This window comes from Myotis daubentonii, chromosome 4, assembly GCF_963259705.1.
Source record: "Myotis daubentonii chromosome 4, mMyoDau2.1, whole genome shotgun sequence".
Lineage (NCBI taxonomy): Eukaryota > Metazoa > Chordata > Mammalia > Chiroptera > Vespertilionidae > Myotis > Myotis daubentonii.
Window position 1 is genome coordinate 43460417 of NC_081843.1, and position 288358 is coordinate 43748774.

Sequence of the window (288358 nt, forward strand, 5' to 3'; positions counted from 1 at the left end):
CCATCACCCTCCAATCGCAGGATCGGCCCCTTTCCCAGGCCTGACACCTCTGACAGAGGTATCAGGCCTGGGCAGGGGACCCTCATTTCCCCCCATCACTGGTTCTGACCCCAGCCCCCACCGATTGCTGGCTCTGCCCCTTGCCCAGGCCAGATGCCTCAGCCAGAGGCGTAGACCCCCATCACCCTCTGATCACCTGATTGGCCCCTTGCCCAGGCCTGACGCCTCCGCCAGAGGTGTCAGGCTTGGACAGGGGACCCCCATCTCCCCCCGATCACTGGCCCTGGCCCCCGCCCAGGCCTGAGGCCTCTGGCCCAGGAATCATGCCTGGGCAGGGGACCCCCATCTCCCTCTGTTTGCTTGCTCCACCCCCAGCCCAAGCCTGACGCCTCTGACCCAGGCTTCAGGCCTGGGCAAGGGGACCATCATATCCCCCCAATCCCCGGCTCCGCCCCCCACCCAGGCCTGATGCCTCGGCCAGAGGAGTTGACCCTCATCACCCTCTGATCACCAATCACCGGATCGGCCCCTTGACCAGGCCTGAGGCCTCTGGCAGAGGTGTCAGACCTGGGCAGGGGACCCCCAGCTCCCCGCGGTTGCAGGCTCCGCCCCTGCCCAGGCCTAACACCTCTGGCTGAGGCGTCCGGCTCGGGCAGCGGGGACCCGCAGCTGCAGCGGCCCCGCGATTGCGGGCTCCGCTTTAGGCCCAGGCAAGGGACCCCTAGCTCCTGGGACTGCCAGCTTCGACCGTGCCCAGCTCCCATCGCTGGCTCCACCCCTACTTCCTGCTATCACTGGCCAGGGCAGCAAAGGTGCCTGATTCTCCGATCATGGCTGGGGGGCAGGGCAAAGGCGGCCCCAGGGCCGCCTTTGTCCTGCCCCCCAGCTCTTAGCTCCCCCCTGGGTTTCCGATCACTGTCAGTGGCAGGGGGCTTCTTCCTGCTTTCCCTTTCGCCTCCCTGCATTGTGCCTACATATGCAAATTAACCGCCATCTTGTTGGCAGTTAACTGCCAATCTTAGTTGGCAGTTAACTGCCAATCTTAGTTGGCAGTTAATTTGCATATAGCCCTGATTAGCCAATGAAAAGGGTATCGTCATATGCCAATTACCATTTTTCTCTTTTATTAGTGTAGATAAGGCTGCTAAAACAATCATGTACAAATTTTTGTATGGACATATGTTTCTGAGTATTTATCTAGGAGTAAAATTTCTGGATCATATGGTAACTTTATGCATAAGATGAGAAACTGCCATACCATTTTGTAAAGTGGCTGTACCATAGGGCATACCCACCAGCAATAGATGAGAGTTCCAATTTTTTCATATCCTCACCAACACTTGAGATTCTTTTTTTTTTAAAAAAAATATATTTTATTGATTTTTTACAGAGAGGAAAGGAGAGGGATAGAGAGTTAGAAACATCGATGAGAGAGAAACATCGATCAGCTGCCTCCTGCACACCCCCGACTGGGGATGTGCTTGCAACTAAGGTACATGCCCTTGACCGGAATTGAACCTGGGACCCTTGAGTCCGCAGGCCGATGCTCTATCTAGTGAGCCAAACCAGTTAGGGCGACTTGAGATTCTTAATTTTAGATATCCTAATGAATATTAGATACTATTTCATTGTCACTAATGATGTTGAGTATATATATTTTCTTATCAACCATCTGTATATCTTTGGGGATATGTCTGTTAAAGGCCTTTGTCCATTTTTAATTTAGGTGGATTGTCTAAGGGTCATCATTTCACTCTCTCGATGGTGTCCTTTGAGTTACAAATGAGTTTAATTTTGAAGTCCTATATTTATTTTTTCTTTTGGTGTTATGTCTAAGAAATAATTGTGTAATCCAGTATCATGAAGGTTTGCTTCTATTTTTTCTCCTAGAATTTTAGTTTTAGTTCCTATAGTTAAGCTTGTGATCCACTTTAATTTTTGTGTATTGTGTAAGGAGAGTTTAAACCCATTCTTTTGCATGTGGATGTCTGGTTTCCCAGCACTATTGGTTGGAAAGATTCATACTCCTTTGGAATGGGACTTCGTAATCCCTCCCATCAAGTGTAGAGTCTATTTCCCCGCCCCTCAAGTCTTGCTTTGCCTCGTGACATTGTCATTTTTGTTAGAGAGTGGCCTGCCAAGTTCCTTACTCTGCCATTCCAGAAGTCGGTCTGGCCCTTCAATTTTACAATAACTTTCTCAAAGGCAACAAAATAACATGATGAAAATGGATGTGGGAAAATGTTGGTAATTTAAGATTATTATGCACTCATGTGCAAATGTATATGTATTTTAAAGTAAATGTTGTAGAGAAATTGAGACCTTTTGAAGAGAATGCGATCATATATTTTTTCTCCTGGAATCAAACAAAAATGTCTATTTTAAAAAACGCTGGTGTATCATTTGGAAACAGAAAATGCTTCTTAATTTTTCTAAATATTTGTTTTGTTATTTTGAAAAAGATAGCGTGAATTAATCTAAGTATTGACACGTCTCCATTTCTTTTGCAATTCTATGAATAGAGACTATTAAATGGTATCCAAAACATTCACAGAGATATGAGCCTTTCTTGCCAAGCCGACCATGGTCTAAGAGCTGACAGTTACTGAGAACTACATTTCAGGCTCTGCCAGCTGAGACACATGGTGATAGGTTAAAGTATGAAAGCTGCATAAGCACGCAGCTAAAAAGCTCCTCAGATATTAAGTTCTGATGATGGATATAATAATTCTGCACAGTGAAAACCACTAGTATCTCTCTCTCAAAATGTGATGGATTATACTAATCTCCAACTTCAGGCAACTGTTCATACTCTTACAATAAAAGGAATGAAAATACCGGCTTCTAACTGCATTTATGTATTGAAGTGGCTTATTTACTATTTTTTCCTACTAGTGTTTGTGCCAAATATGTTGTATGTGATTTCCGGTGAGTCCTTTGAATTTTCCCTTGTAACAGTCATTTCACTTCTCCTTATAGCAAAAAGACTTTCTATTTATGACAGGTTATGTGTAATTTGTCATATTGGGAATATTAAGTATTTATCATCAGTTATAAAAAGGTGCATTAAGTATACATTATGGAGTAAAGGACCAACCAGGTTCACAGCCAATTATGTAACTTTAATTAGTGTTTGAGACATACATTCAAGTTTTTTTTATCACTAAGTGGAATATTTACCCCTGAATGTCCAGTGGTTTCATGAGAAGTTGGTTGCGGACCATCCGCAAAATAGAGACTTGCAATGCAGTCTTACAGTTACTTTTCCAAGTCAAGGTTAAAGGCCTATTCCTCTACAAAAATTGCCTTAGTTCAGGCATTAGCCACAAGTTCAGGGGTTCCGGGCACCACTCTTATTTCTGACAAGCTGGTTACAAAATTGAATATTCTCACAACCATCGCAGATTCGATGGTTCACTAGAACGACTCACAGAACTCAAACACTATACTGACGATTACAGTTTTATAATAACAAACATTTACAAATCAGAATTGACCAAATGGATACAGACATAGAGCATGGTCTGGCAAGGTTCCAAATGTGAAGCTTCTGTCATCCCCAGGGATGTTAGTTTCCCGGCATCAAAGTGTGACAATAATCAGAGAGTATGGTCAACCCGGAATCTCAACTGAGCTCCAGTATCCACTTTTTATTGGGATTTCATTATGAAGGCATGATTGAGTGAATCGTTAGCCATGTGGTTACATTCAGGTTATGCACTCCATCCAGGGGACCGTTAGCCATGTGGTTGTACTACAACCATGGAGGTTGGACTGATAGCACACGGCTCAGAGTGCCAACTTTCTAGTTACATGATTGGTTTTTGTGGTATGACCAGCCCCCATTTTGAGTCATCTTGTTAACATAAACTGTACAGGGACCCACTTCATCAGCATGAACTATCAATGAGGTCCAAGGAGACCACCTTGAATAAACATAAATACTGTTATTATCAGGAAAATTTCAAGGGTTTAGAAATTACCTCCTAGGAACTAGAGATAAAGGTCAAATTACAAAATCTTTTTTATACAACCCCGAACCAGGTTATTGGTATAACTGCCTAATTCACCATTTAATGTGGGAGATACGTGAAAAATAGTTGCCAATATCCATTACTATTCCTATCTTATAGTATGGGGAAAATAAGTCCATAGATGCCAAGTTGAAATGTTTATCCATTCTTCTCCTTTTATTCTTTTCCAGTGTCTAAAAATATTTCTTCATGTAGTTGTGAAATAGCATGACAACAAGCTGAAGTTGTAAAAAGGAGATAATGTTTTTACTTCCTTGTGTACTTATTATACATATTTTATAATTTTTGGCAATAATCTATACTAACATTTTATTTTACATAATGTACATATAAAACAGATTTTCTCAGTAACTCTTTTGAATTTCACTCCAAAATCTAGTTAGCTTTAACTTAAACATATCAGAAGTCATGGGTTTGATAGGCCAATTCTTTTTTCTGTTACATATTACAATAAGAAGAAAAATGTTAAAATTACAAATATAATACTAACTAAAATTATACTACATATCACTAGTGGTAGGTGTACAAACTTTGGCACACTTGGCATGAATTAAATGGCAAAGATACAGCCTTTTTATTGAGTTTATATAATTGAAATATATTAGTATACCATGATGATTTAATATTTGTATACATTGCAAAGTGATCACCACAGTAAGGCTACTTAATATCCACCCCCTTACATAAACTTTTTTTTCTTGTGATGAGAACTTTGAAGATTTACCTACTTTCTTAGCAACTTTAAAATATGCAACACTACTAGAGCCTCAGTGCATGAAATTCATGCATGGGTAGGGTCCCTAGGGGCTGCCGGCCGGGGCCTGCCTTCGTTCTGTGCCACTCCCTGGTGGTCAGCACACATCATAGTGAGCGATAAAACTCCCGGTTGGTTGCCGGGGTCCAACCCCAGCGGGTCCAGGGGTCCCCAAAGGTGTGGACGGAGTCGGCGAAGAAGGAATGACATGGAGACAGCATTCAGTTGATCAGCAGCCTAGCCAGGATCTCCAGCCAAGTTCTGGTCTCGATCTCCAGAGAGGTTCTGCTTAGGATCTCCAGCCAGGTTCTGTCCAGGTTCTCCAGTCAGGTTCAGTGTCCAGGTTCCAGTCAGGTTCTCCTGCCAATCTCTGTAGTCAGGTTCAGTCCAGGATCCCTTGCCATGTTCTCCCGCTAGGCTCTGTCTCTAGGCTCCGAGGCCAGTCCCTCTCCAGGATCCTCCGGCATGCTCTCTCCAGCGAAGTTCTTCTGTCTCTAGGCTCCGTGTAGGTTCTGTCTTCTTGATTCTGTTCTAAGTTCTGAGTGTTTCTGTCTTGTTACAACTGTATTTATACCAGTTGATTCAATCCTATCAATCTCTATTACAAAGGTTAGGGCGTTTCTTATCTCCATTCCAGGGAGAAAAGATTATGTAGTTTAAGCATGATTGTTCGTAGTTAAAGGGATTAATTACCCGCCTGGCACTTAGTTGAGGGGTTTTATTCCCTCCCTAACTTCAGGGGAAAATCCCTACCTGGGGATTCAACCTTTCTCGGAGAGGTGACTTTGGTTAAAACACAGCGCCAAGAAGGTGAGCAAACATATTAAGAACCGTATGCCATATATGCCAGGTCCCTTGAAACAGCAAGGATGGACCGGCTCCCGGGAGTTGGTCAAACTCCTGAGGGCACACTTTGCATATTAGGCTTTTATGTATATACTAGAAGCCCAGTGCACAAAAATTTGTGCACTCGGGGGGGTCCCTCAGCCCTGCCTATGCCCTCTTGCAGTCTGGGACCTCTCTGAGGATGTCCACCTGCTGGCTTAGGCCTGCTCCCTGGGGAATCAGGCCCAAGCTGGCAGTCAGACATCCCTCTGGCAGCCTGGCAGCCCTCGGGGGATGTCCACTTGCCAGCAGGGAGTAGGCCTAAGCTGCAGTCAGACATCCTTAGCACTGCTGAGAAGGCGGGAGAGGCTCCCACCACCACTGCTGTACTGGCAGCCATCAGCCTGGCTTGTGGCTGAGCAGAGCTCCCCCTGTGGGAGCGCACTGATCACCAGAGGGCAGCTCCTGCATTGAGCTTCTGCCCCCTGGTGGTCAGTGTGTGTCATAGTGACCAGTCATTCCCAGTCTTTCTGCTGTTAGGGTCAGTTTGCATATTACCCTTTTATTATATAGAATAGAGGTCTGGTGCATGGATGGGAACCAGCTGGTTTGCCCTGAAGGGTGTCCTGGATCAGGGTGGGGGTCCTGCTGGGTTGCCTGGCCAGCCTGGGTGAGGGGCTGATGGCTGTTTTCAGGCTGGCCACAGCCCCTTCAGGGTAGGAGTCCCTGCTGGGGTGCCTGGCCAGCCTGGGTGAGGGACTGAGGGCCATTTTCAGACTGGCCACACCCCCTTCAGGGTGGGGGTCCGCACTGGGCTGCCTGGCCAGCCTGGGTGAGGGTCTGATGGCTATTTTCAGACTGACTAAGCCCCTTGAGACTGAAGCTCCCAGCCTTTCCTTTTTTTGTTTTTATTTTCTCCAGCTCCGTGGCCATGGCGACTGGAAGCAGGTATCTGGGGTTTATTTACCTTCTATAATTGAAACTTTGTTGCCTTGAGAGGAGGCAGCAGTGGGGGCCGGGAAGTTTGGCTTCCTCCATCACTGGATCAAGCAAGCCTCCTGCTCACTCTAGCTCTGTGGCTGCCAGCCGCCATCTTGGTTGGGTTAATTTGCATAAAGTCACTCTGATTGGCTGGTGGGTGTGGCTTAAGGCATAGCAAAAGTACAGTCAATTTGCATGTTTGTATTTTATTAGTGTAGATATAGTCACTATGCTGTATATTACATTCTCATGACTTATTTCATAACTGGGAGTTTGTACAAAATTACTCCCTTCATGAATACACATATTCATCTCCATTCCCAAACCACCTTTGGTTCTTCACATCCATAAGCTTGGTGTTTGGGTTTTGTTTTTTATATTTCAAGAATTCTCATATAAGTGAGATCATATGGTATTTGTCTTTCTCTGTCTGAATTATTTTCTGTACCATAATACCCTTGATGTCTTTCCATGATGTTACAAATGGCAAGATTTCATTGTATACACATATACACCATAGTTTCTTTATTCACTCATCTATCAGTGGACCCTTCGTCTGTTTCCATATCGTCATAATTGTAAATAATGCTGCAGAGAACATGGAGATTTCTCTCTGAACTTCTGTTTTCATTTTCTTTTTTTTATTGTTTAAATTATTACAAATAGTAGTACATATGTCTCCCTTTTTCCCTCATTGACCTCCTCCTGGCCTCCCCTACCCCCCAGCACATGCCCTCACCCCTGCCCCCAGTGTCTGTGTCCATTGGTTATGCTTATATGCATGCATACAAGGCATGCATATAAGTCCTTCGGTTGATCTCTTACCTGCCCCCCGCATCCTCCCCGCCTTCCTGCTGAAGTTTGACAGTATGTTTGATGCTTCTTCATCTCTGTGTCTATTTTTGTTCACCAGTTTATGATGTTCTTTACATTTCACAAATGAGTGAGATCATGTGGTATTTTTCCTTCATTGACTGGCTTATTTCACTTAGCATAATGCTCTCCAGGTCCATCCATGCTGTTGCAAATGGTAAGAATTCCTTCTTTTTTATAGTGGCACTAGAGGCCCGGTGCACAAAAATTTGTGCACTCGGGGGGGGGAGGGGGGTCCCTCAGCCCAGCCTGTGCCCAATTGCAGTCTGGGAACCTTCGGGAGATAATGACCTGCTGGCTTAGGCCTGCTCCCGGGTGGCAGAGGGCAGGCCCAATCCCTAGGTGCAGCCCCTGGTCGGGCTCAGAACAGGGCTGATTGGGGAGTTGGGGCGCCGCCCTATTATGCACAGAGTAGGGAAGATTGGGAGGTTGTGATGCCACCCTCAGTCACGCTCAGGGTAGGGCCAATTAGGGGGTTGGGGCACCGTCCCCTGTCACACTCAAGGCAGGGTTGATGGGGAGGTTGCGGTGCCACCCCCTGACACGCACAGAGCAGGGCCAATCAGGGGGTTGGGGCGCTGCCCCCGTCACACACAGAGCAGGGCCCATCAGGGGGTTGGGGCACCGCCCTCTATCACCCACAGAGCAGGGCCGATCAGGGAGTTGGGGCGCCGCCACTCTCACACTCAGGGCAGGGCCGATGGGGAGGTTATGGCTCTACTGCATCACACACAGAGCAAAAGCCCGTGGGGGGGGGCGGGTTGGGGAGCTGCCCCCTATCAGGCACAGAGCAGGGCTGCTCAGGGGGTTGGGGCCCCGCCCCCTGTCACACACAGAGCCGCAGGGCGATCGGGGGCTTTGGGCGCTCTTCCTGTCACGCTGATCCCGGTGCCGGGAGGCATATTACCCTTTTACTATATAGGGTAGAGGCCTGGTGCATGGGTGGGGCTGGCTGGTTTGCCCTGAAGGGTGTCCTGGATCAGGGTGGGGGTCCCCACTGGGGTGCCTGGCCAGTCTGGGTGAGGGGCTGAGGGCTGTTTTCAGGCTGGGAGTGACTGAAGTTCCCGACCGCTCCTTTTTTTCTTTTTTTTTTTTTTCATTCTGGGCCAGCTTTACCTTGAGGCTTGGCTCCAGCTCTTAGGCTGAAAGTAGGTTTCTGGCCTTTGCTTACAATGTTGTGAATCTGCTGGCTGATGTCCGGAGTATTTGTTACAATGTTTCTTAAACTTCCCGCTCAGAGGCCTACAGCCGCAGGCTGGGAACGTTGGTTTCCTCCAACAATCCTCCGTCACTGAGGCAAGCAAGCCTCATGTTAGTTTCAAGCTGCCTGGCTGCCGGCCACCATCTTGGCTGACAGTTAATTTGCGTATCTCGCTGATTAGCCAATGAAAAGGGTAGCGGGTAGCGGTCGTACACCAATTACCATGTTTCTCTTTTATTAGTGTAGATAGTATTCCATTGTGTAGATGTACAACAGTTTTATAATCCACTCATCTGCTGATGGGCACTTAGGCTGTTTCCAAATCTTAGCTATTGTAACTTGTGCTGCTATGAACATAGGGGTGCATATATCCTTTCTGACTGGTGTTTCTGTTTTCTTGGGATATATTCCTAGAAGTGGTATTACCGGTCAAATGGCAGTTCCATTATTAATTTTTTGAGGAAACACCATACTGTTTCCCACAGTGGCTGCTTATTTTAATAAAAACCTAGAAGTGAAATTGCTGGATCATATTTTAATTTTAAAGGAAACTCCTTCTATTGCCATAGTTGCTGTACCAATTTACAACCACATCAACAATGGTGAAAGGTTTCCTTTCCTCTATTCCCTCATCAGCACTTGTTAATTCTGGTCTTGTTCATACTAGCCACTCTAACAGGTGTGAGAAGATATCTCACTGTGGTTTTGGCATTTCTCTGATGACTAGTGATGTGGATGAAGCATCTTTTCATGTACAGAAACACAACAGGTTTTTGTAGATTAATTTTACATTATCCAACTTATTAGTAAAGGGTAACAGAACCGCTAGATCTATCCACTTTTCCTGTAAAGTTGTAAAGGAAAAATAATATTTTTTTTTTTTCAGGAGGATTTTTTAGGTGCTAAATGAAGATTTTCTTTAGAGTTTTTATAAGGGGAGATGGAATACTATCTTTTTAAAAAGGCTTTTCCTTAGTCTAGTCAGTGTTGTTTTAAGACTTGATATGACATATGTGATAGCTGACAAGAGTGTACTTCTAGGATTATTGAAACACCACCGCACACGTAAAGTTACCCATCCCTGAAGTGGAAAGGTCAATGAAATAGGCCATGGCTTTCTTGTGTTGGAATTCTCTGTCCTACAGGATTTTTATAACTCTGAAAGATCCAGTCACCTCTTGTTGAAGGGAATGAGATCCCCCCTCCCCAATAATTCCATGAACATTGCTGAGACTCAACATGATGTTACTGAATGAAAACATCTGCCTGTTTTACAATGAGCCTTTATGCTGACAAAGATATGGCATTGCCCCAGCCCTACAGAACCTGAGTGGGCAGCAGCTGGAAACCTACCAGACACCAGTGTTCCTTTCAAGTTGGTAAGCATTGAGATTACACTTTTAATTAAGTAGATAAATCACAAATTTACTAAAACCATGTCTCAGATGCATAAAGAAAATTGTAGCTTTTCATTTTTTATTATGTAATCTTCCTCACAAGGCCTCAATATTTGGGATATTTGAGAAAATAACACAAACAGGTTTACATTGACCAATTAATGGTACCTCAGTCTCTTGCCCTTTATACAGTCCGATGTCCTCCCATCACCTTCCTCTATCTAGTGCTCCCTGAGAGGGCATCTGGTATGAGGAGATATGGGCCATTTTAAAGGTAATGGGGGAAGACTCTTAAATCCACACACTAATCTTTGGTCCCTGCTGTGTCAGACTTAAGTGGCTGGTCTCATCTGACCTTTGGGAACATTTTACTAGGACTCATTGCTGAAGCCCACTGCCACCTCTTTGCTCTGGTCTCAGTCTTCCACTGGCTAACCTACCCATTCGTTCAAAAACTCTATCTATTCTCCCCAAAGAAAGGGAGACAGTTTAGGTAAGCTTCACACTCTCCAGGAAGTGGCGGAAAAGACTTTTTTTCTCAAGTTTATCTATCAGGTCACCTCCCTGTGGTAATGCTGAGGCATATATCTTGTGCACCATAGGAAGTGGTTTTTAGGTAAATGCCAAGCTTCTTTTAGAAGCCTAACCCTTGCCCCTTGGTATCCCTAGAGAATTAGCTCAAATAATATGCTTGCTTCTATACACCTCACTTCAAGGTTTTGCTTTAAGGCAGATAGATGGCACAGGAGCATAGAAAACACCATGGCCACTAAATTCTTCAATCTTCTTTTTATCACATACTTCTCCGTATTCCAGGATCATGAATTAGGCATCTTGTTCTTTGCAGGAACTTCCTCCGTGATCTATCCTTTTTATTTTCAGTGACACAGAGTTTCTTAGCTTTACCTTAATGTCTTATAGGAACAAAAAGAAAATATTGACAGACAAATAAGGGGATACCTGTAGGGAAGGACATATTTTAAAAATAGTAGTATTATTATATTTTTTATGTAGAGATTTCACTTGTGTTATTGGAGAAAATTTATTGTCATCTAGTATCCCTCTACTTCTAAGAAGGCGGAAACCAAACTCTTACAGTTTTCTCTAACTCAGTTCCAAATCTCTCTCAAAATGTGCCTGGGGCAAGCCTGGATACTAAGTGAAATAATCATCTCTTACCACTAGGCGGCACTAATCAATCTTCAGGAAATTTGACTTCTCAGTATTGGGTCAAAAATTCCTTGCCCAACCACAGAGACTGGTAAAATGTTATTGCATAAAAATAATTATCAGATTCTAGCATTATGTCATAGTAAACAGGTGTACTTATTTTAAGACAAAATGAAATGTGGGTTGGCAGTACAACCTTAATCTTGACCATAACCCATTTCCCCTAGAATTAAGAGCAGAGGCTCTCAGCATTGCTTACATCATATAATCCCCCAGGAAGTGTTTAAAAAAGATGGAGATCAGTTGAATTATAATTTCTGGAGGGCTAGGTTTTTTAGAAAGCTCACCAGGTTATTTTTTTGCATATGAGGATTAAAAGCTGTAGAAGTCATTGTTCAGTCTCTGGTCTTAGCTACTGGCTGTAGAGGTAATGGGTAAAAACTGGATCAGTTTTGCACAAGTTGCATGGCCCATTTTCTGGTTTTACTGATACTTTCCAAGCCGACTTAACTTTTGCATTTTGGCCTGCTTATGGAATTTTCTCTTGGTCTACAAAGCACAAATAGTGTTCAATGCAGCCTAAGGAAGCCCTTTAATGAATGAAGTATTTGAAACTGGACTTGAATTCAGGACTTTAAAATTCAGTCTCCTAGGGGGACTCCACTGTGAGTGTTCCTATTGTCTCCTCTCTCTCTCTCTCTCTCTCTCTCTCTCTCTCTCTCTCTCTCTCACACACACACACACACACACACACACACAACTTGCCTGTTTTCTTTTTGACTCTGCATACTTGGTGTCGCAGGGTCACATCTGGGGCTTCATTGTAATTCAAAGTGGGAATAAATACTGCACAGAGGTTTTAGAGTTCCAGAGAGTCTCTTACATGTATTTTATTTTCGGTAACTGATGTAATACCAGTAGGGTTGCTGGGAAAGGTAGGAGGTGGGGAGAGGGAGAAGGTACTTAAAACCTATTCAATTTCTGTTTTAATACCTATTGATAGACTCAGTCGTTTAGGAGCAAATGCTGGGTCTTGCAAATTTCCTCACATTCTTTCTTTCCCTGGAAGGAGACTTACTTGACTTATAAGGAGATGGAGTTGGGCCTTTGGAGGGGCAGGCTCTTTTGTGGGTCTTGATGTCCTCTGGTACATGGTGGTTGGTCTGGCCTACTCATTTTATTGCTGCCCAACACGATGGCCCTGCTCTTATCTTGCAGCTTGCAGGCTTCCATGGGCTGAAGTCCAGAGTCCACACCACTTACATCCTATTGTAAAGATATCATTCATTATACACTTTAAATATATATATATTTCTATTGATTTTTAGAGAGGAAGGGAGAGAATCATTGATTGGCTGCCTCTTGCACGCCCCCCATTGGGGATTGAGCCCGCAAACCCAGGCATGTGCCCTGACCAGGAATCGAACCATGGCCTCCATAGGTCCTGGCTCAACTACTGACCCACCGTGGCCAGGCCATTATATACTTTTCAATCTCAGGGATTCACTGGTCCACTGGATCTCAGTACTTCTCTATCCATTCACTGGGTCATGTGGAACCCCTGGATATGAAGACTGTAGGGAGCCTTGATATTTGTTTCTATCTCATCCATCTTTACACCTCCCTCTGTCTGTGCCATTGTAGTAGTCCTACTTCATATTGGATTTTGGAATAAATCAAATGCCTTTATTCCCTTAGAGTCTTAAAACTTCACCCATGCTATACTGGATGTCACTTGCTCTGATGTTCTCAGCTTCGCTCATACTACCTATTCTCATATTACATTTTAGCCCCATAAAGACAGTAAAACAAGAACTCGGATTGCTGACCTGCTCTTCGTATGTCTGTCTCTACTTCTTACATAGGCCAGAACGAGTGGGACTTATACTTCTCTTCTTTTAGAGAGGCCTTCCTATTTTGTCATAAATGGTCTTCCCAGGGACACTGAACCCTGTGGCTTAGCATTAAATGCAGATGAGGTGGAAGGTAAGATAAACTCATCTGATGATAAGAGAACACATTCTTTAAAAATCAATATCTGTCTCATGTACCTTCTTCAATTCATATTTCTCACTGAATTCTGCTGGCAAAGACACTTCTCCCTGGACTTTTTAACCCTAACTCTACAAGAACTTCCCACCAATATTGTATTGTAAATAATTGATTCAGCAAACATATTGAATGCTTGTTATATATCAAGCATTATTCTTAAAAGAAGATTAAAAGTAAGTTGGTCAAAGAAAGAAGGAGGCATTTTACTTAGAATTAACAGCACAAGTGAAGTGACTGCCACTTGAAGAGGTATCCTTGTTCTGCAGGGTTTCTATTCCTCATAGCCTAGATGGCCAGGAGACATTTTATTTTTTTAAGAGGTGAACGGTCTAAAGAGGTCAATCACAAAGTTTTATAGAAACCCAGATGAAAAAGAAGCAGTTTAGAGCTAATGACTTCTTGCAAACTCTTGGATGCTGCATTTATTTATGCAATAAGCAAGGCAATTGTAGTCAGCATGCAAGTATTCACTTAAGCTTATCTTCTGTTTCTTGGATGTTATTAAGCTGACAGAATTGTACTCATCATCATTCAGACCTGAAATACTGTATATATCACAATTAATCACTCAATTTTTTAGTGATTTTTCTGTGAATTGAAATCAGGGCAACTGATTATATTAAGACTAGAGTTCTATGGAGAATTTATCCAATGATATTATGTTAAAATTATATTAAGAGCATTATGCCCTGCCTGGGTAGCTCAGTTATCCATCACACCAAGGTTGCAGGTTCGAATTCTGGTCAGGGCACATACAAGAATCAACCAATGAATGCATAATTAAGTAGAATAACAAATTGATGCCTCTCTCTCTCCCTTTCTAAAATCAATGAATAAATAAAAATAAAATGAGCATTATACTACTTAAAATTTTTAAAGTCATTTAGGTATGTGTTATATGTGAGAAAAGATGAGAGAGAGTGTGCTAATCCTTATCTGTGTTTCTTCTCTCCTTTTTGGGCATGCAGATTATATTTTCAGATGTGTCGTCAGAGAAATGTTATGCTCATTGTCTAATATGGTGACTATACAAAGAAAAGTACTTCTTCTCAGTGTTCTTTTTATTTATTTATTTTTTTATTGCTTATAGTATTACAAAGGGCATTACATATGTCTCCTTCCCCCCCTCCCCCTTGACAATCCCCTGGCCTCCCCTACCCCCGTCTTATGTCCATTGGTTATGCTTATATGCATGCATACAAGTCAGTTGTTCTTTTTTATCCATTCTGATTTACATTGTCTTCACATCTCAAGATATGAGTCCATTTATACACATCCTTTTTCTCCCCGGCCATGCTGCATTTCTAAAATGTACTGCTTCTGAATATAGACAGAAAGAGAGTATTGCTAGAGGGGTGTGACGGGACAAAGCCATTCCTTACTACCTCAAAGGGCATATCTCATGAAAAGAAGTGGGGACAGGTGTTTGTTGTTGTTTTTTTAAGGAACCTGAGATAACCTCAAAATCCCTAAGAATGTGTAAAGTTTCTAATATTGCCTGCCTATTAGTCCACACCTCTATATTTTAAGGGTCAGGTCCTTGGCTTTTTATGGTTAGACATAATATAATACATGTTGCTTCCAGTGCAGTTATTTTGCATCTTCCATTAGTATTTCAGTGACAGATATGAGAGGATAAATAATAGTTGGTGGCAAAAAATTAAACAGCTTCTAGATTTCACATTTCTATTTTTATTTTGGGAAAATTCCTCAAATACATTTTAGAATGATGATTTATAATTAGTATCAAACTAAAAAAATAGAACACATTTCACTTCTTACAAACATCTACACTAATAAAAGAGAAAAATGGTAATTGGCGTACGATGCTACCCTTTTCATTGGCTAATCAGGGCTATATGCAAATTAACTGCCAACTAAGATGGCAGTTAACTGCCAACAAAGATGGCGGTTAATTTGCATATGTAGGCACAATGCAGGGAGGCGAAAGGGAAAGCAGGAAGAAGCCCCCTGCCACTGACAGTGATCAGAAACCCAGGGGGGAGCTAAGAGCTGGGGACAGGGCAAAGGCGGCCCTGTGGCCGCCTTTGCCCTGCCCCCCAGCCATGATGGGAGAATCAGGCGCCTTTGCCGCCCTGGCCAGTGATAGCAGGAAGTAGGGGTGGAGCCAGCGATGGGAGCTGGGCATGGTCGAAGCTGGCAGTCCCAGGAGCTAGGGGTCCCTTGCCTGGGCCTAAAGCGGAGCCCACGATCGCGGGGCCGCTGACACTGCAGGTCCCCGCTGCCCTGGCCGGACGCCTAGGCCAGAGGCATTAGGCCTGGGAAGGGGTGGAGCCTGCTACCGCGGGGAGCTGGGGGTCCCCTGCCCAGGCCTAATGCCTCGGCCAGAGGTGTTAGGCCTGGGCAGGGGCGGAGCCTGCAACCACGGGGAGCTGGTCCCCTGCCCAGGCCTGGTCAAGGGGCTGATCCGGTGATTGGTGATCGGAGGGTGATGAGGGTCAACTCCTCTGGCCGAGGCATCAGGCCTGGGTGGGGGGCGGAGCGGGGGATTGGGGGGATATGATGGTCCCCTTGCCCAGGCCTGAAGCCTGGGCCAGAGGCCTCAGGCCTGGGCGTGGGTCAGAGCCAGTGATCGGGGGGAGATGGGGGTCCCCTGTCCAAGCCTGACACCTCTGGCGGAGGCGATCAGAGGGTGATGGGGGTCTACGCCTCTGGCCGAGGCATCAGGCCTGGGCAAGGGGCAGAGCCAGCAATCGGAGGGGTCTGGAGGTCCCCTGCCCAGGCCTGATGCTGGGGGCAGAACCAGTGATGGGGGGAAATGACGGTCCCCTGCCCAGGCCTGACGCAAGGGGCGTCAGAGGCGTCAGGCCTGGGCAAGGGGCCGATCCTGCGATTGGAGGGTGATGGGGGTCAATGCCTGAGGGCTCCCAGTATGTGAGAGGGGGCAGGCTGGGCTGAGGGACACTCCCCGCCCCCCCACACACACACCCAGTGCACGAATTTCATGCACCGGGCCCCTAGTATATGAATATTTAATGAAGAATCTAGAATTTATTAAGCTCTGTTTCCAACCCTCTTTCTATTTACTACTGAAAATACTAAATATCCTTGTGACCATCATGAGGAAATGATAGGTATTACACATCTCAACTATAAGTGGATCCAAACTAGAAACAATCCCGGGAAAGTTTTATATTCATGGCCCACTAAAGATGCAAGAGTATTCCTACCTGGATAACATGATGAGATAGTTGACTCTGGTGTTTTTACACTAGTTTGAAGTTAATTCTGAAACAAAAAATCTGAGAAGAACTATAGTAATGGGGCTTAGTAAGTATTTCTTCCCCGGTTAGTTTAAAACACATCTAAAATGACTGCAACATACCCAACACATCCACAATCTGGCTTGTTCAATCAGCCCTCCCTCCTCATGCAGGCCTGATCTTCCTAGGTTGTGCCATTCTGCTGAGGCCGTTAATAGCAACAGGGATTTTTAACCCACTCTGCATGTACAAAGATGGAACATTCTACTGCCCATGTCTTCCTGTTCTAAATCCTGTTGCTATTCTCCTTCTTTTCTCTGCCTGCATTATTTGAGCCCTGTCATAATTTTTGTAATGTACTAGTATGCAGGGCTCAGTTTCCCGACACTACTTATTCAGCTTTTACTAAAATCTGATTCTTCTTGAGCCATTTGCTTTGTCCATTTCCCAAGGCTCTTGTTCGCTCAACTACTCTGTGAAATAGGACTCCGTGAGGCCTCATTATGATTTCACAGGCATAGGGTTGATGACATATTTGATCTTTAAACTGAGCCACTCTGAGGATATCCTCTCAGCACTATAGCTGGAAACTGAGAAAAAAACAAAACCAGAAATTTTAAGAACAAGAAGAGTGTTTTGCTTTGTGGTTTGGTTTAATCCCTCTATAATTGGGCTCCTTTGGTAGACGTCCCAGAATGGTGCCAGAAGTATTCCTAAGATGATAACTCTAGCTGTGAATTTATCCAATACAATATAAGTGTCTCAGTAAATTTTAGCAAATTCTAAGAAGCATGCTTTTTTAAAATGCTGGGTTTTCCTGTGGTGATAATCCATTATTCTAGCACACTGATCAAAGCCCCCCAAAATGTTGGTCGTCTGTAAGCCAAATCCTTATTCCCTCCCTCACTGATTTTGTACTGAGGATGAAGCTTAAACTGGGCCATGGTAACTCAACACGATTCTAAGCTTATATTGGTCAGAGTCCCAAACTGCTCTTTCACTGGGAATGGTAAATGATAAACCAAACAGATGGGCAAGCGAGTGTTTATGTGCACTCACAAAAACATCAACAGAAAACTCTGGTACAGACCAGGGATTTTTCAACACTGGGCAGCTCTTGAAAGCCTGAGGCCATATCTGTGCTGTCAAGGCACAGCTTGGTATGAGCAAATCTGAGACAATCGCCAGCTTTCCATCCAGACAGAGTGGATTATTTACAAGAAACACAGACACATTATTTTCTGGGACCCATGGAGAAAACCTGTTTTTTTCTGACTTACCTTTGCACGCTACAGTAGCTTCAGGGCAGGTTTCTAGACAAAACTGGCAAGCTCTTCAGACAGAAAAGAACTACCTGCATAGTTGTATTTTGAGGGATAAGAAATAAAAGGCTCTGTAGCTCCTGTTATAACACATAGAACCCTTCTGTTATTACCAATTGCCTAAAATTTATACATTTTGATTAAGGCTACTTTTCAACCTCCATTAATTATTAGCTCTGTCATTTGGAACAAGCTTCTTAACATTTATGAGCCTTAATTTATTAATTTCCCAAAGGGGATAATGTATGGATATTATAGAATTGTTTTGAGGGCTATAGGAAACAATTCATATGAAGTGTTCAATACAGTTCTAAAAAGTTAGTCTTGTTGTTATTATTATTACTGCCGTCATCATCATCAGTTGCTTATGAACCCTAATGACTTTGGGAGTGCTCATTCCTCCTTGGTGGCAGGAGAGGGGAGGAAAATCAATCAATGGAAGAAACTCTAGATGTTAGTAGCCCTGACCCATACATAACAGTGACCTGAAGAATGTGCCTTTCTGTCAACAGGCCTGGGCTCTGCCCATAGAGCAAGTGAAGCCATGGTGATACATTCAGAGCCTGCACCTGTGCTCTGACTGTTCGCATGTCTGTGAGGCACACACCTGCAGTGTATGCAAAATTGTCCACATTGCAACTTCAGCAAATTTCTAGAAAATTATCACCGGTGGCCAAAGCTCTATGATTTCATCCATCACACACAGAGCTCCTCCCTTTACTGTACCTCACTCTATCCCGAATTAACATCATCAGCTATATGTGACTTATTTCATCAATGTATCACCCTCCTGAGGGAGAAGCCCCCAGCAAGGGCAGCCAGCAACGTGCCTGTGTGTCACACTCTTTCCTGGATCCTGGATCGTTGCTGCACTTGAAAACACTGCGGCTGTGTTCTTACCTCATTTGACTCTCATTTATCACAAATGTGTGAGCCTGCTACAGCTTCTCTTCCTGGGGAAATCTCACAGAGAACATGCAGAGTGGAGCACTCAGATGAACTCAGGGAAATAGCTGAGTTATACAAGCTGAAGAATGGGACACCCAGTTAATCCACATTTTTAATACTAAAAGGTGATAGCTCTGTGTTTTTGGATCTAGAAATTCTTATAGCTTACTCTTATATATGTTTTTCTGCAGCACTCTGTTTTGCTAACCATGGTGTTTCCTGGTTGTGCCTTGTTTTAGATCTCCCTGACTCTGGTTTTCAGGTCCCCGAGGTGGGTCATCGGGTACGTCGGGTCTGCTTATTGGAGGGGAGGCAGTTCCTAAAGTGCCCAGCTTGACAGTGGTGGATGGAAAAGCACCTCTTTCTGTGGCTCACTGTTGTAGGAGCATACAAGCCCTCAGGACCCTGCTGAGGGACCTTGGGTAGTTCTCCAGGTCCCCACTTTCCTCTTGACAAGAAAAGAAAACATGAAGGTTGGGAACCAGCTAGGGAGGGTGAGGAGTTGAATAGATTCACATTACTTCCAGAAACACAGGCCAGAAGAAAACGCAGTAGGATTGTGAAATAGGAGCAAAACATAAAGTTACTCCCTTCTAGCAAACTAGTTCTGTGGAGGTGAAATATCATGCTCTCCCACAGGAGGTATCCCCAGCACAGGCAATTGGTGCATGGGGCCTATTCCACCCTCTCTCGGCATTCGTTCAAGCTGGTCCGAAGTAATTGTTGTTCGGTCTGCAAGTGTAACTTTGGCCCATTTATCCTGTGGAAGTTGATTCATAGCTTACCTAAAACAATTTTTCAAGTGTTAAGGAGGGATGGAAAACTAAGAAGAAGTCTATGCATTTTTAGACTCTGTCTCTACAGTTTTTCTGGCTAGATGATTTTCTAAGCTCCTCAAAGATATGGGATCAGGAGAAACTTTTTTCCTTTAACCAAACAGTCCAGAAGGCCCGTACTCTAGTGACATTTCTCATCCACAAATAATATGAGGTTGCAGTGTTTTTACTAAAACGTCATTTTCAATGAAAAGCAATGCCTTCAGTAACATGTTAAAAAATGACAGCAGCCCAGGTATGTGCCTTTGACTGTGAATTGAAGCCAAGACCCTTCGATGCCCGGGCTGATGCTCTACCCACTGTGTATCCTTCCAGAGTTCTCATTTGGTCAAACCAACTGGAACTCAGAGGATATAGGGGTGCCACCCATTGCAGGCCTGCCTTACAAGGGAGAGAGAAAACAGGAAAACTATACAGAAATTATATAGAAAAATATATCCCAGCAATTTAAAAGTTATATGTTATATATATATATATATATAAGATCAGTTTAAACAATTAAGTTAAAAACTGGAACTAGTTCCTGATAAATTAATTTTTGTATATTATTGCAAACCAAAGTATCAAGGGAAATATAAACATAATTATTTGGGCAAGATATGAAAATGTCATTACCAGAACAAAGAGAAGTTAGAGTTATAATTTGTTTGAATTCTTTAATTTTCTTCCCTGGAGTCTTCATCAATAGGGAGCCTGGAAAAATATTTGATACCATGCAGCCATGCCAAGAAAGTGTAGTCCGCAGTGCTCCTATAAGACCAAGGTTTCCTTTCTACATTTATATTTGAGCATGTATACTGAAAAATTCATGAGGTAAGTGAAGAAAGTTGAGTACAGATTTAGAGAGAAATGATTAAATAACCTTGAAAATTGATTTATGTGGCAAAATGAAAAGTGTTCAATATGTACAGCCTGTCAAAGGAGAAAATAGGGAACAAGATAACTGCCTTCAAACACTCATCTGAGGCATAAACAAGGAAGAAAGGCTTAAAATGTCAAGTCATATGGTGAAAAATGAAGGAAACAAATTAAAAAGATCTTTAAAAGTGTCCTAACACCAGGGACATTTCCCCATTGCTGCTTTCAATAAAGCTCTATTGAAATACGTGGCTTTTAGTCGATCAAGCACAAGTGTGAGAAGATTATCTACGTTCATGATTGGAAAGGATCAATAGGGTTAAATGTCCCCACTACTCAAAGAAATCTACATATTTAATGCAATCCCTATTAAAATTCCCATGACATTTTTCCAGACATAGAACAAACAATTCTAACATTTGTAGGGAACCACAAATGTACCCAAAAAGTCAAAACAATGTTGGAAAAAAACAAAACCCAAATCCAAAGACATCACATAACCTGATTTCAGTTTGGTCTTGGCATAAAAACAGACACATAAAACAATGAAGCAGAATAACAATCCCAGATATAAACCCACATGTTTATGGCCAATTAATTTATGACAAAGCAGCCAAGAATATACAATTGGGAAAAGACAGTTGCTTCCATAAATAGTGGTGGGAAAACTGGATAGCCACACATGAAATAATGAAACTGGACCACAGTATTATGCTGTACACAAAAATCAACTCAAAGTAATTTAAAAAATTTACTAGTGTCTCAATTTTTTTTTCACTGTCCATCTCCACTGCACAACTCTTTCGCTTCCTTGGTTAAATTCACTCCTCAATTGTTTATTATTTATGTGCAAAGGTAAATGGGATTGTTTTCTTAATTTTTCTTTCTGATAGTTTATGATACATATATGCAGACATAAGAGGTTTTTGGTACATTGATTTTGTATAGCACTTATACAACTCAATGCCAAAGAAAAAGAAATAAAGCAATTAACAAATAGGCAAAGAGCCTGAACAGAGTTTTACAAAGAAATTATATAAATGGCCAGCAGGTACATGAAAGATGCTCAACATCACTAATCATTAGAAAAATGCAAATAAAAACCAAAAAGGCATATCACCTCATACATGTTAGAATGCCCATCATCAGAAAGAAAAGACATAAACACTGTTGAGGATGTGGAGGATAGGGAATATTTGCTCACTGCTATTGGTATTGTAAATTGGTGCTGCCACAATAGAAAATAGTATGAAGCATATATGCAAAGGAAACAAAATTGCTAACTTGAAAAGATATCTGTGTCTACATGCTTACAGCAGCATTTTTATTTTTTTAACCATAGCTAAGTCATGAAAGCAAACTATGTGTCCATCGATGGATGAATGGATAAAGAAACATGGTACAAAAACTAAACTCATAAAAAGTAGTTCAGATTTGTGATTACTAGAGGCGAGGCTGGTGGGATGGAATTGAAGGAAGGTGGTCAAAGGCATAAACTTACAGTTATGAGATAACTCCTATGATATAACATGACGACTATAGAACATTGCTCTATGACATACAGGAAAGTTGTTAAAATAGAAGATCATCACAAGGAAAATTTTTTTTCTTTTTATTGGATGTATTCAAGATGATGGATGTTAACTAAACCTACTGTGGTAATAATTTCCCTTTATATGTAACTGAAACCATTCTGTATGGGTTAAACTTACACAGTGATGTAATTCATCTGATAAGATGGAAAAAACAACACAAAAATGGCCCACTAGTCTTTTTAAAATAGGAACATAAGCAACAGATAGACCACAGAATAAGAAAAACAAAATTCAATGTACATTTGAGTACATTTGAGATAAAGTGACTGTGAAGGAATGGAAATACTCTGCCAACGATGGGCAGAGAGGATTCGAATGAAGCATTATAAATGTGGAAGTCCTTAAGTTAGAATTCGAAAGGGAAAACTTTCTGCTTTTTAAACTGGACCATATTGAGAGGAAGGCCAGAAACCAAACCATATGAGTAGCAGGTGAGACATCCTTGCAAACCCACATGTATAAAAAGTCAGTGAACATCAAAGGCTCAATAGAACTTCAGTGTGTTAGTCCCTTTTTATGTTGGTAACAGTGATTTTTTTCCTAAGAAATTACTCTGCACTGAAATAACTGAATGCTGAATACACAATGAGGGGCAGATAAAAAGCAGTAAGAGGAAGACCAGATGGAGGCAGAACACACAATCATTCTGTAGTTGAAAGATAAAGGAGCTTAAAGTTTTAGAATTATTAATCAGTTTGGTTTTGAAATTGTTTTATGCTGATGTAATTCAACAAAAGAATAATGCACAACAATAATGAGGACAGCTTTTACGTGCTTTGCTTTTGTTTAATTTTTATCGCATTCTTGATGCATTGCCAGAATTTTTTTTAGCTTAATGTGAAGAGCTCTGATGTTGAATTTCTTTCTCCTTTCAATGTGGAAAGAACTACTTAGTATTTTGTTTTATTTTTAAAGAAACAGATAATTAAAGCACTCTGTTTTAACCTTAAACTTCTAATAGGATTTCTAAACATGTTTAAGGCACTTATTTAAATATTTCATATCGCCTCACAGCCCTTGCCCTGAGAAACTAAAGGCAACAGATTAATTCTGCCACTCAAACTCGCTGAGTCCATTTCTTCCCAAGGGATTCTGTGCTTTTCTCTGTCTTCTCTCTGAAATGCCTTTGCATGGATGGCTCTCTCTAAACATTCAGTCTTTGTTCAACATCACCTTAAAACATCACTCAACCAGCCAATTACCACCCTACTCGGTCTTTACTACAGCATTCTGCTTTGTTTTCCTTAATATGATGATCAAAAAATATGCATTACTTACTGGTATATGATCATTCACTGTTTCCTGCTACTAAAATATAAGCTTCACAAGAAAACATCTCTTTTGTAAACTTCAGCACCTGCTACTAGTAGGGGCACAGTAAATGTGTTCTGGTGAAAGAAGGTATGTCTGAACGCATGGGGATGGAAAGACTTTGCAGTGTTGAAAGACTGAAACAAGATAACGGGAAACTTTAAAGAAAGAGATTCTTAGGGTTCACAGATACATGAAGAAAGCATGCCATGTTATGATTCATCCTCAGGAAAAATAATTAAGAACACTCAAAGTAAATTCATAGCTAAGCCCATTCTTCAGTGATAATCTCTGACTATTTCAGTCTCAACTAGAAGACGAGAGTACACACCCTGGAATCCGAGTGCCTCTGTATATCCTGTCGTTGTGCATGTCATTTAGCCTTTCTGATTAAGCACTGGGATTTATTTTCCTCATTTGAACTTTGTAGGGCTTATAAACGGCTTCATAAGTGCCAGGCATATGGGTGCTTATTAAACATTATTGTTACTATTGCTAATAAAGGTTTCTATGTTTCTATGTAAATATTAAGTTTCAATCAATGGGATTATCTGTATCTGCTTTTCAACACCACAGGTTTTAAGCTCACACATCATGATAGCATCTCCATATTAATAAATGTAAATTTGACTCATTACCGGGGCCGGCGCTGGCAGCTGGTGCGAGAGGTGGCTGCCGGCTCTGATCACCCCTCAGGAGCAGGGGGAGGTAGAGAAGCCCTGAGGGGCGATCAGGGCTGGCGCTGGCAGCTGGTGCGAGCACCGGGTGGGACTGCGGCGCGTGGGGAGCAAAGAATTTTCAGTAACCACCAGAGGCTTGCCACGAAGACAGTGCCCGGCTCCCCGCCTTGGTCTGGCACCCCTGCTCCACCATCCCACTGCCCGCCATGTTCTGCACACTCCCCTGATGGTCAGCACACGTCATAGCGACTGGTTGTTCAGTTGTTCTGCCATTTGGTCTATTTGCATATTAAGGTTTTATATATATTCTAGAGGCCCAATGTATGAAATTTGTGCAAGAATAGGCCTTCCTTCCCCCGGCTGCCAGCACTAGCTTCCCTCTGGCACCCAGGTTTACCTCCGGCTGCTGGCAGCCACCTGGAACCTGGGCTTCCCTTGCAGCCCCGGCTTCGTCTGGAAGGTCATCCAGAAGGATGTCTGGTCTAATTAGCATATTATGTTTTTATTATTATAGATATAGATGGTATTGCATTTTATAAACATCCCCCTATTTTTCTCATCCTATTATTGAATATTAAATCATTTAATTCTTTTTTCTACAAGAGAGATAACATTAAATGTTTTAACTATAGCAAATAAAATGAAAGAGTGCACCTTACTATTATTTATTGCCATCAAAATGTAGACGTGGGACTTAATTGGTCCCAAAGAAATAAAAAACAAAGGGTTGCTATTGAGTTTTCAAAAATATAACCACGCATCTGATACCCTATAGAGCAGTGGTTCTCAACCTTCCTAATGCCGCGACCCTTTAATACAGTTCCTCATGTTGTGGTGACCCCCAACCATAAAATTATTTTCGTTGCTACTTCATAACTGTAATGTTGCTACTGTTATGAATCATAATGTAAATATCTGATATGCAGGATGTATTTAGGCGACCCCTGTGAAAGGGTTGTTCAACCGCCAAAGGGGTCGTGACCCACAGGTTGAGAACCGCTGCTCTAGAGAAAAGGACTTCAGATCTCAGAGGAAGAAATCTACCAGGGAGTTTGGAGTATGGGTCACTATGTTAGATTTAGTTTCCAAGTCTAAAAGCTGGAATAAAGTCATAAACACAGCCGCAAATAATGAGTACAACCTTCCAGGCTTATCAGAGTTTAGCCACTCCGGTGCTATGATGGCAACATGGAGAAAACACTGAGACCAAGGCCACTTCTGCTGAGTAGATGACAGAGGAGGAAGGACATGTATCCCAGGCCTACAGCACATGCAGGAATCTCAGAAGTTACTATGCTCCTGCAGACTGCCAGGGTCTTCACTGTAAAGTCCCTGACCAGGTGGCTCTAGAACCCACAACCTCTATGGGAGTCAAGCTTCCTCTGTTCATCAGAAAGTCTCTGGTATTAGACCACCAGAACCCCACCTGTCACACCTCAAGACTATGAGTCATAAGTGACAAACCTAGATCAGGTATTTTCTAAAAAAAAAAAAAAAAATGGTACACAGCCCAATGTCTGCTAGGCATTATATGAAAAGAAAAGGTTTCTTTTATACTTCCAGATAAATGCAATTCATCCTAAAGTCTCAGTCTGTACATAGCACTAAGGTGTATTTAGTAGTAATTTATTACATGTAATACTAATAATAGCTAACACATATAGTAATTGTCTGTGTAAGTCACTGTTCTAAGAACTGTTCATATATTGGTCAATTTAACCCTTACAAAAACTTAGTGAAGTAGGAACTTTTATTAGCTCAAGTTTTTCTTTTTTTTTTTTTTTTTCTATTATAATCAACAGTTTATTCTGTTCATCAGATTATTTATTCACTTGATTCTTAGATTCACTTGTTGATAGATGCATATTTGTTGTTCATAATTTGTATCTTTACCTTTTTCTTCCTCTTCCTCTTCTTAAAGGATACCTTTCAGCATTTCATATAATCCTGGTTTGGTGGTGATGAACTCCTTTAGCTTTTCCTTATCTGTGAAGCTCTTTATCTGACCTTCAATTCTGAATGATAGCTTTGCTGGATAAAGTAATCTTGGTTGTAGGTTCTTGGTATTCATCACTTTGAATATTTCTTGCCACTCCCTTCTGGCCTGCAAAGTTTCTGTTGAGAAATCAGCTGACAGTCGTATGGGTATTCCCTTGTAGGTAACTGAGTTTCTTTCTCTTGCTGTTTTTAAGATTCTCTCTTTATCTTTTGCTCTTGGCATTTTAATGATGATGTGTCTTGGTGTGGTCCTCTTTGGATTCCTTTTGTTTGGGGTTCTCCGCGCTTCTTGGACCTGTAAGTCCATTTCTTTCACCAGGTGGGGGAAGTTTTCTGTCATTATTTCTTCAAATAGGTTTTCAATATCTTGCTCTCTCTCATCTTCTGGCACCCCTATAATTCTGATGTTGGTACGCTTGAAGCTGTCCCAGAGGCTCCTTACACTATCCTCGCATTTTTGGATTCTTTTTTCATTTTGCTTTTCCAGTTGGATGTTTTTTGCTTCCTCGCATTTCAAATCATTGACTTGATTCTTGCGCTCCTCTGGTCTGCTGTCGGGCGTCTGTATAATATTCGTTATTTCAGTCCGTGTGTGCTTAATTTCTCGTTGGTTCCCCAATATAAGATCGAGGGTCTTATTAGTTTTCGTGTAGATCTCATTAAGTTTATCGGCAGCTTCTAAACAGTTCTTGAGAGACCTTAAAAGTGTGGTTCTGAACTCTATTTCTTCCATTGACAATTTTGTCCTGTTTCTTTGTCTCCGCATTTTGTTATGCTTCCTTGGTGCACCCCCTAGTGGTCTTTGTTCGCAGTCTTATAGATAAATCTTGATTGCTGTAGCTAATTCCAGGGAGGGTTTGACCTCCAGGCCAAGTGGCCTCAAGTTTTTCAAATGAGAAACTGAAACACAGAGGTTAAATGACTTGTCCGAGGTTACATGGGTTTTGGAGCTAGGATTTTAACCCTGAACTATTAAGAATGTACTTAAATTTGATATTGACTAAAATAAAATGATTAAGTAAATCAATAAAAATAAACTACTTTCAAAGATTCTTAACCTTTAGAATAAAAAAAAAGACGTGGTCTTTAAGTATTTCAGATTTTTAAAAAAATCTGTAAGGGCCATGATAACAGCATTTAAGAACTGTTGATTTTTTTTTAAAGTATTACAAATAGTAGTACATATGTCTTCTTTTCCCCACCACTCACCTCCCCCCAGTCCCCCCCACCCCCGGCACATGCCCTCAACCTCCTAGTGTCTATGTACGTTGATTATGCTCATATGCATGCATGCAAGTCCTTCGGTTGATCTCTTAACCCCTCCCCCACAACCCTCTCCTGCCTTCCTGCTAAAGTTTGACAGTCTGTTCAATGCTTGTCTCTGGATCTGTTTTTGTTCAACAGTTTATGATGTTCTTTATATTCAAGTGAGATCCTGTGATATTTATCTTTCTCTGACTGGCTTATTTTGCGTAGCATAATGCTCTCCAGTTCCATCCATGCTGTTGCAAATGGTAAGAATTCCTTCTTTTTTATAGTGGCATAGTATTCCATTGTATAGATGCACCACAGTTTTATAATCCACTCATCTGCTGATGGGCATTTAGGCTGTTTCCAAATCTTAGCTATTGTAAATTGTGCTGCTATGAACATAGGGGTGCATATATCCTTTCTGATTGGTGTTTCTGTTTTCTTGGGATATATTCCTAGAAGTGGGATCACTGGGTCAAATGGGAGTTCCATTTTTAATTTTTTGAGGAAGTGCCATGGATAAAAAACTGAAATGCTTAGAAGAAGCCATAGGCAGAAAAATAGCAGACATTTGTCAGAGCAATATCTTTACCAATACAGCTCCTTGGGCAATAGAAAATAAGGAGAAAATAAACAAATGGGACTACATCAAAATAAAAAGCTTCTGCACAGCAAAAGAAACCATCAACAAGAAAGCCCACTGCATGGGAGAACATATTTGCCAATGTTATCTCCAATGAGGGTTTAATCTTCAAAATTTACAGGGAACTCATACAACTTAACAAAAGGAAGATAAACAATCCAATTGAAAAATGGGCAAAGCGTCGAAATCGGTTTGGCTCATTGGATAGAGCGTCGGCCTGCGGACTGAAGGGTCCCGGGTTCGATTCTGGTCAAGGGCATGTACCTGGGTTGCAGGCACATCCCCAGTAGGAGATGTGCAGGAGGCAGCTGATCGATGTTTCTCTCTCATCGATGTTTCTAACTCTCTATCCATCTCCCTTCCTCTCTGTAAAAAATCAATAAAATATACTTTTTTAAAAAATGGGCAAAGGATCTAAATAGATACTTTTCAAAAGAGGACATAAGGAAGGCCGAGAGACATATGAAAACATGCTCAAAGTCACTAATCATTGGAGAGATGCAAATCAAAGCAACAATGAGGTACCATCTCACACCTGTCAGAATGGTTATCATCGACAAACGACAAGTGCTGGAGAGGATGCAGAGAAAAAGAAACCCTCTTGCAATGCTGGTGGAATGCAGACGGGTGCAGCCACTGTGGAAAACTGCTGAATTTTGAAGACCACTTTCAATAGGCTGTGGATAGGCAGGTGATGGAAAGACAGAAGAGCATACTTATATTTCTGCATCTGACAGATGGCATGGCAAGAGAACCAGGCAATGATTCATATCTAAGAGGATGAAGGAAAATTTTATGTAATAAAGAAAAAGGCAAAAAGATTTGTGCTCCTGCCTCCTGCAGTGTTAATTAAGAGTGTTGATATTTTGTGGTTAATTTCACATTTTTAATTTGTACTCAACACAATGTCATGTGGTTCCAAAATACTTAGACCACAATTCTATACAGTAACCATAATAATCAATTGGCAATTTTAATATAGTTAAGATGATATATCTCCCAAATGTGCTGTTTTTATTTTTCAGAGCAGGAACATTAGCCCATTTAATATTACAGAAAGAGTTCCAATCATGAGAAAAATAGATGTTTAAAAATAATTAAACATCTGGAAATTTAGTACTAAATTTTAATGATCAAATTTGCCATAGTTATTATTTTAATTATTAAGTACTCTGGGACAATATCCAATTAGTTTCTAATGCTTTTCCCTAGTTAAAAATGGCACCATAATACTGAAATATGTAACATTACATATAATTCAGGAGTTGAATTAACAATGGTCATAACACAATGTGTCTTAGGACCTGGCAACATTTTGAAATTAGTACTCTTTGCAGTTGTTACATTTATTTATTTAATATTATGACTTCACTTGATAGACAAGTAAATAGTTTTAAAATAGAAACTATCACAGGGTAAATAATTATTGAAAGAGTTAATGCCACTAAATTCTTCTCATAATTACATTTGATAGCAAATTATTAAGGAAAGTCAACTTTAGATTTCACTGTGAACACAGAAAAATCTGAACAGTTAAGTATTTAATTTTTTAAATCTTTAACTTCAAATTAATATTTGCCACATTGTTTTTTTATAATTAAAATATGTAGAAAAATATCTAATAATGAAAATTAAAATGGTTCATGTTTGTTTTTCTACTTAACAGTTTATTTTTTCATGTTTTTAATTCAATACACAAATAAGGTCTATGAGTAAAAAATATTTATCACTATGTTGTATTATCAATCCCATACATATTTATTCTTTTTTTAAAAATATGTTTTATTGATTTTTCACAGAGAGGAAGGAAGAGGGATAGAGAGTCAGAAACATCGATCAGCTGCCTCCTGCACACTCCCCACTGGGTGTGTGCCCGCAACCAAGGTACATACCCTTGGCCAGAATCGAATCTGGGACCCTTGAGTCCGCAGGCCGACGCTCTATCCACTGAGCAAAACCTGCTAGGGCTCTTTTATTCTTCATATTGTGAAATTCTTGAGTACATGCATTATATTTTATTTAACTATTTCTAGTAACTATAGCTGTATCTGATCTAAAATAGGTATCAAACAAATTATTAATTTTATTTATTTGTAATTTAACCCATTTTATATAAATCTTATGACTTTTATAAAACAGCAAATGAATGGATAAAGTAGAATTCTAGCTTATAATTAGATATATATAATTCCAAAATGAAGCCTTTATATATGTTAACAGATGTCAAAAAAGAAGTAATGATGTCTCCTATTGAATGCTTTTGGTAATTGTCTCTGTTTTTGACATCATGCTTCTGGATATGAGCACTCAGGAATAGTTGGGTTTCAACACTATTTCAGTATAGGAAGAAAGTAATTTTGTATCACATACTTAAAACAGCCCTGTATACTAGGGAAACAGCATTCATGTACAATAAGACATAGCTTAGATTAATTAATAGAGAAAATTTCTAATTGTTTCCTTTCATTCTGTTCATCTGCCCAGCATTCACACTGCCATGGCTCTAGCAGGCCTGACCCAGTCCCAGTATACTATTAGCCCAGGTTTAACCTCTAATTATCTTCCTGTGGCATGTCAGCTTGGTTCACATTTTCTCTGCATACCTGAGCATTGTTGTCAGCTCAGAAAAGATTAATTCCTTACACATATGTACAGATCTGAAATAGGATCATTACGGCCTCTTGTGGGCAAAAGGTCTACACTGATTTCTCACTGGTGAAAGTTGTTGGTACATCTGTACCAGAAGATGAAATAGTCTCCTCAATTACTAGCATAAAGGAAAGGGGCCAGAGCATGACAGAGAGAAGTAGATGCTGAAGTTCTCACAAAGGAACATCAGTCAGCAGATCCTAATTAAATCATAGATTCTCTGTTATGTATAAAGTTTAACTTTCCTGATAGAAGTTCTGAGTAAATGACATGCAGTTTGGTGAACATGAACATGCAGAGGTTGTGGAGCTCTAGAGGATAATGGATTCAGCCAGTATAGGGGTGAGAATGGTACTATTTTCCATTAAGTACAGTCTGTCTATGAAGGTCCCGGTAGAAAATACACAGATGTGAAATTTTGGGGCCTGCCAATACAAGGTTTTCCAGTCGAGTTGAGGAGATCAAACATAGAGGCAAAACATAAATACAGTGTAGAATGTATAAAGAGCATGGTAATGACTCAGTTATGGAAGGAATTTCCAACTAATGAAGTACTTTAGTTTAGCAAGAACTAGAGAAATGGCTGTGATTTTCAAAAAAAAAGGACTTGAATCTAGTCTAAAAGAGAAGCAGCGGTTTTGAAGATTAGCAAACTTGAATGAGTATACTACATTCGGTTTCATCAGACCAGAAATCCAAAGATGTGTATTAAGGATAGCAAGTTACCTACATATAATTTAATAAATATTTCGCATGTCCTAGGGTCTTCGCTCATATTATCCTTCCCACTTTGATATTTATTTCATAGGTTGGGGAAAGTGGATATACATATAAAAAGAATTATATTGGACCTTATACCATACACAAAAGTCAACTGAACATTGATTAAAGACTTTGATGTAAGACCCCAAATTGTCAATCTCCTAGTAGAAAACATAGGTAGAGAAACTTCTTAACATTAATCTGGGTTTTTCTTTGGATGTGACACCAAAAGCACAGGCAAAAGACATACAAATAGACAAGAGAGATTACATCCAATTAAAGAGTTCCTGCACAGCAAAGGGAACAGTCCACCAAGTGAAAAGGCATCCTATAGAAAGGGAGAAAATACTTGCAAACCATCTATCTGATAAGTGGGTAAATCTCCCAACTATATAAGGAACTCCTAAAACTCGATAGCAAAAACCAATTAACTATTAAAAATGAACAAAGGTCTAAACAGACATTTTTCAAAGAAGACATATAAATGGACAACACACATATAAAAAGGTACTCAACATCACAAATCAACAGGGAAATTCAAAACCACAATGAGATACTGTAAACACCTCTCACTTTTAAGGAAAGCTATTATAAAAAAGACAAAAGGTAAATATTGGTGAGGATGTGAAGTAAAGGGAACCCTGTATACTTTTGATGGAAATGGAAATTGCTATACCAGTTGTGGAAACTGTATGGAGGTTCTTCAATATTAAAAATAGAATGACCATCTGATCTAGCAGTTCCACTTCTGGGTACTTATCAAAAGGAAATAAATGAAATCAGTATCTTGCAGAGATCTGCACTATAAATGTTCACTGCCGCATTATTTACAACTAGAGGCCCGGTGCATAAATTCATGCACGGGCCAGCCGGGGGAAGGGGCCGCTGACGGTTGGCTGGCTGGCCCTGTCCCCAGGTCGAACTCCCGGTTGAGGGGACAATTTGCATATTAGTCTTTTATTATATAGAATAGCCAAGTATGAAAACAATCTAAGTGTCTATCCATGAATGAACAGGCAAGGAAAGCATGCTTTTATACACAAAGTGAGATATTATTCAGACTTAAGAAAACTAAAATCTTTCCATTTGCAATAGAATGGGTGAACCTGAAGGACATTGTTTCATAAAATAAGCTAGATGAAGAGAAACAAAAACTGCATGACTTCATGTATATATGAAACCTAAAATAGTCAAACTCATAGAACTAGAGAGTATAATGGTAGTTTCCAGGGACTAGGAGGAGGTTGAAATGGAATGATGTTGATTAAAGGCTCCAACATTTCAGTTATACAAGATGAGTACATTCTAGAGAGTTACCATACAGCAATGTGACTACAGTTAACAACAATGTACTGTACAGTTTAAATTTTCTAGAGATTCGCTTATAAGTGTCGAAAAAGGGAGGGGGGAAAGAAGGGGTGGGAGAGAGAAGAGATGAGACAAAGAGCGTGAAGGAAGGAAGGATGGAAAGAAGGAAGTGAAGGGAGAAAAAAGGGGAAATAAGAAAAATCATATATACAATGGATTTATTCAGCCACAGAATAAGAAGATCCTGCATATGCAACAACATAAATGAAACCTGAGGACATTATGCTAAGTGAAATAAGGCAGATTCAGAGGGACAAGTACTGTGTGATTCCACTTACATGAGCAGAAAGCAGAATGGTGTTTGCCAGGATTTGGGGAACAGAACAAGGAGTTGCTGCTGAACATAACATTTCAGTCATGCAAGACAAATGAGTTCCAGCAATCTTCTGTACAACAGCATGATTATAGTTCAAAGTACTGTGTTGTATACTTTAAAATTTATATAAAAGGTAGATCTGTTATTGATTCCTACCATAATGAAATATAATTTTTAAGAGTCATTGCTATTATAACGCATACTGGCCATTGTTTCAGAAAGCTCATTGCTATTATTGCACTTGAAATTTACCAGAACTCACCGTGGCTGTAGTAGTATAAAAAAATCTCACATTTAGAGATAAAACAGTAAAATATATAATAGATTTTATAACATAGAGATCATATTAAATTCTGTTCATAAATAGAAGCAAAAAATATATTGTTTTTGTCTCTTGAGAGGGATATTATAGAAAATTATATGAACATGAAACAATGTATAAGAATTGAAATCTATACAGAGCTGCAAGAAGTTAACAGAGAATGTGAGGCTGTTCAGTTAAAGTGGTACCCATTAAGAAAAAAGGTAGATTGGAAATAATGAATTTCACAGATATGCACTATTATTCTGAATAATGAGTTTCCATTTTATACTTTTTCTCATTTGCTCAGATGAAATAAATTAAACAATTGGAGGTCATTAATATGTGTAATTATACATCATTTATTATTCAATGAAAAATAATAGATTAAACATCTAAGTGAGAGTGATCCATAATGTACCTGTCACACATGAAAAACTGAATACATAAATCAGTATGTGATAGTCATAGATTAATGAGCTCAAGTCATCTGGCTGTAACATTTCCATTCATAAGTTATCAACGTTGAAGATAAGAGCTCAAACTCAAGGCATAAAATAAATCTGAGACAATAATAAATCAAGTTGAAACACAGTATGTAAATTTTATCTTGAATTAATTTAGAAAAAGTCACATGCTAAACCACAGATACTTATAAAACTGATGAATATACTGTAACAAAACTTTATAAAATAGTTTAAAAATATTATTTCAAAAGTGGGAGTTTATAATTAGGATTACCAAGCTATGAAGGAGGGGAATGATCAATGTGAATTGTTTTTGTTGTGGTTTTTTTTTTTTTTTCAGTAAAAAGTTTCATTAGGAACTACTCCTAGTGATATATTTTGTACAATGTTTAGAAAGTATGTGATTACAAAGTGAATAGATACTTTTCAGAGAAATGAAAGCATGGAAACAAACCTATCATAGTAGTAAGGAATATGGCAAGCTTGAAAATATTGAGGTGGGACACATAATAAAAAGCTCAAAAACTAGGCATAGATATGCACCTTCATGTTTAAAGTTACTGAGGCAGGTTGACTTTATTGAGTAAATAGTGTACATTGCTTCATCCTATATTGATTTATCTTCCTGCTTATAATTCCTTGATTCAAAAATATTTTTCAGTGGCAGAGAGTGGTAAATTCATGATCAGTGTCTATTCCTTTGTTTTGTGAAAATGTAGACTCCGAAAGGTACATCATGTTCTAGAGAAAGGAGAGGGGGCGTGACTTGATAGACAGCCAAAAAATGAAAGGGAATTTTCCTGCAAGTAGGTTAGTCTACATACCCAACAAGCCCTATGTGAGCACCCCAAGGCACTTTCCAGAGAAGCAAACATTTCTCAGAAAAAAAACACACCTATCTATTTATCCATCTATCTCATATATTTTTTCATAACACTATCAGTATAAGGATGCTAAAACTTGACAAAGAATTCATCAAATTTTAAAAATATATTAATATATTATCACTGAATAAAATATTTGTTAGAGATAATCAAGATAAAGATAGAATAAAATTCATAGTCATTTGGGATTTAGTCTAAGGATAAAAGCAAAGCCAATATTAGGATTTCTATCAATAAAATTTACCATTCATTCATTCATTCAGCAGTTATTTATTGAGCACCTATTATGTGCAAAGCCTAATTTCTGGTGCTGGACAAACAAAGTCTTTGCCATCATGGAACTTATAAACTATAAATTGAGTAAAATGTCAGATGTGATAATTAGTGTGAAGAGAATAACATGAGGAAAATAGATGTGAATGGAAAGTGATGACAGTGATTAGGGATGGCTTCTCTGGAAAAGTAGAGGTTGAGTGGGAAAATGGAGTTGTGGGCAAGAACATCACAAAATATCTGGAAAATACTATTAAGCGGAGGGAATAAAAGCTCCCACCCCAAAATGTGTACCTTTCAGAACTATATGAACAAAGATAAAATGAGTCATCAGTCAAAAATAAAATAAAAACTTGGAGAGTGTAAGCACTGAGGTAACTAAGTATATGAGGGAAAACAAATGAAATCAAAGAAACAAATAGTTATTAAGCACATATGGTATGTCAGCATTGTGACAAACAAAGCAACTTAGGTCTTATTCTTGAGACCCTTAGAGTGTAGAGAGATAATGAGATAATGTTAGATACAGAAATATTACACACCAGAGAGGAGGGACAGCAAATAGCCTGGGAAGCCGGAGGACTCATGGATGAAGTGATATCTATATTGGGTATAACCGATGGCTTGGGATTAGGAAAACAAAGAGGAAGGGAATGCTCTTAGAGTTCCAAGAGAATGAATAGAGGTTGTGAAGGGCCAGAGGAGAATGAAAGAACAAATCAGTTTTTGGGTCAGGAATTCAGTCTGCTTCAAATGTTGAATGTAGGGTTACAGAGAGAGCACTAGAGACATTGGCAGAGATAATGAAAAGACTGCTAAAACCGCATCTCAAGGTCACTGAACAGTAGGTGAAAGGATAATACGATCAGATTTTTGTGTTAAGTGGTTGCCTCTTGCTGCAGTATGAGACTGGCTTGGCATAGAAGATTAGGAACAAAGAGTTTTATGGGTCTGCTATAATGCGAGAGAAAAAAATTGGAATTGGTTACACTAGAGGTTTAAGATTGGAGAAGAGTAGAAATATTCAGAAGGTAGTTTAAAAATAGAATATAAATGGCTCAACAACTGAGATAATGTGAAGAGAGAGGGAGAAAGGAACGGAGAACGATTCCTGCTTTCTGGCCTGGGAGACAGTGAATTGCTGTACAAATAACTGTGAATGGGAAAAAAGCTACCTTACGTCAAGAAGATAAATTCAGCAAATGATGTGAATTTGGGGTGACTGTGAGACATTAAAATAGAAAAATCAAAAGGTACTTGGATATGAGTAGAATGATATACACCTCTGTTTGCCCCCAATAGCTCTGGTTCATTCTTGCTGCCCGGAAGTGTAGCACTGCCTTTCCCTCTCAAAAGTCTCCATATCGGTGATGAATTAAATAATATAAGAAACTGAAGCTGCAGAAATCTATCTGTAATACTGACACAGATTTTGCGGTTAAAAATACATAGATGCCAGAGCTCTGTGCAGAGATGGATTAACCATTACTAATGGGGAGAACAGGAAGAAGATGAAATAGGAAAAGAAATTTGAAGGACGCCAACATTTTGATGACAGGCAAGGATTCTTGCAAATGAGACTCTGTGTTACTCTGGGATAGGAGGAAAACTAGAAGATTATCTCAGAGCATTCAAGCTGTGAAATTTTAGTTAAAAAACAAAACACCACACTGGATTCTAAAAGCTAAATACCACCACAATGACATTCCAGTGTTTGAAAATACCACTAATTATTTATCAAGTCCACTGTTGATAGTTTTGTTTTGAGTGTTTCACTGTGGAAAACAATGCTACTACAAATTTCCTTGCACAAGTCTATGATTCTCAGATGCAAGAGTTTCTGCAGGGTATATTCCAAGGAGAGGAACTGCTGGGTATTAGGATATGCAAAATTTTAACTACACTAATGTGTAAATGTTTTTCAAAGGGGGTTAACAGCATTATGTTTATAAAAGCAGCCCCTGAAAACCCCTTCACTTTGTTATCCTCACAAACACAAAACATTGCCAATCTGCTGGGCATGTCATGGCACCTCATTTAATTTTACTGTCCATTTTCCTAGTTACTAATGAAATTGAATAACCTTTTATGTGTTTCTTTACAATTTGGTTATGTTATTTTCAAAACTATATGATTACTGTTCGCTTTCTCTAGGTGTATTTTTTAAATCTGAATACAATACTTTAACTTAAAATATGCTTACCCTTTCATTCTCTTTATTGTGTCCTTTGAGGAACATAATATTAAGATATCACAAAATGCAGAGTACTTTATATACATTACTTTTTATTGGGATATGATCTACAAAAAATGAAATTTATAGAACGACTGTGCACAGTAGCATGAGTTTTAATGATTGTTTACAACCATGTAATCAACATGATTGTAATAAACTGAAAGATAAAAGAAGAATCAAGGAGACTTCTCAGGATACTTACTATTCCAGTATATTGAGTAAGGGTTCACGTTGAAATAGAGAAGCAGACTACGAATAGAGGTTGGTGAATGACTATAATTGGCACACACTTCCAAGTTAAAGCTTACTAGTTGAGTTTACATATAAATTGGAAGTGGGCTTGTAAGAAAGGGAAGAGTCAAAGATAATCCCCAAGTGTTTATTTGAAAATTATAAGAATGGAATTATGGATTAGATTTTTGGAAGTTTATGGATTCAGTTTTGGTTTTTGAAATTTTAAATATCTGTGAGGTGTTCAAAGGAGATATCACACAATGTGAGATACTCAAACTCAGCATTAAGCTAGATCTGGGAATATACATCTGAGTGTTACTACTGTATTTAGGGGTGGGCAAAAGTAGGCTTAAGTTGCTTGTATGGAAAATAATAAGTAATAATACAAGAATAAACTCTGTTTCACATGCTCACAACTGTAAACCTACTTTTCCTCCACCCTGTATATTCTTTTAAAGTCTTAAGAAACAATAAAATCCTTAAGTAGTGAATATAAACTTAAGGTAGTGAATATAAAGAGAGAGTAAAAATGGATAAATACTAAATTTTAAATAATTGAGGGGAATTTAGCACATGAGTCTGAGAAGAAACTCTCACAAGGGTAGGAAGAAATCGGGAAAATATGATATCTTGGACTACAAGGTTATTATTTCAAGAATATGGTGTCAAATATGACTAAGAAATTGAAGAAGGTAAGGACTGGTGATTAACCAATGGCCACGGTCAGCCTTTCTGCCAGGCACATGATTTAAAATGGGAATCATAAAGATGCATAGTTTTTGCCTTTAATGGATTCATAATTCAGTGGGAGTAGAAATACATTCATCAGATTATTACCAAATAAATAAAAGAAAATTGCATTTGTGTAAAGGGGACTATGTTGCTAAGAAAAAGATATATGATCAAGGTATGTAGGTCGACTGGTAACTCCTTTCTGAAAAGACATTTATACTAATAGCTGAAGGATGAATAGGAGTTAAATAGGAGCTAAATAGGTGAAGAATTGGGGAATAAAACAACAGCTATTGGAAACTGTGTTTGTCATAAAAGGATACTGAAATATTGAAGGTCTGACAAACTCAACTGTGGCTGTAGAAAAAAAAAACAATGTGTGATGCGAAGGTAAAGGACTAGAGAGAGACCAAACCATGTGGGAAACATTCAGACACATTAAGAGGTTTGTTTTCATTCAAGGTAATAGGAAGCAGTATAATGGTTTAAAGCAGAGAGTAAACAAGATTAAGTTTGCTGTTTTAAATAAGTTGCTAGACTAAAATGTGTAGGACAACTTGAAAGAGATACTAGAATGGACAACGATCTGCAACTTAGAAAATGACAGTGTAGTACCAGCAGGAGAGGCTGGTGCTGGACTAGGATGGTGGTGGTGTGAAGACCCATGAGAGATTTTAAACTTAGAAACAAAGAATTCAAGACTATGTGTCTGTCACATGGGAGTGCATAACATCACCTTCAATTCCTGTAACCACATTTATTATTATAGAGTATTATTACATGCTGAGTACTATGCTAAGAAATTATCTTTTTTATTCTAAATCACCTTATGGAGTGTGCCTTTTATTATGCCATTTTTGACAAAGCAGCTGAGATGAGAGAGATTAAGTAACATTCTCAGGATCACACAGCTACTAAATGAAAGAGGCAGGTTTGAATCAGGAAGAGACAGTGCTCTAAACCATTACATTCTGGTGTTCTCCAAAGCAGAAAAAAATTAGGCAATCTTAATTTTTTTAAAGCCCAAATTTTCTCACTGAGTCTTTAATCTTCATTGTCCAAACTATGTAATCTTATTGATTCCCAATTCACTTGACCTTTGTAGCCACATTTAATTTTAAAACTTAAAACCTTTAGTTGGTCTAAATAATGGTTCTTCAGAAACATTCAGACAGCTTAAGGTCACTAAAATATAGGTGTGTTTTTTTCCCCCATTAAAAATGTATTGGTTTTTTAAAATTGCACAGACATTTGAAAAAATTATTAAGTACTGCCCTGCTTCACATTTTACTTTGGGAAAAATTAGTCCCCCATCTCCCAGCATTCCTATATAAAGAGAGAGGAAAAATAGATAAATACTGAATCTACCCCCTGTTCTGAGCTACTCTTCATGATCCGACCTGCCCCTGAGGAGAGGTGGCCAGATCAGCAGGGGAGAGGATAGGGCATTCACTTAAAGGAGAAAAAGAAAGTTTCATTCCATCTAAGGTTTTGTAGACTTTGTTCAAGGGTGGTACCAGTGATAGCTCAGTGGTCATAAGTCTAATCGACAGGTCAGTTTTAACTGTCCACTCCAGAATTGACCCAATGACCAGACCTCTCCCAGTGAATGTGATAACCCTATCTCCTCTCCACTGTTGAGGTCATATTAGACATCTCACATATTTACACCCAGAAGAGAAATGAAGATGGGGTTCAATGAAAACTGAAAGAACTTATATGGTTCATGCAAGTAGGACCTACATTATCTAAAGAAACAGACTTGATTGCCAGACTGAACTAAAATATAACATCACTTCCTCATATGTATTTGCTTCATATTTAAAAAGTCTAGGCTAATAATAGAGAAAGAAAATAAGTAAATCTTCCTTCAAAAAACAAAACAAAACCCCACAACAGTTAGAATTGAGACCTAGAGATTATTATGCTAAGCGAAATAAGCCAGAGAAAGACGAATACCCTGTGATCTCACTATCATGTGGAATCTAATTAACAAAATAAACTGATGAACAAAACAGAACCAGAGGCATGGATATATGCAACAGATGGACAGAGATCAGAGGGGAGAGAGGGTGGGGGTGACTGGATGAAAGAGGGTGAGGAGATTAGCCAAAGAATATACATGCATAGCCCATGGACACAAGCAACAGTGTGGTGATGGCCCAAGGGAGAGGGGGCAGGGGCTGGGTGGAAGTAGGTAAAGGTGGGGGGAAGATGGGGAATATCTGTAATAGTGTCAACAATATAAGAAAAAAGAAAGAGAACATTTTGAGGAATAAAGAGTAAAATGCATTGACTATGAATGACCCAGAACTGCAAAAAGAGCGTAGTTCATTTAACACTGTGTACAGAGAAATAAATCAGAATAACTTCTCCAAAAGAGTTCAGGGTGCCAGCTCAGCACGCACTGTGGTCCAGGGCTACCCAGCAGCAAAAACTGAGAAACAATTTAGCCAACTCTCACTTCAAGAACTATTTTCTAAAAGCAAAGAAAAACAGAGTGTACATATGAGAACATCAAAGAGAAAAGAGAGGTAAATGAGAAAGAGGATTTTTCATAGAAAATATAAAACATAAAGAGAATCAACAATCAAGGAACGAAAAAGAAAGCCAAACCACATACTTAGAAAAGTAAAACTCAAGTTGATGGTTTTTAGTATTTTTAAAAATAAAAATGTGCTTTATTTGTCTGGAAAAACATACACACACACACAAAAACCTGTTCTATGTCTAAGATGAGATGTTCTGCACATAAAGAAAATTGGGATTACCAAAATAATGTGAAAATGTCACCTTTAAAATTTATACTGTAATAACCATTTTTTGTAAGAGCCCCATATTTCATTTTAATGATAAATCTGACAGGGGCTTCTGAAGAAGTTGTATGATAAACGGACCAAGCAGCAGCTTATCGTGCCAAATAAATGTGTATCCTAAAGGTACGTGAAACATATTTCCATTAAAGTATATGCAACAGAGCGTCAAAGAAATACTGCAGACAGACTGCAAGGTACCTGAGTAAATTATCAGAAAGTAGGAGTTTCTATTTAACCCAAACATGAAGGAGTATTACATAGTCTCCAGAACATGGACTCTGGTGTCTGACTGCCTAGCTCCAGAGGACTGTGCCATTTACATGATGTAGAAAACAAGGCAAGGTGCTCAATTATATTCATTCCCTCGTGGATAAAATAAAATAAAGACTCTTGGATTACACACCTCACAGAGTTGTCATGACCATTAAATAAGGATGTGCATGTTGACCATTTAATTCAATTCCTGATGAACAGTAGCAACTAAAATGTAACTGTGATGATGATATGATTTTTTAGTAGAAGATAAGGTTTCTAGAATTTCTACATTTTTAAAGAATATAAATAATGTAAATGTTAAGTTTAGAAACTCCAAAATATTTTATTTTTGCGTCAGTTTATAAATGTTAACTAATCTACACTATATTGTAAGTAATTTGTGTCTTAAGTTTAGGCAGAATTAATGAGTAGACATTCTTGGTTTGATACACTAGATCACTGTACCTCGAAGACCTAGGGGGCCTTGAAATACTGTCTATCAGAGTTTCCATTAAAAAACTGTGTTTTTTGATTAGAGACTTACAGATACAAATAACATATTCTATGTTTTCAATTCTAACTTTCATTAAAATGCACAGTATATATTTAGGGTAGAGGGACAAGATTACTACAAGTTCATATTGATCATAAAGTAAATTCCAGTTACAGAAACAAAGGGAGGTTTATCTTAGGAATTAATAAATTTGGCTTTTTGTCTTAGATACACCTAATTCTACAGCATAGCACATTATAATGGGTACCCAAATAAATAGTTTAACTTACATACTTTCAATATATACTTTTTAATATAAAAATGGGACTTTAAAAAATTTTATATAAGGGAATGAACACACATTTTATATAAATAAAAGCATCTACCTTGTTATCTCTTTTAGTTCAATTTAAAAATAAATTTACTGAGGACACTCAATTTGGAGTCAGATTAGGTACAATAATCCAAAATAGTAGACCATAATCAAGAAATACCTCTGTAAGTTACCCCTATATTTCTGTGTACTATATTCCATTATTTTGGGGTATTTTCAAAGCTATATTTGTTCAGTACATTGCACTAATTATTTTAACACTCAAATATTAACATTGTTTAACATTTTAAGAGCTATGATCCAACTTCATAATGATATTAGTTACAGGAATTTCAAGCACTGTGGCAAAATCTGGCTAAGGAAGTCTGGAGGAATTTGGATATTAGGGTACATTTATTTATTTATGGTTAATCCTCACCTGAGGATATTCCCCCCCATTGCTTTTCAGAGAGAGTGGAAGGGGGAGAGAGAGAGAGAAACATCAATGTGAGAGAGACACATCGACCTATTGCCTCCCACACGTGAAGAGCAAACCCACAACTCAGGTACATGCCCTTCACCAGGAATGCAACCCAAGACCCCTCCATGCATGGGCTGATGGTCTAACCATAGATCAACCCTGGCCAGGGCCTTTAGGGAATCTTTAAATCACAATCTACATGTGACTAGGACATTTGTAATAGCATATTAACCCTGTGTATCTATGAAAGATATGAAAAATGAATAGAGAGCTTCTAACACAAGTGTAAGTCACATTGCAATGTTATTGAAAAAAAATGGTGATACTAAGTCATAATATGCAATAACAATAATATCACTTCTGCAGGTTTTAAAAGGCCTTGAGAATTTGAGGAATGGGATTCAGAATGCTATGCATAAATCAGAGGGAGTTTATGTTGTTTACATTGTGAAGGATAGAAGTTCCAAGTAGTATCATGTAGAATTAAATACAAGCAAGTTTAAGAAATATTTTTTCTCTTTTTCTTTAAAGGAAAACACAGAAATTAAAATTTTAATGGTAGGTCCTAGAAACTAGTACTATTTCATTGATGATAAAAGAAGGCAGAACACTCTATTGTACTCAAGAGAAATCCAGGTTTTATTATCCCTGTGTTATCTCGCCCTTGGCTTCCTCACTCCATGAATTTCATCCCCCTGAGGTAGAAAACTGTGCCAACTGTCTGACATACACTATTTAACAAGGTGTGTCACTGAGCCAATTTCATCATCTTTAGTTATATTTAACAGAACTTATATATAATATATTTGGATAATATTTCTGTTGTTAATGATGTGAAATATAATACTATTTCTAATAAAATATAAAACAAGTTAGATATGTAAATTATTGTAGCCTTTTTTAAATTTATGAATATTTATTGCTACATATTTTGCCTAGATTATTTTTCTGCTCATGATAGAGCCAAAAGATTTATGAGAGAAAAGGGGTGGGAGGAGACGGAAAGAGATTAACCAAAGAACTTATATACACATATGAATTACCAATGGGCACAGACAATAGTGTGGTAAAGGGCGAGGGAATTTGGGGGACATCTGTAATACTGGCAATAATTAAAAAAAAATACCAAAAAACCCCCACAAAGATTGATGAGAACGCAAACATTTAGCCCCACAGAAGAAAACAAGAATATGTTTCAAGTCACTTTGGAGTCAATGCTCATAAGAAATATTGGTGGTGGTGTTTTACACAAACTCTAGAAATATCCAAAAGTAACTTTTAGAAAGTCAGAGATCGATCACCTTCTGATGTTATTTCTTCTTTAATAATGTCATGGGCTTTTTTTGTTAGAGTAACTCAAAAGGATTAAGACAAGAAGGAAATCTCAAGCAGTATAGCTATAAGGAAATTTACACCCAGACACATTATAGTAAAACTTCAAATCATAAAAGATAAAATGATAACCTTTGAGGTAGCCAAAGTAGCAAAACAGAGTAGCTTTACAAAGCAACAGTCAGACTGAGATCTGATGTCCTAGCAGCAACAGTTGGGGGCCAAAAGATAGAGAAATTATCTTTCCTTCTGTGCTGAAATCGGTAACTGCCAATTGATAAATTAATTCCTGGCAACGATATATTTCAAGAATATGGCCAAAATAAAATTCTTTTCAAAACTAAAATATAAACTATTTTAAAAGACTGTATTTCCATCCCAACTGAAAGATTTAAGAGGTAATGAAAACTGAGGGGCAAAGTAAGTGTTAAAATGCTAGAAAATCTAAGTAAGCACTATTTGAAAATATAATAATGTATTGCAGGAATAAAACTGAAAGAAAAATAGAATTAATATATATATGGCAATAATGTAAGTCACAAACAGATTCAATAAAAAATAAATATTCATTAATTTTGAGTTTGACAAATTAAATATTCTTATTGTCATTTATTGGGTTAAGAAGTGATGATTAGAAAAAGGTTGTACCACTTTAAAAATACTGCATGAAAGGAAAATAAAACAGTTAAAATGAACTCTGTAAATCCAAAGAATATAAGAGATGGGAGGGGAAAAGAAAATAAAACAGATGGAACAGAAATTACGTGATGGAGAGAATTTATGTATATTGATTTCTAGAGGAAAGAACAACCATTACATGAGAACTTTATATACTACTAGAGGCCTGATGCACGAAATTCATGCAAGGGGCTTGGCCCTCGCAGCCCAGCTTCATCCGGAAGGACATCCAGAAGGTCGTACGGCTGTCTGGTCTAATTGGCATATTACGCTTTTATTATTATAGATAGCTATAACAAATAAAGCAATATATTACTTCTAAGAGAGACTTGTGAAATGTAAGGATATAGAAAGTTTGAAAGGATGGTAGAAGAAAGTATTCCATGCAGAAACATAGGAACTATTGGGCAAGAAGTTTCTGTATCCATTCAGACAATGCAGCTGCTGGAAAACAATGAAATGAAATGGTGGTAGAGGTAAACCCGGTGTCCTCAGAGGTAAACCACTACCCACACAGTGCTGCAGACGAAGTTAGAAGAAACTACTTCTGGTAGGACATTTGTAAGGTTGCAGCTTATCAGACACCAGGGAAGGATTGTGGAGTAGGGATAAGAAACTATTTTCTCTCAAGGTCTAGGTTCCTCAGGCTGCTATAACAAATTCCATGAGTTGGGTAGCTTACAAATAACAGAAATTGATTTCTCACAGTGACAGCATAGTTGGGTGAGGACCCTCTTCTGGGTTGCAGACTTCTCCGTGTGTTCTACATGGCAGAAGGGAGGAGCTAGGAGGGACTCCTGTATAAGAGCCCTAATGTTATCCATAAGGATTCTACCCTCATAAGCTAATCACTTCCCAAAGGCCCCAATACCATCACCTTGAGCATTAGGTTTTAACATATGCGTTCAGGAGTGTGGGAAACTGTTTATTGCCTTCACTATCTGATAAGCATAGACAGAGAACCCCCCTCCCCCCCCAAGGCTGGGTGCCTTTGAAGCCCTAGCAAAGGTCGGAGCTAGGCGCCACCTCTGTTTGTCCAGACAGTGGTAGCTGAAACTACTCCCCCATTTATTATTATGTAAATCCTTGCTGATGGGCTAGTCTGCCTGTTGCAGGGGGTCACCTGCCTAAGGGCTATGCTATGAGTGCATCCCAGATCAATAAAAGCTTGGTGAGGCCTGAGCACGGAGGAAGTCCTTTGGGACTTGCCGCCTGGTCCCCCAATATTGCAAAATTATCTCGTGTCTTTTTCTCTCATTTGTTGTGCGGCTCCTCTTTCAGATACCAAACCCTACTCCACACAGAACATGGAGGGAGTCTTACTCGACACAGGAGGAGACACCAACACGGAGACCACAGCATAGCATTCAGTTAACCAAAATGACTGAAACGGCTCTTCAAGTAAGTGGGGTAAATAGATAGAAACTCAATGGTAGGGAATTTTGATTTAATATCAGAGATTTTAATATTACTGTCAACATCTGACTATGGAACATAAATTTTCAGGAATAATGAGCTCCTCATTAACAGAGGTATTATTTGCATACTTCCTCTTTATATATATATAGATTATTTATACAAAGTATAATTACTTGGTTTTTTGCAGGACTATAATGAATAGATATATCTTTTTTGTTTTTCTTTATATTGTTCTATTTATCCATCTATCTATAATATTCACTACACACAGCTGTTATTCATTCTCCCTCATGCATGACAACTATTTTGTAAAATCAGTTTAGCATCAACATTGATAAAAGAATCTTCTGGCATTTCAAAGTAAAACTTCCCTTTGAATGAGGGAGCCATCAAGAAAGTGTGATTAAATTATTTCTCAGAATTTCAGTCTCTAAGTTTCTGAGGATAGGAGACTCTATGATGTTAAGCATGGCAGATTAAATTATATTGTGGCACTAGGATAATGGGTTTAAAAAATGGCAAATTTGAGAACCCAGGGTGCTCCTAGACAGTTAATGTAAAAGTGAAAAACATGCATTACTGGTGAAGGAGATTTTAAAATTGTACCTAATTACAGAATTTATAGAGCCCACTACTTTAGCTATGCTATAATAATTATATTTTATAATTATATTTAAAATAATATCGGATTTACAATGTTCGATCAATGTATTTTAAGCTGAAGTAATGGAAGTTGAAAGAAATGTAGGATCTTAGGAAGTATCCATAAACTTTGTAGCATTTTCTTCTCACTGCCAAAAACGTAATTGCAGAGCATAAACTACAGAGTTTGATTGATGCAGAAGTTACCTTGCTTGTTTGATTTCATTTTTGTTAAATAGAAAAAACAGTATTTGTAAAAGAGATAGTTTTTACCACCTGTTCAGTATTATTTTTAAAAGAAAAGTAAATCACATCATGACCACAATATCTTCAGGAAAGCAGATCTCAAATCTGTGCATTTCTCAGAAAAAAAATGTTGACAAATCTCAGCTGTCATCTCAATTTCATTCTCTAACTCGTATGCTCAATCTCCATCATCGACTGCAAAGCAAGCATCCTTTCATTGACATATAACCGAGAAGAAAGACATACAAGGAAAATATTTTCTCAAAAGGAGCACTATGGATGGTGGGCGCTGAGATTAAGAACAGTAAATCTCAAATGGCCCTTCTTCTTCAAATGCAAGGGAAAAGTGTCAAATTTAAATGCTCTTCACAAAGAACTATATTCACTCTTTTCCTATTTATCTCTGTCTTACAGCTCATCTCATTTCAGGTCTAACCTGGAGAAAGAGAAAGCCACGGTGACGAGGGAAACATCTCCCTCTGGTACCCACAGCTGTCAAGGCTGCTCTGATGTTCAGTTCTTTTAAATTCAATCCTTGAGACAGTGTATTTTTTATCTGAGAATTTCTAGTACCTGACAAATAATGCCCAGATTATTGATTGAACTACAATTATTTTGGCAAATGTTTCAAATCCTTAAAAGTATGGAGTAAAATATGGATGCACAACTGACTACTTTGTCTACCTAGCATTGGTCTCTAGTATATTATCCTTCAGTGATTTGGAAACTATCAGTTTATACTGATATGCACGCATAATTTAAAGACTATTCATGCTGAAAAAAATATACTCAGAGGTCTTACATCCAGTAGTGTCTCATGGGAACTTGGCAGGCCTGTATACACCTTTCAAATTGAAAAAGATGTTTGAGAAATCGTAGTTTTGTATTCAGTTCTGCTCACACTTTAATGCTATCATGTGGCCGCTGTAGTACATTAAGAAATTATATGCAAAAAGTGAAAAGATCTCTAAAGACTCTACTGATATTGCAAGTAAGTTGAGATTATCTACTCTGCATATTAATATCAGGGATGTAGCTTGCATGAAGGAGGTAATAAGATTATGTTCCTCCTCATGAGATAAGTACTGGCTAGATATTCAGGATTGCCCATGGCTATTACCAATTTTATTATAGCCACCAAATCTACTTTCCTTAGAAAATGTGATAAAGGATCACCTAGATGACTATTCTTTCTGTAGTATGTTAAGGCCAAAATAAAAGTGTAATGTTATATGATGGGAGTTCAAACAGGTGAGGGATGGACATTATTTAAAGGTGTCTTATTGATCATGTGTGAGAAAATATATTCATATGAATAATCTTGTAGTGTAATAGGTCCTATCTGCTATGAAATTCCTGTACTTGACTTCTAGTACTGCAAATGGGAAAGAGAAGAAAATTTTGTTACATTAATAAGATCTATGTAATTATAAGTAGAAGACAAAATGATAACAAGGGATATTTGGAAATTATTCTGTCAAGAGAGGTTAAAAGCATACATTTTAATAGGATTGACCTTTTACATTAAGATAGAATAAAATGTCACCAGAATTAAAGTGATTCAAAGGGCAGCAGGAAGGTGCCTTCCAGACAAATACATTTGCTCCCTACTAAATCGCTCTGATGCATGAAATTCCAGTGTTAGTGTTCCTCCCCTTTCTTAGAATGTCTTCCTCACAGTTCTTATTGCAAATTTTACTCAGGACAGATAACTAAGAAACCCTCACAGGATTTCTGTGGTGACACCCATAAGTAAATAGACAGGAGGATCAATAAAATAGGGGGCAGAAAAAAAAGAAAAAATAATTTATAGCGACCAAGTTTACTTACTTGAAATTTTATCTCAAGCTTTTAGACAGAGATAATCATGAGAAAGTTGCCCTGTCATGGATAATACCAGCACTTTTGAACAAATATTTTTACATCAAATTCATATACTCTTTACTAACCTAAGGGCATGGATATGTTGGCAAAGGAAAAAGGGGCAAGGCCAAACCAATAATTTAATCATTTGCTGGTTTCACAATGGCTGTTAGGAGAGTGGGGTTAAGGAATGTCAAGGTTGGGTTTCCAGAGATTGCAACGGGCGTAGTCTATTAGGGGTGCTTTAAGAATCTATATCCACGGAAGGGAGAATGAAGATACAGGATTGTGCAGAGGGGAGGAAGCTGAACAGCAGCATTGCAGTCCTGGCGATACCTCAGCTCCCAAGGTGACCTCTGATTCTGTAATGACCCTTCAGAGTTGTCAGGATTTGGGTTTGGACCCTGGGCCTTTAGGTTCTTATATCAAAAAGTCATTGGATATGGGTTGTCTCTGGAAAGGGGTTGGACCTTGGGCAAAGCTCTCTACAGGTGAGTCTAGCTTTCAGAAGGGGTTGAAAGCTGAGAACTATAAGTCAAAAACCTTTCCAGAATCTGGGGAATAAATTCTTCTGTTCCAATGGTGGTTCTTAGCATTCACAACTGAGATGTACTACCTTCTTCAAATTTAGCCAAGGGGAACAAGACAGGGATGCCCCCTCTCACCACTCCTGTTCAACATAGTACTGGAAGTGTTAGCCATTGCAGTTCGGCAAGAAGAAGAAATAAAAGGCATCCAAATTGGAAAAGAGGAAGTAAAACTGTCCTTATTTGCAGACGACATGATATTATACATACAAAACCCTAGAGATTCCATCAAAAAGCTACTAGACTTAATACATGAATTTGGCAATGTAGCAGGATACAAAATTAACCCCAAGAAATCTGAGGCATTTCTATACACCAATAGTGAACTTTCAGAAAGAGAGATTATAAAAACAATCCCGTTTACCATTGCACCGAAAAAACTAAGCTACCTAGGAATAAACTTAACTAAAGAGGTAAAAGACCTCTACTCAGAAAACCACAGGATGTTGAAAAAAGACATAGAGGAAGACATAAACAGATGGAAGAACATACCGTGTTCATGGATTGGTAGAATCAACATCATTAAAATGTCCATACTACCCAAAGCAATCTATAAATTCAACGCACTTCCCATTAAAGTACCAACAGCATACTTCAGAGATCTAGAACGAACTTTCCAAAAATTCATCTGGAATAAAAAAAGACCCCGAATAGCTGCAGCAATCCTGAAAAAGAACAAAGTAGGTGGGATCTCAATACCAGATATCAAGTTGTATTACAAAGCCACTGTTCTCAAAACTGCCTGGTACTGGCACAAGAATAGGCATATAGATCAATGGAATAGAATAGAGAGCCCAGAAATCGGCCCGAACCAATATGCTCAATTAATATTTGACAAAGGAGGCAAGAACATACAATGGAGCCAAGATAGTCTCTTCAATAAATGGTGTTGGGAAAATTGGACAGATATATGCAAGAAAATGAAACTAGACCACCAACTTACACCATACACAAAAATAAACTCAAAATGGATAAAGGACTTAAATGTACGACAGGATACCATAAAAATTCTAGAAGAATCCAAAGGCAAGAAAATCTCAGACATATGCCGAAGCAATTTCTTCACTGATACAGCTCCTAGGGCACTTGAAACTAAAGAAAAAATGAACAAATGGGACTACATCAAAATAAAAAGCTTCTGCACAGCAAAAGAAACCATCAACAAAACAACGAGAAAACCCACTGTGTGGGAAAACATATTTGCCAATGACATATCTGATAAGGGCCTAATCTCCAAAATTTATAGGGAACTCATACAACTTAACAAAAGGAAGATAAACAATCCAATCAAAAAATGGGCAAAGGACCTAAATAGACACCTTTCAAAAGAGGACATTCAGAAAGCCAAGAGACATATGAAAACATGCTCAAAGTCACTAATCATCCGAGAGATGCAAATCAAAACAGCAATGAGGTACCATCTCACACCTGTCAGACTGGCTATCATCAACAAATCAACAAACGACAAGTGCTGGAGAGGATGTGGAGAAAAAGGAACACTTGTGCACTGCTGGTGGGAATGCAGACTGGTGCAGCCACTATGGAAGACAGTATGGAGTTTCCTTAAAAAACTGAAAATGGAACTCCCATTTGACCCTGTGATCCCACTTCTAGGAATATATCCCAAGAAACCAGAAACACCAATCAGAAAGGATATATGCACCCCTATGTTCATAGCAGCACAATTCACCATAGCTAAGATCTGGAAACAGCCTAAGTGCCCATCAGTAGATGAATGGATTAGAAAACTGTGGTACATCTACACGATGGAATACTATGCTGCTGTAAAAAGGAAGGAACTCTTACCATTTGCAACGTCATGGATGGAACTGGAGAGCATTATGCTAAGTGAAATAAGCCAGTCAATAAAGGAAAAATACCACATGATCTCACTCATTCATGGACAATAGAGACCATTATAAACTTTTGAACAATAATAGATACAGAGGCAGAGCTGCCTCAAACAGATTGTCAAACTGCAGCGGGAAGGCCGGGGAGGGTTGGGGGGCAGGAGGTAGGGGGGTAAGAGATCAACTAAAGGACTTGTATGCATGCATATAAGCATAACCAATGGACATAAGACACTGGGTGATAGGGGAGGCTAGGGGACTGTCTAGGGCGGGGGGATAAAATGGATACATATGTAATACCCTTTGTAATACTTTAAGCAATTAAAAAAAAAAAATTTAGCCAAGGTACTTATTAAAGACACTCTAGACATTTTTACTTTGACTATTTAACATTCTCTTTTGACATAATCTATATGTATACAAGCCCCACAATTCCTTATTCTTTTCCTTCTCAATGCATCCATCTTCTGTCACCTTTAATGTATTTTTTCAATGTTATCTTGTGTGGCAAATATTAGAGTAGACCATTTAAAAATATATAGGGAAGATACCATCATTCCATGCTTTAAAGGAAAATAATGTCTGATACATGTTTTCTATTTCTGTGGTTCCTACATTGTTGTTTTTTGTTGTTGTTGTTGTTCAAAATATTACCATAGCATGAGTCATTGCATCTTTTGTATTCTTTACTGCTTATTCTCATTTATATGCAGAAAGTATGAAATAATTCTGCCACAATATATGAGTTGAGTTGGAAGTATTAAAGTAGCTACTCTGAATGGCAGAACTGGGAGAGCTGACTTCATTATGCTGTCTTAGAAATACATGCTGTCATTAACCAACAATAAACGGGACAGCTGAGCTTTCTCCCACAAGGCCAAGCCTTGGGTTTTCTGAGAAAACATTCTATCCAGAATGTAATACAACTAATCACTTTATGTATTACTTACTCAGTGATATTGTAAAGAACAAACTGTTTTAACGTGAGAAACTTTTAAAAAGTGATTGTCAAAGATGAAAACATCAACTGAATTCTCATTTTATGTATTACCTATGAGGATTTTGCAAATGCCTAATTAAACACAGTCATTTCTAATGTTTTTCACAGAATCCTTGGTTGATTGTGCCTATCTGTAATATAGCTATTGTCAAACTAAAACAACACATTCCAAAGACCATCACAGGATGAATTTTGCCTAATGGGACCCTGATTCTGACAAGTTCTTGACGCATAGTCCATAAAGTAGTTCTCCACCTTCCCCTGGTACTATCATTTTTGCAAGAGTAACTTAATGTCACTATTCAAAACTCAGTTTTACATGAATTCACCAGTCTCAATTCCAAACTATGCTATCACTCCTTATATTGCAATTTAGATACCTGCATGTCCCTCATATCATGGGTGTCAGGCAAATATTAAGTAGAGTTGACTTGTGAACAACAGGAAGATTGAGGCACCTACCCCTGTGCAGTCAAAAATATGTGCATAACTTTTGACTCCTCAAAAACCTGGTTGTCCCTTAGTACCTGTGGGGATTGGTTTCTAGGAACCCCCATGGTTCAAGGATCAGCTTTACAAGGTATTTGTTGACATAATTGTTGTCTGTCTTGTTCACAGAACTCTAAGCTATATCAAGATCTATGTGTTTAGCATAATGCTCTCCAGTTCCATCCATGCTGTTGAAAATGTTAAGAATTCCTTCTTTTTTTTTTTTTTACCATAGCAAAGTATTCCATTATGTAGATGTACCACAGTTTTATAATCCACTCATCTGCTGATGGGCACTTAGGCTGTTTCCAAATCTTAGCTATGGTAAATTGTGCTGCTATGAACATAGGGGTGCATATATCCTTTCTGATTGGTGTTTCTAGTTTCTTGGGATATATTCCTAGAAGTGGGATCACTGGGTCAAATAGGAGTTCCATTTTTAGTTTTTTGAGAAAAATAAGCCAGAGAAAGATAAATATCACATGATCTCACTCATTTGTGGAATATAATGAACAACGTAAACTGATGAAAAAAAAACAGATCCAGAGACAGAGAAGCATCAATCAGACCATCAAACCTCAGAGGGAAGGTAGAGAAGGGTGGGGCAAGGGGGAGAGATCAACGAAAGGACTTGTATGCATGCATATAAACCTAACCAATGGACACAGACAACAGGGGGGGTGAGTGAGGGTGGGGGGCGATGGGGGAATAAGGACACATATGTAATACCTTAATCAATAAAGAAAAAATTAAAAAAAAAACACGTATGTGTTATTCACTCCTACATCCTGAGAGCCCAGGAATTGGCCAGGCATATGAGAGGCAATTTTTATTTCTAAGTAGCAATAGAATGAACACATGAATATCAGTGAACTCCTTAATATATGGCTTATCAAATCCATATTCAAATTTTGAAAATACACTATCACTCTTGTCCTTATCTTACAATAAATGGATAACATTCATATAATATCTATGCTTTCTTTATTTACTTGCTATTTCCTTTACCCATTCATTTAGCCACTACTTATTTGACACTCAGTATTTGCCAAACACTGGGTATACAACGTTGAGCAAAACAGACTCTGTTCTGCTCTCAAGCACATTAAAGCCCATGTGAAAAACTAACATTAATCAAGTATTTACATAACTATCCATGTCCAGAAAATGATGAGTGCCATACACACATACCAACAAAAACTATAGGGAGCTATGAGAGTGTGTAAATAGGGCATGCTATGAACTATGGGGGTTAAGAAAAACTTCTGGAAAAAGCATTTGATCTGAGTAGTGAGGGAAGATTAACAACATGTCGGGTGAAATCTTCTCATGCATCATGTCGTACGAAGGTCTTAGTGCTGGGGCAAGTCAGAAGGAGCCGGTGAAGCCCTGCTGAAACTCACAGAATAGCGCAGCAGTGTGATGAGTGCTGTGGGCTGTGCTTCCAAAGGCCTCTGCTCCCTCACTGTGCTTCCATGTCATGCAGCTAGCATGAGGGGTTTGTGCCAGCAGTCTATAAGTCCGGATGTTAAATGGAGTTCTGGAAATGCTGTTTGTCCAGGGCCTTAGGGCCTCGGTCCTGTGGAAAACCGCGTTCAGATGAAGGCCCTTAGAGAGGATATGCCTTCTTTTTGAGGTAGCTTGTTGCTGGCCACACCTTGTAAGTCACTGTGGTCAATCATTAAGCCACCCTACTGTTCTCCACGTAGCGCAGAGAAGTAGCTAAGACTGTAAGGTAGGAAAAAGAACAGATACCTGAAGACATGAAAGAAGACTTCTGTGGCTTGAGCAGAAATCATGGGATATTTCTACTTAATTTTTTCTGCATACGGCCAAGTTCATTTTCAACCTTTTATTATAAAATTTCCCTGAGCACTTCAAGGTTTGGCTCCACATGAAGTGGACCATTTTATTTTATTTTTTTAATCCTCACCTGAGGATATGTTTTTATTGATTTTAAAGAGAGAGGAAGGGAGAGGGGAAGATATAAAGAGAGAGGGAAACATCAAAATGAAAGAGAAACATAGGTCAGTTGCCTCCTGTAAGCACCTGAACTGGGGATCAAACCAGCAACCTAGGTATGTGCCCTGACTGGGAATTGAACCCACCATCTTTTGGTGTACAGGGATGATGCTCCAACCAGCTGAGCCACCAGGCCAGGGCTGACATGGCTTTTGAATTAGGACAGTTATTGTTTGTTTGTTTGGGGTTTATTTGGTTTAAGGAGATATAGGCCACACAAGTCTACTTTGGTTTAAGCACTTAGCAATTAAAAAAAAAAACACACACACACAGTGTCACGGGAATTTTGATAAAGGTCAGTATTTGATGCAATAAATAATTTTGTACCTTCTCTTTTCTGGTCTTCCAGAAACTGATCGTTTTAGTCACAGCTCATGCTTGGGCTTACTGTCACTGTCTTTGCTAATTGTCACTGTCTTTGCTACTTTTCTTGTGTAATAGTCCCTATATTATTAAATTTAGGTTTTGAAGTAGACTTTTGTGGCATATATATCCTTTTTAAAAAGTTTTAAGAAGCCGAAACCGGTTTGGCTCAGTGGATGGAGCGTCGGCCTGTGGACTGAAAGGTCCCAGGTTCGATTCCGGTCAAGGGCATGTACCTGGGTTGCAGGCACGTCCCCAGTGGGAGATGTGCAGGAGGCAGCTGATGAATGTTTCTCTCTCATCGATGTTTCTGACTCTCTATCTCTCTCCCTTCCTCTCTGTAAAAAATCAATAAAATATATTTAAAAAAAAATAAAAAAATAAAAAGTTTTAAGAACATGACAAAACCCTGAACCCCTATATCAGATACAGGAGGGATTAGAAGGCATTGATGTTACAGCTTGAGGCAGTGCTGTGAAATACACAGCCACCCTACAAAGCGCACATTAATTAATAGTGGAGTGATGATAAATGTCTTTTAATATACAGCTGTTTACATATACAGCTTCCTGTTAGAGCTGCAGGAAACATTTCTAGCCATATTGGTACCTCCAGAGAGGAAAGCCAGGCATTTTTGGGTCACTTTTGCACGGTGTACATTATTTTCTTAATTAAAGGCTGCTGTGTTATAAACATTGACCATCACATACCAAAAAATAGGTCTAGGACATGCCACTCCAAAGTGTTCCTATTTCTTTAGACTCTGTTAGAACTTCTCACTGTGACCTTGCCACTGACTCAGCACTTCTCTCCTGGACATGTCCTGAGGCTTTCTTCTCCAGCATTTCATTTCAATTTCCAACAGTCAATCTCCCTGGTCATTCATACCGCTCCTGGTAGACAGCACCCTATGACAGGGATGACAAATACTTTTCGTTCTGAGTACTGAACTTTAGATCAGAAAGGACTTCCTAGAATATTGAGTTAAAGCACTATTCATCTGTTGTAAGCTACAGTGGGACTGGTAGCCATATGTGCTGATGTTCCTTATGATGTCAGCCAAACACACTGAACAGGATGATGGAAAGAGAGCAATTTCTATTGGATAAATTCTGTTGCATATAGAAAAGTAATAACATGGGCTTTGGCCTTAGACAGACCAAAAATTCTGATTCAGGGAATGGTGGGTGGGAAAATTGTTACAAACTTTTAGGCTGAGAGAATCCAAAAACACTAAATTACATATAAAATAAGTCTTCCTAAAAGCATCATGTAGCCAACAAGAGAGAGAGAGAGATCGAGAGAGAGAGAGAGAGAGAGAGAGAAGGGGGGGGGGATCTTTGGAAAGACAAACATCTGCAATGGTGAATGAATAAGGCATTTTTGTATCATTTTTGCACACTGGGAATTATCTAATTCAGAAGAGGTGGTCTGGATTACTTTCTTTCTTTCATTCCTGGGGTCAACCCCTTGGATAAAATGAGAGACAATATTCCAAGCCAACTGCTAAACATTTCCTTCGCATAATCTTAGATTTCTTATAGGTTGGTGATATCATTAAAAAGGTTTATCTATGCCAAGATAATAGATTATGTTCTTTTGGCATTTAAACACTTGCTCCATCTGGAAATTGTTTTCCTACAATATAAGAGTTATGAATATAAATGTATGATATCTGTACTACACAATTATCCAATGTTATTAGTTGCATACTAATTTCAAGTTAAAATTTCATTATTAACTTTATTTTATGAAAATATATAACATTTAGTAAATGCCCAGGATTACATTATTCTTTCCTGTAAAAAGTTGAATTTCTTAATTAGCTTTAATAAATAAAATGTTTTTTTTATTTTGATGATATATTGTAGTTTTGTAGTTTCTACAGCTTACTTTAATAAGATATAGATTCTTAATATTTATATTATTTATATTAAAGAATAAGTTCTAGTGCTGCTTGCTATAATTTTCAATTTCCTTCTAATACTATTCCTCCTAATAATAGAGCAATTGCTGTAATATAAACCATTCAATCTTTTCCAGTGTGTGGTTGTTGTGTCATTTTATTTTTCCTTTTTAATCAGTTTCAAGTCTATATGATCTTTGATTTCAGCTTTATATTTTACATTTTAGCTTTGTAAATGTTATATTTTATAATTTTTTCTCTTTTGTACCACTGATTATTCCAAGGACTCTGGCACTGCCTCAATTATCAGTTTCATCTATGTAAATAAAGACCTTATAAGATTAAATAGCTGGGTGGGGTTATGTATTAGTATCAATAGTATTATCAATAATTATTATGATTAGTAATTATTATAGTGTTATTAATAATTATCTATTAAAAATAACTTCATCTTATAAATTTTAAACATAAAATTTATGCTTAAAATTGTAAGGGGTAAACTAAATGGCAATTCAAAGTGACTCTGGATTCATTTCAAGACCTTATATTTAACTTAATATAATGAAAATTACCAGATCTATAAGTACTTTAATATAGTTATTTTAAAAATCAGATTAATTATATTGCTCATAATCAGATTGCTTGCACTGATATTATTAAGTTCCTCTCTATCCCCAATTAAATAGAACAGTGATCAGCAAACCGTGGCTCGAGAGCCACATGCGGCTCTTTGATCCCTTGAGTGTGGCTCTTCCACAAAATACCACATGCAGGCGCACACGTACTTTGCGAAGTTGACTTAAAACTTTAAGTAAAGTTTATTAAGTTAATTTTAGGGAACGTTGTGGAGTGAAAGAAGATGTAGTGTCGAGGATTGAGAGGTATTTTGAGATGGTTTGGACATATAGAGAGGATGAACAAAAGGAGATAGATGAAACAAGTATACAAGAAGAATGTGGATGGGAGAGTTGGGAGGGGTCGACCTCAGCTAACGTACCTCAATCAGATTGAGGACGTTTTTAGCAACGGCCAGCTTAGGAGTACCCTAATTAAGTTAATAACAGTGTACCTAACTATAGAGTTTAAGTTTAAAAATTTTGGCTCTCAAAAGAAATTTCAATCGTTGTACTGTTGATATTTGGCTCTGTTGACTAATGAGTTTGCCAACCACTGGAATAGAAGAATGAAGGGTTGAAAGAAGAAGGAGAAAAGGATTAGGAAAAGAAGAAATTTAATAATTATTGGAAAAATGATAGGGTTGTCAAATGTAAAATGAGTTTATGAAACAATTTGAATATATTTAAGAAAAATATGTTTAAGATATTGAACAATCATATTTTTCAATTTAAAAGAATGAGACTGATTTTATATATTTGATGACAAATAAAAAATATAACCATGATCAGCTATTCAAATATTCATATTCTAAGCTGCTGATCCCATCTTTTTTAAAAATTGAAAGAAAGTTAAATATCATGACATCTATGATAACACCTTTTTAAAAATATATTTTATTGATTTTTTACAGAGAGGAAGGGAGAGAGATAGAGAGTTAGAAACATGGATGAGAGAGAAACATCGATCAGCTGCCTCCTGCACACCTCCTACTGGGGATGTGCCCGCAACCAAGGTACATGCCCTCGACCGGAATCGAACCTGGGACCCTTGAGTCCACAGGCCGATGCTCTATCCACCAAGTCAAACTGGTTAGGGCTGATAACACCTTTTTATTTTTTGGTTATTAGAGACATATCCCTGTCTTCAAACGACTGTAAAAGTAAATTAAAATCTAAATGCTTATTTTTAGGGAAGCACCTACATTTCTGAGTTCTAATAAGTGTCTTTATAAAATTGATATAAAAGGGGGAAGAAAGGTGCAATAAGAACCCAAAGATTTTTTTTGCCATTTGCTTTTCCTTTTAGTTATGGGAATAATGAAAACAAACTATATGGAGGATAGTAATATGAAAAGTTATATGTGCATTATCTTTATTTAACAAAAATATTTGCTTCAAGTATTTTTTCAAAGTTTTTTGAAGTAAATTGTAAGCATCATTACATTTCAACAACACACATGTCCGTGTGAATCTCAAAAAAATAAGAACTCCTTTGCCTAACCATGTTATGATTGTCAGGCCTATCAAAAAGAGCAATAATTCTCTAACTATATCTAATATCTAATCCATATTCTCATTTTACAGTTTCCCTCAGTATCATTTATAGCTGGTTGAATAGATAATGGCCCATTCCAAGGCAAACTTTTGGTTGCCATGGCTCTTAAGTATTTTTTAATCTAGAAGAGTCTTCCCTGTGATATGGCAATGCTTGGTGAAGAGTCAGACCATTTGTTTTGCAGATATTTCCTACCTTCCGCGTTGATCTGATTGTTTTCTCCTGGTGGCATTTGACATTTCTATCACCTGCTATGACTAGCAAAATGGGTATTATATTGAAAGGCTTACATAGATTTAGGTTAAAATAATTAGGCAAGATTACTAAGAGATGCTGCTGTATCCCTTGGATTTCATTACATCAGAAGGCCTGTCATGGTCTGTTGTCCCACTATTAGTGATGCTGACATTCATCTCTGAATTAAAATAGTGGCAGTTATAGCTTTCAATGCAAACATGTGTACTCTTTCTGTAGCAACTAATCTGAGATATGATAGGTGGATAACCTGTGTTTGCCATCAATGTCTTACCTACCAATTTTAGCCTGTATTTAAGATCCTTCCCAGATCAATATTTTAGAAGTAAAAAATATTGGAAAATTAGAAATATTTTTATCATTCTATCTATATTTATTCACTGCCATGCCTCAGTAAAAAAAGAGATTTTTCTAATTCACTGAATGATTTTTAACTATGAAAATATTTCCTACAAGAGAGTCAGGATTAATGTGTAATTCCTTCTTCTTACCAACTTTCGGAGAAGAGTGGGTTATTTGTAATGGTAGCGTATAAGTATTTGTTGTCATTGTTTGTTTTACACTTTATTTTTTGAATATTATCATGGTTTTCATAAATTTAGTGTGCTTCAAGCCACTGAAGCACTTCTTTATTTGATGCTCAAGTAGTTCTAAAATTGGACAGTAAGAGGTGTTCAAGATGCCTCAAATGTCTTTTTATCACATTTTTGTTTGCTTGTTTTTTGCTTCTCTCACAATAAGCTGTTCTAAGCCTTTCTCACATATTCTCTGTCAAGAAATGGAGTCTGCCAGTTTTCCGAAATGCCCTGGTTCCTCTTAGGAAAGAGTGGGATTTATTCATATTTAGGGACCAGTGTATATTTTTAATGGGTATCATTGCTTCTAAACTCACTATTAAACAAGCATATAGATCAATAAATTATCATAAAGTGTCCACTTATGTTATTGCCAGCCACCCAGATGCCCGCCGGTTGATATTAATATAACCACGCTAACTTTCTACTGACTAGTGATTGCATGGTATCTTCTACTACTCCTACTTGCTGTTACTGTCGCCTAGTAAAAATTTTACTTTTATTATTACATATTTCATGTTTAGAGTTTCCATTTGATTGTTTTCTTTATTTCATTTACTTTTCATTACTTTTGGTATTTGAGCACATAAAGGTTATGTATAATAACTAAAGTTCATGTCTGCAAATCCAACATCTCTGTGATTGCTGCTGCTGTTTCTGTTGATTTTCTCCTATGGGTTAAATTTACCTCTGTCTTGGTATGTCTAGTAATTTTCTGTTGAATGCTGGACTCAGTAATGTTACCTTTCAAGGCCTGGATTTTATTGTCTTACATTAAAGAGTGTCTGTGATCTCTGTTTTAGCAGGCAGTTACCTACAATTTAGCTCGATACTTTTGAGATTTGTTTTTAGGCTTTTTAAAAGGAGAGTCCAGAGTGACCTTATTTATTTATGAGTTTAAATCCATTACTAAGGGGCAACCCTTCTGGAGTATCCACTGCATACTCTGGGTGTTCGATGAAGTCTCTCTTTACTCTGACTAGTGGGCATTCAGCTGCCGTATTTCTGAGAACTCTGCTAATTAATTGGCTTAGAGTTCTTCAGAAATGTTTCTTTCTCTGCGTTATTCTTTACTGGAGCTCTTGGGGTTCTCCATAGAAGTATAGATATTGTTATTCAGACAGAACCTAAGAGAGTTTCCATGCAGATTTTTGGAACTTTCTCTGCACACTTCTCTTCTTTTTCAACCTGATCCACACATTCCAGTCCCCTTAGGCTACAGACTCAAATCTATTGGGTTCTGTTTGTGTTCCCTCTCCTGTTTTGTGGTCCAGAAATTCCCCAAAGGAAAAAATCCCGACCAATTATAGGACTGACCCCATTTCCCTTTTTCTCAAGGATGACTGTCCTATGCAGTCTCCTGCCAGTAACTGAAAAGAGTTATTTTATATATTTTGTGAAGTTTTCAAGTTATTTATGGTAAAATGGTAATTCTGGACTTGTTATTCCAAAATTCCTGGAAGCATAATTCTAATTACCTTTTTAGTTCCTTAGAAGCCTATTTCTTGGTTGTCCATTGCTTTGTACTGTTTAAAATTCAGCAATAAACCCTAGGTAAAAGCTTAGTAAAAAAGCTATTTGACTTCTGTGAAAATGTCCTCCCTTAAATCTTTCTCTCTCTCTCTCTCTCTCTCTCTCTCTCTCTCTCTCTATATATATATATATATATATATATATATATATATATATATATATATATACACACACACACACACACACACACACACACATACACACACATATATATGTGTGTGTATATATATATGTATATATGATTGTGTTATAATTTCATTTTCCTCTTTGATATTTGAATATGTTTTTCTGAAATGCCTTTTAGAAAGACGGGGTTTGGGGGTTAGTTTTATGTCTTTCCATGTTTCCTTAAAGAACATTTTTTTTTAATATACTTTTATTGATTTCAGAGAGGAAAGGAGAGGGTTAGAGAGATAGAAACATCAATGATGAGAGAGAATCATTGATCGGCTGCCTCCTGCACGTCCCCTACTGGGGATCGAGCCTGCAACCTAGGCATGTGCCCTTAGCCGGATTTGAGCCTGGGACCCTTCAGTCTATAGGCCAATGCTCTATCCACTGAGCCAAACCAGCCAGGGCTCCTTAAAGAACTTTTTCTATTTCTTTAGTAACTGAAAGTGTCAATAATATGCGGAATCTTGGATCTTTTGCTGGTTGTTGTTCGATTTCTCTGTTTTAAAGGGTTCCTGAGCCGTGGTTGCTTTCTTCCATTCTTTTACTATCAGTTTCTTCCCCCAAGAGAAATATGTGCTGCTCCACACATTTTCCTTTCAATTAGCTCACTGTGACGACTGAACTGTTTTTCTCAGAGACACAGTGGCTCCCATTCCAATGGTGCCTCTTTCTTCTGGGAGTAAACCTTTGCTGAAGTTATTTAGATTCTTCTGCTGCTAAGGCTTTTCTGCTCCCTGTTATTCTGTGCATCTACTATTAGACACACAGCACCTCGATGGGTGTTGGTTCTCATTCTGCTGGTCTCAGGTACTTGTTTTTCTTCTTAGGTAATATACCTACATTGAGGTATATACATTCTTTTTTTTTTTTTTTGAATTTTTGTGAGTTTATTTGAGCCAAACTGTCGACATATGCCGGGAAGCAGAACCTCAACGAATTGAGATAGTGCTCCCTATACATTCTTTATCTAGTCATTCAGTAGAGGTAGGTCAACTGTATTTTCTATCCCTGTTGCATGGTATGAATTTAGAAGAGGTGTGGGGATAATTTGAGCCAGGCAAATGTCTTTATTCTAGAACAAGCCAGAAGATCTACCCCATAGAATCTGATGTGGTTACAGAGATTAGGCCTCAGTAAGGCTAATTAGGTAATAAAAGAGTTAACTTATGGTTAAATTTGCCTATCCATAGAGGGGGTAGAAGAGAAAACTGATCAGGCAAAACCTGTGGTAATGCACTCATATAGTAATGCACTAATATAGCTCCATTATAATTCTATTTATTGTTGATACTCCACAGATATGGTGTTAGGTATAGGGTTGAAGTTATTGAAAGAAATCACACTAGATTCCTTTGAAGAACAGCACATAATGAATAATGCAAAAATTGAGTTCTATAAAATAAATCATGACATAAAATTGAGGAAACAGAAGGAAGAAATATTTATTTAATGTCTTACACATGGTTGCTACTATATCAAAAGAAATTGGGATAGGGCATACTTTTTCTTTTTTAATCCTCACCTAAGGATATGTTTTTATTGATTTTAGAGAGAGAGAAAGGGAGAGAGGGAGAGAGAAACATTGATGTGAGAGAGAAATATCAATCTATATATACCCCAACTGGGGTCCGCAACCTGAGTATATGCCCTGACCTGGAATCTAATCCACATCCTTTCAGTGCAAGGGAGAATACTCCAATCAACTGAACAACCCCAGACAGGGCAGGATAGGGCATACTTTTAAACAGTTCCTTGGCATGTTAGATACTAGTTTTGCTTAACATCTTAATTATGAAGCATCTTAATTATGAAAATATTAAGTGATAGGGCTGAAGATCCTAAGATTATTATCTCTGCTGGGGCACTCCTGATCTGCAGAAGGAAATACTGCTATTGTTATTAATATGAAGATACTAATTACTGAGTGTGATATCTCTATGAGCTTGTAATTGTATTAGCATTATATTCATATGCACATGAAGAAAGTACCAGAAACAAAGTATTAACTCAATATCAAACACAAATAAAATACTCCAAACTGTGCAGCTCCAAAATTAATGCTCTTAATTTCTACAATTGACTGCCTCTAAGCAGACAGTAGCAATTGTACTGTAATTCTAAGGGCCAGTAGTGTGGGATTACCAAGGTAAGATGATCCAGAAAGTGGAAATCTAAATTGGATAGTTGACCTATGAACATGCTCTTTCTTTAAGTAAATGCAACAGAAATATATCCTAGTGGTATATATCATGCTGTCCTTACAACTGGTTTTATAACCAAATGCTTTATATCTTTAATATGCTGAAGAATTACCTATACTTTTCATGCCCCTACCTCTGGAGTTTGAAATCTGGCACCATGTATCATCATAGGTAGTATTCTCATTGAAGAGAACATGATGTTTTCATTCAGTGCTGATATTTGGTAATAAAAGTTGAGTAATCTTATTTGTTTGGGGATATATCTATTGACATTTAATATAGTCTTTTAAAATACCCATGTTCTCCTTTAGTTCATGCTCAACTAAGCTAAGGAAAGTTGAAGCAATGACCATATTAAATTAAGCATGAAAGGAATGCACAAAAACTAGATATAACTGTACATATTGCTATCCATGTAAAGCTACTGATTTGTGAGTGTTTACATTTACATTTCTTCATACAAACTGTTTTGTACTCTACAATAAAATTAAGTACAACTTGTGACTAATATGTCTTATAAAATTAAAGGAACATAGTTATGATAAATCTGACAAAAATAGATGTAAATAAGGCAATTTTATCTTTTCCAAAGTGATCATCTCAAACATCTACTTTATGACATGAGTCCCTTAGTTAATAGCAGTATAATGCAGGTTTAATGGATATCATTTTTCAGACATTTGGATTTTTAATTGCTTTCCTTTCAGCTTCATTAGCACAATGGCAACTTTTTAGTCATTCCAATTTTAAGCAAAAAAATATTCCTGTAACTTCTTTTTGGTTTTAAGAAAATGTGCTATTCAACGAAGATATCACACACATTCAGGCTTTTATACATAGCACCAAAGGTCAGAGTTGCTAACATAGGCTTCTACTGTTTGGCTTTTCCAACAATGCTTTTCCCATAATCTAATGAAATAAAGACTTTTTAACTCTGTAAATCAACCCTTCCTAGTCCATCTCCTCCAGATAGCATGTCTGTCATGGTGTCTAGCCCAGCTCCTAACCCATACTAAAGGTAGAGTTGAGGAGGGTAATGAGATCCAGAAAAAAATTTAAAAGCCCACCCTCAGTCCATGAGCTATAAGGACCATGTATATTTAAGCTGGTTGGTAACCATTTTTTCTAGCCATATATAAGAAGCTCTCTCTAAACAGAGGAAGGAGAGTGGACTTTTTGGTAATAAGACTATGACCACATATTTGGTGACTTGTCACACTTTTTTTTAAAATATATTTTTTATTGATATCAGAGAGGGGAAGGATAGAGAGATAGAAATATCGATGAGAAACATCAATTTGCTGCCTCCCACACGCCCCCTACTGGGGATCAAGCATACAACCAAGCATGTGTCCTGACCAGCAAACGAACTGTGACCTCGTGGTTCATGGGCTAATGCTCAACCAATGAGCAACACTGGCCGGGCAACTTGTCACACTAAGCCAGGTTAACCTCTGGATTTCCCCATTATGTGAGTCATATATTCGTGATTTTGATTTTGTTAACCAGCTCAAGTTAGCTTTTAGGTACAGGTTCTTGTACCTGAATTTTAATTTTTCCACTATTCCCTGATTATAAAGTCTTGCTTGATTGGTCTTACTAAATCAAATTCGCCAATCAACCAACTGATTAACTCATTCACAATATTTCATTCAATAAGAAGACAAATTGCTTATTTGTCTACATTGTCTAGCTAATTTTCCCAAAATACTTAAATCATTTAAGGTCCCAGAGGCCACTGCCGATTTTAAAAAATAACTTTCCGGTGGTCATAGGAAATCAATTCAAAAACTGATATCCTAAAAAAACAAACGTCACTTTCCAGTAAAGCTCTTTTATTACTCAAGTAGGAATGAACCAAATTGACATAAGTCTAGGTGAAAAGACGAGGGAGAAAAAAAGAAGAAGAAACCTTAAAACTAGGAGCTATAGATTCAGTAAACTTAAAAAAAAAAATGAAAAGAAAATAATTCAATCTAGGATTAAGTGACAAATATTTGAGGCAATGTGTATGGTAAGTATATGAAAAACATATATACATATAAATTAAGCAGTTTTCCAAACATCATTTTAAACATCTATTGTCTAAAATGATAGGAACTTATCTCTAGGTAGTAGTAAGGATGTATGAATGAAAATTTTAACATCTATGCATGTAGAACAACACACACTGACCCCTTGTATATTGTCACAAACACTGAGATCTTCACGAGGCAGCCTGAGGAAAGGGCAACACATGGAGCAAGCAGTTGTTAGAAACTGAACTACTGGTGAGTAACCCAGGATTCACTTTGCCACTTAAAATTGTTTCCTAACTTTGTAATTTCCGTCTGTGCCATAGTATATTTTAATAACTATGTAATTTAATTATATAATTCTAAATATAAAAAGGAACATGAGTAGGTTATAGGAATGTATGGGATTATATCTGTGGTTTTCCTTACATTTCCTGAGAATAAACACAGCCTACCCCTTTTGTTCTGCTGTGCATCCTCCTCTTTCTGTGCCTCCCCAATGAGGTATCACTAACCAGTGGAGGCCCCCAGGTATTTTGACAGCAACCATCCTATATAATGAAAGTATAATATGCAAATTCACTGAATGGCAGAACGACCAGTCAGCAGGGGGCAGGACTGGCAAGGTGACACCAGGCCAACCAAAGCGCATGCCAGCAGGCAGAGGGAGGGGATGACAATGGGGGCGGGGGGGCGGCAGCAATCAGTGGCGGCAGAAGGGCGATGGGGGGCAGGGCTGCACCAGCCGGCACCTTCCCCTGATCGCCTAGTCACCTCCCACAGAGGGAGGCCAGACTGCAGCTTAGGCCCTCTCCCCAGTAGGACATCCCCTGAGGGGTCTTGGACTGTGAGAGGGTACAGGCCAGGCTGAGGGACCCCCCCCCCCCAAGTGCATGAATTTTCGTGTATTGGGCCTCTAGTGAGGAAATAAAGAGTTTTTCCTATGCCTCAATATCCCTTATTTTCTTCTCTGTCAGTCTCTCTTTGTATCCCTCTCTTAGTCTCTGTCTCTCTCCTATTTGTGTCCTTTCTTATCTCACCCCTTTTCTGTAATCCCAAAGTATATTAGCTAATTTTCATAGTATGTGATCATGTGTTACATAAGAAAGAGGAAACTGAGAGAAAACATTGTAAGACTTGTAAGTGGCAAGGACCAAGGCAACTTCCTGTGCCTTCCATACCAATGCAAATGAAATTTTAGGATGGAAAGTAGTCTACAATTTAGAAGAAAAAAGAAGAAAACCATTCACTACACTATAGTAGCATTATATTGCCATCACACCAATGACTAAGGCCACTTGAAAAACAGGTTCTCTAACAGCACCTCATTCCCTGAGAGTCACATCTTAAAACCCATTTAAAGAGAATTGCTAACATCAACCAAAACTTAAATGAGTAACAGCTTTCACCAGCAATGCGCCTCTCCTCAATGATATGTTTGACAACTTCTATTTCTACCAAAATGCCTGTTGAAGAGCAATTAGATGGAATACCACTGGCCAAATTCTAAAAGGAGGTTAATCTAAACAGTGAAAAAAGCAGGTTATATATAAGAATGAAACTTATGCATTTAAGACCACTATATAAATTCAAGATATGGGTACAAATTCTTTTTATTCTTTTTAATTAATTTATTTAAATGTTAAATTCAAACTTTGTGAAGGATATTTTGCCATTATGTCTAAGAAACCTTAAAATTGGAAGAAATTATTCAACTTCCTGGAATTCAACTCACTATGAGAAAATAACTATGGACACTGATAAACCTAGAGATACAGGAACCATCTTGGCATTATTCATAAATGTTCTTGCTCCAACTTCCAACATTACCTTCTATCATAAAGATATGAAAAGTTTGTTTCTCCTCTGAATAAAGCCAGGAAGCTAATACAGATGGTCACCCAATTACTAAGTAAAGGCAGGTGATGTAGGTGTGACAAATGGTACTGCGAAGTCCTCTCACTTGAGGACTATGAGGAGGTGAGACTATTTTCTGTCTTTGCAATCCTTTAGTGGAATGCCTGTGGTATGCATTGCATCCAGGTATAATGCTTACTGAAAAATACAAATGCTTTCTGTCTCTACTCTCTTTGTGGAGTTTTCTTGGTTAGAGATTTTGTTTTCTAATTGTATTTCCCAACAACATATGCTCACAAACACACATATACACACATTTTCCATTTAGTGTGTTTTAAAATTTGCCTTATATATCACTTTCTTATTTACTAGAGGCCCGGTGCACGAATTCATGAACCAGTGGGGTCCCTTGGCCTGGCTTGTGGGATTGAGCCAAAATCAGCTCTCTGACATCCCCTGAGGGATCCCGGATTGCAAGTGGGTGCAGGCCAGGCCGAGGGACCCCACCGGTGCACCATCAGGGCCAGGGAGGCATGCGGGAGATTGGCTAGCCAGGAAGGGACCCCAAGAGGGTTTCAGGGCATGCTGGCCCATCTTACTCAGTCCTGATTGGCCAGACCCCAGCAGCAAGCTAACCTACGGGTAGGAGCATCTGCCCCCTGGTGGTCAGTGCACGTCATAGTGATTGGTTGACTATCTGCCCCCTGCTGGTCAGTGCACATCATAGCAAGCGGTTGAGCGACTTTAGCATATCACTAGCATGTTATGCTTTGATTGGGTAAACGGACGACTGGAATGCCAGACACTTAGCATATTAGGCTTTTATTATATAGGATACTCTTCATGTGGGTGACTCTTTCTTGTTCTCCTCTTTGCTCTGATATACTCTGGAGAAATTCTCCCTGTCACTTTCCCGTCTAAAACCTTTATGTCACCCCTATCCAAACCATACTTTAGGAGCTGAGCATAACATGATCTTCTACAAGCACATAGCACTGTGGCTAATCATATATGTTTAAGTCACTCATTGGCTCAATATGTAGTCTGCTTCTCTATCAACTGAGGCACTTAGCAAGCCTTTCACTTTCTTCTTTCCCTAACCCTGTATTTATTTACCAATGCATGACAGAATCATCTGCTACAACCTCTCTTACATACTTCCTTAAGGTTGTACACATATAAAAACTGGTTGTATTGTTACTACTAGTGAATTCTTGGCTTACTTCTAATATTTTTAATCATTTGCTTAAATAATCACAGATTTTAGTGATCTTACCTCATTCTCTTGTCATTCAAGAGTCTCTACGTAATTTACTGTTTTGTTTTGTGTGTGTGTTTTTAAATATGTTCTGTATGAAGATTGAGGAGAAAAAACACTTTCCTATACTAGATGGCACTATCAATTTTTTTTTTCCTTTGTCATGAGTTAGCACACACAACAAACGAACATTAGTCTGTAGCTGGAAGAAGTGTTTTATGGACATCCTTCTTCCCTAGATCTGGTAGCTCCCCTTTTTAATTAAATTGGGGTAGTTCCCCAGACAAGAAAACACTCATTGTTACATGGCACCCTTCTAATTCTCCTATGAATATATACAATAATGAGACCATTTCCCTCTACTGGACCACTTTCCATAGTGTCTACTGATGCTTACACAGCACACCACTCTATGCATAACAGAGAGCTGGGGGTGCAGTTGATGGGGGACAACGTGTGCATTAATTGCAAGCATTCCACAGTAAACTTTCCCTTATGCCCACATTTTTTGTTTATGCCCATGACCTGACAAAGATAAATAACATTTACTTAAGAAACAGCAAAAGTATACGTTTAAATATTCTGCTCTCACTATGTTTAATGGCCTATGATACAAATAATTATGAAGCCTGACAGCAGATAGTTTTCATTCTATAAATCAAATACATAATAGCTGCCGCAGGATTTCAGAGAGAAAATGCTTTTCGGAGAAATCATTTGATAATTTTTGAAAGTTCCCTTCTTTAACTCAGAGATATTTTGCATTGCCAATCTCTTATTCTGGCCTGGTTTCTGTTTTTTTAACCACGAAGCATATTCAAAGGAATTGGTCCTTTGGAGAAAGTCAAAATCAAGTCACCTGTAGAGTGTACTTTTCTTCACATTGACTTAGGCTATTGGGCTATTGATAGGGAGTCAGAATACCCAAGTATTTGTTCAGAAGTTATAACTGTATATTTCTGGGCATATATTTTTGCATATCTAACATTAAATGCCACTATTTGTGTTGATGAACTTAAAAATATAAGTCAAACAATTACCCAAGAACAGTGGTTCTCAACCTGTGGGTCGTGCCCCCTTTGGGGGTTGAACGACCCTTTCACAGGGGTCGCCTAAGACCATCGGAAAACACACACATAATTACATATTGTTTTTGTGATTAATCACTATGCTTTAATTATGTTCAATTTGTAACAATGAAAATACATCCTGCATATCAGATATTTACATTACGATTCATAACAGTAGCAAAGTTACAGTTATGAAGTAGCAACAAAAATAATTTTATGGTTGGGGGTCACCACAACATGAGGAACTATATTAAAAGGTCGCGGCAATAGGAAGGTTGAGAAACACTGCCCTAGAAGAATATGAATGCAAATAATCACTGAAAAAGTGAAGTTAGATTTGATTAGTTCATTTTATAACTAGAGATAAGTAAGAGAAACAAATCTGGCCTTAGCTGGATCAGGCCACTTTTTACACATTATCACTTTTAACTCAGAATTTCTTCAACTTTACATCAGGGTAGGGTAGAAATATTGGGGTTATGTGCCTCTATTTCTTATTCATTTTTAAAATCTAAGATGTCATGCTAAATATATCTATTCATTTACTCATTCTGATTTAAGCGTTGATTTAATCAGCTAAGGACTTAGTATACAATGGCAAACAACAAAAACAACTTAGGCTTTAGTTAAGGGAGATCTTAGATATCCTGGAACAAACAGATATCTAATTAAAAATTATTAAAATACTTAGAAAGAAAAGTGAGAAAATAAAATGCCATCAGAGAGAAGCATGGGGTAATATATTTCGATGTGGGTCAATGACAGTTTATCTTTGAGACTTTAGAAATGTGCAAATGATGCAGATGAAGTATGTCTGAAAGGAAATGCTGGACAGAGCATTTGAGCATCAGAGAACAGAGCAAAGTCATACTTGTCTAGACGAAGTAAAAAGCAGAGATGGGACCAGGAGATTCTGTTGAAGTAGGCAGAGTTTAGGTAATACCCTATATGCCATATACTGATATAGAATATTTAATACAATTTTCCCTCTAAAGTAAGTTACTTATTTATAAACTCATAAATGTAGTCTCCTCTTGCTTCCTATATTCATTTAAACACTCTGTGCCAGCCTCAGATTGTCTTTTGGAAGCTCAAGATTCCTGGGCATATTTCCTAAAAGCCTGCATTTCCCAATCAGTAACCCATTTGCCAGGACTCTCCTGGCTTCTGCATTCAATCTACCTCAAATTAGACCTACCCTATTTCATCTCCTTTGAATTCTTGGGAAGAGTTAATTAGCTAAAGTAATACTTACAAAAATGAATGCAATTAATGATAACCAATAAACAACTGACAAAACAATATGTTGCTCATCCACTGAATAGTTTCACTGAGTTATGCTTTTAAAGTCACTCACAGAAAGAAATGAGAATTGTGATATTTCAAAAACTGTCAAGAGAAATGAAGGTGATATCGTGACTCAGAAAAGTTTGACCTTATCAAATTGTATCTGCAGTCATCTTCTATCCCTAAATGTAAGTGTGTGACCAGTGACATTTGAGCAAAGCACATTTTAAGCAAAATAAAAAGCTTAAATAACACTTCTCACAGAAACAGGATTCCAATAAATGTTTTAGACCTAGGGAGTAGGATAGGCCATTTAGTTTTATTTCTTCTTCAAGGCAAATATATTAAACTATGTACAAAGTAAAGTATTTGAACTGTTTAAAATTGCTTACGACACAGTCTACAAATTAGAAAAGAAAAATCTTCCTCAATATGCAATGTCCCCAAAAGTTGCCTAGTGTGTGGTTTGTATGAGAAAAGATGATTAGGTTTCAACCCTCATGAGATCCCAAAAGATATTAATGGGAATTCTTAGCAATATTGATATTTTTAAAAGTAAATATACATTTACTTTATGATTTATTGAGGTAATACAATCATCAGAGAGGAACTCCTTTGTTGTTCTGAAAACGAATATACAGGGTGTCCTCCCAAACTGTACATACATTATAAAGGCAGTGTTTATTAAAATGCATTCAGTTTAAAAATGTATAAGAATCTATAGCTATCAGTTGTTAAAGTGTGCATACATTTGGGGGACATCCTATATTTATTTCTCTAGCAATGTTTTCCTTCCATTCTGAACATGAATCTCATTTCTCTTATCTTTTAAAATGTTTTTCTCAGTCATTTATCCCTCAATTGTATTATTAATTTCTCCTTCTATATGGCCACCTCTGTCCTCCATATCTCTTTTCAACAAATTCCTCCATTTCTCCTGTGTCATTGATGCTGCAATCCGGTCTGAATTAAGCCTTCACCATGCCACTAAAACTGCTCTACTTATGATAAAAACTCTTAACAAAGTGGGTAGAGAGGGTACATACTTCAGTGTAATAAAGCCATCTATGACAAGCTCACAGCTAACATATTCAGTTAAAAGCTAAAGCTTTTTTGCTAAGATACGGCATAAGACATAGATGCCCACTCTCTCTACTTCTTAAACGTAGTATTGGAACTCCTAGCCTGAGCACTTAGGCAAGGAAAAACATAGAGGCATTCAAATTAAAAAGAAAGAAGTAAAACTGTCAATATTGCCCTGACCCGTTTGGCTCAGTGGATGGAGCGTCAGCCTGCGGACTCAGGGGTCCCGGGTTTGATTCCGGTCAAGGGCATGTACCTTGGTTGCGGGCACATCCTCAGTGGGGAGTGTGCAGGAGGCAGCTGATCGATGTTTCTCTCTCATTGATGTTTCTGGCTCTCTGTCCCTCTCCCTTCCTCTCTGTAAAAAATCAGTGAAATATATTAAAAAATAATTGTCAATATTTGCAGGTGATATATTATGTAGAACACTCAAAAGACTTCACATACACAAAAAACTGGAGTAATAAATTCAGTATAGTTGCAGGATACAATTCAATATAAAAAATCTGTTGTATTTCTATACATTAATAACATTATGAGAAAGAGAAATTAAGTCAATACTATTTATAATTGCATAAAAAAGCTTAAGATACCTAGAAATAGATTTAACCATGGAAGTGAAATACATACACTGAAAACTCTAAGATACTGATTAAGGAAACTGAAGACACAAATAAATGGAAATATACTCTATGCCCATGTATAAATTAATATAGTAAAAATGTCCACACTACCCAAAGCAATCTACAGATTCAAAACAATCACTATCAAAATTCCAATGACATGTTTCACAGAACTAGAATAAAGAGAATACATTCATAAGACAGACAACACTTTGCCTTATTTTCTTTACCAGTTTCATGCATTTACTAGTAAAAAAAAAAACAAAAAACAACAACCAACTAACTTCTGGCCCTTTTGAGGTGCCATTTTATTTTTCCTTTCATTTAAAAATAATTGTCTTATTAATTTGTGCTTTTGCTTGAAGAGCTGATAATCCTATGAATACATAACTTCACATTCATACTGCAACCTGATATTAGACTATCACACTGGCTTTATGTTCAAAATACATCCACTGACACCATCCTGCTCTGAGCAGAGGCCAACCTTTCCTGAATTATAATAGGAACGCCTAACAAATCATCCTGATCTGACCTTTCCTTGGCAGCCAGAATAATTATTTTCAAATAAAAGGCCAATCAAGTCACTTCCCTGTTTAAAATTCTCCAATACTTCTCTTTTCAATCAGAGTCAATGTCAGAGACCCTCTGGTGACATCCATAGCTGCACAGTTACATCTTTGAGGTACCTTGAATATGACAGACAAGCTCTGACCTTATGTCCCTGAATGGATTGGCTGGTCCTTCTGTCTAGAACACTCTTCTCCTAGTGAACCAACTCCCTCCCCTCCTTCATCCTGGGGCCTGGCCATTAGAGGAACCCCGGTAGGGAAAGGGCAGATGGCTGAAAAAGCCTTACCCCTGAGACCCAGGCAATTAAGATTCTGGCTATGCTCCCTACCCTCATGACCTCCTCCCAGCAGGCTTGTAAGCACTAAGTACAAAGCTAGACCACTGGTGAGAGGAACGAGTGTAGAGAGCATTGCCTTCCTATATGCAGGTGCATCAGACGGCCTGAAGCCAAGGCCGGAAAAGGAACACTGAGCAAACCTCTCTGACACACCAACCCCCATCATACACACAAGTAAACTCTATCGGAAACATCTCAAGGAAAGAGACTTTTTTCTTGCCCCTACTGCTAAAGGTCTTCACCTGTGCCTTGGGGAGGACAAGGTGCCTTAAGAGTCTATATGGGGCCTTAGCATGTCCCCCGCAGGCTGGTCCCCTCTCCCAGGCCTGTGTACCCTGGGAAGCATCCTTCTGTGTCTGCCTCCGATCTTTATCCTGAATCCCCAGTAAGGACTATAGTCTATAACTGGGTGTACACTCCCCTTTTATTATTTTCATCGAGGGGTTTATACTCTTCTGTTAGATCACATTGTCTTTAGTAATTTGTCAAAAGTTTTAGCTGAGTTTTCCCCCATGTTCTACAGCCATGCTCTTCCTATTTGCCCTACACAGGTTAGCCAGTGCTCAAGTCCTGCTTCTCTTTGAAGCTACTTACTTGTCTTTCTTTCAATTGCAGATCAGTTGTTTGCTCTGCACCACCCCTCCAAAGGGTTCAACAGAAATAATGATGTGGCAGATGAGCTGTCTTTTTCTTGCGGTCAGGGTGAGGGCAAAGCTCTTTCCAGCTCACTATAAACCAGGGTGAACAGAATTCCCCTGGGTATAATCCACGGTATAATTCTTGAATCCTCACCATAAGACAAAGTACCACATTCCTTTAGTGTTAAGTGGGTTTGACTTTTTTATGCAAATGAATGAAAAAATATAACATGTATTCAGTTTGATAAGTCACTCCCTCAATATTTGTAACTGTCTTTTTGAGAGTGAGAGAGTTCTGTCAGAAGTTCCTAGTGAGTCCCTAAAGGAAATTTTGAGTTTAGCCACTGTGGATCAACCATTTCTTATTTTTTATTCTATTCTATTGATTTTTCTCTTTTCCAGCACAGAGGCATTTTTTATTCCCCAGTTTTACACTCCAAGCAGACTTGAGTTCTCTTGAAGTCTGACCTTGAGGCACCCAAGGGTCTATAAACTCCCTTTAAAATAAACAAACAAACAACGAACACTCACCAGAAAAGATGACCTGGCATATTGCAGTAGGATACAGGTGTGCATGTGGAATATAAAATGCAGTATAGTTGTAATGGTTTATATTCTGGAAAACTAGGTCCCTGCACTCTTGGAATCTTGTTCACCATCTTTTCACGTTTATTGCATTTAAGATTCAAACAGGCTCATGTTACAAGGGAGAGCTATTCTGTACTTCTTGATATCAAACTTTATGCTCCTGCTTTGTAAGAGGACATAAACTGCTAAAATGCCTTTGCTTCCATGGTTTCTAATAGGCTCCTCTTTCTTTTCTGTCTACAGTGTTCACAGTAAGAAAATAAAAGGTGAAATCTGTCAGATTTTCAAGGATGAATAGGGCAAAGTTAGGGATACAGCAGCCTAACATAGTCATGTATTTTTCTACTTCAACTATTTTTCTAAAAGTAATGTACCCTATTCACACATTTCACATGAATGGCGCAGAAAAGATAGTTTTATTTACAAAATAAGAATATAGAGGGAAAAAAGTTCTCAATAGGAGGGTTTTGCATATGTCATGAGAAAATCCATTTAACTGAATGTATGCTTTGGTGAAAATTTGAGGGAAGTTGTAAGCTTCTGAAGGTTGTCTTTGGCTGTGATGCCTTGAGATGATAACTGTTGTTGTTGTTAATCCTCACCCAAGAATCTTTTTCCATTGCTTTTAGATAGAGTGAAAGGGAGAGAGAGAGAGAGAGACACATGGACGCGAGAGAGACACATCGATTGGTTGCCTCCCACACTACTCTGACTGTGGTTGTGGAATGAAACTGCAACCCAGATATGTGTCCTTGACTGGATTTTGAACCCAAGACCTTTTGATGCTCGGGACGACACTCTAACCACTGACCTACATCGGCCAGGGCTCAAGATTATTCATGCATTACAGTCCAAGGCAATGAGGCTGTCTGAGAATTTCAACCTGGCAGCATGTTCATTCAAAGGACAGTGAATCGCTGTAAGCTTGCTTGGAGTGGACTGCCATTGCAGAGGTGCTATAGAGCGAAGGCAGCTGCTCTGCTGCCAGGATGTCAGATGGGAGGCAGTGGTCCGCCCCAGGGGCAGCACTGTGATCAAACCTCCTCCCTTGGGAGGAAATGAAGCTTAGGTCCAGGTCGACCTCATTAGTTATTTTTACGAGCTCACCCTTTTGTACAGTCTCACTGCTGAAGCCTACCGGGCCAGGTTTGGTTTTCTCTGTTTACTTCCTCATTTTCAACATTTGGGATTACTGACCCTGAGACATCCCCACCTACCTAAATGATACTGTCATGGTTCAGTACCACAGTTTGAAGAAACCAAAATAGAGCCTAATGTGAAATTATACTAGGACCTGAAACAAATTAATTTTGCTTCAAGGAGAGTAAGTGTATGTAATATACATATATACACACATTATGTACATATATATTAAGATATATGTAGTGTAAAGCATACATACTGTATATAGAATAGATAAATATACAGCATTATGAAATATAGAGTATAAATATGTTTTACTATATATACAATATATAATTTATCATGTAAACTTCTTATTCTATATATATTATACAGTTCTATCTATCTATCAATTTATCTAAGATGTTCTGTCAAACTAATTTTGCAAACCATTGAGCCAAATATCTTTCTTTATACATGGTATTTTCTCCATGTGGTACTCTTAGAGATAATTTTCATTGCCTTTCCAATTGGGTTTATTCAAACAATTTGCTAGGCTGATATGTGTTAGCTGGCATATGAAATAAAAGATGATCTAACAAAAATAATGCTGACTTCCAGAAGAATGAGAACAATTTGCCACACACTAGACAATATATAACCTTATGTTATATCTCAATTACCAGAATCATAACTGATGTATATGAAGAATATGCCATGCAATTTTAGAGAGAAACATATCAAGATTTTGACAAGGAAAACATCAAGCTCTCTTAAAAGCAAAATGTAAGCCCTGTGGGGTTTTTTATAGTTTTAAGTTCACCAATCACTGTTAGGTTCCAGTTGTACAATGATTAATGTTTTTTCCTTGCTCTCAAAGAGCACATATTCTGATGGGAAAAAACTGACATTAAAACATAATTACAATTCTATTTCAAAAGCAATACAGACAAGGGTCGGAGAGAATACGTTTACTAACTCAGAAAGTCAAGAAAAAGTTTACAGAAGGGATATATTTGTGCTAAGAGGGTGAAATGGGATTTAGAAGTCACCAGTCAGAAGAAGCACAAAAGATAATTACAAATAGATGCATGAGGTGTGAAAGAGCAAGGCTTGCATGTTCAAAATCCTGGTAGTTCTCTGGACTGCAGCAGAGAGCAGATGAAGTTGGAGGAACATGTGAAAACCTCCAGTTGTGATAAATCACAGTGGTGATGTTAGGCATCCTTGTTACTAATTCTAAAGTTTATATATGTAAACTTTGTTTTGTATTGTCTGATGTGGCTTTCACTAGAGACCCTCTACCAAGTAAGGAAATAACTTTTCAATCTTAAATTACTAAACATTTTTGTCTTTAGAAATGTTACCAAATTCTCTGTCACCATCTATCAAGATGGTTAAATATGACCATATAAATTTTCTCCACCTTACTCTTTTATTTTGAACTATATTTATAAATATGTAAAGATTATTGAGATCATCCTTATTATATTCCTGAGATAAATATATATTAATTTATAATTTAAAATATGTATAGTTACATGTGCAAATATTTTTGGGACTTTTCATCAATGTTCATAAAGTCAAGTTTATTTAAACTTTTTCCTTTTCCACCTATTTTATCTGATTCTGGAAAAAAGGAAGAAGACAATTTGGAAGCAGATACACCAAACCCAGCAGCTCTAGCAGGTACCATGTGGATCAGAGAAGTTCTCAGATAAGACCTCTCTAAATTCCTGATTCACAAAATCATATGCAGAATAAAATGGTTGGTTAAAGCCATTAAGTCTTGGGGTGATTTGTTATATAACAATATAGAGCTAAGCACCAATTCACTTCTACAAAGCTTTATGTTCTTAACAAGTAAATGGACTTACCTCAAGTTTGTGTGGTCCTGTAGCATCAATCTGTAGTCCATCCTGAAATGCTAGCATCATATAAATCATGGGGCTAGGAATTTTTACTAGCTTTTACATTTTTTTCTATATTGTTGGTATTTTATGTTTTAACTCTATTCTGAGTTATTATTGAAATATAAACTCACTGTTTTCAAGTTAACATACAGAAAATAGTACATTGAAAAAATATAGTAATAAAGTACTTACAATTTGTTTGCTTCTTTAACTTTCATCCACAAATAAGGAATTTCCTCTGTTGTGGGGCCACAGGCATTTCTGTCTTCATTTTTGATGAGTGAAATGAGAGTCCTAAGGAAGCCAAAAGAAGTGAATAGATGACTTTATTTAAGGAAATGCAGATTACTACCGAACTATCTACCTTATCCCTCCTCCCCCGCAATTTTTTTTCAGTTATGATTTTTCTTAGAAATGATTCAACTCTAGATCTGCTTCTTTGGTCAGAGTCAGCTTTACATACCCCACAGTTTTTGAATTGACGTCTGAATAATGTATAAATTAGATTTGACATAATGTATGTACATATTATTATTTTACTGGGTTTTTCATCTTTGAAAAGAAGTGATTGAGAATTATGTATATGTGGCATTTCCATTTCAGAGATAATATTTGTGTCATATTTATGGGAGGACCAGATTTTAAGCATATTTAATAAATGCAATCTTCCTAGTCCTCTCTCCACTAGGTAAATAGATCACAATATAAAAGATCAACCTCCAAGTTAAAATTACACAAATCCAGGGTGGGCAAAAGTAGGTTTACAGTTGTGAGTATATGAAACAAAGTTTATTCTTGTCTTATTTTCCATATGAAAAACTGTAAACCTACTTTTCCCCCACCCTATATTAAGTGAATACAATATTTGAGAGAAAAATTTCATAGTTTGTGGAATGGTTTTATTTTTGGATAATGTTATTTCATTTCTTTAATCTATTTGTTTCCAGATAAGTTATTTTGTATATTGTGACTGTGGTGGGTACATAATATTTTCTGCCCCAAATCTACCCACTTCGAATAATATATTTCAAAGTGAACACAAGTCCCTCTTTGAAGGTACAATAAAAAATTCAGGAGCAGTTGAAAACCATGTCTCCCAAGTTGTCCAGGTCACAGATGTCATCATTGGCTCCTCCCTGTTTTTCATTCCAATGTGAGAGATTCTTATTAAGTACAATATATCCTTTCAATATACTAGAAAAGAAAAAGGCTAAGACCAACAGGTTTATGTAGTTTGAATACTTATTAATAGATATTTCCTATTATGTATTAACTGATCCACAAACAAACACAATTCATTAGCTCCCAAAAGTGAAACACAAGAAAGCAAGGGTGGGGCTTCCTCAGGGACTAGGAAGCTGTCGGGACTCTTTCTGCCTCTCATCCCGTTTCCCATCAGCATGGAGTTTTTAGTTTCTCTTACTGTAGATGTATTTTTTCCCCTGGCAGAGAACAACTTCACTGGGAACTCTGCATTTGCATTTTTAGAGTGTCAACATCACTGGGAGAAAGGAATCTACATACTCTTCATAAGGCCAGCTGGAAACAACAGAGGAATGATGCTGAGTGATCCAATTTGACCCTGAATCAGGGTGAGAAAGCATTGAAATTGATGGAGTATTGTCGAGGTCAATGGAGCTCATGAGGGTCTGTGATCCTGGCTGGAATGCAAAAGCCAACTCCCTGGAAAAGGCCCAGGATCATTGTTATAGACCAGTGATGGCGAACCTATGACACGCGTGAACTCATTTTTTGGGTTGATTTTTCTTTGTTAAATGGCATTTAAATATATAAAATAAATATCAAAAATATAAATCTTTGTTTTCCTATGGTTGCAAATATCAAAACATTTCTATATGTGACACGGCACCAGAGTTAAGTTAGGGTTTTTCAAAATGCTGGCACGCCGAGCTCAAAAGGTTCGCCATCACTGCTATAGACTAAGCAGGGCGTCCCCCCACATTCACTTGTTGAAGTTCTAACACACAGCACCTCCGAATGTGACTGTGTGGAGATAGGGTCTTCAAAGAGTGAAGGTAAAATGAGGTCGCTAGGGTGGCCCCTAACCCAATACGACAGGAGTCTTCCTAAGATGAGGAAACCAGGACCCAGATGTGCCAAAGAGAAGACCATGTGAAGACACAGGGAGACCACCAGGAGAGAGGCTTCAGAAGGAACCAATGTCTCAACACTTTGGTTTTGGACTTCTAGCCTCCAAAACGGAGGAAATAAATTTCTGTTGTTAAACCACCCAATCTGTGGGGCTCTGTTAGGATAGTCCTACCAAACTCATACAGTCATTCAAAGAACAGAATCTGCTTCTACTACCAACTGACCCCCCTTCTTTAATAGTAAGAAACATGAGTGGTTATTTCAATGGGCATCATGAGACTATTCAACTAATATGTGTCTGGATGAAGGTACAGATGATTATAAGAGTGTTTCTTTGATCTTGTATCTAACTCTAAGAAATTATAGCAATGGATCCACTAAACATTGCAGGATCTCTTCATTCTCTACTGTTTGCACATTTACATGTATACGTATTTTCTGTTCATTTTTACTCATAAAATATTTATTATGTTTAATAAAACATTTTGGAAATTAATAATTTAGCACAAAAATGACACGTTCCTGTCATCATACCTCAGAGGATGTTTAGTGATCAGTCAAAATCTAAGAAATTTTCCCAGTAGTTTTTCCTCACACCATTTCACCCTTTTCTTCTACTCTTCTCATGCATAGTCAATGTCCATGTCTCTTCATTCTAATAAAAAAACAAAAAGAAATATATGTACATATATAAATTATATGAATTGAATACAAATATAGAATATGTTTTAAGGGTAAATATCTTCTTAGCCAAGACTAGTAAAAAAACGCTTTAAATTGCATAAAAAAACAAAAACACACTATATACTTTTCTTGGTGTTTAAAGAAAGATATATCACTGAATAAAAATTTATCTTACAGGTATATAAATGTAAATGTCCTTTTCTTTCACTGTTGTAATAAATGTATTTGGATTATTAAAACTTCTGCAAGAAATGTTTACAATATAATTTTATCCCTGATGAGCTGAAAATGATGATCTTTATGTGAGAAAAATGCTAAACTCTTTCTATAAGTAGGGAAAATAAGGTTTTCCGCCTGTTGACTTTGTATATCCAAAATCCTATATAGATATTGAAACTGTGAAAAAGAAAACAACAATTTTCAAATGGCATCAAGAGCAAAAAAATGCTCCTTTCAAAACATATTTAAGAATTACACCGTAAAAAAAAAATCCCATTTACCATTGCAACAACAACAAAAAATAAGATACTCAGAAATACACTTAACCAAAAAAGAAAAATACCTATACTTGGCAAACCAAAGGACATTGAAAAAAGAGATAGAAGAAGATATAAACAAGTGGAAGAACATACCGTGTTCATGAATTGATAGAATCAACATCATTAAACTGTCCATACTACTCAAGTCAATCTACAGATTCAATGCAATCCCTATTAAAATACCAGTGACATATTTTACAGAGCTAGAACAAATACTCCAAAAATTCATATGCAGTCAAAAAAGACCCTGATTAGCTGCAGCAATTTTGAGAAAGAAAAACAAAGTTGGAGAAATCACAATACCAGATTCCAAGTTATACTACAAAGCCACCATAATCAAAACAGCCTGGTACTGGCACAAGAACAGGCATATAAATCAATGGAAAAGAACAGAGAACCCAGAAATCAACCCAAGCCATTATGATCAATTAATATTTGACAAAGGAGGCAAGAGCATATACAATGGAGTCAAGAGTGTCTCTTCAATAAATGGTGTTGGGAAAATTGAACATATACATGCAAAAAAATGAAACTAGACCATCAACCTACACTATAAACAAGAATAAACTAAAAATGGATAAAAGACTTAAGTCGTGAAACCATAAAAATCCCAGAAGAAACCATAGGCAGAAAAATCTCAGACATCTCTCATAGCAATATGCTTACAGATACATCTCCTAAGGCAAAGGAAACTAAGGAGAAAATAAACAAATGGGACTACATTAAAATAAAAAGCTTCTGCACAGCAAAAGAAACCATCAACAAAATGAAAAGAGAGCCCATTGTATGGGAGAACTATTTGGTAATGATACATCTGATAAAGGATTAATATCCAAAATATATAAAAAACTCATACAATTTAACAAAAGGAAAACAAACAATACAATTAAAAAATGGGCAAAGGACCTGAATAGACACTTCTCCAAAGAGGACATACAGATGGCCAAGAGACAGATGAAAAAATGCTCAAAGTCACTAATCATCCAAGAGATGAAAATCAAAATGACAATGAGTTACCATCTCGCACTTGTCAGAATGGCTACCATCAACAAATCAACAAATGACAAGTGCTGGCGAGGATGTGGAGAAAAAGAACCCTAGTACTCTGCTGGTGGGGATGCAGACTGGTGCAGCCATTGTGGAAAACAGTATGAGTTTCCTCAAAAAAGTAAATATGGAACTGCCATTTGACCCAGATCCCACTTCTAGGAATATATCCTAAAAAATCCGAAGCACCAATCAGAAAGAATGTATGTACCCCTATGTTCATAGCAGCACAATTTACAATAGCTAAGATGTGGAAACAGCCCAAATGCCCATCAGTAGATGAGTGGATAAAAAAACCTGTGGTACATTTATACCATGGGATACTATGCATCAGTAAAAAAGAAGAATCTCTTACCCTTTGAGACAGCATGGAGGGACCTGGAGAGTATCATGTAAGTGAAATAAGTCAGTCAGAGAAAGACCAGTATCACATGATTGCACTTATATGTGGAATCTTAGTAACAAAATAAACTGATGAATGGAGTAGATCCAGAGACATGGAAGCATGGAGCAGAATGCAGAATCTCAGAGGGAAGGCAGGGGAGAGCGGGTGGATGGGAAGTAATCAACCAAAGCCTTGTATGCATATATGCGTAACCCATGGACATAGACAATAGAGTGCTGATAGCCTGGGGTGATGGAGGGGGGAGGGCATGGGGGGACTGAAGTGGTCAATAAGGGAAAAATGGGACATATTTAATACTTACAACAACAATAAAGGATTATTTAAAAAAAAGAATTTCAACCCTGGCCAGGTAGCTCAGTTAGTTAGAGCATTGTTCGGATATGTCAGGGTTATGGGTTCAATCCCTGATCAGGGCACATGCAAAAGTAATCAATGAATGCATGAACAAAGTGGAACAACAAATTAATCTCTCTTTCTCTCTCTCTCTAGAAAAAAAAAAGAATATCAATTAAAATAATTTCTATTCAACACATTCCTACTTGTAAACAAATTATTTATGCTGAGTCTATTTAACTTTGCTCTGTTACAACAATTTTAGGACAGGTGAGTATAATACAGTTCTTTTGTTTCATTGAAGAATAAGGATTCCTTTTTTTTTTTCTTAAAAGTCATGTATGTCAATCCATTTGTATATACTTGTGGCTATTTTTATATCCTAATGAACTCTCAGAAATAATTATCAGAATTTAAAATCAGGTTTTTCTGCTCTAAGGAACACATAAACATGGATATGTGTATACATATTTGGCAGGCATATCGAGTCCAATTCATAAACGATCAATCAAGTCACATATTTTTAATGATCATTTTCCTTTTAAAAGAATGAATATAAATTTAGAGAATATAAGATGACCTGCCCAATATGTATTTTATATTCATACTGATATCATTTTAAATAATAAAGATATTTTCATTGTTTCTAGATGGGATGATAGGAGAAAACACTTATTGTTATTCTCACTATACTAAGTATCAGGGGAAATAAGTGGTAGCATTTTATTGACTGACATCCCCCACCCTCACTTTTGTTTTTAAATTAGGCTGACATGGCACAGAGCCAGGCTGAGAGATTTTGTTTTGAAAGGCAGTAAGCACCCAAAGGGAAATTATTGATCAGAACTTGGAGACAGAGTAGAAAAGAAGCTTTGTGTTATCCTTTTTAAAGGCCATTGGATATTAATCTACATCAGTCTGCCTCTAGACGTGGAAGGCAGGACAAATTAAATCAGAATTTTAAGCTCCAATTTGATCTGTTTGTAGAGATAAAACCTCAAAGGTTTATCATGCCTAATATACCACCTTAAGCAATTTCTTTCCTTATCATCTTTCCTTTGACATTTTATTACGGGACAGACCAAGAAACAACAAAGGTTTCCCTTGGAGAGTTTAATCCACATGGGGTATCTTTTAGGAAGCGTTCCTGATAGGAATAGCAATCACAATATGAAATCATTCACTTTTAATAACATCTTCAAATATCACATGATTTACTTGCACACAAATTAAAGTTGTGGAAGGAATATGTCAAAGTGGCTTCAATATTGACAGAGCGGAATTCCTGCCCAAGGCCTGGAGAGCAGTCTAGTGACCTGAGACTTGCTCTCAGCTTTGTTTTCAGCACATGGACCGGCATCTGCATGCCCCTGGGAAACTGTACAAAGTACAGTAGTTTATGTGCACTTTCCCACAAGGGACTAATTAAGTAATAGGAACTAACTGAAGGAAATTCCCCTGGGACAGTTTAGGAAGATTAAACACAGTGAGGCGCAACTACCTTACTGCCCATTTCTTCTATTAAATAGCTTCATGACAGCAGAAAATGCAATCTTTTTATTTCATTATGTGGTTATGGCAAATGTTTCAAGTGTTTTCTATTACCAGCCAATGTTCTCTGCATTTCAAACACATTTTTAACTAAAAAATGTGAATTTTGAACCACTTTTATTTCATATCACAGATTCCTCTATCCTTTATCTCATCCTGCACCGACATTTGACAAAATTCAACATGTTTAATTGTAGAAATGCTTTAAAAATTAGGGATAAGAGAAACATACCTCAACATAATAAAGGCCATATATGACCAGCCCACAGCTAACTTTGTACTCAGCTATGAATGGTTGAAAGTTTTTTCTTTAAGATCAGGGAAAGATAACAGTGCCCATTTCACTACTCCTATTCAATATAGGAATGGAATTTCTAACCAGATTAATCAGTCAGGAAAAATAAATGAAAAGCATTCAAATTGGAAAGAAGGAAATAAAATTATCTTTATTTGCAGAATCCCAAAGATTGTACCAATAGCAGTTAGAACCAAAAAAAAAAATTCAGTAAACTTGCAAGATATACTATCAATATACAGAAATCAGTTGTGTTCCTGTACACTAACAACAAAAATCTAAAAAAAGAGAAATATTTCTATTTTTATAACATCCTAAATAATAAAATAATTAAGACTAAATTAAACCAAGGAGATGAAAGTTCTGTACAATGAAAACTAAAATAATTTGATAAAAGAAATTAAGGATACACAAATGTAAAGATAACCTGTGTTCAAAAATTGGAAATAGTACTGTTATTTAAACTAACCATACAACTCAAAGCCATCTATAGAGTTAATGTATTTCCTATCAGAACTCCAATGGTATGTTTCACTGATAGAAAAACAATCCTAAAGTTTGTATGGAACCTTAAAAGACCCTGATTATCTAAATTACATCTAAAAAAAAAAAACACCTTAGAAGCATCACACTCACTGATTGCAAAAAATTTACAAAGCTATAGTAATCAAAACAGTATGTTACTGGGGAAAATTAGACACATAGACCAATTCTGGACCAGAATTGAGAGCCCAGACATAAACCTTAGCATATAAAATAATTTTGACAAGAGAGACAAGAATATTCAATAGGAAGAGCACAGTCTCATCAATAAATGTTTTTTAGAAAGCTGGATAATAAGCAAAAGAATGAAACCAAATTCCTTACACCATTCCTCACAAAAATGAACTTATAATAAAGCCACAAATATAAAATTTGAAACTGTAAAATTTTTAGTAGAATTTTAACAGACTGGCAGAGTAAAGGAAGCAGGGAGATATTGGTGAAAGGGTACAAACCTCCAATTACAAGATAAATAAATTCTGGGTATCTAATAAACAACATAGCTATTATATGGAGTGGGCAAAAATAGGTTTACAGCTGTTCTCGTGGAAAAAGGCATGCAAGGTTATGATTAACTCTGTGTTTCATATACTCATGACTATAAACCTACTTTTGCCCACCCCTTTATATGAAAAGCTCATAACCAAAATACTCAAAGAGCAAAAATGAAAACTTTTCCTCAAAATCGTGAACAGAGCATGGGTGCCTACTCTTCTTGTTTCTATTCAACATGATAATGGAAGTCCCAGCCAGATCTACTAAACAAGAAAAACAAATAAAAGACATACAAATCAGAAAGAAGTAAAACTGTCCCTGTTTGCAGCTATCATGGTTTTACATGTAGGAAACCCTAAAGACTTCATTTAAAAAATGTTACAACTAGTAAACCACTTAAGGATAATAAATCAGCATACAAAAATCAGTTATATTTCCTAACAATGAGTTATTACAAAAGAAAATTAGGGAAAACCTGCCATTTATAACACAAAAACACACACAAAATTCTAAGAAATAAACTGAAAGACTTATATAGTATAAATTAAAAAAAAACACTGATGAAAGAAATTAATGAAGACAAAACAAATGGAAAGACATCCTCTGATCATGGATTGGTAGAATATTATTAAATGACAATAATCTATAGATTTTATAGATTCAATATAATTCCTATGAAGAACCTAAGGTATATTTTAGAGAAATAGAAAAAGAGTATTAAAATATATGTGAAATAAAAAAACACCACAAAATAGGCACATAAATCTAGAGAAAAAAGAACAAAGCTGGAGCCCTAACCGGTTTGGCTCAGTGGCTAGAGCGTCGGCCTGTGGACTGAAGGGTCCCAGGTTCGATTCTGGTCAAGGGCATGTACCTTGGTTGCGGGCACATCCCCAGTAGGAGGTGTGCAGGAGGCAGCTGATCGATGTTTCTCTCTCATGGATGTTTCTAACTCTCTATCCCTCTCTCTTCCTCTTTGTAAAAAATCAATAAAATATATCTTATAAAAAAAAGAAAAAAAGAACAAAGCTGGAGGCATCACATTTCCTGATTCCAAAATATATTACAACACTAGAGTTATCAAAACAGTATGAAAGTGGTATAAAAAGAGACATATGCACCAGTGTTTCAAAACAGAGATCCCATAAATGAATCCTCACATAGATAGTCAACTGATACTCAACAAGGGTGACAACAATTCACAGTAGGCATCGGATAATCTTTTTGTGCTGGGAAAACTGAATGTCCACATGTAAAAAAAATGAAATTGTACCCTTGCCTTACACCATATCATAAAATCAACTCAAAATTGATTAAAGACTTGTAAGAAGGATGTGAAAATGTAAAACTACTATAAGAAAACGCAGGGGAAAAGCTTCATAACGGGTTTTGACAATGATTTCATGACATTCAAAGCACTGGTAACAAAAACAAAAATAGGTAAGTGGAACTTTATCAAACTAAAAAGCTTCTATGCAGCAAAATAAATAATCAACAAAGTATAAAGGCAACCTATGAAATGGTTGAAAATATTTTTAAACCATATATCTGATTTAAGGGTTTAATCTTCAAAACGTATAAAGAACTTGCACGACTCAATACAAACAAAACAAAACTAAAGTACAAAAACAAACCCAAAACCCAATTTAAAAATGGGCTAAGGATTTCACTAGAGACAGTTCTCCAAAGAAGACATATGAATGTCCAACATGTATGCAGACAATGATTAATATTACTAATTATCAGGAAAACACAAATTTACACCACAGTGTCAAATCCCCTTACACCTTTTAGGATGATTTTTTTTTTTTAAGACAGTCAGTAGCAATGGCTAAGTTATGGAGAAATTGCAATCCTTTCACATTGTTGGTGGGTATGCATAGTGGCGTCACCACTATGGAAAACAGTTTGGAGTTTCCTTTAAAAATTAAAAATAGAACTACCATATGCTCCAGCAATCCCACTTCTGGCTCTTTACTCAAAAGAGTTGAAACTCTTATCTCCAGAAGATATTATAATCCCCATGTTCATTGCAACACTATTCAAAATAGCGAAGATGTGGAAACAAATGTCAAATATGGATGAATGGATAAAGGAAATGTGGTGCAAACATACAACAGAATAAAATTCAAACTTTAAAAACTGTTTTTAACGTTGGTTATTTGACGAGAATGGTAAAATAACAAACCCTTTACAAACCAAATTTAAAAAAAAAATATGAGAAAGTAAAAATCAAATAGACCCATCCGTGTGTCTCAGTGGTTAGAAGGCTAGAGGGTTAGAGAGTGGGTCTATGCACTGAAGGGTCACGGGTTTGATTCCTGGTCAAGGGCACATAGGTAAGCATTCTCTCTTCATTTATTGTATGTAATTCTCTCTTTAAGGTTAACATTTGAAAATAGTTGAGTATAATATTTCAAAATTCTCTAAGACTATAAGTAAAATTTGCAATCTTAGTAAATGTTTCCAGCAATAAATTCCAGCAATTTTTAATTGGTTTTCAACAACTTAAGAAATATACACAAGTTTAAAAATTTACCAAATTTTAGGAAAGCAAATCACATTGGCAATGATAACATGTGCCAACAATATACTTCATATTTTCACTCTTCAAATATAATTGAAAGAGGAGAATATTACACTTTTAAAAACTCATACATTTATGAACTGTATATTTTACCAAACTGCCAAGATGTATAAGTAAATACTCTCCTAAGACCTTTACAAATAATAAAACCATATTTGTTTTTAGGGGTCAAATATCATCAACGAAAAGTAAGGACTGGTTTTGTCTTTAGTCACATTTAAGAAGAAGAAAAGGAACAGTACAGTTTCCTTTGAATGTTATTTTTTATTCAAAGGTTACCTCTCATTTGTTATAACTGAAAGAGTATTATGAATAATGATATCCCTAAGCTCCAATTACGTTCTGCAAATTAGAATTAGGTCAGATGTTATGCCAGATACAAAACAGTCTAATAAATGAGCCTAGAAATCTTAAAAATGAAGACAAATTTCATTAAATGTAAAATCATCTGTTTTAAAAAGGAAAGGTTATCCTTTTGGGTCTAAATATGCCCCAGAGAGAAGTCCACAAGAGGAAGAACTTTTAATTTAATTGCCAGTGAATGCAATATACTAGAAAATAGAAATGAATAATGTTGCAAAGCACACTTTAATTTGAAGTTCTTTGAAGTTACTTATTAATAAATTGCTTTGATTTTGTTCACTTTTCTCCTTCTTTGACAGTAAATTGACCTCTCATCATCTCAAAGCTCATCTGCTCAAGCTTACTTTACATTCATTCATTCATTCATTCATTTATTATTTTTATGATTGATTTGAGAGAGAGATAGGAAGGGAGGGATGTTGGCAGGAGGCAAAAGCATGCCAGATCCCTTGATGCCTAGACTCACTGGGGCATATTATCACTTCTGCCACAATCAATATATGAAAGAAAATGATGAGGTAAGCTCAGATTCAGGGATAGAGCAATATACTCAAACTCTTAATAAGTGCATCTATAAATTCATTGGGAAGGAACATACTAGTAAATGCAATGGGAGGAATAATCAGGGTCATTGTGCAAACAGCACACCACAAGTAGTTTATAAATTGTAACAACACAGACCAAAACCAAAAATTTCAAAAAAATATAGAACATTAAAAAATAAAAAATAACCACTGAACTGTCCTTGTTATTGCAATCTAACTCTATACTTAAGCACAACTTTAAAAATTTCTATAAACAGAAATATATTTGTCCATTCTGGTTCTGGGTAAAATGGAGTAAGCATGCTCCATCTGGTTTCTGCCACCGAATTCAACTATAAAGCCTGGACAGAATGTATGAGAACAGCAATTTGAGGACGAAGAAAGGAAATGGTACCAGGCAGATGGAGGAAGAACATACTGTTTTGGAACAAGAAAGGGAATTCTTTCCTCAGGAGAGTATAGAAATACATTATTTTTTTATTTTCTCTCTTCTCTTGCCCAGTCCACCAGCCACTCCCCATGGTGGCAGTGGATTCTAAGGGAAATTACACTGAGAAATGGAAAATTCCCTCTTCATTTAGTGGAAATGCAGTTCTAAAAATATGGGGCCATTCCCACTGTTTTATTTTTCTTGCTTTTCATTCTCCATTCCATGTCAGACCTGGATGTCATCATGCAAGTGTACTGCGGAGTGAATTTCTTAGTGCTGCAAGTGTTTGACTGAGTGACAGACAAGGTCCATCTCATGGAACAGGAGAGCACTGGGGAGCACTGGAATGAAGGAAGCTCAGGAAAGAGATGCTCTAATTTGTTTATAAACTCCTAGGCTCACCTCCTACCTAACCATGCATAGATTTGTTCTTAATTAGCCTATCAAAAACTTCAAGAACTGAACCACTGAATAGACAGTCATCAGGTTCTAGAATGATAACTTGAGTGACACACATCTCGGATCAATTTGAAAGCACGCAAAGGTTCGGAAAAACAAACTAAAAATGAAATTAGAATGTTAGAATTTAGTTCCTGACCTTAACTATCTTGACTGCCTACTAATACAAAAATATTAACATTATCCACAGGACTTCAGACCCAGTTGTATGATTGAAATACTAAAAATAATCAGGTTACAATTTACAATTATTTGACATATAAAAAAATTCAACATACCAAAATGACATAGATAAGCTTTTATCTCTGATAAGACTTTAAAGTGACTATTATAAAAATGCTCAAATAAGTGATTCTGAACATTCTTATAAAAATAGAAAAATAAAAAGGGCTAGTAATTAAATAGAAGATTAAGAAATAAACAAGTGGAAATATTACAATTGAAAATTTCAATGAGTAAAAATCTCACTGGATGATTTCAACAGGAGAATGAAAATGAAAGAAAAAAGAGTCAATGAGCTCTTCAAGACAGATCAATAAAAAATATTTAATCTAAATAACAGAGAAAAGGACTACGGAAAATGAACAGAGCTTCAGGGACTGCTAAAAGTTAATGAGTACTCTATAGTTCATGTTATTCATGTTCCAAAAGGCAAGATGAAAGAATGTGGTGCTGAAAAGTATTTAAAGAATAATACAGAATGGAGCAAAGGTAGGCCTACAGTTGTTCATATGAAAAATAGTACAATTAGTAAATAATATCAAGCATAAACTCTGTTTCACATTTTCACAACTGTTTTTCCCCCACTTTGTATATGAGAGCTTCTTAAGTTTGGTGAAAGACAAGACATTACAAATTCAAGGACCTCAATGAACCTAGAATGGAATAAACCCAATAGCTCTTTGTCCAGATACATCATAATCAAACTGATAAAACTAAATACAAAGAAAAGCAACCAGAGAAAACTGACATACTAACTATAGGAAACAATTCAAATGACTAGATTTCTCATCAAAAGCATGGGGACAGAATGAAGTGGCACATATTTATGCATATATATGTGTATATATATATGTATACAGATATACACACATATACATATTCATACACTATATACCTTGTATATATATTTAAGGTGTGCAACATGACTTTATTATGTATATTACACAAATTATATATGATATATTATACATTATATATATATTAAATGGTTGCTACAGCCAAGATAATATATCAGCTCCTAACAGTTATTTTTTATGTGTGTGATGAGTACACCTGAAATCTACTCTCTTGACATATTTCCAGTGCTCAATACAGTATTATTAAATATAATCAGTATGCCTTTATATTGTATCACCAGACTTATTCATCCTACATAACTGCAACATTGCACCCTTTAACAAACACCTATTTCCCCAACCCAGCACCTTGTAACCACCAGTCTATTCTTGGATTTTATAAGTTAAACTTTATTTTATTTTTAATATTCCACATGTAGTGAAATCATGTAGTAGCTGTCTTTGTCTGGCTTATTTCACTCAGCCCAATGGACTTCAGGTTCACCCATGTTGTAAATGAAAATATTTCCTTCTTTCTCACTGCTGAATAACATTCCATAATATCTGTGTCTCACATCTTTATCCATTCATTCATTGACTTAAGTAACACATCTTTTAAAGCAATAAGTGGAAATATCTGTAAACCCAGAATTCTGCATCCAGTGAAAATGTTTTTTAAGTAATGAAGGTAAAGTGACAACTTTCATCATTCTGTGATGAAAGAAAACTGAAAAACATAGCCAACAGACCTAATCTAAAAGCATTGCTAAAGAAAATTATTAATATAGAAGAAAATATCAGGAGCAATCTTGGAAAATTAAGAATGAGGAAAGTGAGAGAAACTGTAAATTAGCCACGTAAATTAAATAGACTATTCTCTAAATTGTTCAAAATATTTTTGACAGTTGAAACCAAATAAAAACAGTGTCTAATGAAGTTTTCAACATAGGTAGATATAGTACCTATGACAACTATACCTAAAAGAAAGAGCGTGAAGACATCTGCTGGTGGTAATATTTCTACATTCTAATTCAAGTAGAAAAAGGCTGATTTTAAACTATGAAGAGTATTTATATATTTTAAAAACCATGGTAACAACTAAAATCTATAGAGATTTATTAAATCACAATATAAAAATTAAAATAGAATACTAAATCTTTTTTATAAACCAAAAAAAGCTTTTAGAGAAATAGAACAAAGATAAGAATGAACAGAAAACAAAATGGTAAACCTAAATCTACACTATAATCATATTTAAGCAAAGAATCTAAAAATATCAATTGACAGATTTTATCAAAACAATTTAAAATCAAGTGAAACAGCTGTATGCCATCAATAAGAAATGTATTACAACTATAATGATATAGGTAAGCTAAAAGTGACAAGGTCTACTGTAACACTATTTGCATATTCGATTCAGATTTTAAGAAATAAATATTGCAAATAAGTTGACATTTCTCTGCTCAGTCAATTGTCCTCTCTCCACTTCCTGTGCTGAAGTTAATACATCATCTGCAGGGCATGCTTTAAAGAAATTTGAACCATATATATCCATCTGTAGATAATACTGTAATGTTTTGTTTCATTTTTTACAATCACAGGTTGTGTTACATTTAAATTGTGTAACTTCCTTTCTCTAAGCAACGAGATACATACTGTTGTCAAGATTGGTTTATATTTACAAATATAGACCTGCCTTACCCATTTTTACTATATTGTATAAACTATGGTAAAATGCTGGGTTTTGTTTATGTATTTTTCCTAGTTGTATATTTAGTTGTGGTTGTGTAGTTCAAATTTTACCTGTTATTAATATAAATAAAATAAAAATGTTTGTACAGGTTTAATTGTACACAAATGCAAGTTTGCCCTTAGAAGGTATAGATCTTGAAATGCTGTTTATGGGGTATATTCATCATTAACATAAAATCTTGCCAAAACTTTCCCACAGTAATCTATTTAATTCACACACTTATAATTAACTAGAGGCCCAGTGCATGAAATTCATGCACGGGGAGGAGGCAGGGAGGGTGGTCCCTCAGCCCAGCCTGCACCCTCTTGCAATCTAGGAGCCCTTGGGGGCAGTCAGACATCCCTCTTGCAATCCAGGACCACTGGCTCCTAACCACTCACCTGCCTGCCTGCCTGCCTGCCTGATCACCCCTAACTACTCTACCTGCCTGCTTGATCGCCCCTAACCATTTGCCTGCCTGCCTGATCACCCCTAACTGCTCGCCTGCCTGCCTCTTCGCCCCCAATCACTCACCTGCCTGCCTAATTGCCCCTAACTGCTTACCTGCCTGTCTGCCTGATTGCCGCTAACTGCCTCTGCCTCAGTCCCCTCCGCCGTGGCTTTATCCAGAAAGATGTTTGGAACGACTTCCGCAAGGTCATTTGGCTGTCCAGTCTAATTAGCATATTACTCTTTTATTATTATAAATGTGTTAGAATTTCTCTTTCCCACAGCCTTGTTAACAGCTAATAGTACATCACTGTATAATAAGCCAGTCTTTATAGTTTTATTAATATACCAGAGGCCTGGTGCACAAATTCATGCACATTGAGAGGAAATTAATTAGAAGTAATATTTTAGAGTCCTGGAAGGAACTGCAGGAGATTGGCTCCAGGGCGTGTCCAGCGGTCTCGCCCATTACCCTATCGGTTGGAGTGTCTGCTCCCTTGTGGTCAGTGCGTGTCATAGTGACTGGTCGAGCGGTCAACCAAATGGTTGACCGATTGGTGGGACACTTAGCATATTAGGCTTTTATATATATAGATTGGTTTACTTTTCTGAAATCCTTATATTTTTATGTTATGGTATATATGAAATAAGTGACTTATTCCTTTATTGTGTGCACTCACATCTGTTGCTTTAAGATTTGATTGTTCTTTATAATTACAATTTTCAGGTTGGCATAAGCCTTTAAGAAAATGATGAAATAGGGTACTTTTAATCAATGTGCCCTATTATCAGAATTTCAGCATAATGAGTACATATCTTACCCCCACACAGTTAGTTTTATGTTACTGTTGAATGAAAAATAATATTTAATCTAATTCTAAATACTTAGGTCTAACATATCCTAAGGTCAATTTTCTCATTCATGTCTTATCTGTTGCCACCTCTGCTCTATTATTACTCAAGAGAAGGAATTACACACTGTAGCTTACCCATCCACTTCCTCCATTTCTTTTCCAGTCCTCCTACCTAACAGTAGTGCCCAAAGAAGCATAGGATCCCTGAGAGGCAGAAAATGATTGAACAATCATGCAAAGTCCAACTGACAAAGATGCCCTTTACCTGCTGGCAAATGATTCCCACATTTTCACATTGTAGTATCATTCAATATTTAAAGAGAAAACTTCACAATTTCCACAGCAATGATGGCCTTTGAAATACAAAAATAAGAACTGAAATATAAAATAAAAATTATAGTGGAATGATTAAGATGAAACTGTTGTTGCTATCACATGCCGCTAGATTCACTTTGCATATATACTAGTCAAGGTTCTCCAAAGAAATAGCAAGATAGATATAAACTATAGCTATATAAACATGTGTGAGTAATAGAAAAATTGTACAGAGTTAAACAGTCAAGACATTATTTAAGACTACTGCAGTAAGAGCGAGCATTTAATCTTGGAGGGAGCACTGAGTGAGCTGGAGGAAAAGTACTGAGGGGAGTGAAAGAGTAGTTGGTCAATGTTATTAGACCAGCTGTGTCTGCTAATTGGTGCTCACTCAGGCTTCCACCTTCTTACACAGACCGACACACTATCTTTCTTGGTGATAACCTTTCAAAGGGATGGCTCCTAGTGGGTGAGAAAGACACTCCTAGGTTGTAAAGCTGACAAAAGTCTGGGAGAAGATTTACATGTCAAAGCAGCAGGGAGAAAATTTACAATTCCAAGTTTTCTGAGGTAAGTGCTCTAAGGGCAGGTCAGGGGCCTCCAGAGAGGAAGAAGCTGGTCTAAAGTTTGCTCAAGCTGACAGGAACAGAAAGGCTGTCTTGCTCAGTAGATGAAGGGATGTGTCAGGCTGACATAGGAGAGGGAGATGACAGGAAGACTGGCAGTTTCTTAGATAAGAACTCACTGGGAAAGGACTCCATTTTAAGTGGCTTAGAGAACACATTTCCAGTTCTGTACCCAAAAGAATTATTGGCAGACACCAATATGTAAAATGGGGATGATCAATGTAAGATGTTCTCTGGAATTAATATTTTTGTTGTAATATTAATATCTGGATTAATCAAGTGATCGAGTACACCTCAATTAGAATTAGTACACCTCATTTAGAAATCCCAGACCTGGGAACAAGTTTAAATAAAAAAAATCAACAAAGTAACAGTCATGAAATGATACTCTCTATAATGTCTATAGTAGTGGCCAATAAATTTGCTTAAAGGCTTAAAATGTACCTTATTTTGACTTTGATCTTTTTCAAATATATTACTGGTGTTTTATTTTATTGACCTAATAGGTTACAAAAATAAAATTAAACCACATATAACTAAATAAGAATGCGCTGATAGCTAGGTCCTGGGAATTTACTTATATGATATGTTTTAAGAAAAGATAAATAAGCTGATGTTTATAAAAGACTTGTGGCATAATAACAAAATAAATAAAAAACAATTAAAAAACACATTATTCTCACTGTGAATATCAATTTCATGAAACATGATGTGGATACTAGAAGTTATAAATATGAAGACTCTGTACATATTTGGGAAATAATGTATAAAAAATACAAGTACACGAGTTGCATATACTATTTAAAACTTAGAAGTATAGATGTGTTCAGGTTGAGGATGATTGTAGTATTTCCTGAAGAACTGTGAAAAAAATATTTTAAAGATCCTTTTTTATCATTATAAACATTAGTATCATTGTAGAGTATTATTGCATTAAACCCTAAATTTCTTTAACTTTTGAGAAAAAAAAATTAAAAAAACAGTTTCATGGTGTTTTCTTGCACAGATGGGAGATACTAAACTATTAGGATGGAAACAAGTCAAGAAGCATTTAAAGCCATTTACTCTCTAGGCAAATGGGAATTTTGAGAAGGTCTTTAACATAATAAAAATTTATTACGTTAAATATTTATTACCATCCACTTGTATGTATTACCATCCACTACTTTGAGCAAAGCACTTTGCTGGCATATGACAAGCTGGGAGAGAAAAACTGAGAAGACTAGGCTCACTGTTGTATGTGCTAAGTCAGTAATACTCAGGTTTGCCAAAGCTGCAGTGATAGCACTGCAATAATCGTGGTTAATGCTGAAGCACAAATCTTTCAATGTATTTCCAAGAAATATAAACAATATGTTTTTCCATAATTAATGCAGAAAGGATGAGGTATAAGGTCATCACTTTCCTCTGTAGAATGTGGAAACAGGAAGAATAATAAAACCTACACTTCTGTAACATATTATATCAATAAGAAGAAAACATTAATAATATATGGGGCAAAAGTCAAGATAAAAATAAGGATCATATTAAGTTTTTGAAAAATAATTGATTGATCCTATTAATCCAAAGCAAAGGGATGTCAGATGGCTTGTAATATATGACTATAATGAAAAGCCCATGTACGATACATCAAAATGTCTACTGATTAAAAGGATTTGCTGAACTCAGAAAGTACATCTGAAATTATTTTTATGTCAATTATAAGGGTAAAAAAGAACTCAATATATCTTCAAGAAAAAGAAAAATTATCAGAAAATCTGAGTTTCTTTGTAGAAAATAAGTCAGAACAACAGATAGTCCACTCTGATTTTGAAAACTTCTACACTTAAAGGCTCTTCATTGGAACTTGGAAAATATGATATTTATATTGATTCATTCAGAAGAACATCCAACATTTTGGATAAAGGTTAATTTCTCAAAAATTTAATGACATCTTAGAGGAAAACCTTAAATTAGACCTTTTAGGCATTGTTATTTCATCCTGTGTTTTCTGACAGACTTATTAAAAAGTAGATTCTGTTATTTAAGATAGCAAATGATCTGATAAACAGTACCTTAAAAAAAAAAGACTATATATTTGAAACAAGTACAATGAATTCAGAAGTGCAAACACGAAAAAGATAAGTACAAGTATGTGGAATTCTCCATATTTATCCCATTCCTATTTTTTCATCTGTACATTCAGAGTTTCTCAAGTTTTGGGATGTAAGTTTATTTCACATCAAGTGGAAAAATTAGGACCTTCAAAGTAGTCAGCAGGAACTCGGGCACATCGACCATTATTCTGATCAAATTCTGGTCTTAACAGGGGAAGCCCTTCGTCATCCTTGCCTTGGTTGAAACTTCATTACAACACTGCTCCATTCCTTGGTTTGGGGCTTGGCCAAATGATTTCCTTTGGCCAGTGGATGGAGGAGAAGCAACGGTGTGTCAGTCTCTTAGGATACCTAGGAGAGACCCTTTATCTCTGCCACACTTTGAGAATAGTGTTTTCCAGCTAGACCTCTACTTAAATGAGGATAATAAAAACTTGGACCAGGGAAGGTCGTGATAGGCTCGCAAAGAAAAACGGGTCCCCATCAGCTGCTACAGCTTCCAGCAGAGCAGTCCAGCTGAGCTCAATCTGTAACACTGGAATCTCAGAGGACCCCAGATGATGAGAATAAAATATTACTATTTTAAGCCACTAGATTCTGGGTGGTTTGTATTTAATATTTTTATAAAGTTAGCTAACTGAAACAGAGTAAGCCAGAATATGGTAAAATGATCACCAGTCTTGATGTCAAAAGATGCAAATTGGAATGGCAGCTTTGCCACTACTAATTCTATTAATTTAGCAGGCAATTAAACAGAGACAACTCCATGTTTCAATGGAAACAATAACATTAGTAACACTACTTTACAAGTCCCTTCTCATATCCAGGACCCTTTTTATGATAACCTGGCTCTCATGGATTGTCTAGTTACTTCTATACCCTGGGAGACCCAAGCTCATGCCTGGTGTTAACTCCCTTACTCTGTACCATGATCACTTTGTAGCTCCTGCTCCTTGAATCCCTCCCTCCCTCCCTCCCTCCCTCCCTCCCTCCCTCCCTCCCTCCCTCCCTCACTTCCCTCCCTCCCTCCCTCCCTCCCTCCCTCCCTCCCTCCCTCCCTTCCTTCCTTCCTTCCTTCCTTCCTTCCTTCCTTCCTTCCTTCCTTCCCTTCCTTCCTTTTTTTTTTTTTAAAGATCATTTATTTTGTTAGTTACCACATTGTCATGGCAAACTAATGGCTAATTTATCCTCAGCACTAGAAAAGGGTATAACCCACATAGCAGGCAACAGTTGACACTGGAAAGGAGATTCCCTCACCCTAAATTAAGAAATTATTACCCATATTCACATATCAGTCTCTTACAGTTTGTTTAAGGAAGATCAGTCTACCTGGGTTCAATGACATTACATTTCTTGTTTATTAAGTAAAAACCTTATATTGAGATATATTCACCAAGGATGTGATTCCTTGTGCAACCCCCAAGAAGCCTACTAATTAGCCTTTGTGGTTACATATAATTTCTAGGTAGTTATATATCTGAATCCCTTTCTGAAGGTGATTGGCATCAGTGATTAACACCAATCTTTTGATCTCTTTTAGGATCCAGACTCATTTGTTTGATTCCTTCTGCCTGTTGCAGAGCCCTCCCCAGATTTGAATTTCATCATGGTAGGTGTGATAATTGGGAATCTGACTATTCCTTGTCAGGACACCAATGAACCCCTTCAGATAATTTTACTTTTTAAGAAACTTCTATACTATGTGCATAGACAATGTACAGAATTTTATAAAATACACCACTACTCATGAAAAAGAAAATAAAGTCTATCAGATTAAGATTACACATCAAGTGATCCAATAGTCACCTCCATGTTTGGAGCTGGCCACATTTCCCAAGAAATGCTGTGTCTCATCCTTCCTGCCACAATTGAAGTGGAAAGTACAAAATAACACTCATTCAAGGGTAATATGAGAGTAATAAGGAAAGACAAAACCGTCTCTATAGTAAATTACTAGGAGTATAACACAGTCATTTTCAAGCATTTGAAGGAAGTTTGAAGAAAGATAGACTTTTTTTTTCAGTAGAATCTGAAAGGTAAACTAAGACCATTTATAGAGGTTACAAGGAGATAATTTAGGCTATATGTCAGAAAGTACTTCCTAAGACTTATAACTGGTTCAAAAATGACTCAATCTGCTTCAAGGGGAGGAGATATCTCTATTCAGTACGAGTGCCACACTAGATACTTTGTTGGGCTGTTTTGAGTATCTGTACAGTATTTGACAAGGTAATGTAAGTAGGCAGTTGTACACTAATATCCAATATAAGTAGCTTAGCACATACTCTCTCCCATCCAATGCAAAGCATTTATGATAACTGAATGCCTCCTGCAGGTATGTGATTTGGATGTGAGGATGAAGAGAGTGGTGTGCAAAAACAGTGATATACCATATACTATTCCATGTACAACTATTGCCACTTCTTTATTTTTATAATATTCATTTTAAGTCCCTAATCCATAGAATACAAACAAACAAAACTTGCCTTTTAAAGTTATATTAGCTTGTTCTCATTTAGGTTTGTTTGTTTCAGCCTTGTATGGATAACTATTTATTAAATTGCAAGGTGACAATTCTATTTAAGTATTAATTTTCTTGTCACAAATGTTTGTCTCTGTAACTTTTCTTCTCCAGATTAGAGTTTAGATATAAGGAAACACAACAGGGAACTGTGCCCAAGCTGAACAACTCCTTTGCTGTTCCTCTGATTTCTCACTGGCCTTCACGGAGATGAAATTTTTACACATGGACTGGATGTGCTCCTCGGTTTCACTTCTAAAATACACAGTAGGAAGCAAGTACAGCTTCTTCCCTCCACTAACTCAGTCCACCTCAACCTTAGCTCACTCTGCCGAATCTCTGAATCTCATTCACATGCTCCATCTGGCCTCTAGATTAGTTATCAATCCCTGACCTCTGTCACAGCACTACGTCATCTCTTACCCCTTGCTACTGCTGCCCCATTTCAAGCTCAGTGGCTGTCAATTCTCATTTACCCTTCCCCCTGAGCGGGAAAAGGAAGTTCCGCACTTCACTTTAGTAAAGTACAGTGGAGCTACTTCTAGCTCTCTTTATATCTACTTTGTAGTGACTACTGTTATTACTATGACACTTCCTGTAAGGTGGTCTCCCTGTTTGAAAAAGGATGTAGAGCATGATTCCCCTCATTTTGCATTTTTCTTTCAACTTGAGCAAGGCAGGAGATGAAGCAAGAATACATCCAAAAGATTCTTACCTCTGTTCTGGCTCAACACTTTAAAGGGCCTACTAGCTCTCCTTGAAATTAAAATTTTTGTATATTATAAGGAAAGAAACATCCTAGTCTTTTCTATTAATAGTTTATAATTGTCAAGATTCATTTCTTCAAAACACATGTCCTGATATAGAAAGAAAGCTGTTATGATTTAGAAAAGGAAATACATTTTTTTATCTATGCCAAGAAAATCAAGACTTCTTTCTTCCCTTACAATAAACAAGTCAACACAGTAAAATCAACCAAAGCTTATCAACAGATCCTTTCTTTTAGTTGCTAGCTACTCTCCCTTCACTTCTGACAGTAAGCCTTGTAATGGCCATAGGTTTTAAAGGGAGAAAATTTTCAGAAACCACTAAGAAAACATGTACTTCTAACCCCACCCATTGCCCTAAGGTGGTATAAGAAGAGACCTAGTGGAGAGTTAAGAATTTTATCTCTACCAGTGTGAATAGTGCTCCAACTCTTTCCTCATAGCGTCAGAGGGAGCTGTGTGAGGTGCAATAAATACACATTCCTATGCCTCTCAACCTGAGAGGTATAAATGGAGGACCAATAGGAAGCTGACAGTCTCACACTCACCCATCGGCAACTAGGAGGTCTCCCATTTATGGTGGCTGAGCAAGGAAACTAAATTTCTATTTGGCAGTAATGAGGTAGTGCCTCCAATTCCCCTGCCTGATTGGTATCATGGGAAGACAAAAAAAAAAAAAAGCTTAAATAAGACACAGAACATCCTATCTAATAATAGACAAACATGGTAATATGACTGTACCTTCGCTACTCCTCCCATTGGCTAATCAGTGTGATATGCAAATTAACCGCCAACAAAGATGGCAGCTAATTTGCATACTGCAGGCAGGGCAGGTCAGCACCATCCTGCCTGCCCTGCCACCATCCGAGCCTGCTATCTGCAACCTGGGGCAGGGGCGTCCCGTGTGTGACCAGACCCGGGGTGGCCGGGCGGGGCAGCAGCGATCCGCCGGCCCGCCCAGGTGTCCTGTGTGTGATCCGACCCAGGGTGGTGGGGTGGGACAGTGTGGCTCCTCTGTCACCCCCGCTTCCTCATCACAGCTCCCTTGGGGGCCTAAGCCTTTAGGCGGACATCCCCCCGAGGACTCCCTGACTGCCAGAAGGATGTCTGACTGCAAGCTTAGGCCTGATCCACCGGGGAGTGGGCCTAAGTCGACAGGTGGACATCCCCCAAGGGGTCCTGGACTGCAAATGGGTGCAGGCCGGGCTGAGGGGACCCTCCCCCCCCAAGTGCACAAATTTTTGTGCACCGGGCCTCTAGTCTATATATATAAAAGGCAAATATGCTAAGTGTCCGATCATCCGACTGGCCACTATGAAGCACACTGACCACCAGGGGGCAGATGCTCAACGCAGGAGCTGCTGAGCTACAGTGACTTGGCAGCCGAGGTTCTCAGGTGACACACCCTGAAACCAGAGAGGAGGGAACCTGATTCCTCGAAGGGCTGCATGATTCCACCTTTGGCTGTAGGTTATGTTGTTGCAGGGGCACTGTCGGCCTTGAATCTGGTTTACTGCACACTTGCTTTTTCATTCCACATCCTTGGGGATATTGGAGAGCTGGTTTTGACCCAATCCCTGCAGGCCAGGCTGAGGGACCCCACCTTCTGGAGGAACTCTGCCCACTCTGCAGGCACTGGGGAGGGACCCTGGGAGGTTGGCTCCAGGGTGTGTCCGGCCCATCTCACCCAGTCCCACCCTGCAGGCCACCTTCTAATTAATTTCCTCTCAATGTGCACCAATCTATGCACCAGGTTACTAGTTGTAATATAATACTGAAAATATCCACATTTCAATAGAAAATTCATGACATAGCAAGAAACAGAAAGATCTCAACTGAATAAAAAATATGAAAAAACAAATGACAATACCAACGTGACAGAGATATTAGAATTATTATGTAAGCATTTTAAAGCAATAAGAAAATTATTCAACAATGGTAAATGCATTTGACACAGATTAAAAAATAGAAAAGTCTCACCAAAGAAAGTAAGTGTCAGCAAATAAACAGAAGATATAACTAAGATAAACTGAAAATTTTACAACTGAAAAATATGGTAACAAATAAAAAGCTCAATGGACAAGAGCAACAGTAGATTGGTGAGGACAGAAAAAGTATCAGTGAACTTGAAGATAGAAAAACAGAAATTACTAAATCTGAAGAACAACAACAATTAGACTTATGAGATGATATTAAAGATCTAATATTCATGTAATCAGAATTTAGCAAGGATAGGTGAAGAAAAGTGTTCAAGAAATTATAACAAACTTTCCAAATTTGTCCAAAAGAAATCATAATCCTACTGATTCAATAAGCTATGTAAACCCCAAGCATGAGAAGCCAAAGAAATATATGACAAGAAACAACATAATTAAAGTTCTGAAATCTAAAGACAAAAATCTTGTAATAGCCAGAGAAAGCAGCATCTTAATTACTGGAGAAAACAATTAGGAAAAAAAATCAGATTTATCATAAGAAACCATGGACACCAGAAAGAGGTAGCACAATAGTTTCCAGGTGCTAAAAGAAGAGTGGTCAACCCAGAATTCTATACCCAATAAAAATATCTTTGTGGTATAAAGGGAGAATCAGGACATTCTCAGATGAAGGAAAATTAAAACTTATTGACAATAGATCTACCATTAAGAAATAATTAAAGCAAATTATGGAAACAGAAGGCAATAATAAAGAACATCAGCAAGGAAGGAAGAATATGATTAGTAACAATATGGGTACAGAATAGGCTTTCCTTTCCCTCTTGAGTTTTCCCAATATGCCTGATGGTTGTAGTAAAAATTATAATACTTTTTAATATGGTTGTATGTATTTAAGGTAGTATATTATAAATGGGGAAGGTAAAGGGACATAAAGAAGTAAGATTTTCCTATTTAACTTGGATATTAAAATGACAGTACCACTAGACAGTGACAAGTTTTGTACAGGTAATGTAATACCTAAGAAATCATTAATAAAATTATACAAAGAGATAAACTCAAACATCCTGCAGATAATTCAAAATGGAATTCTAAGAAATGCTCAAGAAACTCAAGAAAAAGTACAAAAGAAAAACAGACATAAAAAACAGAGCAAATAGAAAAAAAAATGATAAACTTAGCTTGAACATTTCAGTAATTAAATCATCTACCTATATAAATTAAAGACAGAAATTGGCAACCCAATTATAAGACAACCCAAATATCTGCTCTTTACAAGAAATTCATACCAAATATAACAATACTAGAGGCCCGGTGCATGAAAATTTGTGTACTCAGGAGGTGTCCCTCAGCCCGGCCTGCGCACTCTGACAGACCGGGAGCCCTTGGAGGATGTCCAACTAATGGCTTAGGTCCGCGGTCAGCAAACTGTGGCTCGCAAGCCACATGCGGCTCTTTGACCCCTTGAGTGCGGCTCTTCAACACAATACCACGTGCGGGTGCACACGTACAGTGTGATTGAAACTTCGTGACCCATGCGCAGAAGTCGGTATTTTGTGGAATAGCTGGTATTTGTGGAAGAGCCACACTCAAGGGGCCAAAGAGCCGCATGTGGCTTGTGAGCCACGGTTTGCTGAGCCGCAGTTTGCTGACCACTGCATTAGTTGGACATCCTTAGTGCTGCCATGGAGGCAGGAGAGGTTCCCGCCACCACCGCTGCACTGGCCAGTCATGAGCCAGCTTGTGGCTGAGCAGCACTCCCCCTGTGGAAGCGCACTGACCACCAGGGGGCAGCTCCTATGTTGAGCATCTTCCCCCTGGTGGTCAGTACACATCATAACAACCAGTTGTTCCCAGTTGTTCTTTGTTAAGGTCAATTTACATATTTCCCTTTTATTATATAGGATGGGTAAGATAAAAGTAAAAGGATGGGAAAACATATAGTATTGCATAATCCAAGAAAAACAGGAGTTATAATATCAGATAATATAGAAAGAAATACAAATTTTCCAAGACAGAGATGATAGAATGCTTGAAAGTTAATCCACAAAGAAAATGTATCAATTATAATGTGCATGCATAGGACAACAGAGTTCAAAACATGTGAACCAAATATGAATACAGCTAAATGAAGAAATCAAGACTTGAACATTACTATGTCAACAATTGACAAAATAACTAAACAGAAAATCAGCGAGAGTTATAGAACTTAACAACCGCATCAACCAATAGAATCTAATCATTAACATTTAAAGGACACTCCACCAAACAACAGGAGACTATAAATTCTTTCCAAGTATTCATGGACCATATACTGAGATAGACCATATTCTGGGCCATGAAGCAAACCTAAAACAAATTTTAAAGTATTGAAATCATATGGAGTATATTTTCCAACTACAATGGAAATCAATAGCAGAAAGATGACAGGAAATTTTCCAAAAACTTGGAAACTAAGCCATGTACTTCTAAGTAATACATGGATCAAAATGGAAGCCTCAGAGAAAATTAGAAAAATACATTGAACTGGATTAAATAAAAATGAAACATACCAAAATTTGTGGGACACAATAAAACACAACTAAGGGAGAGATTTATGACACAAAATGCATTTATCCGGAAGGAGTAAAAAAAACTCAATCAATAATCTAAGTTCCCACCTAAAGAATTTAGAAAAATTGCCGGGGTCCAACCCCAGCAGGTCCAGGGGTCCCCAAAGGTGTAGACGGAGTCGGCGAAGAAGGAATGACACGGAGACAGCGTTCAGTTGATCAGAAACCTAGCCAGGACCTCTAGCCCGGATCTCCAGCCAAGTTCTGGTCTGGATCTCCAGAGAGGTTCTGCTTCGGATCTCCAGCCAGGTTCTGTGGCCATGTTCCCTTGCTAGGTTCTCCCGCTAGGCTCTGTCTCTAGGCTCCGAGTAGATTCTGTCTTCTTGATTCTGTTCTAAGTTCTGAGTCTTTCTGTCTTGTTACAACTGTATTTATACCAGTTGATTCAATCCTATCAATCTCTATTACAAAGGTTAGGGCGTTTCTTATCTCCATTCCAGGGAGAAAAGATTATGTAGTTTAAGTATGATTGTTCGTAGTTAAAGGGATTAATTACCCGCCTGGCACTTAGTTGAGGGGTTTTATTCCCTCCCTAACTTCAGGGGAAAATCCCTACCTGGGGATTCAACCTTTCTCGGAGAGGTGACCTTGGTTAAAACACAGCGCCAAGAAGGTGAGCAAACATATTAAGAACCGTATGCCATATATGCCAGGTCCCTTGAAACAGCAAGGATGGACCGGCTCCCGGCAAATTCCCCCTTTTTTATTTTTTAAAGGCAGGCATTAAAAAGAAAAACCTCAAATGCTCTCTTATATCCATTTTAAGAGTAGGATTGGCACTTTCCGCTATTACCTGAGTCCTGATCTATCATCCCAGGGAGAGCTTGCCAATCCTGCACTTTCCCAGGGTAGAAAGGCTGCAGTGGGGTTAAGGATAAGGCTCCTTGGGCCTACCTTCTCCCATGCCATTACATTTACCTTTCCTTCCTCAGAAAAGCATGGACATATTTCTTGTATAAAACGTTCTGTCTGACTGGGAGTAACCTTAATTCCCCTGCTAGCAAGCATATATGTTAAAAGATCAATACAGAGTCTTTTTTCTTTAGACTCAGTATGGCACATCTTCTTAATCTAAAGATCAATACAGAGTCTTCTTTCTTTGGACTCAGTATGGCACATCTTCTCAATCTAAGAATCAATACAGAGTCTTCTTTCTTTGGACTCAGTAAGGCACATCTTCTCAATCTAAGTTCTGTACTATCCACCTTCTTACCCTATTTATCCTCTATAGGGGGGTCTGTAGCACCCTGGTGGAGTCCTATCCGTCCCGAGTGTGGGGGTTTTCAAGGGGGGGGGGCTTACCTAAGGGAATCCTGTTCCAGGGATTCCCAAAGGTGTGGACGGAGTCGGCGAAGACTATCCACCCTCTTCCTACGGTGGAGTCCTATCCGTCCCGAGTGCGGGGCGCTTACCTAGGGGTCCCTGTTCGGGCGCCAGATGCCGGGGTCCAACCCCAGCAGGTCCAGGGGTCCCCAAAGGTGTAGACGGAGTCGGCGAAGAAGGAATGACACGGAGACAGCGTTCAGTTGATCAGAAACCTAGCCAGGACCTCTAGCCCGGATCTCCAGCCAAGTTCTGGTCTGGATCTCCAGAGAGGTTCTGCTTCGGATCTCCAGCCAGGTTCTGTGGCCATGTTCCCTTGCTAGGTTCTCCCGCTAGGCTCTGTCTCTAGGCTCCGAGTAGATTCTGTCTTCTTGATTCTGTTCTAAGTTCTGAGTCTTTCTGTCTTGTTACAACTGTATTTATACCAGTTGATTCAATCCTATCAATCTCTATTACAAAGGTTAGGGCGTTTCTTATCTCCATTCCAGGGAGAAAAGATTATGTAGTTTAAGTATGATTGTTCGTAGTTAAAGGGATTAATTACCCGCCTGGCACTTAGTTGAGGGGTTTTATTCCCTCCCTAACTTCAGGGGAAAATCCCTACCTGGGGATTCAACCTTTCTCGGAGAGGTGACCTTGGTTAAAACACAGCGCCAAGAAGGTGAGCAAACATATTAAGAACCGTATGCCATATATGCCAGGTCCCTTGAAACAGCAAGGATGGACCGGCTCCCGGCAAAAAATAACAAATTAAAAACCAAAGCAAATGTTAGTAAGGAAACGATAAAGAAACAATAAAGGTAAGAGCAGAAATCACTGAAATTGAAACCAATAAAACAATAGAGGAAAAATAAATGAAACAAAGATCATGTTGAAAAGACCAATAAAATCCACAAACTTCTATCAAAATTAACAAAGAAGAGAAAAGGTACAAATTATGAATATCTGGAATATAAAGGTGCTAGCAGTGCAAACCTTGCAGATATGAAAAGGAAGATAAGGGAATACCTTGAACAATAATACTACATATATTTACCAACTTAGACACAGTGGGACAATTCTAAAAATGCAGACTAGCACAAGCTACCTAAAATGAAATACCATCGACAATATGAATATTCCTATATGTCCTGTTGGTTTCACTGGTGAATTCTACAAATGTTTAAAGAAGAATCAATACTCAAACTGCACAATCTTTTCCAGAAAACAGAAGATGAGGGAACGTTTACCAATTAATTTTATGAAGCTAGTTTTACCCTGATAGCAAATCAAACGAATTCAGTACAAAAAAAGGGGAAAAAAACTATAAATCAGTATCTCCATTGAATAAGATGCAAAAACCTTTAGCAAAACATTACTGAATAGATTCATCATTGTAAAAAAAATTCTACATATGACCAATTGAAGCTGCTTCTTGGCATGCAAGGCCGGTTCAGCTTTAAAAAATAATCAATATAATCCATCATATTAACAGATTAAAGGGAACAAAATTACACATTCATATCAGTCAATACAGAAAAAGCTTTGACAAAATTCATCACTCATTCACTACAGAACTCCGAAATAGAGAGCTTCCTCAACTTTATGAAGAACAACTACAAAAAATTCTCCGGCTAACATATCTATTGTTGAGGGACTATAATACTTTTCACCTAAGATCAAGAACAAGGCAAAGATGTCCACTTTCACCTTCTTATTCAACACAGAAAAGTCCTAGCTGGTATAATAAAAAAAGACAATATCAGAAATGAAGATATCAACAATATTCCCATTTGCAAATAGCATGACTTTTACCTAGAAAATCTCAAGGAATCTATGATGAAAAACACAACTTATAAATAATGTGTTCAGCAATATTGAAAAAATGAACACTTATGTTCACACAAATACCTGTATACAAATGTTTATAGAAACTTTATTTGTAATAACCTCAACCTAGAAACAAGCTACATTTTCTTTAATAGATAAGTTGTTGAAGAAACTGACACATACCTACCAGGCACTACTATTCAGCAATATAAAGGATGCACTATTGATACACGCAACAACTTGAATGAATCAAAAGGAATTATTCTGGGTAAAAAAAAAAAGCCATTTTCCAAAGGTTACATTTATATAACATTTTGAAATGACAGATTAAGTAAGAAAGAGGTGGGAAAGGCAGAAAGGGGATGTGTCTGTTAAAGGGCAATATGAGGGATTCCTATGGTCATGGAAATGTTCTGTGTCTTGACTGTATCAATGTCAGTATCCTGGTTGTGATATTATACTACACTAGAGGCCCGGTGCACAAATTTGTGCATGGGTGGGGTCCTTCAGGGTGGCCTGTGGAGATCAGGTCCCAGCTTGCACCCCCAACCACGCAGCCCCAGCTTGCGGCCCCAGCCTTGCAGCCCCACCTGGCACCCCAGCTTGGCCTGGCCCGCCCCCTCACCTACTCCACCATCCCACCTTCAGGGCAGTCGATCAGGCTAGGGTACCACCCAGCTGCCACAGTGCCTGGGAGCCGGCTGGCGGCACCATCCCCCACCGCCCCCGCTGGTTGCTGTCTGCAGGGCAATCAGTGGGGCAGCCGGGACCCCGCTTGCACCGGCCTTGGCCTGGTGCTGCCCACTCACCTGCTCCACCATCCCACCAAGGTTCCATTCTTGTTGGGGCCCATAAGGGCCGGCAGCGCCTCTGCTGCCAATGCCACACTGCCCCCTAGCAAGCAGTTGAACTCCTGGTCTCCCAGTGGAACAACTGCCTGAGGAGACGATTTGCATATTAGGCTTTTATTATATAGGACTAGAGGCCTGGTGCACATATTTGTGTACTGGGGGAGGGGCGGGGATCCCTCAGCCCGGCCTGTGTCCTCTTGCAGTCTGGGACCCTTTGAGGGATGTCCACCTGCTGGCTTAGGCCCGATCCCTGAAGTCAGACATTCTTCTCACAATCCGGGGTTCTCACAGTCTGGGACCCCTTGCTCCTTACCACCTGCCTGCAGCAGAGGTGGGAGAGGCTCCAGGCATGGCTGCTGTGCTCCCCAGCCTCGACCCTGGCTTCTGGCTGAGTGATACTCCCCCTGTTGGAGCACAATGACCACTAGGGGCATCTCCTGCATTGAGCTTCTGCCCTCTGGTGGTCAGTGCTCCTCATAGCGACTGTTCAATTTGCATGTTAGGGTTTTATTATATAGGATTTTTACAAAATGTCACCAATGGGTAAACTGGGTAAAGGGTAACATGGTATTACAGGTGAAACTATAATTATGTCAAAATAAAATTTTAATTAAAAAATAAAATACACATTAAATAAAAAATATTCATGTTAACACTCAATAAATTGAGGGAGATATATTAGAGGCAATACTATCAGATATATCACTCTATGAAGTAAATCTTCAATTCACATGCAAAACAGATTATATAATTTAAATGCAGCCGTGAAATTTAGTTGTTTTTCCTCACTGCAGCAGCTCAGTTTGGGCCAGGATTGCCATTAGAATGTGTGTATGTAACCGGGTATTTAAAACATCCAATGTAAGTTGCTAGATATCTGACACTTCAGATATATTAAGTTCTGATTTCTAATTTCCCCTTTACTAGATATACTTACAGCTAAAGTCATTTAACAGTTGGCTTAAGAACCACTTTATTCACTATGTTAAATGATAAAACATTAGCAAACATGAGTTGTGTACCACCTTAATTTGAACACAAAATATTGTTTCCTTTTTACTTGCTAATACTAATTCTAATTATTCTCTTCTAAAAAACAACAGAATCCTAAGGGATAATATGAGAGAGCAATGCAACTATAGGCGAATATAACTGGGTATAATCTTATTAAATCTAATAATTATTAAACTAAGTTTCCCTACTAAAATGACAGTTGATCATGCAGAAGATTTGTAAGGCTTTCATCTCTCACAGTTCATTAATAAGTTATCTAGAAGTAATTTAAGCTACTATAAATAAATAAATAATCTGCTACACAGGAGACTTAATAAAAAGCTCAGAAATCACTGTTTATTAAGTTTACATTTGCTAAAAGCAGTTTATCAGAAGAGAAAATAAAAGGCAAATTAAAACTTAAATCCCATTACACTAACGTAATTCAGTTAGCCTTGTCATAAAGCATGCCTAAGGGCCTTAGAAGTATCAAAACATATTCAAAAGACTGACACTTTATATGCCTTAGGAAATATCAAAATGTAATGGAGTACTCGCAATACATCATTTTTTAATGTATTAAAAGTCATGTCTTCTAAATTCAAACCCTGGTTTGAGAAAAGTTTAGTTATTCATTCTCCTGGGAATTTATGTTTATAAACCAAATTTAAATGAATATTTTAGATAATTAATTTCTTAAGTTTATTTCCTCAGTATTTCAACCAACCGGCAATTATTAACCATAAAACAAATACAATTTTCCACCTAATATTACTAACAAAATATTATTAGATTTTCTCTCTTTCTGAGCAAAGGTAGGGGTTACAATCTTAAGAGATCTAAAAATATACTTTATATATTTTCATAATTTTCTTTCTTCATCAATCAAATATCTTTAATAAATGAAAATACAATTGAAAAGTGAAAATTACCCACTGTTGATGGACTGTCTTAAATTAGTAAATAGAAATAGTGTAACCTAAACTATATTAAAAAAACACATACAGAAGTTAACTAACTTGAAGCTCCTAAGCCTCAATTTTCTTACATCATTAAATTTATATTTAAGATGTCACATTAATGCAATTGATATTTTACTTAGAATTAAAATGTATATATTATGTATTTTAAGAAGTACATGTTGAGAACCGAATATATGCCAGACTATATAACTGAGATACATCATTGAACCAAAGAGATAGTTCCATCCTTCACAGAGCTTACACTCTGGTGGCAAAAGAAAAAGTGTAAATATCATTTGAAAACTCTTAGAATATTGGACTTAAATAGAGTGATATGTTTATAGTGGTTCTTAGAATATTAGACTATAGAACGTTATGAGAGAAATAGATATAAAATATTATGTTAACAAATATTTTTAAGTATTAGAAAATAATCAAATTAATATTTAGCTTCCTAAATTTCAATTTATAGCTTACTTCTAATTAGTTTTTAAAAATCTAGGGCAATACTTGATAAATTGTTTAATCTTCCAATGATAATATACATTTGAGTTAAACAGAAATGTTTCTTAATGTGTAAGAAATAGTCAAGAAAATCTGATTAACAGATAATGTAATCATTAAATTTTATTATAGTAGAAATAATTAGACATCAGACTATTAAATTTCATGTTCAAAACCAAGTTATCTCTCATTAAAACAAGTATTCATCTGTTAAATGCACAGAGCTACATAGAGCTTTTTATATATTGGACCAAAAATATGGCTGATACTGCAGAACACATTTCACAGAAAAGTGATTTTTAAGGTATAGATATCTATGTAAATAATGAAAAAATAGTATTTATCTTTTTCATACACTATGTTTCATCTTATTTAGTAAAGTACAGAAAAAACTTCTTTAAATATTCTTATTTTCAAAAGCATGTTGTTTTGTTTCCAATTTTTAGTAAGCACACAATAAAGTCTCCAGATGTTGTATTATAAAGTTGCACACCTGCTATTTATGTAATGTTAATAACCAATGTTACCTGAATAATTTTTTTAAAGTTTTTTAAAAAGACTGAAAAACTAGAAAACTAAGTTGCATTAGAGTCTCAAAAATGGCAACCTGAGCAATGTACTAGCATTTTTAAAAATGGCAAAATTAAGACTTAGGTATGCTAGCAGTTAGAAAATTGATTTAATGGACTTTTGATGCAGACAGGGAGGTAACTAGCTAGAATGTTGAAAGTGCCAATTGAGTTCTTCCAACTGGTAATGATAAGGCTCTGTGCAGGGGGGAAAAAAAAAGTAAATTCAACATAAATACAGAATTTCTAAGAAATATAGAGTGGGAATGCAGACTTGAGAGATAAATTTTTTTTTCTTATTTCCAGTCTCTCCAAGTCTTCAAAGTATCCTCAAAGAAATGGTGTTAAGGATCAAATCAAGACTTTGATTATCTGAACGTTTGCTAAGAGTTCCGAATTACTCAAGACCATGCTCGTAGACCTCCCTCCTTAGCTGGATAAAGGGCTGGAAAGAGTCTTCAGAGTGTTAACCCGCAGCAGCATACCACGCCAGAAACAGAGGGAGGCGAGTCTCAGAAATTATACTGGACGCTACTTTTGAAGTAGAGAGATTCCTGGAAAATTAACTATGTTTTTAAGAGAGTTGTCCTGGCCAAAGAACCATCAGCTTGGATGATAAGGACCTGAGACAGTTAAAAATGAAGAGCAGGCTCTGAGCTGTCAACTCTCTATAAGCAGGAAGCAGGTTAGATACCGCTTAGACCAAATATGCGCAGGCCATGTCTTATGGAGAAGAAAACTTTCAGGTGACATGGAGAACCAAGGGTTAAGAGAACAACTCCCAGGCAGAATTGGCCATAGTCAGAGAACATGCCCTCGCTTGAAGTCAGGCGGCTTGTCAGATGAATTTCGGTACTGTCGTGAGCCAGGAGTCCTAAGGTGTCTCCCATTACTACTCTCACTGAATTCAGTTCTGTCCCTGTCTCACGGATACTCGTGTGCTGGGAGGGGAGGACAAGAGTCATGGATAAGTTATTTTTATTTTTAAGGGTCTGGGATTCAGAGGAACCACCTGGGAGAAGCTGCAGCCTAGGAGCTTCTTTCACATCTGAACCAGATATAGATCAGGAATTCGTGGCTGTAGATACAGAATCACATGACTTATCGAGGAAGTGCTCTTCAGAAATAAACCTACAAGAGAGAGATGGAAACAAGATAGAGAATGGGAAGAGGCGAAGTGAGGGGGTGGTCTTAGGTGACCCTATGTGCTATCAGTCTCTGGAATGTACATCAGACACACAACAGCACACCTTGAGACATTCTCTGGAGAAAGGGTCACCGATAAGCAGCCAACATGCAGAGCAGCTGGGAAATGGGTGTACCTTCCAGGAAAACGGAATATGAGCAAGGCACAGATCTTTTGCACCATGTTTATAATTAGAATAAGAATCTTCCATTTGCAAAGCTTGTAAAATACGTTACACATTAAAGATCCCATGTACTAATGATGATTATAACGTTATCATTTGAATATGATTAATCAGAATTACCTCTTACATATTTTTATAAAATGAATTGCCCTTTTATTACATGCCACATATCATAATTAAGAAACATTGATTGCATGACTAATATGTATCAGAAACATATGTGTTGAAAATACAAAGCTAAATTATATGTAATCTCTGCCCAGCAAAAGCTCACAGTTTAATACCAGAGAGTAAGTTAAAGCATCATTGCAATGGTGTTTTAAATCATCAACAAAGAACTGTTCAGGCTGAGAAAACTGAGAAAGCAGAAGTGCTTTTATGGGCCATAATATTAATATATCCACTAAAACACTGAAGTTCCCAAACTCCTTCACCAAATGCATGTCAGTCGAGAAGTGAGAAAAGCTTTATGAATAAGTTGTGTTTGCATGACATACTACAACATCATCCTACTAGTAGTTATCAATTATGCTCCTTGTTAAACTGCGCTTACTGAACAAATGGTGGATCCAATGCAAGTGTCCAAACTCGGTGAACACTAGTAAAACATTTTTAAACAAGCATTTGTTGAGCATTTACTGTACTAATGTTCTATTGCTATGTCACAAATTGCCACACACTTAGTGATTTGGTATATATTTATTATCTCTCAGTTTCCACCAATCAGGAATCCATTCACAGACGTTCCCTCTGTCTGAAATGCAGAATGTGATGCTGCTTTCATTCTGATTGAGCTATCAGATTGTGGAAAAGAAAACAAATTGGAATGAGATACAGTAGGAAGTTATGGACATGGCAGATGGTTGCACCCCCTACTGGTTTATATTCCTCTATAAAACAAAGAGCATATATGTCTGGAGTCCTCAGTCGAGCCAAGTTCCCATAATAGAGGATCTAGTCTACAAAGGAAAAAGGCATAAAAGCATGGGTTTTTGAAGTTGCGTTGTCTTGAGTTAGGGCCTTAGAGATTTCTAGAATATTTTGATTTTATATTTATGAATCATATGTGGCTTCATGGTAAAGACTGTGAATCTTAGACAGGAGAACCTGCTCTGTATATTGGCAATGCCCTGCCCTCTCTCCTACTGATGGCCTGATCTTGGTATAGATTAAAATCTTCTGAGAAATTTGAAACACTCCATCCTTTCAAAAATTATTTGTCACAGCTCCTTAAATTCAAAATGTCTGCAAGGGGGTGAACTGTGTTTTGTTTGGTCTCTTACACTGACTTATTTTAAAAAGTCACCTGTATGTAAATTTTAATATTAGTATTCATCATATATAACCATCATTTGTCATATCTTAGAAACATATCTGAAGTGACCTTGAAATAAAGTGCTCATAATTTTTTAAATATGTTTCCTATTTTAGAGAGAGAGGAGGGGAGAGGGAGAGAGAGAGAGGGAGATCTATCAGCTGCCTCCTGCACGCCCCCTCCTGAGGATTCAGGCCACAACCAGGGTATGTGTCCTGCCTGGGAACTGAACCTGTGACCTGCTGGAGGACAGCTCGATGCTCACCCTCTGAGCCACAGTGGCAGGACCAAGCATTGGCGATTTTAATGGAATCACTTTGACAGCATTTCCGCCCACTCACTTGATGCACTATGATGACACTGATGAAAATCAAGTTGTAATTATCCAAAGCAGCAAAGGTGGCTGCTGGGCAGTCTACAGTATTAGACAATTAGTCAGACAAAACTGTCATCAATTATGAAGACAATCATCTTGTCTCCTCAGTTGTGAGAGCTGAAGCAGAACTTCTTGTTCTGCAAACATTATGAGCAAATGTTTCCTAATGTTTCGAAGGCTTACAAGTTGCTTGGAGGGGCAAATAGCAAGTTTCATAAATAGTCATTAAAAAAAAGTTTCTAAAGGGTTCCCAGGTTTACAGAGTATAAACATATACGCACACATACATTTATGTTTTATATATACATAACATAAATATGAACCCAGTTTCTTTATCCAATCACATGTCAAAATATGCTGGACACTTGGGCAATCTCCACCTTGGCTTTTGTGAACAACGTTATGATGAACATGGGGATACAGATATCGCTTCCTGGTACCAATTTCCTTTCTTGCAGGCACATGCCCAGAAGTAAGGTTTCTGAATCATCTGACAATTCTATTTTATTTTTGTCAGGATCCTCCAAACTGTTTTCCATAAGGGCTGTATCAGTTTACATCCTTGCCTGCCTGTATTTCTTGTTAATAGACATCCTAATAAATGCGAGGTGATATCGCATCCTGGTTTTGATTTTGCACTTCCCCGATGATGAGTTATACTGTGCTTCATTTCATATTCATATTGGCTATTTGTATGCTTCTTTGGAATAATTTATTCTCAGGTTCTTTGCCCATTTTTAAATTGGGTTATTTGTTTTTCTGCATTTAAGTTGTCTGTGATTGACAAAGCTCTGCTGATTATAATAAATATAATAATTTACATTTATCCAATCTACAGTCTTATTAATAGTTGACCACCAGAAGACTACAGACTCAAATCCTGATTCCTACCTGTAAATTCATTAGGGCCTCCTCCTGGAACCCCAATGGGATCTGTGTAAATATGGGGATCAAAGGAGCCCCTGGATGCTCTCTCTCCTCTTCCTAGTCTGTCTTTCTGTTGAAAAAGGTTTTCGATGTGCCAAGGTGAAAGGCATCAGAGCGCAAGTTCTGCTCCACTTGCTGGGTAAGGGCCCAGGTCAGGATCCCCCATGACACCACCAGACATGGGCACGGGGTGTCGACAGTGCAGCATGATGGGCTTCTGAGGTTACTCCGCCATTTAGGCATCCGGATAAGTTTCTCATAAACGCCGAGCATTGTTTTCCCCCCTTGAGAGGCAGGAGGAATAGTTTTCGTTGGAGGACGGGGCTGGGTCGTTATGGGGGGTCCTTGCTCTTTACCTCTGTTGATGGGAACAACAGGGCGAGAGTCTTACAGGAGGCATTTCCAAGGCGGTTTCCTTTTGGTACAAGGCAGGCACACATTCCATCCTGTTACCATCTGAGGTCCATCCGAATGGAAATGGGACCACTTGGGCCTCTAGCCTTCCTGCCACTCAAGCGTAACAGTCGCTTTTATTTAGGGCGCGTACAGAATGTTTAATCCATCCCACCTAGGCACTGGCTCCCTTATATTTACATCTATTTGCACGGTGGTGGCAGTGGCCTAGGCAGTGGTCGGCAAACTCATTAGTCAACAGAGCCAAATATCAACAGTACAACGATTGAAATTTCTTTTGAGAGCCAAATTTTTTAAACAAACTATATAGGTAGGTATATTGTTATTAACTTAATTAGGGTACTCCTAAGGCTTAGGAAGAGCCACACTCAAGGGGCCAAAGAGCCACATTTGGCTCGCGAGCCGCAGTTTGCCGACCACAGGCCTAGGGGGATCTTGTCCTCTGACACCTACTCCTAAATCTAGTCCTAGCCAATCTTTTGGCCTAAAAGCTGAAATATCCAAGTCACTCAAGTTATCTATAACCAATAACTTACCTGGGTAAGCATGATTCAGACTGTATACCTTTCCCCGGCCCACATTGTAAGCCTTTGCAAGTCTCCAGAGCCCTAAGGCAAATAGAACCAGTACATGATGGCTATTAGGTGTTATGACAGTAACAGGATGTTGCATTATTCCGTGTATGAGAGGCCTTATCCAAAGGTTAATTGAGACTGCATTAACCAAACAAACCCTAGTAACGCACCAGCAGCATAATCTCTTTCTCCTAGATACTGCAGAACATGGAAGTCAAAGACTGCTAGCCGAATTTGAAGAAAAGAGTCAAATAAAAAAAGGGGGAATTGTGAGAGTGAACCAGAGATTTTTTCTGTCAAAGAAAGGAGCTCGCAGGCATCTTCGGTTTGGCCATTTTGAAATGACCTTCAGACTCTCAGGGGCTGCCATTTTGGGCTCTGTCTTGCCACTCCCCTTCCTCTGAATTAGCCAATCACGCAATAATGATGAACCCAAGCTCTGACCCCTGACCAATCAAGTCAGAGTTCAGAGTGAGAGGCAGGGCAAACCCTGTGTCAGGAAATAAAACCCAATGGACTTCCCCTTAGGTGTGCTTTGCCCATAATTTCCAACTGGCAAGAGCAACCTTCTGCACCAGAGTAAATTTGCCTTGCCAATCCAGTTTCAAATGTTTTTATCACTCCTGCGACATCGTTGAGAGCATTTCTAAAATCAATAAAAATATTTTTAATAATATTAATTTTTATAGTAATCATATGTTGAAATGATAACATTTTGGGTATCTTAGGTTAAATGAAATATAGTTTAGGTTAAACAAAAAAAGAAACCAACAAAAAAAACAAAAGAAGTAGAATAATTCAGTTCCTTGAATTGCCCAATAGTCTTCTCTTCAACATAGTTATGTAGGAATATTGTGGAAAGAAAATTAGTAATATAACTAGAATCATCTTCCCAAAAGGAGCATTTGTCTGGAAAAGTCCTTGTATTCCAAGACTTAGCCTCTCTTACTACACTTGGAAAATCTAGATGACCATGTTACTAAACCTGAGCTAACTTTCTGGAAAATAAAAGTAACACATGGATAAGATCTCTGGTGACCTCAGCCACGCATTCAACAAACTCATGAATAAGCTGTCCTAGATTATCCATTGGGCCAGGTGACCTGTTAGTTGACTACAAATACTAGAGAAAAACAGATCAGATAAGTTGATCCAAACCAGAAGAACCATCTGGTAATAATTATAAGCAATAATAATTATAAGATCACTAAGTTTGGGGTGGTTTGCTATAGAGCAAAAAGCATATGCAATGGATCACCAATAGTGAGAACAGAATGCAGAAAAGTCATTTGAGAAGTTTAAAGGAAAGTTGAAACATTCACCAGATCTCTAGCACCAAGAAACTGTGCCTGGGGAGGAAGGCTGTTGAACAAACAAATCTCAAGAGAACAAACAATTCAAGGGCTGCTGCAAGAAGAAACCAACTCCCAATTAGTAATAAACAGAAAAAAAAAAGTGACACCAGCGTGTTCAGCAAATTTGCTATAGGCAGTCAAGTAAGAGGAGAGGTCATCTGTTTCCCATTTCTATCAATCCCATTACCTCACCACAAGGGATAGTGCAAGAGGCAGACCATAACACCAACCATCCCATGACTAGAGCTACACTTCTAGATTTGGTATTTGAGGACAGAAAGGAAGAAACAAAGTATTTTGAATCAACTATGAGATTGAATGGTTCACATTATTACCTTTCTCAGTGGGATCTACATTTAATCAGGGGAAAATAGGTCTGTTATCTGGAAGGGTCATCTCCAGGCTTTTGTATACAAAGGAATGCCTAAAGTTTGAGTGCAAAAACCATCCAAAAACTGTCTTTTTTCCCAAGTTCATCAAAACTAACAGATTTAATGCAATCGGAGGTTTGATATTTTCTGTACAATGGAGATGGGAATCTTGGTTAATATTGCCTGGCAGAACATATTGTGTGTGGGAACATTTCGAATGAAATACAATTTGCTTATAACCTTTAAGTTAATTAGCAGCATATGTCCTCAAGAGAACAGAAAACCCAGTGCTATGGAAACTAGATTTATCTGGATTAATGAATTACATATGGTAATCTCTTTGTTTTCACTTTCTTTCTTTCCTCTGCTGGCCCCTCCTGAAGGATTTCTGAAAAGTAATAAAAGAAGAAGGGGAAGATCCCTCAAGGCACTTAATCGGAAAATAAAGTTTTTTCTCACAAACCATTAGGATTTTTTCATTTTGCTAGTTTGCATGTCTTTCTCTATCATTGACAGAAAAGTGAAACAAATAAATGTCTTACATATTTTCATGTATCCTAAAATTGAGCAAATTTAGTGACTCCCATTTTTCTACCACAATAAACAGCCCAGGCCAAATAACACCATTCTATTGTGCAAACCCTGGGGTAGTTGTCTTCCACAAGTGTCAGGTTCAATACCTTTAACATTTAATAAACTGATCAACAGTATGAGCATCTTATGCACATGGGTATATATTTTCCATAAGGTTATGAAATAACAAACTCATTCACTCATACAATAAACCAATATTTTGTTTAAAACCTCTTACATATGTATTGAAATGAAAAAGATGGGTATGACGAGAGCACTGGATCTCAGAATCCGGTGGATAACGCCAACATATAAACTTATCATTACAAAATTTAAAACAGTCATAATAGTCATTGATTTCAAAGAGTAAAGTGGTGCTGGATGTTAAGGGTAGAATGTATAGAATTGGTTTAACCAGTTGTCAGGTAAAAGCAAAGCAGGCACTCAAGGGATATATGGAAACCGATAGCTGTGTGAACTACATTCAGGCTTTGCAGAACTGTCAGACATGGCTAGAGTACTCTGACTGTTAGAACTGCAGAATTACCACCGACTCTGCAGAGACGAACATCTGATTTGATTTAGTGAATCAACTGAAATTTTTGCACTACATGTAGCCTCCCATCCAGATTCTGACACTAGTCAGCATCACAATATAATACTTATAACCGATATCCATTACAACATAATAAAATAATGTGGCAACCTTGTCATTTATTTTATAATCAATTGTCATTTCCTTAACTCTAATAATGAAAAGGATTGTTTTAGACCAAGTTGTGAGTTTCCCTTTCATCTAATTTTAACATAGGGCAATATCAGGATTTTTTCATCTAACTGGGGGTTGAAATCATGGGATACAATCGTTAAATGGAGCAATGGTTGCATAATGTTGGTTGAAACATTTACAGTGTCTGCCTTTAATTGTCTTATGTCCGAGATTTCTTCTCTATCTGCACACAAACAGATTGTAGGTGGGCTTTAACCAATCTTAATTCTCCCTTGTCAAGCCAATGAAGGCATCCTATTTCTTGGTTTGGTTGAGCTTGCCAGGAAGCATAGAAAATCCTGGCAGTCTTTGTGAGAAAAATACTGCAGTGGAATTCAGATGAGATAAATACAAACATATTAAGTTCCAATCCATTAACAAACAAAATGTTATGCATTTTATGATATATCTTAGTTGTAGATTTTAGATTGGCTAACAGTTTCATTAAAGTTGTCATAGGGATACTGCAGGGTGTGTGGTTAGAAGTTTATGACATGGACTCAAGAGCCCAGTTGCTTAGATCTGTATCCTATCTTATCTACTTATTTGCCCAGTGAAATTGGACAATTTACTTAACTCTGTGTGCCTTCACTATCCTATTTATAAAATGGAATAACAATATCATAGGACTTTTACGAAGATTAGAGCTCTTGGAATAGCATTTGACACACAGTAAGCATCATGCTTGTTGTATTAGTTTGTGTGTGTGTGTGCGCGCGCGCGCGCGCACGCACGCAACACTATTACTACAAATAAATTGGTTTAAAATTTACACATTTATTATCTTCTAGTCTTAATGGGTCAGGAGTCTAGGCAGAGCTAAAATGGGTTTTCAGCCAGACAATCATCAGTATGCCTTCTGGGTTGCAGTTTTGTCTCAAGGCATAGCAGGGGAAGTATCTGTTTAAAGCAGTGGTTCTCAACCTTGGCTGCACATTAGACTCACCTGGAAATCTTTTTAAAATCCTGATTTCTGGGCCTCATCCTCTGGAAATTCTGTTTCTTTGTTATGGGGTGGGGCCACAACATTAGTAACAAAGAAACAGAATTTCTGGAGGATGAGGCCCAGAAATCAGGATTTTAAAAGGATTCCCAGGTGATTCTAATGTGCAGCCAACGTTGTTAACCACTGATTTAAAGACTCACATGGTTATTGGCAGAATTCAGTTCTTTGTGGCCCTTTGTGTTAAGGGCTGTTCTTATTGGCTGTCAACCTGAGGTGTCCCTCAGTTCCCGGCCTGGTGGACTTCCTCACCTGGATGTTTGCTTTACCTAATCCAGCAAGAGAAAAATCTTCTGTTAATGGTCATTACGAGTTTATGTAACATAATCATGGAAGTGACCCTGATCACTTTTGCCGTGCTCTACTGGTTACAAACAAATCACAGGCTCTGGTTACCTTCCAGGGGAAGGGTTAATCAGGGGTGAGGACACCAAAAGGCCAGGGTAACTGGGGATCATGTTACAGACTATTGTTTATGAAGTGATTGTTGAACAAAAAATTATTTCCCCAGAATGTTTATAAAAGTACATACAAAAAATTACTCTCTGTCGGTATCTAGGCAGTTTAAATCATGCAGGTCATCCAGGTCATAGCGGCAGTGAGAGCCAGTTCTATGTGTCTCTTCCCAATTCTACATTCATTGACATAATATTCCTAGGTTGACATCAGCCCTGGTTGGTGTATTTATAACACACAATTTGACAAATGCTATTAGAATGCCAGTGGCTAAATATTTACCATTTCATACCTTTTTACATTTTGTAGATCTGACTCAACTTCAGTGACTGGCATGCTTTAACTTTATCTGTATTTGCTTGGAAACAACTTATTTAAATCTCAAACAAGAATCCAGAACAACATTAGGTAATATCCTAGCATCAAATTTCCAAGTCTTTTACTTTAATTAACATTTTATTTAAAACAAAATAAACTCAAAGTGTGGTTCACTCACACATTTAAAAAATATAGATACTAATTATTTAATTTGCTAGATACCCTTAAAATTCCAGGCCAACTTTACTCTCACAACTGTCGGCATATGTCTCTCTAACATATGTTCCTCAAAAATCATGTTTCTCAAACTATCTTGCAGAAGGAGCAAGTATGCCTTAAGTCCAATAATTCTATTCTTGTGGTATATATATTCTATCACTGAGGAAATAGCACAGAATAAACATTTTACAGACACCATCCATCTCTCATGTTTAAATATCATACACCAGCAACCAGTATGTAATCTCAACAAAAGATATAATCCTGTTCATGCTGTAAATTCTCAGATCAGTCTAGTGGCAACTGTAGCATCATAATAATTACTTTTATTATTATGTAATATCATTAATTTTATTAGCATTATTTGTTTTCAGATATTTTCTAATATCTCATATTCTGTTTCATTATTTAGCAAGCCAATTATTCTTGAATCCCAGGGTGGGGTGTGAGTTAGGAGATAATTATCCTCTAATATCCATTTTCTGTAATGGATATATTGAGATTCATTTATGATTAAGGTAGCAGATTGTTATTATCAACTCCTGAAATCTTTGCTGATCAAGGAAGAATTTTTTTAATCATTTTTGTTGCTTTGCTGTGAAGTTTCAATTGAATACATGTCCAAAAACTATCTAATCTAATAAAAGACAAATAGAGTAATTAACCATACCTCTGACACGCTTCCCATTGGCTAATCAGGGTGATATGCAAATTAACTGCCAACCAAGATGGCAGCTGGCAGCCACACAGCTGAAGCGAACAGGAGGCTTGGTTGCCCTGGCAATGGAGGAAGCCAAGATTCCCCGCCTGCCGCTGCCGGGCTCTGAGCTGCACTCTAAGCAACTATGTTGCAATTATAGAAGCTAAACAAACCCCAGATACCTGCTTTCAGCCAGTGAGACCTCAGAGCTGGAGCTGCAACAGTGTTTCAATTATAGAAGATAAACAAACCCAGATACCTGCTTTCAGCAGCTGAGGCCTCAAGCTGGAGCCGGCTCTCAGCTCCAGGGACAGCCATAGAAGGTAAATAAATCCCAGAATAAAAAAGAAAAAAGAAAGAAAAAAAGGAGAGGTTGGGAGTTTCAGTCACCCACCAGCCTGAAAATGGCCCTCAGCCCCTCACCCAGACTGGCAGGCACCCCAGTGGGGACCCCCACCCTGAAGGGGGTGTGACCAGCTGCAAACAGCCATCATCCCCTCATCTAGGCTGGCCAGGTACCCAAGGGGGACCCTGATCCGGGACACCCTTCAGGGCAAACCAGCTGGCCCCCACCAGTGCACCAGGCCTCTATCCTACATAGTAAAAGGGTAATATGCAAACTGACCCTAACAGCAGAAAGACTGGGAATGACTGGTCACTCTGACACACACTGACCACCAGGATGCAGATGCTCAATGCAGGAGCTGCCCTCTGGTGGTTAGGGCGCTCTCACATGAGGAGCTCTGCTCAGCCACAAGCCTGGCTGATGGCTGCCAGTACAGCAGTGGTGGTGGGAGCCTCTCCTGCCTCCTCAGCAGCGCTAAGGATGTCTGACTGCAGCTTAGGTCTGCTCCCCGATGGCAAGTGGACATCCCCTGAGGGCTGCCGGACTGCCAGAGGGATGTCTGATTGCCAGCTTAGGCCCAATCCCCCGGGGAGCAGGCCTAAGCCAGCAAGTGGTCATCCCCTGAGGGGGTCCCAGACTGCGAGAGGGCACAGGCCGGGCTGAGGGACCCCCCCACCCCCGAGTGCACCAATTTTTGTGCACCGGGCCTCTAGTCCTATATAATAAAAGGCTAATATGCAAATAGACCAAATGGCAGAACAACTGGAACAACTGAACAACTGGTCGCTATGACGTGCGCTGACCACCAGGGGATGGCGTGGAACACGGTGGTCATCAGCCGTGGCGGGATGGTGGAGCAGGTGAGCGGGGGCACCACACCAAGGCGGGTCACTTGTCACTGTCATTAAAGTGAGCCTCTGGTGGTCACTGAAAATTTTTTGCTCCTCGTGCCACGGTTCTGCCCGGTGCTTGCACTCACTGCCAGCACCGACCCCACTTGCACCCGCAGCCAGCGCCAGAGCCGCTGTTTGTACCCGCTGCTGGCGCCCAGCACCAGTCCCAATCATTCAGTGCCATCAGCGGATCTTCTCCACCTCCCGCTGCTCCTGAGGGACGATTGGGGCCGGCAGCTGTCTCTCACACCCACTGCTGGTGCCAGAGCTGCCACTCGCAGCCGCTGCTGGCACTGGCCCCAATTGCTCTGCACCATCAGTAGGTGCAAGTGGGGCTGGCGCCATCAGCACATAGGAGCAGCAGGAGCAGAGCTGCTGGTAGAGAGAGGACCAGGGGCCATGGCAGGGGGGGCGGGTGGGGGCACAGAGGATGGGCTGAGACCCTTGTGGCCCACAGTTCCTTTCAAGGTGCATGAATTCATGCTCTGGGCCCCTACTGAGTATATAAAATTTCTCTCTGAGGAGAAAACATGACAGCCTGGATCAGAAATAGCCACTCCTGTCTTCAGCCTCGAGGAGGAAGTTTAATAATCCAGTATGGGCACGAATTCAAGAAAAGCTCCCAAATTGTCACAACAAATTGAAAAGTTTCCTCCCTCCATCTGGCCTAAGAATTTACCTTAAGTAAACAATACAGAATACTGTCACAGACTGCAGCTGTAAAAGAATTCCACCATGATTTGGCTGTAATCCAGCACTTTCCAAAAGCTCACTTTAGAGTTCTGATTAGAGAGAGATAAAGAGAGAATCTAAGGTAGTGTTTCCAAATGTGACTGAATAAGAAAGAATGAGCTTATTAAAAATAGGGACTCCTATGTTCTAGACCAGACATATAAAATCATAATCTTCAGACGAGGCAAAGATCTATTTATCTGAGAAGTGTTAGAGGAGATTTCAGCTTGCTTATAGAAGCGTACCTAAAAATCACAAAAAAAAGTCTATAGTTAAGTAAAAAGAAAGCAAAACACCTGAATAATTTATTCCTTGGTCCCTGTGTGTATGTGTCGGGGGGAGGGGGGGAGTCCTGAGATTAGGATTTATACTTGTGCCCTTGGTATTTTATGAAATGTCCATTTGAGGAAAGTTTTCTGCATATTTTTGCTAAATCCACAGTCACATATACTATTTATTACTCTATCTAATGTCTCTTGGTAGATACCATTTATAATTTAATGGCTAATATTAATGATTCAATATGTAGAAAATATAGGCAAAATGTAAATATACTCTACATCAATAATGAAAAACTCTGTCTACTAGTAAATGTATGGTAGAGGCTAGGTTTTTGTAACCATAATTGGGAAGGAAATAGAAAGACAAAATATTCAAATTAGCTATTTTGCACGGATTGTGTTTCAGCTCCTCTTCTATATCATTTTCTCATCCCAACTGTATAGAGTTGAGTTGTGGTCTAAGAATGAAAGTATAGAAAGAAAATGGGTTTCAATGGGCATAGAATAGGGATATCCAATGTAAAGAGATGCTTCTAGAAAAATAGGCAATCTGAAACCACTTTCTGCTTTGCACTAGTGATTTATATCTGGCCTAAAGTAGGAATTTTAAAATTCAGGTTAATAGCTTTTGAAATCAAGTTGTATTTATACATAACTTAGTACATAACATTTAGCAAACAGACCACTAATATAGTTTGGATTTAGATAGAATATTTGGTTTCATAAAAGGACAACAAATCAGATTCTTCAAGTAATCCAAGCAATAATATAAACTAGTAATCACTGTTGATGTTAACTTTTTCTTCTCTACAAAAATTTCTGAATTAGTAGGCAACAAGATCAGCCACATATAGAAACCTGTACCATAGTAACTCTCAAGTAAACCTGAGAACAAGATGGATGATGAATGAACCTTATACAAGCACAAGCCATGGCAACGTCAATCTCTCAAAGAGGAATGTTGTTTGTCCAAGGTTCTAAAGAATGCCTACTCAAGTATAATCAATCAACCTGCTTTTTAATATTTAAAGGGTAAAATAGTAACATTAGTTTCCAAATAAATCAACCAAGCACAAATAATTAGCTTCTCCTGAAAACTTCTCTACTTCCATCCTTCCTTAAGTTTACTTTTAATGATGGCCATGGATTTAAGTATTTCAATCTGTGATATAGTATCTGATTCTTCTGCCATGTGGGATAAATTTAATCTGCCATATTATCACCTTTCCATAATCATCCAAACTATTAATTATGTCTCTGCCTATGGCATTTCATTGTACCAAATGAGTTCAACATGTAGGGCATAGGATACAAAAGAGCAATATAATCTTCATTTCATTTTTTCCAGCTTTATTGAAATGTAGTTGGCATAAAACATGGTATAAGTTTAATGTGTACAATATGATACACATATATGTTGAAATTGTTTCTCTAAAAGGTTAGTTAACACATGCATCATCTCACATAATTACAATTTTTTGAAGGGGATGTGAGAACATTTAAGATCTACTTTCTTATCAACTATCAAGTATATAACACAGTATTGTTAACTGTAGTCATCATTCTGAATATCAAATCCCCATAATTTATTCCTTTTATACCTGGAAGTTAGTTGTGTACCTTTAACCAACATCTTCCCCCATCTCCCAAACTCCATCCCCAGTCAACCGCCATTCTACTTTCTGTTTCTATGAGTTTGGCTTTGTTTTTAGATTCCACATAAGTGAGATCATACAGTATTTGTCTTTCTCTGTCTGCCTTATTTCACTTACCATACTGCCCTCAAGCTTCATTCATGTTGTTGCAAATGGCAGGGTGTCCTTTTTCACAACTGAAGTGTGCACACAGACACACACACACACACACACACACATTTTCTTAACCATTAATCTGACAATGGACACTTAGGTTGTTCTCAAGTCTTGGATATTGTGAATAATGTTGCCATGAACATGGGGGTAGAAATATATCCTCAATATAGTGATTTCATTTCCTTCAGATATATCACAGAAGTGGAATTGCTGTATACTATTGTAGCTTCATTTTTAATTTTTCAAGGAATTTCCAAACTGTTGAACCAATTTACATTTCCTCCAACAGTCCACATTTCTTATCATTTTCATAGTAGCTATTCTAACAGGTAGAAGGTAATATCTTACTGTGGTCTTGATTTTCATTTCCTGTGCTTAGAGATGCTAAGCATCTTTTCATAAACTTTTGGCTATTTGTATGTTTTCTTTGGAAAAATATCTATTCAGATCTTCTCCCAATTTTAAATAAAATTATTTGAATTTTCTTTTGCTATTGAGTTGCGTAAGTTCCTTATATATTTGGGATGTTAACCCCTTATCTGATATGGTCTGCAAATGTTTTCTCCCATTTTGTAGGTTGCCTTTTCAATCCATTGATTGTGTCTTCTGATATGCAGACACTTTTTAGTTTGGTATATCCCACTTGTTTATTTTTATGTTTGTTGCTTGCACTTTTGATGTTGTATCCAAAAAATCAATGCCAAGACCAGTATGAAGAGCTTTTCCTCTTGTTTTAAGGTATTTTATGGTTTCAGGTATTATATTTAAATCTTTAATCCATTTTGAGTTAGTTTTTGTGAGTGATGTAAATAGTTCAATATTATACCTTTGCATGTGAATATCTAGTTTTTCCAACACCATTTATTGAAAAGACTATTAAGCTTCATTTCAAAGTGGCCATGGTTAATCATATGATATAAACAGGAGAGACCAGGGACAAATAAAATATTAGAGGTATACTATTACTACTACTCCTCTCAAAAATGAATCATAATCATATTCTTGGAAGCTTAGAAGCAAACTCTGTTTCAGGTTATGGTTTTCTTGAAGATTTAGTATTGTAATTCATTTGACCATAAAGCTATCCTTTTGTGACATTATTAGGACCTCTTATACTGAATTTAGGAGGGTTGGGCCTACCTATGGAGAAAGAAACTAATGATATGTAGAATCCATTTTAACAAAGTAGAGTGAAATTTATTACCTATAATTATTTAACTAACTATAAAAAGAAAAACTTATTATAATACAAGCTAAAGTTTATATACAATGGATACCATGCTAATAATGAGGGATATGACTTTTGAGACAGTTTCCCAGAGTGTTAATTCATTTTTGGTATAGCCATATGTTTTCATCTTTTTTTACCCTTTACTGACATGCAAAGGGAGATATGAGTGTTAATACATCTTACTGGCTCCTAGTGTGCTATCTAAATACCTGACTTCCCTGAAGGCAGCAACACTGTCATCTCTGAAAGAATCTGAGACTTCAGGATCAGTAAAGAACATGAAGTGTACTTGGCTGAGATAGGCCAATCAACATCTTCTAGATATATTCTTCTAGATATAAACTCTTACTGGTGATTAGGCCTCATCTGCTCAATTCACTTGATGAAAAGAATAACATAGTACAAAATACAGGTAAGATCTCCTTTCAACTTTATGAATGAGTGCTGTCTGGAGAAGAGCTGAGTTGTTCATAATAAAGGTATCAGGTTGCCTAAAGATGTCTGATTGTCTAAATATGCCCTTTAGAACAGCTGATATTTGCTCCAGGATCTTGTTTCCCACACCAGAACTTCCTTGAACCTCATAAGTATCCAAAGCTGTCATGTTGCAGTCCTAAAAAAAATCCCCATAAATCTAATTACACTTTCTGCACAAGCCTGTCTACGCTGTATTTGACTCAAATCTGCTAACGGCTATCTTTTGTGGAGACTTCTACTAGGGCAAATCCAACTGGACAGCTGAAGACTGTCACTATGGAAATCAAAGGCAAGGCTAATCTCAATTACAAATTATATGGTGTAGTGGGCATAATAACTGCTCCTCTGTACTAAAGATGCTTATTCCAAATCTCCCTAAATTGTGGATATGTTGCCTTACATGGTAAAAGAGACTTTGCAAATGACATTAAGTTGAGGGACTTGCAATAGGGAGATTATTCAGGTTGGCCTAATGTAATCATAATGGTCCTTATGATAAGAGTTAACTAGCTAGCTTAATCAGGCAGACAGGAAGGGAGGGGGTCCAGAGAGGAGAGAGGCATCTTGGCCTGAACAATCAAAGCAGCCATAAGTTAGATCAAAAGCAGCCCTGACCTGAGCAGCTGAGAGAGCCATAAAGGGTAATAAAACATCTCTGGCCAGGACCACTGGGAGAAAGCCATAAGGTAGATCAAGAGCAACTCCAACCTGAACAGTCACATGATATCTGGGGATGGGGGGCAAGGGGGGAGGAAACATTTTCACAGAGGACAGAGGAATGTTGCAAAATAAGGGGAAAGGAAGAGGGGAGCACCACGTGGGCTCTGGCCTTTGAAACTGGTATTAAGTACCAGAGTGACCAATGAGGAAAGCACGGGGGTCCTAGATTAAGGGAAAACCTTTCCAGGATGTATATCACCTCAAGACAAAGACAGCAGCGGCCACCCTTCTTAGGAGACACCTCTATCCCTCCATGCCAGGAGGGACAAAGTTTTAAGATTAGGAATTTAGGATCCTAGTTTTAAAGGTAGAATATGCTTTCAATAAAGTTTCTGTACTTCTCACCTACCACCTTTTGTCCATAGCTTCATTTTTTTAATCCATCTGGATAAGAACCCAGGAAAGAAATCACCCTTACACCCTGCTCACCCAAAAATAAAAAAATAAAAAAATAATAACTTATAAGAGAAATAGAGAGGTAGGAGTATCAGAGTGAAAGATTTAAAGATGCTATGTTGATGTCTTCAAAGATGTAGTAGGAAGATCCAAACTAAGAATGTGGAAGACTCCTAGAAGCTGGAAAATGTTAACCTGGGCATTTTCAGGGTATTTTCATTAAAGTAAAAAAAAAGAATATATTTTCCAGTTCCAGTTATCTATTGTTGCATAACAAACCAATAATCAGTGATGTAAAATAACAATTTTATTATGTGCATTGGATCTATGCCTTAGAAATTTTGACTGGACACAACAGGGATGATAGTCTATGCTTAATTATATGTGGGCCTTCTTGAGGAGACTCCAATTTCTGGGGGCTGGAATCATTTGGTGGTTTCTTCATTCATATCTGGTAACTAGGCTGGGCTCATCTGGTATTGTCACCTGGAGTGCCTACACATGGCCATTCCATGTGGCTTGGGATTCCTCATAGCATGATGGCCTTATGATACTAAAATTTATTACGTTACATATGAGGGAAGCCCATGTTTTAATGAACAAGGGGGAAGCTGCAGGTCTTTTATGATGTAGCCTACTACTGCTCTACTACATACTCTACTACTCTACTGGTCAAAAAAGTCACAGATTCCATTTGAGTTCTATGGGAAGAGACAGATTCCTAACTCTTCATTGGAGCAATATTGTATCAAATACCTTGCAGCAATATTTATAAACCACAACTACTTATTTTCAACACTGTTTTAGAAGTCCAAGCCATGAAAATAAGAAAAATTAGAATTAAGAAATTTTGCAATGAAATGTGTGTAACTATATATATATAAAAGGCTAATATGCTAAGTGTCCCTCCTACTATCCAACTGGTCGCTATGACATGCACTGACCACCAGGGGGAAGACACTCAACGCAGGAGCTTCCGAGCTGAAGTGATTTGGCAGCAGAGATTCTCAGGTGAGGCACCCCAAAACCAGACAGGAGGGAGCCCAATTCCTCTCAGGGCTGCACAATTCCACCTTCAGCCATGGGTTATGTTGTTGCTGGGCACTGTCGGCCCTGAATCTGCACACTTGCATTTGCGTTCCACGCCCTGTACAACAGCAACTTTGCAGAGTGCCCTATCGCACTCCGGGACCCCTCGGGGGATATCGGAGAGCCGGTTTCGCCCAATCCCTGAAGGCCAGGCTGAGGGATCCCACCTTCTGGAGGGACCCTGCTCACTCCGCAGATGCCAGGGAGGGACCGCAGGAGGTTGGCTTCAGGGCATGTCTGGCTGGCCCTGTCTCATCCAGTCCCGCCCCACCAGCCACCTTCTAATTAATTTTCTTTCATTGTGCATGAATCTCTGTACCGGGTCACTAATATATATATATATATATATATATATATATATATATATATATACACACACACACACACACACACACACATATACATATTATATTTATATATATATATATACACACACACACATATACATATTATATATATTCTTAGGAAATATGTGAAGTATTACAAAATATAAAATAATTTAGCAATGTGGCTAGATAAAAGTTGAAATTAAAAAATATAACACAATTTTATCCCTATATTCCTCTTTAAAATTATAAAAATACAATAGGAAATGACACCATTTAAAATAGTAAAAATAGCCCTAGTCGATTTTGCCCAGTGGATAGACCATCAGCCTGCAGACCAAAGGGTCCTCGGTTTGATTCTGGTCAAGGGCATGTACCTTGGTTGCAGGCTTCTCCCTGGCCCAGGCCTGGTCAGGGCTCGAGCAAGAGGCAACCAATTAATGTGTTTCTCTCACATCAATATTTCTCTCTGTATTTCCCTCTATCTTTCCCTCTCTGTTTAAAAATTAAAAAAATAGTCAATATACAATAAAATTATATTCCTACTTCCAAGCATATACAAATATTAACTAAATGCGGATTAAAGAGCTAAATGTAAAAGCAACTTTTAAAAATAAAATGAATATCTTAATACTGTTTCAATGGAAAGAGATTTTTTGATGAGGCACAAAAAGGTAAAGACCTTTTATAAAGAAAATTATTAATATATTTGAATGTAACTGTCCATAAACTCTAAAAAATACCAAGAAAATTATGAGATCAACATGACAAGCAAATAAAAAATAAGCAACACGTAATTCACTGGAAAAGAACCACGAATAGCCAGTACACATATGAAAGGAGGATTCATGGAATTGCAAGTTAAATATATGAGATGCTCTCTAGTTTGGCATAAACAAACAAATAAGTAAATGTAATAATAGCAAACTATGAAAACTTAAATAAATTATAGTATTAATGTACCTTTGCAAAAATAACATTTGCAATTATCTTCATAGTAATCAAACATGCCAGTCAAGTAAATAGATATTTTTCAAAAGGAACTCCACTAAAGGAATACATATAAAAAGTTGTAGTATGAACATGTCAGAATCATCTTATTCCTTATGCTGTGAGAAAATGAATGCACAGATAACAGGTTCTGAGACAACACTTTGATTTATCCTATACAATAGGGACTCTGAAGGTGAATGTTTCTGGGTTTGGGATAGCTTATCAGTGAGGCCAAGTATCCAACACTCTGCCTTTCTGCTCTGCCATTACATCAGCTTTTCATTCTCACCTGTCATCTCATAGAAAAATATCTTTGCCAATACCTTAAGCATCACATCCATCATGGGAAAAAAGAGAATCAAAGGAATGTATCTAAGAGGCTCCTCCTCTTCAGGCTTATTCTTTTTATCCAGCACAAAAGGTTTTCACAGAAGCTCAGCAGCAAATCTCACTGATCCACTGGGCAAAACCCAGTTTGGGTAGCCAGGCAAACAAGCACCCTAGCACCAGAGAAAGACATTGGGATAATGACTCTATGGATAGCTCACCCCCAGTCTCTGCTTCTTGTAGTACAAGGTAGAGATTAAATTATCCATGTTAATTGTTATAAACTAAGGAAATTAGCTACTACACCATTTAAAAATATCCATTTCTTTTCCACTACTTCTTTTAATATTGAATGTTTTTAAAATTTTTTTAATACAAATTCATGGGATCATACAAATGAATTTTAATCTTGTTTAGAACATCCCCACCTCAAAATCACCAAGTTTGAATAAAGTAACAACACACCCCAGACAATCATATGCTTTTCTCTGATGGTCAGTGAATAAACATATAAAATTTAAAACTTACAGTTTAATTTGTTTTATTTTTGCTTCCAAGGTTAAGAAAATTAAAAGTCAGCATGTTTATGACTGCTTTTACACCATCTTCAGTGTGATTAAATGGCATGCATTTCAATTAGACAGTTTAATTGTATTCTGCATATCAGTATTCTTAAAACTAACTCTAAAGGAAAGATAAATATTTGAATTAAGGGTATCAACAGCAGGCTACATTACTAATTAATGAAGATACTGTTAATAATTATGGCCATGAAAGAATTACAACACAAACAGATTGGAACAGCCATTTAAATTATAACAGTGTGATCTTTGCATTATTAAAGTAATTTAGCAATTTTCTTCATATTTTTTTTCTTTTCTTAAGTTAACCTTAAAGACCAACCATAGCACATACTAATGACTCCTGATCTAATTTTGAAAAAACTTCTACATTTAATTACTTCAAAATATAAAGATAATTAAGTGCAAGATTTTATAAAAATTTAGGGGACTAACCCAGCTGCATATAAAGAACACAAATTATTAAATTATTCTGTATATTTGGTCAGTTTTGGCTTTTTCTTCATGAATACTTTGTAGATATACTTATTAATATTAAACTTTCATGGTTTAGGGTTCACTTGGGATTTTCCTCTACACAAAATCAACTCACCCATTCAACTGTGTTTGCCTTACAACCAATTATTTAACATAAGGAAATATTGAAAATTAGAAAACTATATAAAATGCTTGGAAATGGTTTTTACCTATCAGGTATACATAAAATATAGTAGCATGTATAGATGTGTTTATAGAGCAAAATCTTCTGTGTATATTCATTGATTAATCTGTGTATATTCATTGATTAATCAATAATTCTACTTGATGTTTCAATATAGAGAACCAGGATGGATCCTAGGTACTTACACCTTCCTTGGTCCCTTCTCCCATTAAAACATACACAAATATTCAAAATTATGTTTTATAACTGCATGGATCTAAGATGAATATACTGTATATTAATACTTTTTTTTTTACCTAAAAGTGCATTATTTTCTCCTAATTTTAAAAGCATTTTGTGGGTCCTTATAAAGAATACCCCTGACACTGTGCCTAAAGCAGAAGTTGGCTCTGTGGTCAAAAGAAAACCTACTTTTTCTTTGAAATAATTTCTATTTTAATAGAAAGGATTAGAATTAGAAACTACTTAGAAGTTATACCATAAGTTAATTTTAGCAAAAATTACAATATTTAAGCATTTCCCAAGAATTGATAAGAAGTAGTAAAATTGATAGTACAAGAAAACAGAAAATAAGTAGGCATAAGACATAGTAGAAATTGCTATAAACTTAAACATTCACCAGGGAGATAACTAAATTGGAAATAATAAATAATTGCATTCATACCTACCTCAAAAATTTTTTTTCTGTACTCAATGAAATATGAGAAAGCTTGTGATTCCCTAACAACATAAACTTTACATTGCAGTGAAAAACAATTACATAAGCTATGAAATTGCCACCTTTAGTATGAAATGCATAGAAGGATAAGGCAGAACAACATTCTCATTCTTGGAGAAAAATACCAACAATATATGGCTTAAATAATGAATTAAAAGAAAAATAATAAAATTAAAAATTAAAACAATAAAATAGACATCTTTCTAGGCAAATGAAAATACCCCGTTTATTTCTCACAGTTCTAATGGCAATACAATTTAATAACAAACTTATGAGGATTGGATAAAACATCTGTGGCAGATATATACTATGGAATACTACTCAGCCATAAGAAAAGATGAAGTACTACCATTTGCAACATATGGAGGGACCTAACCAAAATAAGTCAGAAAAAGCTGAGAACCATATGATTTCATTCGTATGTGGGATATAAAACTGAAACTCACAGACATAGACAACAGTATGGTTGTTATCAGAGGGAAGGGGATTGGACAGATAGTAAAGGGTAAAGGGGGCCAAATATATGGTGACAGAAAATGATTTGACTTTGGGTGGGCACACAATGCAATATACAGATCATGCATGACAGAAATGTACACTTGAAACCTATATGATCTTGTTAACCAATGTCACCCCAATAAATTTATAACCTAACATAATTGAGCATATCTAAAACGACTCAAGTGAAAACAAAAATAGCATAACGGAAGTTACAATACATGTTTATGTGATTTCTATTTGCTCTCACCTTAGAAATACTTGTCAGGCAGATTATTATGTCCTTAAAATTAGGCATTTCAAATATTTTTCCTATTATATCTTCAGACTCTAGAATAGTACATAAAAAGCTAATAGGTGCTAAATAAAATAGCTGCCAAATGAGTAAAAAATTCAGATCATCCACTAACTTAACTTGTTCAAACTTGTGCTAATATAGAACTTTATTTATTAAAACACTACATGTTTTAGGAAGTTAAGTATTATGATAGAACAACAAAACATTACCAAAAGTGCTTTACAAAATTTAAATCAATAAAAAGGAATTAGCAAATATATTACATAATGGAAACCACTACAATTTTGATAAATCTGAAACACTGCCAAGAATAGAGTCAATTACATACATATTTGATTGAGGATATATTTCTGAGTGAAAAAGAAATCAGACTATTTTTGACACTACATTTCAAGTTAGATTAATAGAAGATCTCAAAGTACCTGTGTGTATATGTTTTGTTTTTTTTTTCTTATGAATATCTATATCTATACCTATAGCTATAACTATAACTATATCTGTAACCATAACTATATCTATATTCTATATCTATATCTTTATACACACACATACATACTACATACATAGGTGGGTAAAAGTAGGTTTACAATTGTGAGTATATGAAACACAGAGTTTATCCTTGTATCATTATTTATTAATTATTGTATTATTTATTTTCATCACAACTGTAAACCTTCTTTTGCCCACCCTCAGGTTAGATAGGTAGATAGATAAACAGGTAGATAGGTAAATAGGTAGATAGATAGACACATAGATATAACATTGGCTAAATTTATATGGAACTAATTATATCTGTTAATTTGATGTTTCAAAAATACTGTAATGTTCAGCAGTTTAAAATACAAATGATCATATGTAGTCATGGGTTATTACTTAAGAATATAAATCAGATTCCAGATATTGTGTGTTTTATCCTGAGTCAAATTCTGTTTATGAAATATTTGACACCATGTACAAAATAATATTTGCAAAATTAGTTTAAATGACTTGGAAGAAGAACAATTTCATAGATCGAGAGCAGGCCTAACATTCATAAAGAAAGGGTAATGACACACGTTATTGAATGGGATGTGGAAAAGTGTCAAGGAGAAAGTTCTGAAAGCCGGTGAGAGTTGTAATCTTCTTTACCATTAAATTAATGATCTAGAAAGGGAAAGAAACTGCACGTTAGTGGGACATGTGAATGACAATAAATTGGTAGGCGTACAAAAGAGTAGAATAAACAGAGAAATAAAATGACCAGAGAGGTAATGAATATAGTCATAATCATAAAAAATGAAATTTAGCTTGGAGAATGAAAATATGTCAGAGAATTAGTCACCTCAAATAGCACTACTCAGACTTTTTTTAAACAGCATAAATTAAAATTTAACAGCTTGGTAGAAAAACTAGAATTGTATTGTTTATGTGCTTTTAAGTTTCATCTTACCTAAGACTATCCAACCCAGCTCCATCAGTTTCTATTCCAGAACATCCTAGGTTTAAAATGGAACATTAATAATCATTGTGTCTTGGCAAATATATTAGCAAGGATTTGATGTCAGGGCCTAGGGCTTATAATAGAGTCAGGATAAACATATATAGAGAGGTAAACATGCCAATTTTCCTACTTAATAATCATCTTTGTCTATTTTCCCTGCAGTTATATCCCCACACCTTTTATGTTCAAATGTAACACAATAAAGTAAGCATCTGAAGTTTCTACCTACCAATTCACTCATAAATGATGTTTCTAATATGAATGAAAGTAATTTTAGTTTTTTAGACACATTTATTGTAATTTTTCTCAGAACTCTCCCACACTAATCCTTACACTCTATATTTGATAGACAATTTCCACCTAACTAGAAAATAGATATAACATGAACAACTGAAATCCAAGGACTATCCATAAATCACATTTTAATTATAATAAATAATCATAATAAAATTTCTTCTAAATTGTTATATGTTAAATGTCAGTAGTTAAGTGAGTTGATTTTAATTTCTCATTTTTTTTAAATGTAGGCAAAAAAATAATTAAGAGATTCTTTTCTCTTCAAACTTGACCATTTTGAATTTCTCTGGTTCACCACCCAGAGTTTTTTCATAACTCTGGGGATTTGAGGTTTCAAAGATTTTCCAGAGATTTGTATACACATAGCCTTCTTCTTGATTCACTAATTCAGAATCTCTCCTGAAATTACACACACACTTATATACATACATACTTGTATTTATATGTATTTCTGTGATTATCTCAAAAACAACTAGTGTTTCCCCATAAGTAAGATAGTGGCTGCAGAGATTTTTAGGTGTCCTTTATCAAATTGATTAGTTCTCCTGTATTCCTAATTTGACAAGAGTTTTATGAAGAACAGATGTTGGATTTTCTGCACAAATTAATATAATCATATAATGTTTCTTTCTTAGTCAGTTAATATGGTGGATTACATTGATTCATATTTTAATAGTGAACCACTGTTAACTATTAAATTAATTCACATTAGCCATATGTGTAATTCTTTTTATACACTGCCAGACTCAATTTGCTAATATTTTATTGAAGATTTTTGCATTTAATTTCATGAGAGACATTGAACTGTCTTTTTCTTTTTTGTACTTATTTGTCCTGTTTTGGTATCAGAGTACTACTGCCTTCGCATGACATGCTATGAACATACCACAATATAGCCATGTTAATAATGAATGACTTTTTTGGGTACTTCCGGTCAAGATTGCAAAGTAGCTAACCCCTGTGCTCACCTCCTCCCATTATTACACCAAAATTAAAACTAAATTATAGAACAACCATCATTAGAACAACCTGAAGACTAATTAAACAGAATTCTATAACTAAGGCTATAAAGAAGAAGCCACATCAAAACTGTAGAGGTAGCCCTAACTGGTTTGGCTTGGTGCCAGGAAGAGAAGTCCCCATAACATCTGGTTGTGAAAAGCAGCAGGAACTGTGTCTGAGAAAGACAAAGCAGGAGACCCATGACATGCTGCACTGGAAGAGTCAGCACACAATCTCATTAGTGCAAAACTCACTCAAAGCTTCAGAGAAGGGGCAGCAGCTCAGAAAGTGCCAGGGACATATGGGTAGGAACTAAATTGACTAACTTGAGGATGAAGGCTGGAGAGGCAGGGTTTGGGGCAACTTAGCCTGGGGACAGAACTGCTGGTAGGCACCACTGTTCCTTTCTTAAACCCTCCTCCTACCAGCCTGCCCAGTACAAATGATTACCAAGTATGTGCTCTACATTAATCTGGCTAACACAGTTCACCCTGCCCTGGTGGTTCCCTGAGATCTCACCCCACCCAACTCACCAGCTTAGCTCGAGCCTTTTGGCAGATCCTCTGCACAAGCGGGCTGCCTCCGCTTCTGCTGCAGATGTGCCCAAAATCTGCCAAACATCCAAGACCTCAAACACGCAGCACACAGTCTTCACATGCCTTCTAGCTCTTGCTAATGGTCCTAAAGCTGGGACAAGTGGCAACCAGCCTCAACTTGCACTATAACCCCATCACCTGGCCCCAAGCCTGGTCTATGTGATGGCCAGTTTTTGCTTGGAAGGTAGCCACAAACCTAGTCTCAGCTATGTCATGGAGCAGGCAAAATGGTTCCAAGCCCAGCACTGTGGCAGCTGTCCAGGGTTCACAGCATAGTCGCTCCCAAGTGACGCCAACTGTAGATCATCACAAACAGCAACCAGCTGTAGATCACTTTGTAATCTCTACCTGGTGCCCCAAGCCCAGCAAAAACAGAGGCTGACCTTGGCCTGCACCAGAGCCCCTCCCAGAAAGCTTCAGACCCAACCGACCTACTGGCTAAAGACCGCACCAGAATACCACCAACCATCTCCTCAAATGACAGAACTGAAGGGTAGACTCAACAGGCACCAGAGCCCTGCTACAGTGATTCCTGCTCATGGGGGTCAGCCCCCACAGAACAGCTCGTCTGTTGTAGCCACAGCCATTCCTTACAGTAAGTTAGCCTGAGAACTGACGTGCCAACAGCAATTGAGGTCCAACTACAATAGGAGAGCGCACACAACCCACACAGGGAACACTCCTAGAGCCCCCAGGTCAGATAAGCAGGGAGAGTGCATCACTGGATCTCACATTCTATATATAGCTACCCTGTCAAGACCAGGAGACAGAGAACATGTACCTAAACTATCGAAACAAACACAGGGAGGCAGTCAAAATGAAGAGACAAAGAAACATGTCCCAAATGAAAGAACAGGACAAAACTCCAAAAAACAAACAAACAAAAGAATTAAATTAAATGAAGACAAGCAATCTACCAGATACAGAGTTCAAAACACTGGTTATAACAATGCTCTATCAACTTATGGGAAGAATAGATGAACTCAGTGAGAACTTCCCCAAAGAGAGAGAAAACACTATATATTAAAAAATAACCAGTCAGAAATGAAAAATGTACTAGAGGGAATCAACAGCAGAGTAGAGGAAGTTGAGGATCAAATCAGTGGTCTGGTAGATAAGGTAGGGGAAAACACAGAACAAAAAGAAGGAGAAGGAGGAGGAGAAGGAGGAGGAGGAGGAAGGGGAAGAATCTTTTAAAATGAGGATAGTTTATGGTACATCTGGGAAAAATCAAGCATACCAAAATTTATATCACAGGGATACCATAAGGAAGAGAGAAAGAGAGAGAGAAGGGAATTGAAAATGTATGTGAAGAAATAATAACTAAAATCTTCCTAACATTGTGAAGGAGCTAGACATACAGGTCCTGAAATTTCAGAGTCCCAAACAAGATGAACCCAAAGGGCTCCACACAAGATACATCATAATTATAATGCCAAAGGTTAAATACAAAGAGAATCTTAAAAGCAGCAAGAGAAAATGGAGAGCCCATATGACTAATGACTGAATTTTTAATAGAAACTTTGTAGGCCAGAAGTGAATGTCATGAAATATTTGGAGTGATGAAAAGCAAAGACCTACAACCAAAATAACTCTATCCAGCAAAGCTATAATTTTGAATCAAAGGAGATATAGCAAAAGCTAAAAGAGTTCATTACCATGTATTAAGAGAAATATTAAAGAAACTTCTTTAAATACAAAAGAAAACATTTTGAATAGCAAAATATAGTAAGGAAAAAATTTCATAATCAAAATAAAAACCTTTGTAAAAGAAGTAGATCAACCAATTATAAGGTTAGTACAAAGTGTAAAGACAAAAGTACAAAGATCATGTGTAATAACAACAGTAAATTAAAGAATACACAACAACACACACATACACAAAGAAATAAAAATTAATGACAAACACATAAATGTGGAGGGGGTTAGTGATGATAGAATGTGTTCAAACTTAAGCAACCATCAATTTAAAATAGATTTCTATGAACATAGTTTGGCATATAGGAACGGTAACCACAAACCAAAAATATATAGGAGAAATATAAGAAATAAAGAGAAAGGAATCCAAACATAACAGTATAAAATGTTATCAGCGAGAAGAAAGAGAATTTCAAAAGAACAGAGAAGATCTATAAAAACAATCAGAAAACAATGATTACATACCTATCAATAAGTACCTTTAAAATTAAATGCTCATCAAAAGATAGACGGTGACCTCCAGCTGCTCATGGGCCCACACAATAAAGCCAAAATCTATATAATTTTCAATCAATATAATTAAAAATAAATAAATAAAATCTATATATATAAGAGGCTAAGCGACCATCTGACTGTCACACTGGCCAGTAGGTATGATGTGCACTGACCACCAGGGGGCAAACACTCAACACAGGAGCTGCTGAGCTGCAGTGACTTGGCAGTGGTGGTCATTAGGTGACACACCCCAGAACCAGAGAGGAGGGAGCATGATTCCAGGGTGCATCACCCAAGAACTGCCCTCTCGCAATCCGGGACTTTTTGGGGGATGTCAGAGAGCCAGTTTTGGCCCGATCCCTGCAGGCCAGGCTGAGGAAACCCACCTGCCAGAAAGACCCCGCTCACTCTGCAGATGCCCTTCAAGCCATGGTGCTACCCAGGTGTGGCCAACCAGGGAGAGGCTGTGGGAGGTTGGCTCCACAGCATGTCTGGCCCATATTGCCCAGTCCTGCCCTGCCAGCCATCTTCTAATTTCCTTTCAATGTGCACAAATCCGTGCACTGGGGCACTAGTAAATTATAATGTTTTTCAATGCCTGCTATTATAATTCTTCATAGAAACTAATTATAAGAAATATGAAAAAAAGATCTTCTTGATAAAAAAAGTAAATACAACATATGCAAATATTGGTACTTAAAGTTGATACACAAAAAGTGCTTGAATTTTATATATTAAGTGTTAATATATATCATTTGTTAAAAAATTCAGGCTATGCATTTAAACCTCTGATTGCACAACACTCATTATCTCAGGATGTCTTATTAAATATATTTTTATTTAACAAATATAATTTTGGCAAGGTTTAAGGTATGTTTGGAGTGAGTGAAGCAATTTCTAAAATACTTTAATAGTATAATTTTAATACTTGCATTCTGAAAAGTAACAAAACATGAGGAAAAAGCATTAAACAAAAGAATTTTAGTTAATAACAATTTAATTTAGTACTCATAACAAATATGAAATCAATAAGGCAACACATATAGTTATTTTGATATGCAACTGAATGTGTTTGAAATGAATGCTAATTACAGTATTAGCCATTATTGGACTTTTAATCATAGGTAATTAGCCTTGTGATGAAAAGTAACAATATTTACTGCATTGTCTTTACTATTTGTTGTTGCTACTAATTTCTTATTTTGAAGGGTCACACACTAATGTAATGGTTCTACATTTTACTAACATTATATTTATCTTTGAAAATGAAACTGCATAATATTAATTCACTCAATTCAATAAAAATAATTGCAGGGTTCTACAGTTCTTTACTATTTCAAATTATTTTTATAGAGACCTACACACTTAACTGAACAAAGTCCTCTTGCTCAGATTAAAATGACTTATTGTTAAGTTGGACAATGATTGGTTTCTAATTTAGAAAAATTTATTCTGTTTAATATAATTGTTTCCCTTGTTAATGTTACAGGGCAAATTTTGACAATATTTTACTTTCTTTACAATTTGCATCAAGCTATGAAATTTGCAATATGGACCCATATACATTAGGTTTAGAATAAAAACTTAAAATATTTGGCATAAAGTTTAACTACATTAATATATTATATATCAAGTTAGAGGAAAGCAAAGTAAAATTGTTTAGCATTTGGGAGCATCATTTTAATCCTAATCTCCTTCCCTACACAGTTATACAAAGCACCTGCCATCACCAAGGCTGCCATTCACAAGTATCTTTCATGGGCACTATAGGAGAATGTTCCTCTAAACTTCTCAGTTACTTTAGATAGGCTGCCAAGAAACAATCCTAAATACATCTGTTAATTATATTCTCCAACTGTAGAAACAAATGGGAATGTTTACCCCCAGTGCAGTAGAGAATACTTTTTAGAACAAATAGAGCTTATGATGATCTAATTGTTTAGAAAAGCATTATAAAAACTGTATAAACCATCTATGGCCAGCACTTTCACAGAGTTTCAGAAACAGAAAGCATTTTCCATCTTTTGTTTGTCCCATTTAATAAAACATTTGAGACCATCTTTTCCCTTTCTCCCTTTCCATTCTCTAAACATTTTCACCAGTTATTTCTTTAAAAAATATATTCAGAATTACTGATGATCTTAGCTTAACTAAACCCATAGCTTCCACCAGAATTATCCTTTTAACAGCATTGCCCTTTCTTAAGTGCAAAGATTACTCTTTTTTTAGAATATATAGTGGTTATTTTGAATATAGCATTGAAGGAAAAAATGAACATTAGTAAAGAACAATAGTAGAAAAGGCTAACATTGGATGCATTTGCTGACTGCTCCAAAGCCACATTTCAGTGATCACTGAAAAACAAGCCTGGCTTTGCTTCAGCAGACTTTTAATATTTATACCTTTGGATTATAGTTCAATTATATACTACAGATGGATGATGTTTCTATTATATTGTATTCATTTAGGAAAAACTGAATTCCTTATTGTCTTTAAAAGCCAAAAAGTTATCTCAATTGGCAAATTACTTAACTGGTTGGTTCAAGAAGTATTTCATGGTATCTCATTTTGATTTGCATCTCTCAGATGATTGGTGACTTTGAGCATGTTTTCATGTCTCTCGGCCTTCTCTATGTCCTCTTTCAAAAAGTGTCTATTTAGGTCCTTTGTCTATTTTGTTATTGGATTGTTTATCTTCCTTTTGTTAAGTTGTATGAGTTCCCTGTAAATGTTGGAGATTAAACCCTTATTAGTGACTAGGGGCCCGGAGCACGAAATTCGTGCACTGGGTGTGTGTGTGGGGGGGGGGGGGAGTGTCCCTCAGCCCAGCCTGCCCCCTCTCACATACTGGGAGCCCTCAGGCGTTGACCCCCATCACCCTCCAATCACAGGATCGGACCCTCATTTCCCCCCATCACTGGTTCTGCCCCCAGCCCAGGCCTGATGCCTCGGCCAGAGGTGTAGACCCCCATCAATCTCTGATCGCCTGATCGGCCCCTTGCCCAGGCCTGACGCCTCCGCCAGAGGTGTCAGGCTTGGACAGGGGACCCCCATCTCCCCCTGATCACTGGCTCTGGCCCCCGCCCAGGCCTGAGGCCTCTGGCCCAGGAATCATACCTGGGCAGGGGACCCCCAACTCCCTCTGATCGCTTGCTCCACCCCCCGGCCCAAGCCTGACGCCTCTGACCCAGGCTTCAGGCCTGGGCAAGGGGACCATCATATCCCCCCAATCCCCGGCTCCGCCCCCCACCCAGGCCTGATGCCTCGGCCAGAGGAGTTGACCCTCATCACCCTTCAATCACCAATCACCGGATTGGCCCCTTGACCAGGCCTGAGGCCTCCGGCAGAGGTGTCAGGCCTCGGCAGGGGACCCCCAGCTCCCCCTGGTTGCAGGCTCCGCCCCTGCCCAGGCCTAACGCCTCTGGCCTAGGCATCCAGCCCGGGCAGCGGGGACCCGCAGCTGCAGCGGCCCCGCGATCGTGGGCTTCGCTTTAGGCCCAGGCAAGGGACCCCTAGCTCCTGGGACTGCCAGCTTTGACCGTGCCCACCTCCCATCGCTGGCTCCACCCCTACTTCCTGCTATCACTGGCCAGGGCGGCAAAGGCACCTGATTCTCTGATCATGGCTGGGGGGCAGGGCAAAGGCGGCCCCAGGACCGCCTTTGCCCTGCCCCCCAGCTCTTAGCTCCCCCCTGGGTTTCTGATCACTGTCAGTGGCAGGGGGCTTCTTCCTGCTTTCCCTTTCGCCTCCCTGCATTGTGCCTACATATGCAAATTAACTGCCATCTTAGTTGGCAGTTAACTGCCAATCTTAGTTGGCAGTTAATTTGCATATAGCCCTGATTAGCCAATGAAAAGGGTGTCGTCGTACGCCAATTACCATTTTTCTCTTTTATTAGATAGGATAATATTTGGCAAGTATGTTCTCCCATGCAATGGGCGTTCTTGTTGTTTTGTTGACTATTTCTTTTGCTGTGCAGAAACTTTTTATTTTGATATAGTCTATTTGTTTATTTTCTCCTTAGTCTCCATTGCCCTAGGAGCTGTGTCAGTAGACATTGCTATGACATATGTCTGATATTTTGCTGCCTATGAAGTCTTGTAGGATTTTTATGGTTTCCTGTCTTACATTTAAGTCCTTTAGCCATTTTGAGTTTGTTTTTGTGTATGGTGTAAGTTGGTGGTCTAGTTTCTTTCTTTTTTTTTAATATATTTTATTGATTTTTTACAGAGAGGAAGGGAGAGAGATAGAGAGTTAGAAACATCAATGAGAGAGAAACATCAATCAGCTGCCTCCTGCACATCTCCTATTGGGGATGTGCCCGCAACCCAGGTTCATGCCCTTGACTGGAATTGAACCTGGGACTCTTCAGTCTGCAGGCTGACGCTCTATCCACTGAGCCAAACCGGTTTCGGCGGTGATCTAGTTTCTTTCTTTTTCTTTTTCTTTTTTTTTGCATGTATCTGACCAAATGTCCCAGTACCATTTATTGAAGAGACTGTCTTGACTTCATTGTATGCTCTTGCCTCCTTTGTCAAATATTAATTGAGCATACTGGTTTGGATCGATTTCTGGGTTCTCTGTTCTGTTCCATTGGTCTATATGCCTGTTTTGTGACAGTACCAGGCAGTTTGAGAACCGTGGCTTGGTAATATAGCTTGACCTGTCAGAATGGCTATCATCAACGAATCAACAAACAATGAGTGCTGGCAAGGATGAGGAGAAAAAGGAACCCTTGTGCACTACTGGTGGGAATGCAGACTGGTGCAGCCACTGTGGAGAACAGTATGGAGTTTCCTCAAAAAGCTAAAAATGGAACTCCCATTTGACCCAGTAATCCCACTTCTAGGAATATATCCCAAGAAAACAGAAACACCAATCAGAAAGGATATATGCACCTCTATGTTCATAGCAGCACAATTTACAATAGCTAAGATTTGGAAACAACCTAAGGGCCCATCAGCAGATGAGTGGATTAAAAAACTTTCGTACATCTACACACTGGAATACTACACTGCTGTAAAACGAAGGCATTGTTACCATTTGTGACAGCATGGATAGAATTGGAGAGCATTATGCTAAGTGAAATAAGCCAGTCAGAGAAAGATAAATACCACATGATCTCACTCATTTGTGGAACATAATGAACAACATAATTTGATGAATAAAAATAGATCCAGAGACAAATGGCATGGGCGGGGTGTGTGTGTGGTTAGAGAGCAACCAAAGGACTTGTATGCATGCATATTAGCATAACCAATGGACACAGACGCTGGGGCAGTGGGGGCTTGCCTGGGGTGAGAATGGCTGGGGGTAGGGGGTATCAATCGGGAAAAAGGAGAGATATGTAAAACTTTAGACAATAAATTTAAAAAAGGAAATATTTCATATTTTTTTCTAAAGTATTTATTCCTAGTTCCTTTGAATTACTGAGAAAAGTTTCAATTATTCAAACGTTTAAATCACCCCCTGCCAAATCTCTGATCACTGCAGTTACATGGCCAAAGTAAAATGACAATGTACTGATTTAAAGTTAGCCACAAGACATTCTCCAGGCACTCAATAAACGTTAAACAATTTTGTAAAGTAAGTTTATGTTACTTATTGAGTAAAATGACATGACCACTTTCTGTAGAATTTATGATTTGTATTAGGGGAAGTACACATATAAAACAAATGGAAATTAAATTAGATATATGAGTTTTGAGTAGAAACATAATAAACACAGAAATACATTTAGGAGAAATTGAATAGGAAAAATTCCTGGGGAAACTGTGATCTTATCAGCTTTTTGAAAATCTGGTTAAGAACAGTTAGAGTTGCTGGGGTGGAGAGAAGGCAGAGCACTCTGCCAGATTCACCCTGAGGGTCAACACAATGGAACTTGGCAAGATCACTATTGTTTAATGGGTCACTTCCTCTGTGTTGAGCAATGTGCCAACTGCTTTATATAGATTAGCTATTTAAACTTCATTATAACCCCAGAAATTAAAGACTAGGCAGTAAAGTTGAGATGTCAACTCAAGACTGCTTTTGCATTTTAAATTATTACCCTTAGTTCCAGGCTTCAGAAACCAATGTTATTCATTGATTAGAGGTAATTTGTTTAATTACCCTTTGATATCTGTAGTATTGTTGTGGTTTATAACTAAAAATTACTCATAATATCTCCCTTCCAAGAGGCCTTTTGGTTTTATGGTGTGCATTTTTACATTGACACTAGTCCACTCATGCCCTAGGTAGAAGCCCACAAAGTCACAAGCCAATATAAGATCCTGATATGATACCTCAATAGCCCTTGTGATCAACAGTCTCCTCTGTCTTCCAGAGCCTTTCCCTTATGTGCCCCTGAAATACACTCCATGGAACCTCAAAAATCCACTCTTGTGGTTTGATATGATCAATCTGGACTTAGCCCGGGAACCCCAAAGCGATCAAGCTACATAACTTAATAAAGACATGTGCCCCCAACATCCTGCCTCCCTTATGTCTGCACCCTGCCTTAACCTACCCTGTGGCCCTTTGAGTGGAGGCATGTTAGCTATTTCCTCAGAACCCGGGATATATAAACTTCTCTATCTCATTTCCTATTGCGGCCTATTGTTAAACCCATCCAGCTGATGGCTCACCCATCCAGCACTCCCTTCTCTACTTAGTAAGTGCTAAGTTGACAAATTCATAATACATACAAAACCGCAGCAAAATTCTCAATGATGCAACAAAAAAACTCCAAAAGTGCTACAATCAGATCTTTAATTTTCTAATTCTTCTACAGGCAAGCTGATATTATGCAACAAAAAAACCTGCTATAAACAAGTGGGTTCAAATTCTGATTCCGCCGCTCAATTATTAGCTGGCTTTGGCATATTACTTAGCCTCTGTGATCTTCAGTTTTCACATCTGTTTGATTAGTTTAATAATAACTATCTTAAATTTTGAAGTCTGGTCATATTCTAAATACAGGGATTGGCATAGAGTAAGCTGTCCCATAAAAAATAGAAAATATAATTTTTTTAAATTAAATTTATTGAGGTAACGGGTCACATAGGCTTCAGTGTACATTTCTATGATATATGATCTGTACATTGCATTCTGTGCCCACCACCCAAAGTTAAACAATCTTCTGTCACCTTATAGAATATATAATTTTAAAAATATGTCTTCATCCTCAAGAAAAATGAAACAAAATGCTTTTCCCCCAGAGTTATGTGACTAGAGACAAGGCTCAATTGCATATATATATGATCAGCAGCAAATTGGAATAAAATAGCAGGAAAGGAACACATACAAATAAAAATCATATAATTAAATAATCAAAATGACAAAGTTAAGTGGGAAATATAATTTCAATTTTTAAATAAGAACCAGACTAAGAGTTAAGAATGTTAAGCTATAACTTATGATGTAAAGGTGAATTAATGAAATCATAAAATTGCTTGGAATGTAAAAAATGAAAATAAACTTTAGAGACAATTTAAAAAATATAGTGAAGCAGAATATAGAGATGAAATGTAGAAAAAACTACAGTAAGATATTTTCAATATTACAGAAAAATGGAAAGCATGGCTGCTCTTAAGAAGAAAAATAAAAAGAAAGACTTACTCAAAGCAGCCCACATGTTTATCTTCCTTGCTTGGCAAAGTTGCCATATTGCTATTATATATGAGAAGAAAAAGAGAAGACTAAATTTCATTTCTTATGAATAAAAGAAAACATATGAATTATGTACTCCCAAACTTTCTGACCCCAAAAAGGCATTTGACTTTCTTCTTTGAATTTTGATATCTTTATGATTTTAACCTGGTCCAAGAGAAATATTGTTATAGCTTTAAAATATTGAAGCCCTTTGAAAGCACTGGCCAATTTCTTATACAATCCAACTCTACTGAGCACCTGTATTTTATGATGATTTATCTTTTTTACTTTGATTTAAAATTAAATGCCCTGTTAATGAAATTGAATGACCTTGCTCTATTTTCCTTGTGCTGGTTTCAAAAGCTGTACTTTGTTTATTTTAACTATATTCATCATGTTTTTATTACTTTAGCCCAAACCCATTGAATTCTTCTCTCCTCACATTTTCATTTCATACGGAGATTATGGATTCTTGTTTTTTCAGCTTGATGTTGGTTCATGGTCACTGTTTTTCCATCACTGATTCATCCAATCTACTTTTAAAGCATTAGTATATTTACTTCGGCAGAATGTAGTTAGAATAGTAAGAATGTAGAAATCAAATTAAGCTAAAACTCAAAAATTAGTTTTAGGGCTTATAGAGATTTTACTTAAAGTAAGAGATCCTTTTGGCAATGAACTACTTTTTTTCATAATATTTATAGGATGAACAAGACAAGACATTTTAACTGTCTAATAACTTCAATAGGCCTTGCTTAGTATAGCAAGGGAATTAAATTTATATAGTCACTACTGTTCTTTTTTCCACTTCAATATGAGAAATGAAAAGTTTCAGTATCTCAAACTGTATTTATGTCAATCTAAATTGTTATATTTAACTTTATAAAACAGTTTTGTATACTAGTATGTGACTCTTAAAGCGATAAAATTTAAGTGTAGGCATTTTAAATGTGTTGGTGATGTGCATGTAGCTAGAATCAACTGTTGAGAATCAAATCAAATGGTTCTTACTCCTGTTCTGTTTCTCACAACTCCAGAGTTGCCCTTCTATGTTCTTTAGAATATGCCTTGTTCCTTGTTTCCCTCCCTTTTTTCCTTCTTCTAGTCATATTCATCCTGAACACTATGCTAAAACTGAGAGGAAAATGAGAGTTGACCTAGTAATTTGGCCTAGGACTAGACTATTCTGTATAGAATTAATGTTAGGCCATAAGTACAGATCTCCTTCAGAAAAAAAAAAAAAAAAAGGCAACTCTAGAAAAGGTGCCTAAAATACATAGGTCATTAAGTTTGCTGATAAAGGCAGATCCAACACACCCTTATCAGCTGAATAAGGGTGGACCTTGGGTCTGAAACACTGACTTGTCAAGAGATGAAGAGGTCGCACAGCATGTACCAGGTTATCCACTTGTGTGGGACTGTTTTTTCCTATTTCATGCTCAGGCACTCTTTTGTTCTGCTTAAATGTTCTACTTAAGCATCAGTGGCCCCCTAGCACACCGCCAGCTTTCAGTATTTCATACTCCAAGGAAAAGGAATCAGGGCTGAATAAGAGGTAACTTGGTAAAAAATCCCAGCATAGGCTGTGTGGGAGGAAGGGACCTGTTAGCCATGAGGGACCCATCTGCACTGTTGGAGCTGATGTTGCTCTGTCTCTTCTCTTTGTAAGTAAAACATTGTTTCATTTTGTATTTGGCTGTATTTTGTTTCCTCAGTAACTCTGATACCAAAATGCAATGGGCAGAAATGTTTCGAGCCCTCCCTTGGGACTGGTAACTGGTGTACAGTACTATGCTTAACAAAGTTCGACACAATATCCTATCTAATAAAGAGGGAATATGTTAATTGACCCTCATGCCATCACAAAGATGGCAGCACCCACAGCCAATAAGGAGGGAATATGCTAATTGACTGCCCTGCCCTCAAAGATGGCAGCACCCACAGCCACAAGATGGCAGCACCCAGTCCCCTCAGCCTTGCCGGGGCGGCAGGAACACAGCAAGGTCGGGCCCACCCCCAGGCAGACCAAGCCGCTCCGTGTGCCCACCTCTGGAGTCCCCCAGTCCCCTCAGCCCCCCAGCTGCCCAGGGCCGCCCGAGGCAGGTAACCAGGACTGGCCACGGCTTGTGCTGCCAGCAGTGGCAGCAGCAGGGGTGTGATGGGGCATTGCCTTCCCCTGATCACCAGGTCACCTCCCACCTGAAGGCTCCCAGACTGTGAGGGGGCAGGCTGGGCTGAGGGACCCCCACCTCCACTGCATGAATTTTCATGCACCAGGCCTCTAGTTTGGAATATTATTCAACATATTTATGTAAATATTTTGGTTCCTCGTGTCTTTTTCTCTCTTTCAAGTGTTTTTTTTTTCTTTCTTCCTTGATTTTCATATATTTTGACAGCAGTCAGAAAGAGTAAGACATGCTCTGTCTCACTTAAAATTTAGTGTTAACCCACTTTGGTTTGTCTTTCACCTTAACAAATCATTAATGTCTCTCATTAAAATCAAAAGTACCTTCAAATATAACAACTTTATGTTTCTCAAGATAAATAAAAATTAGAGAAGCAATAAGAACTAGAGAACTATTAAATTATATCCTCAAAGTATTAAAAGGAAACAATTTTCCACATAGAATTATCTGAATTCACTAATTATACCACTGTAATTAATTAGTTATTAATAACTGGAACGGAGCCAAGGAAAGGCCCAACAATATAGGCATGTTTCCTACAAAACAATGGAGGAAGGGGACTGGACAAAGGGAAGATAGATTCATGCCCAGTAACGTTGGGATGACATAGGGAAGGTACTTGTCTGTCAGTCACACCTGGGGACTGAGATAGTTGGCCAGAATGGGTATTGTATATCCCAAATTTCTGCAAGTGCTCTGAAGTATTGGATATATAATCCCGTAAACAAAGAAGCTCACTCTCTTGTGCTCTTGGTTCCTCTTGGCACACTTGGCTCATGGCTCATGCTTGGCTTCCTGGCATTCTCCTATGTCACCCACAGCCATGTGGACCCACACACACACACACACACAATGGACTAATGAACTGCAACGAACCTGATGCTGTACTGGACTCAGCTCCAACATGGAAAGGTATCTTTGGACACTGGCTCTGGCCTTACTGAAACCTCACGACATTCCTCCTATGACTGAACCAATGGAAGTGGGGCTTTGAAACCCCAGTGGTATAATTCCATGGAAACAAAGCTTTCCACCACATCTCATCTTCCTGGGGGGGCCTCCAAAATGCTTATTCCAATGGCACCCCAAGAACTCCATTTCCACTGATAACACTACTAACTGACAAAGATGAAAACAAATTCTAAGGAGAGATCTATGCAGAAAAAAAAATGGTATTGGTCCATTTATACAGAAAAGAATGAAGAGCACAAAAATAAATTTTGGCTGTTTGAAGTAATAAATGTTGGCGTTTAAAATACAGGGTGGGTCAAAAGTAGGTTTATAGTTGTTAGTATGGAAAAATAATACAATAATTAATAAGTAACAATAGAAGAATAAACTCTGTGTTTTGTGTACTCACAACTATAGACCTATCTTTTACCTCCTTATATAGTGAGAATTAAAACAATGATGCCAGTAGCACAAAATAAGGTAAAGGAATAAGTAAGGTTAGAAAATATTAAGGTCCTTAAATTATTCAATTTTGGTAATGGGTAATTTACATTAGAATCTAATGGATAAAGACATATTAAAATATATATTCTAACAAATCAATTGTAGGAAATGACATAATAAAGTAATACTTGGTGAAAGTAAATTAACTCAAACAAGGGGAAATAATATCAGAACAAAGGAAAGATACAATAAATTGAAAAGGAACATTAAGTTGGTAGATTTTAAAGTAAAATTTATCAGTAATCACCAAATGAAATATTTGACATATTCTCCTTTAAAACAAAGATCATCAGACTGAACTAAAATAACAATAACAAAAATAGCAACTACTTAAAGCTTATAAATACAGAGAAATTTTAAAAATAAAAAAGTTAAGGAATCTTTTTAGATTGAGAAATCTTCTCAGTGTGAAAACACTGAGAAGTCTGAACTAGCTCTACTAATACCAGGCACATTTTTAAGGCAAAAGCATAATTAAACATAGAGAAAAACATTTCCTTATTTTTAAAAAAGGGATGAATTCCTGCAAGAAAATATGACAATCCTAAATTTATATGAATATAAAAATTTAGCTTTAAAATCTATAAATATACAGCAGGCAAAATGTATAGGAGAAATAAACCTGAAATTAGATCAGAAGGTTTTTTTTAAACATACTTTTAGTTACTGATAAGAAATTTCATCAAAAAAACAACAAACAAACAAACAAACAAACAACAACACCCCATGTATTAAGGATATAGAAGAGTTGAACAACTTGCTTAACAAACTTTACATAATGGGCATGCACAAAATTCTGAACTCACTGACTACATATTAGTATTGTTTTCAAGAAATAAAAATAGTAATTACAAAAATTGACCACATACAAGAAAACAGAGAAAGTTGAACACATTATAAATGATTGGAATCACAGATAGCATTTTCTTTGGACACAGTGAAATTGTGTGAAAAATCAATAACAAAATGCTAGAAGGCAAATGTTATTCCTCAGCGCTTTGCCTTATATTAGGTCATTTATGAAATAAGATATGTGGTCATGAATTCACATTTCAGCAGACTAGCTCTGGTTAACCTTTCATTATTTGGCAAGGGGCCTGAGGCATGTCCTCAATAACAGGAATAATAAAGGACCTTTGAAATATATAGATAAGACATTAATGAATTTTCATTATAAAACTAAAAAGTAGAAATAATATTGAAGTACTCATTTAGATCTGCTAATCCTCCAAGTCCTCAAGGCTAATCTATGTTATCATTTTTTTATGCTTTCAGATCTTGTTTTATATATTTAACTTACAGTATCAACACCTAGAAAATATATCAAGTGCATATCTAGTGGATATGGTAGTATGTGTCCATCTGTGATGAGTATCAACTGACAATTATTTCACATTTCTTCTATTTTTTAAGGCTACTTAAATATGTTTTCTGCTTTTTCTATCTCTACCGGCAGTCTGTCTAAAATAGGAAGTTTCATTGCAGCTGCAAAGACTAGAATATACCTCAGAAGTATGATTTCATGTAAGTCTAAAATTGTATATGTCATATTAATTTTAGAAAGTAGTGCCAATCTCAACATCAAATATCATGCTCCTTAGCATGTGCTTTTGCTTCAGGAGAACATATGTCATATCTGTTCACCAATGTGAACACAGCACCTAGCACATAAACTGTCATATTTGTATGTACCCAAAAATTGTTGCATGGTTGAATGAATGCATTCAGGGGAAAAATTGTTATAGGTCCAATAATGTGGAAATCTAGTTAGAATATCTTAAAAGTCTAACTTGTTCTGGTGAATTAAGGCCAGAAGTATATCCATAGGGAAACATCTATTGACCTTAGAGCTCAAAATAGATTGACAGCTCCTCAGCATTCTAATCAAATGTAATTTTCTCCTCTGAGGAACAGCTAGCCAGTGTGCCAGAAGCATCACTAGCACCTTGGATATCCTATTTCATAATCATCATCATTATAAATACTATAGTTTTTATTCCTACCTGCTTTTGCATTACTTTAGTTCAGTTTGATGCCCAAGTCAGTCATGTTTGCTCAGGACTTAGTTCTCCTACCCCATGTACAATTTCCACTCTATTATCTGAAAAGCATTTCAGAACTTGAAAACTTCTAAAGGAAGAATAATTAACTACTGCTATAATTTCACACATAAGATAGTACTTTTTAAATCAACATATACATGAAAATGAATAGCATATTGTTGAATATTAATATACTTTTCTTTTGCATTTCTGCTTATGATTTTCCCATACTCAACAACTCTCACCTCAAAATGTAACTATGTAGAAATTTATTATTCATGTATTTTTAATATACTTTTACTTATTTCCTAGAGGAAGGGAGAGGGAGAGAGAGATAGAACCATCAATGGTGAGAGCGAATCACTGATGGGCTGCCTCCTGCACATCACCTATTGGGGATTGAGTCCACAACCTGGACATGTGCCCTGACCTGGAATCGAACGGTGACCTCCTGGTTCATATGTCAGCGCTGGATCACTGAGCGACACCAGCCATGCAATGATGTAGAAATTTAACCATAATACTTATAACATTGAAAATGTAGATTCTTTATTTTTCTATTCTGATTTGATCCTCCTTACAAGATACTATCCCACAATCGGTTTTTCTTATTTGTAGAGCTACATTGCATTCAATTTCTGTCACATCCCCAGTCTTGGGCAAAGATGTGATGCTTTGTTCCTAAATCCCAGTTCAATCCAGGCTGCTTAAGGCTATACACAGCACTCATTCTGCCATCACATATTCAAGTTGAATGCATTGTTTGGTTAGGTCACATGGGCCAAACGTGAGAATTGCTTGTGCTGCAGTCTGGACAGTTTCAGAGACTTTTTAGCTCCTGACTCATTTCAAAGCTGTCAGCCTTTCAGTTATTCAAGCCAGCCATTGCATCAAAACACCAGCTAAACGTGTTGGAGATTTCCTACAAAGTCTAAAAGTCAAAGAAACATGGGCTGATTTCTGACATCAATGGACCTTTTAGTTTAGAAGACATAATACACTATACCCCACTCTTCCATTTGCTCAGGAGGTTCAATAAGTTGACAAGTCCCTTTATTTTGGTAGGATTTATTTTCCCTTCCATTCACTGAACTTGTGTTTTATCAAGTCATTTAAGATACCTGCAATCTTGTACCTCCAATTTTTTATTAGATGTCAGGGTGGTGTCCTTTTGAATGGTGACAAAATAGGTTTCTTTTGATTAAATTCTGTCTCAAATAAGATAGGACACTGAATAGCCCCAAATTGACAAATAAATGTTCATTACAATGTCTCTTTCTCCATCATTTTAATTTCTATTTTATTCCCTGGCAACTTGATCTGTCCAGGAATAAAATCTCATATCCATAAACACTAATTCAAATAAAATATTAATACATTGCAAGTAGCTCCTTCCCTACACAGACTTTCCTTTCATCAGAATGTTCTTCCTGCAGTTACCTGCATTTATCTAATTTGCTCCTGCTTTTGTTTTCTCAGCTCAAATTGTCACCTTGTTCAAGAAACCTTCTTTGGCAACCCTATGTGAAACAGCACTTACTGAAATTTTCTGTCTAGCAGAGCCATTATTGGCATTCATAAATACATAGGTTTAATTTTGAGAACATACATGTAATTATAATTGTTTGGGTTTATTTTAATATTTTCTAGTGTTTCCTATTTTCAATAGCATTTAGTCACTTATTATTATGAAATATATATTTATAAAAGATGATTACCTATAATGTACTTGTGAGGTATTTAACAACAAATGACTAATAATTAATTAAAATAATCCAATAATACCTAAGTACTAAGTACCTGTAACTAAGAAGAAATATATTTACAAAATACCTTGAAGTCTATACACTCAAGATGTTTCTACTTTAAACATTTCTAACTTTCCCTTTCTTTTCAAAGGAACATCAATTTTAAAACCTTTAACTTTATTATAGTATTAGTATCTAGCACATATTGACAAAATATTGATTAGTTTTGTCTGTTTTTTGAAGTTTATCCAATGACATAATGTTGCATACATTTGTGTGATTTGCTTTTATGGTGACTATCATAGTACTGAGACTCATGATTCCTGATGCATGTTGGTCGCACCTTTCAATTGTTAAGAGCTGAATTGTCTTATAATTTATTTAGCCGCTCTCCTGTGGATGGACACTATTGCTTTTCAAGTGAAACAGCATTTTATCACTTCAAAGAATGCCAATATGAATATTCATCTACAGGACTGCCTGTGTAAGTGTACAACTTTTGTTGTTTATTTTTTTCTACTTTTGTTCTACATTTTTTTTACTTTCATTGCAGCCAGCATGATGCCTCCTACACCTATTCTCTTTCACAGCTGAGACAGTGTGTGTGTGTGTGTGTGTGTGTGTGTGTGTGTGTGTGTGCATGCGTCCTGTTTCGTTTTGAAGAGATTTATCTCTCTTTGGATTTCAGGTTACTTAATTGCTTGCAAATTCAGTTGTCCTATACGTTCAAGAAAAGTTATAAATTTGTCATTTATTTGGCTTTTTCTCATTGTTATTGGGGGAGCAACACTGTTTTCAGTTTTCTACATCCTGAGCAAAAGCAAAAGCCCTGTATTAGGTTTTAATACATGAAACAGAAATAGTTGGGGAACAATTTTAAGAGATAAGTATTAGTAAACAAAATGATTTGTGATAATCCTCGAATTTACGATAGTGGTTTTCACTTTTTTTGTTTTTCTTAACAAGAGAAAGTGAAGACTAAGACTGAAAAAAGATTTCCACTATTTTATTTCTTTAGCTTGATGGTGGGTCCAAGTTTGTCAGCAGTATTATTCTCTGTATATATTCTTTATTCATAGAAGTTTAGGTATCTGAAATAGCTCTATCTCAAAATAAAAACAAATAAAATAAACTACTTCTATTTGCTAATAAGATGATCATATATTTAATCTAATTGTACCTTAATTAGTGTTCTGCATTTTGTATCGCCATTTTAGATTGTGAGGTACAAGCAAGTTTGGGGTATTAATAATTGTCATACCCCCAGTGCAGTGTCTTCAGAACATGTCTTGATGCATTAATAGGCTAAAAGTCAATTACATATGATAGGTTTTCTAACCTCTTCCAGGAAAGATAATATATTTTTTAATTTTCAGAAACCATGCTTTCTTTTTTTCTAGAACTAAGAAAATACCAGCTCTACAAAATGTTCAACCCTTATTCCATTACAAAGCTATTAACAATTACAATGTCAGTGATTGAACTGTACACTTTGTCCCTGTAAAATCTCAATTTGTTACAGTTACATTAATTAGTTTATTTCCTGATGCCATGGTGATACCCTGAGGAATGTACTTTCAGAGATATAATACATTAACTCTCTGATGAAAACATTTAGACTACTGGAGATGGCAAATTACCAACTATCATTGCAGTAGTTCAAACTTGCTAATTCTTATTCTGTGTAAAAGTAATTTACCATCAGAAAGTTGTTTATCACACCTGTCATCACCCTATCAATTACTCTTTCACTCTATTGTTACACTGTATAAGGACAATGTATTTCCGAAGAGTATGAGTAAAAGGTACAGTGAGATGAGATATGAAAGTCTGAAATATAAGTTTAAAGTTATGAGAAAGCCAACATGAAATATAGTAGAGGTAATGGCGGCCATGCTAATGTTTGCAGAAACATTGATTATTTTGCTGCTGGTTTGAGAAAAATGTTCTAGAGAACAATGTTATAAGGAAAACTATAAGTGAAGGCAATAATTTCAGCTATTTGAGATTGGATACTGGCTTTGCCATTTTCTTATGAACCTGAGCTTAAAATGTCTTTGGATAGATGATAGATAGATAGATGATAGATAGATAGATAGATAGATAGATAGATAGATAGATAGATAGATAGATAGAAAGAAAGGAAGGAAAAAAACATATTTTATTCCTGGTTAGGGATAGAAAAATTCAATACTGTCAAGATGTTAGTTCTCCCCACATATAAATTTAATGCAATACCAATAAAATCCCAGCAAGTGATTTGTGGATATCAACAAACTGATTCTTTAGGTTTATATGGAGAGGCAACATAACCCCAATAGCCAACATAATAAAAAAGGACAAGAACAAATTTGAAGGACTAATATTCCCCTATTTTAAGACTTACAGTAATCAAACACTATGATATTGGCAAAAAAAATTAGACAGTAGATCAATGGAACAGAATAGAGATCCCAGATATAGATCCACATACATATAGTCAACTGATCTTTGAACATTAAAAAAAGCAATACCAAGAGCAAAATTAGTTTTTTTCAACAAATGATACACAAAAAATAAAGCTAGTTATAGGCCTTTACAAAAATTAACTCAAAATGGAACAAAGCCCTCAACATAAAATGCAAAGTTATAAAAATTCTAGAAGATAACAAGGAGAAAAATCTAGGTTATCTGGCTTTTACTTTTTTGTTGTTGTTAATCCTCACCTGAGGATATTTTTTTCCATTGTTTTCAGAGATAGGAGAATGGTAGGAAGATGGGAGGGGGCAGGAGGGAGAGGGAGGGAGGGAGGGAGGGAGGGAGGGAGGGAGGGAGGGAGGGAGGGAGGGAGAGAAAGATTGAGATCTACTAGTTGCCTCCTGCACTGATCCAAACCAGGTAAGTGGCCTTGACCTAGAATCAAACCTGCGACCTTTTGGTGCATGGGCTGACACTCTAACCACTAAACTACATCAACCAGGGCAATTTTGGCTTTTAGATACAAAACAAAGGCACAACCTCTGAAAGAAAGATTTACTAAGCTAGACTTCATGAAAATTATGATTTTGCTCTACTAAAGACAAGAGAATGAAAAGCAAGCAGCAGATTATGAAAAAAGGGCTTGCAAAAGACACATTTAAAATAGGACTTTCCTCCAAATTATAAAAAAAACTCTTAAACTCGAGAATAAGAAAAAAAATGACTAGATTTAAATAATGGTCCAAAGACCCTAACTGGAAATCAGAGAAGATGGACAGATGGCAAATTAGCACATGAAAACATGTTCCACATCATATATCATTATGGAAATGCAATTAAAACAACAATGAATATCACTACATACCTATTAGAATAGCCAAAATCTCTAACACTGACAATGCCAGTGACATGGTTAGCATGTAGAACAACAGGAACTCTCATTCCCTGCTGGTGGGAATACAAAATGTCACAGCCACTTTGGAAGCAGTTTGGTGGTTTCTTATCAAACTCAACAAGTTTTTACCCTAATAACCAGCAATTGTGCTCCTTGGTAATTACCCAAAGGAGGCAGGGATAGAACCTGCAACCCACATACAGCCTTTGACTGTAGTCAAACCTGCAACCCTCTGGTGTGTAGGCTGATGCTCTAACCACTGAACTGCTGGCCAGTGCTCCAAAATATTTAAATCTTCTGGAGGTGTCGGGATATTGCATAAAGTCAGTAAGATTAAAAATAAAGGCTCACAATCTCTGGGTATTGAAAGCCTTAGGAAAAAAACAGTGTCTTTAAACCATTAAAGATGACATCAGAACAAAAAGAAAACAAATCTTGTGTATTGAATGGTAAGATTCTTTAAGCAATATGAGACTTTTAAGTGCAAACTGAATTCTAGAATTATCTCCTTCCCTTAGAACCACTTAAGCTAAAACTATTAAAAAGGGAGAGATTTTTATATTTCCTTAGTGTGTAATCACACAAAGATTATTCTACATGTTGTTTTATTCCCTCTTTAAATTTCCCTTGGCTCCTTCACTGAAGTGTTCATATTACTTCAATATCCTTTAAAATGATAATCTTCTAATAAAAAGAACCCAAATGCTTTCTAATTCAAAAATGTTAAGCCCCAATTGTGTTCAATTCTCTGTACCATGTTTAAGGACTAAGTTCCAGGATGGAAAAGGAAAATTTGTAGAAGAATTCTGTCTTGTCCTAAGTGTGTACACTCCAGGCCTACCTTACTGCTTCTAATCAGTTAATTTTTGGTGGTCAGAAAATGAAAAGTTTGTCAATATTATATATCAGTACATCAGAGTTGTCATTGTTCTATCCTAAAAAAAATAAACTAGAAGCCTCTGACATGTTATAAAGAGGCTTCAAGGGGAATGTGACACTCGATTTCTGATGGCTTATTAAATCCACGTAATATTCCCGATAGACGACCCCTCATACAAATGAGAATGAATCAAGAATTTTGATTTTAAAACCACACATATGATGAAAGAAGCTACTAAAGGAGCAAATCTCTCACAAAGTGGGCACCTGTAAGCTCCAGACAGCATGTAGAAATTAGCTTGTAAAAGCACTGAAGAGAGACCAGAGGCAGGTGATTCTGGAAGGGGACTGCTGTTGGAGAAAGAGAGTAGCAGTGGGAAAATTCCACATTATTTTTAGCTTCTGGACTGAGGCCAGACCTCTTTTGGATTGAGGCCAGCTGGACCATGAGGGATTGCTAAAAGTCTTACTGGCCTGAGAACTGGATAGAATATGAGACAAGCAAATTTCTTATAGAGGTAGGGAGATCACAAAAAGAAAAGAACTAGAGAGGGGTTATCAAAACCTGTATATAAAACCGTTCATAATTTCCAAGTAAATCAGAGTTATGCATTAGTAGGATATACTCTAAACAGCCCACTGTAGATAGAATAGAACTGAGATTTGAGTTAACACCTGATTGCCAGAGTTTATAATTTAAATTCAACTAATTAAAAACTGGTCTGCTGCAATGAAGAAGTCAACACTCTTCCAAGGAATAGAGCAGAATCCAGAGTGTTCACAGCTTGATATTTGCATTACATTTCAATATAATTAAACACATCTTTTACCTTAGAACCCTGATTTTTGTCAGTTAACTAACAAATTTATAGTTCACATCAATTTATTAATATGTATCAATGAAGTATGCTCTCAAAGTTTTAGTCTAAAAAAGATTTTACTATTTAAACAGTGAAAGTTTCAGAAAGAAAGGCAGGGGACATTGTTCTGTGGGTCAATGGAGTCCTTTATCATTAAAAATTCATTAAAAAACAACAACACAGAGTTGGCTTTAACACACAAATAAATTGCCCATTTTTATTTTCTATAAAGTGTGTGTAATAATCTTTGCCATAAATACTTATATCTCTTAAATTAATGGACTGAAACTCCCTCAGATTTTGGGACTTTCCCAAATTTGACCTTTCATTTAGTACTCTGAATTGTTTTCCTTTTGATAATAATTTACATCTGTCACCTATGGTAAAAAATAATAATCCAAAAGGAAAAATTACAATAAGCAGAGAATTTCTGTAGTGTTATGAAATATTAGGTTCTTTTATTTCTGTCTGACACAAGTAGTCTTATTAATTATGACTGATTCTAAGTAATGATTCACTAAAAATTCACTAAAAGTTCTTTGTAGACAGAACAATTTTAAATATAATTTTTAACTACAGATAAAATTATAAATCATAATTAATGTCAATTTTACACATAGAATTTATAAGAAATCATTATTGACAAGCCTACTGTAGTATGTTTGGGGATAGAAGAAAACTAAGGCAAAAAATGATCAAGAAAAGAGTCCAAAGTACAAAATTTCTGATGGATATATAAAGAAGCTAAAATGGGAAAGACACATTATGAGAAGACTCAGAAGGTAAACATGAGCAGAAATCTATGAATTACTGAAAACAATATTCAAACTTACTAGAGAGCCAAAAGAGTAAGTTACATTTGATAAGTACCATAGCTAATAATTCAATGATGCAAATTATCTCTCTAATTGAGAAAAATTAATGCAGATACCTGAAAATTTCAATTAGATCTGAAAGCTGTACAAACGTATTTCATTAAGCCATCTAAAATCTTAACTCTTATTTATTAATTTATTAATTCCACATCTAAGAAGTAATTAATGATTCCTCCTATTGGTCAGGCCAGGCACTCCGGTGGTGATGGGGACACAAAGATAAACAAATGGACACACTCCAAGCCTTCATTCATGGAACTTCTAATGGGGAGAAGGGTTCAGGGAAAGGCAGGCACATTATTCCAGTAGTGAATGTATTATTACAAATTAATAAAAGGAACACCACTGGTCAAGAAGCAAACAAAACACAAGAATGTGAATCAACCAGAGGAGTCAGAGAAGGTATCCCTGAAAAAATGACAGGAGTTGAGACCTGGTGCTTGGTGAACAGTCAACTAAGAATTTAAAGGTCCAAGATAGGAACTTCCAGAAGTATAACAATTGCCACTACCATATAGAAACCCTCCATTATACCTGATAAAATTAATCTCTCCCTTTAGCTATATGACAGCTGGTCCATTTCTACTGCTTCACTTTTCACACTACATCATAATGATGTTTGGCATGTGTGTTTTTAACTCACTAAAATATGAGCTCTTCAAAGGTAGGGTCTACACGAAGGGACTTCATTTGCAAATTATCAGGAACAAATTGCATTTTAAAACCTTATAAGAGGATCACTTCATAAGGCATATAAATGTCTGATCACTATGTTGTATGCCTGAAACTAATATATTTAATGTAAACTGCAATTAGAAATAAAATACATAAATAAAGCTTCAGTAATCTTACAATATAAAACAGGTAGACTAACAGGAAGATGGCACTAAGCTTTTTTTGTGTGTTACCTTCCTTGACGCTTGGCCACCAACAGATGAATACTATATTTAATTTTGCACGATTTTTAGGTATTTATGTCTAATTTATGAAGATGGATAGAAAAGCAATAAATACTAAAAATGTGCTCTTGGGCAAACACATTCACACACAGACACACATATCTGCATATGCACCTTCATATACATACAAACACATACATACAGACAGACATATTGGGGCAACCTAATTCCCATGGTAATTCTTGACCAAGAATGAACTCTGATTTGCAAATACATACTTCTAGTATGTTTGAACAATGCTAAAATAGTATGTAAATCAACCACATCCAAAACATATTATTTCATGATATGATTAACATTCATAATAGAACTGCAGAAGAAATCTACAATTAGATAGTATTTCCTAAGATAAATTCTGTATTATTTTTCTGCACCTCTAATTAAATTATTGAAGGAAATGCTCAAAGTGTTAAAAAATAGCAGAATAACTAAACAACATCCAAAAAGAAATAATAAAATATGCAAAGCAAAAATCCAACTTTATTTATTTTTTTATTTTATTTTTTAATCCTCACCTGAGGATTCGTTTTTATTGATTTTAGAGAGAGGAGGAGAGGGAAAAAAAACATTGATGTGAGAAACATGATCGGTTACCTCCTATACATGCCCCTACCATGGATCAAACCCTCAACCTTCACATATGCCCTGACCAGGAATTGAACCTGCAATCTTTTGGTGAATGGAACAACACTCCAATGAACTGAGCGACCCAGCCAGAGCACAAATATGCAACTTTAAATATAATCTTAAGATTTTATAAATTAAAATAGGAATTTTGAAAATTAAATTTTCTTATGTCCAGATATTCTCTTGAACATATAAAAATTATTTTCTAAAAATATAATGCTCCTATTTCTGTACTGTAAATTAAAGTTGATATAATACTTTGAAAACTTTATAAATCATTAAAATAATTTTAGAAGTGTATAGTTCTTGCTCTCTAGAAATTCATCATGTGCCTAACTTCAGAATGTTAATGTTAAAAATAACATGCATCCATTTAGAATCACACTTGTTATACACTGAAAGTCTTATCGATTTCTTGAATCATTTTGGAGTAAAAGATTAGTGCAGAGTTACCTAATTCAAATATATCTTATTTTAAATCTAATGGATCTCTTCACATTAGAGTGTCCCAGAATTCATTTATTTCTTACTTCTCTACTTTACATAAACATATTCCCTTAATTTTCTCATTCAGTTTTTAAATACCATATTTATGATGACTACTAAAAATTATAAATCTACTACAGGTCTTTCTGATAGCTATAGACTCATATATGTAATGGCCTATTTAACATCTCTACTTGAATTTGACTGGATTCCTCAAGCTTACCCTGTCTACAATCTTCCCACTTTCAGTTGATGACTCCATCCTTCTTTTCCAAATTTAAACTTCACCTTTTTCTTTTCCTTACTTCATATTTAATGAAGTAGGAAGTCCTGTGGGCTCTGGCTTCAAGATATGTCTAGACTCTGGTCAATCTCTCTGACCACACTCACTGTTACCATCTGCATTTGAGAGACTTTAGTTTCCCTTCCTGCAATTGCCTCCTTACTATTCTTCCAGTTTCTACCCATTTTGCTCCTACAGATTATTGTCATGATTAAATGTATAAAAACTGTTACTTGCTGACAAAATTTTTGTCCTCAGTGTCTCTGGCCTCACTCATAGCATCACAGTGCATGTTAAGAGATACATAGAAGGAAAAAAAGCCTATGAAGAATTCCTAGGACACTATTTAAAAGCAATACATTTGTACACTCATGCTAAAATAATAAAAATAGCATTAATTCTGGCTCACCCAGTCAGCCTCCCTGACTCTACCCATACTTGTTACATTCATAAAGAAGTTAAAGTGCATTTTAGATAGAAGTCAACATGTGGGCATACCGACTTTTCTGGTGTGTTCAGAGAACAATGTCCTGAGGAACTGGGCAAAGAATTCATTTTCTTGGGTGCAAGAAGGAAGTGTTATTGCTCAGACTGTGGACTTAGCAATGTTGGTAATGAGGACCAGCCCCAGCAACAATTAACTGGAAACAAACCATGATGGAAGATTGTTAAACACTGAGTGAGCCTGACAGGTGTGGCTCAGTGGTTGAGCATCCACCCATGAACCAAGAGGTCACCAGTTTGATTCCCAGTCAGGACACATATCCGGGTTGTGGGCTCGAGCCCCGGTAGGGGGCGGGCAGGAGGCAGCTGGTTGATGTTTCTCTCTCATCAATGTTTCTACCTCTCTCTTTAAAATAGAAACATTTAAAAAAATTGAATGAATCCAAATCTATGACATAATTTGATATAATATTTATTCCTTCCATTTTAAAACCTGTAGTCCTTTGGGTTTTAAATAAGGCCCCAAATTTCAGCATCCTAATATTTGACTCTCCATAATCACTTCAATAACATTATTTTAATGCAGAAAAAAAAATAAACCTTCCAAGGATAGATTATAATAGAAAGCAGAATATTTCATCTTACTTAACTGTACACACAGTGAACTGTGAGAAATGACCTGTCAGGAAAACAGATTTTATATTGAGGTCCACCTAAAATAAGGTGGCTATCAATAAAGCCATATACATCTAAAATATTAGACTCCATAAAAATATATGTTTATCCTACATAATGATTAACAAAACATTGAAAACTGAATAGCTTTGTCTCAGGTGGATCCAGGAAAGATGGGTATTACCAGTGCCTTGGGGCCTTTGAGAATCCTCAATTAGCCCACGTGGGTGCTGTCCACTAGCGGAGAGGAAGAGACATTCCTGCCTGCTTTATTTAACTTTGTCTCTTATCATGGACCTTTTCCCCCAAGTGTTTAGGGAGCTTTAAAACCAGAGCTCAGAACTATCTCACCCCTCTTTTAAACCAAGAGACCCCTACTCATTATCGCAACATCTCAAGTTAAGTTATTCTTTAATTCCAGAAAGATAACTAGAAATCAATTGATATGTTTGAATAAAATTAGAACTAACTACCATAGGTAGTTTCTGATAAATAGTCCATTATTCACTTAGATTATTAGACAACATGTATGAATCAACCCTGAGCTGTGAGTGGAGTGCAACCTGCTCAAAGCCATCTGACCATTCATTCCTGCACCAAGGAAGAAGTGAAGACTCCTCAAGGTGAGAAGAGTAAAGAAGCATCAAAGCCAGGTTCAAAACTATCCACTGTCTTTCTTTTATTTTTTAATATATTTTTAATTGATTTTAGAGAGGGAGAGGGAGCGAGCGTTAGAAACATCAATGATGAGAGAGAATCACTGATCGGCTGCCTCCTGCAGGCCCCTACTGGGGATGGGCCCACAACCCGAGTATGTGCCTTTGACTGGAATCGAACATGGGACCCTTCAGTCCACAGGCTGACACTATCCACTGAGCCAAACCAGGTAGGGTTATGCACTGACTTTCTATGCTATTTAAGAAATAATCCTTACCTACTTCTAGTTTGAAGGCCTTTTTTATGGTACCAACTCTAGCCACCCATGCCTTCTTGGCTTTCTTCCCACAGCTCAGTCCTTCCCTACACCTTTGCTCCCGGTCCTCCCCCTGCTTGGAGAATAGGCTCTTTGCTCAGATTCTTCAATGCTTCCTCCTTGTACCACTCATGCATTACTCAAACACTGATTTCTTCAGAGGAGCTTTCTCTTATCTTCTCTAGAGTAGCCTCTCATTCCCCACTATTGTCACTCTCTACTTCTATTGCTTTATTTACTTTTCACTTTTGTCATGGTGACTGTCACTCCTTAATATTATATTCAATATAGTTGTCTGTCCTTGACCTAGAATGTAAATTCAGGGCAAGGGTTTTATTGATGCTATATCCCTGGCACATAGTAGATATTCAATAATATTTTTGAATTAAATGATAGTTTAATGTTATGTTGAAAAGGTATGAGGGCATTTTTTATCCATTTACTTCATCATGTAAAACACTTAATTTTCTTTTTTTTACTTTATTTCCCCCTCACCCTCTTCCCCGCCACAATCACCATACTGTTGTCCATGTCCATGAGTTCTCTCTTTTTTTATTTTTTAACTCAATCTCTCCACCATCCCCACAACCCCACCCAGGGATGTCTCTTCCTGCTCTTATATTTAGACAAATCTATTTTAAATTTCATATGGAATGAAATGTGATTCTTCTAAAATTTCCATCTCTTTACTAAATATTATTCTTTTGGAGAATAGACAAATGTACCAATTATTAATCCGGGGCCATCTTTCTCTGGATAAAGCTTCCTATTAAGAAACTGGTCCCAGTAAAAGATACTATAACTCTCAAATTATTTTGTAACTAGAGGCCTGGTGCATGAAATTCGTGTGTGTGGAGGGGTGTCCCTCAGCCCAGCCTGCACCCTATCGCAATCTGGGACCGCTGGCTCCTAACTGCTCACCTGCCTGCCTGCCTGATTGCACCTAACTGCTCACCTGCCTGCTTGATCGCCCCTAACCGCCTCTGTCTTGGCCCCAGCGGCATTGCTTTGTCCGGAAAGGTTTCCGGAATGACGTCCAGAAGGTCGTTCGGCTGTCCGGGCTAATTAGCATATTATGCTTTTATTATAGATAGCTTTGCAAAATTGAAATGTTAAAATGACAGAAAAAAAAAAGCAGATTCAAAAATTAAACTACAAATGATCTTTGATGAAAACGTAGCATGGGTAGACAGTAACCGGAGATTACAATTATAATCATAGCAAGTCTTTAAATTGTTCTTTTAAAAATACTACCTTATTATCATAATCAACAGAGTTATTATACTAAGTGCTTTTAGGTTTAAGATACCCTGTTAGGCACTGTGTGAATAACAAAAGAGCTTATGAGTTTACAATTAAATTGTCAATATAAGACTTTTAAGACATTAAAAATACAGAAATTTTTCAGACATAACATAATTAGAAAAAAATGTGCTAACATGGGGTCAGAAGACAGAAATTTCTATAGACAGAGATAGTCAATTGGAAGTAGAATAAGAAGCTAAACTGAGGGCCATCTGTGATTTGGAAAATGGATAAGAGTAATTCAATGTAATAAAAAGGCCGGGGAGATGTGCACAGCAGGTTTGACATCAGCAAGTATGCAGAGCCCTGTAACAAATGAGAGGGTTTCTGCAACATAAAAGGAAGAGAAACATACAGCATCAAAAGAAAGCTTTGGCCACACTGCTAAATGGGCCAGTTAAAAGTTAGTCACCAAAACACATTTTTCTAAAATGTACTATAACTGAAAATATAAATAATTTTTAATTTTTAATGGCAGGAAACAAATTATTTTATAGATCTTCTTATAAAATTAAGTTTATGTGAATAGTTTTCTTAGCATTTGAATATGTCACCTCTGGCAGAATCTTTTTTCATTAATAATACTTAACACATTTAAAGAAAATGTTTGTGCTTTCCTTATCATGGACTTTATGTATAACTAGAGGCCCAGTGCATGAAATTTGTGCACGGGGGGCAGGGAGAACCCTCAGCCCAGCCTGCACCCTCTCCAATCTCGGACCCTTTGGAGGATGTCCGACTGCCTGCGGGATCAGGCCTAAACCGGCAATCGGACATCCCTCTTACAGTCTGGGACTGCTGGCTCCTAACTGCTTTCCTGCCTGCCTGCCTGCCTGATTGCCCCTAACTGCTTCTGCATGCCAGCCTGATTGCCCCCTAACCACTCCTCTCCTGGCCTGATTGACACTTAACTTCTCCCCTGCCGGCCTGATCACCCCCAACTGCCCTCCCCTGATGGCCTGATCACCCCCAGGCTTTTATAAGTATAGATAGCCAAGATATGGAAACAAGTTTCTACCAATAGAAGAATGGATAAAGAAAATGATTATTATTCAGCACTAAAAAAGAAGGAAATCTTGCTATTTGCAACAACATGAATGGACAGTTTCATGTTGCTAAGTGAAAAAATTCAGACAGAGAAAGACAAATACCATATGATTTCACTAATATGTGTTTTCTAAAAAAAATAATTGGAGATATAATATACAGCATGGTGACTATAGTTAATAGTATTGTGTTGCATATTTGAAAGTTGCTGAGAGTAGATCTGAAAGTTTTGTAATTATGTATGGTGACAAGTGCTAACTACAGTTTTTGTAGTGTTCCCTTTGCAATACATACAAATAAAAAATCATTAGGTTGTACACCTAAAATGAATATGTTACATGTCATTTATACCTTGATACAAAATATTCATATATAGGATATATATTTCACATATATATTTATCCTTAACTATCTACCTATCTACATACTTGCCTGCCTTCCTACCTACCTACCTCTTTAACTATCTAACTACCTCTAAATTGAACCCAGGCAGTCTTACTCCAAAGCCATTACAGAAAAATGGCAAACAAGAGTAAATGGAAAACGCATTAAGCTGCCCCTTGAAAATGGTTTTCAACTGCTAATATGTCTTGCATAGTACTGCAGTCTAAAATTAACATCTATTGGTGGTTACACTATTTTCTTAAGTAAACTATCATGGATATAGTCATAAAATAATTAGAGATATTAAAAGCTATAGTGTTACATTTATATTAATACATAAATCATGTTTCATCATTTATTAAAAGCCAACAGGTAATATGAAAAATGAGCACAGCCTGAAGTAGGATCTCTCATTAGTGCTATATTAATCAATTGAGTGATTGTATTAAGCTTTTACCAGAGATCCTCTATTATGCCTGGATCGAGGCCTGGAAGATAGGGAGAATTAGGGAGAGTATAGCTACTTTATAGGTGAGTTATAATCTCATTAATTACAACCTTTTCAAATGAAACAATGAATGAATAATATAGTACTGTATTTGTATATGCCTTGGACTTGCTTTTCACTTACAATGCATCAATTCCTTCAACTTTTTACCTGGCCATCTTCCTCTTCCCTTTCATATCTAATATTAATTGCAACTTCTTTCACAATATATTTTTGTGGGTTTTTTGTCTTGTTTTTTAAATATTTTCATTGATTTTAGAAAGAGAGGGAGAGATAGAAACATCAATGAGAGAGAGAGATCAACATCGATCGGCTGCCTCCTGCACACCTTCTACTGGGGATCGAGCTGGCAAGCGGGGCATGTGCCCTGACAGAGAATCAAACCATTGACCTCTTGGTGCATGGGTCGACACTCAACCATTGAGCCACACCAGACAAGCAAGATACGTTTTTGAAGCTTTACCTAAATTATGATATGTTACTGTCTTTTTTCCATAATAACTATATCTGTTACATAATGGAAGAATGTATCCTTACTATATTATAATCCTCTCCAATTACTCTATCTTCCCATTAAATTAGACTTTCCTTAAAGTCAAGCATTAGCTTGTTCACTATTGTATCCATAGTGCTGAGAAAGCTATATTAGTCAGAGAGACTTGCATTAGAGATTCAGTATACAAAATAAAAATCATGGGAAAGGACAAAAGAAGAATAAATTCAAGGAACAACAGGATTCTTGTCCAATTAAAACCAAGGGTCTGTTTGGGTACCTAGAAAATATACAACCAGATTATAAAGGGCAGTGAAAGGCAGGATTTAAATTTAGTGAGACACTCTCATTACAGAATGCACCATATAAAAGCGAACAATAAATATTGTATTTAAATAAGAATAATCTGGTGGCCTAAAAGAAGAATTGATGAGGGCAGAGAAAACCTGAAGCTAGATAGAGAAATTAAGACTAAAGGTAGAAGAGAATCAAGACAATAGATGCCATCGTCATATCATTGCTGAGTTTACCGTGTGCTGTATGTTTTATGAAGATCAATTCATTTCCTCTGAGACTAGTATTATAAGTCCAATTCTACAAACAAGGAAACATGACACATGTGTAATAGGGATTCTTTAAAATAACCTTCAATGATTCTTTCCCTGTAATATTCACAGCCTTGTGTGATCTTTCCCCTGTGTATTGCAAAATGAACACCACAAAAATTGTAGGTAACATCTGTCACCATGTATAGTTACAAAATTTTAAGTTCAGGTTGGATTCACTGACTTCTAATAGTGGGAAAAAAAGAAAGAAAAATGATAGCAGAAGTTACGGAATGTCACTCCTGAGATTGGATTATAAAGACTCAGTTTCTTCTTGCAAGCTTGCTTGCTCTCTTTGGATCATTTGCTCCTGGGGAAGCCTGCTGCCATGTCATGCGGCAGCCCCATGGAAAGGGCTAGGTTAGTGAGCTTGTAGCAGACACTCTCCCCAGACCAGACAGCCTTTAAAATAACTGCAGCCCCAATCACTACACTGACTGCAATCTTCTGAGACATCCTGAGCCAGAACCACCCAGCTAAGCTGTTTTCAAATTCCTGATCCACAGGAAGAAAACGGAGAGACAATACATGCTACTTCTGTTTAAAGCTAGTAAATACTGGGGTGAATGACAACTGACACAGTATTTGACAGAGAAAGGATTTAAGCCCAGACTCCTGAGCTTACACCCTTCTCTACAGAAGTGCTCAACATGAAGATACTAAACTTTTTGTTTCACAAGTTGCAAAGTGAAGAAATATACATGTAATGATAAAACAAGTATGCCCACCATACAATCTTCATAAACATTATGATTTTTCTTTTATTTAGATAATTTTTAAGATAAGATAAATTACAATATTACAAACAAGGCTGAACTTACTACATATTGCCTTCATAGCAGTTACAACTTCAATCTTCTCCCACCACACCAGAACAAGAAGAACGAGAATGCTGTCGTAATAGTGATGCCTATGGATGATGAAGTTGGTCCTTGAAATGAATGGCTATTGAAGGAAATAGTTGTGGCAAATACTATAATGTGACTACCCAAACTCTTTAAAAATGTTTTTTATTTAATAGTCATGGGGATATAAAGTAAAGCATAGAGAATATAGTCAATACTACTATAATAACTATGTATGGTGCCAGATGGGTATTCGAAATATCAGGGGAACACTTTGCAAAGTAAACATCAGGGGAACACTATGCTGGACACCTGAAACTAATACAAAACTAAGTGAATATAAACTTTAATTGAAAAATTAACATTTAAAAAATGATGAGGGGTGAAGGGTTTCACAGTGCAAGATCTGACGGCTCAATCAAAACTTAACTATATTTGTTGACCTTGACTCAAGCCACACCTATTGACTTACTTTGAGTAAATTGTATATAGAGTAGATATAACATTGTTTATGTGTCTATGTATTAGTTGTATAGGGCTGTGGTAATCTGAAAATATATGTATAGACTGCTTGCTTTCAAGTTACCCCAATGTAATCTTCTACCGAGGTTTCCTTACAACTTCATTTTCCTGACATTTACAATTGCCTTTGTTTAATATATAAAAGCAAGTGTCTTGGATATCATTTAGATTTGTTTATCTTTTTTTGTCATAGTTGGATTCCACTTGTGTGTCTTTTTAAGTATCATCATATATAAGTTATAACAATGTATTACACACGGTTATCATTATTATTCAGATTACCATATTATGTTATGTACATAAATATATTTTATCTTCATGATTAAATGTTACTTATCAAAACAGAAATGGGTTTTTAGAAGCCAGATGGCAATTTTAGTTTGTGAAACAAGTTAAACTTGACAATAAGCACAATAAGCATGTGCTCCCACATTATGTCTCAGAATTTTTTTGTCTCAGTCAGATGGGTGAATACAAAGATAAAATCCTACCTAATAAAAGAGAAAAATGGTAATTGGCGTACGACGATACCCTTTTCATTGGCTAATCAGGGCTATATGCAAATTAACTGCCAACTATGATTGGCAGTTAACTGCCAACTATGATTGGCAGTTAACTGCCAACTAAGATTGGCAGTTAACTGCCAACAAGATGGCGGTTAATTTGCATATGTAGGCACAATGCAGGGAGGCAAAAGGGAAAGCAGGAAGAAGCCCCCTGCCACTGACAGTGATGGGAAACCCAGGGGGGAGCTAAGAGCTGGGGGGCAGGGCAAAGGCGGCCCTGGGGCCACCTTTGCCCTGCCCCCCAGCCATGATCGGAGAATCAGGCGCCTTTGCCGCCCTGGCCAGTGATAGCAGGAAGTAGGGGTGGAGCCAGCGATGGGAGCTGGGCACGGTCGAAGCTGGCAGTCCCGGGAGCTAGGGGTCCCTTGCCTGGGCCTAAAGCGAAGCCCACGATCGCGGGGCCGCTGCAGCCGCGGGTCCCCGCTGCCCGGGCCAGACACCTAGGCCAGAGGCGTTAGGCCTGGGCAGGGGCGGAGCCTGCAACCGCGGGGAGCTGGGGGTCCCCTGCCCAGGCCTGACACCTCTGCCGGAGGCCTCAGGCCTGGTCAAGGGGCCGATCCGGCAATTGGTGATCGGAGGGTGATGAGGATCAACTCCTCTGGCCGAGGCATCAGGCCTGGGCGGGGGGCGGAGCCGGGGATTGGGGGGATATGATGGTCCCCTTGCCCAGGCCTGAAGCCTCGGGCCAGAGGCCTCAGGCCTGGGCGGGGGCCAGAGCCAGTGATCGGGGGGAGATGGGGGTCCCCTGTCCAAGCCTGACACCTCTGGGGGAGGCCTCAGGCCTGGGCAAGGGGCCGATTAGGCGATCGGAGGGTGATGGGGGTCTACGCCTCTGGCCGAGGCATCAGGCCTGGGCAAGGGGCCGATCAGGCGATCGGAGGGTGATGGGAGTCTACGCCTCTGGCCGAGGCATCAGGCCTGGGCAAGGGGCCGATCCTGCGATTGGAGGGTGATGGGGGTCAACGCCTGAGGGTTCCCAGTATGTGAGAGGGGGCAGGCTGGGCTGAGGGATACTCCTCTCCTCACACACACCCAGTGCACGAATTTCGTGCACCGGGCCCCTAGTAATAAATAAATCAAAAAAATCTGCTGATCTGACAACTTCATCATAATGAATAAATGAAGTGGTAAAATTATAATGCAAGTGCATTTCTGTTTTAAAAAGGATGGTATTAATTTGGTAACTAAAGGATCTGGAGCCCTGGTCAGTGTGGCTCAGTTGGTTGAGTGATGTCCATCCCATGCACTGAAAGCTCACTGGTTTGATTGTAGTCAGGGCGCTTACCCAGGTTGTTGGTTTGATCCTCAGTCATCACTAATGTTTCTATCTGTCTCTCCCTCTCCTTCTAAATCAGTGGTTCTCAATATTCCTAATGCCGCGACCCTTTAATACACTTCCTCATGTTGTGGTGACCCCCAATTTCATTGTTACAAATTGAACATAATTAAAGCATAATGATTAATCACAAAAAATATGTAATTATATATGTGTTTTCCAATGGTCTTAGATGACCCCTGTGAAAGGGTCGTTCGACCCCCAAAGGGGTCGCAACCCACAGGTTGAGAACCGCTGCTCTAAATCAATAAAAATATATCCTATCTAATAAAAGAGAAACATGTAAATTGGCCATCCCTCCACTACACTCACCAGCCAATCAGGAGTGAGTATGTAAATTAACCTGACAAAGATGGTGGGTTAATTTGCATACACAGGCGCCAGGCGGAGAGCAGAGTGGGAGAGCCGGAGGCTTGGGAGTGACTGAGGGAGCCACATCCCCTCAAGCCGCCTGGCAGAGAGCAGAGCAGGAGAGCCAGTGGTGAGTGGAGTGGCTTGGGGAACTTGGCTCCCCAAGCCGCCAGACGGAAAGCAGAGAGGGAGAGCTGGCAGCTTGGAAGACTTGGCAGAGTGGGAGGCCATAGGACAGAGACAGAGCAGGAAGGGAAAACCAAGAGTGTGGGGAGCACCAGGAATCCTGGAAATAGGAGTTCTGGTGGCAGCCCCAGGACCAGAAGCAGAAGCCCAGAGCATGAGGAGCACCAGGAATGCTGGGAATCATAGTTCTGGTGGCAGACGGATCTCCTCGACACTAGAGCAAAGTGAGCCTGGAGCAAGTTACTGTTGTGGTGGGGGATGGAGGGAAAGCAAAGGTGAGAAAGCAAAATCAGAGTGTCTAGGAAAAATTAAAGGGAAGATATCCTAAAACTTCCAGGAAATCTCCACCAATGAAGCAAAGAAAAAAAAAAATGCCTCTGTTAAACTGGGCATCTCAGAAATTCGCTCATATGATTGCAAAGACAGACAGAAACTCCCAGATTGGACAGGGCTCCCCTGAGGGCTCCCAGATTGGAGAGGGTGCAGGTCGGGCTGAGGGACCCCCACACCCCCCATACACGAATCTTCGTGCACTGGGCCCCTAGTTAAAAAATAAAAATAGAGGATCTGGAACACAACTTAATTACCAATGCAGAGCATTGATATTTAGACCACAACCATGATTTTGTTGTAATTTAGCAATTTGGGAGAAATCATAATGAATGTATGACTAATTCTCCAGATTGCCTATGTTCTACCACAGTGAGATCTTTACTGTCAAAAGTGGGTTCCAAAATATGCATTATAGTAAGTGTTGTACTGTCAAATGATTGTGGGAAATGCTCAACATCATAATGACCTCCAGAAAATTTAAGTCTCTAATATTACAACTAAAGATCTGATCATTCTAAAGTAAATAAAATTATTTAAATTGACCCAGAATTCCTAAGCTTATTTATCTTAGGATGCTTTTTAACCAATAACCTCTATCATCATCAACCTGCTACCTGGTTTTCCTATAGCACATTTTTGGAAATGTACAATTAGATCTAAGGAAGTAAAATGAGGTCATATAATCTAACTTCCCAAGAACTGGCTCCTCTGATCTGTGCCTTGGACTCTATTTTTACATCTAGACGAAAAAGTAAACATACACTTTAATAATGTATCTTTTGGCAACATATATATGCCATTTTTTAAGTTATACTCCCAATGTCCCCTCCATGGAGAATAAAACAGCAACAACAAAATACTATATAATTTAACATTAGATTTATCTGTGTGTGAGCTCATATATTTTCTTTTAACAAAACTAAAGTGTTTGGTTTAGAATTTAGAAAAATGAGAACCAGTTAAATGTACTATTTCAATAATGCCCCAGGAATTTTGACATCTATTTCTCTACTTTTAATCAGTTTATTTTTTTAATATGCATCTTCGATATTATGTTTAGTTTGGACTGTCTCACATCCTTTCACAAAAGCACCTAGTCAGTACACTTATATATATTTTATGATATTTTTCTAAATAAGAACTGCTCGCTTGAGCTGTATCTATATATCTAATGAATTAAAAAATGCTACTGCATACAGTTCAAAACAACTTGGTCTGTGCTATCAAGAGAACCAACTTCTAGATATAAAAATAATTGGAATTTAACTGAAACATTTGTTAACCTTTCTGAACTACCAATTCTTCATCTGCAAAATTAGAATAATAAGGAGACCTACCTCATAGTTTATCAGAATTAACCCATGAATTCACCTGTGAATGTATAAATATTAGTTACTTCCCCAAATTAGCAGTCATGTCTTTGTAGCTTTCCTGAAATTGTGGCAGCTGCTCAAGCCACAGCAAGAGAGGGTTCTCAGAGCTGACACCACTGCCATCGCACCCCATTACTCAGTTTCCTCTAAACTAAAAATATATACTTTCTTCTTTCTTATTCTCGGGTATAATATTTATTTGTTGTGAAATGTCATGATGAAACCAACAAATCTAATTTTTTAAGAACTCTGAATTATTCCTTTTTTTTAAAATAGTTCTCCTAACATCTTTTGCTGTTGCTATTATTGGAAGATTGGATGGGTATAGTCAATATATGAAAAGGAATAAAGAATAATAGAACTTTTCAGACTATGAGCTATGCCAATTTTAGTAGTCATACCCTGCCTAGTTTTCGGATTCTTGTGTCTAAAGTACTGCACTCCTTGGTCCTTGAGATAACAGCTCAAGAAGTCTAAATTTACATACCATTCATGTTATTATCAATCAGTGACTTTTTACACAGAAAACTAAAGTGTACTTTCTTCTTAACTGTTTTCCTGTCCACTTAATGGGAGATATCCAATTCTCAATCCTGGCTTTCTGGAAGGGATATAAAGGGCTAGAATCATTAAAGAACTTGCTGAAATGACCTAAATCAGGTGGAAAATTGAGAATGAAATCCAAAGTTGTTGAGTGGTTTGGGGTTTTCTTGTTTGTTTGTTTGTTTGTTTGTTTGTTTGTTTTTGCATCATCCTGGAGTATTTTTTATTAAATGGATTGGGGTGACATTGGTTAAGAGGATTATATAGGTCTCAAGTGTACATTGTTTATGATACATGATCTGCATATTGCAATGCATTGGGTGCCTACCACCTAAAGTCCAATCATCTTCCATCACCAAGTATTTGGCTCCCTTTACTCCCCACCACCGGCCCAACCCCTTCCTCTAGTAGCCACCATTCTGTTGTCTGTGTCTGAGTTTCAGTTTTACATCCCACATATAAGTGAAATCTAATGGTTCTTAGCTTTTTCTGACTTATATATTTCACTTAGCATACTATTCTCAAGATCCATCTATGTTGTCACAATTGGCAGTATTCATTTAATCTTTTCTTATGGCTGAGTAGTATTTCACTGTATATATGTACTGCATCTTCTTTATCCAATCCTCTATTGCACTTTCAATGTCTCCATGCCTTGACCACTGTGAATAATGGAGCGATGAACATAGAGGTGGCTATATCATTGCAAATAAATGTTTTTGAGTTTTTAGGGTACAGACCCAGGAGTGGGATTGCTGGGTCATAGGGTAACTCTATTCATACTTTTTTGAGGAGCCTCCATTCTGTTTCCATATTAGCTGTACCATTCTACCTTCATGATGACCTAAATCAGGAGGACGACTGAGAATGAAATTCAAACTCTTGATATCCATGGCGTTTTAGATCTGACTGCCTGTTTTGTAGAAAAAGGTTTCTAGTTTGGCTAAATTGAAGTAAAATGAGGCTTAAGGGAGTCATTGCTTATGAGTTCTCCTAAATATTGTAATATGCATCTGGCATATTTGGAAACTTTTTAGAATTTTTCCCCTATGAGTGCTATTAGTTAGTGAAGTGAAAATCTTTCCAACTTGATATTCTTGGTGATTTATTTACCCCTAAGAAACATGGTTGATGAGGCTGTATGTGACAAAGTCTGTATTCCACTTTTTAAAAAGGTAGAGAATTTAAATGATTGGGGATACATAACTCTTTCTGAGTATTTAAATCCCCTGCTTCTATGTGGGAAAGCTCATAAAAGACATGTAGAAATTGAGTAAATTGGGCCCAACAGCGCTTTGTTGCTCTGTCATGCATAATAATACAGTATCATTTATCTTGGTTGTCCCTTATAACAGAAACAATATATTTAAGGGACTCCTGGGTATACCGAAGGAAATGAGATTTATGTTTTTATGCCTTTAAAAATACTCTCAATTAAAAGCTAATTTGAGGAAAACAAAACTTAAGTTTATCTTTTATGGGTGAATATCATCAATTGTTCTTGACAAACTCTAAAAATAAGACATATTTTTGTTGTTTTAAAAATATATTATTGTGGTAAAACTATGTGGACTTAGAGGGCTACATCCACAAATTAAAAATACAAAAACTATTAAGAACATATTTTGAGCAAAGTCATTTCCAAGGGTGCCTTTTAGAAAAAAGAGAAATAATACTAATATACTTATGACCAAGTGGACCCGGAGAAAGAAGATACCTATGAAGAAGGGCTCCTGGTGATTAACTGAGCTCAAATTTAAAAGCAGAGTCTAGCAGCCATTTCTAAACAGGTGCCCCTCATGCAAACTGCACTTCAGTTTGAAACCTATATGGAACTGCCTGCCTACACTGTGTTCCTGACATCAGAGCCAGCCCTTAAAAAGTGTTACTGGAATTATATTTCAACCAATATGACTGAGCCTTTCTCCGTCCAAACCTGTACAGCTATGTCAGCATCAGCATCTTCACCAACCAATCAAAGCAGCTCCATTCTGACCAATCAGGACAGTGTTTTTTTGTACCAGTCAACTGAAAGGATTTGGAATCCTCATTTGCACAAAGACAGACCAATCAGGGACCAGGGGTGGGGACTTCTGTCTATATAAGTCAACTCCCTTCTGGCTCAGAGAATATACTTTCCCTTTCCACTGAAGACTATGTTTTCCTGGCTGGAGGTGAAACACTGAAGATGAAGCATCAAAGACGCCTTGTAGGTGGAACAGGGTAGAGCAGAGCAAAGCAGAGCTGTACTCTAGCCAAAGAGGGGCCACGCCCCAGGACCACCTCACCCCAAGGCCACCATGCCCCAGCCCTTCCTCACAGCCCTGCTGCTTCACTACTGAGCTGTAACACTGCTGAGCTATTTCACAGCCATGCTGTTCTCATACTGGTATTATAACACAGTTGAGCTATTTGCACTGAATTAAGTTTCCTTCTTTGGTGCACCCCAAATTGAGGATTCCTGTTGGCATTGAATTGGGACCAATGCCTCATCAAGGACTGCATACGATAGCAGGAGACATGAGATAAGAAGATAATGATGCATGACAGAAGGTGTTAAGTGTTGTATTCAAAATTTAAGAATGAAAGGTGCTGAAAAAGACAGGACATAAAATTAGTAGGGCCTTTTTAATTTTATCAGTTTTCTTAAGTCTGATTTGAAAATAGCCCAACTTAATTTTTGAGAGTTAGAATAACAGTGGAATGCAGTCATTGCTGTAGGTGCTCACTGAGTCCCAGGTGCATCAGCCACCAGGCTCATAATTATTATGCCCTTTGATTCTTGCAACGACTCCTTCAAGAAATTACGCTGTATTTGACAAATGAAGAAATAGATTAACAGCAATCAATCAGTTGGTCCACGGTTACTGAGTGACAAAATAAAAGTGGAGCCTGGACTTTTAAATCGCACATTTTTTCAGTCTTGCCCCCTTACGAGACATTTCTGTTTAGGGAAAAAAAAATATAACAATTTTATATCTTTTTTAACTTAAAGATTAAGTGACAGTTTCTGTAAAAAGAGCCCACATATAAAGTGAAGAAACTGTCACAGTTAACTATAAAGGAATGTAAAACTTTATTGTATTCATAAAACATTTATGAAAACAATAAGGCCAAAGATGCACTTATATGTAGACTCTAATGAACAAAATAAACTGATGAACAAAATACATCCAGAGGCATGGAAGCATGCAACAGAATGACAGATGTCAGAGGGGAAGGGGATGAAGGTGACTGGCACTGGATAAAGGAAAGTGAAGAGATTAGTCGAAGAACGTACGTGCACAGCCCATGGAAACAGACCGCAGTACGGTGAATGCTGGGGAGTGAGAAGAGGCTGGGTGGAGGTGGGCAAAGTGGGGATGGGGACATCTTTAATAGGATCTACAACAAAAATCAGGAAAGAAAGAAGCAATAGGAAGTATTTGGCACTTATGTGGAAGACAAATTCTTAATCTTTTCTTATTTTTTCATATGGGGAAAAGAATTTTAGTTAATTTTGTTCAGGTATAAGTAAATTCCTAGACTGACACAAGACAGGTATTTTCCTGAACGAACTAGGAAAATAATTTGCAAACACAGGTGAGTAGTACTTGGGCCATGACTTTCTTGTAAATTGTACAACATAGCAGTGTTCTAAATATTTCTGAAAATAGAGTGCTTATTTATATAAAGTAAAACTGAAACTTGCATGCCTCCTTAAAATAATTCCATTGGGGACCACAATTTGATACACTTGAATTAGTGGAACTTAATACAAAAATAGAACAAATGAGCAAAGGAATCTATACCTCTAATTAGATCCCAGATTAAACCTAAACTGGAAATTAGATGTGTCTGAGCATGGTCAAGAAAATGTGTGCAGTTGTTCTCCTGAAAGAACTCATCCCAAAAGAAGAGAGCCAGATGTGACAAGCATAACATACATTCTTTTAAAGCCTTCCAGATAAACAAGGCAGGAGAATGCTGAAGAGTGCAGTCCATATAATAGCCATTCCATCATGCAATTCCCCGTGAGTCATAATGAGAAGAACCACTCAAAATATGGGAAAATGTTAACTCATAACTATGTCACCTAAGTGCACATGTGGCATAAAATAGTTTTATGCAAAAAGAAGAAAGAGGGTCACAAATACCAGCTTGTCAGAAACATCACCATGAGAACATTAGCACATTATGAAGAATCCTGGTTAAGACCACATGCTTGGATGAAAAGGCACCATCACTCAGCAGTTGGACAGCCTTGAGGGTGCAGCGAAACCCAGCTGAAGTGAAGGTAAACCAAAGGGCAGAAGTTGTGTAAAAACAAGTCACTAAGTCACTAGATGGCTGACCAGACTTGTGCACGAATACATACGCGGTAACGCTAATCCTTCCCCAAAGTATTCAGGCCAGAAAGTATCAATAAAGAAGATATGAAGAGCCAGAAACTGTGGCCCCTTTTGTAACTAATGGCTAATTAGCCATGGGCAAATTAAAAAACTAGACTAAATAATAAAAGAGAAGATAATACATTTCATAAGTTATTTTCTTCTGTGAACACATTATTATGTAACTTAAAACATAAAGTGTTAAGTATGTGTGTAGATTTTCCCTTTGCAGTAGGAATTTAAGGGTTATGATGATTCTTACAATTCTTAATTTTTTTTTTGAGAGCAATTTCAGAGGAAAGGCATAAAAGTGTGTCTCTTCTTGTTCTGCTTTTCAGTGAACAGACTCTTTGGAAACAGATATACAGTAAAACTGCTCGTTTAGCCCAGTCCCTGGGAAGAGATGTTCTCCTAATCTGTGTATCTGACAATGCAGACATTTCAAACTCAATTTTGGGAAAATGTCCAAAAAATTTCACACCCAGCATCTCTGGTTACATTGTGTGTCCAAGACAGCGTGCCCTTTTCCTCAGCTTGGAGAAACTTTAGACAGGCCTCTTCCTGACTCTAGACCCTGACCACCCTTTTCTTAGACCCTTTCCTTCGGAAAGCATTTAATTGTAAATCCTTTCACTGTCCCTTTAGGTGTAAACCTTTTTAAAGGCCCCTTGCAAGTTTTGCAGCCAGGGCACGTCTTTCTCAAAGACCTGGGAGACAATCCTTTGAAATGTAATGATCATCAAGGAAGATAGAACCCCAGCTCTCAGCCTCTGTGGGAGGACAGGAGCCCAATTTTGGTAGAATGACTTGCTCCAAGTTGTAAAACTACCTCCTGTTATAAAAATAAGATAAAGTTTAGTTTTCCTCTGAGTAAAGGCAGTTATCAAAAAGAGATGTCCTATGATTCCCCCACCTAGCTTTTCAAAGCTCTCCAGCCTTATTTTTCAAGTAGAGTTGAGTTCAGATGAAATTCTGGCCTCTTCACCCTATTGCAATAACCTTGAACAAAATCTTCCCTCTTTGTTTCTTTATGGAGCTCATGTTTAGCAGTTTTTGTTTGCACATCTGCTAAAATATCAACTCCACGTCTTATCTATATATTTAAACTAGAGGCCAATGCACAACGTTCGTGCAAGAGGCTCAGCCCTCGCAGTCTGGCTGTCTCATGGCCCCAGCTGCCTCATTGCCTCATGGCCCCACAGCCCCGCCCACTGGTCATTCCAGAAGGTCATCCAGAAGGTGGTTCCGCCATCCAGTCTAATTAGCATATTAGTTCTTTATTATATAGGATTAGCATTCGTAATCATTTGAAATATTAGGATCAAATTTCACCCATGGGTTTTCAAACTTTTGTATCATTTGTCCAAATTCCTAGCTTTCAACCATGTAAAGCATTTTTTAAAAAAAACCCTAGCAGAGTAGATGCTGTAAATTTTATAAGTTTTTCCATGTTTTAGAAAAAGATGTTTATTATGTGGGAAGATGTGCATGCCATCTTCCTCTTCCTGTTGCCAATTAAATTAAGAACTGTCTGGTTTTGTAAATGCTTAGGGAAGCATATTAAAAATGAATATAAATATCAAAGATAAATTAAATGATGACTTAACCCCAAATTTCAAAACATACTATTTCCCAAGGAGTCTGGAAATAATTGAGAAATTCAATATATCCTAAATCTGCTCTGTGAAACTCTAGTCCTCAGAATTTCATTAGGAAAATATACTGTCAAGTAATTATAAAAAGCAATGCATAATATATTATGCATATATCATTGACATGAAGATTGTACATTACTTTATAAAATCTAAGCATTTTGCAATAAACTATGAGAATGTGTTAAACCCAATAATTCTGTTTTTCTAAGGAATTTTTATAACTAATTTATGATTCTCTTTCTTAAGCTCATTTAATATAGACCTAAAGATATATAGTAAGTCTAACTAGTGTGGCTCAGTGGTTGAGCATCAATCTATGAACCAGGAAGTCATGGTTCGATTCCTGGTCAGGGCACATGCCCTGGTTGCAGGCTTGATCCCCAGCATGTGGCATGCAGGAGGCAGCAGATCAATGATTCTCTCTCATCCTTGATGTGTTCTCTCTCTCTCTCTCTCTCTCTCTCTCTCTCTCTCTCTCTCTCTCTCCCCCCCTTCCTCTCTGAAATCAATAAAAATATATTTAAATATATATATATGCACATAATATTGAGTAAGCTTACATTCAGCTTTTAAGATTTTATTATTCTTGTTTTTAAAACTATATCTTGGTCATTATGACATTTAGGGAAGATACAAACATACTTTACATTCTTTCTACACTAAAGACTGGATTTCATGCTGGGGAACTAAAATATATATAAGTACATCAAGATCCCTGTAGGAAGAACATTAAAGTCACTAAAATTCCTTTGATCTTTAGTATCATCCTAATTGAGGTTTTGTGTGTTGTTGTTTTTTAAAGTAGAATTCAATACTCTTTTCATTTTAAGGACGTTTGTTAGCTCCCCATTTCTCCCAAAGCAAAATCTAATTTCTACATAATGGTACTCAAATTTTTCTATTCCCCCACCCAACTATCCACCTGAACATTTTTCAGTCACCCAATCTATTCATGCTTCTCGAAAATAAATTCCCATTTGTTTTTATATGTTTTCCTTCTTTGCTGTTGCAAACATTGCTACCTCTGCCTAATTTCCCTTTCCAGTTTCCCCTCCTGGAACATTCCTATTAAGGCCCAGTGTAAACATAATGAGAGCGTTTATGGTGATATGGTGTTAGTCATCCATCCCCAACACCTCCTCATGGAAAAGCATCCTCCACAGAAACTGGGAAGCTCAAAACTACCTTTTCTGCAGCCTGGGTTGTGACTAGGAGGAATCTGCAAACTATCCCTCAGATGTACTGCAAATTGGAACATCAGAAAGGGGTCACAGGTCTTTCCTTTTCCTGTTTTCACTGGCAAACAAGATCTGGGTAGAATTCTTTCTCCTGGGGTAATATTAGCAGCAGTTGCACTGTACAGTTATTGGCGTCCTGGCTGTCAAAGGTATGGGGCATTGGCTCTGCTGGCATGGGTGACGGCAGGCATGCACTTGTTCTAATGCTGGCGGCTATCGTAGTTAATGCCTGTCTGCTTCTTGGCTGCAAAACGGGGACTTGTGTATAGTTCTAGAAAGACTGTTGAAGCTTTCCCGTTAGGCAGATTCCTGATCATAAATCCAATTCCTCAGTCAGTCGCTCAGGTCTGCAGGGTGGCAGATAGAGTATGTGGCTTTAGTATACAGTATCGAGGCTCTTTCTGTTTAAACGGGCTGCACTGAATTTTGTTCTCTACAACTGAATCCTGACCTTTAAAAATATCATATCCTCTGTGGATTCTCTCCAATTTCCTGGCCTTTTAACTGTTTTCTTACAGAAACTTGTATACCTGAATAGCACTTATTAAATTGTATTTTTAGGCCCATTCCCTATGGTGAAATCATACTGTCTTTTATGACTGCCACCTCTTCCTTCTGTGCTTTCCAAAAAGGCAAAAATGTACATTGTGTCCTGTCTATTCTCTGAGAGGCCTGTCATCTTTTCAAATTCACTTGGTTGTCTTGTAACTTAGTTGCTTAATGGGCTTCATGAAATTATGCACTTAAATGATTTGTTAGGTTGAGAGCGACCCTCTCTTGTCAGTTTCTACACTCTACATTCTGAGTAGAATCATAAACTACCCTTGCTTTTATAATTAGAAAGTTATTTTCCAACAATGGTCACATAAATATTTCTAACATGCTATTTATATTAATTTTGTAAATTTTCATAATGACATGTAAACTTTTATGCCCTTTTTAAAAGTGAAATGCATCTTTTCTATTTTCCACTTTGGAAGACCTATATGTGATTAATTTATATCACAATACTTCTTTATCACTACATTACATCACTATATTTCTCTAGTTTAAATATGAAGGAAAGAAAAAGCCAGTTGTCTCTCTCTCTATCTACCTCTCTATCTCTATATGTAATCTATCTATCATATCCTATCTAATAAAAGAGAAAAATGGTAATTGGCGTACGACGACACCCTTTTCATTGGCTAATCAGGGCTATATGCAAATGAACTGCCAACTAAGATTGGCAGTTAACTGCCAACAAGATGGCGGTTAATTTGCATATGTAGGCACAATGCAGGGAGGCGAAAGGGAAAGCAGGAAGAAGCCCCCTGCCACTGACAGTGATCAGAAACCCAGGGGGGAGCTAAGAGCTGGGGGGCAGGGCAAAGGCGGCCCTGGGGCCGCCTTTGCCCTGCCCCCCAGCCATGATCAGAGAATCAGGTGCCTTTGCCGCCCTGGCCAGTGATAGCAGGAAGTAGGGGTGGAGCCAGCGATGGGAGGTGGGCACGGTCGAAGCTGGCAGTCCCAGGAGCTAGGGGTCCCTTGCCTGTGCCTAAAGCGAAGCCCACGATCGCGGGGCCGCTGCAGCTGCGGGTCCCCGCTGCCCGGGCCGGACGCCTAGGCCAGAGGCGTTAGGCCTGGGCAGGGGCGGAGCCTGCAACTGCGGGGAGCTGGGGGGTCCCTGCCCAGGCCTGACACCTCTGCCGGAGGCCTCAGGCCTGGTCAAGGGGCCGATCCGGTGATTGGTGATCGGAGGGTGATGAGGGTCAACTCCTCTGGCCAAGGCATCAGTCCTGGGCGGGGGGCGGAGCCGGGGATTGGGGGGATATGATGGTCCCCTTGCCCAGGCCTGAAGCCTGGGTCAGAGGCCTCAGGCCTGGGTGGGGGCCAGAGCCAGTGATCAGGGGGAGATGGGGGTCCCCTGTCCAAGCCTGACACCTCTGGCGGAGGCGTCAGGCCTGGGCAAGGGGCCGATCCTGCGATTGGAGGGTGATGGGGATCAACGCCTGAGGGCTCCCAGTATGTGAGAGGGGGCAGGCTGGGCTGAGGGACACTCCCCCCCCCCACACACACACACCCAGTGCACGAATTTCGTGCACCGGGCCCCTAGTATATATATAAACATACATACATACACACACATATATATTTCCAGTCATATAAGACAGGAAGATGAACATGTTTTTACTTGCCCTCCTAATCACTTTTACTTTCCAGTTTTTTCCATGAAATAAGGATTTTAAATTGAGATTTTTATCACTATTGGTTATTAATTTTTATTAATACATGCTTTCACTATTAAATATTTATGACATTTTATGCTTCTTAATAACAACATCTATAATAATTCTCATACAGAAAATAGATACCATAAAAACAAAATCCAGAAAATCAACAAAGTAGTCCCCCCCCTTAATGTCTGAAACTGTAGATAGTATCAAACCACATATATACTATGATTTTTAGCAATACTTAGGCTGGCCATTCCAATCAATATAAAAATAAACCCAGTTTTCAGATCACACAATGATTATTTCTGAAATTAATATCAAGATTATGCCATCACCATATTCATAGAGTATTGTATTAGAAGTCCCAAAGCAATATATATGTTTAATTTCATTAAATTTTCTAAAACTGCCAGCATGAGGAGCAAAACAAAAATTACTTTAAAATACAGACTTATACACAAGCAAAGTCAAATAGGTAACAGAACTGCAACCATTTCTGGTTTAGTAATTTCTTCATTTTCTTAGCTCACAAAATAATAGCTATTTTCTGTCTCTTCTTAAATATGTTCATGTAGGAAAAAAGTAAGCATTTTGGAGTCTATAACAGAATCATAGTACAGAATTGATTTCATTGAACTATATCAATCACCATTAAATAGGTTAATAATCTTCCATGAATCAAGAACAATTAATAATATTCAGAATTGGAGTAACTATATTTTACTTTAAAGAGACAAAAATAGCCCTAGATGGTTTTCTCAGTGGTTTGAGTGTTGGCCCTTAGACTGAAGGGTCTCGGGTTCGATTCCTGATCAAGGAAGGGCACCTAACTCAGTTGCAGGCTGGATCCCCAGCTTGGGTCAGGGTGTGCGAGTGAAGCAACCAGTTGATGTCTCTCTCTCACATTGTTGTTTCTCTCTCTCTCTCCACCCTCACTCCCTCCCTTCCACTTTCTCTAAAAAATAATCAATGGAAAAATATCCTCAGGTGAGGAGTAGCAAGAAACACAAAGAGACAATAATGCATTTTATATTTTTAAAAGTTAGTGTAGGTTAGGATTAAAACAATATGGCTTTGACATCAAACAATGGTGGATTAAGGTTTCAACGTTTTGCTTATTGTCTATGTAATTCTGTAAAATTTAATTTCTGATGCTTCTGCTTTCCACAAAAGGGTTAATTATAGCAGCGTGTACCAGCAATAAAGATTAATAAACAATTAATGAACAAAAAACACTTAGCATAATTTTTGGTTTGAATCAGCACTCAATAAATGCAAACTGGAAACTGAATGACTATTGTGACTTATCTTCATTATTAAATAGTAAAAATACCCTTACAGATCTATTCATTATGCATTATTTGAGGGGCTGACATTCAAAATATATAAAGAGCAGTACAGTGTATTAACTATAGATATGTATCAGAACAGTCCCCTGACCAATCAGAATAGTCCATTATGCCCTACTACTAGTGCCCAATTACTAAATATCAGTAATTATGAGATGTAAAATTTTGAAATTACATGCTGAGAGAAAGCTTTATGTATACATCACTTTATAGCTAGTGTCATGTCTGTTGTCTTATCGTCTTATAAAGGGAGAAGTATATGTAATAAACAGTAGCTCTTTTGATTTTCTGAGAAAATAAAACAACGGATTTTGAAGAAATAACCATATTAAATAGAATAAGAGAAATAAACCAAATCAGAAGTCATTAACTTGATAACATAAAATATTTAATGTTATTTCTGTAATATAATAGTAAAAACTATAAGAAAGAAAAAATAATGTAATTTTTAAATTAAAATAGTTTTTAAGTTCAACTATAGAACAAAGAAAATTATAATTTAAATTACCTAGTATAAAAATAAATATAATTTTATAAATTGAGGACATACGTACAATAACTATAAATACCTACATACAGCTTAGTATTTCAAACTGACTTTTAGAAATACTGTAATAGAAGAATTTCAAGATTTAATTTCTGAATTATGCTAAAGTTGCTCCATCAGGGTTATAGTAAAATGAGCAGGTATAATTCACCTGGGTTTCATGCCATAGTATGTCCCACTGACTATACTGTCTGCAGTGAATCCTCTGAAGAAATGTTGAACAAAAATAATCTTGTCACCTGGATGTGTTTTATAAGAGTACATACATTAGAATTTCATGCAAATGCAATTTAGTGAATTTACTTTGAATGATTTAGGTAATCTCTAGGCAGATGCCTTTGGGTCCCTATAGCTTTATTTAAATAAATATTTTAAATAGCAGGGTCTGTGTCAAACAAGAAAACAGGACTACTTGTTTGGGATTTACATTTTTAAATAATAAAATCCATGTAAACAGCAACTTTTCAGGAAGACAAAAAGGTTTCAAAAATTATTATCCTTAATTCATTTTACTTTAAATGCATTAGCCCAAACAACAAATTAAGCTATGTATAACAAAGAGTAAGAATTCAATAATTAAACACATCATTTTGAATGATAATGGTTTACTTCAGCAAATATGGCACTTTTTAAAATTTGTGCCCCTCATAACTTATGCAGATTAATTCTGAATTACAACCTAACTCAGTTAATAAAAGTAAGTGCAGCTATTCCAACTTAATAACTAACACCTCAAATGCAAATTCTAGATCCTGAAAAAGAGTTATGTTGAACTGGGCTAGGAATGCTGTTATTATATAGGCTTAAAAATTCTTATAAAAATGAAGAAAAATGTTGATGTGAACATATAAAAGGAGGAATTACCAAAGACCATAATTGTTATTGAAATGTTTTAGCTAGATATTTTAACAAAGAACTTGTTGAAGATAATTATTTTCCTATTTACAATGTGAATCAATAAATTTGATTGTCAGAAAGCAAACAAGGTGATCAATACCAATAAATATAGAATAATGAAATGAGGTAGAATAATAGGCTACCTTGTTATTTGTTTACTTTATTTGCACATCTATTAGTAATAAGGGGGGAGGGGGGGGCTAACCACATCAAAGAGTCAACTTTGAGAGAATTGACCTGACTTCTTTAAAGTTTAAATCACTTCTTTTTAATGTAAATTATTTCATTATTACACTTGTGCAATCTAACTCATTTTGTTCTAAACCTAAGTTATCCTTTCACTGTGTCTGAGTGTGAAGTTGCTGTGTCCAGTGCTAGGACACCAGGTTGCAACAGTTTCATTTCATCCATTAACAGATGGCTTGGACTGCCCTTGGCTTTCTGAAAATGTAATGCATAGGTTTGTTTTCCTTCTTTTCTATTCAGTTTGGTGCAAATTTTTCTGTATCTCTTGAGCTTCATAGTTACATGGTTAGATGATGACAACAGAAAGACCTGGATACAACCACTAATTTATTTAAAAATCACCTAAATTTGAATACAATTCAACAATGGCATTACTCATCTCATAGAATAAAATTTAAATAAAACAATTACTATGAAATATGCAGCATAGTTCTGGGAAAATATTGCCCTAACTTAATAATAATGGCAAGTTTTCATTATTTCCAAGATGTTGCCTGTTTTCCATCTCTCTCTCTCACCTAAAACCAAGAATATAGTATTCAAATCATCACCTGTCCACTTGGTTGTGTTTTGTCTTTTCTTTTAATTGCATAATACTAAATGAACTGATTATTAGTGTGTAAAAATTTTTTAAAAAATAGAACGAATATTAAAGTCCAACTGGACACTTCTATTACCAAATGTATCTCTCTTAAAGGCTGTTTAGTGTTTTTCCTTCATCATGATAATTACACATTTTTACAATATCCATTAAAGAATGCACAATACAATCCTACCACAAAAACTCATCTCATGCACATAATTGCCCAATGAATATTGGTTGGTGTTAATTAGTATTATTATTACTGTTGCTATTACCATTAGCAGTTATAGTAATAATAGCATTTATAAAATATTAAGTCCTTAAACATACTTGGAGGATAACCCAAGAAGGTTAAAAAAACAAGACTACAGGAAGAGAATTCCACATTTTTTGGTACTTGATTTAAAAATATGCATATACAATTAGAAATGTAAAGAAAAGTCTAATAAGTGCCTGGTATGACATTGTAAGGCAAGATAAGCAAACTCACTCGCAGATATTTATTGAGAACTGAAGATGAAATATATTCTTCTACTATGTTCCAAATTTTGTTCTCGGCTTTGAATATAAAAACAGGAGTTTGGACTCAGGAAACCCCTAAAGAACATACAAGAGCAGGCCAGATGATTCTGAGGAGCAGAGTAAGCATATAGTATGGGTAAAGACCAGTGCCAAAAGGAAGCATAGCAGCTCAAAAATCTTAAAGTGGTTTAGTTAGCTAGAGTACAGAAAATGAGAGGGACCGTGGAGATAGAGAAACTAAAGAGGTAGGCAGGTTACAACAGACACTGAAAGCCATTCCCAGGAAGTTTAACTATCCTAAAGTTACAGAAGTAGCATGAATGAAACCCTTGAAAGCCAAGAAGTGATAAAGTCATATTTTATTTCATTTTCCTTTTAGGGGATAGTCATGTGTCTGCCGACTATAGCTCAGAGACAAGGGGCACATTTTAATATTTCAGAATAGTACTGGCATGGTAGTTTTAAAAATTGGGGAGAAAAGAACATGGAATCTAGCAATCTTTAGGGGGAAAATGACAGGGTGGAGCATTTCACTGGATCTGGGATAACTGGGTCCTGGCTGGGGAAAAAGCAGCTCAGCGAGATTATCCAACATTCTGATTTGGGTTACTAGTTGAATGGTAGTGGCATTTACTTAAACAGAGAAGACTAAAGTAAAAGCAGTTTGGGGAAGAGGGAGGAGTATTTAAGGTTCTCAAACTGATGTTCCCTATGACTATTCAAGCAAAAATATCACCTCACAATAGGATATATGTACAAGGATGGGCAAAAGTAGGTTTAAAGTTGTTCGTATGGAAAAAGACTTGCAAATTATGATTATCACAATAGCTTTATTAACTCAAAAATGTCACAGTGACAGAGTAAATCTATGTTTGCCCATCCCTGTGTATGCAACCCAAAAGCTGTAGATATTAGAATTTATCAGCATAGAGATTGTATTGCTTATCACGTAGTTGAGAAAACCTCCCAGAAGTTGAAAATTTCCCAAAGGCAGGAAAAAGGAAGAGTCCCTAAGATTGATTCCTGGAGATGACAGCATTCAAGTTCTTGTAAAAAAGAACTTGAAACATGTCTATTCAGATCCTTTGCCCATTTTTTTTCATTTCTCTATTTTTTTAAATTAAGACTATTTTTTAGTTTAAGGTTCACAGCAAAATTGAGGGGAACATACAGAGATTTCCCATCTACCCACTGCTCCCAAACATGTAAAGCCTCCTCCATTATCAATATCCTACACCAGAGTAGTACATTTGTTACAATCAATGAACCTATATTGACACATCACTTCCCCCAAAGCCCATAGTTTACATTATGACTCACTCTTGGTGTGGTACATTTTATGGGTTTGGAAAAATGCATTATAATATGCTAGAGGCCCGGTGCACAAAAATTCATGCACTCGGCGGGGGGGGGGGGGGGGGAGAGTGTCCCTCAGCCCAGCCTGCGCCCATTCACAGTCCAGGACCCCTTGGGGGATGCCCACCTGTCGACTTAGGCCCATTCCCCAGGGGATCAGGCCTAAGCTTGCAGTCAGACATCCTTCTGGCAGCCAGGGAGCCCTCGGGGGATGTCCGACTAAAGGCTTAGGCCCCCAAGGGATCAGGTCTAAACCATTAGTTGGACATTCTTAGTGCTGCCATGGAGGTGGGAGAGGCTCCTGGCACCACCACTGCGCTGGCCAGCCATGAGCCAACTTCTGGCTGAGTGGCACTCCCCATATGGAAGTGCACTGACCACCAGGGGGCAGCTCCTGCATTGAGCGTCTGCCTCCTGGAGGCCAGTGCACATCATAGCAACCGGTCATTCTGCCATTGAGTCAATGTGCATATTAGCCTTTTATCATTATTATATAGGATGTCCCTATTTCCCCCCTTTCACCCCCTCTACCCAGCTCTTCCCCCCCACTTCTCTCTGGCCATCACCATACTGTTGTCTGTGTCCAGGGGTTGTGCATATATTATCTTTGGCTAACCCCTTCTTTAAATTCACTTTTTTAAATTTGTATTTTCAGATAAGTGCTTATAACTGCACTATTATATATTTTCTATTATATCATTTAGAATTAAGATATTTTTTAATTGAACCCTTGTAAATTTTAGCACAATTTAATAAATTATGCTAGAAGCAATTAGGAGATTTTTCATGTAATGCAGATACATTTCAATTAATATTTTATTAGTTTTTAATATTTTAATTTGAAATAATCTCATACATCTAAAAAAACTATAAAATATTACAGCATATTATGTGTACCCTTCACCCAATTTCTTAGGTGTTAATAATTTAAACATAATCATTATACAACTAACAGAATTTGAAATATATTTTTCTTATAATCTCTTTAATGTTACTTAATCCATTTACTTTGTTTTTGTTAATCTTCACCCAAGGATATTTTTCCATTGAATTTTAGAGAGAGTGAAGGGAAATGGAGAGACACATTGATTGGTTGCCTCCTGCACATGCTTTGATAGGGACTGGGGATCAAGCCAGCAACTGAGGTACATGCCCTTGACTGGAATCAAACCTGGGACCCTTCAGTCCACGGGCTAATGCTCTATCTTACTTTTAATCTATATGTGTCTTTACATTTAAAGTGGGTTTTCTTTTTGATTCACCCTCATAATCTGTCCTTTAATTGGTGCATTTATGCCACTGACTTTCAGAGTGCTTACTGATAAAGTTACTACCATATCAGGTAGCTTCTGGGTCCCGCCCTGCCTTGCCTTTATTTTTTCTTCTTTTTTTCTAAGACATTTCAATTTATTTAAAAGAAGCCAATATACAGGATATAAAGGATATGATATTTACAACAGTACAGTAAAATAGGTTGGTTTCCCGGTAGGATCAGTAGTCTTTCAGTGAGTATTAACCCCCCTTCCCCTTGATGCTCGACCCAGCTGGCAGACAAACAGCAACAGTGGGGTGGGATGGGACTGCAGGATAGAAAGTCTCCCTGAAGGGATTAAAAATCACATAGATGCTAAAATGTCCACAAAGGGGTCTTGGGGTGAGGGGTGCCTCTGCCTCATTCCTTTGAGGGCTTGGCAGCTGGAATGCTGAGGGATTTGCCCCAAACTAACACACGGCCCACCCTGAGCCTGTAAATCTTTCACCCATGGAATATTCCGTTCTCGATAGAATCAGCCCTAATCTCTCAGCCAGTGCCTGGAGGAGCTGCCCAGGCCATGGGCACAGCCAGGACTGTGGACATTTCATGGCCTTTCCACTCCCACTCCAGCTGCCTAACAACTCTGCACTGCTCCCCTCGCCCACTTCCCCCGTCACCCCATCAGGACACTGTGCACAGGAGGGAACACTGGTTTTCCCATGCCCTTTGGGAACTGGCTGTTTCTGTTTTCTGGAGTAAAAAAGTTCCTGTAGGTCGGGTAAGGTCTCTGCTTGGCAAGAAGTTCTGAAACAGCCACTGACCACACCCACCTCCTCTGGGCATGGAGCAGCTCCGGCCCTCAGAGCTCATCTCTCCAGCAGAACCGAAGGGAAGACTGTGTGTACCCTTCTGTCCCTCACCCTTCACATGCCCAGAACCATCAGTGTCACACTTCCTAATTCCTATCACTGTATTTCATTAGTTCCATACTGTTTTACTAATCCTGAATCTAAACAGATCTCTTCAAAAGGAGATCCTTCTATTTTTAAAGTAGCTGAGGCTGCTCGGAGCGGGACTTGCCGCACAGCCCCCGACCCACTCATGGGCGGTTCCTGAGCCTCAAGGCAAGACCGGCTGCTGGGGCTTCTGGGGGCGGGCCTTGTGCGCCAAACTGTCTTCTAGTGTGGCTGTACCACTTTGCATTGCTTAGCTAAGAAGCCCCCCCGCCTGCGGTGTGTGGGCCCCCCTCTTTGCTCTTCGCTCACCTCTCCTGCCTTCACTCGCTGCCCCTGTCTGGGGCCAGCCGGCTTTGCTCCATTGCTTGGCGCCTACGTATGCAAATTAACCGCCATCTTTGTTGGCAGTTAATTTGCATATCACCCTGATTAGCCCATGGGAAGCGTGTCGGAGGTACAGTTAATTACCCTATTTGTCTTTTATTAGATTAGATCCTTCATTATAGTTTCATACACTGGTTTCCTTGCCCTAAAAATTCTGTTTTTTTGCCTATTCAACCTTCTCCTCCTCAACATTTGGAAACCACTAATCTTTCTTTAAGATTTCTTTATTGATTAAGGTATTACACATGTGTCCTTATCCTCCTATAATTCCCCCATCCCGACCCCCCACTCATGCCCTCACCCCCCCTATTGTCTGTGTCCATTGGTTAGGCTTATATGCATGCATACAAGTCCTTTGGTTGATCTCTAATCTTTTTATTATCTCCACAGTTTTGCCTTTTGCATATGTCATATAGTTGGAATCATACAATGAGATTTTGTAGATTGGCTTCTTTTACTTAATAATATACATAAAGGTGTCTCCATATCTTATTATGGCTTGCCAGCTTATTTATTAGTGTTAATATTCCATTGTCTGGAGGTACCACAGTTTATATATCCATTCACATACTGAAGTACATCAAGTTTTGGAAATTATGAATAAAGAGCTGCTATTAACATCTGTGTAGGTTTTTGTGCAGACATGAGCTTTCAACTCCTTTGGGCTAATACAATGAATCATAGACTTAGACTATATTTAGTATGGTAAAAACCCATCAAACTGTCTTCTAGTGTGGCTGTACCACTTTGCATTGCCATCAACAATGAATAAGAGTTCCTGCTGATCCATATCTCACCAGCATTTGGTGGTGTTGGTGTTGAGATTTTGACAATTCTAACAAGGCTCCAGTGGTATCTTGTTGTTTGCATTTTCATTCCCCGATAACATAATTTTCATAGGCCTATTTGCCATCTGCATATCTTTTTTAGTGAAGTGTCTGTTAAGGTCTTTGGACCATTTTTAATGGGGTTGATTGTTTTCTTATTGTTAAGTTTTAAGCATTCTTTGTATTTTTTATAATAATCCTTTATCCAATGTGTCTTTTGCAAATACCTGTATAAGTAAAAGCATCAAGACTAGAAAGAAAAGTGGCGTCTCCATGGAGCTATGTGTAGCTCCATTCAATTAAGAGTGTGGCAAACTGAATAGCAAATAATAATTGTTAAGAGTGGAATTGGATGAAGAAAAATGTGTATGTGCAGGAGAATGGGCGTCGGGGGAGACGAACTGAGTACAAAACTAAGGGCTTAAGATTTTATTCAGCAAGCAATGGAGAGCAAAACAGGTATTTCAGCAGGAAAGTGACTCAATTAGAGCTGAACCCACCATTTTAATTATAATTACAATTAACTCTTGATTACACGGTGCCTTGTTAATATAATGAAGTTTTAAACCTGGGTTGCTGAGCACTGCCAGAGAAAATTACACAACTGTTGGAGTTAGAGCCACAAAAATTTATGTTCCTCATCTTCAGCCATATCATCAGGAGCACCAACCAGCACTCCTTGTAAATCCTTTATACATCCCTGTTCAACAACTTTTTGTTTTCTCCCCCAAAGCCTATATGAAATGCTCATTATTAAACTGCAGTTCTATAGAAGTTATAGAGTTTCATTTTTGATTTATGAAGGCCTGAATTCAGGTAAAATAAAAATATATTTTAAAATAGTACATCTATGTAACATCAATAGGACCTTAACAAACTATTGATCATAGCAATTTAAATGATTACCTCAAATATATTATTTCTGAAGGAAAAATCAATCCTCATTAATAAGTGATATATGAGTCGAGCTATTGCTTGGCTGTTCGGGGCTATTTTTTTTTTAATGCATAAGACCTATTTCTATTTCTCAAGTATCATAAAAAGGAATTTTAAAAAAGAACATAATCACTTCTGTATGAGTGTTTTCATATACAAGAAAGACTCAATCTACCAGAGTGATTTTAAAAATTATTCAAGTTACAATGAATAACTAGACACTGGGAAATGGACAGTATTGCCCATAGTTAAGATGCAACAACAAACAACTTGTCATATACTTCCCACCAATGGAAACAGTGAGCTGCCACCAACTGATATCAATTATGCAAGCTTGATACCAGATGAATGATTTCCTATACATTGTACAGCGGGTGACACATTATAACATTTTATTTAAGACTATATAATTAGTAAGCACCTTAAAAATCTATACTGTATTCTCCAAAGTACCAAATATGGCAATTATCCTAAAATATTTCCAACCTAATAAGTTCATTTTTCATTTCCCCATGATGAGGCGGCAGGGGCAGGTGACATTTAAACTACAGACTGGCAGCTTTGTCATTGGACAGTAGATATATTGTAAGTCATTGCAAAGCAATGGCTAAAGGAATATTCTTTATTTGTGGAAAACGGGAACTGTAGACATTAAATACTAAAATGTACAAGCTCCAAAAGTGAAGGAAGCAAAAATTCTAATGAATTCTTGGAAAAGTAAGTGACTTTTCTTCATCAGCATCACCTCCATCAGTCAGAGTGGCTGGTGTCTTACGTGATGTGATGCAACGAAGCCAATCAGCACCAGAATCTCTGTGACCCTGCTGACCTGCAATCAAGTTTATCCTGTTCCCAAGAGGACTACTCATTCTACCTGAAGCATCATACCTGCAGAAGTCACCACTTAAAATATATTACTTGAAAATAGTAATTCACAAACTGGTAAGCATCTGCTAGTTCATATGTTTCAGAACCTGCCATCTAATTTAGCAATGTCTGAATAACACAAGAAGAAGGGAAATTACTTTTACTATAACCTACTACATTTTTTAAAAAAGTGCTCGATATTCTCACCAGAAGTCTCCCCCTTAGTAGTATTAACAGCAGGAGAAGCCCCCTCCTAAGTAGCACAGCTCCTATCCCCTATGACCCAGCTAGCGCACTCTTACAAAATCAGCACAAATGTGATTTTTGCTCAGGATAAAGTGCCCCTTCTTTTGAGTCCTCAGCTATAAGAACTGAGAAGCAAAACAAGTAACAAAAAGACATTCATGAACTCTGCCTGCGAAATGAAGGAACAAGGAGTAACTAATGGGGCAAAATGTTCAACCTTATAATTTCTGTTATTCATTCCTCCAGTTGGGGAAGAAGAATGTGAGTACCAGAATGAATCCTAGCCCCCAGGAAGCATCTTGGGTTCTAATGAAGAAAGTTTAGTGATATCTACATTTCAAACAGTTCTAACTTATTAGGTAATATATTGAAAATAAGTCGTGGGGTTGCAAAGTCAGAGTATTTTATATTAATTAAGTATAATACTTATACTTAAGAAAGCAGTTGTCAAAATATGAAAAATAGAAATCACAGCATATTAACCATTCAGATAGAAAGGAAACAATGCATTACTGAATTGATTGTTTCATCTCCAAGGAAATATTTTATCTTTTCCAGAGGTTTTCAATTGGTGTGTCTAGAAATATTTAAACTCCATTTTTCACAGCTATAATTCACTCTAATAATAGTCAGATGTTCTTTTTGAACACTTCCTACTAATTATTTATGTAAATGTATCACACAATAGTCTTAGGCTCACCATGACCATGAAAAATAGTATATGGATCATAATATTTAGATAATGTATTAGTGTGTGAGCCCATCTTGGGAAAACAATGAGTGTTTTCATATACAAGAAAGACCCAATCTACCTGAGTGATTCTACAAATTATATGAGTTACAATGAATAACTAGATACTGGGAAATGGACAGTATTGGCTATAATTAAGATGCAACAACAGGTCCATGGGGGGGGGGGGGAAGGAGACATATCACTACTATTTGTAATACCTTAAACAATAAAATAAAAAAATAAAATATTCAATGTGAAAAAAAAGATGCAACAACAAACAACTTAAGCTCTGCTTAGGCAACATTATTTGTGTAATTTGAAATTTTTTGAAACCTAAATATGATTTACAGGGGTGTTCATTAATTTTAAATCATATGAAGAAAAATACCTACATGAACATATGTTGTGAAATACGTCTGAAACAAAAAAATTTTATCAATCAAGTACCCAGATATGTGCCAATTTTTGTCCTAAATTTGAGCTTTTGTTTTGTTTTGTTTTTGTTTTTTAAATATATTTTATTGATTTTTTACAGAGAGGAAGGGAGAGAGAGAGTTAGAAACATCGATGAGAGAGAAACACCGATCAGCTGCCTCCTGCACACCCCCTACTGGGGATGTGCCCACAACCAAGGTACATGCCCTTGACCGGAATCAAACCTGGGACCTTTCAGTCCGCAGACCGACGCTCTATCCACTGAGGCAAACCGATTTCAGCAGAGCTTTTGTTTTTTTACTAGAACCCACTCAAACTCAATTATCTGAACTTTGCACTGAGCACTTTTGACTACCATACTCCTTATGATGTAATGACTACACAAAAACATTCATAATTCATTATTTATTAATATAAAAAATTACTAGATTTTAGGTTTTCATAACCAGATTTTCTTCTAAATAGACTTCCATGTGCATTTATATTAATTCCTACCTTGGTTTGGATTTCTATATACCCTGCATTTTAGTCTAGATAAATATGTTAATGAATAACAACACATTATTCTAATAAATTTTTTTTTAATCAGTTTCTGTGCTACCCAAGATATTTATTGTAGGAGTCTGGAATTGTACTTTATACATAATGCTGCTGCTGATTTTTTACAACATTATTGCTGAATTGATCATCTGTTTTTGTAGGTTGACAGAGCAGTAATGATAGAAAAATTCCATTAAAATTATTTAAATAATTGTTTATGCATATAGTATGTATGCATTATAATATGTGTAGAGTATAATAGCTACCTAGCAATTTATCAGTATCTAAATATCTATCAATTTTTGAAATTGTTCCAGGTCTAATTAAGTTATGCAAAATATAAAATAAAGCATATGGTTTAGAAATAGCCCCTGAATTAATAGCTAACTGTTGAAAAAGGAATTTGCTGATTCTTAAGGGGTTTAAAAATAAAGACTTTTTTCCTCTTATTGAAAAGCAGCTAATGGAATAGTATTTTTTAAAACTTGGCAGCACTCTTCCTTTAATTGCATATTTTTTGCAATGATGTTGAACTGAGGAAAGGACATATGACCCACAGAATATCACTGTAGTTATAATTTGGGATGCTTTTCACCAATATGTCTAGTTATAAATTTTGGTTCTGATTTTAAGTCATGCTGAAAAATAAAGATTAATTGGCAAAAAAATGTGAACTTACATATGGATATAATTATCATTTCCTCGGACCAAGCAAGGAAAAATGCACTGGTGAATGTAGCCCTTCACCCCTCTCCATTGTCTACCTCCTTCATTCCCCAGAATTAAGAACTCAGCACCCTCCCACAACAAAGACATATACAAATGAAATATATTTTCATATATAACTCATACAACCTAGAAGATGTTTTTTTTACTAAAACTTGTCTCCTCTCCCAAACATTATCAATAAACTTATGGTAAAATGATAATGCTCCCATGTTGTGATTGTGTCTCTTATAAAATATATCTACATAAGATTAAAAATAGTTATATTGACTCTATTCTATTTAAATAATAAATTTTCTTCAAATTTTAACATTAAAGCAGGAAATAAATTATAGTTATCTTTTGTTTATTCTAGCATTTGACTACTTTTATGTATAATTTATATTGCATTAGCTTTTATTGTTCACCGTCTTGCTAACAGTTAATGAGAAAAACATAAAAGGCTCAAATTGAACTAATATCAGTTATTTTTTACATATTGTAGCAACTTTGATAAAGATTATGTTAAGATTTTTTTTGAGAAATTGCCATACTATTGTCCACAGTGTCTGCACCAGTTTGCAGTACCAACATACAACACAGAAATTCCACTTCTAGTATTTGTTCAAAGAAAATGAAAACACTAATTTGAAGATATATGCACCTCTATGTTCACTTTTGCATTATTTACAATAGCCAAGATATGGAAGCAATTAGGTGTCCATCAATAGATAAATGAATAAAAAAGGGGTGGTAGATATATAAAATGGAATATTAGTAATAAAAATGAAATCTTGCCGTTTGGGACAACATGGATGGACCTGGAGGTTACACACAAAGTGAAGTAAGTCTTATAAAGACAAATAACTTATGGTCTCACTTATATGTGGAATCTAAAAAGAACAAACAAAAGAAATAAAAACACTCATAGAAGCAGAGATCAAACTAATGAGGTGAAGTGGGGGGAAGGGTTAGCTGTCACAATAAGCAATCTTAACTAAAACATTCCTTCTTATACAGAGGGAAGGGCAAAGAGACCCAGGATTGATGGCTAAGGTGAGTATCAAGTGGTCACGATCAGTTTTCAGCATACATTAAAGTAAAGAGTGTATTTGGGAAGATAGTTAATCCAAAAGTCCAACAAGTAAATACTTGGACTGCATAAATGCTGAAGTTCATAATAGAAAGAATATGTAATATAGGTTTACAGAGAAAGGGAGCAATCATAAAAACCCTGTCAGCTTTTCTTCCTTTCTAGATTCACCATTCTAATTAGAAAAAGAACTCTAATTTAAAATATATATATATATATATATATATATATATATATATATATATATATATATGTATGTATTTATAGGTATGTATATGAGTGTGTGTAATTTTGAAGATATATAAATTAAAGTATAAGTTATAAGCCATAAAGAAAAGCTAGCATTCAGTCCTTGAGCATAGCATAAAAATAAGTTACTTTATTTGGCAAACTTTAAAACTGGATTTATATTAGATAATAAAATAATTCATACTCTGATATTGCACCAGCAAAGTTGATTTTATTCATCACTCTGCCCAGAAATACTTCGGTCTCAGAAGAACCCTATTCTGGGCACCGTATTTTCCCAAGAAAATATTTTTGGCATGTGGTTGGAAAGACATTGATTGCAACTATTTGCCAAATAAACAGCATCCCAGAAATGGTCTGCCACGCTGTCAGCTGTGCTTACTAAGGACTCCCAGACACAGGAGGGACAGTGCTCAGACTCCCCAATGAAAACAGTGTGATCCATGGGTTAGAGAGGCTTCAGTCTCATTCACTCTTCAGTTATTTACACTCTTAACATTGCCCAAAAAGAAACATGCAAGATTAAAATAGCACTCTCCAAATTCACCAAAGCTAGTAATTTAATAAAATAAAGCACTTAGATGTAATGGGAAGATTGAGTTGGTTGTATGCTAATCAGACATCATGAGCTATAAACAAATTTAATTATGTCACATGCTTAAAAAACAAACATTATAATTCAATCATTTAAGGAAACATACAAGAACATTGAATAGCTATGTATTTTCTCAGCATGATGGGCTGGCTTATGAATAAACTGAGGACCCAGCTTCACAGGTCCACAGATGATTCTGAGCCATTCTTTATAGCAAAGCTTCCAGTACCTGTTATTTATGTGGGAGTGGACCAGGTACAGGCAGTCTTAATTTACACTTAACTAATCCCAAGAGGGTGGAGTTTTAAACAAGCCAGTACTTCTAATCAGGTAGGTATACCACAGGGAAAATAGTTTTAATTGCACAAAATATTGTTTCAAACACAAAATGTGTGGGAGAAAACATAGAAAAAGTATTTTCAGACTTTAGGGGAAAAATGACAAATTACACTTCAGCAAAATGAAAAGTGTGTTTTGAAAAATATGTTTAAAAATGAAAAGGCAGCTAACAGGAATTATTTTAAATACATTTTTGTAACAAAATATTTATATACAGAAAATATGCAAAATGCTGATAAATCAATAATAATATAAATAGCCCATTAAAATTGTGAAAAGATTTAAGCAGAGACTTACAAAAGAAGATATGTGGAAAGTAAGCACATGAAAAAGTGCACAACATAACTAACCATATGAAAAACGCAAATTGCAACTACAATGAGATACTTCCACAAATGCCTTAGGAAAATGACTTTAAAAGTGCTGGCAAAGATGTAGAGTGACAACTCTCGTGAATTACTAGTGGGAGAGTAAAATTTTATAACAATTTTCAAAAAGTACTGGGCAGTATAAAGTTTAACATATATTTATCATATGGCCCAATAAATTAACTCCATAATGTATCCGAGGGCAATGAAAATATATGACCAGACAGATTCAGGCCACCCATTTATAGCAGCTTTACTCATAATGCTCCCAAACCGACGCAACTCAAAAGTCTATAAAAAGGCATGAGTTTAATATTCTCATTTTTTGAAACTAATTTAACATTATAGTGTACCCCAAAACATACTTATGCTGAGTGAAAGAAGCCAGACACAAAATGTTGCATATTGTTTTATTTCATATATGTAAAATCCTAGAATAGGAAAAATGAATCAATGGTGACTAAAAAGTACTATATCACAGGCCCCTGGGTATGGGAGGGGAGGGTATCAGTTTGTGAATTTAGTACACAAGGGTGCTATGGATATTCTATATCTTGATGGAGATGGTGGTTAAATGGATGAATATATTTGTCAAAATTAATTCAACAGTACATGCTGAATGTTTGCATTTTATATAACTTATCCGAGGGATTGAAGTTGATTATAAAAAGTTAAAATAAGAGACAGTGATAGTATATTTTTAAAACTATCCAAGAAAATTAAATATGCTATCAAGCAGCTAGGAATGAATATAGTTTTTAAAAGAGCAGCATACTGGAGAGAGACACAAGATATAAAATGGATTGTGAATAAAAATACTTCTCACCAAAAATATTTAATGGTATTTATTTTATTTAGGGTGATGACTACTATTAATTAAAACTTGGTTCATATTCATTTTTTAAAATATCAACTTTTTAAAATTAGAGCACTCCTTCTTAGACTCCAGCTTAAACCAATTAAATTTAAAATATCTGGTAGTAAAGACAGGAATTGATATATTTTTTAAATTTCAGCAGTTTTATTTTGAAACTATTTTAGATTTTAGAGAAGAGTTGCAACAATAAGTGAGTTTTGTACAACTTCTTACATACGTATGCTACATATATGGAAACCACTAATTAAAAATTATTCAATTTTATTAATTAAATTAGACACTTTATTCGGATTGCACCAGTTTTTCCACTAATGCCCTTTTTTTTTGCTCCAGGATCCAATTGCCTTTAGTCCTCTTCCTTCCTTAGCCTTCTCTAATTTGTGATGTGTATCTCAGTCTTTTGTTTTTTTAGTACCTAGATTTTTTTTTTTTTGAAGACTTCTGGTTAAAATGCGTATCTATCTGTAGCAGATCCATCAATTTGGATTTGTCTGTTTTCTCTTAATTATATTGAAACTATAAATTTGTGGAAGAAATATCACAGAAGCTATACACTCCTCTCATTTTACCATTTCGTGGGATTGGATACCAACATGACTTATTGTTAGTGATGTTGACTCTGATTATTTGTTTAAGGTAATGCCAGCCAAATTCCTCTCCTGTAAAGTTACTCTTTTTCCCTTTCCAAACTGTATTCGTTAGCAATAATAATTACATGCTGTCCATATTAAAGGACAGGTAATTAAGATCTACCTCTAAAAAGGAAGAATATTTAAGAAATTGTGGACATAAACTAAAACTAATTATATAATAAATATCTTGGGGGAGGTTTTTGAAACTGCAAATATCCTATTTATACTTAAAGTTTCACCCACTAACTTTAGAAACTAACTTTAGCACTCATCAATAATTTTTTGTAAAATATATTTCTATTGATTTTAGAGAGGAAGGGATAGAAAGAGAGAGATAGAAACATCAATGATGATAATTATTGATCAGCTGCCTCCTGCCCTACTGGGGATCAAGCCCGCAACCCGGGCATGTGCCCTTAATCAGAATCAAACCTGGGACCCTTCAGTCCGCAGGCCGATGCGCTATCCTCTGAGCCAAACCAGTTAGGGCTCATCAGCAGTTTTCACTGTGGTCTTCTAACAGTGCTTTGCTATTGCCCTACTCCTATTACATGCTTCATGTAGAATTCTTCTTTCCATTTACTTACTTATTCCATCACTTATTTATATCAGTATGGGTATTTATGTCAACATTTGTTTTTTCTTCTTCTCAAATTGTTTCATTTTTAGCGGTTGGGGACCCTTCCAGCTTGTCTGGTGTGTCCTTTTGAAATTCCCCATCATTGTTATGTGTTTGATTTCTGTACTTTCTTACTTGGTTGCACTATGAGATGCTCCAGATTTATTTTACTTTTTCTTTTTACCCCAAACTTTGACTCAGACATTTCTCCACGGGCCCAGTTTCCTTTAGAAACCAAGAGAGAGGTGAGCTTATTATTACTGGGATATCACCGTTTCCAGGTCCTCAGAGAAAATAGACGTATGTATATTAACCCCTGCATGTGCATATGGCTATAACTATTGCCATATCTATTTCTGTGATAAGTATGTTTATAAGAATAATAAAATAAATATAAGCTCACAGTTATAGCTGTGACTCCAACGGTAGGAAACCTGGCTCCCATTTTCTACAATTTATATGCCTTTTTGTTCAATCCTAGTATGCATGTAAAGTTGTTTCCAGATTGTTAAACAATCTCCTTGTGAAAAAAACAAACTTACCAACTGGAGTACAGTGTATACGTATAGTTGCTTTTATATTTAGCCTTACAAGACTAGACACAATACTCTTTCAGAGCTAATTTAGCTTGTCTTCAGTAAGATTCTACCATATGTTTGTAATACAAATTGATTCATCTGCTGCACTCTACACTCCATCCTGGATTTCACCAATATCTTTGTGGATATAGTTTTAAACAGGTAGATATTAAAAGTTTATCTTTGTGACATACCTTTCTCCGGGTTTTGATAAATTCACTCATGTGTCTACCATGCCAGTGCCATACAGAATAGCTGCATCATCCTAAACATTCCCTTGTGCAGGACTTAACTCATCATCCAACCCAGGGTCACACACATTTTTGTCCCAGATGTTATCCTCTCTGGTTGCTTCCAAGACTTTCTAATTTTCCACATTTCGAATGTAATATTCCTAGGTTTTTGTTTGTTTCTCCTGCATGAAGTTCCCTGGGCTTCTCGACTTTGGGGTTTGATGTTTTTATTAACTTTGGAAATTAACTTTGGAAACTTTTTAGCCCTTATATTTCAGATATTGCTTCTTTCCCATTTCCTTTCTCTTTCCCAATGGGATCCCATTAAGCATATGGTGAATTAGCTAATATTGTCCTACAAGTTCTGGATGCCCTGTTCACTGCCTGATTTGTCTGCTTGCTTATTGGTCCTTCACACTTTGCATTATTTGCATTTCAGTTGGTGTGGTTTCTAGTGATCTATGGTTGAGTACACTTCCCTACTGGGGCTCCTGGCCTCAAGACCGCCAACCTAGGGCTCCAAGAGAAGAGAGTTCCTCTTCCAATCTCACCGCTTTGTTGGCTGAATTCTAAGGTCCAAGATTATTTTGTTTTTCTTTATTTTTTTTAATTATTCCTTTCTCTGTTCTCTACTTACATTCACTCCCTATAATTCACTTCCTTTCCCCATACCCTCATTCTTTTTGAAAACAAGTCCAGACAATAGTCTGAGAATTCCCAGAGAAGGGAGAGTAAAGTAAAAGTTAGTATATGTTTTTGAATTATTTGAAGACAAGGCACAAAATCACTCAATATGACAAGCCATTAGGTATTTTGCAGATTTATGAGCAAGATTAGCACAGCAAGTGTAGTGTTTTAGCAGGATCAGTCTGGCATCCGGAGGGCGACGTGTAGTAGAGGAGGTAACACTGTTCAGAGAACTGCTAGGCAGTTATCCTAGACACCAGGTAGGTGGTGAGGGTCATGATAGAATTTGGTGAGGGAGAGAAAGAACTCCAAGGTTTCTATGCCGTGAGGCTGGTAGGATGCACACAATATATTAAGAAATGGATTTTAGAATTAAAAGCACAGAAGTATATGAGTGATGTATTTTCCATGATTCTATTTATATCCTCTATGATAGCACAGTCACTGTAATGATTTAATAATTTCTTTGCATTATTTTTAATAAAGCACATGTTAATTATCATTTAGGTGGGATGATTATAAATTTTGCAGTATTATTTTGGCAATTTAAGTGATATGTAAGTATAGAAAGCTTACATCATTCAATAGTACCCTTATAAAAATATTAATTCTATTTAATATACTACTTTGCAACACTCCCGAGATCTACAAGGCCTAATATAAATGCGTTAGTCTAGAGAAAAAAATCCAACTTGTGGAGATTAAATATTAAGATAAATTGTATGAGATGGGATATAGCTTATAGATACTAGTGTTATATGTAATTAAAAGAACTAATGGTAGGTTAGATGGCCATTAGATAAAAATATAAATCTATACATTGTGTATTTGTTAAATTTGCCAGGAAATCATGTGTTTGTTGTTCCCTGCCCACCCCACCCAAAAATAATTAGATCTCAAGGTTAGTCTACTTGTATTATCCAAACAAAGTTTTAGGTGTCACATTTAAATAATAAATTCCCAATATAAACTGGTATTCATAGTCTTTATTGTTAATTTAGAAATATTTTATAAAAATTCCTACTATGTGTTAGTGTTTAGCGTAAATATTGCAATAATTTGTATGTAATCTGTATACTTAATCAAAAGAAATTACATTCAAATAAATAGACAAAATAAACTACAAGGGCAACAGACGATTCCATGTATTTTTCATGTATGTCTTCTTGTGGATGTATAAAAGTAATTTTCTTTATAATATTCAAATTAAGATGATAAATTTAATCAATGGATTGTAAGTATTGTTTCATAATAGGTATGATAAAAGTAATTCTATTTTAAAACTTGGAATTTCAACCTACTAAATAATACTATCATCAAATCTATTATTTGGTAAGACTATATATGTGTAGTTTTGAGTGTGTGAATAACAAGACATACTAATACATACACATGTGTATATCAGGAAAGGATAAAGAATGTAACTCAGAAAAGGAAAATTGGTTCCAGTGTAGAGTCTGGTCTTAACACAAAGGGGCAAAATATTTTTCTTTTGTGTATCAACATCAGAATTTGTTGCAACCACTTGACCAAGTGTTCACTGTTCCCATTTCTTCCTCTCTGCTTTGCCTTGATGAAGCCTTAGTTAGGCTTCTCTCCCCAAACCCCACAGGTTCCTGGACTTGAGCATTCCCCCAAGTCTGGGCAAGCCCTGAAATGCAGAACACCCTCCTTAACCGCTCATCCAAGGATGAGGTAACCTCAGCATGTCAGACCCTCGAACATGCGGTCTGCTCTCCCTCGTTTCCTAATTTTCCCTTAAAAGCACCTGCTAGCTCTGATTATCCTTCCTCTAAAAGTACTTTTGGTTTCATTTTGAGGTGCTGAGTAGCCTGCTATCAAAGAGTTCTCCATATTGCAATTACTCTTTTTGAAAAAAGTATTTTCTTTTCTAATTCTAGATTTGTTTTTATTTGACACTCAAACATGTACTCTTCAAAATCTGTTCATATTTATAGTCTCTCCTTGTGATTTTGTACATTAATAACTATGAATAATTATAAACATTATCCTTATGCTACTGTCTGCTGCTGCTTTTAGAATCCGATTAGTTTATTCAATAATGCAGGGAAGACTACAGCCATTTCTTACGCTCACATCCTTATCATTTCCAACGTCAGGCTCCAAAGTAAGAGTGTTAAGATTGGCATGGTAGGTAGTACACCCAGATCATTACTGTCACTGCCCAAGAAAAGTACTTTTTAAACCAGAACTTTCCTGTGGGCCAGGATATGGCACACAGGACAATCCGACAATCCCGGGGAAGTGTCTCCATGACTGTTTTACTTGTAATTTTCCCAGTGTTATCATGAAAACTCCCATAGGTTTCCAGTTTCACAGTGAAGGGGCGGCCATTATTTCTTTTGAGACTTAATAAGTTAGCATGGATTTTATTCAACTAAAGAAGTTGTGATCATTTGAATATGGGTTAGTAATTGTATCCATCTCAAATTGGATAAAAATATCCTCTAGCCCCACCATTCTGGCTTAGTGGGTGAGCGTTGACCTATGGACCAAGAAGGCACGGGATCGATCCCTGGTCAGGGCACATGCCTGGACTGAGGGCTCGATCCCCAGTAGGGGTCAGGTGGGGGGGTGGGGCAGCAGATCGATGTTTCTCTCTCATCGATGTTTCCATCTCTGTATCTCACTCCCTTCCTCTCTAAAATGAATACAAACATAATTTAAAATATATGTAAGTACATATATATACACACACATATACTGTAATATATGACACCATGACTGTCAGCAAAAATTGCTAAAAGATTACAGTACTGCCGGGGTCCAACCCCAGCAGGTCCAGGGGTCCCCAAAGGTGTGGATGGAGTCGGCGAAGAGGGAATAACACGGAGACAGCGTTCTGTTGATCAGCAGCCTTGCCAGGATCTCTAGCCACAATCTCCAGCCAAGTTCTGTTCAAGATCTCCAGCGAAGTTCTGGTTAGGACCTCCAGCCAGGTTCTGTTTCGGATCCAGGTTCTCCAGCCAGATTCTGTAGCCATGTTCCCTCGCTAGGTTCTGTCTCTAGGTTCTGAGGCCAGTTTCTGTCCAGGATCTTTTGCCATGTTCTCTCCAGCGAAGTTCTTCTGTCTCTAGAGAACGTTCTGTGTAGGTTCTGTGCCTAGGCTCTGTCTCTCTTGGTCCTGTCTTCCAAGCCCTGTGTTCTCAGTTCTGTGTCTGAAGTTCTGTCTCTTTCTGTCTTGTTACAACTGTATTTATACCAGTTGATTCAATCCTATCAATCTCTATTACAAAGGTTAGGGCGTTTCTTATCTCCATTCCAGGGAGTAAAGATTATGTAGCTTAAGCATGATTGTTCATAGTTAAAGTGATTAATTACCCGCCTGCCACTTAGTTAAGAGGTTTTATTCCCTCCCTAACTTCAGGGGAAAATCCCTACCTGGGGAAACCACCTTTCTCAGAGACCTTGGTTAAAACACATAGTGCCAAGAACAGTATGCCATATATGCCAGGTCCCTTGAAACAGCAAGCATGGACCGGCTCCCGGCACAGTACCTATTTTGTTATATCCATACTTATTAAGCACAAGAGAATTATACACATTCTAGAAACTAGTTTTTGTATACACACTGAAAAGTCAATTTGAAAACTTCCCTAACAGAGGTGCACCTTCCCTACTCGCATCATTGGAAAACGGAGGTCAAAAAACTGTGGAGGGCCATAGTGACACCTTGATACACATAATCACAGATACATACTCATTGCCTTCAGTGAATTATGAAATAGCAATCCACTCTATCAGACTTAAGTGGCTGAAGACATGCCCTGGGAAACCTGTTATTTTTTTTCTAGGCTCCCATTCACCTCCCCTCCCCCAGGCATCCCTATCAAGATCTCGGAAGGTACAGGGGATTAATTGTATTTCTCTCCTTCTGTTTTTGTTTTGTTTTGTTGGGGTTTTTTTTGTTTGTTTTTTGTTTTTGCTAATGCCTCATGGTTCCGTTTTAAGACTCTGCTGAAATTATGAATGGTAGACAGTCTGGACTTCAGTTTAAATATCCACTAAATCATTTTTAGATTTAAAGTGATTAAGTGTCCAAAACTTTTAATGTATACATACAAAAAATTTACAATAGTAAGCCAGAGCAACGATTTTCAACCTCTTTCACCTCATGGCACACATAAATAAACTAATTACTAAAATTCTGCAGCACACTGAAAATATACTATAGTTTTTTTACAATCTGACAAAAAATAGATATAATTTTGATTCATTCACACCAGGCATCTATTGTTGTGTTTGTTGTTGTCATTTTTAAATTTGACAATCTAAGGGAAAAGAGGCTAGTGCCCTTAACTAGTCAGGTATTGCATGTTTTAAAAATTCTTGCGGCACACTGGTTGAAAATTGCTGTGCTGCAGAATAACATCAAGCAGATCAGTCATTTTTAAATAATTTACAACTTCACTGTTCTGAAAACACAAGTAGACATTATTTTTTTTTTTGCTTAAAATTGCTGGAATATATGGAAGATGCTTTCCAAATACAGCAATTTTCAGAGAGCTATACATTTTGTGCTTTATGACCTATCTTTACTCTTGCCGAGGTGAAAATTTGTGCAACCAACTCCGCATCAGTGCTAATACCTTGGAGAGCATTCCTGTCAGTGACAGTGAGAAATAGAAACTAACATTAAGTAGCGCACACAGGAAATTTGTACACAGTGTAGTAAAGGTAACATCCTGGGTGTTCGGTACCATTTTGTCCTTTGATGCTTTTAAGTAAGGATGCAGCAATTTTCTATAATTATGCATTTATTCTCCAGGGTATCATAATAGTTGGTAAAAAAGCATGTAACCTTTTTAAGAACATCAGTAATTAATCTCAAGGTTGCCATAAAACTCTCTGTAATCATTTTACTTTGGATTAGACAGATATGAATTTTCCTCAAAATTACTGAGCAACTCACAGAAGGATGGCCTCATCAGTTATTTTATGTAAGAGGTGACCCCTGCTGCTCTTTCTCTGTTGAGGAGGACTAGTACTCAGTCTAGGTCATCCCCCAACTTTCAGAAAAAATAAGGGATGTCAGTAAAGAATTGGTACCAGTTAGCATAGCAATGCTAAGTAGATAGCATTGATCTTCTTTAAATATCTTAATTAAAAACATTTTTCTTTAAAAGAGAGTAAAGATATGATGTCATCATATGTTTTAAGCCATAATCATGTTTATTCATCAATTCAGCACCTATTTATATATTTATATCATGATTGACTTTTAGCTATCACAATAATGTATCAATTTTTGCCCTTCAAATATACTATGGAGCAAGAATATAAAATACTGCTAATATGGAGAGTAGATATTAAATAATTTATCAGAATTGCAAACTTTTACTTTTGTGAGAATTACGAAGTGTTCAGACTATTGAAATGGCATAGAATCTACATTAGGAGAAGACAAACAAAAAAAGTGCAAGTATCATGTATTATGTCATTCAGTATAAATCAAACAATCCCACAATACCAGAGGCTCTTTTGGTGAAAACTGGACTATGAAATCAGTTTCTGTCAACTACTTGAACAAACAAAATAAAGTAAAACTGTGTTCCTACTCCCTTTCATTTCCCTTGGTATTTATTAATAATCGTGGATGTAAATGAATCCTTTAAACTGGGAAATACATCATACTGGTGGTATAGTTCCCAAAGTCAGAGCTTTATGTACAAATAGAGACAAGAAGAACCCCATATTAGTACCTTCTGGAGATTGAAATTTTCCAGTACATCAAGGGATCACAAATTCAGAAAATGGAAGCCAAAAATAATTTACATACTTAATCTATAAGAAACAGACTAAAGTTTGCTAGACAAAGAAAAACACGTTGGAGTTAGGGCCTTCAACAATGCTGCATATCTCAAGTGGCAAACAAGTGGAAAGTGAGAGGAGCAACTTGGGCTGCGGGTACATGCACTTTATATAAATAATTACCACACTGTAATATCCTTCATCTCATGCAAAAATGAGTGTGCTATACAAACAACATAAACAGCAGGATGCACCAGAAAATTATAGCAAGCCAAGCAACAAGAAATATTTTCATAAAGAATTCGAGATTTTTTTACCTTTAAAAATGAGTACTACCTCAGTCCAAAACAACACAAAAACTGTGAAAATAGCATTTTGAATCATAAACAGGATGCAAGGAAGGTATTCTACTGGGCTTTCACAACAACAGCAACTCTTATTTTATACTTGATTGTGAATATAATAATATTTGGAATAAAAAATAGCGCTTGATTTTATGTATTAATTACAATCCTACAGGCATAAACATTTTTAAAGGTGGGCAGACAATTTAGTTGTGGTAAACACACAACTCAGCTACTGTAGTGGAACTGCCCCGGTGTGCTGAAGAGTAGGCTACAATCATGCGTCATCAGTGTTTTGTGGGCATTTGTCAGCATGTGTTGTAGAGGACATGAAAAATGTCATTTCATCTGACTAGCCTTCTAGAAAGAGGGTAACTAAAAGAGTCTCTCTCTCATGCACACACATACATACACATTTGTTTTACATATAGATATATGTTTTATATTTCTGTTTTTATTTGCGTGTGTATTTGTGACTTACATGGTAGGATAAGAGGTGAAGATGAGAAGAGAAAGAGTCCAGGACTGTGGTAGAATCTCATCACGGAGCCTTCCCACCTGCACTGCTCTGGCAGGACTGACACGCTAAATCCTGACTGCTTACAACTTCTCTTTCAGTCCCCGAATTGTCTGCTATTCTCACCAGTGCCATTCTTTTGCCATTCTTTACCCCTCCAGGAAACCTGTCATGGCAGGAAGGATGCAAAAACAACTCCCCAGCCTACATGTGGTCCAATTAGCTGCACCTGTGCCCATGCGGTAACATACGCCCACATGCACAGCGGATTTGTGGCCCCACAGGTGTGCCACAGAGCTCAACAAAAATGTGCTTGTCCTGTTGACAGTGGGGTTACTGGGTTACTTTGGAGTTTCTTTTCAAAACATATCATTTAATCACTTCAGACTATTTTTCCTCCTCTAAACGATGTAACACACCACTAAAAATATTTTAAGTTGCAATATATCTTAATAACTAAGATTAAGTAAAAATCACAGGATCCTCAAATTGGGTAAATATTTCTTCAACTTGACACCAGAATCACAGATTAAATGTAAACCAAATGTTTCTCTAAGCAAGGGCTAACACTAAAGCAATATAAAATAACTGAAGTAAGCACAGTCTTCCTCATTAGGCACGCGCATAACGAACGCAGAAACCAATACTGACAGAAAAGACTGAAAATACAAAAAACCTCTGTGGTTTTGTTTGTTTAATGGTTTGGACCAGCGGTTCTCAACCTGTGGGTCGTGACCCCTTTGGGGGTCGAACGACCCTTTCACAGGGATCTCCTAAGACCATCGGAAAACACATATATAATTATATATTGTTTTTGTGATTAATCACTATGCTTTAATTATGTTCAATTTGTAACAATGAAAATACATCCTGCATATCATATATTTACATTACGATTCATAACAGTAGCAACATTACAATTATGAAGTAGCAACGAAAATAATTTTATGGTTGGGGGTCACCACAACATGAGGAACTGTATTAAAGGGTCGCGGTATTAGGAAGGTTGAGAACCACTGGTTTGGACAGACTGTATCAATAAAAAGCATCAAATTGACGTTTTTATTTCACTTACTAAACTTGTGATCAACAATGGATCAGGAGAAAGTTCTTCTACTCCATTTAAGTATTTGTATCCTCTATCAGGTGCAACAGATAGTGTTTGCTGCACAGGTGGCCCTCACCCTGCATCACAAACTCCAGGGCGCTATGGAATACATTATCTAAACAGGTCTTGTTTTTGTTTTTTACCATTCCCTCATTTTGTACCCCCAGCAATGTTTACATACCTTACATTTATCCCGTTCTCATTAAACACTGAATCTGAATCCGCTGCCACAGAATTATGTGATATGTTTGTCTAAATGAAGTGTAGCTGCTTTGTACATTATCAATCTCAGTTATTATTAAGCTCTGCTTTGAAATCTACAGTGCATCATTGAGAATTGTAAGATATCCTGTGATAAATTGAGGTAGTAAGCCTATTTTCTTACCTGTGCAGAGCAGTGGGAACTGGGTCCTGGAGGCCGAGGTCTGGCTACCTCACTGGCTGATGACCAACGGAACGACAGGCTGAAAGCTTCTCACCTTATGTTGTCCCGGGCCTGCGCAAGCTCCACCCTCTTTCTGCTCATTTTCCTCAATTGCAGATTCCTGGCTCTTTACTTCAGTTTTTAGTAGTTGCTTTTGTTGCCTTCACTTTGGGCGAACATTTTAAGATAGATTTTGGCCCATAATATTTCAGTTCCTCACACTAGCTTTCCCAGACTTCTCCTCAATAAAGGTTTTATCGCCAATCTCATCCTCAAGGTTTGTTAGGTAGAAGTTCACCAAACAAGATGCAGCAAAATTATTTAGAATAGACCTCAAATCTCCCTTATTTTTTTTCTTTTAAAAGTTCTCCCAAATAGCCCCCCACACACATATACACAGCCAATATTTGAAAACATTTCCATACGGCCTCCTATCACTCTAGGATAGGCCCAGAAATCAGGATTTTAAAAAGATTCCCAGGTGATTCTAATGTGCAGCCAAGGTTGAGAACCACTGCTCTAGTATTTTACTTGTATTTGTTTATAGGTGGGATGGGAGAGCTGTCACACAAGACAATGAGTTTCTATGGGATAGAGAATTGATTTTTGCTCCCTCTAAAATATTGTTTGCCTACGTACTACTACATACATGTGGAATTATTTGAAAGGAAATATCTACTTTTTTTAAGGAGATGGCAAAATCTATGTTTTTACTGGATATACCTCCCACCTATAGAGCATACAATGCCAAAACACAGCTGAATAAATAAAGGATTCCAATACAAAAACACACCCTCATGGACTCAAACATACATTCCTGATGTGCAACCACTGGTACAAAATCTACTCATGTGTATTTCTGCTGATTTTACCCACTGAACAACCTCTGCCTCACTGGGAGTTGAGACTTTTCACTCCTGCTACCATTCTGCAGAAGAACATATTCCAGAAACTGTTGCCACATGGCTGCCTTCCCAGTTCCCTGCCGCTCAGCTCGGTATTGGGCGATGCCACACGTATCTGTCAGAGTCAGTTCCCCACTAGAGATACTGCTTAATATGGAGGGTGTCAGGAGTAAATTAAATCATGGTAAATGCTCTTTATGTGTGTGATGTATTTATGTGTGCCTGTGCTTGCAAGTGCCAAGGGTAGTTTTTTAACATCCTTTTTTCTTGGACTAACACTAAAAACCCCTAAGTTAGCATCGCAGTAAAGCGAGTCATGCTCTTTTAGGTAGAGGTTCCTGCCTTGATTCATAAAAAACACAACACCTGTAAAACGCAATAAAGGAAGCACAACACCAGGGAGCTGCTCCTGCGTTCTTTCCAGCTGAGAAGCGTTTCTCTGTGTTTCTCTTGTTCCCCCGGGTGACTTGAGTTAGAATTGTTATCATCATTGCATCTAGAGCAGTGGTTCTTAACCTTGGCTGCACATTAGAATCATCTGGGAATCTTTTTTAAAATCCTGATTTCTGGGCCTCATCCTCCGGAAATTCTGTTTCTTTGTTACTAATGTTGTGGGCCCCAACCCCATAACAAAGAAACAGAATTTCCTGAGGATGAGGCCCAGAAATCAGGATTTTAAAAAGATTCCCAGGTGATCCTAATGTGCAGCCACGGTTGAGAACCACTGATCTAAAGACAATTTACTAGCACTGTACTAGTTGGCTGGTAATCTCAGAGGTCATATTATTTACAGTCTACTTTAATCTTGAAAAGTTCAGAAAATGAACCTTTCAAACATGGAATGTTTAGGTCATCTCACAAAATGGTGGAGTCTTTCTAAAATATGACAGGTATTTTTATGAGACTATAAGCTAATTTTCTAAGTAAAAAAAAAAATGTTTTAAAGCCGAAGAGACTGTCTGTTCCAGCTTTTTGTGAAGTGTTGTGCTCAAAAGCACCAGTTAGCAGTGAAATATACATCTTACTTTTAGTACTAGATTATAGAAAATATTTGTCCGATTTTAATCCTGCGTTTGCACAGTAAACTTTGCACAGTAAAATTTTACCTCCTGGCTCTTAACCACTTCTTCGATCCTATCATTCTTGACATAGAGATAAGAAAAGAACTCTGTGTTGATAAGTTTGAAGGCTAAGAAGGGAAAATGAAAAATAGATTGTACAGGCTGAGAACAAATTATGAGTAGTCGGCACCTTAACACAGTGTATTACCAACTAGCATAAAGACAGTTCAACCTTCCTGCGCATAAGCAGACTGTGAGAGATCTCATCCTCATAAAAGAAGATGTGCATTGAAATGGGTATTTCCTAGCCCTGAAATGGACATGCAGCCCAGTTCCATCTGCGCTGCATATACCAGGAGGGCATCATTGTTTATGGCTGACATCTGGTCTGATTGGCTGATGCTCATAAAAGAGTTGTTAGGTTGTTACATGTCTTAAAGATCATTCCAGAGGTCTAGCTTGGGACAGACTTGGTGTTGGTCTGGAGTGGGCACTTACGGTTTTTCCCTGCCTGCTTTTCTCTCACAATATGGGCATGCTGCAATTTATACTGATTCTTCTGTGTTTCCAGCAACTGATTTTGGAAAAATAACTGTCTAAGTCTTTTCGCGCCGCCCCACCCCCCACGCCCCCGCAATTCTGAACTATCTTTGAGACCCACAACACAAAAATAAACTGCCTGGAGGAAAGGTAGTAAATGATTATTTTTTGTATATCTAGAACTGAGGCCAGAAATATACTAAAATGTTCAATAAATTGCATTGCAATAATTGGGAGACAGTCCAGAGTTATTTTCTTATTTAAAAGAAAAATTAAAAAAAAACAACAACTATGAACTCTAATGTGCATGTAGATAGTACTTTCATAATCTTGCTTTCCTTTGCAGAATCATTTGACATCCTGGGGGAAATGGTAGATTCTGTCTACAAACAGTAGGTGAGTATTTTTCTTTCTGCTTTGTTTTAAGACTGTACTCAGGAAAAAAGCTAACTGAGTTATAAGCCTTGATTGAATTTAAAGAAGTAAACTGAAATATGTGACTTTCTTTTTCCTTACATATAAGGATTTTTTTTTTAATTTTTGTGGAAGCTTGTTGAATGGTCTTTATTAACAAACAGAACATCCAAGGCCATTACATTCAGGAGGGGTAGGGGCAGCGAAGTAACAAAGCTACTTGCTGCTCACAATATATACAGATATAAGCAAGGGGGTATGGAGGGTGAGGACTCCCTACTATAGGAATTTCTTAAACCCACAGAAAGAAGTAGGTAAGTGATTCACTGGAGTACTCCACACTTGCCAATGAAGATGGTAGGTCAGTAGTTCAACATGCTATGTTAGAAGTTCTCACGCAATTCATTTTACTTTAACCCTGTAAGAGCAGACATCCTGAAAATAGAGTACCTTATCTCATTTCATTATGTAAAGGAAATGGCTCATTTCTTTTTTATTCCTATAACTTATTTTTAAATTAGGAATATTTATCCCCTGCCAACATTCATAGTTCATATGGTAATATGTTTTGAGCATCTGTCTTGATCTAAAAATAAAGTCTAACATTTAAATAGTCATGGCTATTTGAAAAACAATACATTAACAGGGGCAACACCATTAAAGCACACATAAAAAAAATTCTAATCTTTTCACTTACTGTATTTTGGTCCCAATATTATTTATTATAATGTATATTAGACCTTTTTTAATTTACTATCATTATATGATCAAATAATTACTCAATAGTGATAAGAAAACAAATTAAGACACTAAACTTAAATCCTGGTAGTTGAAAATTAGTTTAATGTTAAAAATAATATTAAAATGAGAAAACTGTAAGTTCTAAAATTATGAAGATTGCACCATGCTGTTTCCATAGTAGCTGCACCAATTTATATCCCCATTAACAGTGCACGAGGGTTGCCTTTTCTTCACATCCTCGCCAACACTTGTTATTTCCTGTGAAAGAGCTTAGTATTAAGTTAACAAAAGTTATCTACTTTCACAGAAATGAACACATTATAAAAGGTAAACAAATCACAAACATATAGATGGTGAACTATCATATAGTGAGGTCACCCCTCTAACATCCAGATTAAGAAATAGAGCGATACCCAGCATTGAAGCCCTTCTTATTTCTTCTTCTCTTACTTATTGTTTCCTAGCACACATTAATTTATCTACTTTTGAACTCTATACAAGTAGAATTATACAGATAAATTTTTTTGCATCTGGTTTATTTTATTTTACTTTTACTATCACTCATTTTCTTACTTATTTGCTTGGTCTATCTCCATCTGCCTCTAAAATGTAGGCTCTTTGACAATCTCATTGCAACATCCCTCTGTCCAGAAAAATACCTGGTCAGTAGTGAGTACTCAATAAATATTTGCATCTTAGACCTGAATCTGATGGCACAGACACACAGTGGATAAACCAGGGGTGGGCAAACTTTTTGACCCGAGGGCCACAATGGGTTCTTAAACTGGACCAGAGGGCTGGAACAAAATGGAGTGTTTGTGTTAACTAATATAAATTCAAAGTAAACATCATTACATAAAAGGGTATGGTCTTTTTTTTTTTTTTTTTTTTAGTTTTACTCATTTCAAACGGGCCGGATGCGGCCCGAGGGGCAGTAGTTTGCCCCTGGCTGGGATAAACCCTCCCCCCAAATCAGAGTCTGAATCTGGGCCTCTAGAATAAACAGTGGGGAAGACACAATTGCTCTCTGAAAGTGACAACATGCATGACTCTCTGGAGGGACTTCCTGCTTCTACTGCCACTTATTTGTTAAAACACCTGCTTTATGGTAATGAACGGAGTTTTCGGGGTAAAATAGGCAGGTTTGGGGAGTTTTAGGAATAAGGTGGGTCCATTGGGGATGAATGCATAGGTGAAAGCTTGGAGCCGCCAGAAGACATACATTCACAGAGAAAAAAACAACAACAACAAAACAAAAATGGTGCCACAGGATCAGGGGAGAGGAAGGCACCCATTCACAGAAGATAAGGAAAAACCACTGAGCATGGGGAAAAGGAAACAAACTTTCACAGAGGATAGAGAAATGCCGACGAATGGCAGAAAGAGGAAAACAGATTTTCACAGGAGACAGAGAAATGTTACAAGATAAGGGGGAGAAACAGAGGGGACACCACGTGGGGTTTGGGCTTTAAGATGGTATTCTACAAAAAGAGTGATCAGTTAGAAGGGAGCATGAAGAAGCGAAGAACCACAGCCTCTATAAACCTTAGGAAAAGTGGCTTTGTGGGTTACCCCCTTGGGAGTCTGTATTTGCTTCCAATAAATTTCCACCCTTTTCATCTGCTACCTTTTTTGTCCGTGGCTTCATTCTTCAAATCTATCTGGACAAGGACCCGGGTAAGAAATCACCCTTGCATCCTGCTCAGGAAAACAACCTGAATCAGCAATGCAATGTTTTATTTATTCTGTCCATTAATAACTAATATTTGAGAAGTTTTACAATATTAATGGAGCTTAATCTAAGAGAAGTTCAACTGACATTTTTCAAAATATTTCAACACTGGGTATTAATAAGAGATAATTATGGTCAAAATTATTGTGTCAAAACTGTAATAAATGTTTGATGGTAGTGTATATACAATTCAGGTGTTGGTGTAGGTTCTTTGGCGGTAAGAAAGAACATCTGATTTACTTCACCAATAGGAATATCTCTTAATGCTGGGATGGCCTCTTCTTGGTATTTCTTCTGCTGATTTTTAGCACAGTTATTGAAGCCAGAATGGGAGCTTAAGAAAAGAACAAAGCCATAAATCTCTCTTTCCGGCAATGGCGGCGGTGCATTTTCCACCATTTTCCCCGTGGCTTTGAGACAATGGGATGTAGGTGGCCCTCGAGCTTGACTCCCTCAAGCACCCACTTGGGCCCCTCCCAACAGGTTGGCCACTCCGCGAGGAGGCCCCTGCGAAAGCGCTGACCTGCGAGCCCCAGCAGCGAGAGAGGAGGAGCAGAGCAAGGAGCTCAGGGGCAAGGGCACCTTAGCACAGTGTGTTACCAACTAGCATAAAGACAGCTGAGCGTGAGAAGACTGTGAGAGATCTTATCCCCATAAGAGAAGATGTACATTAAAATGGATATTTCCCAGCCCTCAGGATGAGCAGGTGATATGCTTTAGTTCCATCTGCGCTGCAAATGCCAGGAGGGGCATCATTGTTTATGGCTGACATCTGGTCTGATTGGCTGATGCTCATAAAAGAGCAGTTGTTAGGTTGTTACATGTCTTAAAGATCATTCCAGAGGTCTAGCTTGGGACAGACTTGGTGTTGGTCTGGAGTGGGCACTTACGGTTTTTCCCTGCCTGCTTTTCTCTCACAATATGGGCATGCTGCAATTTATACTGATTCTTCTGTGTTTCCAGCAACTGATTTTGGAAAAATAACTGTCTAAGTCTTTTCGCGCCGCCCCACCCCCCACGCCCCCGCAATTCTGAACGATCTTTGAGACCCACAACACAAAAATAAACTGCCTGGAGGAAAGGCAGTAAATGATTATTTTTTGTATATCTAGAAATGAGGCCAGAAATATACTAAAATGTTCAATAAATATGCATTAGAATAATTGGCAGCGGACGAGGGGACAGGGTGGCTGGACCACGCATGTGCTCTGCTGCTCACGTGACTCTCTGCCTCCTACCTGCTGCCTGCAGGTGCTCGCTGCATCTGGTTTATTTTACTAAACATTATATTTGAATGATGTATTCATACTATTGCTAATAAAGTAATTGGTTCATTTTTACTGCTATATAGTATTCGGTGTTCTGACTCATCGGCAATGTATTCGTCCATTCTCTTGTTGATGGACATTTGTGTTGCTTCCACTTCAGAGCTATTATCAGCAATGCTTTATTTACATTATTGAACGTACATTTTGGTGAACACACACTTTATTTGAGCATGTATCTTAAAATAGAATTTTTTGTATACATACATTTAGCTTTAAGACTTATTGCCAACACATTCTCTCCAAGAGATTGTGCCAATTTACACTCCCCCAAACCAGGTAGGAAAGCAGTTTATTTTGTATTCTCAATAACACTTGGTGTTGCTATCTTCCCCAATATGTACCGGGGTTTACTGTGGTTTTTATTTGAATTTCCCTAAAGACTGCCATGATTTGTCTTGTGTTCTCCTCAAAATTCATATGCTGAAATCATACGCCCTAGTACCTCAGAATACTACCTTATTTGGAGTCATTGCAGGGTCATTGCAAATGTAATTGGTTAAAATAAGGTCATACTAGGGGAGTGATGGCGAACCTATGACACGCATGTCAGAGGTGACACGCGAACTCATTTTTTTGGTTGATTTTTTCTTTGTTAAATGGCATTTAAATATATAAAATAAATATCAAAAATATAAGTCTTTGTTTTACTATGGTTGCAAATATCAAAAAATTTCTATATGTGACACGGCACCAGAGTTAAGTTAGGGTTTTTCAAAATGCTGACACGCTGAGCTCAAAAGGTTCGCCATCACTATGCTAGGGTAAGGGTGACTCCTAATCCAAAATAACTTGTGTTCTTAATTTAAAAGGGATGAGGGTATAATTTGGATACAGACACAAGGGAGAATGCCATGTGAACATTGGAGTTTTGCTGCCACAAACCAAGGAATGCCAAAGATGACCAACAAACCAGTAGAAACTATAAGAGAAACATGGAACAAATGCTCCCTCACAGCCCTTGCAAGAAGTAAGCAATGCTGATAACTTGGCTTAGCCTCTGAAATGTCAGAATAGATTTCTGTGGTTTAAGCCCACCAGTTCGTGGTCCTCTGTTATAGCAACTCTAGTAAAGAAATATAATGACTAATGTTAGTTTGTATTTTCTTGTTTACTAACATTGGCATTTGGATATTCTACTTTATGACATGCCTTCTGACTTCTTTACTGATTTAGCCCCTCACCCAGGCTGGCCAGGCACCCCAGCGGGAACCCCACCCTGACCCGGGACACCCTTCAGGGCAAACCAGCTGGTCCCCACCCGTGAATCAGGTCTCTATCCTATATAATAAAAGGGTAATATGCAAATTGACCCTTACAGCAGAAAGACTGGGAATCACTGGTCACTATGACACACACTGACCACTAGGGGGCAGACGCTCAGTGCAGGAGTTGCCCCCTGGTGGTCAGTGTGCTCCCACAGGGGGAGCTCTGTTCAGCCACAAGCCAGGCTGACGGCTGCCAGTACAGCGGTGGTGGCGGGAGCCTCTCCCGCCTCCTCAGCAGCACTAAGGATGTCCGATTGCAGCTTAGGTCTGCTCCCTACTGGCAAGTGGACATTCCCCGAGGGCTCCCGGGCTGCCAGAGGGATGTCTGACTGCCAGCTTAGGCCTGATACCCCAGGGAGCAGGCCTAAGCCAACAGGTGGACATCCCCCAAGGGGTTCCAGACTGCGAGAGGGCACAGGCCAGGCTAAGGGACCCCCCTGAGTGCACAAATTTTTGTGCACCAGGCCTCTAGTTTTGATATATTATTTATTAGTGTTTTGCCTTATGTTTGCTTCTCTTTATAATTCTAGTTGTATTTTTATTATTTTTTAAATATATATTTTTTTTTATTTCAGAGAGAAAGGGAGAAGGAGAGAGAAATAGAAATATCAATGATGAGAGAGAATCATTGATTAGCTGCCTTCTGCATGCCCTGCACTAGGGATGGAGCCAGCAACCCGCGCATGTGTCCTGATTGGGAATTGAATCGTGACCTCCTGGATCATAGGTCACTACTCAACCACTGAGACACACTGGCTGGACAATTGTAGACCATTTAAATCTTGATAAAAAGATACTCCAAGAGTTAAGTTTTTTCTATTTTAAATGGTTATTTGAAAATAGTTTTAGCTCCAGAACTTTATTTTTATTTTTTTTAATATATTTTTATTGATTTCAGAGAGGAAGGGAGAGGGAGAGAGAGATAGAAACAGCAACTATGAGAGAGAATCATTGATTGGCTACCTCCTGCACACCCCATACTGGGGATCAAGCCTGCAACCCTAGCATGTGCCCTGAATGGGAATTGAACCAAGACCTGGGGTTCATAGGTCAATCCTCAACTGCTGAGCCAAGCCAGCCAGGCTCTAGTTGTATTTTTATATCTTACATATCTAGTTATACAATATTCCTAGAATTGATTTTTTGAATGTATTGTGTGTATTATGTTGCAAAATACACTTTTCAAATAAAAATATTTATAATTATCCATAGTCTTCCTTTATGAAGTTTGGTCTCCTTTGAAAATTTCTTTATAAGAAGCTAATTAATTTTGTTAAAAAGTAAATTCTTGTGAAAACTGTGTTCATGTTTGGCATGTATAAAAAAACTGAATTGGAGAAGCAGTTTGAAATGCAATTGGTCTTTGTAATTGCCCTGAATTCTGGACGCCCTTATTCATAAAGGTCTACAGAGAACATGTCGTAGTGCCCATGTTTGCTTTGCCAGGTGAGGAAAAACTTGTGTCCAAAAATCCCATAATTTGTAATGGCTTTTTCTATTTAAATCATGGTTAGTGTGAGTACTCCTTTTGAAAATGAATATGTCCCTTACATTTTTGAGTTTATGACCACAAAGTTGTTTGACTTGGAATATATATCTGTCCTAGGGGAGAGAGAAATTAGAGTCTTAGAGAAGAGATATAAATAGAAGTAGTCTTGCAATTAATAGTGTTGCATTGAGAATGAATTTCTAAATTTCTCTATTTTATCAACAGCAAGGCCAGAAAAGCTAGACCGCACAGTTGTATGTAAGAAATAACCACAACAAAAAAAGAAATCCAGGAGGCTTACTCATGTGACTCAAGAAAAAAATTACAGGAACAATATGAGAGAGAGGTGATGTGTTGATGTTTAATAACTTCACAACCTGATTTCTCTTCATTTGCCTTTACCTTAAAAGGAGAACTTGTATAGAAGAGGGAATGGAATTAAAGTAGAGAGTAGACCTTGTATATTCTACCCCTAGTTGGGTCTCTGGCAGGAGATTGCGTGGCTTCTCCATACAATCTTAGGCAGCAGTCATGGTCAGGAGAGGGAAACTTTGAGGATCATTCTGTCTCCCTAATTGCTCATATGATGTAAAATGTTATCAGAAACAGCCACGTAATTTTCTGAGAAGTATGACAGAGGAGGTTGTTAAAGTTGAATTTTCCCTTCTTTGTCAATTTAGCTAGTCATTTTCTAGTCAAGCCTTGTTTGGGTGACTTGCATTTTCCCCCACCTATGATCATTAATTAAAATTTCTTGGAATTCTTGCATAAGAATAGAATTGCATTACTAATAGAAGTTGGTTCACACTCATTGCTGGTCCAATACAATGTCCTTATATATATTGTATATATTTAGTTAAGTATTTTCATGCATGCAGCAAGTACAAGTAAATCTACTAGACATTTTAATCTACATCTAAACATATGTTCTTGTCTATCTTTCCCATTACCTTGTTTTCTCGTGATATATTCTTATCTTTCTAAAGTCAGTGTTCATCATTCAGGCTTTTCTCTTTCTATTGTTTTATACATTTGAATATTTCCCAAGAACTATATAGTTATTAACTGTTGCATAAAATGCAACTGATTTTTTTTCCAATTTCCGGTATGTTCACTTATTAAAAGCATTGTATTTTATATAGTGTTGGAGCTGTGGGGGGGGGGTCATTAAATATTATTCTGCTGAGCCTAATCCATATTGGGCTTGTTACCATAGTTAATTTTTTTACTACTTTATGATAATCCATTATGTGAATACACCATAGTTTATTTGTGTCCTCATTATGAACACTTGGAGTGTTTCCCATTTGTTTTTCTATTGTGAACAAAATTGCTATGAACATTGTGGCACATGGCTTCTATTGTACACAGACAAGAGTTTCTTCTGTATAAATTTAGGAGTAGAACTATTTCCTTATAATATATGTAGTGTTCAGCCTTAGGAGGTAATGCTAAACTATCTTGAATATATTTGCATCTGAATAAGAGATTCTGTTTGGCCATATATACTCTAACATTTCATATTGTCACATAGTTTTTATAAATTGAATAATGTAAAAGAGCATCTCAGTATGATATTGATTTAAATTTCCCGGATTTCTAATAATTTTGTTTCTTATATTTCTTCTTCAGCAAAATTCCTATTCATATACTTTGCCTTTTTTTGTTTAAGTAGTTTTATTTTTCTTACCAATTTGTACCTATTTTTAAAATATGCTTGATGCTATTTCTTTTGGTTGTGAAAATTGTAAATATATTCCCCCATTTATAATTTGTCCTTTTACTCTTTTTTTTCTGGTGGAAAAAAAGGTAGTAAACTAATAAAGAATGCAAACTCCATCTTTATCAATCATTTCTATTTTATTTCAAGGATTAATGTTAACGTGGTGAGACTTTGAAAAGCATCTTGATTATACTGTGCTTTACCCATCTTGCATCACCATTTCTGTTCACTCCAATTTTACTTTTACTTTCTAGTAGAAACATTAAGACAGTGTCATAGGCACGATCAAATGTCCCTAGTGGCACCCAATGCGGAAAGTTCCAGCCTCTCCAATAATGGTTTATTCTAATCAGAAGGTCTCTAACCAACATTATATATCAATCCATATGTCCTTAATATTCAGATAAGTCTATTGCTACTCTGTGGAAACTGAATAGAGAGCATAACAAAATAAAATAAAATGAATTACAAAACTTTCCAGAATATTATCAGAGCGCTTAACAGGCCATATTGTAAAACCTCTTTACCTGTTTGTTTTCCTCATCAAAATAAACTCCTTGAAAGTAGAGGTTGTATCATTTCAAAAGAATCAGCAATTCCTAGTGAGTGCCTGGCACTCTGCAGAGATCTTTTCAATAAATAAATTCATTAATGCTATTATCATATGTGATGTTATATATATCTTTAAATGTAAGAAATTGGTTTGAACTCTATAAAAACAGTAATTTCAAAGAAGTAACAAAATATGATGGTTCCTCGAAGTGAAATGGAAAGCAATGTTTCTGGTGAGAGAGTATATATTTATATGCAATGTTAATACAGTGTTCTCACAGATATTTGAGGACGTAATATGCTATTATTCGTGAAGAGTAGCCTTGAGAATCATTTCTTTCTTCAGACTCTTTAGTAGAGCTCTCCTTAATTAACCTGGTTATTGTTCCCATTCCATTTCAGAATTGCATTCTCTATCTCTCAAACACAGGAGCTATCACAACACCCTGAATAGTTCCCAGCTTGGCCAATCGGCTTTGGCAACACTGTCTCCTACAAGAAGTGAGGATTTAGGTAGAGATAATTCAGCCCAACAGCACAAGAGTGGATGGTCACATACAAGTACACACTGAAGAGGAGTAGAGAGGAATGGGATGGATTGGTTAAAAGGCACCAAGGAGCCTCAGATAAAATGATTGGACGGTAGAGCCAAATCATGAAAGTAAATACCACCTCCAACTTCACAAGATCAATATAATAGTTAATGACAATGGAAGCTACAAAACCCAGGCAATATCAGGTCTTTGGAATATTTGTTTCTCTGCAAGGGGATCATTTGTTCCTCTAGCTTTAAAGTGTTTTACATAGTACTAGAGGCCTGATGAATGAAATTCGTGCAAGAGTAGGCCTTCCTTCCCCCGCCTTCCTTTCCCCGGCTTCCCTCTGGCACCTGGGACCTGGGCTTCCCTCCAGCCATGAGCAGGCCCTGGGATGAGGGCTTCCCTCACAGCCCCAGCTTCGACCGGAAGTTCCTCTGGAAGGACTTCCAGTCTAATTAGCATATTATGCTTTTATTATTATACTAGGGGCCCGGTGCACAAAATTCGTGCACTGGGTGTGTGTGTGGGGGAGAGTGTCCCTCAGCCCAGCCTGCCCCCTCTCACATACTGGGAGCCCTCAGGCATTGACCCCCATCACCCTCCAATCGCAGGATTGGCCCCTTGCCCAGGCCTGACGCCTCTGGCCTAGGCGTCCGGCCCGGGCAGCGGGGACCCGCAGCTGCAGCGGCCCCGCGATCATGGGCTTCGCTTTAGGCCCAGGCAAGGGACCCCTAGCTCCTGGGACTGCCAGCTTCGACCATGCCCAGCTCCCATCGCTGGCTCCTACTTCCTGCTATCACTGGCCAGGGCGGAAAAGGCACCTGATTCTCTGATCATGGCTGGGGGGCTTGTATTTCCGATGGCTGGGTTTCCGATCACTGTCAGTGTCAGGGGGCTTCTTCCTGCTTTCCCTTTCGCCTCCCTGCATTGTGCCTACATATGCAAATTAACCGCCATCTTGTTGGCAGTTAACTGCCAATCTTAGTTGGCAGTTAATTTGCATATAGCCCTGATTAGCCAATGAAAAGGGTATCGTTGTACGCCAATTACCATTTTTCTCTTTTATTAGTGTAGACTAGAGGCCCGGTGCACAAAAACTTGTGCACTCGGGGGCAAGGGAGGGGTCCCTCAGCCCGGCCTGTGACCTCTCCCAGTCTGGGACCCCTCGGGAGATAACGACCTGCTGGCTTAGGCCTGCTCCCGGGTGGCAGAGGGCAGGCCCAATCCCTAGGTGCAGCCCCTGATCGGGCTTAGAGCAGGGCCAATTGGGGAGTTGGGGCGCCGCCCCCTGTCATGCACAGAGCAGGGCGGATCGGGAGGTTGTGATGCCACCCTCAGTCATACTCAGGGTAGGGCCAATTGGGGGTTGGGGCACCGCCCCCTGTAACACTCAAGGCAGGGTTGATGGGGAGGTTGCAGCGCCACCCCCTGTCACCCCACAGAGCAGGGCCCATCAGGGGGATTGGGGCACTGCCCCTGTCACTCACAGAGCAGGGCCAATCAGGGGGTTGGGACGCTGCCCCCTGTCACACACAGAGGAGGGCCCATCAGGGGGTTGGGGCACCGCCCTCTATCACCCACAGAGCAGGGCTGATCAGGGGGTTGGGGCACCTCCACTCTCACACTCAGGGCAGGGCCGATGGGGAGGTTATGGCTCTACCCCGTCACACACAGAGCAGGGCCCGTGGGAGCAGGGCCGATCAGGGGGTTGGGGAGCTCCCCCCTATCAGGCACAGAGCAGGGCTGATCAGGGGGTTGGGGCGCCTTCCCCTGTCACGCATAGAGCAGGGCGGATAGGGAGGTTGTGGCCCCGCCCCCTGTCACACACAGAGCCGCAGGGCGATCAGAGGGTTGGGGAGCTCCCCCCTATCAGGCACAGAGCAGGGCTGATCAGGGGGTTGGGGCGCCTTCCCCTGTCACGCATAGAGCAGGGCCAATAGGGAGGTTGTGGCCCCGCCCCCTGTCACACACAGAGCCACAGGGCGATCAGGGGGTTTGGGCGCTGCCCCCTGTCACGCTGATCCCGTTGCCGGGAGGCCTCGCGGCTCCGCTGATCCCGGTGCTGGGAGGCATATTACCCTTTTACTATATAGGGTAGAGGCCTGGTGCATGGGTGGGTGCTGGCTGGTTTGCCCTGAAGGGTGTCCTGGATCAGGGTGGGGGTCCCCACTGGGGTGCCTGTCCAGTCTGGGTGAGGGGGCTGAGCTGTTTTCAGGCTGGGGGTGACTGAAGCTCCCAACGGCTCCTTTTTTCTTTCTTTCTATTTTTTTTTTTTTTTTTTTTTTTTATTCTGGGCCAGCTTTAGCTTTGAGGCTTGGCTCCAGCTCTTAGGCCTCCGCTGCTGAAAGTAGGTTTCTGGCCTTTGCTTACAATGTTGCGATCCTGCTGGCTGAAGCCCGGCGGACTAAAGCAGGTTTCTGGGGTTTTGTTTAGCTTCTATAGTTGTTACATAGTTGCTTAGAGTTGCAGCTCAGAGGCCTGCAGCGGCAGGCGGGGAACGTTGGTTTCCTCGGTCACTGAAGCAAGCAAGCCTCATGTTAGTTTCAAGCTGCCTGGCTGCCGGCCGCCATCTTGGCTGGCAGTTAATTTCTATATCGCCCTGATTAGCCAATGGGAAGGGTAGCGGTTGTACGCCAATTACCATGTTTCTCTTTTATTAGATAAGATGTTATATAGTATTACTATTTTACCCTATTAATTCTTATGTCCTCCATAATGAAATCTAATAATGGTTGTTTTAATGAGGGTATCTATCTTAGCCATATCGTTAGTAGTAAAAGATGTTCCAAAAGTTTTTCTAAGATTATATATAGGGATGACTGCAGCAATTAAGTTATTATGGAAATCTCAAGTATCACGAGGAAAGACAAAATATTGTAACCATACACCAGATGACCAGGGTTTACACTCATTGATTCTGCTCACTCCTTCTTTATTTATTAGGCACATCACTAAATTCTCTAGAATTATAAACTCTACATTTATAATTTAGGTCAAAAAACTTTGAAGGAAAAGACAAGTGGGAAGCAAAAAGCACAAAATAAAAATAATAATTCCGGTGATAGAGAGCAATTCAAAGATGAAGATAAAAATGCCTTCTCAAAGAAACCTAGTGCCAAGATAAAAATGAGGAGACACTTGAAAGAGTCCAGGGCTAACTTATAGATGAATAACATTGAGAAAAGTAGAAGAGCCTGGAAGTAAAAAAAATACTTTGAAAACTTAAATTTTTAAAGACATCTATTGTTTTGTAGTTTCTTTTATTTTTATTGAGATTACTGGAATTATATTGGTTAAAAAGTATAAGTTTTAAGGGTACAATTCTATAATACATTATCTCTATTGTGTTCACCACCCCAAGTGCAGTCTCTTTCCAACACTATTAATAATAGTGTGTTGGTGATAGCACTGGAAAATACTCCCCATGGTTATATGGGATAAGACCCAGAGGCAGGGCCCCCTGTTTAAAAAGTTTGAGGACCCCTGGATATAGGGATTATGTATTTTTGTCTGCTAAGAGCATCTCCTCCTGCTGAAAAAGTCTTCCCGCTCCCCCATTTAAGCAATCCTATCCTATATAATCTATCTATAATAATAAAAAGGTAATATGCTAATTAGACCAGGTTGACTGTCCATCTTCCAGACATCTGACTTCCTTCTAGACAAAGCCATGGTGGTGGGGCAAAGGTAGCGGCAGTTAGGGGCAATCAGGCCAGCAGGGGAGTGCAGTTGGGGGTGAGATCAGGCCTGCAAGGGAGGGCAGTGGAGGCGAGATCAGGCTGGCAGGGGAGGGCAATTGGGAGCGAGATTAGGCTGGAAGGGGAGGGCAGTTAGGGGCAATCAGGCAGGCCAAGATAGTCAGGGGAGATCAAGACAGCAGGGGAGAGCAGTTAGGGGCGATATCAGGGCGGCAGGGGAGGGCAGTTAGGGAAAATCAGGCAGGCAGGCAGGCAGAGGCAATTAGGGGTGAACAGGTAGGCAGGCAAGTGAGCGGTTAGGAGCCAGCAGTCCCAGATTGCAAGAGGGATGTCCAATTACAGAGGGTGCAGGCTGGACTGTGGGAACCCCTCTCCCTCTGTGCACGGATTTTATGCACCAGGACGCTAGTATATAATAAAAATTCTGGCTATCTGTGCTCAAAGATAAAGGTGGTTTGTGCAATCAAATTAGAACTCCTCTTTTTATTTAAAAAAACAAAAACGATTTAATAGCCTTTATGTTTTAGAGTAGTTTCAGGTTTACAGCAAAATTAAATGGAAGGTATAGAGATTTCTCATGTATCCCATTTCCACACTTGCATAGTCTCCTAGGATCAACATCCTCCCTCAGAGCAGTACATTTCTTACAACTGATGACTGTACACTGACGTATCTTAGTCATCCAGAGTCCACAGTATAACCTTGGACTCCCTCTTGATATTGTGTATGTCATGGGTTTGGACAAATATATGACATGTATCCAACATGATAGTGTCATATGCAGTAATTTTACTTTTCTAAAAATCCTCTGTGCTCTGTGTACTCATCCCTCCCCTCCTCTATCCCCTGGAAATCATTGATATTTTTACTGTTGCCGTAACTTTGCCTTTTCCAGAATGTCATATATTTGAAATTAAACAGGGTGTATCCTTTTCAGATAGACTTCTTTCACTTAGTAATAGGCATTTGTTTTCTCCAAGTCTTTTCATAACTTAATAGCTCATTTCTTTTTAGTGCTGAATAATATTTCAATGTCTTGATGTACTAGGGTTTATTTGACCGTTCACCGACTGAAGGACATCTTGTTTGCTTCCAAGTTTTGACAATTACAAATAAAACTGCTATAAACATCCATGTGCAGGGTTTTTGTGTGAACATATGTTTTCAACTCCTTTGGCAAACACCACAGAGTATGATTATTGGTAAGAGTATGTTTAGTTTTGTGAGAAACCATCAAGTTGTCTCCAAAGTGAGAATTATTTTTTAATGGAGAATTATTTTTTTAACAACATGAGTAAGAAGATTTCTAACATCTCCATGGTTCACTAAGAACAATGCTGGCAATTAATAAAAAAAACCAATTATTAAAATGTCTCACTTGCATTTCACTATGCAATTCTTTTTATTAAAAAAGACTATATCATTTTTTATGGAAATAAAAAATTAAACTGCAACATTTTACCAAAGAATAACCCATTTCAGAACATGGTAGAATATTTTATATTACTCATGCAGAGAAGTCTACAACTTAGAAGTTATTTTCTTTTTTAAAACACATAGATCTATTACTCAAAGCTTTTTCAATGAATATTATAAAGAGCTTCATCTATATGAACAATGTGAGTAACTGAATTTCACAAATTGAGAACAAATATTTTATTGCCATACTGAGAAGTTACAATTTGACTCAAAACTTGGTTTATGAACTACATTCTGTAACTTATTGGAAGGGTTTAACACAAATTATGAATTCATACCTTTCATTTGTCTCATTATTGCTATATATGACATATTTCCTAGCGGCAGAGCAAACTGAGTCAAGTGTGATTAAAGCAGATACTACTCTTTCCCTCCTCTGGCCTGCCAGACAAAATTATTTTCATCCTAAAAGACAACTCAAATATGACCTCCTCAGTGAAGATTTCTGGAATCTTTTTTTAAAAAATATATTTTATTGATTTTTTACAGAGAGGAAGGGAGAGGGATAGAGAGCCAGAAACATCAATGAGAGAGAAACATCGATCAGCTGCCTCCTGCACACTCCCCACTAGGTATGTGCCTGCAACCAAGGTACATGCCCTTGACCAGAATCGAACCTGGGACCCTTGAGTCCGCAGGCCAATGGTCTATCCACTGAGCCAAACCGGTCAAGGCTCTGGGATCTTTTTTTTCCTTGCATATTCCATCTGTGCTTCAAGAACAATTAGTACATAGATCTTCACTTGCTGCATTTTCCTGGTTGTTTGCCTACTGCTTATTCTGTGCTCCTTGAGAGCACCTCTGCATCCAGCAATCTCCATGAAATGCTTGTGCAATGAGTAGGGAGCAAGCGAATAATACATTTTTCTGTTATGACCTGGCAAACCAATAGTGAAGATCCAAGATTTTCAAAACCACATTATTGGTTTCCTGCCTGCAAAGATTCTTAACTTTCTGAATGAATAGTAACTGAAAGTGACTTCTTAAAAATTATCCATCAAACAGATTGTTTCTATATATCACTCAAATTTTTCACTATTGATTTAAATGTATCATCTATTATAAAACATTCTTATTTGTTCCACTGCTTTATGGCATACCATGTATTTTTTCACAGTATTATCTCCTTCATGAAATGCTTTAAAAAAAAAAGCCTGTCATTTCTTTACCAACTAAATTTTGATATACTAGAAGGACTTGGCTTTTCTCTTCATTTTATTGATTTCAGAGAAAGGTAGAGAGAAGTAGAGAGAGATAGAAATATCAATGATAAGAGAGAATCTTCCATCGGCTGCCTCCTGCACACCCCAAACTAGGGATCAAGCCCTTACCCAGGCATGTGCCCTGATCAGGAATCAAACCGTGACATTGTAGTTCATGGGTAGATGCTCTACCACTGAGCAACACCAGCCTGATGATCTTGGCTTCTCTCTGAGAAAGAGCCCCAGTTCTCCACAGGCTGTGCCCAATGCTTTACCCAGAACTCAATAATCGTTCCTTGTTATTCATTTATATAAATGGACTATATATATTTAGCATCCAGAAAAACCAAACAAAACTGTTTGAAAAGAAAACATTTGTATAAAAACCTAACTCTCTTAAGAATATGAATACACACACACACATACACACACATACACACACACACATACACACACACACATACACACACACTTCCTGACTTACAATAGGATTACAAACCAAGTTGAAAAAGTTATATTAAAAATGCATTGAATACTACAAGTTATAGTATCAGTTGTTTACCCTTCTGATCACATGCATCACCACAGAGTATCATATCACAGACTGCCAGCCCAGGAAAAGGTCAAAATTCAAAATTTGGAGCATGGTTTCCATGAAATTGCTCTCACACCATAGTAAAGTTAAAAAATTGCCTCATAAAATTGTTAAGTCATGCCCTAACTGGTTTGGCTCAGTGGATAGAGTGTCAGCCTGCGAACTGCAAGGTCCCAGGTTTGATTCCTGGCACATGCCCGGGTTGTGGGTTCAATCCCCAGTAGGGGGACCTGCAGGAGGCAGCCAATCAAGAGTCTCTCTCATCATTGATGTTTTTATCTCTCTTTCCTTCTCCCTTTCTCTCTGAAATCAATATATATATATATATATATATATATATATATACATATATATATATATATATATATATATATATATATATATATCATGAACTGTCTGTATATATATGCATATGTATGCATGAAAATAAAGAGTTAAAATTGTTTTCTCTTTATTTGCTTTGGTTACTTAACAAATGTAGGAATGTTTTCTTCTAATGAAGGTGTATATGAGATAAGGTTTACCGAGAGATGTTTGTTTCTGGTGGGAGTTATGTCCTATTAGCTCCCTGACTAAATTGCTGTTAAGAAACAGCTTGCGTATTAAATCTTCACTGAAATATTGAGGTCAACATCTCCTTAGACTTCCTCTGGAAAAACTGCACTAAGTCCTGTGACTATATTTAGACTTAGCAGCTATTGGGAATTTACAGTGGAGCATGAAAAGCATTATACTCTTTAAGATGCCTGTTGTATATCACATTTTGCAGTTAAAAAATGACATTTTGCCAGGTCCAAACATAGAGGTGACCCTTAAATTTCAAAACCGAATTGTGGAGGATGAAGTCTAGTAATTGCTTTGGTATTTTTTTACAAAGATTTTACTCTTGCCAACTGCCTTACTCTAAATGGCACAAAACTAAGGTGAGGGGTGGTATGATACCAGGAAAATATAGCATGGGGTACAATTCTCCAAAACCAAAATATAAAGATTATAATCTCTGAAGGTTTTTTAAAAAAATTTGACAAAGTAAAACATAGGGTAAATCATGAAAAAATAAAAGATCCTTTTATTTCATCAGTAGGCATAGAAGCAGATCAGACTGTAAGGATTCTTAGGAAGAACGCAATACCACCCTCAATTTACAGGTAAGAACACTGAGGACAAGGAAAAGGAAGAATATCCACAGGGGCATAGGAGCAGAAATCAAAAAGCAAAGTGTTAAGGCCTTGAAATTAGTGTCATATGTAAAAACAGCTGCAATACCTGGCTTAGGTATTGGCACACTGTAGGCCTCCAAAACACTTTCATTCTCTCATTCCTTCCCTTCACCTGTTCACTGCTGTGAAGGGTGTTGTAACACAGTGATTGAGAAGAGTGGGATTTCACAAGCCAGACTTCCTGGGAATGTAATTAGTGTTCTGACCCCAGGAGAAGGGAAATTTGTCTGTACCTTGGATTCCTCATGTATAAATAAGTATTGAAACATGACTTTTATCATAGTACTAGAAGCCCAGTGCACAAAATTCATGCATGGAGAGTGGGGGTCCCTCAGCCCAGACTACAATGACACCAGCATCCCCCCCCCAGTCTCTGGCCAGAGGCCCCTCCCTCCACACGGCTGGGGCGCACGACACTGGGCCCCCAGCCCCTCCCTCCACACAGCTGGGGCATGAGACACTGGGCTCACATTGCTGGGGCAAAGCCACCAGCATCCCTCGCCCTCCCCCGGCCTCCACCCCCCCCATGGGTGCCGCCATCTTTGTTGCGGAGTGACAGTTAATTTGCACATTACTCTTTTATTAGATAGGATTACTGGGAAAATAAGTTAATAAACACAAAAATGCTTAGAAGAATACCTGACACATAGAACATGCTAATGAAGTTTACCTATTAATCCTATCTAATAATAGACGAACATGGTAATTGACCGTACCCTTCGCTACGCCTCCCATTGGCTAATCAGCACAATATGCAGATTAACCACCAACAAAGATGGCGGCTAATTTGCATACTGCAGGCAGGGTGGGACAGCACAGCCACCAGCATGAGCCGCCATCCCCCAGAAGCTTCCCAGAAGCTGGGGATCAGGGGGAGAAGCGGGTCACCTGCCCAGGCCTGACACCTGGGCTAGAGGCATCAGGCCGTGGGGGGGGGGGGGTGGAGCCGATGATCGGGGAGATGGTGGTCCCCTGCACCAGCCTGACACCTCTGGCGGAGGCTTCAGGCCTGGGCAAGGGGCCAATCCTGTGGGTGATTGGAGGGTGATGGGGGTCGACGCCTCTGGCTGAGGCGTCAGGCCTGGGTGGGAGGCGGAGCTGGTGATGGGGGGGAGATGGGGGTCCCCTGCCCAAGCCTAACGCCTGGGCCAGAGGCGTCAGGCTTGGGCCGGGGGATGGGGGTCAAGCTGGCGATTGGTGTGAACTACAGAGGAAACACCTTTTCTGACCGCTCATTGGCTAAGCTCCCTGTACGCCACTGGTAATATTCTTAGTAACTTGGGTAATAAGAATCCAAAAAGGTGATCTAGGGTTTTTCACCACACTCCTGGCAAAAAAACAAAGGTCCGCTGCTGGAGGGCTAAGAAATGTCATATCCTGCCCTAGCCAGTTTGGCTCAGTGGATAATGCCTTGACCTGCTGATCGCAGGGTCTGGGTTCAATTCTGACCAAGGGCATATACCTAGGTTTCAGGCTCCTCCCTGGCCGGGGCCCAGGTCAGGGCTCACACAGGAGGCAACCAATCAAAGTGTTCCTCTCACTTTGATGTTTCTCTCTGTCTTTCCCTTTCTTTTCCACATTCTCTAAAAATCAATGGAAACATATCCTCAGGTGAGGATAAAAAGAAATAATAAAGAAATTATTATTATATGAAAGACACATCTTGAAAATGCCTAAAGAAAGTTGTCATTTTTTCATGGTGCAGGGACTGGAGGCCGTGTTGATGAAAAAACCTTGCTGGCTGTGGTGACTGGCAGTGGCTGCAGCAGTGGAGTGATGGGGCTGGTGCCCTCCCCTGATCAGCCCGGTCACCTCCCACAAAGGGAGGCCAGACTGCGGCTTAGGGGTCTAAGACGTCAGTAGGACATCCTTTGAGGGCTCCCAGTATGTGAGAGGGGGCAGGCTGGGCTGAGGGACACCCCCCCCCCAGTGCACGAATTTCGTGCACCAGGACCCTAGTATAATAATAATAATGATTATTATGATGTACCACATTGGTATTTACCTATTTGTACAGTGTCCAGTACTCTTTTTTGCGGCCTTATTTCTCACACTGAAATAAATGTTAAGGATATTTATCAGTTTCCTCTTAGAAAAACATACCAAAGATATAATCCAAGTTGTCAAATTGCAATAAAAACCTGAAGATGTCGTGATAAATTAATCTAATATTTACAGTTGCTAATGGTTTAATATATTTCACCTGCAAGATACAGTTTACATTTTAAAATTTGTTTTAATTATTTATAGTTAGATAAATGTATAGAGAAATTTAGGATACTATGTAGGATCAATAAATCTATATTTTGATATATGTTAGGATCTTGCTTTTTCTATTTTCAACTAAAACTAAGTATTACAAATGGACAATTAACAATTTTAACTGAAGATTCTGATACAGGATTTCTATCCAAATATAGCAACATTTGACCAAGCTCTAGATTATAAAAATGATATCCAATATGATCAAACTAACAGGTTTATAAAATATTCTTAATTGGAGGCACAAAATTGACCCCAAAGCCCTTTGTATATTTTCATAAGTGTACGTGTGTGTGTGTGTTTGTGTGTGTGTGTGTGTATAGTCAAACACTGTGTTCATATATAGTCAAACACATGCACAAGGGAAAGTAACGAAGTAACAGAGCTAATTCATTCTGGGGAGTTAACTTTAAAAATATCTATTTTTCTAGGTATAACAATGGCTCTTTCATTGAAATTCGTTTTTAAGAAATATTCTCATCGTCTCTGAATGCAGTAGGGAAAGAACAGTGTTATAAATCCATGGACACAGACAATAGTGTGGTGAAGGCCTGGACAGGGTGGGAACTTGGTGAAGAGGGACAGTGGGGGGAGAAAAGGAGGAGGTCTGTAATACTCTCAACACTAAAGATAAGAGAAAAGAAAAGAAAAGAGAAGAGAAGAGAAGAGAAGAGAAGGGAAGGGAAGGGAAGGGAAGGGAAGGGAAGGGAAGGGAAGGGAAGGGAAGGGAAGGGAAGGGAAGGGAAGGGAAGGGAAGGGAAGGGAAGGGAAGGGAAGGGAAGGGAAGGGAAGGGAAGGGAAGGGAAGAAAAGAAAAGAAAAGAAAAGAAAAGAAAAGAAAAGAAAAGAAAAGAAAAGAAAAGAAAAGAAAAGAAAAGAAAAGAAAAGAAAAGAAAAGAAAAGAAAAGAAAAGAAAAGAAAAGAAAAGAAAAGAAAAGAAAAGGAAATCTAGGCAGCATTTCTAATCATTTCAGAGTCCGCTTTTTCCTTATATTCTGTTAAAAAATATTTCCTTCATCTCCAAAGAGAAAAAGCAAACTAAATGGAGGTCCTTACTGACCCTTCATGTACTTACCACCTATACCCAATATTGTTTCTGCCTGCAAACTACTAAGTGACATCAAGAATAAGACTCCCTCTGAAATGTTATTAAACTTTAAAAATCACAACAAATAATTTAAGTGATAAATCCCAAGTCATATTAAAGGGACAGGCCTGAAACTTTCTATTAAACCTTTCTGTATGCATTAACATGTCTAGAAAAGACTGCATTCTTTTGGATAGAAAGTAGGGAGAGAGATGACTAGCTAAGGAATTTAGGAAGCAACTAGTAGCAGTGTCTACTTAATCACAATCTAAAATAAAATAGACTTTAGATAATGGATGTTGACTGTTCCCACCTCACTGACAAAATGATTGCTTTCTTAAGCTAGGAGCTGCAAATTTGTAATCATAAAATTCCCCTATTTTCAAATAGTTTTCACCATGGTTGGAACTTAATTATATCTCACTTCCCATGATCTGATATGCTAGCCAGGTAAAGACTGATATTCCAGGCTTTATGAGAGTTATATTTCCCACTATATATTCTAAAGGGACATATGCTTATCTTCAGAACTCTTGAGTGCTTGGTTAAGGTGAGTGGACCTCTGGAAAAATGCTCTGTTCTCAGTTTATGGATAAACATGTTTTGAGTCAGAACCAACTGTTCTTCCTCAGGAGACCCAAGATATCCACATTAACTGAATGCTTGCTTGTCAATTATTTGTTTTTAAAGTGCTACACTGTAAAACAATTATGTCTGAAGTGTGGAAAGCTAGCTGCAAAAATGTCAGTAATAACAATAATAGTAATAATAACCAGGAGTTGAATATTTACTAAGGGTTTACTGGGATTATCTCATTTCATCCTCCTGACAGTCTTATGAGGAGAGTTTTATTATTGTTGTTGTTTTATTCTCATTTTTCTTTCTCATGAGGACATTGAAACTAAGAAGACATAAACTAATTTGCCAAAGTCAAACAGCTAAATGAGAGAGGTCAGAGGTGAAAACCAGGCAGTCTGACTGACGAAGGGCTTGATTGAGCCACCATGCTCTATGGATTTATTTTGTTTGCTAAGAAGGAAAACACACTTAAGATAATGACTTGCTCATCTTATTCAGCACCTGTCACAGAACTCTGAATCTGGAAACTTGATAAAGATTAGTTGGATTGAGTCAAAAAGCATTCAAAATCGTTAGGTCTATGAACTTGGAACTGAGAAAGCTGACGAAACCAACAACACTTTAAATAAAAAATAAGTTCCACTAAGATTTTTATGCCCTTCAAAGTAACCAAATAGTTATGATACTAAATCCTGATGTCAAATAAGCACTTTCAGCAAGGTACAGAATTTATCTATTCCTTTTATAGAAAGTAGTAACTATATTTGCATTAAATGAGCTTGTAAAAAGGATTTTGAGTGGCTTTCAATGCTTCTAAATCTCATTAATGTGTCTGCATACATTTTATCTTGTCTCTCCATAATTTAATAGACCATTTTCGATAATCTGGGTATAAAGTGTCCACCCCATTATCAAAAGAAAAGAATATAAACATTTATCTATTAGGAGATAATAGGATGTTATTTTCTTAAACAAGATTGACAGTTCCACCAGATAATTATTTCATAAAGAAAGAATACCAAAAATGATTCCAAAATTAAATTATTTCTATTAGATTCCTCCTAATATTAAGTATTAATATTAATTTTGATGGTGCTCTTATCATGGTGTGGACTTTGCATACAATTTATCTGTTAGGACTGGAAGTTCGATAGGCCTCTTTGGGAGCGTAACCGAGGTAGATGTATGGCTATAGCAACCTCAATGTTTTTTGTCCAGATTGAAAGTACTCCTGTCCATGTGTTATATGACATAGAATTTTATAACTTTTATCATAAATTCATGTGTGCATTTAAGCAGGCTCTAGCATATTACTTAAAGGGAATACTAACCCTATTCTTTTTACCTCTGCATAGGCATGGTCTTCTATTCAGCACAAGCCTTTGCTGGCTGGCCTCCAGCTTTCATGAACAACTCCAGTCAATCATCACATCTTATCCAAGGCTCAGTAAAGAGAAACTGCCTTTAAAGTGAATGTCTTAAAAACATTTTACCTTTTACTTTTTCAGATCAGCACCAGGGTAAGACAGATATTCTCTCCGCCATTACTTACACTAATTTCACTTTGAAATATGGCACTAGCTTAGACTAGAGGTCAGAATAAGAGCCTTGGCCAGTGTGGCTCAGATGGTTTGGCATTATCCCAAGTACTGAAGGGTTGCCTGTTCGATTCCAGGTCAGGCCACATGCCCAGGTTGTCGATGTTATGCTTTCACATCAATGTTTCTCCCTCTCCTTTCTTCTCTCTAAAATAATAATAATAATAATAATAATAATAATAATAATTAAATGGTCTCATTATATTAGTACTTAAATATATTACATGGATTTGGGGGGGGGAGTGGGAATCTATCTCTTTTTTAAGGGTCCCCTCCTTATCGCCCCCCACTCCAAGCTTATAGAAAAACCCAAAGCCTGGGCATGTCTGGGAGTGGAGCCAGAATGTGGGGAAACCTCTATGCTTGCCCTTTGGCCTTCTCAATGCCAACAGGGAGGGTGCATGGGAGGCAGTCAGCTAACTCCACCTGCACAAGACGTGGCACTAGATGGGATACAAGGGGAGGAGGTGCCAGGTGCCAGCTCTTCTCTGGGACTTGCTGGGGACAGGAGGTGACAACCAGGGGGTGCTGCCTAGCTTGAGGCCTGGGACAGCGCATGCCATTCCCTTGCTGGTGGCCGTCACTCCTCTCCTGCTGCTCTCTACAGGCGCCATCCTCCACATCTTGTATCTGATTTCCTTACTTGTAACACATTTTGTTTATGTAGACCACCAGGATAAATTCCCTCCAGTTGCAACAACAAATAAGAATTCTTTGAGCCTGGCCGCAGTGGCTCAGTGGCTGAGCATCAGCCTATGAACCAGGAGGTCACAGTTTGATTCCCAATCAGGGCACATGCCCAGGTTGTGGGCTTGATCCCCAGTGAGGGCCTTGCAGGAGACAGCCAGTCAAGGATTCCCATCATTGATGTTTCTATCTCTCCCTCTCCCTTCCTCACTGAAATCAATAAAAATATTTTAAAATATAATTTTTTGAGCCACCACTTTGTTTCTATCTTATAGACACTGTGGACTTTATGCCTGTACAGGTTTCTCCCCTTTTGACTGCCTGTGAGAATGTGGGAGCCTGATTTTTGGCGCATACATCAAAGCAAATGGGTCATTATGGCATGATTTTGAAGCATTACTCTGGGCTTCATTTTAAACAACCATAAGATTTTTAATATCATTAGCTTTAATTCTTACAATATTGTATGTCTTGTACTCATTTAAAGTGACATTTGTCCTGAATATGTACATAGGATATAAATAAAGTCAGGTGCCATCATGACTTTATTTACAATCTGCCTAATGATCTGACCACAAGTTTCATCAGTCTAAGCTCTCTAACCTCAACCCCTGAAATAGCTGTGCATTCTTTCTAAGGACTCTAGATATATTTTCCATGATGCTTTCTGAAATGACTACCAAAAGGTAAAAAGATTCATGATCAGAGGTCACCAATAAACAACTCTCATTTGGTAGATGCTAATTCTGAGGAAGAAGGCTAGAGAAGGAGAGTCTCTCATTAGCAAGAAGAAAAGATATTACTGAGCAACTTGGTGAGCTAACTATGCCCAGGAGTAGAATTATTTCCTTGTAAGATATGCATTGTTCAGCCTGAGGAGATAATGCTAAACGATCTTGAAGATATTTCCATCTGTTTATACCCTTAATATAAATGTATAAGAAATTCTGTTTAGCCATATACCCTCTAACATTTGATTTTGTCACAGTTTTTAATCAACTAAATAATGTAAAAAGGCATTTCATTATGATATTGATTTAAATTTTCCTGATTGCTAATATATTGGTTTCTTATGTATTTTTTTTCTTTAGCAAAATTCCTATTCATATATTTTGCCCTTTTTTTGATTCAGTACTCTTGCTTTTCCTACCAATTTGTATCTATTTTTAAAATACCTATGCTTGATGCTATTCCTTTTTTGGTTGTGAAAACTGTAAAGGAATATAGTAAACTGATAAAGAATTCAAACTCCAGCTTTATCAATATTTCCATTTTATTTTGAAGATTAATATTAACATGATGGGACTTTGAAAAGCATCTTAATTATACTGTGCTTTATTTATCTTACATCTCCATTTCTGTACACTCCGATTTTACTTTTACTTTTACTTTTACTTTTCCTAGTAGAAACATTAAGATAGTGTCATGGGCATGATCAGTGGTCTCTATTGGCATCCAATGGGGCAAGTCCCAGCCTTTCCAATAATGGTTTATTATGATCAGAAAGTCTCTAACCAACATTATATCTATCTATCCATATGTCCTTAGTATTCAGGTAATCTATTTCTAATAAGTGGAAAATTAAGAGAAATCATAATGAACTAAAAGAAAATGGATCATAAAACTGTGCAGAATATTATGAGAGCACTTAACAGGCCATATTGAAATAAGCCGTTTACCTGTTGTCTTCCTCATCAAAATAAATTCCTAGTGAATGCCTGGCACTCTGTAGAGATCTTTTCACTAAATAAATTAATTAATACTATTATCTTAGCATATATAATAAATTTAAATATAAAAAATTGGTTTAAAAGTTATAAAAACAGTCATTTAGAAGGAGTAACAAAATACTATGCTTCCTCAAAGTGAACTTGAAAGGAATATTTCTGGAGAGAGGCATATCTATAATAACAAAAGGGTAATATGCAAATCGACAGAATAGCAGAACCATCCAAATGAACTTCTGGATGACCACACTATGACATGCACTGGCACCAGACCAGCCAAGGCGGGTGCGATGTGATTGGTCCAGGGGCCTCGCCATCACCCCACAATCCCCCGCAGAGGGAGGCCCAAGACACCCTCTGTGGGCCAATCGATGGGGGAGCTCCATGATCGATCGCTCCAAAGAGGGAGGCCCAGGCCATCGGCCAGCTAAGCTGTGGTGGATGTGCAGGGCCGAACAGCAATCGCACGCCACACCTGTCACCCGCATAGGGAGAAGACTGGTGGCGGAGGCGGGGGGGTTAGGGGGGCAGTAAAGCACAGATGGCAAGCAGTGGCAGAGCCAGCTTCTGGCAGCCAGGGGAAGAAAAGCCCGGATAGGCCCTGATCGCTGGCCAGGCCTAGGGACCCTAGCTGAGGGGTATCGGATTGCGAGAGGGTGCAGGCCTGGCTGAGGGACACCCTGCACCCATGTGCATGATTTCATGCACCGAGGCTCTAGTCTTTATATAAATACAAATACAGTGTTCTCACAGATATTTGAGGACGTAATATGCTATTATTCTTGAAGAGTGGCCTTGAGAATCATTTCTTTCTTCAGGCTCTTTAGTAGAGCTCTCCTTAATTAACCTGGTTATTGTTCCCATTCCATTTCAGAATAGCATTCTCTACCTCCCAAACACAGGAGATATCACAGTGTCCTTAATGGCTCCCAGTTTGGCCACTATGGTTTGGCAACACTTTCTCTGACAAGATAATTCAGTTGAGTAGCACAACAGTGGATGGTCACATACAAGTACACACTGAAGAAGAGTAGAGAGGGGTGGAATGGATTGGTTAAAAGGCACCAAGGAGCCTCAGATAAAATGATTGGATGGTAGAGCAAAAAAATGATGAAAGTAAATACCACCACCAACTTCACAAGGACAATATAGCGGTTAAGGAGAATAGAAGCTACGTAACTCATGCAATATCAGTTCTTTTGGATCATTTCTTTCTCTTCAAGGGCTAACTCTCTAGCTTAAAAAATGTTTTATATAGTATTACTCTCTTACCCTATTAATTCTTATGCCCTCCATAATAAAATCAAATAATGAGTGTTTTAAAGAGGGTGTCTATCTTAGCCATATCATTAGTAGTAAAAGATGACCCAAAAGTTTTTCTAAGATTATATATAGGGATGACTGCAGCAATTAAGCTATTATGGAAATCTCAAGTATCATGAGGAAAAACAAAATATTGTAGCCATACACCTGATGACCAGGGTTTACACTCATTGATCCTGCTCACTCCTTCATTATTTATTAAGCACATCACTAAATTATCTAGGATTATAAACTCTACATTTATAATTTAGGTCAAAAAACTTTGAAGGAAAAGACAAGTGGGAAGCAAAAAGCACAAAATAAAAATAATAATTCCGGTGATAGAGAGCAATTCAAAGATGAAGATAAAAATGCCTTCTCAAAGAAACCTAGTGCCAAGATAAAACTGAGGAGACACTTGAAAGAGTCCAGTGCTAACTTACAGATGAATAACATTGAGGAAAGTAGAAGAGCCTGGAAGTAACAAAATACTTTGAAAATGTAAATGTTTAAAGACATCTATTGTTTTGTAGTTTCTTTTATTTTTATTGAGATTACTGGAGTTATATTGGTTAAAAAGTATAAGTTTTAAGGGTACAATTCTATAATACATCATCTCTATTGTGTTCACCACCCCAAGTGCAGTCTCTTTCCACCACTATTTATAATAGTGTGTTGGTGATAGCACTGGAAAATACTGCCCATGGTTACATGGGATAAGACCCAAAGGCAGGGCCTTCTGGGCATAAGGAAGACTGAGAAGGCTAAGTCATGGCCAAATTCTAATTAACTGCTAAAGTTTAGAAGTAAATACATATTGTTCTTAAGGGAGGAGGCATATTCTGTGGCGGGTGTGATGTAGAATTGGACTCTATAGAGTTCAAACCCTGTTTAGAGCCCAACCGTTTCCAGAAGATCTAGATGGGGGCCTAGAACAGAAGCCTGGAAAATGAGACCTTCTAGCTTGACAAGAACAGGATTCATGACAAGGGCCAGAGCCTCCTTCTTTCCCCAAGCTTCTGGGACATGATAAGGAAAAGCATAGCCAAAGAGAAAATGGCTTGTTGTAAAAACGTATGAGACTATTCCCCATAGTGGAGGATACTCAATAAATGATAGAGTTGTACGGAATTATGAGATGTTTTCAAATGCATACATATACGCCAATGTACACCTCACATATAACTCCAGTTTGCACATTAGTTGAATACTACTGCTAATAGGATATAACAAAACCACTTTCTGTGAGACAAGCATGGTTCTAAGCCTACTTTTCTCAGGTATTTCTTAGCACTACCACTGGGGAGAATTAGTAATGTGGCTATCCTAGACATATAAAATAATTGCTTTTGTTTTATTCAAGTCACCTATCCTCTAGTTTTGATATGAAGTAAACAATTTAAAAAATTCAAGTTCAGGGTAGTGTTTCCATTGGATAAAGGGATCACTCTGGCCAGTGGGTGTGGTGGTCTTGCAGAGCTGTGAATACTAGCAGGGTGCTTGGGGTGCACTGATGTAATGCACAGGTCATAGAGCACCACTGAAACCATGGTGATGACTTGCATCATAACTGCCCTGGTGGTGTCCTAAGCACTGGTCAAAACAGTAATTTGGTGAGAGGTCTCTCAAGTGTCTTATTATTGATAGTAATTTGTTTATATTGCTTATATTTGTTAATTTGATTCTTTGTAATCATCAACTGACACACTGAGAGCAGAGTTTGGGGAAAAAAGGTATCTGATTTGAGTGACTCTTTAAAGAGTTCAACCATGAAGCATAAAGAAAAACAGAAACATCTGGAAAGCAAGTATTTCATCAAAACTGCAACGATGTCAAGAGGTATGTGTTATGCACATTCTTGGGGCATAGGGTAACCAGGTACTGTTTTCTAAAGAAAGAGAGAGAGAGAATTCCCAGTTATGATGAGGGAAGAAGAGAGTGAGAGAATGAAGAAGGAAAAGGAGTGTAGAAGAGGGAGTGGAGAAGAGGAGAGAGGAAGGGGAGGGAGGGTGGGTGAGAGAAAGAGGGAGGGAGGAAGAGAGAGAGAGAGAGAGAGAGAGAGAGAGAGAGAGAGAGAGAGAGAGAGAGAGAGGAGAAGGGGGGAAAGGAGTTAGAGGAGGGGAATGGAGAGAGAGTGGTGGGAGGGAGGGAGAGAGACATTGAGAGACTGAGAGGGATGTGTGCATGCTGATCTTTTGATGGCCCAGGGAGTCTGAGAATAAACTCAGATGCCGGGGTCCTTGTCGCTGTGGTTTAGGACCTGTGCTACCTGTACTGTGTCACTCTGGGTTACTCTGTTAGAGACACAGTGGTTGATCAGTATATTTCTTAGAAAACGTAATTCCCTGTATTTGATTTCTGCCTAAAGGCATTGGTAAAGTAAATGTTGTTGTTATTAGTTTTCTAATAGTATATTTTCCTATTAATCAAGAAGAAAGTCTGGCTCTTAGAGGCAAGACATAAATTGGGGGGTTGGGGCGTGGGAGAACTCTGAACATTTAAACTGGTTATGCAGGGAGGAGTGTTTAATGTCAGATAGAATTTATTCACTCAGGGGTAAAAATGAATTGTTTTCTTTTATACTATGAAGATGTAAATGTGAGCCTCCTATCGAAATGTAAGAAAAAATGGGATACATGCACACACACACACACACACACACAAATAAAAGGCCATTCATGGTTACATTAAGGAGAACGCTTGGCTCCTTCTGAGAGAAAAAAAATGGAAAATTGAAATAGTTCAGTTACTCTGGAGATTACAAGTAAACAAGTAACCAGTAGGAGGAAGAACTGTTGTTCAGGGGTGGGAGGGAGACGGATGGGAGCGAACCCCAAAGTTCCAACGGTAGCTCACATCCCTCAGGAGAACTGGTATTTCCAACTTGTTTGGGATTTCTGATCCTCCAGTGGACCTTTGGAAAAGGCTGGCTTCATTTCACTTTCAAGAAATAATAGTGCATATTTAGAGATGTTATTAAGCATAAATGATGAGACAAGCAAACGTACATTGACACCTTTTCACATACACACACATATAATATAAATAAGTCAGAAAAATAAATATTAATCTAATATAACTGCCCACTAATTATGTTCCAGGCCCACTTTTTTGCCTGTCAAAAACACCTTATGACTCTCCTTGAAGTAGATTAGGTTTTAGTGACTAAGACACAAATGAAACTATCTCTTGCTTACATGGAAAATCAGCATATAGGTGCAGACTACTAGGGCAAGCCTCCTCCATGGGATAATTCATGGACCTGACCTGATGTAAACTTTATCATTAACATGCAGCTTTCAGGTAGACCCAGGATATCAACATCCCAGTCATCTAGGAAAGGGAGGAGAAGAGAGGGGCACATGAGAGGTTTGTATGGTGATGCCTGGAATTGGCACATGTCATTTCCATTCATTTTCCAGTGCCCAAATGTAATCACATGGTCAGAACTACCTTTAATGGAAGGTGAAAAATATAACATAGTTGTACGTCCAGGTAGGAAGGAGATAGCAGCCTCTGTTCCATTTAAAAATAACCTTCTTTGTGCTGTTCCAGTCACCCATGATACTTATTGACACAATAAATATTGCTGTGCATTTAATATTTTCATAGGAATCATATTACAATATCCATGAAGGTGGAGGCCATGTGCGGTCACTGAACTTGGCACACAGTAGACACTTTTATCATTATTATTTTTTTATTGCTTTACATCATATTTTAACATTATTTTTATCATTGGTACTATTACAGGTGTTGTCATTGCCCAACCCCCTTAAGTCTTGCCCACCTCCCCTGCACCCACTCCCCCTTTCCTGTGGCTATCACAACACTGTTGTCTGTGTCTATAGATTATACATATGTGCTCTTTGGCTAATCTCTTTACCTTCTCTCATCCCATCTCCCCCTCCTCCTCTGTGACAGGTGTCAGTCTATTCTATGTGTCCATGCCTCTGTTTCTATTTTGTTTGTGGGATTATTTTATTCCTTAAATACCACATATCAGTGAGATCATATGGTATTTGTCTCTCTTTGAATAGCTTATATCTTTTAGCACAATAATCTCCAGGTTCATCTATACTGTCACTAAAGGTAAGATTTCCTTCTTTTTAATGGCCACATATATTTTATTGTATACAGTAAATGTACCACAGATTTTTTTAAAATTCATCTACTGATGTGAATGTGGGATGTTTCCAGATCTTGGCTATTGTAAATGCTGCTACAATAAACAATAGTGCATTAGGGTGCCCTTTTCTCCACATCATCACCAGCACTGGTTGGTTGTTGATTTTTTTAATGGTTGTCATTATGGCAGGTATGAGGTGATAGCTCATTGTGATTTGTTAAAATTTATTTTTAGACAAAGGGAGAGAGAGAGAGAGAGAGAGAGAGAGAGAGAGAGAGAGAAGAAAGAAACATTGATCAGCTGCGTGCTGCTCGAGCCCCAACCCAGCATAAAACCCCCAACATGGGTATGTGCCCTAACTGGGAATCAAATCCAACCAACTGAGCCACACCAGCCACGGCTCATTGTAGTGGCCCTGAGCATTTCTCTGATGATTAGTTATGTTGAGCATTTTTTCATGTGTCTATTGGCCATCTATATGTCCTCTTTGGAAAAGTGTATATTCAGGTATTTTGCTATTTTTTAATTGGGTTTATTTTCTTCCTGGTGTTGAAGTTCTTTATATATTATTTATATATTTTATAAGTTTTTTATATATTTTGTAAATTAAACCTTATGTGATGTATCATTGGCAAATACATTCTCCACTACAGTAGGTTCTCTTGTCATTTTGCTAATGGTTTCTTTTGCTGTGCAGAATCTTTGTGTTTGGTTAATGGGCAGATAAATAAGCAAATAACAAACATGGACCACACCTCTATTATTTTTAATTTCTCAGCAAAGCTGAATTTACTAGAAGATACTTTGCAGCATAAAAACAAGGCAGTGGCTCTAACTAAAGGCCGGAAAGCATTGGAGTCTTCTTCTTCCTCCGACGATTTATCCTGCATCCCTTCTAAGGACAAGCTAAATGGTGCTGTAAGGGGGGTCTATTGAATAGGATGCAAAGGGAGGGTGGGATCTAGTTGAGCTAAGTGGTTCTACCCCTTAGTGGGCACAAGGCTGCACAGTACAAAACTCAAATGCTTCTGCATCTTCTTTAATGTAATCAACAGTGGAAGGAATATATTCCAAGAGAAAATCACTGAAAAGAAATGGGACAAGCCCAAGGAGATCAGTGGAGAACACTGTTCTATTGGAGGATATAATGGGAGAGGGACTAAGTGAATGGAGTTAGATCAGAGAATCATGGAAGAATATGTCCCCATGAGCCAGACAAGGACATGTCGTATTACTGGGAACATGTGAAAGCACTAACTTAAAACAAGGCAAAAGTGGTAGGACCCCCCAAAACTGAACTTGAGATGTAATAGGGATATCTAGTTGAAGACCCCATCACATCCATATATTTTCATAGCCACTGTTTTCACATGCATCCCATATCAGACCCCTTTGCACTCACTGCCCCATCATTCAATTCATTGAAATCATGCACATCCATCTAAAGTCTCCACACCATAAAGAGTTTAAATTTCTCTGACTCCTAACACACTAGACTAGTATCTATGTCTTTAAATTGTAGGTAAACAGAAGTACACAATATATATTTTGTGTTTGGTTCCTTTCTCTCTCTGTTATATTCACATAAATTATTCATGGTTCATTTGACTTCAGTTTGTTCATTTTTGGTATCTGTATACCATTGCATGAATATAATTTCTTCATTGAGTATACTTTTCTGAGCATTTCGGTTGCTTTGTGTTTGAACTACTTGAAAAGGTGATGTTCTGGGCATTCTACTTACATGTATTTTTCAATATGGACACATCTCTGTTCAGTGAATGCTTCAGAGTATAAATTGCTAGGCCTAAAGTGTCATATTCTATCTTAACCCATGAGAACTCAATCTTTCCTACTTTTAATTTCTAATGAAATTGTGTTACTGCCCTCCTAATTTACTAGTATACACTCTTTTATGTACACTTTGTCATTTTTTCCAAAGCACAGATATACTTTTATCTTATAGACATTTATTTTCATATCTCCACAATATTCATTATTCCCTCACATTTTGAAAATACACTAATTCCACTAGTCTCAAAGGGAATATTCTCAATAATAAAATTCCTTATCCAAAGTACATGATATGAAAACCACACAAACCCTTCATTAGAGGAAATGCAATCTGCACACATAAATATATGCTGAGCTAACACACAGACAAAAAGCACACAAATTCAGATTGGCAAACACCAAATCAATCACACAGTAAACCTTAATCCAGTTTTAACCAACACATTATAAACTTAAACACCACGCACATTACTTTCACCATAGCATTTTTCTACCAATGTGAATAATACATATAGCACACACATTCATGAGACATGGTGATAATCTAAAACAGCAAAATAATGAGCAGTGAGCTTGACTAACACTGAAACAGGGACAGTTACATAATAAAAGTGAATACTTTCTTCAAAAATAAAAATTCATATTTTATATCTCTATCTGTTTATCTACATAAGTATAGGTAAAACTATAAATAGATGGATATATATGGTGAATGCTTTATGAAACTCACATCATATACCTTCTAATTGTACACTTTTCATGAGGAAATTAACCTTCTATTCACCTTTTAGTCCCTGCATGCTGTCTTTCAGGCATGATTCCAAGTTGTTGATAATCTGTATAGATCTCCAGAAATATCACATGCAAAATACCCAATCCCATTGACATCCACCAAACATACCATATAATAACTATTTACTAATTGTTTGGAGTAAATGGAACTTTAAGTGGGATAGTCACCTTAATTTCTGTGAGAGCAAGTGTCATGTAAAGTGAGGATGCCTGACATGTAATGTCAATTCAACATGTAATTTTTGAATTGACACAGACCCCAGAAAATGCCTCATCTAAATGTTCTTTTTTATTCCATTGCCCAGGACCCTGCAATACCCAACAGGATGGGCCTCAGCCTGAGTCACCTGTGGAAGCCCCAGCCTGTAGTCAGGCAGCAGGAGAAAAGTCTGCCCTCTCTGAACCTTTCATCTGTGTTTTGTCACCATCCAAGTGTCCCCATCTTGATAAGGATGGTAAGGAATAAACAAAGGTGAGATCTGAACTTGATCAAGAGATGTAGCTCAATTGTTCAGCCTACTCTCTACTTATTTCAGGTTCCCTTCAAAAACAGGAAAGGGCTTCAGAGCAGAAAGACTAGTACTAAGGTTTCTGCAGAGGGACAAATAGGGAGTGTGACTTCAAGGACAGGGCAAGGTCACTCAGCACAAATTTCCAACGTAGCAGCCCTGGGGCAGCTGTGGCTGAGGTAGAGCACAGTGCTGACATGTTATGGGAGTTTACTCAGAACCTTCCCCTCAGATGAGCACAAAATCAGATCCTCACATTCACATGTTCATTCTCCTTCATACCAGTTAGGCTCCATTTCTCCTGCTTTTCCCTTGTTCTGTCATATATACAGGCCTTTCCTCCTCATCTGTCTGTCCCATTTTCTAGCAGCATTACCCAGATACACTCTTATTTTCTTTCTTTCACACAATCATTTTCAGACTCACCCATGTACACACGAATTCCATAAATGATCCACACAGGTAACCTAACATGCCCTGAAGGAAATGAACTTTCAGATGTTGTGTGTCTAACCATATGGCTCTTCAGCAACCAGGCCATCAGTCCTTCATAGAGCTGAACATTCCAAGAGTACATACACATGTCTTCTAACAGGCTCCCTCTCAAAATTTCAAGTAAGAACAGGTACCACTCCTGCACTTGTCCACATGTACTGTCACACTGCATAGCAAAGATGCACACCCTCAGTCACCATCCCCTCTTACCAACATGTAAAACACTCTCAGATAAGTCCCAAAATATATATACCACTTGGCAAAAACATGCATACATATGTACATCCTCATTCTCACATTTTTATATCATGAAAATACCTCAAACAAAGGAACCCACCCACAGAGTTCTGAAATATGATATATACATTAACTCTCACTCCACATGCTCATGTAGGTCATGGCCATCTTAACTCCTACCAGTTTCACACACATCTTCTAGTTTTCTTATGTTGGAAATTTTCTTTCCTAGGATTCCATCAATCACATAGAAATGTTTCCTGTCCTGGAACCTGTAACATGCCTATATCCCAGTCAGCTAGGAAACAGAAGAGCATCAAAGGCCACAAAGGCAATTTGTATGGTGATGCCTGGAAGTGGCACCTGTCATTTCCATTGGAAATGTAATCTCATGGTCAGAACTACCTACAAGGGAAGCTAATAAATATAACATAGCAGTACATCCAGGTTGAAAGGAGACAGCAGTCTCTGTTTCATTTACAAAGAACATTCTTTGTGCAAACCCAGTCACCCATGACATATATTAACACAATAAATATTTCTGTTCATATAATCTTTTCATAGGAACCATACTTAACTATCAATGAAGATGAAGGAGATGTGTGCTCACTGAACATGGCACATAGTAGATTCATATTGTTTGTTTAATGGACAGATAAATACAAACATAACAAACATTGACTACATCTCTATTATTTTTATTTAATTTCCCAGCAAAGCTGAACATACATATGAGAAGATGCTTTGCAGCATAGAACAAGGCAGTGGCCCTAATTCAAGGCCAGAACACATGCAAGGCCTCTTCAGACAGTTTATCTTGCATCTCTTCTAAAGACAAGGGAAATGAAGCTGCTAAGGAGGGACTGTCGAATTGGATGCAAGGGGAGCATGGGATCTAGACGGAATCCAGAGTTGAGCTGAGTGTTTCTGCCTATTAGTCAACACAAGGTGGCAAAGGACAAAAACATAAACACTTCTGCATCCTCTGTAATGGGATCAGCAGTGGAAGCAATACATTCCAAGGGAAAAGCAAGTAATAGGACTAGAGCAAGCCCAAGGAGATCACAGTAGAGAACAGTGTTCTATTTGAGGAAATAATGGGAGAGGATCTAAGGGGATGAGAGTTTTATCAGAGAAACATGGAAGAATATGTTCCTACGAGCTGGACAAAGTGTATTGTATTACCAGGAACGTATGAAGCACTAATAACTTAACACAGGCCCAAAGTGGTAGGATCCTCAAGAACTAAACTTCAGGTGGAGTTCAGGTACCAGGCAAAGACCCTATCACATGCACATATTTTCAAAGCCAATGTTTCACATCACATTCATTCTATATAAAAGTCCTATGAACTCACTTTCCCCATTATCCATTTCCTTATAATATTCAACATGGATCTAAATTCCATACCATGCAAAGAGTTATAATTTCTCTGACTCCCAAGACCCTAAATTAATATCCTTGTTTTTAAATTTGATGGAAATAGAGAGATACGATATATACTTTGTGTCTAGTTCCTTTCACTCATTACTATATTGGTGTAATTTATCCATGTTGTATGTGATGTTAATTTTGTTCCCTTTTGATATACGTAGTCATTGTGTGACTATTATTTCTTCATTGATTACAATTTTCTGATACTTCGGCTTGCTCTGACTCTGAACCACTTGAAGAGGTGATGTTCTGGGCAACCTTGTACATGCATTTTTCAATATGAACACATTCCTATTTGATGAATAATACTATAACTGAAGAGTTAAAATACTAGGCCTTCTGGACCACATTCTATTTTAACCTCCTCAGAAGTCAATCTTTCACATTTTACTTTCCAATGCAATCTCTTATCACTGCACACCCAATTTTACAGGATATTCTCTGCACTATTTGCCATTATTTTCAAAGCACAGGTATTTTTTTCTGTTATATACCTTAATTTTCCCATCCTTGTGTTTTAATCATTCCCTCACATTTTGCAAATACACTAATTTTACTATTCCCAAAGAGAATATTCTCTCAGTAATAACATTTCTTATCTAAACAACATAATATATAAAGCACACAAATCCATCATTATTGATAAGACAATCTACAGTGTGTTGATAAATATATGCTGAACTAACACACAGAGAAAAAGCATCCATACACTATTCAGTCACTCAAAGTTCAACTTTTTATTCAGAATTGCAAACACCAAAGCAATCACACATTAAACCTTAACCCACTTTTAACCAACACATTATAAACCTAAACACCAAGTACATTTCATTTACCATGGCTGTTTGCTATAAATGTGAATAATACGATAGCACAAACATTCCTGAGACATGATGATAATCTTAAATAGTGAAATAATGAGCAGTGAGATTGGCTAGGATATAAACTGAGATAGTTACATAATAATAATGAATAACTTCTTCAAAAATAAATATCCTTTTACAACTCTGTATATCTACATCAGTATAGATAGCAATATTCTTCATTAAAAATATTCCATGAAAGTCAAACCACATGTATACTAAATGCACAATTTTTCATGAGGAAATTGAGTTGATATCCACCTTTCTGTCCCTCCATAGGGTCTTTCCATCATGGTTCTACGTTTTTGATAATATGCATAGATTTCCAGAAATATCACATGCAAGATAACCAATCTCACTGACATCCACCAAACACACCCTTTAATTTTACTTATAGTTTGGAGTAAATGGAATTTTAAATGGGAAAGACTCCTTAATATTTGTGAGAGCAGGTGTCATGTGAAATGATGATGCCTGACATGTAATGTCAACTCAACACGTAGTTTTTGAATTGACACAGACCCAGAAAATGCCTCATTTCAATGTTCTGTTTTATTCTATTGTCCATAACCCTGCAATACCCAAGGCGATGCGCCTCAGCCCAAGTCACCATTGGAGGCCCCAGCCTGTAGTCAGGCAGCAGGAGAAGAGTCTGCCTTCTCTGAACCTTTCATCTGTGCTTTCTCACCATCTAAGCTTCCCTGTCTTGATAAGGAATAAACAAAGGTGGGATCTGAACTTGATCCAGAGTTGTAGCTCAATTGCTCAGCCTACTCTCTACTTAGTTCACTTTCCCTGTAAAACAGGAAAGGGATTCAGGGAAGAAGGACTAGTCCTAAGGCTTCTGCAGAGGGACAAGTAGGGAGTGTGCCTTCCAGAAATGCGCAGTCCTTCAGCACAAATCCCCAACATAGCAGCACTGGGACAGCTGTGGCTGAGGTAGAGGACAATGCTGACATGTGCATGGGAGTTTACTCAGAACCTTCCCCTCAGATGAGCACAAACTCAGGTCCTCACACTCTCACACATCTGCCCTACTCCATACCAGGTAAGACTCTATTTCTCCTGCTTTTCCCTAGTCTCTCATATACACAGGCCTTCCCTCCTCATCTGTATTTCCCATTCTCTAGCAGCATTACCTAGATACACTCTTGTCTTCATTCCTTCACACAATCACTTTCAGACTCACCCATTTACACACTAAGTCCATAAATAACCCACACCCCCTCACACAAATAACCTCTTTATGTCAAAGTCTAGAAAACATATTCCCTGAAGGAAATTTACTTTCATCTGTTGTGTCCCTAACTAACCACAGGGTACTTTAGCCACCAGACCTTCAGATGTTCATGGAACTGAGCATTCTGAGAGCTCATACATACTTCCTCATATATTCTCAGTCTCACTATCTCATAGTAAGAACAGGTACTACTCCTGCACTGTTCACATTGCAAAGATGCACACACTCATTTCCCATCCCCCTTTACAAACATGGAAAACACCAGAAACATTCTCACATATACATACAACTCCAGAAAACTTGCATACAAAACTACATCCTCATTCCCACACTGATATACCATGTAAACAGCTCAAAGTATCCCACACACAGAAATCTGAAATATAAGATATACATGAAAGTTCACTTTACACGCTCATGTAGGTCATGACCATCTTATCTCCTACAGGCTTCACACACATCTTCTGGTTTTCTTATGTTTGAAATTTTCTTTCCCAGTATTCCATCAATCACATCAAAATGTTTCCTATACTGGAACCTTTGAGAGGCCTGTATCCTGGTCAGACAGAGGACAGAAGAGCACCAAGGGGCAAATAGGAGGTTTGTATGGTGAAGCCTGAAATGGCTCATGCCATTTCCACTCATTTCCTATTGTAGAAATGTAATCTCATGGTCAGAACTACCTGCAAGGGAAGCTAACAAAGATAACATCGTTGTATGTCCAGGTTGAAAGAAGACAGCAATCTCTTTTCCATTTTCAAAGAAGCAACTTTGAACAAACCCAGTCACCCAGGACATATATTGACACAGTAACTACTTCTGTGTATTTAATTTTTTTCTTTTTTTAATATATTTTATTGATTTTTTACAGAGAGGAAGGGAAAGAGATAGAGTTAGAAACATCGATGAGAGAGAAACATAGATCAGCTGCCTCCTGCACACCCCCCACTGGGGATGTGCCCGCAACCAAGGTACATGCCCTTGACCGGAATCGAACCTGGGACCTTTCAGTCCGCAGCCTGATGCTCTATCCACCGAGCCAAACCAGCTAGGGCGCATTTAATATTTTCATACAAACCACATTACACTATCCATTAAGGCCGTGTGTGCTCAATGAATGTGGTACATGGTAGACTCTTTGTTTAATGGACAGATGAATACACAAATAACAATCATGGGCTTCATATCTGTTATTTTTACTTAATTTCTCAGCAAAGCTGAATTTACAAGAAGATGCTTTGCAGCACAGACACAAGGCAGTGGCCCTAACTCAACACCAGAAAGCATGGAAGGCCTCTTCTTCAGACAGTTTATCCTGCATTTCTTCTAAAGACAAGCGAAATGATGCTGGTAAGGAGGGACTATTGAGAAGGATGCAAAGGGAGGTGGGATCTAGACAGAACCCAGAGTTGAGCTGTGTTTCTGCCCATAAATTGACAACAAGCTTCCCACTACAAACAGATACTCCAATGATTCTGTATCTTCGTAGTGGGATCAGCATGGAAGCAATACATTCCAAGAGAAAACACAGAAAACAGCTGGAGTGAGCCCAGGGAGATCAGTGGAGAACAGTGTTCTATTTGAGGAAATAATGGGAGAGGGTCTGAGGGGATGAGAGTTTTATCAGAGAAACATGAAAGAATATGTTCCTAGGAGCTGGCCATGGGCATGTCATATTACCAGGACCCTGTGAAGCACTAACTTATAAAAGGCCCAATGTGGTAGGATCCTCAAGAACTGAACTTGAGGTAGAGTGCAGAGATACCCAGGCAACGACACCATCACATCCATATATTTATATAGCCAGTGTTTCCCATTCACATTCATCCCTCATCAAACCCTCTGCAGTCACTGTCCCCATCATTCATTTCCTTATCATTTTCCACATGCATATAAAAAATCTACATGCTGGGTTTTGTCCATGCCATGCAAACAGTTACAATTTGTCTGACTCCTAAGACCCTAGATTAGGATCCCTGTTTTTAAATGTTATAGAAATGGAAGGGCACAATATATACTTTGTGTCTAGCTCCTTTCACTCATCACTATATTTGTGTAATTTATCCATGTTGTGTGATGTTAATTTTGTTCCTTCTTGGTATATATATAATATTGCATGAATATTATTTCTTCATGGATTATAATTACCTGATCATTCAAATTGCTTTCAGTCTGAACTGCTTGAAACGTTGATGTTCTGGGTATTCTATTACATGTATTTTTTACTATAGACACATTTCTATTTGGTTAATGCTTAAGAGTTAGAATGCTAGGCCTTAGTTTCCATATTCTATCTTAACCCCTTCAGAATTCAATAGTTCATACTTTTAATTTCTAATGCAATCACGTATTACTGCACATGTGATGTTACACACTCTTCTCTGAACTCTTGCCATATTTTTCAAAGCACGGGTATTATTTCTCTTGTACACCTTCATTTTCACATTCCCATGTTCTTTAATTATTCCCTCACATTTTGCAAATATACTAACTGCTCTAATCTCAAAGAGGATATGCTTAGTAATATCATTCCTTATCTAAACAATATAATATATAAAGCACATAAATCCATCATTATTGATAATGCAATCTCTAAACATATGTATTTGCTGAGCAAACAGAAAGTACATATACCCTCCTCAATCACACAAACTCATCACATATTCTGATTTGCAAATACCAAATCACCCTCACATTATACTTAACCCAGTTATAGCCAACATATTATAAATTTAAACAGCAAGCCCATTAGATTCAAATAACATTTTGCTATAAGTGTGAATCATACATATACCACACTCATTGATGAGATGTGATGATAATCTTAAACAGTGAAATAATGAGCAGTGAGCTTTGCAAAATTTGAAACAGGGACAGTGACATAATAATAATGAATAATTTCTTCAAAAATAAAAATTTATCTTTTTACATATATATCTGTATACCTACCTCAGTATAGATAGTAATATAAATAGCTAGTTATACATTCTTCATAAAACTTACACCATATATCTCCTAATTATACAATTTTTATGAGAAAATTGAGTTGATATCCACCTTTTAGTTCCTGCATAGTGTCTTTCAGGCATGGTTCTAAGTTGTTATAGAACTCCATAAATACCACATGCAAGATACCTAATTCCACTGATTTTCACAAAACATACCATTTAATAATTATTTACTTAGAGATTGGAGACAATAGAATTTTAAATGGGAAAATCACATTAACTTCTAAGAGAATAAGCGCCATGTGTCCTAATGATGCTTCACATGTCATGTCCACTCAACATGTTGTTTTTGAATTGACACAGACCTCAGGAAATGCTTCATCTCCATCCTGTTTTTTCCCCATTGTCCAGGACCCTGCAACACCCAAGAGGATGTGCCTCAGCCTGAGTCACCTGTGGAGGCCCCAGCCTGTAGTCAGGCTGCAGGAGAAAAGTCTGCCTTCTCAGAACATTTCATCGATGCCCCCACCCCATCCAAGCGTCCCCGTCCCAATGAGGGTGGTAAGGAATAAATAAAGGTGGCATCTGAGCTTGGTCATGAGACATAGCTCAATTTTACTTAGCCTGCTCTCTACATAATTCATTTTCCCCTCAAAAACAGGAAAGGGTTCAGGTCAGAAGGACCAGTACTAAGGTTTCTAGAGGGACAAATAAGGAGTGCCTTCCAGAACTGGGCTAATTCCTTCAGCACAAATTCCCAACAGACAGCACTAGGACAGCTGTGCCTGAGGCAGTGGACAGTGCTGACTTGTATATGGGAGTTTACTTACAACCTTCCCCTCAGATGAGCATTAACTCACACACACAAACATATGTCTTCCATATCACTTAAGGCTCCATTTCTCCTGCTTTTCCCTTGTTCTCTCATATATACAGGCCTTCACTAGTCATCTGTCTTTCCCATTCTCTAGCAGCATTACCGCGAAACACTCTTACCTTCATTCCTTCACACAATCACTTTCAGACTCACCCATTTATACATTAAGTCCATAAATAATCCACATCCCCTCACACCGATAACCTCTTTATGTCAAACTCTAGAAAGTGATATCCTGAAGGAAACTTACTTTCATCTCTTGTGTCCTTAACTAACCATATGTCACTTCATCCACCAGGCCATGAGACCTTCATAGAGCTGAACATTCTGAGAGCTAATACACACCTCCCCTAACACTTTCAACCTGCCTGTCTCACAGTAAGAACAGGTACCATTCCTGCACCGTTCACAGGAGCTGTCTCACCACATAACAAGCATGTACTCACACATTCATGATCCCCTTTGAGCAACATCAAAACACTTCCCAGATATGTCCAAGAATATACATACAACTCCACATGAACATACTAATCATCCTTTATCCTCATTCCCACATAACTATACCATGTCAAAACCTGATATAGCACACCACACAGAATTCTGAAATATCACATATAGATCTGCTTTTACTCTGCCCGCCTCTCTCACACGTCTGAGAAGAAACACCTAATTGTCCATGAGCCCATGTTAGACAGCGGAGCCTAAGAGAAAAGGGAGGAGGCTGACAGTCCAGCACAGCCTCCAGCGCTGGGTGGGTATCCCAGCGCTAAGACACCTGAGTGGCTGGTGGCCCTGGACAGTGGGTTCAGGTGCATGGCCTGCTGCCGGGTCTTCCCAGCTTAGAAGTCCTTCAGGAGCATGTGGAGTGTGGGGTCAGGGAGGGCTTCAGCTGCCATGCTTTCCATAATGCCATGGCTCATCTAAAGTACAAAGCGTAAGAAGAGGAAGAACGAAAAAATAAAGAAGGCAACATTTAGACGCCAGAAGGAAAATCATTTGGCATGAAGACAACCTATACAACAGTGGTTCTCAACCTGTGGGTCGCGACCCCTTTGGGGGTCAAACGACTCTTTCACAGGGGTCGCCTAAGACCATCAGAAAACACATATATAATTACATATTGTTTTTGTGATTAATCACTATGCTTTAATTATGTTCAATTTGTAACAATGAAGTTGGGGGTCACCACAACATGAGGAACTGTATTAAAGGGTCACGGCATTAGGAAGGTTGAGAACCACTGCTATACAACTAAGTAGATTAAGTAGATTTTTTTCAGCCCCTAAAAGAGAAGTGAAGGTTAGACTCCACTGAGGAGGCTCATTTCCTTCAAGCAGACATAGTACCCAACCTTTACACTCATATCTACCACCACCATCTCTACACCCCGCCACCTATCTCAGCAGACAGCCCCTTTTAATACCATCCACCACTTTCCTGAGGGACCAGAAGGCAGACCACACCATCCCAGATACTGCCCTATCCAACTTTATAATATACCATCCATGAATACATGCTTGATGCAAAAGACTGTAAACACTATAAAATTTTGATAGTACAGATTGTAGTTCCCCTCCCCTGTATTCACCTTTCCATGAAATTGGTCTTGTTAACAAATTTACATATTTTTCTATACCCTTTCTTTAAATGAAGATATACTTTTTTCCATTGTCTCCCTCTAATGTATACACCTTCACAATTACTTGGCTGGAAGACAGACATTATTGAGTATTGAAAAGGTACTGCATGGATGAAAGCAAAAGCAACTATAATCCACCTCTAACCTAATATGAACTTGTGAAAACACAGGTGCATATATACTTCTTATACATACATATCCATGAGGAATGATGGAACACACAATGAACAATTACAAGATACTCATTTATATTTATATTTATATTTATATTTATATTTATATTTATATTTATATTTATATTTATATTTATATTTATATTTATTTATATACAGGAATCCAAAATGTCATAGTGCATATTTAAGCTCAGTAACTTTAGAAGGGTGACAGCTATCAACTGTTGAAAAACATGATTTTTATTTTTATTTACATGCATGTCATTTATACTTTTTTGACTTTGTACATTTTTAATAATCTATGTTAATTTTACTCTCTCTGCCATCTTCAGATGGTAAGAAACAAAAAATGAAAATTCAAAAAGTATTATTTCTAATTCCCAAAACTATATGGGGGAATGGAAATTAAAATAGATCCACTTTTAAATGATCTTTATAATTTGTAGCTTAACTGTACTATGATATTTTGGACAACTTCATATATAGATATTAGATTGTCTTGAAACTTTTCATTTTGTGCTTCATCCTTCACCATGAAAACTCGTTTATAAGAACTGCATATGCACCTGCGTGTCCACAGTTCATTGAAGCTAAGAGAGGAATTACAGCTGCTATTGGTTTCATCTGAGTATTTTTTACTTATTCCTTTGAAAAGAGCCTCTTTCCAAAGGAATAAGTAAACACTCAATACTAGAGTTTTTTAAAAGCCTAGTATTTTCTACAGTGTCTACCCAAGAAGGTTAAAGTATCTAAAATTATGTTTTGCATAATATGGAAAGCTTTTAATTTTCTACAGGTCAAAAATTGAGTACAGTGTAAAAGACAAACATCTATCCATGACCAATCTGCACTGATAACTTGGAAGAGTAAAACAGGAGAGTGAGAGATTGGGGATGGTGGTAGTGGTGAGTTATCCTTTGTCCGCAACTCAAATGAAGGTTTTCCACTGCTAGGCTTGCTTCAATTCCTCTCCTTTGAAATACTGGGCTGTTTAAACTGTGACTAAGTCATTAGCCTTCCCTTACTAAACTCAGTTAAGTTCTTGATTTTTTTCCTCAACAAGCCTAAGCCATTTCCTATTGTTTGTAACAAAGGTTTTTAATTAATGCAAATTAGCTTCAACATAATAATTTCTTCCATTTTAATAGCTGAAATGACATAACCTAGAAAGAAGGAACACATTATATTCCTCTGACTTTATATTGACACAGTAAGGGATATACTGGTAGTCAGTACATATACTATGTCCTTGATTAATTAGGAAAGTGCATTTAGCAGATGTAGAGCCAACATTTTCATGCACATCTACCACCACCATCTCTACAACCATCCAGCAATATGAGCAGACGGCCCCTTTTAATACCACCTAGCACACTTCCCTGAGGAAGAACAAGGCAGACCACACATCCCAGATACTGCCTTACCCTCTATCCAACTTACTATGCCCCCTTACATATGCCATCCATGAATACATGCGTGATGCAAAAGACTTTATAAACATGTTAGAATTTTTAGAATAGAAATTTGTAATACCCCTTTCATCTCCTCAGCCCTCACATTTCTATGAAAGTGTTCTTTGTTAAGATAGCATGTACTGGAGACCTAGAATGAAATTGCAAAGTAATATATGTTGATTTGTTCCACCAGGAATTTTGTTAAATGGGCAAAGCAAATAAAATTTCTTACATGCTATCAATTCCATTGTTGGCATTTACTATTTGTTCTTATTTTCTATATAATGGCTAATAAGTATATTACTGTATATATTATACTAAGTTATTTCCCCCATTTTCTAAAAAAATGCATATATATATATATATATATATATATATATATATATATATATATATCCTGTTGAGATTCAAAATCCTCTCTTTGCTTGTCATCATTTTCTGCCTCATTCTAGTATACCTAATCCTAAGTACACTATAAAATACTTTTTAAAAAGTCTAGTACTTTCTACAGTGTCTACCCAGGAATGATTAAAGTATCTAAAATTATGTGGTGTGTAATACGAAAAGATTTTAATTTTCTACAGGTCAAAAATTGAGTACACAGTAAAAACATATTTCCATATTACTTAGTTATGTCTTTGTTTTAAATTCATAGTAAATTTTATATTGCATAATTTTTACTTTTCACAGGATAGTAATATTTTGAAGGTTTTCTCTTGAAGACAGAATGACTTAGAGTTTGCTATTTTTTATTCTTTTTATAAAATACTTTTATTGATTTCAGAGAGGAAGGGAGAGGGGGACACAGAAACATCAAACATGAGAGAGAATCCTAGCTCAGCTACCTGTTGCACCTCCTGCTCCCACTGGGAATGGAGCCTACAACCAGGTCATGTGCCCTGACCAGGAATGGAACAGTGACCTCCTGTTTATAGGTCGACGCTCAAAGACTGAGCCACACATGCCAGGCAGAAATGAGGGGGTTTTTTTGTAAATTTTAATATTTTTATTGAATATACTGGGTTGACATTGGTTAATAAAACAATACATGTTTCAAGTGTTCTGTAACTCAATAAAAAATCATCTGCATATTGATCATCCAAACTAAAGTGACTTTTTGTCACCATTTATCCCTCCTTTTCCACTCCCACCTCCCCCTTAATCCATTCACCTCATTTTATCTGGCCCCCCAACCACCCAGCTGTCAATCTGATCTATGTAGCTGTGCTTCTGTTTCTGTTTTGTTTAATTGTTTTGTTCAATAGATTCCACATCTAAGTGAGACCATATTCTCCAAACCCATGATGTGAACAATACCAAGAGTGAACCCCAAGGTTATACTGTGGACTCTGGATGACTAAGATACGTCAGTGTACAGTCACCAATTGTAAGAAATGTACTACTCTGATGGAGGATGTTGATCATGGTGGAGACTATGCAAGTGTGGAGACAGGATATATAAGAAATTTCTCTACCTTCCATTCAACTTTGCTGTAAACCTGAAACTACTCTAAAACATGAAGCCTATTAAAGCTTTTTTAAATAAAAAGACGAGTTCTAATATGGTTGCACAAACCACCCTTATGAATGAGCACTATGGGGTGCGGCTATAGGGTTAAGCCTCGGACTGACCTGTTGGCAAAGTCACAAACAAGTCCCAGCTTAGAGGGCACAGTCTTCTTAGTATAATTAGGCTTGACCTTATAACACTCCCTAGATCCTATCTGGGTAGCTAATGGGCTGAGGGAGGTGCAGCAAGTGCTGCCAAAACAAGTGTAACTCACAAGAACAGTGTGACTATGGTAACCACTTCCTTATTTACCTCTGACTATAAAATAAAGGCTCAGCTTGCCTCTGGATCTTTCTCTGTGGCCTCAGCCAGGCACAGGAAGATCCACGGAGACTAAAGAGAGCTATGCTGATCATCTGAACGCTGTCTCCATGTCCTTCATTCTTCACCGACTCTGCCCACGCCTTTGGGAACCCCTGGCCCACTGGGGCTGGACCCCGGCATATTACTAGAGGCCCAGTGCACGAATTCGTGCAGGGGTGGGGCCCCTCGGGATGGCCTGTGGAGATCGGGCCCCAGCTTGCACCCCCAACCTCAGAGCCCTGCAGCCCTGCCTAGCACCCCACCTTGGCCTGGAGCCACCCCCTCACCTGCTCCACCATCCCACCTGCAGGGCAATCTATTGGGGCTAGGCCCCCCACCTGGCTCCCTCAGCTCCTGGGATCCAGGCAGCAGTCCTGCCCCCCACCCCACCCCCCACCACCACCACTTGTCGCAGTCTGCAGGGCAATGTGCAGGGCAATCAGGCCCCCGCCTTGACCTGGCACTGCCCGCTCAACTGCTCCACCATCTTGCCCCAGTTCTACTCTTGTTGGGGCCCATCAGGGCCAGCAGTGCCTCCTCTACCACCTGCTGCCAGAACTGTGTAGCCAACACGTGTCATGTTTTGTGCCGCCCCCTGGTGATCAGTACGTGTCATTGCGAGCAGTCGAACTCCTGGTTGAATGACTGCCCAAGGGGACAATTTGCATATTAGGCTTTTATTATATAGGATCATCAATTCATCAATTCTGAATACGTATGTCATATTTTTCTCTTTTGCCCCATAAGTGGTAAAATTAATATGTCAAATATTTAACATATTTTATTCAGCATTAAGTATCATATTAATTTAGAGTTTTTTATTTCATTTTAATTTCACAGTTCTTTTATATAAATTCCTTACATTGATCACTGAGACACAAAAGTTTTTGTCAAATTGGGTTACATATATTAGCCTTCAAATGTTCCTTATTCAAAGACAGAACTAAAAAATAACAATACTAAGAATACTATTATGCTGATCTGTTATTTTTATGTGTTCTTTTTTATCTTATTTATAGATTTATATATATATATATGATATATTAAAATAATGTATTATTGATTGAACATTATCATTTCTTTTCATTCATTTTTCTTCTACATAAAGTAGTCTTTCATTCACTTCTCGCAAACCTCAGTTTAGAACTCATTCCTTATACTTTTGATATTTCATTAGTTTTCATAATTACAATTTACCCATTACATGGGTAATGGGTACTTAAAAACTTAGTTTAAGGGTACTTAAAAACAATTATTCTGGTCTACTGTAGTACTTCAAAATTGGCTCTCTTTGTCTTTTCCTCTACTAGCTTATGTCAATTCAATAAGGTTCTCCTGCCTGTTTCACAGAAACATAGTCTCTTTTTGGTTTGTTTTTAAGGTCATTCATAATTTACATTTTTATTAAAAACTGCCGTTTGTGACACCACGCATGGGCCTAGAGAATATTATGCTAAGCTAAATAAGTCAGACAGAAAAGTTAATATTTTTCACATATCCTATCTAATAAAAGAGAAACATGGTAATTGGCGTACGACCGCTACCCTTCCCATTGGCTAATCAGGGCGATATGCAAATTAGCTGCCAGCCAAGATGGCAGGCGGCAGCCAGGCAGCTTGAAACTAACATGAGGCTTGCTTGTTTCAGTGACGGAGGACTCCAATGTTCCCCGCCTGCCTTGCCGGCCTCTGAGCTTGCAGTTTAAGAAACATTGTAACAAATATAGAAGCTAAACAAAACCCCAGAAACCTGCTCTCAGCAAGCCGGGATCTCAGAGCTGGAGTTATACATTGTTTCGATTATAGAACCGAAACAAACCAGATACCTGCTTTCAGGAGCAGAGGCCTAAGAGCTGGAGCCTCAGAGCTAAAGCTGGCCCAGAATAAAAAAGAAAAAGAAAAAAAGGAGCGGTTGGGAGCTTCCGTCACCCGCCAGCCTGAAAACAGCCCTCAGCCCCTCACCCAGACTGGCCAGGCACCCCAGTGGGGACTCCCACCCTGAAGGGTGTGTGACCAGCTGCAAACAGCCATCATCCCCTCGCCCAGGCTGGCCAGGCACCCCAGCGGGGACCCCCACCCTGATCCAGGACACCCTTCAGGGCAAATGAGCTGGCCCCCACACGTGTACCAGGCCTCTATCCTATATAGTAAAAGGGTAATATGCCTCCCAGCACTGGGATCAGTGGAGCCGCGAAGCCTACCAGCACCGGGATCAGCGGAGTGGAAAGGCCTCCCAGCACTGGGATCAGTGTGACAGGGCAGCACCCAAACCCCCTGATTGCCCTGCGGCTCTGTGTGTGACAGGGGAAGGCGCCCCAACCCCCTGATCAGCCCTGCTCTGTGCCTGATGGGGGGAGCTCCCCAACCCCCTGATCAGCCCTGCTCTATGTGTGACAGGGTGCAGCACCCCAACCCCCCCATCCCCCACGGGCCCTGCTCTGTGTGTGATGGGGTAGAGCCATAACCTCCCCATCGGCCCTGCCCTGAGTGTGAGAGTGGCGGCGCCCCAACCCCCTGCTCGGCCCTGCTCTGTGGGTGATAGAGGGCGGCGCCCCAACCCCCTGATGGGCCCTGCTCTGTGAGTGACAGGGGGCAGTGCCCCAACCCCCTGATTAGCCCTGCTCTGTGTGTGATGGGGTGGCGCCGCAACCTCCCCATCGACCCTGCCTTGAGTGTGACGGGATGGTGCCCCAACCCCCCAATTGGCCATACCCTGAGCGTGACTAGGGGTGGCATCGCAACCTCCAGATCCGCCCTGCTCTGTGCATGACAGGGGGCGGCGCCCCAACTCCCCAATCGGCCCTGCTCTGAGCCCGACCAGGGGCTGCACCTAGGGATTGGGCCTGCCCTCTGCCACCCGGGAGCAGGCCTAAGCCAGCAGGTCGTTGTCTCCTGAGGGGTCCCAGACTGCGAGAGGGCACAGGCCGGGCTGAGGGACCCCCCTCCCCCCCGAGTGCACAAATTTTTGTGCACCGGGCCTCTAGTGTGGAATATAAAACTGAAAGCAACAAATAAGCAAATAAGAAAAACAAAAACTCACAGACAACAATATGGTGGTTACAAGAGGGAAGAGAAGTGGAGGGGAGGGGGTCATAGATGGCAAAAGAGGTCAAATATATGGTGACAGAAGATTATTTGAATTTGGGTGGTGGGCATACATAGATCATGTATTATAGAAATGTACACTTAAAACCTCATGACCTTTTTAACCAATGCCACCCCAATACATTTCATAATAATAAAAACTTACCTAACAGCTATCTCATTTTTTCTGTGTAAGTGCATCTCTTTTTTTTTTATTTTATTTTAATCCTCATCTGAGCATCAACCTATGAACCAGAAGGTCACAATTCAATTCCCGTTCAGGGCACATGCCCAGGTTATAGGCTCAATCCCCAGTGGGGGGTTTGCAGGAGGCTGGTCAATGATTCTCTTTCATCATGGATGTTTCTAGCTCTCCCTCTCCCTTCCTCTCTGAAACCAATAAAAATATATTTTAAAAAGTAAATAAAAAGCCAAATGCCATCATGACCTTATTTACAATCTGCGTAATGACCTGACCACAAATTTTCATCCATCTAAGCTCCCTAACACCAATCCTGCAATAGCTGTGCATTCTTTCCTCAGGCCTCTAGGTATATTTTCCATGATGCTTTCTGAAATGATTACCAAAGGTAAAAAGATTCATGATCACAGGCCACCTATAAACTGTTGAGCTTCACTCTCATTTGGTAGATGTTAATTCTGAGGAAGAAGGCTAGAGAAGGAGAGACTGTTATTAGCAGGCTGAAAAGAGATTTCTGAGACAACTTGATGAGCTAAGAACATTATGCTCAGACTGAAAACTATATCTCCTGCAGACAATTTCAGAGAGAAGCACAATACAGTGTACAGATGATGTGATGTAAAATAGTGCACCTGAATCCTATATAATTTTGTTAATCAGTGTCACTCCAAAAAATTCAATACAAGAGAGAAAAATAGAGGAAGATTTAAAAAAAAAGCTTTGACTGGGTGGCTCGGAGTGTTGTACAACAAAAGGTTGTAGGTTCAATCCCTGGTCAGGGCACATCCAGGAAGCAACTAAGTGATGTTTCACATCAATGTTTTATTCCTTCTTTCTCTCTCTCTCTCTCTCTCTCTCTCTCTCTCTCTCTCTCCACCCCTCCCCCCCCGTGATCAGGATACATACCTAGGTTACAGGTTCAATTTCTGGTCAGGGCACATCCAGGAAAGCAACTAAGTGATGTTTTACATCAATGTTTTATTCCTTCTCTCTCTCTCTCTCTCTCTCTCTCTCTCTCTCTCTCTCTCTCTCTCTCTCTCCTTCTTCCCTCCATCCCCCCTCTCTCTAAACATATCCTCAAGTAAGGAATAAGGAAAACAAAGACAAGAAAGAGAAGCAAAATCTTCAGGACATGGGTAACATTACTCATCAGTACTCACACACAAGCCTGATGAAATTATGACACAGTATTCAGATCATCTTTGGTTTTGCAATCACATACTTTCTCATGATAGAACTATCAGGGTTGTCATTTTTGAAACCAATAACCATTCTTAGAAATCAAGTATTCAAAAGGTATCTGCCATTTTTAAATTTGTGATCATTGGGGTGGGGAGCGAGCCACAAGAAGAGATACTTACAAGGGCCAGCAAGGTGATGAAATAAATAACTTAGTAGACTTTGTCTGGGGTTCAATGGAAAGAGTGTAGGCACAATTTATCTTAGGATGACTGGTGCCATCTGGCAATAAAGCCCTAGCATGTCTGATTATATACACTTCTAGGAATATGCCAATTTTAAAAAGATATCAAATAACTTTAAAAGCATTTTAAAAATTAAAGTGCTATGCAGGTCAAAGAAAACAGCCTACCAGTTTGTGATTTTTAGTTTAAAATGAATATAAATATCTCAAAAGACAGCTTGTGTTTTTAAAATAAAACCTGGAACATTTTGAAAATAGCACTTGGATTAAAATTATACAACAAATTGTGTAGAGCTTAAAATGTATTTGTATAGCCATACATACATTCAGTAATCCATTAGCTAATATAAATCTATGCAATTTTGGAGGAAAGTCTGAAAATCAACTACTCCAGAGAATATTGAAAAATTATGTGAAAATTATGATGATGTAAGTGTAAATGTCAAAAAAGGCAATTAACTTCATTTGGCCCATTCTGAAGAGCAGCTTATGGACCTCAGATAATGATTAAAGTAAATATTGATCTTGATTGAAGCCTGGATGTCTCACTCAATGAAAGCAAAATATAATTGGTTAGGGGCAGGCCACATTGTTTGTACTGTCATTTGGGGACATATGTTACTAAATACCATATGACTAGGAAATCTATCCCCAACCCATTAGATGATTTCTAGATCCAGATTTTTAGATTCCACTTTACCACACTGGCTCCATCTGAAATCAAATCATATGTTGATTGTGTTACAGGATTCCAGGGCAAGAGGAATAGGGAAACTGAGACAGGAAAGCTTTAAAAAGGCCCAAAAGTGTGGTCAATTTGCAGCCAACTTGTAACTAACAAGCCTTATCTTCCTCAGCCAAGAACACTTGAGAGCAAATGGTTAAAAAAAACAAAAACAAAAAACCTCCCCATGGAAAGAATGCAGAAAGGGAGGGGGAAAGGGAAAAGGGCAGTTTTACTTGCTAAGCAGAGTCACAAGGAAGGGCCACAAGGAAGTAGAAAGGAGCCTTGAGAATTAACCTGCACCAAAATATTCAGCAAAGACATGTTGAAACTTATAGAGAGGAGGGTATATAATGCCTCGGACCCCACCCAACCTGCTCTTCAGATTACCTGAGAGTCTGTCTGCACTACATAAGCAGATGTATAGGTTTGCTTGCTTTGCTTTTTCAATAAAGGTGCATGCTTTGATTGCTTTAATAAATTGGCTTTTCACATTGTAGTCAAGGCCTTTCATATAGATTTATTTATATGAGAAGACAAGGATCGAGGTTGGGTACAGCCCTGTCCCACTGACTTAGGGGGCTGTCTGTCCGGTAACACCTCTGGTGCCAGGGAGAGGTCCTCTAACAATTGTATCCATTTTTTTCTCATGTCCTAAACTTGCTATACACCATGTGACATTAAGCAAGATATTTTGTACTTACATCTTACATATTGATGTTATTTATTAAGAAATGCAAATGATGTGAGAATGGGCCTTCTTTATTATTATTATTACTTAATTTATTTTAATTGCACATTGTTGTTAGAATGCCTTTTAAAAATATATTTAAAATATAGCCTGACAAAATATACTTAAAACTGATTATCATGGAATGCAGATGACAGATAATATAGGACATGAACACAACAGAATAAAATAGTAAAGAAACAATAGCAGTTCACCTGGCACAAAAATTCTAAAGAGGAAAGACACAATACTAAATTTCAATGTTATTACTTCTTTGAATCAAAGAATGTTTAAGTTAAAGCAATTGACTTGTAATTCTTAGAACCCATCTCCGCTGTGAAGTCTCTATAAACTGATCCCTCTGCTCATCTTAGTTTCTTACTCGTTTCTCATTGAATGCCTTATCACTTGTTACCTTGTATTTTTAGCTATTTTCTATCTCCTAAAATCCTGAGAAAGACTGTGAACCACTTGAAGTAGAATTGGGGCCATAGGTACTTTGTTTTGTCTGATAGCATCTAACATATGCTCTCCAATTTAGAAACTGAAAAAATAAATCACTGTGTGTTTGTTGGGAAGGGACTAGGAGGGCATAACCTTAGATGAAAACAATTGCTGAGATGAAGAGCTCCACAGGCTCTTCCTAAAATGCACCGAGGAGAGCTGAAACCAACATTTCCCCGTCTCCTAAGTGGTAAGTCTAATGGTGCCTTTGGAAATTGACTATAACATGGGTGAAGGGTGCCACAAAAACAAAACACACAGAAAAGCTTCACGTGTGCTGTCTCCCCTGTGGAATGCCAGCTGGGTATGCATGCCGGCATCCTCTACTCACCCAAAATAATGGTTTAGATAAAGCTCTTGAAAAACCACAGTGCAGTCTCGCTTCCAAACTCCAAGGCCACCCCCTCAAAAAAAATCTATGATTTTTTAAATAAATTACTAGAAATCAACCACTTGTTTGGATGTTGGTAAAATTATGTCCCTCTTGAATGGCTCTTATTGACCAAGTAACCTAGAGAAAGTTGGGAATGGGCATGAGTGTTACCACACTCAAGGGCCACAGTTTGCCAACCCCAATATAGTCCATATTATAAAATTAAGGATCTGTTAAAATAGTTCTTATATACAGTGGGTAAATTTTAAGTGCCTAAAAGTCCTTCGTCTGTATGTCATTACATTTGCTGACACCTTTAATTTGCTTTCAATTTTGGGGGGTAAAACATGACAGAGATAATTATTAGACTTATTTAAGGGCCACTAAAATTGAAATTCAACTCTAAAGCTACATATCCTTAGTGGTAAGTGACACTTTTACGCAAGGGTTTAAAAGAAAGTTAAATGGGATTTCTAGGCATTACCCCAATGTTAGCATTTATGCACTGAGTGCAGTTCATGTGTCCTCACATTTCTGCACATCTTGGAATCAGTGGCATGGGCAGCTTTAATCTGCACCAGAAATCCAGGGATGCTAGTATAGTGAACAGCTTCAAAAGACAGAAATTGTGTCTCCATCTAGATCAGAGTGCATCTTCGCTTGCCTTTTGGTATAAAAAGATGGTATCTTCCTAAGAGGTAAAAGTTGGACAGGTTTGCTTGCAGCCCATCATAAAAGATCCAGGTTCCTTGTTTTAAATTAACAAAGAAAGACTGAGAAATTAGGATAAAAATACTCATTGTACAAAAATGTATGCAATTTTGGGGGGATTTTTGTCTTGTATAGGTCTTTTAGGCCCATATAGCCAATGGTAGGTAAGAACAAGTTTCCACCAACTTGCAAGATTCAAGTGTTGAATTTTCAGGAATTTTGCAAGATGGCATTAAACCATTGGAAGTGCAAAATCAGCATCGTGAAATATTTGCACATATAAATGAACAAATGCTACAAATTACAAATTAGGTATTTTTTCCCCTCTGAATAGCTGATTTCCCAGCACATCACTTATGCCATAATTAATGGCACCAAGTTCCACCCCATGGTGCCTTTTCTAATTTAAAAATTTATTTTATTTAATATTCCATGGTAAATGGATATGAATACTGTGCATCAAATGCATGACTCTATGAATCCATTGAAGGCTATTCTTCCAGAAGAATTTATTATGTCACAGTAACCAAAACCAAAACCCAAAACAACAACAAAAAACATATGAGTGATTTAATTCTTGTTTAAATGCCATGTTTCCACTTAAAATAAGCAAAAACATAATCTTTAGGAAATAAATAATATGAGAAAAATTATATCACAAATTCTTACACTGTAATTACCACTCTCAATGTTTAGGAGAAGTTGAGAAAAAGAATGAGATATGAAAGAACAAACTGACAAAAAACTATAACTATACAAATTAAAATTATAAAAACTAAAGTTGGTCCTAAAAAGTCTGAGTACCACACCAAACAGAAACTGAGAAAATGATCATAGACAGCAGAAGAAGTTGCTTGCCTTCCCTCAAGGCCTTGGACAACCTGCAAGTATATGCACCACTAATAACCGCATATTTTCAAGGTTGTATGCCTTGTCTTCAGTCTTACATTTATAGGTCAAGGTCACCGTCCCTGAAGATCCCACATGGTAATGTCCTCTTGTACAACTGACCCACTGGAGCCTGATCAAGGAACATATATCAAAACCTCCTGATCCTTGCTGAATTAGGCTAGACCAAATTTCCTTGATAATCATTCCTGCAATAGTGATGAGGAGATTAGACACACACATTCAACTGCGAAGTATTTTCCAAACAAAGAGATAAGCAAACAGAACATCAATTTTCTGAACCTTAGGAAGAAACAATAACATAGCCACAAATCAAAGTGTACATACATGCCTAAACCCAATATCACCACCAGTTGAAATGGGAATGGAAAACCAACTAATTAACCTGAAGATCCCAGCTATATATTTTGGAAAGAGAGGCTTTAGAAGTACTCTGACCTATGCTACTATTAATAATGGCTATCTCTACAGATTGAACTGTCTTAAATAATTTGCTATAGCCTAATTGATATAAACAAGATTTATATCCTTATGGCATATTTCTTGTCACAAAACCATCACCAAACTTATTAAAAAGACCCAAAACACTTCTAACATTAATACTTAAATAAATGTGAGCAATACATACACTTAGCCAAGATGAATTAAGACAAAGAAAATCGTAATTTTCCAAACTGCTTAGTCCAGTTCAGAGTTGCAGGTGGCCCGAGTCTGTCCCAACAGCTCAGGATGCAAGACGGGAACCCATCTGGACAGGACGCCCTTCCAGCACAGGGCTCACTCTCACACACACCCCACATTAGTCAGACTAGAACCATTTAGACAGTCGATTCACCTCTCGTGCACATCTTTGGGATGTGGGGGGAGACCTGAGCAGAGGGAAAACCCATGCAGATGAGGAGGGCATGCAAGCTCCACACAGACAGTGGCCCCTGCCAGGAATATGTGTGTGTGTGTGTGTGTGTGTGTGTGTGTGTGTGTGTGTGTGTGATCAATCTCATCAATGTAGTATCAAAATGACATTGAATGAAATGACGTTATTCAAGAACATGCAGTATATAAGAACTGTGCTCCTCAAACGTTGATATACATACACAGAATCTGGGCAAGGTTTTATATTTCAGATTTTGATTTAGTAGGTCTGGGGTTGGACCTCAGCTTCTGCCTTTGTGACAGGCTCTCAGTTAATGGCATTGCCGGTGGCCTTCAGAGTAGCAAGGAATTCATCTTGATAGATTAGTTTTAATAACCGGTAATTATATTTCTCCAGGTAACTAAACTAAATGACACCTGTTCCAGAAAAATATCTTCAGATATTTCATCAGGGAGTATTGCCTGATTCTCAGCAGCCCTGATCCTTCCGTACATGGTTCACCCACTTGGCCCAGGGTGAACCACAACAAATATGGTTACATTAATATCAGGACTCCAAACTGGCTCTGGTATTACTCATGCTCAGCCTCTTATTAGAGCCCTTCTTCTTCCTCAGATTACTGACAAAAATGTGCTCCGTAAAACCTTATCAAGTGCATCAAGAATAAAAAAAAAATTACTTATAGACCTGGGACTTTCTCTCAATAAAAAAAAATAAAGTAAAATAAAACCAGCTCTCTAAATTAATTGGGTATAAGAGTTCTTTACATTTATTAGAACCAAACAATCAAATCTCAACCCAACAAATAATTCAAAGAAAACCATACAGCTACTATGGATTATTCCTAGTATCTTTTATTTTGCTCAACCTGACCCAGACCATTGCAACCTTGAGAAATTATATTACAGTTGCTGGCTCTGTGCCAACAGCTGAGCTAAGCCCAGATGGATCTAGTTTCATCTGTTTCAGTGTTCCTGCCAAGCTATTTGTCTAATATCTGACCATCTGGGTTACATGAAGATATTGTTCAGATTGAGACTCAGCCTTGGAGTTTGCCAGTTTAAGCTTGGAGTGTGAGCTTCCTCAGCTGAGCCTCTCATGGTGTCGGAACTGATACACATATGTGCAGACTGAATAACTCCATTCATTTTAAATGGAACAAAAGCAGAGAAACTGCTTTCTCCTGCACACTGTACTAAAATATATTTCAGAGTTTGTTGAGATTTGTGTTTGGAAATTTGCAGGATTATTTCTCTCTTCATAAACTAAAATGCAGACAATTTTCTTCTGACTCAAAGTCAGAACTACTATCAGGTACTAACCATGCACTTCTGAACTCTCGGCTTCTAAAATGATTGACATTTTCCACTACTGAATTTTCAATATTTACATTAAAACTTTATGTGTACTACATATCCTAGGAATATTGTCAGTAAAAGAGAGCATTCCCTGGTCATTCTAAATAAAAACTAAACAAATTTACAAATATGAATACAACGTATTTGCTACCACAAACAATGTATGTTCATTGATTTTTAAATTTATTTTGTTATAAGCATCATTTTCAACTTTTTCTTTTTATATCTGTTTCTTGTTTATTTGTTGGTATTTTCTAATAAACAACTCATACTTTTCATTTTCACTGCTTTCTGATTCAATAAATTTAGATTTTCTCCACCACTGTGCTCCAGTATATTTATATTTATATGTGTTGCTGCATATAAATTTTTGTTTTAAAAAAGTGTGTGCCTTTTAAAATTTGAAAGACATAGTTACCCAGCATAACTTTGTGCCAATTTCTGTTTTCACCAAAAGTGTTTGAGCATTTCTCTCTACATTTTACTCAGTCAATCCAATATCTGAAAAATTATCTTTTATTATTATGAATACATAATTCTAAAAACATACATTTTAGATATGTGCCTTTTATAATACAATTTTTAAATATGGCAAGAGGCACTTATTAATAGACCTAAATATCTTTTTTTTCCTCTGTAAAAAAATTAGGAAGCCAAAAGCACATAAATTTAAACTGATGTCCAGCAATCAATATCTCACTATATTATCTTATTTGGAAATGATCTAGATATGTAATAAATATCCATTATTTAGTTTAACTTAGTATAAACTTTTATCTTAGTTATATTTATTTAAATTACTTTTGTGTTTAACAAATATGCTTAAATAGATGTCAAACTGCTAAATATCATCTTAAGTTATTTTTCTTGTTGACAAATTTTATAATATGGAGTTAGCATGAACTTATTTGATGAATAAACCCAGTAGAAAAAATTATATGCTTGTATTACAGCTAACACTAACAATTATGAAGACATGCCTATTTTTATTAAACCAGCATACTTAAATTAGCTTTTAATTATCAAAAATTATCCTAGATCATGTGAATTTGAAAAACATTTGGGTTAGTTTCTGTTTCTGAGAGTTTTAGAAATAATTTACACGAGCACTTAGTTTTCTTTAAGTCCATTAAACAGAACTCAAAAATACCACATGTACCCAAAATATACACATAAATAGATATGTTTCCCCGAAATAGCCACTACAGTTCCAAATATAATGGCCTACCTGCAAAAGTTTACCCATCTTCCAAGGCAGAAGATCCTGGTCCAAGATTTGCATACATATGGGGAGCAGAGGTTTTTGAGGAGGTGGAGGAGTTTTAGACCAGGCAGAACTCTCCTTTTGCCTTTAGAGTCCCTAAGATGTTTAACTATGAGGGGTCCTGTTTCTTAAAAACTGTTTCAAAACACAAGTAATCACATCTGACCAAAATAGGGTGACTGTGGCCTCTTTGCCATGTGAGTGCGTGCAGGCAAGGACACCGCAGTATTACTAGGTGAAAGGCCCCTTTGGCCCTACGCATGCACCCTGGCAATGACTCTAGCACTATACATACTGTGCAAGCACATCCATATGTAACCTGTTTATATTAATGTAGCACAAGCGTCACTAATAGGCAGGAGGACTCTTTTGTTTGAGCTTGTATATAAGTTGCCACTGAACAGTTGTTGGCTGCTTCATTCATAATAAAGTATGTCCCTTGCCTGCTGTTACCCACATGTTTTTCCAATTCCCTGAACCCAGAGTGTTAAGTCCCTGGCTGAGGGGCTTGCACCCAACAGTGATTTACCAAGAACATCAACAAACAAAATACATATACTATATAATAAAGAGCTCATATGCTAATTAGACCGGACAGTGGAACAATCTTCTGGAATGACCAGTGGGTGGGGGCGAGGCCGCAGCCAAGGTGGCCAGGGCTGCAAAGGACTATTCTTGCACGAATTTCATGCATCGGGCCTCTAGTATGTACAATAAAGTCGGAGAGCATAAAATACAAAGCAAGTGGAGCTGAGGTCCAAGAGACTTACCTATGAACTTTATGGTCCAGTCAGAAAGCAGTGACCTCAACAGGCTCTGTGCCCACCACCAACATCTGGGTGCTCACCATGCTCAGGATCATTGCAGGGTCTCCTTGGGATCCCACTTCTGATACCAGAAACTGTCAAGAATTCAGAAATAATAATAAAATTTAAAATCCCAAATTAATAAATATCAAAATAAAAATAATAAATAGTATTTAGGAAGAGTTTGTTGTACATGTAAGAATGGTGTGTGAACTGGGAGCCTTCAAAAATATCTAATCAAATAAAAGAGAAACATGCAAATTGAATGCACCCCTGCAACACCCCTAGCCACGCCCACCAGCCAATCAGAGCAACTATATGCAAATTAACCCAACCAAGATGGCGGCCGGCAGCCAAGGAGCTGAAGCAAGCAGGAGGCTTGGTTGCCCCAGCGATGGAGGAAGCCAAGCTTCCCACCTGCCCTGGCCTGCTGTGGCCTCCACTCAAGGCAACAAAGTTTCAATTATAGAAGATAAATAAATCCCAGATACCTGCTTCCAGCCAGCCTCCACTAGGAGCTTGGGTGGCTGGGGGCCGTGGCCAGCCTGCAAACAGCCATCAGCACCTCATCCAGGCTAGCCAGGCACCCCAGTGGGGACCCGCACTGAAGGGGCTGTGGCCAGCCTGCAAACAGCCATCAGCCCTTCACCCAGGCTGGCCACAGCCTCATGGGTGAGGGTCCCTGCTGGGAGGCTTGGCCAGACTGAAAACAGCCATCAGCCACTCACCCAGGCTGGCCAAGCACCCCAGCAGGACACCCCTCCCTGAAGGGAGTGTAGCCAGCCTGAAAATGGCCCTCAGCCCCTCACCCAGGTTGGTCAGGCATTCCATAAGGATCCACACCCTGAAGGGGGTGTGGCCAGCCTGAAAACGGCCCTCAGCCCCTCATCCAGGCTGGCCAGGCACCCCAGCGGGAACTCCACCCTGATCTGGGACACCCTTCAGGGCAAACCAGCTGGCCCCCACCCATGCACCAGGCCTCTATCCTATATAATAAAAGGGTAATATGCAAATTGACCCTAACAGCAGAAAGACTGGGAATCACTGGTCACTATGACACACACTGAAAACCAGGGGGCAGATGCTCAATGCAGGAGCTGCCCCCTGGTTGTCAGCGTGCTCCCACAGGGGAAGCGCTGCTCAGCCACAAGCCAGGCTGCCGGCTACCAGTACAGCGGTGATGGTGAGAACCTCTCCCGCCTCCTCAGCAGCGATAAGGATGTCAGACTGCAGCTTAGGCCTGCTCCCCACTGGCAAGTGGATATCTCCTGAGGGCTCCCAGGCTGCCAGAGGGATGTCTGACTGCCAGCTTAGGCCCAATCCCCCGGGGAGCAGGCCTAGACAGCAGGTGGTCATTCCTCGAGGGGTCCCAGACTGCGAGCGGTCACAGCCCGGGTTGAGGGACCCCCCCCCCGAAGTTCATAAATTTTTGTGCACCGGGCCTCTAGTAAAGTAATAAGAGGCTCACTCAGGGGCACGGCATTACAGGATGCTTATAAACTGAAAATGAAGTTGCTTATCTTTATAATGGTTGATTATTACAATGGGGGTTTCTGCATAACAAGGCATTGGTTTTAAAAAGTGATTATCTCATATCATATTTAGGAAGATGACTTAAGTAACTTTTATGATTTTCAGAGGCATTTATAAAAAATAGCCTGTCAAGTTTTGCTTAATTTCATAAAAGAAGGTAGATTTAGTTTTGCTTACATGGCTTAAATGGTTTTGTCTGCTCAGGTCATTCTCAAGTCCAGTCTCCCTTTTATATTTAATTTTAACATCTGTAATCTATAGTAAATTTTAAAAATATTTAAGTCCTGTCCTTTGATTCAATTTTCTTGTTTTTATCTTTATTATTCTTAATATTCCTAAAATTTTCTGTAGACATTTCTTTTAAATAGGTCTGATAATATGTTCTCAAGAAAACAAAATGAAGATCATGATTTAACTGTAAAGTCATGAATAAAGTTAATGCCGAACAACAAATATCTTACTCTAATTACTGATTAATTCTAAGTCATTATGGAAAATATGTAACCATCATAATTCCTACCTGCAGAAAGCCACATTTTACCTGTCCCATTAACATTTATCAATTTAACTTCTTGCATTCAAGTGTATGTTTAATCTCAGAAAAAAGCAAAGTTTGTAACATACTTTGCATGTTGCACTTTTCAGCACTACAATAGAAAACACAATTCAAATCTGATATATGGAAACCCTGCTGCAAATATATTCTAATCATATCATGTTAAAATCACTAGCTTGCTTTGAGAAATATCTGTGAATAATTTTATGAGATTTGCCATAGCCTCATAAAGTAAGTCTATGCATTGGTATATTTGTGTATCTACTTTTGTGTTTGGTTCTGAGAAAGCAAGCTGGTGAAGTAATTTCATACTTTAAATTGTCTTTCACAGATATTGTATTGTTTCATTTTAAATTTTTCCATATTTTATCTTTGCTTTCTAGTTGACAGCTAGTTCCCTGGTCACCAATAAAAAAGACAAAAAGGATGTCAAAAATGATTTCTTGACAATTTCTTCCCCATCATTTCAAAGTAATTCTAATAAACCAAATTCTTGCTTATTTTTGTTTCATTAATAAACATAATTTGTTTATAGTAATCACTATTCTTCAAATAAGCATAATTAATTTTAGGGAGATTGGAGCTTATAAATGTAAATAATTGTTATATTTTATTAAAAATACCCTGTAAACAATGTCAAGTTGAGTAAGCTTACTTGAGAAAAAACTTAATACAAAAAACTGATCATTTGTCCTTTTTTGTTGAACAATAGCCATTCAAATAGGTGAATGAGCCCTGGCTAGCATTACTAAGTGGTTAGAGCATTGGCCCTCACACAGAAGGGCCGAGGGTTCAATTCCCAATTAAGGGCACCTACCTGGGTTGCACGTTCATTCCCTGGGGTGGATGTGGGAGGCCACCAGTCAATGTGTCTCTCTCACATCAATGTTTCTCTCCTCTCTCTCTCTTCCTTCCCACCTCCTTTCCACACTCTGAAAAATCAATGAAAAAAATATCCTCAGGTGAGGATTAAAATAATTAATAAAAATTAAAAAGAGTGGATTAATAAAAACATTGCCTATAAATAAATATATATGCTACCTTCCAATAACTATTTGTGAAGCCACTGAAAAATCATCTCTTCCCTATAGAATTTTGTTGTCCAGTCTTTGTATTTACTCCAATAAGTCGTACTAGTGATTATACAAATGAAAGAGAAAGAAAGAATAAAAACTGATTTTAAGGCTTTTGTGCTAAAACCTATACAAAATAGATCCAGAGACACTGAAGAACTTACATGCATATATGCATATATTCATAGCCCATGGACAGACAATAGTGTAGGGAAGGCCTGGGGAGGCAGAGGGAACAGGGTGGAGGGGTCAATCTAGTGGGGGGAAAAAAGGAACATCTGTAATACTTTAACAATCAAGGTAAATTTAAAAAACAACGTAAAATATAGAATATGAGAAACAAGCTGTATGAAAGAAAATATGAGTTAAATTTCAAATAAAGAAGTTCAACCAACTGTGTCATATGCCTGCATAAATCCATGCACAACATAGATATAGAGCTACAATTTCAGGTAAGAGGTTGGGACTCTTCACTATAAAGTAAGAGCTGAGATAATATATGATCTGTTCACCGAGGAATGTGTGTAGAAAAAGAGCAGCTCTAATTCAAGGACTCAGCTTAGTGTTTGCACATAATTAAGGAATGAGACTTGGAGCCTGCAAGAGAAATAAAAAGTGTGTAGAGAAAAAGCTGTAAACAATAATGTAACTCTTATGAATATATAATATTAAACTATCCTGTCCTTAAAATTCAAAAATAATATCGATGAAATATATACTTTCAGGCATTTTTTAAATTCTAGGAGTCATGGAAAATACATAATCATTTTCACTCATGATCCAGAAGCAAGATCTATTTATTTTTTTATGACCCACATTAGAAGTGAAGGTGAGGTCCAGAGTAAGAAATAAACTATCTGGCTTTATTATCCCCAAATCAATTTGGTTCTACAATTGCTAACTAAATGTTCAATTTAAAGGACTTTGCAGGACAAAGAAGCAACTGACCCAGTAACTAGTCTCAAAGATATTATAAGCTCAATGCAATAAGGAGACATAATGTCATGTCAGTCCTGTAATGAGACAATGCACTATATTACAAGGGCTGAAATTAGGGGTGTGGAACTTAATTTGGGATTTGAGAAGACAGATGATTGTGTCTTACTCTGCAGGAAGAAGATTTAAAGTGAGGAAGTACAACTGGGCATAATGGACGTGTGGCCAAAGAATGCAGGAGTCTTTTATTGACTTCCTGTTCCTACTGCTGGTGAGGGACAAAAACTCACCCCGGGGCAATGGGGATGACCAAACACACAACATCCAACTTGAACAGATGAGATCAGCAGGGCAGAAGGACACAGCCAAACAGGGGTTACATTTGGAACAGAGTAAATAAGAAAGGGATGTGGGAGGCAGGCTTTGCAGCATCAGGAGGTTGGGGTCACCCGGGTTCCTATGGGAGGATATGATTGGTTGGTTTGAATAATTTTGTGGGTTGGCAGAAAACTGAACCTTACTACTTGGGAATAAGGGGAGATTGTGACAAGTCTCTTTGATAAGGAGGTGATTTGACTAAGGGCCTTTATCTCTGGGAGCATAAAGGAGAGGTGAACTTGCAGGTAGGCAATTTGAGGTCCCTGTTTCACCAGATGTCAAGGCAATGCATAATATTGGCATTACACCACTCTGTGGAGACAGTTGTGGTCACAATACAGAGATGGGAACATGCATGACCTGTGCAGGGAAGACCTAGGCATTGCCACCTGACACCTATTTTAGGAAAATCCAAAGAACAATGAAGGAAGAGTGGGTTAAGGCTACAGAATTCCTGACAGTCTGACAGAAAAGTATGAATCTTCTGTGAGTGATTGAACACCTTGTTCATTTTCACTATGGATTAAAATTTCTTCAAACACTTTTAAGCAAATGTGTACAGGTATTCAAGTCAATAGTTGGCTTCCTAATTAGAGTCCATATTAATTTAATTTTTGAGTTTTAAAATTTATAAAATGATACTAAATGGGGTCTATGTTAGTATACTTTAACCTAGCACTTCTACTTTATATAACTTTTAAAATACCTATATAAATTAGATTACCTTTTCATTCAGTTTATCTGAATGTATGAGTTTATCCTATATAATAAAAGGCTAATATGCAAATGGACTGAATGGTGAACGATTGGTCACTATGATGCACACTGACCACCAGACGCTCTATGCAGGAGCTGCACCCTGGTGGTCAGTGCGTTCCCACAGGGGAAGCACTGCTCAGCTAGAAGCCCTGAGCCGGGCTCATGGCTGGCAAGTGCAGCAGCGGTGGCAGGAGCCTCTGCTGCCTCCGCAGCAGCACTAAAGATGTCCGACTGCCTCTTAGGCCTGCTCCCCATGCAGGAAGTGGGTCTAAGCCATCAGTCGGACACCCCCTGAGGGCTCCCATACTGTGAGAGGGCACAGGCCGGGCTGAGGGGAACCCTCCCCCCTCCTCAAGTGCATGAATTTTGTGCACTGGGCCTCTAATTGTATTATAATACCTATATAACTAAAATTGAAAACACCTATATAACTAAAATTAAAGATTATACTATAAACTAGTCTATCAGATATTGTGATTTAAAGAAAAAGAATTGCTTTCATTAATTTAAAATTGTTATTCTAACCAAAAATCAAATTAAATTAGCTAAATCTTGTCTAAACTTGTGAGACAAGAAGCAATTTCATTTGCAAAAAGACCATGTTGAGTTGCACTTCAGTTTTAGGGATAATCTTTAATAAGAAAAAATAAAATATATATATATATATATATATATATATATATATATATATATATATATATATACATATACATATATATGTATAGTGTTACTATAATTGGTGTTTTTCTGATGGCTCTGAATATGAACAAACTCCTCAGGGCCCCTCTATACCTGGGCATGCCTAATCCTGATGAGTTCCGAGGTGAGATGATACTGCTGCATTCTGTCAGACCCACCCGGAGAGCCAGCAGGAAAGAGTAACACCAAATCAGGTGCGGAGGCAAAACGTTTAAGGAGTCCCAGTGACTGGGACGGAGGACACTGGACTTACTGCCTTGTCATTTACCTCCAGCAGCAAGCCAGGTCCTGTCAGTGTAAGAAGAGGGGTCCCATCCCGCAGAGGCAGTTACCAACTCCCAGCCACGCTCAGTAACAGCTGGAGTAAAAGACTGAGCGGCTGCCACTAAATCTGTCAGGCATCACCACCTGTTATTTACCTAATGCCAAAGGAATTCTTTAATCTTCAGCTTTAAGAGGCCTCCAGGGCTGCTTTGCAGCGACTATACGGCTAAATTTATTCTGTCAGTAGGAGACCTTAGACACCTGGAAAGCATCTTTGGAAAAGTCTGAAGGACTCCCAGGAGCTAGTGTTTTTGTTGCAAAGGCAGAACTCAAATAAATTCTTGAACATATCTTTTCTGTTAATATGATATGACCATCAATTGTAATGTTTTTGTAATCATTTTACAGCTTTGTTACTGCATTTCTTATGTATAATAGTACTCTGTGTTCAGTGTGTACTGAAACGCTGTCTCTTGTGCTAGCCTGCACGTCTTACTACCCATGCTATAGAATCATGGGGTAAAAAAAGAAAACTGAAGATGGTTGTTTTTCAGATTCTCCATACACTTAATAAAATACGGTCCATGTGTTGTGAATTATATTTTCAAATATGCTACATTCAAGGGACCCATATCAAAGCAGTGAAGTAAGTTCTCTGACATAATTAATTACACCATCTTTTATGCTTGGTATTAAAGGCCCACTTTTTTCTCTGAATTAATAAGAAACATAAGGTTTGTTGTGTTTATTTGTTTTTATAAAAGGCGTGTGTCTGCAAAAAAAAAATCATTTTACATATTCATATTATCACCTTCGGCCTCCTCTTTAGCCAATTCAATTAATTCTACCCACATAGTTATCTGAGACTCTTATTTTTTATTTGATTTGAATTTACTGGTCACAAAGAATATCGGCAACATTTAGAAACTATAACACTATCCACTTATATGAAACAATACTCCTTTTTCTATGCAGTAAAGACTGTTTAAAAAAGAAAAATTTGAATTATAAGGATAAAGGGAATTAACATATGGAAGAGTTTATGCACTCTGCCTCCTGCATATTCATTTTATCATTTCCTGGCCTCAATGTCTGTTCATTCTACCCACATTCTCAGACTGAGAATCTGGTGCAGGGAAATCTAGAGCACAGAGGGATTTGGGAGGAAAAATAAATACCTAATAAGACAATTTATTCTCATTCCTGCACAATGCGCTTCTCTAACATCCTTGTGAAACTGTCAGTAAAGACAATATGAAAGACTTCTTTTCCATAAACAATGTGTATTAGATATTTTTGCGATATACCCTCAGAATACAATAACTATTAGCCTGGATAAAACATCAAAAACATTATTTTTCATGGCATGATTGAGTTGAGGGCAGCTAAGAGAAATCATTGAGTGCTGAAGCCATGAGGAAGTAGGGATCCCGAGGAAGCCCTGGAGCTGGCATTTCTCTCAGGGAGCCTAGAATTTGACCTGATAGGATTAAAACTCCACCAGGAGCCAGGAGATGAACTGTGGTGCACCCCCAAAATCTGTCAGGCCAAGGAACTTACCATGAAGCATGAATCCACAGTGGTGACTATTTCAACAACTGAAGGAAAAACCTAATTCACAGTTGATGGACATATTTACTTGACTCTGACTTAAGCTCTAGTAGAACAAAACCAAGAAAAACAAAATGCTTTGTCTGAAAAAACCTAACCACAAATTTACTCACTCTTGTTAGGGGCTAGAATTCACTCTACATGTATTAAAAACAAGCCAAAATAGAATCACAAAAACAAAAACAGAAAGCATGGGCCAATTTCAATGGGCCTATGTTGGTAGTGTTCTTTGGTAGTTGGCAGGGATGCAAATCATATTTGGAGCAATAAACCCTAAATGCTGAAATAACTGCCACAGTTAAGTTCCCCAGAGCAGATAAGTTCTGTTCATGAGCTCAGAAACTGTCAAAAATTAATAAACACATGAAGAATTACCACTCACTGATACAATATTAGCAAAAATAATATCAAATTTTATATAGGAAATTTCATATATTGAAATGATCAGATATAAACTATTTAAAAAGGCTTTTCAGTGTGTTAAATAAAATAAAATATTCAGAATGCTTCATGAATGAATGAGCATAAAAAATAAGCAATCTAATTTGAGAAAGAACCCAGTAGAACTTGTAAAAATGAAATATGTAATAATGAAATCAGAAGTCCTATGAAACTAGCCAAGGAAAGACAACTTAGCATATTCATGAATTGGTTGACAAATCTGAAGAAATTATCCAGATAGAGGCACAAAGAAAAATGAAACTTATTAAGAGAGGGTAATAGATCTGAGGGAGAGCACGAAACTTTCTAATATATGTCTAATCAGATTTTTCAGAAGCGCAAATAAAAGGACTGTAAAAGAGGCAATATTTAGGATAATAATGCCTGAAATATGCTTAAAATTGCTGATTGCTGAAAGATACCCAGCCTTAGTTTGGTAATCCAGATAAATATCAAATGAGATAATAAAAATAACTAAGAACTTAGACAATGTGAAACTAAACTGCCAATACTAACTGTAGAGAGAAAATGTTAAGTGCTATCAGATAGAAAAGACAGAGAATTCACCAAGTGACAAATTAGCCTGAGAGCAGATTTTCTAAAATAATATAGAAAGTCAGAATGCATGGCACTCTCATCTGAATACAGCTTTCAGTACAGAAGTATGTCCCTAAGGAAGCAGCTTGTTCAGAAATGAATAAGCAACTATATCTTTAGACAGACAAAATCTGAGGAAATTTACTACCAACAGATCTTAGCTAAAAGAACTTCTAATTTTATACTTCAGGAAGAAGAAAAACCATCTGATAAAGAAATCCTGAGATACAAGAAGATGTGAGCCAGTAAGTTATATCCAAGCAAAATCTAATTGTAAAAGATATTAAAAATACAAGGTAGAAATGAAATTTAAACATAAACATTACTAGGCAGAATTCAAGTATGGATAAAAGAAAATAAGTGAGTAATCACAGGTAAACCTTTCATAGGGTTTAATATATTTTGGAAAGAGTGTAGTGGATATATATCCATCAACCTTAGACATGGTTAAATATCTGACTTTAAATACTAAGTTAAAATGAATGTGCAGCCCTAACCGGTTTGGCTCAGTGGATAGAGCATCGGCCTGCGGACTCAAGGGTCCCAGGTTCAATTCCGGTCAAGGGCATGTACCTTGGTTGCAGGCACATCCCAGTAGGGGGTGTGCAGGAGGCAGCTGATTGATGTTTCTCTCTCATTGATGTTTCTAACTCTCTATCCCTCTCCCTTTCTCTCTGTAAAAAATCAATAAAATATATTTTCAAAAAATAAAAATAAAATGAATGTGCCAAGCCCTGTCCTGTCTTACTCAGTTGGCTGGGCATCTTCCAGTGCATTGAAAGGTTGCTGGTTCGCTTACAGGTCAGGGCACATACATGGGTGGTGGGTTTGATCCCTGGTAGCTGGGCCGCAGGAGGCAGCTCATTGATGTAACACTCTCACCTCGATGTGTCCTTCTCTCTCCTTCTTTCTTCCTCCCTCCCTCACTAAAAATCAATGAAAAACCTTTAAAGAATAAATAAAATGAATGTGTAAATTCAAATAACAACTAAAGTGATAGACAGTATAACTTCCAAACCATTATTGGGGGAAAAGAAGAGTGACAAAATATATATTCAAAGAAGCCGTACCTCCCAATAAGAAAAGCAAAAAGAAAATGCAAATGTGATTTTAAAAATGTTGGAAAAAAGTAGCTCTGAATGCAAATAGTAACTATGTTGATTTCTTATTTTTTTCCAGTTTTATAACTTTTATTTCTTTTCCTTGTCTTATTCCTGGTCTTACTGCAATTAGATGCAATTCAGTATAATTTTGAACAAAGGGGCTCATAGAAGTCATCTTTTTATGTGCCTTATTGTCAAGGGAATACTTCCAATAGATCCCAAAAGCAGATAGTAAGCATCTTTAGATACCTTTTACTAGATTAGAGAAGTGGATTAGAGAAGTTTTCTTCTATTGCTGGTTTTAAAAATAAATGTATGACAAGCTTTGTCAGAGTATGCATAATATATTTCCTTTAATCCATTAATGTGTCTGGTTATAGTATACATGTGAAATTAATATGAATTAACTGCATATAGTAAACAAATAAGTCTCAAGAAGTTAATTTTTTATGAAAAAGTAAATTGCATATTATATGATCCCATTTTTAAGATGTCAAAAATATACAAAACAAGCCCTACCCAGTGTGGCTCACTTAGCTGGTTCATGGATCAACACTCAACAACAGAGTGTGAAATAGTAGCCAGGTGAAATAGCAGTTTCTTTGTAAAGAATGATTGAGGACCTTAGGTTTTCTGTGGTTTTTTAAAAATATATTTTATTGATTTTTTACAGAGAGGAAGGGAGAAGGATAGAGAGTTAGAAACATCGATGAGAGAGAAACATTGATCAGCTGCCTCCTGCACACTCCCTACTGGGTATGTGCCCCCAACCAAGGTACATGCCCTTGACCAGAATCAAACCTGGGACCCTTGAGTCCGCAGGCCAACACTCTATC

The 288358-nt window shown here is 37.8% G+C and overlaps 1 long non-coding RNA gene across 1 annotated transcript; it reads right to left on the bottom strand.

The window, feature by feature from the left end:
• Positions 1–12354: 12354 nt before the first annotated feature.
• LOC132232392 (uncharacterized) lies at positions 12355–214449 on the bottom strand. Its single transcript, XR_009452419.1, has 4 exons — positions 214392–214449; positions 80851–80971; positions 78397–78498; positions 12355–12501 (listed from the first exon to the last, which is right to left on the bottom strand). It is a non-coding gene; the product is annotated as an uncharacterized LOC132232392 (long non-coding RNA).
• Positions 214450–288358: the final 73909 nt, after the last annotated feature.